Below are 288358 nucleotides of genomic sequence, written 5' to 3'. Positions count from 1 at the left end.
TTTAACACTTTTTTGGTTACTACATGATTCCATGTGTGTTATTTCATAGTTTTGATGTCTTCACTATTATTCTACAATGTAGAAAATAGTACAAATAAAGAAAACCCTTGAATGAGTAGGTGTGTCCAAACTTTTGTCTGGTAGAGTATGTCAATCTACTATAGTAGATTGACTTCGGAAAGTATTCAGACCCCTTGACTTTTTCCACATTGTGTTATGTTATGGCCTTATTCTAAAATGTATTAAATAGTTTTTTTCCCTCATCAATCTCCACACAATACCCCAAAATGATAAAGAAAAAACAGGTTTTCAGAAATGTTTGCCAATTTATTAAAAAAAATCAGAAATACGGAAATATCACATTTACATAAGTATTCTGCCCGTTACTCAGTACTTTCTTGAAGCACCTTTGGCAACAATTACAGCATCGAGTCTTCTTGGGTAAAACGCTACAAGCATGGCACATCTGTATTTGGGGAGTTTCTCCCATTCTTCTCTGAAGATCCTGTCAAGCTCTGGCAGGTTGGATGGGGAGCATTACTGCACAGCTATTTACAGGTCTCTCCAGAGATGTTTGATCGGGTTCAAGTCCGGGCTTTGGCTGGGCCACTCAAGGACATTCTGAGATTTGTCCTGAAGCCACTCCTGCGTTGTCTTGGCTGTGTGCTTAGTGTCGTTATCCTGTTGGAAGGTGAACCTTCGCCCCAGTCTGTGGTACTGGGTGCTCTGGAGTAGGTTTTCATCAAGGATCTCTCTGTACTTTGCTCCGTTTAATCTTTGCCTCGATCCTGACTATTCTCCCAGTCCCTGTCGCTGAAAAACAACCCCACTGCATGATGCTGACACCACCATGCTTCACCGTAGGAATGGTGCCTGGTTTCCTCCAGATATGGCGCTTGGCATTCAGGCCAAAGAGTTCAATCTTGGTTTCATCAGACCAGATAATCTTGGTTCTCATTGTCTGAGTCTTTAGGTGCCTTTTGGCAAACTCCAAGCGGGCTGACATGTGTCTTTTACTGAGGAGTGGATTCCGTCTGGCCACTCTACCATAAAGGCCTGATTGGTGGAGTGCTGCAGAGATGCTTGTCCTTCTAGAAGGTTCTCCCATCTGCACAAAGGAACCATAGAGAGCTGTCAGAGGGAGCTTTGGGTTCTTGTTCACCTCCCTGACCAAGGCCCTTCTCCTCTGATTGTTCAGTTTGGCCGGGCGGCCAGCTCTAGGAAGAGTCTTGGTGGTTCCAAACTTCTTCCATTTAAGAATGATGGAGGCCACTGTGTTCTTGGGAACCTTCAATGCTGCAGACATTTTTTGGTACCCTTCCCCAGATCTTTACCTTGACACAATCCTGTCTCGGAGCTCTACGGACAATTCCTTCGACCTCATGTCTTGGTTTTTGCTCTGACATGCACTGTCAACTGTGAGACCTTGTATAGACAGGCGTGTGCCATTCCAAATCATGTCCAATCAATTGAATTTACCAAAGGTGGACTCTAATCAAGTTGTAGAAACATCTCAAGGATGATCAATAGAAACAGGATGTACCTGAGCTCAATTTTGATTCTCATAGCAAAAGGTCTGAATACTTATGTAAATAAGGTATTTCTGTTTTTTAGATTTAATACATTTGCAAACATTTCTAAAAACCTGTTTTCATTTGGTCATTATGGGGTATTGTGTGTAGATTGCTGATGTTAATTTTTATTTTTTTTATCCATTTTAGAAAACGGCTGTAACAAAAAAATTTGGGGGAAAAGTCAAGGGTTCTAAATACTTTCCAAGGGCACTGTTGTCACGTTCCTGACCCAAGTAAGATGTCATTTTCTATAGTAGAGTAGATCAGGGCATGACAGGGGGTGTTTTGGGTGGTTTGTCTGTGTTTTCTATTTCTATGTTTTGTTCTATTATTCTATTTCTATGTTGGAGTTTTTTTGGATGATCTCCAATTAGAGGCAGCTGATTCGCGTTGTCTCTAATTGGTGATCATATTTAAGTTGGTTTTTTTTTCTAGCGTGTTTGTGGGCAGTTGATTTCTGTTTAGTTGTGTTCTGTGTAGACTTTAATACCTGACAGAACTGTTAGCTGATCGTTTTTCTCTTTGTTATTTTCTTTCGTGTTCTGAGTTTAATAAAAGTAATTATGAGCACTCAACACGCTGTGCCTTGATCCGCTCTATATGACAGCCATTACAACTGTATTTGATGTATATTTAGTTTTTTTGATTTTGATTTTGTTTAGAATACTTTTTTTCAGAACACAAATTATTACACTACACAAATACATATTTTGAGGATTTAAAGAAAGTACATCAAACTATTTAATAATTGTGATATTTTATATTTGTTCAAAAATCTCAATTGGTCTGTTGTTCTCCTTGGAGAACAGAGCTACACTGTCATTTTCTATGATCTAGCGCCATCTCCTGTCAATGGAAACGCATTGTCACAAACCCTAACGATTGCCTGAGTAAAGTTCGAGGAGAGAAGTTTATTTTGTAATGTGATGCAAGTCATTCTTATACAGGGGGATTAAACATTCAATATCTCAGATGTTGATCATGTTTGAGTAATGAAAATGTCTAAAACCTGTATGAATTCAAAAAATCTGTGGCCTATGCATATATATTTTGTGTGTCTATGTCCTTAGGTGGCTGTTTACTAAACTCATATGCATCAGGTTTAGTTTCCCAATAATTCACTTTTTGTTACAGTTTATCTTGTTTGAGTTGATGATTGATGATAGCAATAAAGACTGTAGTTGTGCTGAGGTTTGTTGGGTATTCCCCAGCTTTGTCCAGCTGTGACTCTGCCAAGGTCATTGGTGTCTAATCTCTGTCCCTTCCCTATTTCCCAGACAGCCCTCAACTCATCTCCCTGTCAGCATTACTGTGATTAGCTGCTCGCTTTTCTGACCTCTGACTTCTCCTCAAGGTGGGCAGAGGAGGAGGGCCGGGGCCTAGTTCAGAGTCTGACATGAACAATCAGGTCTGGTCAGAACACCAGCCCTACAGGGCCCAACAATGGGCTGTGGATTTCGCGGTTGAGTGGCAAAAAGGGCCGACTGGTACTAAGAGGAAAGTACTCAGGGAACTGGCCCTGATCCTATCCTCCATCACTCTCTCTCTCTCTCTTTGTCAGACTGGAGTGATCTCACTGATTGGTCTGTTGTTTTTTCCTTGTCTGCCCTCCCCAAACTTGGTAGAGAGTACTAGGTACACGAGAGTTTTGCCCTTGGTGTAGCCTACATGTATGGTAAAATTTCTAATCTGTGATTGATACATTTTTGTAGTCATTTTTGCCATATGACGGCAACAAGTTATGACGATGGAGGATTATACAATCGTAACTGGTTATGATTGAATGAATCAGCGCCACAGCAATAGGTTCTTGGAACTTGGATGTACCCTTTGGACATCCAGGAAGGTGTGCGTCTGTGAAGGAATGTACTTTTGTTAATAAGACAGAAAAGGAAAAAAAGAGAAACAAAAAGGTTTGGCCCCTTGGACACTCTATTAGTGTGGCTGAGTGGTTTCCTGAGACTCTTGACAAAAGCAACTGTAAAGCAATAAAAAGGCTTCCTCATCTCTTGAGTTCTGTCCCCACTCCAGAGCTGGATGTCTGCTTTTTTGTTGAATTGTTTTTTTGACAACTGTCACTCAGAACTGGGTCAAACACTCCAAAATGTCTTATCTTCAATCCCAATGACACTCAGAGTTTACTCTCTGCTCCTCATTGCCGTTCTCTGCAAAGTTTAGGATGAACAATTCATGTACAATTTTTGGGGACAAAAAACCCCAGATTTTTTATTTCCAGAGTTCACTTCCAAAAGTTGTCGCAAAGCCGCATTGTCTGCAAGGTATTGGGTTAAATACCCTACTCAAATGAATATAAATATATATTGTATTATTATATTCAATCTGCTTGAACATTTAGATAATGTATATTTATGCTGCATGTCAAAACCGCTCCATTCAACACATTTAGTAAATTTCCATTTAACATTTAAACTCATCTGATGGGATAAAGATCAAGCTGATTTGTAAAAAAAAAAATCCTATCAGTCCTTCCAACTCCCTTTTGGGACACTAGACTGGATTTACTTGCGTGACGAACAAACCTGAGTGAGACTGATTAAAAATGAAGCACTATAGCAACAACCAAGCCAATAGAAGAACGGGAAGCTGTTTACAAGGGGTGTACCGTTTCTATGGTTGCCGGACAAACCTCCTGCACCAGGTATTAAACTGCCCCCGGAGAGATCCTTTAGCCGCTGCCACCGTTATAAAGACCTGCTTTTGAGACGTTGAATTGAACAAGCGCGCATCAGAGCGCCAAAGACATCTTGAGGTATTTTTTCATACATTTTCAACAGGTGCAAATCCTCAAGGCTAAAGTGAGATTAATAATTTATCAATTGGCCATTTGGATTGTAAGGCATTTGCTCAGCATTATATCAGATCAAGGTAAGTTTGTCATCTTTTTACATTCTTTTTATTAAAAAAAGTAAAACATATTAGAATGAAGTCGGTTATCATTAAATTGTAGCAAATTATTTTGATATCTTGCCATAAAAATACAAATATGTTCATTGTAACTATTGTAAGGTTTTGTTGTAAAGTTAAATTACGAGCTAGCTATAAGCATCTTCATATTTTTTCAAATAATTGAAACACTTAAAATAAATAATCTCAAATGTTATCTGATTTGGCACAATTCATCAATTTGTCTAGAGTCAATAGCCTACTCTATTTGATCACGTTTTGAGTCGTTTATCATAAATTCACTCGACATATATGAGTTTATAACAGTGACTTTGTCTCAGCCTTTTTGTGGAGAGTCCCGTTTTATGGCTTTAAGCTATTATGTGTAGATAGGTAGGCTAGACGGCGCTCCTATCACTTTTCACAAAAGTTCTATGACCTCCAGATAGTCAACATCGGAACGAGTGAGAATAAACATAGCAGGTCTTTCGCACATCATTTCATTAATAACAGTCTTTACTCTGGGATTACAAACCCATGCACTCCTTTTGTTAAGCAGTTTCTAATCAAATATCAACATTTGAAAGATCTCAACTACATGCAGCTGTTGTTCCTACAATTTGTTTCCCTACAAGTCACTGAATAGAACGTGCCATTACCACAGAGAGAAACTATTTCAATTTACCCCCTGACATGCCTCAAAGGGCTCTGTTTTCAAATAGGGCTATCATTGTCCTTTTCAGCTTTGTTCATGTCGGGTGTATATTTTCTCCTTGTCAGGCTGTTGTCTGGTGGTATAGGGGGGAGCTTTAGCCATCGGAGCGGAGGGAGGACCATGCTGTCTCTAAGCTGTGCAGACCCCTGGCCCGAGGGCTCGGTGGGGCTGGAGGAGGAAGTGGTGACTGCCGCTGCTCATTCTGAGGAGCTGGACCTGGACGACAGCTCAGCCTCAGCAGGCTCCAGCAGCACTGGGGGCTCTGACAACCTGGATGACAGCCTGACCAGCCTGCAGTGGCTGCAGGAGTTCTCTATTCTCAATGCCAATGGGCCTCAACAGTCTCCTCTCTCCACTCACCACCAGCCTCACTTCTTCGGCCATCAGCAGCTGGGCTCCGAGGCTCCCGCTTCCCCTCTGGCTGGTGACCCTGCATCCATAGGGATGCCCCTCACCCCAGGCAAGCCCACAGCAGCAGCCTATTGTAGGATGCAGTCCCTGTCAGCCCTCCCTAGCCTGGTGGCCCATGGTCACTGCCCTGATGAGGTGGACTACAAGACAAACCCTCATATCAAACCACCTTACTCCTACGCCACACTCATCTGTATGGCCATGCAGGCCAGCAAGAAGACCAAGATCACCCTCTCCTGCATCTACAAGTGGATCACTGACAACTTCTGCTACTTCCGCCATGCTGACCCCACCTGGCAGGTAAATGTTGCTAAAGTCACACACACACTTGAAAATGTGAAAATGGCTCTAATAGGATGCTTTAGACTAGGTCCTGTGAGAGGCTCTCAGTCACGTTCGTAACTTGACTATGTCTCGAGCAGCCAGATAGTGAGAGACAGAGTCCCCTTCAGCATCTGCCACAGAGGGCTCTATGTGTTTTGGAGTGGGGCCAAGATGCAGCTGGGCACAGAGTTTTTCTTTAACAGGAACGAGTAAGAGCACAGTTCTTTCCAAAGTCTGTATATCGAGAGCTCTGGGCCGTCTGCCACACTCTGAACAAGCATTAGCTGCTATGGTTTATGGGAATTAAGGGCTCTCATGGTACAAAGATGGCAGCAAATACTCCTGTAACTTACAAAGATTGTAGCAAATACTGCCTTGGACTTCCCCTTACTTGGCAGTGGGCATCTTGCTTCAGAAGACTTCATCCCCCCCTCAACACACATTTTAGCGTGTGTGTGTTTTTAAACCCATTACATAATTTTTCAGAAATAGCTCCCAGGTTTTCTGCTTGAGCAACGAGAGGCAATGGGGGAGTATGGGGAGGGGCAGTATGGCATCAAAAGTGCAGATTCCCCATCAGAGGGAAGAAATTCTCTGGAAAAAGTTTAATTTGCTGGATAAATGATTAATTAAGTCGTTAGCCGTACTCCCCAGTTCCAGAAGTTATACTAATTTCCTGAGCATTCTGTTATTGTAAGCCAGTGCATGGGGCAGATAATATTTAACAAAGGTCAGCAGGTCACTCGTCTAGTTGGGGGAGGGGGGGGGAGCAGTGTTGAGCTCCTGGTAAGGCTGAATGCAAGGGTACACGAGCTAATATATTTGATGGAGCAGGACTGAATGTCTACTGCCATGTCAATCCTGTCCCCCTCATGCCCTATTTCAGAACTCCATCCGGCACAACCTGTCCCTGAACAAGTGTTTCATCAAGGTTCCAAGGCAGAAGGACGAGCCAGGGAAGGGAGGCTTCTGGAAGATCGATCCCCAGTACGCAGAGCGCCTCCTCAACGGGGCCTACAAGAAGAGGCGGATGCCCCCTGTCCAGATCAACCCTGCCCTGCAGAACAGGCTTAGGGCCAACCCCCATCCCCTGCCCAGGGGCCTCTGTAACCCAACAGGCAGCCAGAGTGGGCTATGTGTCAATCCAGAGGCTCAGCAGCTCCTCAGAGAGTTTGAAGAGGCCACTGGAGCCGACCAGAACTGGGACCCCTGTCTGGCCGAAGGCACCATGCTGGGGGCATGGCCCATGAGAAAGGGAGGCCCTGGACACAAGAGGAAACACCCACTGGGCTCCAGGACTGCCATGGTCAAAGTCCCCCGGCGCTCCAGCTCTCCTTTGCTGTCTGTGGAGGAGTATAGGGAACTGGGCTCCCTGAAGGGGAACTTTGACTGGGATGCCCTCCTGGATTCTGCACTGAGTGGGGAGCTGAGTCTGGATGGAGGGGGTCCACTGAGCCCCACTCCCCAGGAGGAGGACCTGATGGTGCGGGGCACTCACATCTGCCCCCTGGAGGCCCCCGAGGGGACAGCAGACAGCAGCCACGTGCTGGCGGAGACCCAGAGGAGCAGCGGAGCAGACTTTGAGGAGACGTTCCTGGCCACAGCATTCCTGCAGAGCCCCTGGCCAGAGGAAGAGGAGCAGGGATCTACCAACTTCCTGTGCAGCTCCACAGTCAACCTGGAGCAGCTCTTTGACCTGGGAGATTCCCTCGGAGGGGACCTCAGCAGTAAGATAGAGTATCTTCTCTAAAGACATGTTCTCCAATTCTTTGGCCTCCAAGACTCTTTGACTATACTGTGATGATGACACTACTAGATTATTGTTTAAAAAGAGAGGCACCACATGAACTAAATGGACCTTTTACACATACATGTTTTTAAGATTTCTAGATGATGTTTTTTGAAATTGGTACAATAATGGATGACATCATTAATGCCTACAGAGCAAAAATGCCACAATGAACTGCAGTATTCCAAATGATTACTGGACAAAAACTATATCAAACCTACTGTTGGGACTATGACATTGGATAATAGACATTATCAATAAGACTTCGCTCACAAAGAGAAACAAAATATTCCTGTCTGAGGACAGGAAAACCACCAATATGTCTTTGTTTACATTCTGAATATATATGTGGTATTGAATGGATTGCAGGTTGACATGGATAGAGGAATTGTCATGCAGGCACAAGGCGAGCAACAGAACATTGGAATCGATGTTTTAGAAATTGACATTTATTTTGCATTAGATGAAATTACAAAGTAAGACTTTACAGTGACTGTACTCTTTGAAAGTTATGGACAGTTTCGAGATGCAAGGCCAATAGCTAATGATGAGATGAGGTGTTGTACCTCACAGTGATGCAACATTTTAGCTGCTTAAGAATAGGTGGTTTAGCATGCTGAAAATTTCATAAAGGTTAAGATGAATCCACCTCAGAGGGAATACTATTATTTGTTGTGAAGATCTCTTATTATTGTTTAGGAATTAAAATGATCACAATGCTGATGCATACTAAAATCCCAGAGAAGGTTATGGAATGTATGCATCAGACTTCAGGAATTTCGGTCCTGTACTGAATTTTCTACTGAATTGCTGAATGATCTGGCTTTTAACGATCTGTGGATGCATTTAGATGAAATTCTGAATCTAGTGTCTATTTAATATCGATATACAATATCTGTAACTGAAGTGAAAGGAATACTATGATGATCAATGAAGAGATATTTGCCAAATTACTACTAATTAGAAGAGTTTTTAGACTTAAAATAGTTTTATGTGTGGGGTTTTCTATAATGACTACTTTCTGAATGCATTCTTTGAATAATGAGCTTTTCACTTTAACTAAATGTATGCAGAACAATTTAAAACAGGTTGTTTTTTAGCAAGCTTAGGATTGTCATATTATCAGCAGAGAGTGTAAATTTATATTTAATAATCATTAATTCAACAAATTTCAGTGAGTTAACCAGTTACAGAGAGCAGTAGACAGATCTGGATGTCGTAAAGACAAGTTAATTCCAATGCAGAATAGCTCAAGGCAAGCTTCTCCTTTGCAAAGGTTTCAGTGGCTTGTCAATGAATACCCGACCTTCAGGTTAGATGTGCAAAGAACAACACTTGGGACCAGAAGGCCGGCAGTGTTAGAGGCTGGGTTTTCACCAAGGAAAGCTGATGTGGGCCTATTGGTCAACAGAAGGACACAATGCAAAAATGATGACATAAACAAGCAGGAATTACATGAACAAATGTTGAGTTATGAGATACTCTCGTTTTGTTTCAAGTCTACCTTTACCAGGAAATTGCTTTGTCTTTCCTCTGGTCTTACTAAACCAAATCACACGGTTTCAAGACATGAGTGAGTCTTAAAGGTCGATTTATGGCACAAAAAACGGGCAAATTTCAAAATGGGGTGTACCTTTGGTGGTTCGTCGAAGTGTCATTCTGGTCATGCATGCCGCAACTAACGTAGATAGTTTGTTAGCTAAGATAGCCACTTTAGCTAGCCAGTAACTCCTCCAGTGTGTTGATGTAATTTCACAGGATTTGGGTTTGGAAAAAAACTGTAGCGATCGGTAAGAAATTGCCCTTCTGTAGCCAAATATCTTATTCATAAATTGTGGTTGTGTTTTTAAGCATTAAATGACCTAGTATGATGGTGCATTGATCAGTTATACAGTTTAAAGCCGCTATTTTTGTGTTTTTGCCCAAACTCAACCTTTAACACGTATATTAAAATGTGCTAAAAGTCGTTATCTTGCAGAATAACTACTCCTGGTTTATTAGTGTTGTAAATCCACCATGAAGTGTGAAAGTGCAATCAATGTACAGTGAGTGATACTTGGTCTATTTTACATTACATTGAAGGGTAGTAATGCAGTTTACTTAGTCAGACCCAGTTCATGGTTTATTGTGTGGTACGGTATGGATACATTCTGATGGAAGGAAACTCCTCCTTTAAAAGTGAATTAACTACTACGATATTTTGTCAGTTGTGTATTAGCTCTTCCAAAACACTTGTCATCCAAGTTGACCGTATTGGCATCATACCTCAAGATTTTTTTTTTTTTTATGGAGATATGCATTCATGTGTGCATTCATACTCTGTTTATTTTTTCTGTTTTTCCTTGACAATAAAAAAACCTTCAAACATGAATGAGTTTACATGAGTTTTTGTACATCTGGGTGCGGTGCTTTTGAAGATTTCTATCTGTCTTTCCGTCTTTTTCTCTCTGTCTCTATTTTCTCTCTGTAAATTCCTGATTCCACCCCATGTCTTCTGTGTGTGTGTGTGTGTGTCGGGGTGATTTACGCTTGCCTTTTCCTGCTCATCTCTTTTCGGGGGTGACTGTGCTCAGGCAGTGTATTGGGGTCTTTCTCTGGCTTTTGTCTGTGCTCAGTCTGACACTTGTCCCCCCCCCCCCAGGGCTCTGCTCTGTGCTCCTCTCACTGGGTCAGTGTGGGGTCTAACAGGAGCAAGTGTCCCACGCCTCCATACATCACTATCCTGTCTGTTCTGGACCACACCGTCTCTCTCTACTTCCGAGGATTAGCTACGTAACACGTTCAGGGAACTATATGAATATTTCCCTGTGGCGTTTTCAAATGAAGCCCGGTGTATATCTAGCGTGTCATGGTGTCAAAGACTGGGACTGGCTTTACCACACGAATGCCTCATGAGGTAATCACGAAAAATTTGGAGCACACAGGTGAGAAATCCTATACCTCTGTATGGTAGACTGGACACCCAACCCTCCACGGGAAGGGTATGGTTCTCCATCTCCATCCGTGGTGCTCTCTGCTTGGGAAAGGAGAGCTGACAGTCTGAGTTAACCTTCTCCCCCAGCCCAGCTCCACAGAGGCCCCCTGGACAGCAGTTATTACATGCTACAGTTATCTGTCCAGGTGGAGCGCAGGGTTCATAATTATAATGTGGCAGGCTGGTTAGATGAGAGGCTGTTGGTAACATGATGCAGCCATTCTTCCCCAACCCTGCTGATGGCTGCAGGTAAGGAGAGCTCCCTGGTGAAACGCTAACCCTCCCCATCACTCGCTCGCTTGTCCCAACCCAGGAATGCTCCAAACTGAAAGTGAAAAAGGCAACAACAGGAAAATGTGAATACCCAGTTATTCATTATTCTGTCAAAGGACAGCAAAGTCAGACTTATCTTAGAGGTGTAAAGAGATACATGTGCAACGCTTCCATTTGTTTTATGTGATAAGCAAAAATGTAGTGAAAAACAAGTAGGAAAAGGAGAAGATCTTTTTTTGAAATAAAAAAGAAACATCCAGCTAGTTTAACAAGAGGACCTGACCCAGGAGGTCACAAACTGAAGAACATATCAGCCACTAGAACGAGGGCACCAGGGCGTTGCCTTCACAATGTATTTCTCCCCGTTGCCCCCACAACTCCATTGGTATTCAACCAGGCTGTGTACTGCAAAGGAGGGAGCGAGCCGCTGATGGCTTGGGCAGCTCTACTCGTGAGTTCAGCTTATCCATCGGCTCCAGAAAAGAGGGAAAAAGGGAAAAGTGTTAAGAAGAGAGGGGAATACATCTTTTTTATCACACGGCCAATGAAAGGCTGGTCTCCGGGGTAACTGCTGGTGCCATTGTTATGTAGACTGGAGGGAGAATGGGAGAGTGTATGTTACTGGTCCCTGCAAGGCCCAGGGAGGGGTTGATTAGGGTTGTGGACGGATGGCGTGGAAAGAGAGGGAGGTGTTCAGCCCGCTCAGATTTATTATAGTGGCGGTGTAAGTCTTTGTAAAAGTGCACTTACCTTACTAAAGTGAACTCACACCCCCCTTCTGGGTGGGGAGGGGGTGGATTCACAGGGTCTGCCTTAAAACACTGCACTGTCTTGTTCGTTTTCCCCCTTTTACACCCTGCCAGGGTATACTATGTATTGGAATAAGCCTCTTATGTTGTTCAGTCAAGTGAATGTCCTAGATAGTGCTCTGAATGGCCAATCATATGGGTAAAATAGATGCACTGTGCCATACAAAGCCCTGACAAGATAAGTGGATCACTACAGACCACTTTATTTTGTACCGTATGTTGCTTGTTTTTCATCTCTGTTCAGTGGGTGTGTGGAGGCGGAAGTAAAAATGTGCCTTATCACATTTTCACTATGGTGCCTGAAAAATCAACAAGGTTACCACACACCATAAAACACATCAGAGAAGCCCTTAAGTTTTATGGTGTGCTTTACTGTTGATTTGACTATGTTCTGAAACAACCTCTAGAAACACGTTTCAGTACAGGTTCACTGCTGTAAAATGATACAAAATACTGGTGAAAGAGGAATATGTCAAAGGTCAAATAGAATCAAAGTCAATATTAGGCTGATGCCATATGTGTTTGATATGTTGAGGTCAGGCGAACGCTGTGGACCATTGTGAGAGGGATGTGTGGTGGTGAGTGTATATTTGGTGTGACAGTGTGTGTTTGTGTTCTCCTCTGCTGCAGCAGTGTGGGTCGATGTCTCTTTGTCAGTGAGACACAGGCAGAGGGGTAATCTGACATCCATCAGTGGCTTAGTGAGCAATACACACAGTGTGTAACCACAGGGAAACAATACCCAGGGAAACAGTGGGAGGGCCCAGCATTCATTACACAAGGCTGGGGAAGATCTTTTGTAGGTGTTGAAGAAGACAGAATGAGACAGCAAATGATTGCAACGACAAGGACATTTCTGGGGTTTTGCAGTAAACTTTAACTTTTTCCCCTATTGCTTTTTCCCCTGTTCCTAAGGGAGTTATCTTTCAAAGAGGTTGCTATTAGAGAGATAGAAAACCAGCCAGTCAGTTTAAGGGTGCCACGCTTTGCAGTTAGGAAGGGGGAACCAGTCAGATGTACTAAAATGAATATGGGGGAAATAATAGGTGGCTCAAAGTGTATTTGTATTTATTATGGATCCTCATTGCTGCCATGGCAACAGCTACTCTTCATGGGTCCAGCAAAATTAAGGCAGTTATATATAATTTTCAAAACATTACATTACATTTCACAACAGATTTCACAACATATTAAGTGTGTGCCCTCAGGCCACTAATGTGCTACCACATATCTACCAACACAAAATCCATGTTTACGTGTGTGTACAGTGCGTATGTTATCATGTGGGTGTGTATGCGTGTGTCTGTGCCTGTGTCTCTTCACAGTCCCCGCTGTTCCATAAGGTGTATTTTTATCAGTTTTTTTCAATCTGATTTTACTGCTTGCATGAGTTACTTGATGTGGAATAGAGTTCCATGTAGTCATGGCTCTATGTAGTACTGGGACAGACCTCTCCCCATTTTAGCTACTGTTACATCAATATGTTTTGACCACGACAATCCAGCATTACTCCAAGCAGTTTAGTCTCCTCAACTTCCACATTATTCATTACAATATTTAGTTGAGATTTAGGGTTTAGTGAATGTTTTGTCCCAAATACAATGCTTAGCGTTTTTGAAATATTTAGGACTAGCTTATTTCTTGACACCCATTCTGAAACTGACTGCAGCTCTTTGTTAAGTGTTGCAGTGATTTCACTTGCTGTGGTAGCCTACATGTATAGTGTTGAGTCATCAGCACACATAGACACACAGGCTTTACACAGAGCCAGTGGCAGGTCATTAGTAAAGATTGAAAAAAGAAAGGGGCCTAGACAGCTGCCCTGGGGAATGCCTGACTCTACCTGGATTATGTTGGAAAGGCTTTCATTAAAGAACACCCTCTGTATTCTTTTAGACAGGTAACTCTCGATCCACAATATAGTAGGGGATGTAAAGCCATAACACATACGTTTTTCCAGCAGAAGATTATGATTGATAATGTCTAAAGCTGCACTGAAAGCCTAACAAAACAGCTCCCACAAAACATTTTTTTACTAGAGAGACCTAAGACAACAACATAGCAAGGCAGCAACACATGACAACACAGTATAATAGCAACACAACATGACAACAACATGGTAGCAACACAACATGGTAGCAGCACAAAACATGGTACATTAGCTAAGTCATTTGTGTAAGTTTCATACATGTTGAATTCCCTTCTCAATAAGTGTGCTGAAAATCTGTTGTTAATTTGTTTACTGTGAAATAGCATTGTATCTGGTCAAACACCATTTTCCCCAAAAGTTTACTAAGGGTTGGTAACAGGCTGATTGGTTGGCTAGTGATTTTTGCTTCCCTCCAGGCCTGAGGGCACACACTTTCCTGTAGGCTTAGATTGAAGAGATGGCAAATAGGTGTGGCAATATCGTCCGCTATCATCCTCAGTCATTTTCCATCCAAGTTGTCAAACCCAGGTGGCTTGTCATTGCTGATAGACAACAATATTTTTTTCACCTCTTCCACACTCACTTTACGGAATTCAAAATTACACTTGTCTTTCATAATTTGGTCAGTAATGCATGGATGTGTAGGTTGAGAATTTGTTGTTGCCATGTCATGCCTAAGTTTGCTAATCTTTCCAATAAAAAAATCATTAAGGTAGTTTGCAATATTAGTGGGTTTTGTGATGAATGAGCCATCTGATTTAATGAATGATGGAGCAGAGTTTGCCTTTTTGCCCAAAATGTCATTTAAGGTGCTCCAAAGCTTTTTACTATCATTCTTTATATAATTTCTCTTCGTTTCATAGTACAGTTTCTTCTTGTTTTTGTTCAGTTTAGGTCACATGATTTCTCAATTTATAGAACATTTGCCAATCGGCTGTGCAGCCAAACTTATTTGCCATTCCTTTTGCCTCAACCCTCTCAACCATAAAATGTTTAAATTCCTCATCAATCCACAAGGGTTGAACAGTTTTTACAGTCATGCTTATTAGTAACCGGGTGCATGCTAATTAGTAACTGGAATAAGCAATTTCATAAATGCGTCAAATGCAGCATCTAGTTGCTCCTCATTACACACCACATACCAGCAAATATTATTTACATTATCAACATAGGAATAACTATAAAACTTCTTGTATGACCTCTTATACACTATATTACGCCCAGCCTTTGGAACTTTGGTTTTCCTAGATACTGTATGGCTACTATAAAGTGTACAAATGAATAATGTTAATAAACAAATGAAATTGCAATTAAAGTTCTGCATTAGGGTTAGCTGTACTAATCGTTTTAGAAATGTGCACCTGTCAAGAAGTGTTCCCTACTCAGACATAAGTGTCATGGTTCCTGTGTTTCCTAATTAGCATGTATGTTACGCTGTCCAGGTAACAGCCAGCAAGGTGAGTCACTCCAGAGAGAGAACAATAGTCCCAGAGATCTAGTCCCTCTGAAGCCGCTTAAAGCAGAATCAGTCTCAGTTTACACCTCTGTGTTCAACATCTCACATCATCGTTGTTCCCCCTTAGCAAGGAAGAAATGCATCTGATCATATGACACGGCAAAAAATATACAGTGTAATGTTGGAGGAATTAATGAATTGGTTGTAGCAGTGGAAGCTGGATTGTGGGCCCTCTATGGATTTCCCAGCAAGCCTTGCGGCAGTGATAAACTAAAGCACCCTGTTGGCCCTGATCAGGTGACGCAGGGAGACGGTGAAGCCATTGTGGAGACAGACAACACAACAGCAGCGATGCACACCTTGGCCACATACCTCTGGAGGAAGTGACCAGGTCAACTGAAACCTGATCATGCCATACCCTAGAGAGAGCTCCTCACAGACTGCCCCTCCCGTGGGGGTGGAGGGGAGGGACATTTACTGAGAGGAACAAAAAACAAACATAAACAAGGACCATGGCAGCTGGGGGCAGGCTGAGCCGTATGCGTTCCTGGCAGCCGTGGCCGACCTTGGCCGGGCAAGCCCAGACCTGCCTCTCAATGCTGGGTGGGAGAGGCACCAAGCCGCTTGCAGGACTTGGCCTGACTCAATGAGAAAAGAAAATAACACTCTGGGCAAACACGAGCATAGTAAGCTCTTTCCACCTCACTCCCTTTTTTATTGATTCCTTTATTTATTTATTTCTCAACACTCATCGGATTCCAGCAAACGGCTTGGCTACTGCCCCCCTTTGCTTTTTACTACAGAGGATACTTTCTTTTTCTCTTATTATACTCTTACTCACTCCTTTCCAGACTTTAATTTGATTTCTTTATTTCTTTGTTTTTCACAGTGGAGATGAGGCTTTGAAACGTTGCTGTTTTACATATCTTAGGGGCTCCCCTCAATAGGTGAGCTGCCGTGGCGACAAAAGCCATAAAAGCCCCCCAGGCCTGGTCGAAGCATAGGACCCCCTCACTGCTTGGCTCAGCTAGAGCTTTCTCTCAGCACCCCTCCACGGCTCTGTCCCTCCATTCATTGGTGTTGCCTCTCACCCCAGCAAAGAGCACGGCGGTTTGCATCGAGTGCATCCACTAAATGATTTGATCGGAGGAGACGTGGGATGGAGTGAAACAGAGACCTCCCTGGCCATTTCCCACACCACATTACAGCCCCCAGTGTGAATGTCTGGGTCTCCCTCTCCCTTTTCATCTGTCTCTCTCTCTCTCTCTCTCTCCCTTCCATCTGTCTCTCACTTTCTACCTCTCCATTTTCCTCTCTCTCCGTTCTCCTCTCTGTCTAGGGGTGAAGGTAGATGTCATTTCTTACCGAAATACATCAAAGGGCTCCTTTACTAGGCTACACGCGCACGTTCATCCACTCGCAACATATTTCCAGCCTCCAAACAGTTGTGAATGGAAAGAGACATCTGTTCTACAAAACACCACAAAGTGTAATGACATTTTGGTGATTGTCATTAGGCCAGAATTTATGCATCCACTGCTGTCCTTGCGTGTTTCAGTGTCGGCCATTCATCTCTGCCTTGGCAAAATGTCAATATTCTTGTGGAACCACATCGCATTTTTGAGCATAGGCCTTACCACCCGTTTTGAAGTCCATTCGCTCATTTTTCATGCCCCTGACATGTGGTAGCCTAATGATAAATCATGGTGTAATAGCTTACAGTTTGCTTGACATTTTGTTTTAATTATTTTGATAGGGTCATGTATTTTGCCGGGACACAGTACCGAACTGTGCCGCCTTACATTCACCCCTGTCTTCCTCGCCCTCTCTATCTCCCACCCTCACTCTCTCTCTCTCCTCATCTCTGCTATCACTCATTTGCAGTGTGGGGTGTTAATGGGACTAGGTTGATTTGTGTGTGACGATGGGAATGCTTTATTACCTTACTGGTCAGAGCTTGTCAGGATTTCACATTCTTTTTTGTGCAGAATTATAGGATGTGTGTGTACTGTTCAAAACAGGTCAGAGGATACAAAATGAAGCATAACATAGGCCTACGTTTACTTTTAACTGCTGGCTTTAAGGTCATTAGTCAGTTGACAAACGGTGGTTGGCTTGATGTGTCAGCTGTGTAAAGGAGTTGATCAAACATTCAAACTGTGTGTGTTTGCGTGTGTGTATGTCAGAATGCCGTTGCTACACCTGACTGGCTGCGGTAGATCGGATTTGGCCAGCCACCTCTTGCTGCTGTTTTTACAGCTTGGCCATGGGAGGGGCCAGGGTGTTTGCGTGGGTGATCTTTAGCCTCCTGTCAGGGATCAGACAAACACTTATTAACTGAGAGGAATGCAAACAAGGGAGAGCTATAGCTGGAACACAGGACAAGACAGGGATGGAGGAGTAGGAGGGGTGCCCCCATCTTGTAAACTCCCCACACAGGGATTCATCCAGAACATTCTAGAACAATGGAGTTCTACTGGGGGAGTAGGTCCTAGAACACTGTGACCTTTTATATGTTACAGAATACAACATATTACACAGCATGTTGCTCTTACATACTTTTAGTAAGTTGCATTTGTACTCTTTTATGTTACTCAGGTTAAAAGCATCTAATAATTGAATTCATGTTTCATATGTTATCACCTGACACAACTTCATTTACAAGGCCACAAAGGTATTGTTCTCTTGTTGCAAGGTACCCTGTAGACTGTTGTGAGAGGTATGAGGGAGAATTGCCACCTGTTTTGACTCTACATCCCTATAGTCACCATGTTATAACTTGTGAAAGTGGCTTGGGACTAGAGCAGGGAGGAAGGGCCATGGGTCGTCCCCTTGTCACACTGAGTGGGTGCCAATGCAAGTGCACTGAGACTGAAGACAAATGACAACAGATTTAACAGATTAGTGCCAGAGGACCCACAGCACTTGGATGAGACTGAGTGTGATGCTGAGGATGTGAGGTGTTAGACCCTCTCTGTGGTGTGCCATTGTTTGCTAATGGTTTAGAGCTAGGCAGTCAATTTTACCACTGCCCTCAAGATCTATTTGCAAACAATCCTGACTGCTGGATATGTGTAGCCTATAAACAGACATCCTGAACTTTTCTTTAGTTTGAATGTGAACGTATGTTTTGGTGGACGGTAGTGGGGTTGGTACATTTGGTTTAGTATTTCATTGCAGGGGGCTGGATTATTTCCTACATTCTACTCGTTACATCTCCACAATTTTATTTGACTGGTAACTCAAGTAAATGAAATGTAAAAGGCCCAATGTACCATATCATAGTAAATTCTGGATGTTGACTTTGTGTAAATTCCTGTCTGTATTTTGTCATTACATTTGTCTATTGCTGGCAGCACCACATCACTAAGTCAAATTCCGGGTATGTTTAAATGGACTTGGTGAATAGAAGCGATTCTGATCCTAAAGAATTGTAATCTTCAATCTAAACTTCTACTTCTCTACACTGAGCGCTATAACTTTGCAAGCAATAAGGATGACCTTTTAGTGTGACCTCTGGCAGTCAGCCCCTCAGTGTTACAGTTACTGGGGTCCTTAGGGCGTGTTTTGCAAGTCAACAATCCACACAAAGCAGGAATACCCTGCTCTGGCCGATTGAGAATGCAAAGGCCCAATTCAGTGTGTTAAACAGCAGATTAAAGAGTCAGGCCAACTGAAAGGCCACAGCGCAACCCCAGACCCAGGAGTTAAGGACCCATGAATAACATGTGGAGACTCACACACAAAGGTACTGTGTCACTCACACCAGAGACGGGAATGTTGACGTCATGTCTCGCACGGGAATACGTCATGGTGTAAAACATGCTATGCCACGGTTGACTGAAACGTTTTATTACATGTTTGAAATACTGTGCGTATGTCCACAAATATCTATACATGCAGCTCATTGTTGAGGATTTTTTATTTTACTCCAGACTACAGATGTGATAGCAGCATTACAGAGCTTTAATAATCTGATACATATTGTTATATCAGAAGTCTTTCCGCATGGGTGGTCTAGCTGGCTAGAAGACACAGCATTGTCAGCTCTGGTAGTGGTCACCATGGAGATGGGCTAGACTTGGGGAGCTATCCGGCTTACTGGAAACGTGGTTTATTGTTGACTTTCAGGAAAGGGGGCCTGCTTGTGGGGTGAGGGGTGGGAGGGGAGCATGGTCTCTTACGTCCTGGTAGTATGGAAGTTTGCTCAGCGGGGCATTCTCTCATTGTCCATGCATCTAAATGCATTTCTCTCACCTCTCAGGTCAGGTGTGATGACTCGTGGCCAGGCCTGTCAAAGGGCAAGTCGTAAGGAGCTTGCACATTTAATACATGCACCCTTCCAAGAGCCCTTTCATTCACAACATTGGTAAACTATTTATATTACAAAGTGAGAAAATCTAAATATGATATGATAAAAATGCAGAGAAGGCATTTATCAATATTAATAAAAATAAGGTTATCACATATAAATTACATTCCAGTGGTACTATGGTGCAATAAGATTGTGTTTAACACTTGTCTATTTAGAGAATTGCAACATATTTTTAGCCAGGTGATATCAAATATTGTTTTTTATCCTCATGCTTTGTTTATCAACTAAGCTGCAGGTCTGGGAGACTGTTTTCCCTGTGGCCTCATCACAGCAGATAAAAAGCCTTATTTCCCAGACTTCATTAGCATCAGTAATGTAAGTGTATTGTGGCATTCCTGAAATAAAAATGTAAAATGTTGTGCTTTGCTTCCCTCTTGTGAACTTTATGAGAACTTCTCTCAAAAATGTACATTGGGGTGCACTAGGACCCGGTCGTCACTAGTTAACACAGCCACAATTATGGCTAAACCCCGTCTATTTCTACAATTTATCTTGTTATAATCAGATTTTGAACCTAACCCCATGCCTTACGCTAAACTTAAATTAAGACCAAAAAAAGTATGTTAGTTTAAATAATTCTTTACGATACAGACAATTTTGACTTTGTGGCTGTCTAGTGGAAACCCTCGGACGATTTGACAGCGGTCTACCTATCAAACATGGCTGACCAAAACAAAACATCAGCTAAAGTAGAATTCGGCCATGAATTACTAAAGTAAGTGTACAGTTTAAACGCCGTGTCTTTGAATAGGCACTGGGTGAATCGTTTCTTACATAATAGTTTTTGTCAAATAAGCTGGGTAATTTCGTACAGTTATGTTGTTAAATTCGAGCTGTTATAAACATGTTAGCAGCTAGCTAGCTAACCCATTCATAGACGCTAACTGCTACGGACAACGCTAGCTAGGCAATCTGAATGTGGTCGTCCTGTCTTTATCAGCGCGGTCAAATATTTTAATGTTTTTCTAACCGAGATAATTAAATGGAAGACCGGCATTTTTGGGGGGTGATTTCTTACCATATATAGTGCGAAAGACATGTAGACAGAGTCAGTCCTTGCAACTTATTGTACTTCTGATTCAATGACAGCCCATCTGAGCTGTTCGAAGCCCGCACGCGCAGCCACAAGATCCCGGTGCGCGGGCAGAAGGATTTCATTCCCACTGGGTCGGATCAGCAAAGGGATATGCTTCAGCAGAGTTTGGACGAGCACTGGAATCTAGTAACTGAGGAGCGAGTGGAGAGGTTGTGAGTAATGGATGGAGGAACCAAGGACGACTAGAGTGACGGCTACTAGTAGAATTAGATACTGTATGTGTCATCAACTTTAGACTGTTGGTGTGGTTAGATGATTATACCTAGTCCATATGTATTTGCAGCTAAACAAACATGTCAATTCATTGGTATTACTGTGCTTTACAGCTGGTGGTGTGACTGACTTCTTGTATGTTTTTGTGCCCAGAGGGAACCTGGTGAAGGCAGTGTGGATTCCCAGTGACATGATAGTGGAGCTGCAGTCACCAGCAGTGAGTAATGGTCCACCAGAGAGAGCGAAGGACTTTGTCATGACAAGCTCTCTGCCTCTGCTGATGTCTATTCAAACTCACCTAGAGCTCACCTCTCATTAACATTTAGTATAGGCTAATGGCTAAAGATTTCACATGAAAAGTGACATTACATTACTTCTCTGTTCTGCTGTAGGGGAAGTTCTGGCAGACTATGGGGTTTTCTGCCCATGGTAAGCAATGTCTACATCCAGAAGAGGCTCTCTATCTAATGGAGTGTGTAAGTGCATGGGCTCAGCATTGCCAATAAACATGTTAATCAGGGAATTGTTACCAGCTCACACCATTCAGGTTATAATTATCCCAGGTCGGATTGTTGTTCACCTAATAAAGACATTTCCATTAGTTTGATACATGTGGATCCAAATAAGACAAACACAGTTTGTCATTTTTGTTTTAGAATTGTTATCCCTTGTGATCCTCAAAATCAATAGGGAAACCTGCAAGTGTTCTACCAAGACCTGCCAATGTCCATCCAAGAGGGCTATGAGAGATTTCTATACTTGAAGACAATGAGTATACAGCATTACCAGGTATGAGAAAAGACAATATAATACAATTCCAGCAGGTCTAAACTTATGATTTGACCTAACGTGATGATTTTATTTCCTCTAAAGGTTTTTGGCCATTTGAAGCGACTTGGCTATGTGGTAAACAGATTTGATCCCAGGTAATTGTCTCCCTCACGGGCAAGAACTAGTCTAGATTCTAAGGGCATTCCTTTCCTTTTACTGGAACCTTTTCCTTAGTTGCATGCAAGCGACTGTATTTATGATCTGAGGATTGGTGTTGTTCCCTGTAGTTCTGTGCCATCGCAGTATGATAGGCAGTTGAACCTGCCCCAGTCCCGAGACAGATCAGGAAGACTTCTGAAGAGGAAACGCAGCCACAGCCCCACCTCCAGGTGAGTGAGCAGACACAGACACACCCAGTTTATATTTAGACATGGTTTAATCACTCAGTCAACCCACATGCCTCAAAGCGATTACTGTCCAATGTGAAACCCTGCCTTTCTGCCTCTTCTAATGCGCTCCAGGCACACAGGAACACAGGAGGGCCCCACTTCTAAGAGAATGGAGAAGGAGAAAGACTGCAACAGAGAGGAAGAGGACAAGAATCCTGACTCGCTTCCAGATCTTTCAGCCCCAGACATTGACAAAATCCAGACAGCATCACACGTTGACCCAACCACTTCAACCGAGGGTGGCCAGGGCAGGAGCTGGTGGTCAAAGGAAGGCTCCCCAGACCCTGACCCTGAGCTGCCAGGTCAGCCCCAGAGCTCCCCTCGCTGGGACTTCAGCTCCATCCCCTTCCCAGACCTGGGCTCCAGACTCAGGCTCCCCAGCAGCTTCACCTCCCCAGACCCCTGCCTGCTGCCCGGGGCTGTGGGGTCAGTGGGGGCCTGCGATGTGACCCCCTGGCTGCAGAGGCTCAACCTGCGGGAGGTGAGGATGTCCCGGCGTGAGTGGGAGCGGGACAGGGACCGGTACCGGAGGGACATCAACCAGGACAGAGAGGTACGACGTTGCAGGAACTGGGCGGAGTACCAGGAGCTACAGGAGAGAAGGATTCAACGGAGCCGCAGAGATAGGCCAGCACACCTGTGGGAGGGGCCGGTCACACCCCTACATGACCCTGCACAGGTCACTTCAACTGGTAAAACTAATCTGGACTTCATTGCTGTCAATGACAAGTTCATATGAGTTCCAATATCTGTTTACTCTCTGTGATTCATCGTTACATGAACTCATTATCCCATGTGGCTTACCGAAGTTGAATTATATTATTCATAAGCAGGATCTTGAATGGGTAAATGTCTAAATGGTTTTGACGTTTCTTCCTTCTTGGACGCAGGTGAGCTGCTGGATAAAATCAGTGTGATCAAATCCACACGGCTGCTGGAGGGAGCATCCAGGTATTCCTCTTTAGTATCTTATCTCGAACCCTGAAGTGAATTTAGTAGGAAATGCTAGCTCCCGGTTAGTGGTAATTGTATCTCCCTGTTCATTCATCATAACATCTATTAAGATGAGTGAAATTACAGTTAACGAAAATGTACGCTTAATCCAGTATAAACTAATGTATAGGATTTATTATACAAGAGACAAAATTCACAAATTCTACAGGACAATGGCAGAGTCATGTCTTAAGTGTAAAACTAATAATGACTCAATAATCCATGCTTTCTGGGAATGCTGTACATTTGTGGGCAGTGCTAGAAAGTTGACTGTCAGAAGTATTACAGTATAAATGTATTTTTAATCTGTCTGTCTTCATATTTCAAGACATTGTATATGGGGGTGTAGTGAGATATCCAATGGGTTGGACAATTCTTCTCATCTTGAAAAAAACGTATACTAAAAACAGGAAAATCAATCGATCTGCCATCATTAACACAATGGAAAAATCGAAGGATTTATTATGTAAATATTGAAATAGCATGGGCAACAGAGAAAAACAAATTGATACAATTTCAGGCCAAGTGGCAAACAATAATACAGACGCAAGGGATGGGGGTGTGAGCATGCGGGTCTGGGCAGATGAGATGTAGTCATTGTTTGTGTGCATCAGTAAGTTGTTGTTCGTTTTGTATATGGAGTGGAAAAATGTATAAATAATAAGACGAGTGAAACCCTATACTGTGGGTTTGTTAAATATGATTAACATTATGTCCTTGGATGACATATACAATATGATGTAGAGGTGCCTGCCATAGAATATATACATCTATTTCTATGCTGCCTGCCTTGTTTGACAATGGGGTTTGTCTTCTCAGTTTGAAAGGTTCAGAGGAGTGGAGAATCTGTTTCAACATTTACCAACCCGACACAGTCGCTGAATTCAAGAAGAGCGCTCCTGGAAAACCCTATTCTCGCATGTGTGTGTGCAGGTAAACATCCCAGAACTGGCAGGGGGTGTTTGCATACTTTATAATCAGTAAAAATAAAACATTCAAAAATAGTACAATTTTGAAAAGAGATGACACAAGACCACCTGCCATCGAAAGTAATCCTAAATGCACTATTATCAAATGCTACTGCACACTGAATAATGTCTGCTGTCTTCTCCCAGTTTCGATGGTCCAGTGCCTGACTTGTGGACACTGAAATTTCTGGCTTTCCAGAGTGCGGACATCCCAGTCACCTATGCAGTGGTGGACCACGGGGACATCTCCTTCTACTCCTTCAAGGACTTCCAGATACCCACAGATGTGTCCTTCTGAGGGCCTGACCACAGCAAACAGTCACACAGCCCTGGTTTAACTACTGCACCATGCCAGGGCTGCCTGCGCTGGATCAGAAACTCTGGAACTAATGCCAAAGAAATGAATGAAACGGAATTCTCTTAGTGATTTGATGGACTGCAGTCCTCACACTCTTTGATGCTGTAGTATGCCTTCCTCCTGTGTTGCAGACTTCTTTTAGTGGCATATGATCGTCTGCATCTGATTGAAGGTAACCTACATTGTCACCTCTCCAAACAATGTCACCATGTCTTATATCAAGCAGGGTTTTGTAAAGCCTCTGAAGATTTTGAACTGAATTGGCTCGGTTTTCTTCTGCCTTTATCTCATCACCACCATTGGTTTTCTGGTATTCATATACTGTATCACAAGTGGCTTAGCTATGTATGCACTTAGTATAGATGCAGTATGTGTAGATCATACGTATATCTCAGCCCTTTATTTTTGTCTATCTGCCCATATTTTAGATCCAATCAGCTTTACTGACTGGCCTTTTGTTGTTGTAACCTCACATGTTTGTTACCTGACTCCTGTTCTCTTGTTTTTGTTTCAAATTGCTTGTAAATGGTGGCCTGTATCTGTAGAGTTTATCTTCACATTGTCTTTGTGGTTGAGTTATTGTTGCATTGTTCTCATTGTCCTTCCTAACAAAACCAATCCCCCCCAAAACCCAAGTAGTACCTACCATACATTTTCTTTCTTTTTCCTTTGGGTGGCCTAATCTGAAGATGTAAAGCACATACTCTTCTCTCTTATATCAGTCCACAAACTCAGTGGTGTTAAAACATTGAGATTAGGTTACTGACCACAACCTGCTCCTCTCAGCTCTAGCTTACTAGCAAACCCTGTCCATCAGTCCATCTGTGATGTGCAGTACAATAAATACACTGGATCTCCACCCTTCAGGAACACATTGTCTCTAAGTGAATAGGTTAGGAGGAGATTTGATCCATAATAGAAAGGGCCATTCCAAGTGCCTTCTGAATCCTTTTGATATTTTAAGTAGAAATTGTGCACCAATATTGCATTTTAACAGCATGTTCTATTAAATGAAGTGCCCTTAATATAGACCGCATGGCGAATTCAATTAATATGAAGAAAGGCTTGCTAAAGTGCCAAAATTCAGCATCAACCCTGTGCTACTTCTAGGAAGATTTTAACCCACTTTAATCCCAAAATATCTCCATGTTTCCACCAGTCATTTCTGAAGATTATGATTTATTTAATCTGATTTATTTCACTTAACAGGTCAACCTTGTTATGTGAACTGAACTCTCATTTTTAATATGGTGAAACTATTCCTTTTAAAAAAAATTCTAAAGAAACATTGAACATCTAATGGTCAAATCATAGTGTAAAAGCAGGTGAGCTGGTTCTACTCTTTTTTGTTGTTGTTTTTGCCATTTTCTGGTGTTTTGTGGTGGAAAACTGAGTGGGTTGAACATAACATGTCAACCCTGTTACCCACAGACAGGCTAGACAATTTTTTACAATTTCATTTTTGTGAAGCTTACATTTAATTGCTAGTCCCTGTTTCACACAACAAGCTTCCATTCCCGTCACATGGGGATTTATGGCTGATTTAAAAATACATTTTAAACCCTGTTACGGTCCAACCGGTTACTTTTTTTAGCCCTTAATAAGCACTTACTCTAGTCATTTATTTAACTTCTTGAGATGGGAAAACATGTTTTATGAAGTTGAACATGTGCTCTTTATGACAGATTGTTAAAATGAGGTGAAATCAACAAAATAATTTGACTAAGTTACACTTCTCAAATGGCACTGAATTTGTGGAATGACCCAGAAGGTTTTGGCTTGAACACTCTGTACCTCTGACAATGGCCCTGAGTAAAGTCAACTAGCCACGTGATTGGGCCACACTCACATAACGTTCTCACACACATATAAAACACAGCCCTCTCCCACTTGGACACCATTCTGCTGGACCTGTGAGCCTAAACATACAGCAATGAGCACTCTGTGGCTTCTGTGTTCACTCACTCTAATGGGTGAGTTCTCATTTTTGATTTCTCTCAGCTCCTCTTTCTCCTTGTTTGTCTTTGGCTTCTAAGAAATAATACATTTTTTGGCACATTATTGAAAATGGAACTTGCGTATGAGTCCCATATTCTACCACATACGAATAACCCATCCACTGTGCCACTATTTGTATCAGTTGTGATCCATGTCTTCTGTAATCTAAGGTAGGGTCTACTCTCCTAAGCAGGTGGCGTCTCCACTACGGAGGACTGTTCCTATCATCGTCTTCAGGATCACTTGGGTCTGTCACAGAAAAATGAAAGTACAACAGGTCTGCGGCCTGTGGTGCACTGGACCAATTCTACACTAGTTATGGTAGACATGATTCTGTTTGGTATTATGGATTTGGTAAGTGTTTGTCTTTAAACCCTCTGCCAACATTTTGTTGAGTGATCTCTGCAACTGGAACTAATATATATATATATACACAGTCGTGGCCAAAAGTTTTGAGAATTACAAATATTAATTTTCACAGTTTTGAGAATTACAAATATTAATTTTCACAAAGTCTGCTGCTTCAGTGTCTTTAGATATTTGTCAGATGTTACTATAGAATACTGAAGTATAATTACAAGCATTTCATAAGTGTCAAAGGCTTTTATTGACAATTACAATTACATCCTGACTGATGGCAGCCCATTCTTGCATAATCAATGCTTGGAGTTTGTAAGAATTTGTGGGTTTTTGTTTGTCCACCCACCTCTTGAGGATTGACCACAAGTTCTCAATGGGATTAAGGTCTGGGGAGTTTCCTGGCCATGGACCCAAAATATTGATGTTTTGTTCCCCGCGCCACTTAGTTATCACTTTTGCCTTATGGCAAGGTGCTCCATCATGCTGGAAAAGGCATTGTTCGTCACCAAACTGTTCCTGGATGGTTGGGAGAAGTTGCTCTTGGAGGATGTGTTGGTACCATTCTTTATTCATGGCTGTGTTCTTAGGCAAAATTGTGAGTGAGCCCACTCCCTTGGCTGAGAAGCAACCCCACACATGAATGGTCTCAGGATGCTTTACTGTTGGCATGACACAGGACTGATGGTAGCACTCACCTTGTCTTCTCCAGACAAGTTTTTTTTCCTGGATGCCCCAAACAATCGGAAAGGGGATTCATCAGAGAAAATGACTTTACCCCAGTCCTCAGCAGTCCAATTCCTGTACCTTTTGCAGAATATCAGTCTGTTCCTGATGTTTTTCCTGGAGAGAAGTGGCTTCTTTGCTGCCCTTCTTGACACCAGGCCATCCTCCAAAAGTCTTCGCCTCACTGTGCGTGCAGATGCACTCACACCTGCCTGCTGCCATTCCTAAGCAAGCTCTGTACTGGTGGTGCCCCGATCCCGCAGATGAATCAACTTTAGGAGACGTCCTGGCGCTTGCTGGACTTTTTTGGGCGCCCTGAAGCATTCTTCACAACAATTGAACCTCTCTCCTTGAAGTTCTTGATGATCCGATAAATGGTTGATTTAGGTGCAATCTTACTGGCAGCAATATCCTTGCCTGTGAAGCCCTTTTTGTGCAAAGCAATGAGGATGGCACGTGTTTCCTTGCAGGTAACCATGATTGACAGAGGAAGAACAATGATTCCAAGCACCACCCTCCTTTTGAAGCTTCCAGTCTGTTATTCAAACTCAATCAGCATGACAAAGTGATCTCCAGCCTCGTCAACACTCACACCTGTGTTAACGAGAGAATCACTGACATGATGTCAGCTGGTCCTTTTGTGGCAGGGCTGAAATGCAGTGGTAATGTTTTTTGGGGATTCAGTTAATTTGCATGGCAAAGAGGGACTTTGCAATTAATTGCAATTTATCTGATCACTCTTCATAACATTCTGGAGTATATGCAATTTGCAATCATACAAACTGAGGCAGCAGACTTTGAAAATTAATATTTGTGTCATTCTCAACTTTTGGCCACGACTGTATATACATACATATACATACACAGTGAGTAAACAGTATAAAAATATGATATGTTGATATCAATATTATAGTATATCAACAATTAATATAAAGTATAATAATAATATTGATAATATATCAATAATTAATATAAATAATGATATCAATCTGATACCCAACTGTGCAGTTGATAACATGGCATACAACCGTTGGTTGATGCAATATAGTAGGCCTGGAAAGAGACCTATGTTTGATGCAACACTTGGAGGATCATCCATACAAGTTGTCTTACAGGAGAGACACATGATCGTGTATAAGGAGAGAAGTATTTCCATTTTTTTCAGTAATTTATGTATTATGACTACGTAACCTATACAGTGCCTTCAGCAAGTATTCACACCCCTTGACTTTTTCTACATTTTGTTGTTACAAAGTGGGATTAAAATGGATTTAAATGTCATTTTTTTGTCAAAAATCTACACAAAATACTCTGTCAGTGGAAGAACAATTCTAACATTTGTAAAAACTTTATGAGATTGAAAACATATCTTTGTTAGATACATATTCCATCCCCTGAGTCAATACATATTTAGAATCACCTTTGGCAGCGATTACAGCTGTGAGTCTTTCTTGGTAAATCTAAGAGGTTTCCACACTTGGATTGTGCAACATTAGCCCATTTTATTATTTTCAAAATCTTTCAAGCTCTGTCAAATTAGTTGTTGACTATTGCTAGACAACCATTTAAAGGTGTTGCCATATATTTTCAAGTAGATTTCAGTTAAAACTGTAACTCAGCCACTTAGGAACATTCAGTGTCTTCTTGGTAAGCAACTCCAGTGTAGATTTGGCCTTGTGTTTTAGGTTATTGTCCTGCTGAAAGGTGAATTCATCTCCCAGTGTCTGGTGGAAAGCCGACTGAACCAGATTTTACTCCAGGATTTTGCTTGTGCTTAGCTCCATTCTGTTTATTTTTTTATCCTGAAAAACTCCCAAGTGTTTAACGATTACAAGCATACCCATAACATGATGCAGCCACCGCTATGTTTGAAAATATAGAGAGTGGTACTCAGCAATGTATTGGATTTGTCCCAAACATAAGGCTTTGTATTGAGGACAAAAAGTGAATTGCTTTGCCACATGGTTTGCAGTTTTATTTTAGTGCTTTGTTACAAACAGGATGCATGTTAGGAATATTTATATTCTGTACAGGCTTCCTTCTTTTCACTCTGTTAGTTAGGTTAGGATTGTGGAGTAACTACAATGTTGTTGATCCATCCTCAGTTTTCTCCTATCACAGCCATTAAACTTTCTAACTGTTTTAAAGTCACTATTGGCCTCATGGTGAAATCCCTGAGCGGTTTCCTTGCTCTCCGGCAACTGAGTTAGGAAGGATGCCTGTATCTTTGTAGTGACTGGGTGTATTGATACACCATCCAAACTTGAATTATTAACTTCACCATGCTCAAGGAATATTCAATCTCTGCTTTTGATTATAATTTTTTTTACCCATCTACCAATAGGTGCCCTTCTTTGGGAGAGTTTGAAAACCTCCCTGGTCTTTGTGGTTTAATCTGTGTTTGAAATTCACTGCTAGACAGATAATTATATGTGTGGGGTTCAGAGATGAGGTAGTCATTCTAAAATCATGTTAAACACTAGTATTGCACACAGAGTGAATCTATGCTTATGTGACTGGTTGAGCACATTTTTATTCCTGAACTTATTTAGGCTTGCCATAACAAAGTGGATGAATACTTAATGACTCAAGACATTTCAGCTTTTCATTTGTAAAAAATCGAAAAACATAATTCCACTTTGACATTATGGGGTGTTGTGTGTAGGCCAATCTAAAGTTAAGTCAATACTTACTTTTAACAAATATTACAAATAAATAGTAAAACAACATATTTTCCTACCCTTTAATACTGCAATGTTGCCCCGAGTCAACAAATTACATTGTAGGCTGGGGGTACAAAAGATTATGATTGGATAATAATTTGTAATCCCCAAACCTCAAAAAACAAGAGCTCAAAAATGTTTTAGATGAAAAACAAAAAGGCCTGCAGTATATGGTACTGTAGTGTTTATAGCTTAATGTGGTTATTTCAATAATGTCAGCAGTTTGTTAGGAAGTGTGCAATTGCATTTCTGTTAGTATATATACATGGTACGCTCTTAGGGAAAAAAAGTGCTATCTAGAACCTAAAAGGGTTCTTTGGCTGTCCCCATAGGAGAACCCTTTGAAGAACCCTTTTGGTTTCAGGTAGAACCATTTCCTCAGAGGGTTCCATGTAGAGCCCTTTCCACAGAGAGTTCTACCTGGAACCAAAAAGGGTTCTCCTATGGAGACAGCCGAAGAACCCTTTTGGAACCCTTTTTTCTAAGAGTGTATGTACTACTACCACCACTTATAGGTAACTGACAAAATAATGGAGACACTTGAGTAAATGAGGAATACAAAGTATTTTGAAAGCAGGTGTTTCCACAAAGGTATAGTTCCTGAGTTAATTAAACAATTAATATCCCATCACGCTTAGGGCCATGTATAAAATACTGGGCAGGCCAATATTATGGCTACCATGAATATGCCCCCATAGGATGACAATGGACATTAGTGGTCACTGAATGGTTTGATGAGCATGAAAATGATGTAAACCATATGTCATGCCAAGCCGTCTCAGTCACCAGATCTCAACCCAATTGAACACTTAAGGGAGATTCTGAAGCGGCTCCTGAGACAGAATTTTACTCCACCATCAACAAAACACCAAATTAGATTTATTGTGGAAGAATTGTGTTGCATCCCTCCAATAGAGTTCCAGACACTTATAGAATCTATTCCAAGATGCATTTAAACTGTTCTGGCTCGTGGTGGCCTAACGCCCTAATAAGACACTTTATGTTGGTGTTTCCTTTATTTTGGCAGTTACCTGTACATCAATTTGAATTTATTCATTTCTGATTGTCTGCAGAATGAGAAGTCCTCAACTTTCACCAGCTATGTCTTAATCTCAACAGTAAGTACAGATGTTGTTGATATTTTTCCCCTCCTATTTATTTCCCTTATGGCCTGTTGTGAAAATTGATTTTCATGTACCTTTACTTTCTTAACTCCTGTATTATGTACAGGCCTGGGTGAATTACTTCATAGCTTGGGAACCAAAGGAATTTTGCGGAATTTCAAAAATGACTGTTCCAAGAGAACGGGTCTGGATACCAGATATAGGTATCCAAGAAGAGTGAGTACCATTCATAAGTCTCAGTAATATTTCAGCAGTCAACACATTTTCACTATGGATAGATTTTTTTCCCCCCTTCTGTTTCCTTAAAATGAAATGCATTTGAATAGCTTTGTAATTATACTATAACGTGATAAAAGTGATCCTTCTCTACTTCATCGTTAGCCTTTATGTACAGTCCATCACAATGAAATACCGTTTATTATAGTTTCCACAATTTGTATGTATGATAAGGGGTCAAATAACACTAAAAGTGCTCATACTACACAGTATATATTACATAACATGCCAAAAAAACCACCTGTCGTTGCTGTATCTTTCATTGCTGTCGTCCAACAACGACGAGACAGCCTACAGGGAGGAGGTGAGAGCCCTGGTGGAGCGGTGCAAGGAAAATTAACCTCTCCCTCAACAAAACGAAGGAGCTGATCGTGGAGATGACCGAGAGAGATCGCCCCCATCCACATGGACGGGGCCTCAGTAGAGCGGATCAAAAGCTTCAAGTTCTTCAGCGTGGATATCACTGAGGACCTGAAATGGTCCCTCCACACCGACACTGTGGTGAAGGTGCAACAGTGCCTCTTCAACCTCATGAGGCTGGAGAAATTTGGCTTGTCCCCTAAGACCGTTAAGAACTTCTACAGATGCACCATTGAGCGCATTCTGTCAGGCTGTATCACTGCCTGGTATGGCAACTGCACCACCCACAACCGCAGGGCTCTCCAGAGGGTGGTGTGGTCAGCCCAACACTTCACTGAGGGCACACTGCCTCCAGGACATCTACAACACCTGGTGTCAAAGGAAGGTCAAGAGGATAATCGAGGACCTCAGCCACCTGAGCCACGACCTATTTGTCCGCTACCTTCTAGCAGGCAGAGACAGTACAGGTGCATCAAAGCTGGGACCGAGAGACTGAAAAACTGATTCTTTCTCCAGGCCATCAGACTGCTAAACAGTTATCACTAGACGGCCTCCGCACAGTACCTTGCCCTGCACCTAGCCGGCTACCACAGGGTACTCTACCATGCACCTTAGAGATTGCTTCCCTAAGTACATAGTCATTGAACACTGGTCACTTAAATTATGTTTCATAATGTGTATTGGTCAAAAATTGTTTGTGATTAGAAACATATAAGATGAACATTCTTGCAACATTATTTTGTTAACTTAATTTCTCAGATAAAATTAACTCGCTTTATAAGTACTGTATTATCAACATAGCTCATCCATTTAACTACTGCTGTACTTACATTTTTCCTACATATATTGTTCATACTGTCTACACACCAGGTCTTTATATTCCGGACTCTGACATTGCCCTTTTCGATATTGCTCGATCTGATATCTTAATTTCTTGTTTCTTTTTGTGAATTAGTTTTGTCCTGCTATATATTTGCTGCATTGCTGGAGCTAGAAACACAAGCATTTTGCTGCACCTGCTTGAACGTCCTGTTATGGAGACGCAGGTGCAGCTGGTGAGTTTGATATAAACGAACATGGCGCGATACAAAACAAGCGAAGCGTCTGACATGAAAACAGAAACAATACTGCCTGGTGAGAAAAACTACAGAGTGACAGATAGATATAGGGGAAGTAATCAGGGTAGTGATAAAGTCCAGGTGGGCCTAATGATGGGGCGCAGGTGTGCGTAATAATGGTTGTGGTTGCCATGGCCGGTGGTTAGTAAACTGGCAACGTCGAGCGCCGGAGCAGGAGTAGACGTTACACGACTGCTAATCTGTGTACAGAACAAATACACTTTGATTGGATTATTTGTAGTTGATTGTCAACCATAGAAACCATGATGATATACTGATAAAAGTTATCATCTTTCAGCTAGCCTTTGTAGGGAACAAACAATGGGCATTGGAGCTGAATACGAGAACCCTATATCTCTGTGTGTTTAATGCGCTGTTTCAGGGGAAAAATACAAAGCTGCTTTTATGAAAAGTCTGTTTGGTGTCCTTTGAAACCGGATCTCAGTCTGGGATAAGATTAACAACATTTTTGTTGCCTACGCACTGTCCCACTGAACTATACTTCTGAACTTTACTTCCTTTACCAATTGCCCCATTTAGATGTTTTATATAATGTTGTAATTTTGTAAATCTTTTAATTTTGTGTCCTTCATAGTAGCTGAAGAGGTCCATTAGCCACTCTTGGGCTACAATACCTATTTTGCCAATTGGCCTGGACCCCTTTTACTACCGATACGGAGCCCCGCCGATCCTTCACAACTGGTCTACCGACGTAATCCGCCCGAGGGGGTTTTCAACAGGCTCCTCCGTTGCGACGTCCCCTGAATGCCCATCTGCTAGCCATCTAGAGCATATCGGACTGTTAGTTGAAGAGGTCCATCAGCCAATTTACTTTGGCTACAATACCTATTTTGCCAATTGGCCTGGACCCTTTTACTACACGGAGCCCTGCCGATCCATCACGACTGGTCTGCCGACGTAACCGCCCGAGGGGGCTACAACTGACTCTTCCGTCGCGACGTCCTTCTGCTAGCCCCGGCTAGCTGTCTGAATCGCCCGTGTCTCCAGCCCGCCTAGCTTCTCCCTAGACTCCATGATCACTCGGATACGTATGCCTCTCCCTAATGACAATATGCCTTGTCCATTGCTGTTTTGGTTAGTGATTATTGTCTTATTTCACTGTAGAGCCCCCAGCCCTGCTCAATATGCCTTAGCTAACCCTTTTCTTCCACCTCCCACACATGCAGTGACCTCACCTGGATTAAATGGTGTCTCTAGAGACAATACCTCTCTCATCGTCACTCAATGCCTAGGTTTACCTTCACTGTAATCACATCCTACCATAACCTTGTCTGTACATTATGCCTTGAATCTATTTTTCCGTGCCCAGAAACCTGCTCCTTTTACTCTCTATTCCGAACACACTAGACAACCGGTTCTTATAGCCTTTAGCCGTACCCTTATCCCACTGTTCCTCTGGTGATGTAGAGGTTAATCCAGAACCTGCAGGGCCTAGCTCCACTCCCATTCCCCAGGCTCTCTCATTTGTTGACTTCTGTAACCGTAAAAGCCTTGGTTTCATGCATGTTAACAGTAGAAGCCTCCTCTCTAAGTTTGTTTCATTCACTGCTTTAGCACACTCTGCCAACCCGGATGTCCTAGCCGTGTCTGAATCCTGGCTTAGGAAGGCCACCAAAAACTCTGAAATTTTCATCCCTAACTACAACATTTTCAGACAAGATAGAACTGCCAAAGGGGGTGGAGTTGCAATCTATTGTCATACTATCCAGGTCTGTGCCCAAACAATTTGAGCTTCTACTTTTAAAAATACACCTTTCCAGAAACAAGTCTCTCACTGTTGCCACTTGCTATAGACCACCTTCTGCCCCCAGTTGTGCCCTGGACACCATATGTGAATTGATTGCCCCCATCTATCTTCAGAGCTCGTGCTGTTAGGTCATCAAAACTGGGACATGCTTCCGGCCGTCCTATAATCTAAGATAGATGCCCTCAATCTCACAAACATTATCAATGAACCTACCAGGTACAACCCCAAATCCGTAAACACGGGCACCCTCATAGATATTATCCTAACCAACCTGCCCTCCAAATACACCTCCGCTGTCTTCAACCAGGATCTCAGCGATCACTGCCTCATTGCCTGCGTCCGTAATAGCTCTGCGGTCAAACGACCACCCCTCATCACTGTCAAATGCTCCCTAAAACACTTCAGCGAGCAGGCCTTTCTAATCGACCTGGCCCGGGTATCCTGGAAGGATATTGACCTCATTCCGTTAGTAGAGGATGCCTGGTTATTCTATAAAAGTGCTTTCTTCTTAAATAAGCATGCCCCATTCAAAAAATGTAGAACCAGGAACAGATATAGTCCTTGGTTCACTCCAGACCTGACTACCCTTGACCAGCACAAAAACATACTGTGATGTACTGCATTAGCATCAAATAGCCCCCGCGATATGCAACTTTCCAGGGAAATTAGGAACCAATATACACAGGCAGTTAGGAAAGCAAAGGCTAGCTTTTTCAAACAGAAATTTGCATCCTGTAGCACAAACTCCAAAAGGTTCTGGGACACTGTAAAGTCCATGGAGAATAAGAGCACCTCCTCCCAGCTGCCCACTGTACTGAGGCTAGGAAACACTGTCACCACCAATAAATCCACGATAATTGAGAATTTCAATAAGCATTTTTCTACGGCTGGCCATGCTTCCCACCTGGCTACCCCTACCCCGGTCAACAGCTCTGCACCCCCCACAGCAACTTGCCCAAGCGTCACCCATTTCTCCTTCACCCAAATCCAGATAGCCGATGTTCTGAAAGAGCTGCAAAATCTGGACCCCTACAAATCAGCCGGGCTAGACAATCTGGACCCTCTCTTTCTAAAATTAATCGCAGCAATTGTTGCAACCCCTATTACTAGCCTGTTCAACCTCTCTTTCGTATCGTCTGAGATCCCCAAAGATTGGAAATCTGCAACGGTCATCCCCCTCTTCAAAGGGGGAGACACTCTTGACCCAAACTGTTACAGACCTATATCTATCCTACCCTGCCTTTCTAAAGTCTTCGAAGGCCAAGTTAACAAACAGATCACCGACCATTTTGAATCCCGCCCGTACCTTCTCCACTATGCAATCTGGTTTCCGAGCTGGTCATGGGTGCACCTCAGCCACGCTCAAGGTCCTAAACGATATCCTAACTGCCATGGATAAGAGACAATACTGTGCAGCTGTATTCATCAACCTGGCCAAGGCTTTCGACTCTGTCAATCACCACATTCTTATCGGCAGACTCAACAGCCTTGGTTTCTCAAATGACTGCCTCGCCTGGTTCACCAACTACTTCTCAGACAGACTTCAGTGTGTTAAATCGGAGGGCCTGTTGTCCATCTCTATGGGGGTGCCACAGGGTTCAATTCTCGGGCCGACTCTTTTCTCTGTATACATCAATTATGTCGCTCTTGCTGCTGGTGATTCTCTGATCCACCTCTATGCAGATGACACCATTCTGTATACTTCTGGCCCTTCTTTGGACACTGTGTTAACTAATATCCAGACGAGCTTCAATGCAATACAACTCTCCTTCCGTGGCCTCCAACTGCTCTTAAATGCAAAGTAAAGCTAAATGCATGCTCTTCAACCGAACGCTGCCCGCACCTGCCCGCCCATCCAGCATCACTACTCTGGATGGTTCTGACTTAGAATATGTGGACAACTACAAATACCTAGGTGTCTGGTTAGATTGTAAACTCTCCTTCCAGACTCACATTAAGCATCTCCAATCCAAAATTAAATCTAGAATTGGCTTCTTATTTCGCAACAAAGCATCCTTCACTCATGCTGCCAAACATACCCCTGTAAAACTGACCATCCTACCGATCCTCGACTTTGGCGATGTCATTTACAAAATAGCCTCCAACACTCTACTCAGCAAATTGAATGCAGTCCTTCACAGTGCCATCTGTTTTGTCACCAAAGCCCCATATACTACCTACCACTGCGACCTGTATGCTCTCGTTGGCTGGCCCTTGCTTCATATTCGTCGCCAAACCCACTGGCTCCAGGTCATCTATAAGTCTTTGCTAGGTAAATCCCCGCCTTATCTCAGCTCACTGGTCACCATAGCAGCACCCACCCATAGCACGCTCTCCAGCAGGTATATTTCACTGGTCACCCCCAAAGCCAATTGCTCCTTTGGCCGCCTTTCCTTCCAGTTCTCTGCTGCCAATGACTGGAACGAATTGCAAAAATCACTGAAGCTGGAGACTTATATCTCCCTCTCTAACTTTAAGCACCAGCTGTCAGAACAGCTCACAGATCACTGCACCTGTACATAGCCGATCTGTAAATAGTCCATCCAACTACCTCATCCCCATACTGTTATTTATTTTTTTGCTCCTTTGCACCCCAGTATCTCCACTTGCACATTCATCTTCTGCACATCTATCACTCCAGTGTTTAATTGCTAAATTGTAATTATTTCACCACTATGGCCTATTTATTGCCATACCTCCCTTATCTTACCTCATTTGCACACACTGTATATATACTTTTCTATATGTTATGGATTGTAAGTTTGTTTATTCCATGTGTAACTCTGTGTTGTTTTATGTGTCGCACTGCTTTGCTTTATCTTGGCCAGGTCGCAGTTGTAAATGAGAACTTGTTCTCAACTGGCCTACCTGGTTAAATAAAGGTGAAATAAAAAAACAAGCTTTGATGTTATTCAGAAGTAACATATCATTGTATTCCTTGCTAAAGAAAGTAAATTCTTACAGAGGCCAAATACTGATATGTCTTTGTCTGCACTTTCAGCATCTCTGATACAAGTAGTACCATATTGAGCCCATATGTCCAGTTGCATCATAATTGGTTAGCTCAAGTGATTGACCAGCGCCCGGCTAACCACTTCCTGCAAGATGGATCTTTATAGGTTCCCCCTTGACACCCAGAGCTGCAGCATCACCTTTAAGTCCATGATACACAGAGGTAACCCCCCCTCACACACGTGTCTTTGTACCTTAGCCTCTTTCATCAACTCCTTTTTCTCATCTCCTTTTCAGAGGGCTGTACTATACAAACATGTAACATCAACAAAATATTTTCTCTTCAGCATCAGAAATAAAATTGCGGGCATTCGCCAGCACCACTGCAGTGAACCACATAGCTAGGGAGAGCATGACTACACTGGATGAATGGGACTTCCTGGGCATTGCTATGACTGAGGAAGAACTAAATTATGGTGGTGATGAAAAATGGCATCAGCTAATATACAAGGTATTAATTGAGGCAAATGACAGCATGATTTAAAAATAGAATGACTGTTGTTATGTGAGGACTATTTCATAATTTACGAGACTAATACAAACTGAAGGGATCACACTTGTCCCTTTCATAATTATATTAAGTATTTTCATAAGTATTTTTTGTCTATTGTGCATTCTAATTTATATGATCCTTTTCCCCTTCCATACAGATCACCTTACGAAGGAGGCCACTATTATATATAATCAACCTTGTGGTACCAATCGCCTTTTTTCTTGTGTTGGATTTGGCCTCCTTTTTCATCAGTGAGGCCAAAGGGGAAAAGCTAGGCTTCAAAGTGACCATACTCTTGTCCATCTCTGTCCTATTGTTGATTCTCAATGACATCCTGCCCTCCTCAGCAAACAACCTGCCAGTGATAGGTGAGAGGTTACCACATTATAGGTTTACAGCACGGTAAATACAAGAACCCCCCCTCCACATTGTATTTAGCCTTATGTCATTTGCACAGTCTTATTCTCATCTTTATTCTGAGTATTTCCCCATAATCTCCTAAGTGTTTTCATTTTACAGTTAAGGTCGGAAGTTTACATACACCTTAGCCAAATACATTTAAACTCAGTTTTTTACAATTCCTGACATTTAATCCTAGTAAAAATTCCCTGTCTTAGGTCAGTTAGGATCACCACATTATTTTAAGAATGTGAAATGTCATAATAATAGTAGAGAGATTGATTTATTTCAGCTTTTATTTCTTTCATCACATTGCCAGTGGGTCAGAAGTTTACATACACTCAATTAGTATTTGGTAGCATTGCCTTTAAAATGTTTAACCTGGGCCAAACTTTTCGAGTAGCCTTACACAAGCTTGCCACAATAAGTTGGGTGAATTTTGACCCATTCCTCCTGACAGAGCTGGTGTAACTGAGTCAGGATTGTAGGCCTCCTTGCTCGCACACGCTTTTTCAGTTCTGCCCACAAATGTTCTATAGGATTGAGGTCAGGGCTTTGTGATGGCCACTCCAATACCTTGACTTTGTTGCCCGTAAGCCATTTTGCCACAACTTTGGAAGTATGCTTGGGGTCATTGTCCATTTGGAAGACCCATTTGCGACCAAGCTTTAAATTCCTGACTGATGTCTTGAGATGTTGCTTCAATATATCCACCTAATTTTCCATCCTCATGATGCCATCTATTTTGTGAAGTGCACCAGTCCCTCCTGCAGCAAAGTACCCCCACAACATGATGCTGCCACCCCGTGCTTCACGGTTGGGATGGTGTTCTTTGGCTTGCAAGCCTCCCCCTTTTTCCTCCAAACATAACGATGGTCATTGTGACCAAACAGTTGTATTTTTGTTTCATCAGACCAGAGGACATTTCTCCAAAAAGTACGATCTTTGTCCCCATGTGCAGTTGCAAACCGTAATCTGTCTTTTTTATGGCGGTTTTGGAGCAGTGGCTTCTTCCTTGCTGAGCGGCCTTTCAGGTTATGTCGATATAGGACTCGCTTTACTGTGGATATAGATACTTTTGTACCTGTTTCCTCTAACATCTTCACAAGGTCCTTTGCTGTTGTTCTGGGATTGATTTGCACTTTTCGCACCAAAGTACGTTTATCTCTAGGAGACAGAACGAGTCTCCTTCCGGAGCGGTATGACGGCTGCATGGTCCCATGGTGTTTATTTTTGCGTACTATTGTTTGTACAGATGAACGTGGTACCTTCAGGCATTTGGAAATTGCTCCCAAGGATGGCTGATTTCTTTTGGTCTTGGCTGATTTCTTTTGATTTTCCCATGATGTCAAGCATAGAAGCACTGAGTTTGAAGGTAGGCCGTGAAATACATCCACAGGTACACCTCCAATTGACTCAAATTATGTCAATTAGCCTATCAGAAGCTTCTAAAGACATGACATACTTTTCTGGAATTTTCCAAGCTTTTTGTAGGCACAGTCAACTTAGTGTATGTAAACTTCTGACCCACTGGAATTGTGATACAGTGAATTATAAGTGAAATAATCTGTCTGTAAACAATTGTTGGAAAAATTACTTTTGTCATGCAGAAAGTAGATTTCCTAAATGACTTTCCAAAACTATAGTTTGTTAACAAGAAATATGTGGAGTGGTTGAAAAACAAGTTTTAATGACTCCAACCTAAGTGTATGTAAACTTCCGACTTCAACTGTATATAATTGACATTTCCCTTTCTCCAGCTATTTACTGCATCGTAATCTTTGCCCTTACGGGCCTCAGCCTCCTGGAGACCATGCTGATGAGCTTCCTGATTGATATGGACAGCAGGGTTGATCAGGACGTCCAGACCTCTGCTAAGACCTGTGAAGAGACTCAAGAAGAGACTGAATGCCGAAGAGGTGAAATCTTTTGTCATTCTCATAAGAGATTGATTATGATCCAGGACATTACTGAGGCCATAGATGTAGAATATAATACCCCCAACACAATTGATTCGACTCCAGAAACTGCAAGAAAACCTTCCAATTTTCTTTTTAGAGCCTGAGAGAGATGCTGAGAGCAGCCTGGAGAAGGTGGACACCTTTAACAAGAAGGACCTCGATGGAGACTGGCTGAACAACCCCTACCTGCTGCAGCTGATCCTAAAGGAGGTGCAGAACGTACGGCAGGAATGGTTCTCTGTTAATGTGAGATGTGGCAAGAAGAAGCCTGGGTACTGGGAGAAAGTGGCCAGACGCATTGACCAGGCTTACTTTTGCCTTTATCTCATTACCACCATTACTTTTCTGATATTCATAAGTTTCATGTGGCTTCACTAACTATGCACAGTGCATTTACAATATATGAGGGTTTTTAGGCTCTTTGGGTTACTTATATGCACAATATTGGTACTTAATAGTAAATAATACTGGTAAATTCCAATAAATTATTCTTTATAAATAGCTGTTTCCCTGCAAGACCTGTAGACTAAAGCTTTTAATATATTTTGCATTAACTTCATTACCTAACCTGACTTAGGTTCACTTGGCTACTGTTTCTGTTGTTAAGGCTATTGTTCATGTCTATGATTGAGCTATCTGAAATTAAAAAAATACTATTTGCAACATTCTTTAAGTTGTTTCCAGTAGCGGTGCGTGGGAAACATCTATGGGCAAGCCCCCCCCCCCCCCCCAATTTTTTTAAAATCATATTACAACCTATGTGTTGTGATAATTGCATTGTTTGCTCTATTACCTGTTAGTTTGTGTGCCTTGCCACCGTGATATACAGTGCATTCGGAAAGTATTCAGACCCCTTGATTTTTTTTTACAGCTTTATTCTAAAATGTATTTTTTGTATAAAATTCTCATCAATCTACACACAATGCCCCATAATGACAAAGTGATAACAGGTTTTTAGAAATGTTTGCAAATTTATTACAAATTAAAAACTGAACTACCCTATTGACATAAGTATTCAGACCCTTTGCTTTGACACTCGAAATTTAGCTCAGGTGCATCCTGCTTCCATTGATCCTTCAGATGTTTCTACAACTTGATTGGAGTCCACCTGTGGCAAATTCAATTAATTGGACATGATACGGAAAGGCAAACACCTGCCTATATAAGGTCTCACAGTTGACAGTGCATGTCAGAGAAAAAACCAAGCCATGAGGTCGAAGAAATTGTCCGTAGAGCTCTGAGACAGGACTGAATCAAGGTACAGATCGGAGGAAGGGTACCAAAAAATTTCTGCAGCATTGAAGGTCCCCAAGAACACAGTGGCCTCCATCATTCTAACATGGAAGAAGTTTGGAACCAGCAATACTCTTCCTAGAGCTGGGCCCGGCCAAACTGAGCAATCTGGGGAGAAGGTCATTGGTCAGTGGGATGACCACAAACCCAATGGTCACTCTTACAGAGCTCCAGAGTTCCTCTATGGAGATGGGAGAACCTTCCAGAAGGACAACCATCTCTGCAGCACTCCACCAATCAGGCCTTTATGGTAGAGTGGCCAGACGGAAGCCACTCCTCAGTAAAAGGCACATGTCAGCCTGCTTGGAGTTTGCCAAAAGGCACCTACAGACTCTCAGACCATGAGAAACAAGTTTCTTTGGTCTGATGAAACCAAGATTGGACTCTTTCGCCTGAATGACAAGCGTCACGTCTGGAGGAAACCTGGCACCATCCCTACGGTGAAGCATGGTGGTGGCAGCATTATGCTGTGAGGATATTTTTAATCGTCAGGGACTGGGAGACTAGTCAGTATGAAGGCAAAGATGAACGGAGAAACGTACAGAGAGATCCTTGATGAAAACCTTCTCCAGAGTGCTCAGGACCTCAAACTGGGGCGAAGGTTCACCTTCCAACAGGACAGCGACCCTAAGCACACAGCCAAGACATCGCGGGATTGGCTTCAGGACAAGTCTCTGAATGTCCTTGAGGTGCCCAGCCAGAGCCTGGACTTGAACCTGATCGAACATCTCTGGAGAGAACTGAAAATAGCTGTGCAGCAACGCTCCTCATCCAACCTGACAGAGCTTGAGAGGATCTGCATAGAAGAATGGGAGAAACTCCACAAATACAGGTGTGCCAAGCATGTTGCGTCATACCCAAGAAGCCTCAAGGCTGTTATCGCTGCCAAAAGGGCTTAAACAAAGTAGATTAAAGGTTCTGAACACTTATGTAAATGTGATTTTAATTTTTTTAACATTTTTATGCATTTTCTAAAATTTCTAAAAACCTGTTTTTTGTTTTGTCATTATGGGTATTCTGTGTAGACTGATTAGATGGTTTTTGTGTCCATTTTAGAATAGGGCTGTAACATAACAAAATTCTGAAAAAGTCAATGTCCTGAATACTTTCTGAAGGCACTGTATAGGTCTAACACTGAGACAATAAGAAGACACAGTGGCAGAATAAATTCAACCTTCGTTTCATCACAAAACCAGAGAGCAACTTCTGTCCGGTGAAGTCACAAAGCATATTGAATTAAACAAACAGTTACATGACCTACAGCATGGTCAAGCAAGTTAATGTTTCTGATATGTTCGGACTGCTAAAAAATGATTGATTTAGAACCATGAAGAGTTACCGCAAGTCGCTAAGAAAACAGAGGCTGCCGCCACAATTCCAGCACCATTTCAACTTCAACCTTTCAACATCATCAAATCACCTATGCCTAGTCTAATACATAGACAACTAAAAGAAACCAAAAACGATTTAGTCCAATCAATGTAAGCTAAATATGATGTGGCTGTCCATGGTTCGGATTTATCAGTGTGTGTGTGTTCGTGCAAGTAGAAAAAACATTTTGACTCATCCTACTTGTAGAGAAATTCCAATGCCATCCTCCTCTCTTTCATGTTGATGAAACGGACTATGACTCTGTCATGCAGCACCCCGTTTTATTTTTTTGTTGTCCTAGGCTACATGGCTAAAATGCTTGCTCGCTAGTCCAACTTCCTTTCATGGCAACATTAGTTAGCCTTTTACATCGAGCTACATATTGAACTTCCATACTCTCAGGCCAGGGGCACAATGTATGAATTTAATGGTTGGATCAAAATAGCTATAATTGGCCAGTATAGAGAATTAAGTAAAACCACAAGTCTAACTCCCCTATCTCCATTCATGGCTAATTTAGGAAACTGTCAACTTTAGATAGCTAGCTAGCCACCGGAGAACAGCAACACAACAAGATGCAACAATTAAAGTCGTTTCTGTCAATGATGTATTGCTCTCGATGTGATTGGAGTGAAGCCCAATCCAAACTGGCTTACCTTGACACTACTTTTGGGTGCGCCAGGACCATTCACCGTTGAGCTCAACACTGATTGAATATTATTATTTTTATTTTTTATCAAGGGAGGCCAAATACTTGCTGGCTTCCCTTGCAGTCAATGCTACGGGCGGCAACAATGTCATACTCTTTTTGACCAGACAGCATCAGATAGATGGCCTACACATACAGAGGGGCGCTGTTTCACTCACTCAGATTCTTTCTACGTTGAGATACATTGAGTGTCTTGCGAATTGAAGGAAAATTATGAAACGCAGAGAAACGAAAGACTAATTATTTTTGGGGAAACCTGGCTTCCCTTAGCATCCATGAATATACAGTTGAAGTTGAAAGTTTACATACACTTAGGTTGGAGTCATTAAAACTAGTTTTTCAACCACTCCACAAATTTCTGGTTAACAAACTATAGTTTTGGCAAGTCGGTTAGGACATCTACTTCGTGCATGACACAAGTCATTTTTCCAACAATTGTTTACAGACAGATTATTTCACTTATAATTCACTGTATCACAATTCCAGTGGGTCAAAAGTGTACATACACTAAGTTGACTGTGCCTACAAAAAGCTTGGAAAATTACAGAAAAGTATGTAATGTCTTTATGTAGCGGGTTTCTTATGCACCACAGGAGAACCAAGAAATGAAGAGCGACACCACGGCTGTCTTTTAGGCTTTTATGTTGATCTGCAATAGTATTATGAAAAGACAGGACAGGAACACATCAGTCTCCAATGCACCACCTGACAAGTTGTTCTTTCTCTCTGTGTTTTCTCAGACTCTCACAATCACACTCATACATAAAGCCATAATGTATAGTATAAAATAATAACCAGTCCTTAATACAAAGAATGTATAATCTTAATTCTTAGACAATAGAACCATACCTGCAATAGTATTATGAAAAGACAGGACAGGAACACATCAGTCTCCAATGCACCACCTGACAAGTTGTTCTACACAGGAGCATGAAGAAAGGTAAAACACATATCCTGTCTCACATCCCCAATACATTGCTAGGTGCTTTCAGTGTTGATAGTAGCAAAATACAACTCATGTACAAAACCACTGCAACACAAACAAGTTACAATGTAAAATCGCCTTAGAGGGCAAAAACTACATCCCCCATAATGCAACACCATCACTAGTCGGCAGCTCAGCTAGCCGTCTGCATCACAGAAAGAAAGTCATGCTAGCTAGCAACACTTTTAGCACTATGTAACTATATTAATAACAACAATAAAACTCTGAAAGTTACGTGTTTCGATAGTCTCACATCCCCTTATAACAATATCTACAGCATTAACCTTGGGACGTTTATTTATTTCACGTTACGGACTTCTACAAAGGAGTAATCTGCAACCCGTACCTTTCTCTCTCAGTGTTTTCTCAGACTGAGGAGAGCGGGATCTATGGGTACAACCAGGGTGTTAGTAGGTGACGTAAGCACCCAGATAAAATAAAATACATTTAATGAAACAAAACCTGAAGATGTTAACATCATTCAGCTACTGTAGCTGCCTACCTAACATCAACAGGCATCACCAGTAGCGCAACAATTAAAATTAGAAACCAAAAGTAAAGTTCCTGGCGATCTGACTCCCCCTTCTGTCTGAACTCGGAATATTACTGTTCGCGGGCTTTTGGCCACTGACCCTCAACCTGATTGTTCTGTTCTGCGTTGTGTACTATTCCTAATAATTTGAAGTTTGCTGGAATAACCATTTTAACTCTACTACATTTAGAAGCTTCTGATAGGCTAATTGACATAATTTGAGTCAATTGGAGGTGTACCTGTGGATGTATTTCAAGGCCTACCTTCAAACTCAGTGCCTTTTTGCTTGACATCATGGGAAAATCAAAAGAAATCAGCCACGACTTCAGAAAAAACTGTAGACCTCCACAAGTCTGGTTCATCCTTGGGAGCAATTTCAAAATGCCTGAAGGTACCACGTTCATCTGTGCGAACAATAGTACGCAAGTATAAACACGATGGAAGAACACCAGGAAGGATACACGTTCTGTCTCCTAGAGATGAACGTACTTTGGTGCGAAAAGTGCGACTCAATCTCAGAACAACAGCAAAGGACCCTGTGAAGATGCTGGAGGAAACAGGTAAAAAAGTATCTATATCCACAGTAAAACGAGTCCTATATCGACATAACCTGAAAGGCCGCTCAGCAAGGAAGAAGCCACTGCTCCAAAACCGCCATAAAAAAGACAGATTACGGTTTGCAACTGCACATGGGGAGAAAGATCATACTTTTTGGAGAAATGTCCTCTGGTCTGATGAAGAGCATCATGTTGTGGGGGTGCTTTGCTGCAAGAGAGACTGGTGCACTTCACAAAATAGATGGCATCATGAGGAAGGACAATTATGTGGATATATTGAAGCAATATCTCAAGACATCAGTCAGGAAGTTTAAGCTTGGTCGCAAATGGGTCTTCCAAACTCCATGCATACTTCCAAAGTTGTGGCAAAATGGCTTAAGGACAACAAAGTCAAGGTATTGGAGTGGCCATCACAAAGCCCTGACCTCAATCCTATAGAACATTTGTGGGCAGAAATGAAAAACTGTGTGCGAGCAAGGAGGCCTACAAACCTGACTCAGTTACACCAGCTCTGTCAGGAGGAATGGGCCAAAATTCACCCAACTTATTTTGGGAAGCTTGTGAAGGCTACCCGACACGTTTGACTCAAGTTAAACATTTTAAAGGCAATGCTACCAAATACTAATTGAGTGTATGTAAACTTCTGACCAACTGGGAATGTGATGAAAGAAATAAAAGCTGAAATAAATCATTCTCAATACTATTATTCTGACATTTCACATTCTTAAAATAAGTTGGTGATCCTAACTGACCTAAAACAGGGAATTTGTACTAGGATTAAATGTCAGGAATTGTGAAAAACTGAGTTTAAATGTATTTGGCTAAGGTGCATGTAAACTTCCGACTTCAACTGTACGCCACTGCTTGTTTCCGGTCTTCCCTTGATTAACCTAGCTAGCTAGCATGTAGATTGTAGCTATAGCCAACCTAGGCTAGGTTTACTGCTCTCCCCATCTCTCAAAACAAAGTAATCCCCAACAGACAGTATGAATAAGTGAGCTCATGACTGCCAATTTTGATGTCAGCTTTTGAAATACCACAGACTGTATCATAATAAAAAATAACTAGCTAGGAGTAGGAGCAGGACAAACATCAGGGCACTACATTGGATCTCCTATGCAGAGGCAATCAAGAGAATTGAGAAAGAATGTGATGCTAGTGTTGAACATATGGTCATGGATGCATCACATCCAGTAATGAACGTTTGTCAATCAAGAGAACTGGACACGCTGTGTGTGATTAAAGGGGATTTTGTGGCATTCATTGCAACTGTTATACATGGTAAGGTTCAAGTGTTAAAGAAATCAAATAAATTGGACATCATTGTGGCTGCGGCAGAAAAAGTTTCTAGGCCTGAAAGTATTCACAGTGGAAAACCTAGGGGTAATGACGAGGAAGAACCGCCCTCCCAGACTCGTGAGCCTGGATAAGGGTCAGATTTGACTTTGTGATTTTAATAGAAGAAGCAGCGTTATTTTGTATATATTTTTTTGTTAGTATGAATATTTTCATCCAAAACATCTTTTGCTTTTTGGGGATATTTTTGTTGTCATCCTGCACAGTCGATGGCAGTAATACACCTTTTCTTGGTTGTAGTCCACCAATAAATCCCAAAGAAGAAGAATTAGGATCAGTCTCTGGGGCCTTTTCTCCATTAGATTTGTTCAACTCCATCCTCTCTCCTCCGTCCTCTCTGGCCTTTTGAAAAAGGTCAAAGGTAATCGAGGAGAGGCGCGAGAGAGGAAAGTGGGCGAAAATGCGCTTCTATGACATGAGACTCTCCTTCTCTAATCACGCGTCATCAGGCAAATTATGTTTACATGGTGGAATCCCAAAATAAATGTATAAAGTGATTTAACAAATTATAATTTAGCTAATTGAGAAAGACATTTATAGACAAAAGATAAGTAGCATATTGTTTTTAAATGTTAGCATGCTTTTCTCCTTCGAGAAAACAATAGCTGATTCGAAGGGGATTTGGCAGAATTAAAACCTCTTCTGCAAAAGACTCAGCAAGGATACACTTGTGCTTCCTCGCCAAAGGACGCTGTGTCGGGGAGGGAGAACCGTCTTCTGTTTACCTTTCTTTTTTTTTTTTTTTGAACAGTATTTTTATTGGAGTTTCACAATTTTCACCCATATTAAGAGATACAAAGACGAGGCAAAAAAAACAGCACTCACTTACACATATCCGTATGTATGCACGCACGTACACACACACACACACACCATTTCCCTCTCCCCGCTCAGCGCTTCTCTCACCCCATCCCCCTCATTGCGTCTCTCAATACATACATTTTAAACAAACATAAACAGAAAAAAATAAAAAATAAATAAAAAAGCTCAGTTTAAACCAAGAAGTTGAGTTCCCCACATGGAATGTACAGTGTAATTCTGAAATACATAGATCACCATTCTAAGAGAATCCTCGCAGCATAATAGCTGACACTTCGGGTTCTAGGTAATTTAGGTAAGGTTCCCATACTTTGTAGAACTGATCTGTCTTAGAATGCAATGTACGATGTCAGATATTCAGCGGCACCCATTCAAATAGTATCTTATGCCAATCTTTAATAGAGGGAACTTATCACTAATCCACTGTAAAAGTATGTTTTTCCTCGCTGAAGGTGAGGATGTTGTAAAGCCTCCTCTTACCCACAGAAGTTACATGCCTACTAGGGAGACCTAACAGTAGAGAGACTGGGTCCAATTCTAGATCGACCCCTAGGATCTTTTCAATTTCAGGGCAGAACACCAGACCAATATCTTTTGTTTTAGTACATGACCATAAACAGTGTGTTAGGGTGCCTGTATCGGTTTTACATTTAAGACACTGAGGAGAGGAGGAAGAGGGGGCTAAAAAGCATGTCTGCGATTTGGGGATATATGCAATCTGTGTATTATTCTTAATTGAATTGCTCTAGTACGATTACATATAGATATTGTTTATGCATATTTCCAAATGTCCTCCCCACATCTCTTCGATCAATAGTAACAGACTTGTTTCTCCCCCACTTGTTTCACCCTCTGTGTATCGACAACGGAAAAGGACCTTAAGCATCATAAAACAGACTTACAGACATTTTCCTTTTGTGGGAAAAAAGGCCTGTCAAAGGGCAACTCGTAAGGAGGTTGCATTTACATTTACATTTAAGTCATTTAGCAGACGCTCTTATCCAGAGCGACTTACAAATTGGTGCATTCACCTTATAATATCCAGTGGAACAACCACTTTACAATAGTGCATCTAAATCTTTTAAGGGGGGATTAGAAGGAATACTTTATCCTATCCCAGGTATTCCTTAAAGAGGTGGGGTTTCAGGTGTCTCCGGAAGGTGGTGATTGACTCCGCTGTCCTGGCGTCGTGAGGGAGCTTGCTCCACCATTGGGGTGCCAGAGCAGCGAACAGTTTTGACTGGGCTGAGCGGGAACTGTGCTTCCTCAGAGGTAGGGAGGCGAGCAGGCCAGAGGTGGATGAACGCAGTGCCCTTGTTTGGGTGTAGGGCCTGATCAGAGCCTGAAGGTACAGAGGTGCCGTTCCCCTCACAGCTCCGTAGGCAAGCACCATGGTCTTGTAGCGGATGCGAGCTTCGACTGGAAGCCAGTGGAGAGAGCGGAGGAGCGGGGTGACGTGAGAGAACTTGGGAAGGTTGAACACCAGACGGGCTGCGGCGTTCTGGATGAGTTGTAGGGGTTTAATGGCACAGGCAGGGAGCCCAGCCAACAACGAGTTGCAGTAATCCAGACGGGAGATGACAAGTGCCTGGATTAGGACCTGCGCCGCTTCCTGTGTGAGGCAGGGTCGTACTCTGCGAATGTTGTAGAGCATGAACCTACAGGATCGGGTCACCGCCTTGATGTTAGTGGAGAACGACAGGGTGTTGTCCAGGGTCACGCCGAGGCTCTTAGCACTCTGGGAGGAGGACACAAGGGACTTGTCAACCGTGATGGCGAGATCATGGAACGGGCAGTCCTTCCCCGGGAGGAAGAGCAGCTCCGTCTTGCCGAGGTTCAGCTTAAGGTGGTGATCCGTCATCCACACTGATATGTCTGCCAGACATGCAGAGATGCGATTCGCCACCTGGTTGTCAGAAGGGGGAAAGGAGAAGATTAATTGTGTGTCATCTGCATAGCAATGATATGAGAGACCATGTGAGGATATGACAGAGCCAAGTGACTTGGTGTATAGCGAGAATAGGAGTGGGCCTAGAACAGAGCCCTGGGGGACACCAGTGGTGAGAGCACGTGGTGCGGAGACAGATTCTCGCCACGCCACCTGGTAGGAGCGACCTGTCAGGTAGGACGCAATCCAAGCGTGGGCCTCGCCGGAGATGCCCAGCTCGGAGAGGGTGGAGAGGAGGATCTGATGGTTCACGGTATCAAAGGCAGCAGATAGGTCTAGAAGGATGAGAGCAGAGGAGAGAGAGTTAGCTTTAGCAGTGCGGAGAGCCTCCGTGACACAGAGAAGAGCAGTCTCAGTTGAATGCCCAGTCTTGAAACCTGACTGATTAGGATCAAGAAGGTAATTCTGAGAGAGATAGCAAGAGAGCTGGCCAAGGACGGCACGTTCAAGAGTTTTGGAGAGAAAGGAAAGAAGGGATACTGGTCTGTAGTTGTTGACATCGGAGGGATCGAGTGTAGGTTTTTTCAGAAGGGGTGCAACTCTCGCTCTCTTGAAGACGGAAGGGACGTAGCCAGCGGTCAAGGATGAGTTGATGAGCGAGGTGAGGTAGGGGAGAAGGTCTCCGGAAATGGTCTGGAGAAGAGAGGAGGGGATAGGGTCAAGTGGGCAGGTTGTTGGGCGGCCGGCCGTCACAAGACGCGAGATTTCATCTGGAGAGAGAGGGGAGAAAGAGGTCAAAGCACAGGGTAGGGCAGTGTGAGCAGGACCAGCGGTGTCGTTTGACTTAGCAACGAGGATCGGATGTCGTCAACCTTCTTTTCAAAATGGTTGACGAAGTCATCCGCAGAGAGGGAGGGGGGGAGGATTCAGGAGGGAGGAGAAGGTAGCAAAGAGCTTCCTAGGGTTAGAGGCAGATGCTTGGAGTTTAGAGTGGTAGAAAGTGGCTTTAGCAGCAGAGACAGAAGAGGAAAATGTAGAGAGGAGGGAGTGAAAGGATGCCAGGTCCGCAGGGAGGCGAGTTTTCCTCCATTTCCGCTCGGCTGCCCGGAGTCCTGTTCTGTGAGCTCGCAGTGAGTCGTCGAGCCACGGAGCAGGAGGGGAGGACCGAGCCGGCCTGGAGGATAGGGGACAGAGGAAATCAAAGGATGCAGAGAGGGAAGAGAGGAGGCAGAATCAGGAGATAGGTTGGAGAAGGTTTGAGCAGAGGGAAGAGATGATAGGATGGAAGAGGAGAGAGTAGCGGGAGAGAGAGAGCGAAGGTTGGGACAGCGCAATACCATCCGAGTAGGGGCAGAGTGAGAAGTGTTGGATGAGAGCGAGAGGGAAAAGGATACAAGGTAGTGGTCGGAAACTTGGAGGGGAGTTTCAATGAGATTAGTGGAAGAACAGCATCTAGTAAAGATGAGGTCAAGCGTATTGCCTGCCTTGTGAGTAGGGGGGGAAGGTGAGAGGGTGAGGTCGAAAGAGGAGAGGAGTGGAAAGAAGGAGGCAGAGAGGAATGAGTCAAAGGTAGACGTGGGGAGGTTAAAGTCACCCAGAACTGTGAGAGGTGAGCCATCCTCAGGAAAGGAACTTATCAAGGCGTCAAGCTCATTGATGAACTCTCCAAGGGAACCTGGAGGGCGATAAATGATAAGGATGTTAAGCTTGAAAGGGCTGGTAACTGTGACAGCATGGAATTCAAATGAGGAGATAGACAGATGGGTCAGGGGAGAAAGAGAGAATGTCCACTTGGGAGAGATGAGGATTCCAGTGCCACCACCCCGCTGGCTCGATGCTCTAGGGGTATGCGAGAACACGTAGTCAGACGAGGAGAGAGCAGTAGGAGTAGCAGTGTTATCTGTGGTAATCCATGTTTCCGTCAGCGCCAGGAAGTCTAGGGACTGGAGGGTAGCATAGGCTGAGATGAACTCAGCCTTGTTGGCCGCAGACCGGCAGTTCCAGAGGCTGCCGGAGACCTGGAACTCCACGTGGGTCGTGCGCGCTGGGACCACCAGGTTAGAGTGGCAGCGGCCACGCGGTGTGGAGCGTTTGTATGGCCTGTGCAGAGGGGAGAGAACAGGGATAGACAGACACATAGTAGACAAGCTACAGAAGAGGCTACGCTAATGCAAAGGAGATTGGAATGACAAGTGGACTACACGTCTCGAATGTTCAGAAAGTTAAGCTTACGTTGCAAAAATCTTATTGACTAAAATTATACAGTACTGCTGGCTGGTGGAGTAGGCTAGCTAGCAGTGGCTGCGTTGTTGACTTTGAACGTGTAGCTGGCTAGGTAACCTCGATAGTTTCAGTACTACACCTTGTCATGATACAAAGCAACTTTGTAGCTAGCTAGCTAACATAACACTAATCAAGGCGTTCCTTGTAATGTATTTAGTTTCTTCAATGCTGCTCGTCGGTAATAGTTGGCTGGGTTAGGAAAAATGGCGTCGCGGGGGACGGAAATAGCTGGCTAGCTAACCTCGATGGCTGGCTAGCTAACCTCGGTAATTACTAAACTACACAATTATCAAGCTATGACAAAGACAACTAAGTAGCTAGCTAGCTAACACTGCACTAGTCAAATCGTTCCGTTGTAAAGTATTAGTATCTACAGCGCTGCTAGTCGGTAACGGTTGGCTAGCTAGCAGTGGGTTAATGATGACTAGGTGTGTTGATTAAGTCTGGCGCCGCGTCGCGGCTGGCTAGCTCACCTCGATAATTACTCAAACTACACAATTATCTTAGATACAGAGACAGCAAAGACAACTATGTAGCTAGCTAACTAACACTAACACCACACTAATCAAGTCGTTACGTTGTAATGTAATAGTTTCTACAGTGCTGCTAGTCGGTAGAAGTTGGCTAGCTAGCAGTGTTGACTACGTTAGGAGGACGAAGATAGCTAGCCTCGATAATTACTCAATTACTCTAAACTACACAATTATCTTTGATACAAAGACGGCTATGTAGCTAGCTAAGAAGAATTGCTCAGATCAAACAAATCAAGCCGTTGTAGTGTAGTGAAGTGTAATATTACCTGTGGAGCGATGCATCTAAATGCATCTCTCTCACCTCTCAGGTCAGGTGTGATGACTCGTGGCCAGGCCTGTCAAAGGGCAACTCGTAAGGAGGTTGCACATATAATACATGCACCCTTCCAAGAGCCCTTTCATTCACATTGGTAAACTATTTATATTACAAAGTGAGAAAATCAAAATATGAAATGATAAAATTGCAGAGAAGGCATTGATCAATATTAATAAAAATAAGGTTATCACATAAGAAAGACATTCCAATGGTACTATGGTGCAATAAGACTGTGTGTAACACTTGTCTATTTAGAGAATTGCAACACATTTTTAGCCAGGTGATATCAACATTTTTTTTTATCCTCATGCTTTGTTTATCAACTAAGCTCCAGGTCTGGGAGACTGTTTTCCCTGTGGCCTCATCACACCAGATAACAAGCCTTATTTCCCAGACTTCATTAGCTTCAGTAATATAAGAGTGTATTGTGGCATTCCTCAAATAAAAATGTAAAATGTTGTGCTTTGCTGCCCTCTGGTGAACTTTATGAGAACTTCTCTCACAAATGTACAATGGCGTGCACTAGGACCCGGTCGTCACTTGTTAACACAGCCACAAAGTCATAATTATGGCTAACCCCCGTCTATTTCTACAATTTATCTTGTTATAATCATATTTTGAACCTAACCCCATGCCTAACGCTAACCTTAAATTAAGACCCCAAAAATAATGTTAGTTTAAATAATTTTTTACGATACAGACAATTTTGACTTTGTGGCTGTGGAAACCCTAGGACGATTTGACAGCAGTCTACCTATCAAACATGGCTGACCAAAACGAAACATCACCTAAAGTAGAATTCGGCAATGAATTACTAAAGTAAGTGTACAGTTTAAACGCCGTGTCTTTGAATAGGCACTGGGTGAATCGTTTCTTACATAATAGTTTTTGTCAAATACGTTAGCTAATTTCGTACAGTTTTGTTGTGAAATTCGAGCTGTTATAAACGTGTTAGCAGCTAGCTAGCTAAGCCATTCAGAGACGCTAACTGCTACGGACAACGCTAGCTAGGCAATCTGAATGTGGTCGTCCTGTCTTTATCAACACGGTCAAATATTTTAATGTTTTTCTAACCGAGCTAATTAAATGGAGGACCGGCATTTTTGGGGGGTGATTTCTTACCATATATAGTGCGAAAGACATGTAGCAAGTGTTGACACCAATTGTAGACAGAGTCAGTCCTTGCAACTTATTGTACTTCTGATTCAATGACAGCCCATCTGAGCTGTTCGAAACCCGCACGCGCAGCCACAAGATCCCGGTGCGCGGGCAGAAGGATTTCATTCCCACTGGGTCGGATCAGCAAAGGGATAGGCTTCAGCAGAGTTTGGACGAGCACTGGAATCTAGTATCTGAGGAGCGAGTGGAGAGGTTGTGAGTAATGGATGGAGGAACCAAGGACGACTAGAGGGACGGCTACTAGTAGAATTAGATACTGTATGTGTCATCAACTTTAGATTGTTGGTGTGGTTAGATGATTATACCTAGTCCATATGTATTTGCAGCTAAACAAACATGTCAATTCATTGGTATTACTGTGCTTTACAGCTGGTGGTGTGACTGACTCCTTGTATGTTTTTGTGCCCAGAGGGAACCTGGTGAAGGCAGTGTGGATTTCCAGTGACATGATAGTGGAGCTGCAGTCACCAGCAGTGAGTAATGGTCCACCAGAGAGAGCGAAGGACTTTGTCATGACAAGCTCTCTGCCTCTGCTGATGCCTATTCGAACTCACCTAGAGCTCACCTCTCATTAACATTTAGTATAGGCTAATGTCTAAAGATTTCACATGAAAACTGACATTACATTACTTATCTGTTCTGCTGTAGGGGAAGTTTTGGCAGACTATGGGGTTTTCTGCCCATGGTAAGCAATGTCTACATCCAGAAGAGGCTCTCTATCTAATGGAGTGTGTAAGTGCATGGGCTCAGTGTTGCCAATAAACATGTTAATCAGGGAATTGTTACCATCGCACACCATTCAGGTTATAATTATCCCAGGTTGGATTGTTGTTCACCTAATAAAGACATTTCCATTAGTTTGATACATGTGGATCCAAGTTTTTGTCTTAGAATTGTTATCCCTTGTGATTCTCTAAATGAATAGGGAAACCTGCAAGTGTTCTACCAAGACCTGCCACTGTCCATCCAAGAGGGCTATGAGAGATTTCTATACTCAAAGACAATGAGTATACAGCATTACCAGGTATGAGAAAAGACAATATAATAAAATTCCAGCAGGTCTAAACTTATGATTTGACCTAACGTGATGATTTTATTTCCTCTAAAGGTTTTTGGCCATTTGAAGCGACTTGGCTATGTGGTGAACAGATTTGATCCCAGGTAATTGTCCCCCTCACGGGCATGAACTAGTCTAGATTCTAAGGCCATTCCTTTCCTTTAACTTGAACCTTTTCCTTAGTTGCATGCAAGCGACTGTATTTATGATCTGAGGATTGGTGTTGTTCCCTGTAGTTCTGTGCCATCGCAGTATGAGAGGCAGTTGAACCTGCCCCAGTCCCGAGACACATCAGGAAGACTTCCGAAGAGGAAACGCAGCCACAGCCCCACCTCCAGGTGAGTGAGCAGACACAGACACACCCAGTTTATATTTAGACATGGTTTAATCACTCAGTCAACCCACACGCCTCAAAGCGATTACTGTCCAATGTGAAACCCTGCCTTTCTGCCTCTTCTAATGCGCTCCAGGCACACAGGAACACAGGAGGGCCCCACTTCTAAGAGAATGGAGGAGGAGAAAGACTGTAACAGAGAGGAAGAAGACAAGAATCCTGACTCTCTTCCAGATCTTTCAGCCCCAGACATTGACGAAATACAGACAGCATCACACGTTGACCCCACCACTTCAACCGAGGGTGGCCAGGGCAGGAGCTGGTGGTCAAAGGAAGGCTCCCCAGACCCTGACTCTGACCTGCCAGGTCAGCCCCAGAGCTCCCCTCGCTGGGACTTCAGCTGCATCCCCTTCCCAGACCTGGGCTCCAGACGCTGGCTCCCCAGCAGCCTGACTTCCCCAGACCCCTGCCTGCTGCCCGGGGCTGTGGGGTCAGTGGGGGCCTGCGATGTGGCCCCCTGGCTGCAGAGGCTCAACCTGCGGGAGGTGAGGATGTCCCGGCGTGAGTGGGAGAGGGAGCGGGACAGGGACCGGTACCGTAGGGACATCAACCAGGACAGAGAGGTACAACGTTGCAGGAACTGGGCGGAGTACCAGGAGCTACAGGAGAGAAGGATTCAACGGAGCCGCAGAGATAGGCCAGCACACCTGTGGGAGGGGCCGGTCACACCCCTACATGACCCTGCACAGGTCACTTCAACTGGTAAAACTAATCTGGACTTCATTGCTGTCAATGACAAGTTCATATAAGTTCCGATATCTGTTTACTCTCTGTGATTCATCGTTACATGAACTCATTATCCCATGTGGTTTACCGAAGTTGAATTACATTTTTCATAAGCAGCATCTTGAATGGTTACATGTCTAAATGGTTTTGACGTTTCTTCCTTCTTGGACGCAGGTGAGCTGCTGGATAAAATCAGTGTGATCAAATCCACACGGCTGCTGGAGGGAGCATCCAGGTATTCCTCTTTAGTATCTTATCTCGAACCCTGAAGTGAATTTAGTAGGAAATGCTAGATGAGTGTTCCATCCCGGTTAGTCGTAATTGTATCTCCCTGCTAATTCATTATAACATCTATTAAGATGAGTGAAATTACAGTTAACGAAAATGTACGCTTAATCCAGTATAAACTAATGTATAGGATTTATTATACAAGAGACAAAATTCACAAATTCTACAGCTCAATGGCAGAGTCATGTCTTAAGTGTAAAACTAATAATGACTCAATAATCCATGCTTTCTGGGAATTCTGTAAAGTTGTGGGCGGAGCTAGAAAGTTGTCTGTCAGAAGTATTACAATATAAATGTACTTTTAATCTGTCTTCATATTTCAAGACATTGTATATGGGTGTGTAGTGAGATATCCAATGGGTTGGACAATTCTCTTCTCATCTTTAAAAAAATGTATACTAAAGATGGGGAAATCAATCGATCTGCCATCATTAACACAATGGAAAAATCTAAGGATTTGTTATGTTAATATTGAAATAGCATGGGCAACAGAGAAAAACAAATTGATACAATTTCAGGCCAAGTGGCAAACAATAATACAGGCACTAAGGATGGGGGTGTGAGCATGTGGGTCTGGGCAGATGAGATGTAGTCATTGTTTGTGTGCTTGTTCGTTTTGTAAGTTGTTGTTCGTTTTGTATATGGAGTGGAAAAATGTATAAATAATAAGACGAGTGAAACCCTATACTGTGGGTTTGTTGAATATGATTAACATTATGTCCTAGGATGATATATACAATATGACGTAGAGGTGCCTGCCATAGAATATATACATCTATTTCTATGCTGCCTGCCTTGTGTTTGACAATGGGCTTTGTCTTCTCAGTTTGAAAGGTTCAGAGGAGTGGAGAATCTGTTTCAACATTTACCAACCCGACACGGTCGCTGAATTCAAGAAGAGCGCTCCCGGAAAACCCTATTCTCGCATGTGTGTGTGCAGGTAAACATCCCAGAACTGGCAGGGGGTGTTTGCATACTTTATAATCAGTAAAAATAATACATAAAAAAAGAATACAATTTTCAAAAGAGATGACACAAGACCACCTGCCATCGAAAGTAATCCTAAATGCACTATTATCAAATGCTACTGCACGCTGAATAATGTCTGCTGTCTTCTCCCAGTTTTGATGGTCCAGTGCCTGACTTGTGGACACTGAAATTGCTGGCTTTCCAGAGTGGGGACATCCCGGTCACCTATGCAGTGGTGGACCATGGGGACATCTCCTTCTACTCCTTTAAGGACTTCCAGATACCCACAGACGCGTCCTTCTGAGGGCCTGACCACAGCAAACAGTCACACAGCCCTGGTTTAACTACTGCACCATGCCAGGGCTGCCTGCGGTGGATCAGAAACTCTGCAACTGGAACTAATGCCAAAGAAATGAACGAAATGGAATTCTCTTAGTGAATTGATGGACTGCAGTCCTCACACTGTTTGATGCTGTGGTATGCCTTCCTCCTGTGTTGCAGACTTCTTTTAGTGGCATATGATCGTCTGCATCTGATTGAAGGTAACCTACATTGTCACCTCTCCAAACAATGTCAACATGTCTTAAATCAAGCAGGGTTTTGTAAAGCCTCTGAAGATTTTGAACCGAATTGGCTCGGTTTTCTTCTGCCTTTATCTCATCACCACCATTGGTTTTCTGGTATTCATATACTGTGTGACTTCACTATGTATGCACTTACTATAGATGCGGTATGTGTAGATCATACGTATATCTCAGCCCTTTATTTTTGTCTATCTGCCCATATTTTAGATCCAATCAGCTTTACTGACTGGCCTTTTGTTGTTGTAACCTAACCAGTTTAGGTTACCTGACTCCTGTTCTCTATGTTACCCATAGACAGGCTAGACAATTTTTTACAGTTTCATTTTTATGAAGCTTGCATTTAATTGCTACTCCCTGTTTCACCCAACCAGCTTCCATTCCCGTCACAAGGGGATTTATGGCTGATTTAAAAATACATTTTAAACCCTGTTACGGTCCACCTTGTTACTTTATTTAGCCCTTAATAAGCACTTACTGTAGTAATATATTTAACTTCTTTAGATGAGTAAACAAGTTTTATGAAGTTGAACATGTGCTCTTTATGACAGATTGTTAAAATGAGGTGAAATTAACAAAATAATTTGACGAAGTTACACTTCTCAAATGGCACTGAATTTGTGGAATGACCCAGAAGGTTTTGGCTTGAACACTCTGTACCTCTGACAATGGCCCTGAGTAAAGTCAACTAGACACGTGATTGGGCCACACTCACATAATGTTCTCACATACATATAAAACACAGCCCTCTCCCACTTGGGCACCATTCTGCTGGACCTATGAGCCTAAACATACAGCAATGAGCACTCTGTGGCTTCTGTGTTCACTCGCTCTAATAGGTGAGTTCTCATTTTTGATTTCGCTCAGCTCCTCTTTCTCCTTGTTTGTCTTTGGCTTCTAAGAAAACAATACATTTTTTGGCACATTATTGAAAATGGAACTTGCGTATGAGTCCCATATTCTACAACGTATGGATAACCCATCCACTGTGCCACTATTTGTATCAGTTGTGATCCATGTCTTCTGTAATCTAAGATGGGGTCTACTCTCCTAAGCAGGTGTTGTCTCCACTATGGAGGACTGTTCCTATCATCGTCTTCAGGATCACTTGGGTCTGTCACAGAAAAATGAAAGCACAACAGGTCTGCGGCCTGTGGTGCACTGGACCAATTCTACACTAGTTATGGTAGACATGATTCTGTTTGGTATTATCGATTTGGTAACTGTTTGTCTTTAAACCATCTGCCAACATTTTGTTGGGTGAGCTCTGCCCTGAAACTCTGCAACTGGAACTTATATATATACATACATACATACATACATACATACATACATACATACATACATACAGTGAGTAAACAGTATAAAAATATATGATATGTTGATATCAATATTATAGTATATCAACAATTAATATAAAGTATAATAATAATATTGATAATATAATCTATCAATAATGATATCAATTTGATACCCAACTGTGCAGTTGATAACATGGCATACAACCGTTGGTTGATGCAATATAGTTGGCCTGGAACGAGACCTATGTTTGATGCAACACTTGGAGGATCATCCATACAAGTTGTCTTACAGGAGACAAGTATTGAATTTTTTTGTTGTAATTTATGTATTATGAGTACGTAATCTATACAGTGGCTTCAGAAAGTATTCACACCCCTTGACTTTTTCTACATTTTGTTGTGTTACAAAGTGGGATTAAAATGGATTGAATTGTCATTTTTTTGTCAACAATCTACACAAAATTCTTCTGTCAGTGGAAGAACAATTCTAACATTTGTAAAAACTTTATGAGAAAGAAAACACTAATATATCTTGGTTAGATACATATTCAACCCCCTGAGTCAATACATGTTTAGAAACACCTTTGGCAGCGATTACAGCTGTGAGTCTTTCTTGGCAAGTCTAAGAAGTTTCCACACCTGGATTGTGCAACATTAGCCCATTTATTATTTTCAAAATCTTTCAAGCTCTGTCAAATTAGTTGTTGACCATTGCTAGACAACCATTGTCAGGTGTTGCCATAGATTTTCAAGTGGATTTCAGTCAACACTGTAACTCAGCCACTTAGGAACATTCAGTGTCTTCTTGGTAAGCAACTCCAGTGTAGATTTGGCCTTGTGTTTTAGGTTATTGTCCTGCTGAAAGGTGAATTCATCTCCCAGTGTCTGGTGGAAAGCAGACTGAAACAGATTTTCCTCCAGGATTTTGCTTGTGCTTAGCTCCATTCCGTTCATTTTTTTTATCCTGAAAAACTCCCCAGTCTTTAACGATTACAAGCATACCCATAACATGATGCAGCCACCGCTATGCTTGAAAATATGGAGAGTGGTACACAGTAATGTATTGGATTTGCCCCAAACATAACGCTTTGTATTCAGGACAAAAAGTGAACTGCTTTGCCACATGGTTTGTACTTTTATTTTAGTGCTTTGTTACAAACAGGATGCATGTTTAGGAATATTTGTATTCTGTACAGGCTTCCTTCTTTTCACTCTGTTAATTAGGTTAGTATTGTGGAGTAACTACAATGTTGTTGATCCATCCTCAGTTTTCTCCTATCACAGCCATTAAACTTTGTAACTGTTTTAAAGTCACTATTGACCTCATGGTGAAATCCCTGAGCGGTTTCCTTGCTCTCCGGCAACTGAGTTAGGAAGGACACCTGTATCCTTGTAGTGACTGGGTGTATTGATACACCATCCAAACTTTCATTATTAACTTCACCATGCTCAAGGGATATTCAATCTCTGCTTTTGATTTTGTTTTTTACCCATCTACCAATAGGTGCCCTTCTTTGGGAGGCGTTTGAAAACCTTCCTGGTCTTTGTGGTTGAATCTGTGTTTGAAATTCACTGCTAGACAGATAATTATATGTGTGGGGTTCAGAGATGAGGTAGTCATTCTAAAATCATGTTAAACAGTAGTATTGCACACAGAGTGAGTTCATGCTTATTATGTGACTGGTTGAGCACATTTTTATTCCTGAACTTATTTAGGCTTGCCATAACAAAGGGGTTGAATACATAATGACTCAAGACATTTTAGCTTTTCATTTGTAAAAAATCGAAAAACATAATTTCACTTTGACATGGGATGTTGTGTGTAGGCCAATCTGAAGTTAAGTCAATACTTGCTTTGAACAAATATTACAAATAAATATTTAAAAAAGGTATTTTCCTACCCTTTAATTCTGCAATGTTGCCCTGAGTCAACAAATTACATTTTAGGCTGGGGGTACAAAAGATTATGATTGGATTATCATTTGTAAGCCCCAAACCTCAAAAAACAAGAGCTAAAAAAATGTTTTGGATGAAAAACAAAAAGGCCTGCAGTATATGGTACTGTAGTGTTTATAGCTTAATGTGATTATTTCAATAATGTCAGCAGTTTGTTAGGAAGTGTGCAATTGCATTTCTGTTAGTACATATATACATGGTACACTCTTAGGAAAAAAAGTTATATCTAGAATCTAAAAGGGTTCTTTGGCTGTCCCCATAGGAGAACACTTTGAAGAACCCTTTTTGGTTTCAGGTAGAACCATTTCCTCAGAGGGTTCCATGTAGAGCCCTTTCCACAGAGGTTTCTACCTGGAACCAAAAAGGGTTCTCCTATGGAGACAGCCAAAGAACCCTTTTGGAACCCTTTTTTCTAAGCGTGTATGTACTACCACCACTTATAGGTAACTGCCAAAATAATGGAAACACTTGAGTAAATGAGGAATACAAAGTATTTTGAAAGCAGGTGCTTTCACACAGGTGTGGTTCCTGAGTTAATTAAGCAATTAATATCCCATCACGCTTAGGGTCATGTATTAAAATACTGAGCAGGCCATTATTTTGGCTACCATGGCTATGCCCCCATAGGATGACAATGGACATTAGTAGTCACTGAATGGTTTGATGAGCATGAAAATTATGTAAACCATATGCCAAGCTGTCTCAGTCACCAGATCTCAACCCAATTGAACACTTATGGGAGATTATGAAGCGGCACATGAGACAGCATTTTACACCACCATCAATAAAACACCAAATTATATTTATTGTGGAAGAATGGTGTTGCATCCCTCCAATAGAGTTCTAGACACTTATAGAATCTATTCCAAGATGCATTTAAACTGTTCTGGCTCGTGGTGGCCCAAAGCCCTATTAAGACACTTTATGTTGGTTTTTCCTTTATTTTGGCAGTTACCTGTACATCAATTTGAATTTATTCATTTCTGATTGTCTGCAGAATGAGAAGTCCTCAACTTTCACCAGCTATGTCTTAATCTCAACAGTAAGTACAGATGCTGTTGATATTTATTCACTCCTATTTATTTCCCTTACGGTCTGTTGTAATAATAATTGATTTTCATGTACGTTTACTTTCTTAACCCCTGTATTATGTACAGGCCTGGGTGAATTACTTCATAGCTTGGGAATCAAAGGAATTTCAAAAATGATTGTTCCGAGAGAACGGGTCTGGATACCAGATATAGGTATCCAAGAAGAGTGAGTACCATTCATAAGTCTCAGCAATATTTCAGCAGTCAACACATTTTCACTATGGATAGATTTCCCCCCCCCCTTCTGTTTCCTTAAAATGAAATGACTTTGGAATAGCTTTGTAATTATACTATAACATGATAACAAAAGTGATCCTTCTCTACTTCATCATTAGCCTTTATGTACAGTCCATCAATGAAATACCGTTTATCGAAGAGTTTCCACAATTTGTATGTTTGATAAGGGGTCAAATAACACTAAAAGTGCTCATACTACACAGTATATACTACATAACATAGCATGCCAATAAAACACCTGTCGTTGCTGTATCTTTCATTGCTGTCGTAGAACAACGACGAGACAGCCTACAGGGAGGAGGTGAGAGCCCTGGTGGAGCGGTACAAGGAACATTAAACTCTCCCTCAACAAAACGAAGGAGCTGATCGTGGAGATGGCCGAGAGAGATCGCACCCATCCACATGGATGGGGCCGCAGTAGGGCGGATGAAAAGCTTCAAGTTCTTCAGCGTGGATATCACTGAGGACCTGAAATGGTCCCTCCACACCGACACTGTGGTGAAGAAGGCGCAACAGTGCCTCTTCAACCTCATGAGGCTGAAGAAATTCAGCTTGTCCCCTAAGACCCTTAAGAACTTCTACAGATGCACCATTGAGAGCATTCTGTCGGGCTGTATCACTGCCTGGTATGGCAACTTCACCACCCACAACCGCAGGGCTCTCCAGAGGGTGGTGTGGTCAGCCCAACACTTCACTGAGGGCACACTGCCTACCCTCCAGGACATCTACAACACCTGGTGTCATAGGAAGGTCAAGAGGATAATCAAGGACCTCAGCCACCCGAGCCACAACCTAGTCATCCGCTACCATCTAGCAGGCGGAGACAGTACAGGTGCATCAAAGTTGGGACCGAGAGACTAAAAAACAACTTCTTTCTCCAGGCCATCAGACTACTAAACAGTTATCACTAGACGGCCTCCGCCCAGTACCTTGCCATGCACCTAGCCGGCTACCACAGGGTACTCTACCCTGCACCTTAGAGACTGCTTCCCTAAGTACATAGTCATTGAACACTGGTCACTTAAATTATGTTTCATAATGTGTATTGGTCAAAAATTGTTTGTGGTTAGAAACAGATAAGATTAACATTCCTGCAACATTATTTTGTTAACTTAATTTCTCAGATAAAATTAACTCGCTTTATAAGTACTGTATTATCAACATAGCTCATCCATTCAACTACTGCTGTACATACATTTTCCCTACATATATTGTTCATACTGTCTACACACCAGGTCTTTATATTCCAGACTCTGACATTGCCCTTTTCGATATTGCTCGATCTGATATCTTAATTTCTTGTTTCTTTTTGTGTATTAGTTTTGTCCTGCTAGATATTTACTGCATTGCTGGAGCTAGAAACACAAGCATCTTGCAGCACTTGCTTTAACGTACTGTTCTGGAGACGCAGGTGCAGTTGGGAGTTTGATATAAACGAACATGGCGTGATACAAAACAAGCAAAGGGTCTGACATGAAAACAGAAACAATACTGCCTGGTAAGAAAAACTACAGAGTGACAGATATAGGGGAAGTAATCAGGCTAGTGATAAAGTCCAGGTGTGCCTAATGATGGGGCGCAGGTGTGCATAATAATGGTTGTCAGGTGTGCATAATGATGGGTTGCCAGGACCGGTGGTTAGTAAACTGGCAGCGTCGAGCGCCGGAGCGGGAGTAGACGTTACACGACCGCTAATCTGTGTACGGGACAAATACACTTTGGTTGGATTATATGTAGTTGATTGTCAACCATAGAAACCATGATGATATACTGATAAAATGTATCATTCACCTAGCCTTTGTAGGGAACAAACAATGAGCATTGGAGCTGAATACGAAAACCCTATGTCTCTGTGTGTTTAATGTGCTGTTTCAGGGGAACAATACAAAGCTGCTTTTATGAAAAATCTGTTTGGTGTCCTTTGAAACCGGATCTCAGTCTGGAACAGGATGAACAACATTTTTTGCCTTCGCACTGTCCCACTGAACTATATTTCTGAACTTGACTTGACCAATTTCCCCATTAGATGTTTTATATAATGTTGTAACTTTGTAAATCTTTTAATTTTGGGTCCTTCAAAGTAGCTGAAGAGGTCCATCAGCCACTCCTTGGGCTACAATACCTATTTTGCCAATTGGCCTGGACCCCTTTTACTGCCGATATGGAGTCCCGCCGATCCCTCACGACTGGTCTACCGACATAATCCGCCCGAGGGGGTTTTCAACAAGCTCCTCCATCGTGACGTCCCCTGAATGCCCATCTGCTAGCCGCGGCCCGCTAGCTGTTCAGAGCATATCGGACTGTTAGCTGAAGAGGTCCATCAGCCAATTTTCTTGGGCTACAATACCTATTTTGCCAATTGGCCTGGACCCTTTTACTACACGGAGCCCTGCCGATCCATCACGACTGGTCTGCCGACGTAACCGCCCGAGGGGACTACAACTGACTCTTCCGTCGCGATGTCCCCCTAAGGCCCTTCTGCTAGCCCCGGCTAGCTGTCTGAATCGCCGTGTCTCCAGCCCGCCTAGCTACTCCCTAGACTCCATGATCACTCGGCTACGCATACCTCTCCCTAATGTCAATATGCCTTGTCCATCACTGTTTTGGTTAGTGATTATTGTTTTGTTTCACTGTAGAGCCTCCAGCCCTGCTCAATATGCCTTAGCTAACCCTTTTGTTCCACCTCCCACACATGCAGTGACCTCACCTGGTTTAAATGGTGTCTCTAGAGACAATACCTATCTCATCGTCACTCAACGTCACTCATCCTACCATACCCTTGTCTGTACATTATGCCTTGGATCTATTCTTCCATGCCCAGAAACCTGCTCCTTTTACTCTCTGTTCCGAACGCACTAGACGACCAGTTCTTATAGCCTTTAGCCGTACCCTTATCCTACTCCTCCTCTGTTCCTCTGGTGATGTAGAGGTTAATCCATGCCCTGCAGTGCCTAGCTCCACTCCCATTCCCCAGGTGCTCTCATTTGTTGACATCTGTAACTGTAAAAGCCTTGGTTTCATGCATGTTAACATTAGAAGCCTCCTCCCTAAGTTTGTTTCATTCACTGCTTTAGCACACTCTGCCAACCCGGATGTCCTAGCCGTGTCTGAATCCTGGTTTAGGAAGGCCACCAAAAACCCTGAAATTTCCATCCCTAACTACAACATTTTCAGACAAGATAGAACTGCCAAAGGGGGCGGAGCTGCAATCTACTGTTATACTATCCAGGTCTGTGCCCAAACAATTTGAGCTTCTATTTAAAAAAATACACCTTTCCAGAAACAAGTCTCTCACCGTTGCCACTTGCTGTAGACCACCTTCTGCCCCCAGCTGTGCCCTGGACACCATATGTGAATTGATTGCCCCCCATCCATCTTCAGAGCTCGTGCTGTTAGGTGACCGAAACTGGAACATACTTAACACCCCGGCGGTCCTACAATCTAAGATAGATGCCCTCAATCTCACACAAATTATCAATGAACCTACCAGGTACAACCCCAAATCCGTAAACACGAGCACCCTCATAGATATCATCCTAACCAACCTGCCCTCCAAATACACCTCTGCTGTCTTCAACCAGGATCTCAGCGATCACTGCCTCATTGCCTGCGTCAGTAATGGGTCTGCGGTCAAACGAAAACCCCTCATCACTGTCAAACGCTCCCTAAAACACTTCAGCTAGCAGGCCTTCCTAATCGACCTGGTCTGGGTATCCTGGAAGAATATTGACCTCATTCCGTCAGTAGAGGATGCCTGGTTATTCTTTAAAAGTGCTTTCCTCACCATCTTAAATAAGCATGCCCCATTCAAAAAAAATTGAACCAGGAACAGATATAGCCCTTGGTTCACTCCAGACCTGACTGCCCTTGACCAGCCCAAAAACGTCATGTGGCGTACTGCATTAGCATCAAATAGCCCCCGCGATATGCAACTTTTCAATGAAATTAGGAACCAATATACACAGATAGTTAGGAAAGCAAAGGCTAGCTTTTTCAAACAGAAATTTGCATCCTGTAGCACAAACTCCAAAATGTTCTGGGACACTGTAAAGTCCATGGAGAATAAGAGCACCTCCTCCCAGCTGCCCACTGCACTGAGGCTAGGAAACACTGTCACCACCGATAAATCCATGATAATTGAGAATTTCAATAAAAAAAATTATACGGCTGGCCATGCTTTCCACCTGACTACCCCTACCCCGGTCAACAGCCCTGCACCCCCCCACAGCAACTTGCCCAAGCTTCCCCATTTCTCCTTCACCCAAATCCAGGTAGCCGATGTTCTGAAAGAGCTGCAAAATCTGGACGCCTACAAATCAGCCGGGCTAGACAATCTGGACCCTCTCTTTCTAAAATGAATCGCCGCAATTCTTGCAACCCCTATTACTAGCCTGTTCAACCTCTCTTTTGTATCATCTGAGATCCCCAAAGATTGGAAATCTGCCGCGGTCATCCCCCTCTTCAAAGGGGGAGACACTCTAGACCCAAACTGTTACAGACCTATATCTATCCTACCCTGCCTTTCTAAGGTCTTCGAAGGCCAAGTTAACAAACAGATCACCAACCATTTTGAATCCCACCGTACCTTTTCTACTATGCAATCTGGTTTCCGAGCTGGTCAGGGGTGCACCTCAGCCATGCTCAAGGTCCTAAACGTTATCATAACCGCCGTCGATAAGAGACAATACTGTGCAGCTGTATTCATCGACCTGGCCAAGGCTTTCGACTCTGTCAATCACCACATTCTTATCGGCAGACTCAACAGCCTTGGTTTCTCAAATGACCGCCTCGCCTGGTTCACCAACTACTTCTCAGACAGAGTTCAGTGTATCAAATCGGAGGGCCTGTTGTCCGGACCTCTGGCAGTCTCTATGTGGGTGCCACAGGGTTCATTTCTCGGGCCGACTCTTTTCTCTGTATACATCAATGATGTCGCTCTTGCTGCTGGTGATTCTCTGATCCACCTCTACGCAGATGACACCATTCTGTATACTTCTGGCCCTTCTTTGGACACTGTGTTAACTAATCTCCAGATGAGCTTCAATGCCATACAACTCTCCTTCCGTGGCCTCCAACTGCTCTTAAATGCAAGTAAAACTAAATGCATGCTCTTCAACCGATCGCTGCCCGCACCTGCCCGCCCGTCCAGCATCACTACTCTGGACGGTTCTGACTTAGAATATGTGGACAACTACAAATACCTAGGTGTCTGGTTAGATTGTAAACTCTCCTTCCAGACTCACATTAAGTATCTCCAATCCAAAATTACATCTAGAATCGGCTTCCTATTTCGCAACAAAGCATCCTTCACTCAGGCTGCCAAACATACCCTCGTAAAACTGACCATCCTACCAATCCTTGACTTCGGCGATGTCATTTACAAAATAGCCTCCAACACTCTACTCAGCAAATTGGATGCAGTCTATCACAGTGCCATCCATTTCATCACCAAAGCCCCATATACTACCCACCACTGCGACCTGTATGCTCTCGTTGGCTGGCCCTCGCTTCATATTCGTCACCAAACCCACTGGCTCCAGGTCATCTATAGGTCTTTGCTAGGTAAAGCCCCGCCTTATCGCAGCTCACTGGTCACCATAGCAGCACCCACCCATAGCACGCGCTCCAGCAGGTATATTTCACTGGTCACCCCCAATGCCAATTCCTCCTTTGGCTGCCTTTCCTTCCAGTTCTCTGCTGCCAATGACTGAAACGAATTGCGAAAATCACTGAAGCTGGAGACTTATATCTCCCTCACTAACTTTAAGCACCAGCTGTCAGAGCAGCTCACAGATCACTGCACCTGTACATAGCCCATCTGTAAATTGTATCTCTACTTGCACATTCATCTTCTGCACATCTATCATTCCAGTGTTTAATTGCTAAATTGTAATTATTTCACCACTATGGCCTATTTATTGCCTTACCTCCCTTATTTTACCTAATTTGCACACACTGTATATATACTTTTCTATTATGTTATTGACTGTAAGTTTGTTTATTCCATGTGTAACTCTGTGTTGTTGTTTGTCGCACTGCTTTGCTTTATCTTGGCCAGGTCGCAGTTGTAAATGAGAACTTGTTCTCAACTGGCCTACCTGGTTAAATAAAGGTGAAATAAAAAAAATTAAAAAACAAGCTTTGATGTTATTCAGAAGTAACATATCTTCCTTGTTAAAGAAAGTAAATTCTTACAGTGGCCAAATACTGATATATCTTTGTCTGCACTTTCAGCATCTCTGATACAAGTAGTACCGTGTTGAGCCCATATGTCCAGGTGCATAATAATTGGTTAGCTCAAGTGATTGACCAGCGCCGGCTAACCACTTCCTGCAAGATGTATCTTTATAGGTTCCCCCTTGACACCCAGAGCTGCAGCATCACCTTTAAGTCCATGATACACAGAGGTACCCCCCCCCCTCACACGTGTCTTCGTACCTTAGCCTCTTTCATCAACTCCTTTTTCTCATCTCCTTTTCAGAGGGCTGTACTATACACACATGTAACATCAACAAAATATTTTATCTCTTCAGCATCAGAAATAAATTTGACGGCATTCGCCAGAACCACTGCAGTGAACCACATAACTACACTGGATGAATGGGACTTCCTGGGCATTGCTATGACTGAGGAAAAACTAAATTATGGTGGTGATGAAAAATGACATCAGCTAATACACAAGGTATTAATTGAGGCAAATGACAGCATGATTTTTAAATAGAATGACTGTTGTTATGTTAGGACTATTTCATAATTTACAAGAGACTAATACAAACTGAAGGGATCACACTTGTCCCTTTCATAATTATAATGAGTATTTTTGATAAGTATTTTTTTGTACAGTCGTGGCCAAAAGTTTTGAGAATGACACAAATATTAATTTTCACAAAGTCTGCTGCCTCAGTTTGTATGATGGCAATTTGCATATACTCCAGAATGTTATGAAGAGTGATCAGATGAATTGCAATTAATTGCAAATTCCCTCTTTGCCATGCAAATGAACTGAATCCCCCCCAAAAACATTTCCAATGCATTTCAGCCTTGCCACAAAAGGACCAGCTGACATCATGTCAGTGATTTTCTCGTTAACACAGGTGTGAGTGTTGACGACGACAAGGCTGGAGATCACTCTGTCACGCTGATTGAGTTCGAATAACAGACTGGAAGCTTCAAAAGGAGGGTGGTGCTTGGAATCATTGTTTCCTCTGTCAAACATGGTTACCTGCAAGGAAACACGTGCCGTCATCATTCCTTTGCACAAAAAGGGCTTCACAGGCAAGGATATTGCTGCCAGTAAGATTGCACCTAAATCAACAGTTTATCGGATCATCAAGAACTTCAAGGAGAGCGGTTCAATTGTTGTGAAGAAGGCTTCATGGCGCCCAAGAAAGTCCAGCAAGCGCCAGGACCATCTCCTAAAGTTGATTCAGCTGCGGGATCGGGGCACCACCAGTGTGTTGGAAGGTTTTCTTGCCGTTTCTGGAGTCAAATCATGTGCAGTTGCAAACCGTAATCTGGCTTTTTTTATGGCGGTTTTGGAGCAGTGGCTTCTTCCATGCTGAGCGGCCATTCAGGTTATGTCGATTATAGGACTTGTTTTACTGTGGATATAGATACTTTTGTACCTGTTTCCTCCATCTTCACAAGGTCCTTTGCTGCTGTTCTGGAATTGATTTGCACTTTTCTCACCGAAGTACGTTCATCTCTAGGAGACAGAACGAGTCTCCTTCCTGAGCGGTATGACGGCTGCATGGTCCCATGGTGTTTATACTTGCGTACTATTGTTTGTACAGATGAACGTGGTACCTTCAGGCATTTGGAAATTGCTCCCAAGGATGGCTGATTTCTTTTGGTCTTGGCTGATTTCTTTTGATTTTCCCATGATGTCAAGCAAAGAGGCACTGAGTTTGAAGGTAGGCCTTGCAATACATCCACAGGTACACCTCCAATTGACTCAAAATATGTCAATTAGCCTATCAGGAGCTTCTAAAGCCATGACATCATTTTCTGGAATTTTCCAAGCTATTTAAAGGCACAGTCAACATTACATTACATTTACATTTTAGTCATTTAGCAGACGCTCTTATCCAGAGCGATTTACAGTAGTGAATGCATACATTTCATTTCATGCATTTAAATAAAAACAACATTTGTACTGGCCCCCCGTGGGAATCTAACCCACAACCCTGGCGTTGCACACACCATGCTCTACCAACTGAGCCACAGGGAAGACCAACTTAGTCAACTTAGTGTATGTAAACTTCTGACCCACTGGAATTGTGATACAGTGAAATAATCTGTCTGTAAACAATTGTTGGAAAAATTACCTGTGTCATGCACAAAGTAGATGTCCTAACTGACTTGCCAAAACTCTAGTTTGTTAACAAGAGATTTGTGCCGTGGTTAAACTATTTTGAATGACTCTACTGGTATCCCAGAATTCATTAACAGGTATTAAGATAGATGAAAGAGAAATTAAGATATCCCAATTGGCAGATGATGCCACAACATTTTTTTAAACCATTTGCAAGTTTCTCTAGCCCTTGATGTAATTATGACTTTTTCAAAGATCTCAGGTTTAAATCTGAATTTGAAGTGACATTTTAGCATTGAAAGGTACTGATATCACCGACGCTTGCAGTATTCCAATCAAAGACACTAACTTATTAAGGGATAAAAATTACAAAAGAAAAGGAGAGAAGAACCTTAATCTTTGCCCAGTTGTCTCAGCTTTAAAAATATATGTTTAACTCATGGTTAGGCAGAGATTTGTCCATTTGAGGAAGAGTTTTGCTGACTAAGGCTTGTCTAGAGCCTCTTATGCATTCTCTTGTCCTGATAGTCCCAAATCTATTTGCTCCCAATTAGATGGAAAAAATAAACCTCACAAAGGGAAAACTATGTTCTTACAAACAATGTGTGAGGGCGTAACATGTTGGACTTCACTACTTTTAACCAAGTCTTAGAAATGTATTGGATAAAGCGTTAATTTAACGACCCAAACAGCTTTTGGTTGACAATACCAAATCTTATTTTCAATACATTTGGTGATTTAAGTTTCCTTTTGCAGTGTCCTTATGCGGTTGAAAAACGTCCTGTTAAATTGGCTGATTTCCACAAACAAATGCTTAATTGTTGGTCCCTTCTATACAAACATAATTTCCCCCCTCATTAGTATGTTATATGGAATAGTCTTGTCATAAAATATAAAAACAAGTCACTGTTTTTGGAACATTTGTTAAGGAAGGACATTTTACTTGTGGGCCAGCTGCTCAACTCCAATGGACATCTCTATATGTACAATCACTTTTTGAAAATGTATCAGCTCCCTGTCTCACCAAAGGAATATGAAATGGTGTGAAAAGCAATACCAGATGGTGATCTAACACTTGAAACAAACTAGGGTCAATACAGATCCATCACCTGTAAATTCAACCATAGTAATTAACAGTTTCTCCATTATTGATAAGAATGTTGATAATGAATTCATTATTGAAGCTTTTTACAACAGTGATTATTATTATTATTTTTTTCTTTTTTTTCTTTTCTCCCAATAGCATAATGTTGGTGGGACTTGCAATGTGTTGTAAATTGGCCAAAATAACTCGTATATATATTACCCCTCCAATGAAAGTATTTGTAAATATATGAGAAATGTCAATCTGGGACAGAATCACTTGGGCATTTATATTCCTATGTGACTATGTTCTGGGTGGATCTTCAGCTGGACTTGGTAGGGACGTCCATCTGCAAGTGATTGTCTTTTTGATGTTGATAGTCCAAGATTCTCCACTAGAAGTATGTGATGAATTTGATTCTAATTATTGCTAAATATTACATCCATAAAATGCATTTTTTTAAAGAAAAAACATATATTTTAAGGTAGATTTAAATAATTACTTTGCCACATTGAATACTATGCTCTGTAAGAATAAGAAGGTAATGAAATAAATTGATACTCGTTTAAGCTTTTCAAATTGATTTGTCTGTAAAATTTGTCTTTGTTTCTGTTTTGTGTTTATCTGTTTGTGATTTGTGTTACCATTTTTAAGAAGGATGTATAGATTTTTGTAACACATTTGTATCCTTCAAAACGTATGGAATTTCAACAAAATTATAATAATATAAAATACTAAGGTACTGTAAATCACCGGTATGGAAGTGCCATGAAAAGTCTTTCCAGAGTTTCTAAACCCAGAAGCGCAACATCGCGAGACTTCCGGGAACGCTTGCGAAACAGACCAGCCCAAGGTTTGGGGTTTGGGAAGTCAATGAGAGAAGTGAAATTGTTTTATTTTCTCGAAATCTAAAGGCACGACCTACATTCGAGCCAATGTCTTAAGTAGCTGAACGTATTACTCCAACCTCAGATGACAAACTGATACGTTTTCATTTTCGTTATCAAACAACTTTATATACAAGGTTATATAAAAAAGGTTGCTGTATCGAATCCCCGAGCTGACAAGGTAAAAATCTGTCGTTCTGCCCCTGAAAAAGCTAGTTGACCCACTGTTCCTAGGCCGTCATTGCAAATAAGAATGTTCTTAACTGACTTGTCTAGTTAAAAAAAATATATATATTATACATGCCTTTGATTTGACGGCTTGCACATGCGCAGTACGGCGCGAGAGACCGTTAGACCCAATGACGTGTTTCTACGCATGATCTTAGCTAACCAACTTCGCCATGACATCGCCTACAGGTGTGATCGGGAATTTCAGTTTTAGCCTATCTTTGGTGTTCCTCATAATAAGAACGTGACATCTTTGACCGGGATCTGAAGCATCCGGTATGTATTATATGACCAGAGAGGAAGCATAGAAGGCAAATCTGTCTCCCTCCAGCAGGTGGCATTTTTTCGCCTACCAATGAGTGTCGAATTTGGCCAACCTAAAAATGAATGGCTTAGTGGATCCATAAGGTTTATTTGACCGAATAGAAGTTTCGTAATGCTTAAGTTGTTACGAGTGTACTGATATAAGTGACATGACATCGCGGCAACTTTGCGAAAAATCACTTTATATAGGCGTTGTCTCGAAACAGCTATGCATATTCATAGCATGACGAGTCTAGTTTATGCCGCATTCAAAACAAATAGGAACTCGGAAAATACGAGGTCAAATCATGACGTCGGCGCTCTAGAAAGCGGCACGAGTTCGAATTCAGAGTTGGATGACCAGTCGGATTTCGTTTTTTTTCCCCAAGTTGCCAGTTCTTTTGAACGCACGGAAGTCAGAGATTTACGAGTTCCCAGTTAGTTTTGAACGCGGCAGAAGCATATCTCTCCATTTAATACAGGCATTTGACGTCAACTATAGTCATCGAATTTTAAAAATATGATTACAATAATCACATGTATCCACCAATGCAAAGAAAATAGGCCGCTAGACAGCCCACCGTGCCGCTTTATGGACATCGTCTCAATCGTTAGGGCGGAGAGACCTGTCTCTTGTCAGTATATCCATAATCTTTGATATGACTCACTGTGGCGTTCAGAATTGTCGTCTCGTGACCTAGTAAATACTAGATAAAACCCTAAAATTATTTTTAAAATGTCATTTTAACCATAACCACATGCCTAACTTTAAATTAAGACCAAAAGCACATTTTTTGTTTCATACATTTTTACGATGTATTCATTACGCCAATTCTGTTGCAAAACATTTCTTTAACGGAAGCAAACGCAACGAATCGGAGGAGGGTCCTACCTTGATTTGTCCAATAGAAACTCTCGTTTTGCAACTGTTTGGGTAATGATTACACCCCTGTTGTGCACACAGTCATTGAATGTGCATGAGATAGTATGTAAAGTGTATTGGCGGAGGATGTTTATTTTCTGCACGAGTTATTTATTATTGACATTCGCTGTCTTTTGGCTTGAAATTTAGTTTTCTGGTTTAATTACCCTGAAAAAGATTCACTGAACGCAGGTGCGTGTTGTTTACATCTTACTTTGACTTTGTTAATACTGTTGCAAGTGCTTAAACACTGTCTAGAGATGATAAACGTAACTAGATAACCAGTTCAACGCTCATACTAAATCTAGCTACAGTACACATTATCGTACTAGCTACAGTAACGTTAGGCTGGAGAATGTGTCTCTAGACAGTGCTAGCTACTTACTGCTGTAACTCAGTTAGCTCGCTAAACAACCTGCCCTATTGTTAGCCAACTAATGTTAGCTAGCGTAATTGACGTTATCTAGTGAGTGCAATACATTTATGCCACATAGCAGCAGATATAATGGCCTTACCCAACTACTCAAGACAATGCATCACTTGTGTGATGGCATGGAATAGTTAGCAGTGCTAGCTAGCTATTTGCTTTCTCACAAGGTGTTCTGCATTTTTCCTGACAGAAACTAGATTTGTATAAAAGCGGTATCTATGAAAGTGAAACATTATGTGATTGGTAGGACACATTTTTGTCAATAATTTGATTTAGGATTTGCCATTACTGTATCTTCCAGGTTGTGATCTCCAGTATTGGTGCCCATCATGGCAGGAGGCATCACAGAGACCGGGGAGCTCTACTCCCCGTATGTGAGTATCAGTATTAGACCCTGCAGTGTTATGCTCATTCTCTTGTTTCATGTCAGGTATTTGGTGTGCATTTTTTTATTTTACAATATTTTTGTAAAATGTCACTCCTAACAAATGTCACTCCATATACGAACTTATACATACAAACAACAACTTCCAGACACACACAAACAATGACTACATCTCATCTGCCCAGACCCGCATGCTCACACCCCCATCCTTAGTGCCTGTATTATTGTTTGCCACTTGGCCTGAAATTGTATCAATTTGTTTTTCTCTGTTGCCCATGCCTTTTCAATATTTACATAAATAATTCGATTTAAAAAAAAAAATGTGTTAATGATTGACGTATTGATTTGATTTACAAGTCTTCAGATAAAGTTTTTTGAAATTTGAGTGATGAGAAGAGAATTGTCCAGCCTATTGGGTGTCTCACTACATCCCCCTATGTCATGTCTTAAAATATGCAGACAGAAGGATTAAAAGTAAGTTTACATTGTAATACTTATGACAATCAACTTTCTAGCTCCGCCCACAACTTCCAGACTTTATATAATTCCCAGAAAGCATGGATTATTGAGTCATTATTAGTTTTACACTTAAGACATGACTCTGCCATTGTGCTGTAGAATTTGTGAATTTAGTCTCTAGTGTATATATATTGTATATATTAGTTTATACTGGATTAAGTGTAAATGTTAGTTAACTGTAATGTCGTTAGTGATATTCCAACTTTCCCTCCATCTTGTTCCATCATCAGTTATTTTTTACATCATTGTTCCAATATTTCTTTTTCTGAAGAGATTGTCAGTTGGATGTGGTCTCTGACAGGTTTTTATATCTTCCCTATCATATGAACATAATTTTCTTACTCAAATAAGATTCCCTCAAGGTTGCTCTGATGTCGAAAAAAAATTCAAATCAACATTTTCTGATGTGTAACTTTTAAGTGTGCTGTAAATTCTGAAGAGAGGTTGACAAATGTATAATGGATAGCAAATGCTGAAAAATGATCTAGGCTAAATTAGTTCAAGTTACCTGTATGAGTCCAAAGTCCACACAATATGTGACAAAATTATTTAAAATAGTGATGTGCACCTACTCTCGTATAGATTACATTTTTATCCCTAAAATGTTCATGAATTCTGCCTCTTGTACAATCGGACCCATAGCACTTTCAGATCACGCCGTTGTCCGCATCCGCTTTGACCTCTGTAAAAACATCCCGAGATCAAAGAGCTGGAAATTTAACACCTCCATGCTATCAAATGAAGCATTCCATACATTTGGTCACTACATGGATAGACAACTACACACAAGACAAAGACTCCTGTTTCTCCGGCCAAATGTGAGACGCTGCCAAAGCCACCCTAAGAGGTCATCTGATTGTATATGATTCCTCAGAGAAAAAAGCAATGAAAGCACACAGGTTAGAGCTTGAGAAGGAACTGGAAGTACATAAACAAGCTCCAGTCAGCGCCTCCTGGATTCAACTTAAAGCAGCTAAAGCAAAACTAAACTTGGACTATACTCGGAGAGATATTGCATACCAATCATGGCCATCTGAACAGAAGATGACGAGGTCACATATGATCCAAATAAGATACATTTAACGTTTCATAATTTTTACTACAAATGTATATGCTTCTGAAAGGGCACATTCAGATGCAGAACTCCATTCCTTCCTAGAGGGAATCTCGCTACCAAAACTGAGACGAACCAAGAAGATCTCAACTCCCCTTTCACTCCCGAGGAGGTCTTAGCGGCAGTTATCTTCATGCCACCTAACAAATCCCCAGGCCCAAACAGATTTCCCAGAGTTCCACAAAGCTTTTTGGCCACTACAAAATAATTACCATACTGCTCGACAAGACTAAACACTCTTCTTCCCAAAATAATAAGTGTACCAAACTGGATTTATTAGAAACAGGTACTCTTCTGATAACATTCGCCGTCTTTTTGATATTATAGAGTAACTAAACGCACGGAAGACCCTTGTACTGCTGGCTTCACTGGATGCTGAGAAAGCATCGGGCTCCCGAGTGGGATATGGCACAAGACAAGGATGCTCGCTGTCCCCTCTCTCTAAGCGGGTGATGTCTTACGCTACATATCCAATCCTGAGAAATTCCTCCCTTCCATTTCAGACACAATTTCTCAGTACGGCAAGTTTTCAGGATGTAAGATCAATTTGAATAAATCCATTGTTTGCCCTCTCAATCTTACCAGCTCTATGAAGACACTCTGCCTGTTCCAATGGAAGACACAGGCTTTCAATACCTTGGAATCTTTGTAACATCAGATCTGAATTGCCTTTTCAACTACCACTCCTGGATCGAATCAAGAATGACCTCCGAACCTGGATCTCCCTCCCAATTAGCTTAGTCAGCAGAATCAATGTTATCATATCAACATACTCCCTAGATTGAACTATTTATTTCAGATGCTTCCATGCTATCTCAGTTTCATTTTTCAAAACAACCAACCAACGCATCACTATTGTTCAAAAGTTTGAACGAAAAGCACTTTTTTTTTTGTCCATTTAAAATGACATCAAATTGATCAGAAATACAGTGTAGATATTATTAATGTTGTAAATGGCTATTGTAGCTGGAAATGGCTGATTTTTAATGGAATATCTACATCGGCATACAGAGGCACATTTTTATCAGCAACCATCATTCCTGTGTTCCAATGGCACATTATTAGCTAATCCAAGTTTATAATTTTAGAAGGCTAGTTGATCATTAGAAAACCCTTTTACAATTATGTTAGCACAGCTGAAAACTGTTGTCCTGATTTAAAGAAGCAATAAAACTGGTTATCTTTAGACTAGTTGAGTATCTGGAGCATCAGCATTTGTGGGTTTGATTACAGGCTTAAAATGGCTCTAACCAGAATATAAAGAGGAGGGTGAGGCCCCGGTGCACACCTGAGCAAGAGGACAAGTACATTAGTGTGTCTAGTTTGAAAAACGGACGCCTCACAAGTCCTCAACTGGCAACTTCATTAAATGGTACCAACAAAACACCAGTCTCAACGTCAACAGTGAAGAGGCGACTCCGGGATGCTGGCCTTCGAGGCAGAAAAAATACAAGGACATTTCTAAGTGACCCAAAACATTTGAACGGTTGTGTATATGGGGCAATAAAAAACCTAGAATCAAGTTCTCCACGCTATCGAAACCTGAATCTAAGGGTGGTCTTGCCCTTCCCTGCCTTTAAATCAAATTGGATTTGTCACATGTGCCGAATACAACCTTACAGTGAAATGCTTACTTACAAGCCCTTAACCAACAATGCACTTTTAAGAAAAATACCCCCCCAAAAATAATAAATAAAAGTAACAAATAATCAAAGAGCAGCAGTAAAATAACAATAGCGAGGCTATATACAGGGGGTACCGGTTAGTCTAGGTAATTGAGATATGTACATGTAGGTATAGTTATGAAAGTGACTATGCATAGATAAGAGTAGGAGCAGTGTAAAGGGTGGGGGGGGCAGTGCAATTAGTCTGAATAGCCGTTTGAGATGTGCAGGAGTCTTATGGCTTGGGGGTAGAAGCTGTTTAGAAGCCTCTTGGACCTAGACTTGGCACTCCGGTACCACTTGCCATGCGGTAGCAGAGAAAACAGTCTATGACTAGGGTGGCTGGAGTCTTTGACAATTTTTAGGGCCTTCCTCTGACACCGCCTGGTATAGAGGTCCTGGATGGCAGGAAGCTTGGCCCCAGTGATGTACTGGGCTGTAAGCACTACCCTCTGTAGTGCCTTGCAGTCGGAGGCCGAGCAGTTGCCATACCAGGCAGTGATGCAACCTGGCAGGATGCTCTCAATGGTGCAGCTGTAGAACTTTTTGAGGATCTGAGGACCCATACCAAATCTTTTCACTCTCCTGAGGGTAGTGGTTTTGTCGTGCCCTCTTCACGACTGTCTTGGTGTGCTTGGACCATGTTAGTTTGTTGATGTGGATGCAAGGAACTTGACGCTCTCAACCTGCTCCACTACAGCCCCGTCGATGAGAAGGGGGGCGTGCTCGGTCCTCCTTTTCCTGTAGTCCACAATCATCTCCTTTGTTTTGATCATGTTGAGGGAGAGGTTGTTGTCCTTACGTTACATGGTCAGGTCTCTGACCTCCTCCCTATAGGTTGTCTCATCATTGTCGGTGATGAGGCCATACTGCTGTTGTGTCATCGGCAAACCTAATGATGGTGTTGGAGTCGTGCCTGGCCGTGCAGTCATGAGTGACCAGGGAGTACAGAGGGGACTGAGCATGCACCCCTGAAGGGCCCCCGTGTTGAGGATCAGCGTGGGGGATGTGTTGTTACATAATATTACCACCTGGGGGCGGCCCATCAGGAAGTCCAGGATCCAGTTGCAGAGGGTGGTGTTTAGTCCCAGGGTCCTTAGCTTAGTGATGCGCTTTGAGGGCACTATGGTGTTGAACGCTGAGCTGTAGTCAATGAACAGCATTCTCACATAAGTGTTCCTTTTGTCCAAGTGTGAAAGGGCAGTGTGGAGTGCAATAGAGATTGCATCATCTGTTGGAGGTATGCAAATTGGAGTGGGTCTAGGGTTTCTGGGATAATGGTGTTGACGTGAGCCATGACCAGCCTTTCAAAGCACTTCATGGCTGCAGACCTGAGGTGCTATGGGTTGGCAGTCCCGTGTGGCTCAGTTGGTAGAGCATGGTGTTTGCAACGCCAGGGTTGTGGGTTTGATTCCCACGGGGGACCAGTATGGAGAATAAAAATACAAATAAAAAGTATGCATTCACTACTGTAAGTCGCTCTGGATAAGCGCGTCTGCTAAATGACTAAAATGTAAATGTAGTCATTTAGGCAGGTTACCTTGGTGTTCTTGGGCACAGGGACTATGGTGGTCTGCTTGAAACATGTTGGTATTACAGACTCAGACAGGGAGAGGTTGAAAATGTAATTGAAGACACTTGCCAGTTGGCCAGCGCATGCTCGGCGTACACATCCTGGTAATCCGTATGGCCCTGCGGCATTGTGAATGTTGACCTGTTTAAAGGTCTTTCTCGCATCGGCTGTGAAGTGCGTGATCACACAGTCGTCCGGAACAGCTGATGCTCTCATGCATGTTTCAGTGTTTCTTGCCTCGAAGCGAGCATAGAAGTAATTTAGCTCGTCTCGTAGGTTTGTGTCACTGGGCAGCTCGGCTGTTCTTCCCTTTTTAGTCTGTAATAGTTTGCAAGCCCTGCCACATCTGATGAGCGTCGGAGCCGGTATAGTACGATTCGATCTTAGTCCTGTATTGACGCTTTGCCTGTTTGATGGTTCGTCGGAGGGCATAGCAGGATTTCTTATAAGCTTCCAGGTTAGAGTCCCGCTCCTTGAAAGCAGAAGCTCTACCCTTAGCTCAGTGCGGATGTTGCCTGTAATCCATGGCTTCTGATTGGGGTATGTACGTACAGTCACCGTGGGGATGTCATCGATGCACTTATTGATGAAGCCAGTGACTGATGTGGTGTACTCCTCAATCTCATTGGAAGAATCCCGGAACATATTCCAGTCTGTGCTAGCACAACAGTCCTGTAGTTTAGCATCTACTAAGACCACTTTTTTTTATAGACTGAGTCACTGGTGCTTCCTGCTTTTATTTTTTCTTGTAAGCAGGAATCAGGAGGATAAAATTATGGTCAGATTTTCCAAATGAAGGGCAAGAGAGAGCTTTGTATGCGTATCTGTGTGTGGATTAAAGGTGGTCTAGAGTTTATTTTTTTTATTTTTTTCTCTCTCTGGTTGCACATTTAACATGCTGGTAGAAATTAGGTCAAATGGATTTAAGTTTACCTGCATTAAAGTCCCTGGCCACTAGGAGCGCCACCTCTGGGTGAGCGTTTTCCTGTTTGCTTATGGCGGTATACAGCTCATTGAGTGCTGTCTTAGTGCCAGCATCGGTCTGTGGTGGTATGTAGACAGCTACAAAAAAATACAGATAGTGTGGTCTACAGCTTATCATGAGATACTCTACCTCAGGCAATCAAAATCTAGAGACTTCCTTAGATATCGTGCACCAGCTTTTGTTTACAAATATACATAGACCGCCACCCCTTGTCTTACCAGAGGCTTCTGTTCTATCCTGCCGATACAGTGTATAACCCACCAGCTGAATGTTATTCATGTCGTCGTTCATCCACGACTCGGTGAAACATAAGATATTACAGTTTTTAATGTCCCGTTGGTAGGATATACGTGCTTTTAGTTCGTCCAATGAATTATCCAGCAATTGTACGTTGGCCAATAGGAGGCAGATTAGCCACTCTTCGGCGGATCCTCACAAGGCACCCCGATCTCATTCCGCTATACCTCTTCTGTCTTTCTCCTGCAAATGACGGGGATGAGGGTATGTTCGGGTGTCTGGAGTAAATCCCTCTCGTCCGACTCATTAAAGAAAAATTATTCATCCAATTCAAGGCGAGTAATCACTGTACTGATGTCCAGAAGCTCTTTTTGGTCGTACGAGACGGTAGCAGCAACATTATGTACAATTGTACTACTGGTCTGACCAAATCAGCAACATGTTAACATGGATCACAGACAGAGAAGACTCAATGTGGATTCAGATAGAGGCCCAATCCCGTGGTTCATTTCTCCTAAGCTCAATTATATTCATTAATGACTTTAGTGATGTGGGGAACATACCCAAAACCTTTGCTTTACAACACCCTACTAGCATGGAAGGACTGCAAGGAATACCTTGGCATTTCCTCCCAGATATGCTCTCACTTGCCTATAGTAAACAACCCAGACTCGCCAAAGCCCAGAGTGATGCAACTTTCATCTTTGGCATACTCTCAGGACCTATTCAGACCTGTCATCAGAACGCAACTACACTGAAATCCTTTCAAGAGCTCTGCAGGGAATTCGATGTGCACATTTTTTGTTGTTGATATCTTCAAATTAGACACTTAATTTCCTCATTCTCTTCCAAGGGGAGGTTTAGAGCTCATCTCAATTAAGTTGAGACCCTTCTTGCTACAGCACAATCCATCAAAGGCAAAATCTCCAATATCTATAAATTCCTATACGAGAGTGTGGGTTCCTCCTTACTCTTAAAATAATCTGTGAAAAGGACCTTTGTCTGATTATCAGTGAGTTATGAGCAGAGGTTTGCGACAGGGTATACTGGTCCTCTACTAATATAAAAATGAAAGTATATAATTACACATTTTTGTTCAAATTGTATTACACCCCAGTGAGACTCCATAGAATGAATACAGAGTTTTCCTTATTGTAAAATATGTACCTCTGTTGGTAGAACTTATATGCATGTATTTTGGAGTTATGGAGAGATCTGGTCATCTATACATACTACTGCATGTACAGTTTGATATGAACTCGTGTCTCTATCTTAATGTTCAGCAGGACTTTGTTCTTGATCCAGACAGAGAGAATTTGTTTAAGACTATCACATACTTTGCTATAAAATGTATTCTCCTGCTGGGGGCTTCTAATTCCTCCCCTGCATTTTAAAATGTGGCTTGACCAGATTGTTGACTTTCTTCCTCTTGAAAAGCTCACTTACGACCTCCGCAAGAGACAACCCAAGTTTGATAGACTCTGGTCTCCACTACTCAACTATATTTCAAACTGGACAGAGTGAATGGGGTGATTTAAGGTGTGTGTGTGTGTGTACAGGAAGTGTAAGTTGCTCTAAAGCTAATTATTTACTTGTTGTCTCCGCTACAGCTGGAAATGTCTAACACGATTACTGATAGTGCTGCTGCAAATTTGTTTGTTTGATATTTTATTCTATAATTTGTCTGCCACATCTGTGAATATGGAATGTGCTCTTGTTTTTCAAATCAACAAACAAAACTTAATACATCTTTAAATTATACAATAGTGATGTAGAGCAGAAATGTTGTGGGGAGCACGTGCGGTGGTTACTCATCTAGTCAGGACACTGAAAAGAGGAAGAAGGAATGCTTAGGCAGTGAAAAAGGCTACCACTGATGAACTTTGATGACCCAAACCATAAATTCTGTTTAGCAAAGCATTATTGTGAGGCCTGTCTAGGTATGTCACAAGTTTCTGCAGGGACTGATATCAGCATGGCTGTGTCTGCTTCAGCTGTTTTAAGGCTAGTTGTCTTGTGGTTAAAGTGCCCCTTCTAGATGAAATATTAACGGACTGAAGGAATGGATAGGGATAAGGGCTTTTTAGTGATCTGACCTTCTGTTCACTGGTCTATCTGTATGTCACGGTGTCAGCCCTACGTCTTTACTGCTAGATGGGACTGTAATAGTCCACAGCTGAGGACAGTGTTTGAATAAGATCAAGATAATGTCTTCAGTTGACCAGTGCGTTGCAACTTGGCAATGTGAGGTCAACATGTTGTTCTTTACACCCGTGCTAAACTGTCGCATGATTTCCAGGGTTCAAACTTCACTCCGTTGACCAGAGTGTGGTGTTACGTTAAGTGAAGGGAGGATAATGTCCAGTAAACAGGATCGTCCAGACGTACTGGCCTCATGTGGACCCCCAAGACAACGACCCCCTCTAATAGAGCACTCCCTTGGTCTAACTTCTTGTTCTGTGTCTTTGCAGGTGGGCTTGGTGTACATGTTTAATCTGATCGTGGGCACGGGGGCACTGACGATGCCCAAGGCCTTTGCCCAAGCAGGTTGGGCGGTCAGCCTGGCGCTCATCTCCTTCCTGGCGTTTATGAGGCGAGTTCCTCGTAGGCTCACTGCCTTTCCATTCATTTCCACAACTGTTGCCTTTCATCCACTTCCCCAGCTCTCACTTTAGTTTAAGCACACCATAGCACAAGAGTAATTCACCATATTTAATCCTTATCCTCCACACCTTGACCTCCCTATCATATGGGATGCCACTGATGAGGCGTGTCAGTAATCTTGCAGGGAACAACCAGAACAGGAGGAGTTGCAGATGAGTTGATGCAGCGTGTCAGTCAGCAGGAGGAAGTTGATGATGTAGGATGTGTTTCATTAGGGTAGTATATGAGGAAAAAGGGGAGACAGTGGACACACAGAGATGCAGATCAGAGGTCAATACTTTAGCTTTGTGATGTGGATTTAAATATACACTGTGCCTTTTAACAGTTTCATGTTTTTATATTGCTTTGTTTTTAGATGGTTGAGATCTAGAGATCCAATTTTATCACCAAGGATAGTGTGCAGTTAGGCAAGGTCACAAACTACAACAAATACAACACAATGATATTCTATGACAGTTGTTGACAATGGATCATACAATTCTACATTTGTATAACATTGTTATGCTCAGTTCATAATATGTGTAGTCTCTTTAGGGCTAGTTTTTGTCATCTGAATATATTTTTCTGAACCCACTTTGTTTAATTTTCATCAGTTACATGACCACTACGTTTGTGATCGAGGCCATGGCAGCGGCCAACGCTCAGCTGCGCTGGAAGAGGAGGGAGCAGGAAGAGGCGAGTTAGCAGATATAAATAACCAACAGGTGGAAGTAATGGAGGAAGAGTGATAGTCGACACTCAAACATACTGTCTTTTCCAGTGACCCCCTACTCATCAAGTGAAGGCCCAGATTCACTAGTTCACTACCCCTTAAACCTCAACACCTTTACAGGAAGAGTAACCTCAAGGTGCTCAATAGACCATTAAAGAATAATATGGGGAATGGAGCGCTTGCCACTCCCACAAATCTGTGATTAAACAAGCCTTGTAGTGTCCTCTACTGACTCACTGGGGGGGCAATTTAGTTTTGAATCATTGTTACTTTAGTCATTTTAAATACTAGGGGAAAGTCATCTCGTGCAGAGATTGATGGAACTGGTGGAGTTCATTATATTTTTTACAGAAAAGCAGCAAGTCATTTTGCCTAATGCCCAAGGTTTCCACTGGAGGAGTTATGAGCGTAAGGACATTGGGTCTGGCTTTGACAGAGCCCCAAACCCCATGGCCTTGATTCATGGCTCACTTAGTCTTCCTCCAACATTTCCTCCCACATAATGGGAAGAAGGGAGGCACAGAGTGGGAATGTTTACCCTTGAACATTCTTTATTTCTTTCCGCTCGAATGAAGCACATAAAAAAAATTAAGCCGTTCCTTTAAAGTGATATACTGGCCGACATTTTCTGAGAAAGTCCCATAAAAGTGTATTAGTTTGATTTTGGGGGGGACTGACTCAGCATCTCTCGGATGTGACGGAGAAATAGGATAGATCTGCTCTTTTCACTCAGCCAAGGCCACTTCTGTCACTTTGATGATAGATGCTTCGTTTCTGTTGCTGGCATATTCTCTTCCAGTGAGCCACCCACTTCTTAGTCTCTCCCACACCCTTCCCAACCAACTGTAGCTGCTGTTGTTAATTCAACTGATAATGACATCCTCAATGTCGATTGGTAATTGAGCATTAATTAATATAAATCTGTAGTGAATTTGGTAGATGAAGAGTTATGGGAGGGTGTCAGATAGGCGCTCATATCTATTGTATATGAGGGGGAAAGCTCCCTCATCCTCCCCGGCATATTCCAGCTGTTCCAGACAATTTCCAGATGCTGCTCCCCTCCACGTCACATGTCCAGTAAATAAAACACAGTGTTAATAGGTTGTAAACTGACTGTTGTTGGCACTGAGCAATAGATTAGGAGTGAAGTCAGTGTTGGGTGGAGGCAGGCTGGTTATCCTCTTTCCATCACCCTCATCTTCAGGTCCAAGACAGCGACTCCACCTCTGATTATTCGGATGATGATGTCCAGGGACGATCAGAGCCAGAGATGAAGCCCATTTTGTCAGTCCGTGAGTATAGTGTTCCCCTCATCCCTCCTGAAGACTAGACACACTGCTTAGGTCGTGTTAAGAATGTGTTGAAAATAAGGTACACTACATGGCCAAAAGTATGTGGACATCTGCTCGTCAAACATCTCATTCAAAATCATGGGCATTAATATGGAGTTGGTCCCCCCTTTGCTGCTATAATACCCTCCACTCTTTTGGGAAGGCTTTACACTAGATGTTGGAACATTGTTACAGGGACTTGCTTCCTTTCAGCCATGAGCATTAGTGAGGTCGGGCACGGATGTTGGGAGATTAGGCCTGACTCAGTCATTCCAATTCATTTCAAAGGTGTTTGATGGGGTTGAGGTCAGGGCTCTGTGCAGGCCAGTCAAGTTCTTCCACACCGATCTCGACAAAGCATTTCTGTATGGACCTTGCTTTGTGCATTTGGGGGCATTGTCCTGCTGAAACAGGATTGGGCCTTCCCCAAACTGTTGCCACAAAGTTAGAAGCACAGAATCATCTTGAATTTTATTGTATGCTGTAGCGTCAATATTTCCCTTCACTGGAACTAAGGGGCCTAGACTACTGAACCACAGCCCCAGACCATTATTTCTCCTCCACCAAACTTTACAGTTGGCACTATGCATTCGGGCAGGTAGCGTTCTCCTGGCATCCGCCAAACCCAGATTCGTCTGTCGGACTGCCAGATGGTGAAGTGTGATTCATCACTCCAGAGAACGCGTTTCCACTGCTCCAGAGTCCAATGTCGGCAAGCTTTACACCACTCCAGCCGACGCTTGGCATTGCGCATGGTGATGTTAGGCTTGTGTGCGGCTGCTCGACCATGGAAACCCATTTCGTGAAGCTCCCAACGAACAGTTCTTGTGCTGACGTTGCTTCCAGAAGCAGTTTGGAACTCCGAAGTGAGTGTTGCCACCAAGGACGGACTATTTTTACACGCAATGAGCTTCAGCACTCGGCGGTCCTGTTCTGTGATCTTGTGTGACCTACCACTTCGTGGCTGAGCCGTTGTTGCTCCTAGACGTTTCCACTTCACAATAACAGCACTTGCAGTTGACCGGGGCAGCTCTAGAAGGGCAGAAATTTGACAAACTGACATGTTGGAAAGGTGGCATCCTATGACGGCGCCATGTTGAGAATGGACACCCTTCAAATTTGTGGATTTGGCTATTTCAGCCATGCTAACAGGTGTCTAAAATCGAGCACAAAGCTCGATTATAGAAGAGCTCAGTATGAGCCATTCTAGTGCCAATGTTTGTCTATGGCGATTGCATGGCTTTGTGCTTGATTTTAGACACCTGTTAGCATGGCTGAAATAGCCAAATCCACTAATTTGATGGGTGTCCACATACTTCTGGCCATGTAGTGTATATGTGAAAACATTGAGTCTTGTGGAGGATTCGGAATTCTCTTTTTTGTCGTCCCTCCTTTTTGAAGGTCTCAAATCTTAAGCATATGTTGATTATGACATAATCAGATCAATCATAAATTGTATGTATCCTCCATATGTCATTGGTTAATGTCAATGTTTTATAGAATGAATGACATCAGAATCACTCGGATTGGAATGACTCACCACTGCGTTCTCATGTCCATGCATTATCACAGAGCGAACAGGAGGAGGACACGTTGATCACTTTGACATTGTGGAGAGGGTAGAGATGGGTCAAATGGCCTCCATGTTCTTCAACAAAGGTAAGAGCCTATCCTCATTCAGTACTTTGAGTGAGGGGATATGATGAACCCACACTCCGTTATTGAATGAAGTGTTGCTGATGCAGCTATGTGCAGGGCATGGTAAAACCTGTCCTCCTTGTCTAACAACTATGGAGGAGTCTTGAAGGTTGTGTGGGATAATTTGGAGACAGTTTCTTAACCTTTTAAATGGGAATCATTGTTAGGTTCTAAAAGTGAGGCTGTTAGCTCTCTAATGGGGTGCAATTGTACACTGAGTGCGCAAAACATTAGGAACATCTTCCTAATAGTGAGTTGCACCCCCTTTTGTCCTACAAGGTGTTGAAAGCGTTCCACAGGGTTCCTGGCCCGTGTTGACTCCAATGCTTCCCACAGTTGTGTCAAGTTGGCTGGTAGTAGATCTCTACTAGTAGCTCGTTCCATCTCATCCCACAGATGCTCAATTGGATTGAGATCTGGTGACTGGGTAGGCCACTGCAGTAAGCTGAATTCACTGTCATGTTCGTGGAACCATTCCTGGACAATCCTAACCTTGTGCCATTGGGTATTATCCTGATAATAAAAAATTCATTTGCAGATGGGTACACTGCTGCCATGAAGGGATGCACCTGACTGGGAATAATGTTCAGATATCTTGTGGCATTCAAATGTTCCTCCATTTTTATCAAGGGGCCCAATGTATGCCATGCAACACACCCCACACCATTATACTACCACAACCACCACCAGCCTGCAATGTTGATACACGGCATGATGGATGCATGTACTCGTGGTTTTCTCCATTCCCTAGTCTTCCCATCACCAAGAACCAGGGTTCTTCAGATCAGGCAATGTTTTTCCAATTTTCCAGTGTCCATTGTTTTTGCTCCTTAGCCCACTGCAACCGCAGTTTCTTGTTTTTTGCTGAAAGAAGTGGAACTTTAAGGTCGTTGGCTGCCATACCCCATTTATGTCAAGGTACGACTAGTTGTGCATTCTTTTATGAGTCTTTGGGCACCAATGTTGTACTGGACTAACTGTAGCCCGTCTGTTGCGCTGTACAATTTGTCAGCCTCCTTTGTCCTCTTTCATCAATGACCCGTTTTCGACCACTGGCCTACCGTTGGCTGGATGTCGTTTGGGTGGTGGATCATTCTTGACTCTCACAGGAAACTGTTGAGCATGAAAAACCCAGCAGCGTTGCAGTTCTTGATACATACCAGCTGCGCCTGGCACCTACTACCGAACCCCATTCAAAGGCACTTAAATATTTTGTCTTGCCCATTCACCCCCTGAATGGCACACATACACAATCTGTGTCTCAAGGCTTAAAAATCCTTCTTTAACCTGTCTCCTCCCCTTCATCTACACTGGTTGAAGTGGATTTACAGGTGACGTCAATAAGACTGACCAGGTGAAAGCGATGATCCCTATGTCATGGAAACGGCAGGTGTTCCTAATGTTTGGTACCCTCAGTGTATATGGCTAAATGGTTGTATTTCCCAGGCCATCACACTGCTGCTGTTTTAGTCTCCCCAGCGGTGTGTGTGGGCCTCCTGCAGGCTGCACCAGCGGCGGTGAACATGTTAAAGCCTGAGTGATGAGCTAATTGAAAGCAGAATCATGTTCACCTTGAACCAGAAACAGAACACCCTTGCTGATTTACATTACTCACCAACGTCAGAGTAGACACTCCTCGGTGTGCTGGGCCCGCTCACTACCCCCTCCCCACCCTCTCCTCCTCTGCTGGCAGGTCGGGCTGTTTCTCAAGTAGTATTAACCAGGTAGGTGACTCAAAAGTCTGCAGCATACATGCCTGCAGCGCCAATACTTCAACAGCATCGCTTTTGTCATCTCTGATGATAAAAAGGTCAAACCGTTCTGCTTCACTCTGACAATGTCACCTGTGTGCAGATCTCTTCCTGTGTTGAGATCCGGCTCTGGCCACTAGGTGGTGCACTTGGCACACTCGCACACAAAATGATTCACTGACTCACACAAAGCCAGGCAGGCATGCAACATGCTGTTAGAGAAGCAGTGTGTTGTTCCCTTGTGGAACACTCTGGCTGCAGTCTCTTTTTTCCTCTTTCTCTCAGCCCTATTAAAGTTGATGTGTTAAAACACTCTTTGGTGATGACCTCTCCCTGTGTGTGTGGACTGTCTGGTGTGTTGTCCTCGGCTGCGGGTGAGGCGCCACAAGGAAGTATCGATCGGTGGCAGAGATAAGAGTCCCCTCTATCTCTCTGTGTGATGTGGGAGTGCTGCCCAGTGACTCTAATCAGAAATGAATTAGATAGGCACTGGGCCCAGCGCGCATGAGAGAGGAGTGAGAGATGCAGCTCTTTGTCTCAGCTCAATGGCACTCCAGCATAATGGAAGTCTCATTTGTCTCTCTACCCAGATCTCCGCTGATATGAACTCTTCTTTGTGTAATTAGTGCTGGGAGGTAGTATAAGATTAGTGGTATGTCTGATCAGGGAGTTTTACTGGTGTGGTAAAGCTGTCAGGCATTAAAACAATCTCTTGTATTTTTTTTGTTGAGGGATTGGTTAGTGGAGTGTTATTGAATGTGTTGTTGGAGTTAATGGGCTTGGTTGTGTGAGTGAAGGGCTGAGGCCTGTATTGGGGAAGGGCAGCTCACAGAGCCAATCAGCTGGCCTCTTGAATCCTTACTACCTCGGGCCGGTTTTGGTTATTGATGGGACTGTTCGACCGCACTGGGCACCACTGGCAGGAAAGGCACTTTTTCACATGATGCGCAGATTTGGTGTGGATGTGTGGGGGAATAATATTTCTTTTTCAATGTTTTTTTTTTTTCTTCTCTTTCCCGCTTCATGTATTTTAAAAATAATCACCATGAAAGGGCATTCGACTTCCTCCTGAGCTAAAATTGTCGTAGCAGCAGAGCAAGCTTGGAATAAGACCGTGGGTATCGGCCCCGCCGGTACTGACAGGAATTTTGATGGGGGCTGGTTTATCAGCGGAGCAGCGAGGAGAGTGTAGTGTTACTGTAACCTTCCCCATCCACAATTTGCAAGTTGATTAGAAGACGACTTTGGCTAAATCACAAAGGGGGTGAACAACAGAGGCTGGTCTGTGTGTTCCTGTGCCCATCTCAGCCCACCGTCCCTCTAGGTAGAAAAGGCAGTAGAAGTGATGTATGGGGATATGGCAAACAGAGGGAGAAAGTACAGGCTCTATAACATGCACCACCCTTGACTTATCGAGACCATGGAGAGGAATACTAATCCAGTCTCCTTTATTACAAACCCCAGCTTTAATGAGTACCTAACACCGATGCATACATAAAAAAAAAAAAACTTGAATGACTTTTCTTAAATGTCATACTTGTATGCTATGAGGGGCACTGACAAACGCAAAATGGGGAGCAGCGCTGCCACTTAGAAGATAAATGGACATGTTTATGTCCGCCATTTCCCCCCCTCTCACCACCCCAATTACATAAGCCTCAACTAAAATAGTTTTCAATTCTCTATTGTATATGAACATAAAGGATGTGCTTTCCTTTTCAGAGGGCCTGCTGCTATTACTGCTCAACTCTATGATTACCCCAAGATCCCGATCAATATCCCAAGTTTTAGCACAAAGAATACATCTCACTCAATAAAAGCCCATTGGGTTTTCAAAATCAAACCTAAGGAAAGTAATTTCTGTTGCATCCAACAAACCACCTTTAGTTGTCAGGCTCTTGCATTCACATTCATGCCTGATGAAGCTCCACGATAGCAGAGCGGAGACCAGTACAGCTGTGGCTTCCAGCGTGGTTGGCATTCAACAAAATGGCTGTGGATGTTGGAAGGAAGCAACTTCCTAATGTACCTCTTCTTCTGGGAACCACTCCTTCCTCCTCCAGACCCAGCTAGAGAGGCTATCAGGGCCTCTGTCAGTCTGCAACAGTAGGGTGATGGATAGTGACGTGTGTCCGTGCCGCTAGGGGACTGAGTGGAGCTCCTAGGTGAAGAGTCATTTGCAGCAGAAGCGTGTGAGCCTCTGGCCATGGGTAATGGGGAGGTATTAATGACAGAGCCTGGCAGGGCAGCATCCTCTTGGTCATGCTGGGTCCTCACCCATCTATCGCTCACTGACAGGGGCAGCACAGGCAGCCCTGATTCCCCCTATCTGAGGCAAAAGCTCTAACAGGCTTTCTTTCCATAGCGCCAGATGGAGACATGCAGGAATGGTAGAGAGTACTGTACAGTGCTAACCTTTGAAAGTGGGGTTGTCGGAAAGGAGGTGAAAATGGAATGTGTACAATTGATGCAGAGAGAATCGAGTCCCCCCCCACCAACCTGTGAGATACTTTCATACTGTAATCAGTGTGCAGATCAATACTGATAGGTACAGTATAGTGTAATCACACACACTGGCGTCTTCTTGCATTATCAATGTTTATTTTCCCCAGCCTGTGTTTTATGACCTCAGTGCACCACTGCACAATGATGTGATCAGATGGTCCTGGAAGAGAATAAACACAACCTGGCTACCAAAGTGCCCTTTGGTTCCCTCTCCCACAGTACTTTAGCACCACATTATCCTCAATGGAAGTAAGATGAGTGGTGGCGCTAGCTAGGTAAATGTTTGCTGTCATCGCCCTTTCCCACAGAATTTACCTGCTGTTAGATGGAGAGACTAACTCAAACAGGGCTGCAGCAACTTACTGTAGTAACTGTAATATAGCTTCATATCATAATGCAGTCTACTGTAAGTGTCCATCCAACCCTGTCATAAAACAGGTGATAACTGTTTTACAACTACATGGGCTTACCTGTCTGTTGGACCAACTAGTCCTCTTCCATATCCCTTTTCTTGTTTCCCTCAGCTCGGCTGTGTGATGGGCAGCAGAAGGTTGCCATTCATCCCTTTACTCTCAGATCAGATGAATCAATTTAGCCCTGTAAAACTATAAACCCCTTACTTTTTATTGATTTTTAATGGACTCCACACTCTAATTTCCCTGTCAGTAATGAATTGGCTGCCAGGGCCAGTAGGACGCAGGAGCCTCCCACATGAGAACTCCAGTGTATGATGGATGCCTGGCACACCATGGCTATCGGTCTCCCGTTGTTGAAAGCTCTCAATCTCCGCTCGTTGCGCCAGCTTGGATGGGCCAGTAGTGTGAGGTGGGTGTGGGGGAGGTAATGAGGAGAATTTTCATCATGAAGTGATTACTTTCTTAATTAGTGTGATTAATATTCTTCCGGAGGAGCGGAGAAATGTGCTGCTGCAGTTGTGGCTGCCATCCCGGAGGGAGAAGCAGGAGATTGATGGAGGAGTGGAGGTGTAGAGATGGAGGAGATTGCCTCTGATGGAGACTGCACGTTCAGCTGTTGAAGTTTGACACAAGTTGCATTGACCATGTTTCATAATCAGGCATCTGACGGCTGTTAAAGATGAGGAATGTGTTAGCTAAGCTATCCCTGCATGTGTGTAGGCAGATTCTCTTGGAGATATGATGAATTGATAACAATGTCATATACACTAGAAATATATAATCTATGACATTTTATGTATAGATCCAGGTATAATCTGCTCATGTTTTAACTCTTTGGTTTTGTCTTTCAGTTGGTGTCAACATGTTCTACATCTGCATGGTAGTCTACCTGTATGGAGACCTGGCCATCTATGCTGCTGCTGTACCCATATCACTAATGGAAGTAGCCTGGTAAGACCAGCCAGCCAGCTTGCTGCTGATTCATTACATTCATGGGTTTCTTATTTGGGGGTATGATTTCAAGCAACTTTATGACTACTGTGGGTGCAGCTGACTTTCCCAAGTATTTGGAGCATTTACTTTTGGCAGGACAAAGCATATCCCTTTCTCTCAGTTCTGTTTTTGTCTCTGCACTTTGGCTGTTCCCTGATCTTCTGTCTCAGTAAAACTTTCTGATGAGGGGGCCTTTAGCCTTCCTGACCTCCCACCAGTGCTCTTGGCATTTACTTTTTGTTGACTGGCTCCCAGACAGGTTTTTATTACAAGTCCCCTCCACTGGCCCGGTGGGCTGGGTGACATCACATATTCCATATTGTTCCATTCTCAGACGGTATGACTTAGCCTGCAGATCTAAGGGAGACTCTTCTCTAGAGAAACTATTGTCCTGGTGTGAGACCACCTTAACCGTCAGGATCACAATTCAATTTGGTGTAGCTTTATGACAGAAAGATGATTGACTTTCTCATGGTGTACCAAAAAGTACAATTTCAACCAAAGACCCCCACCCCAAAAACTAAAGCGCGCTCCCATTTTGTCCAAATGACGTTAGAATATCAGTGACTTTTTTTAAGGGTTCAGTGAGACCTGGGAGTGCCATATAGGGGTTTCTTATGAACATAATGTGGTGAGGATGCGATCCTTAAACTTATAGAGATACTTAGTTTTTAAAGGTGAAGGTGAGTGAATACATTTCAATTCAAGATTACAATTTAACCACTTACCACATCAGAGGAAGTTCTATTAACATACCAACCTAATAGCATGAAAAATATACGTTTGTCCCCCTCTGACTCAGCGGGGTCGAAATGCCCCGTGGTAACTTTCTAGCTAAAATGTGAGGTGGAACAGACACTTAAAAAGGAATTACCCTATGGCACAGACCGGAGCTCCCCGCCCGACTGGCTCTGCCACTGAGGAGAGCCAGGCGATTGAGATCGCAGAGCGGTATCTCTTTGTAAAGCCTTGCCACAGCAGACTTCTCGGTGGCAGAGGCAGATTCTAATAATTATGTCCCATAATTGATGCTCAGTCTGCCGCACCTTGTTGGCAGCACTGAAAGAGTTTTGTGATTGCCTCAGAATGACAATGTGTAATTTTCCACCAGGAAGACTGGATCATCACTTCAGCTCAGTAAAGTCTTGTGCAGTGATATAACTTTTACTGATACTTTTCTTATACTCTAACCGCTCCGAGGTAGTAGGAACTGACCTCCCTGATAATCTAACCGCTCCGAGGTAGTAGGAACTGACCTCCCTGATAATCTAACCGCTCCGAGGTAGTAGGAACTGACCTTCCTGATAATCTAACCGCTCCGAGGTAGTAGGAACTGACAAGTCTGCAAAGTTTTATTAAATATGACAGGGCAGAATTACTCTTATCATTGTTTCATGTTCTTTTGCAACACTGTAAACTAGTCTTTCCTGTCGTATGTTATTCTTGGACTGATTTAATCTGATCATGAAGGGATCTGTAATGATCACCAGTCTGTCTGTTCTCTCTGTAGTGGTAACCACTCATGCAGTGCTGGCAGTGTGAAGTACGACGACACCGACTTGTGCTGGGGGCCTGTCACCAGGAAAGATGCCTACAAGGTGTTTCTGGTGAGTACGTACTGCACCCCTGTTTCTCACCCCTGTCCCAAAGGCCCCTGGAGGACACATGGTGTACCACACCTCTCTCTGTCAGCCCCTGCCATTGTGACTGAGCCCCAATGTGCCAACCCCTGTCTGTGTAAGTGTCAGCCTCAGCCCAGAGAGCCCCTTCCAGTTCGGTCTCCCTCTCACACCTCCCCTCCTGCAACCCTTAGCAAGTGTGTGTGCCCTTGAAGTCTTAAGAGAGCGAAACTCCTGTGATTTCCACTTTTGCTTTAACTTTGCCGGCCGACAGTGATAGATGTGCTGATCTCCTCCTGTATTATTTCCCCCCTCCACTGTTCTCCCTCCACCCTCACTCCTCCCTCCACCCTCACTCATTTTCAACAGAACGAGCATACCCAAACAATTCTCCAATAAATGCATTGTTGTTTTTTATCTCGTCTGGGATAAGCCTCTTACATCATGTCAACGAATTGAAATTATGCTGATTTATAATCTCCTCCTGTATTTTTTTGTTTACCTTGCAGTTTCACAAAGTTTCCTTTTAGGGAAAGGGACATTTCCACCTCTGTGTTAATTTATCTAAGTGATTGCTTCTTATTATAGTAGATGTTGAGATGATGTCTGCTTGGTAATATGTTTAAAAAAATGTACCGTATCTGACAAAGTCAACTGTTCTCTGGTGTTTCTTGAAGAAGTTGTCTCCTGTTATTAGTTTTGGTCTCTCCTGCTTACAGGCATTTGGACTTCTAGGGGCTTAGTTGTATTTTCTCCCATTTTCTTCTCCATGAAACCTTATTAGATTTCTTCCCGTGGTGGACTTGTCCTTAAATAAATGATTGGGCTTTGATAAAACATTCATCATTTTCTGTTAGCACACAGGGAGTGGAGTGTCTTCCTGCTCCTCAGCCCCCCTTTGTCTTTGATGTGCCTGGGTCAAATGCTCTGGCCCCTTAGCCACTGCCCACCACTCCCCATGATCACTTTAAATAATTGATTGACTATTCCTTTTAAGCCTAGCCACTCTCCATATACTGCTCTGTCCTGCCCAATGAAAATACCTCTCCTCTCCCACCTATGCTATGCCTGCTTATGCCCTCTGACACATCTCTGCCCCACCCCAAAGACCAAGGTGCCCTTCGTCCAAATGATGAGTCTATCTAGGCACAATGTCCGCAACATCTTTGCCATCTGAAGTCATTATGCAGCAGAGTATTTTCCTTTTTCCTTTTTCTTTACAACGTCCATATCATTTCACTGGAAGGCTTCAAGCTCCAAACTAAGTGACCTGCTTTATCAGCCTACTGCCAGTCTCTTTATGAACTGAGTGAGTCAGAGGGTGCTTTAGTATTGACTCCTATTATATGCTTAATCAGACTTTGGAAAACATTGGAACAGTTGTCAGAAAGGCTGACAATACGGCATTGGGAAATGCTTCATTATTTTGTTTTGGTTTAGCTAAAGAATTGAAATGAGCCTATTCATATATTATGCCGTCCCATTCTTTGAGTGTTTTGAAAAAGGCATTTCAAAAAGAACCATAATTACAATTCCTAATTACTTTTTTTGTTTTGGTTATGCAATTAGTTTGACTTAGTCTTGAGCCTCTAAGAGGGTGTAGGCATTAGCAAACACACTGCGTTCAATATGTTAGCATTAGTTGCTGCTCAGTTGTTGTATACCAATGGAATTGCTCAAAGCTGGTCTTTGAACTATGTTCAGGAGGTTCTCTGTGTTTCAGTGGTCATTCTATCTGTTAATGGCCTTTCTCTCCTGTCCTCATCAACCACATTTCTCTCCTCACCATCACATCTTCTCAACCTCAATCGAGTAGTCTCTCCTGGCAACAGATTGTCAGTTAATCCTCCATTTGAACCTTGACTAGGCATTTGTAGCTCCCAGTTCTATAGGTGTCATTGATAAGGGGCTTTAATCCCATGCTATGGTATTATCCGTTTCCTAAGGGATTTTACTGTGGTAACTGCTCTGTGTACCATACTTATTCATCTTAAATAATCAATAGTGTGTGTGTATGTTGTGGTTTTGTGCTAAGCACTAATGCAACCTGAACTTCCTCAGTTGGGTGCGTATTTGGTCTGCCTGGGCTGCCGTACTGTGTAGGGCACCACTGGCTGCCACAGGGGGAGTGGGATTGATGTCGGACACATTAGTCCAGCCACAGCGTTATTAGGGTTTAGAAATGGAAGCGAGGAAAGATTAAAGGGCAGCCCGATTACAGCATAGCGGCGCACAGCTGTAATCCCCGTGTGGGTGGCTGTTTGAGAGAGAAGGAAAGAGAGAGTGAAAGAAAAGGAAAGAGCATGATATAGAGAACTCAGGCTAATGTCACAGACAGAAGTAGGGTGGATGGAGCGGTTTCTCCAGGGGGCCTTCTACCCTCTGCACCCTCAAGAATGGACTGTTGTCCATACAGACAGGCTTAAGAGCTTTTTTTTCACCTGCCCTGTACTGTGTTGGTCTGAAAGTCACAACCCTGGGCGTTGCGTGTTTCGGGCCACCGGCCTCATCAGACCAGGTTTTTATAGATGCCACCCACATATCAGTGGTCTGCCCGGCCAGACCGTTCTAATCGTCATCAACTGAGCCACAAGCTAGTCTTATTCTAGATCTCATTGGTCGATTTGAATGTCCCTTTATCAGAACAAGATACAAGACACATTTCAGTTGAAGGCATTGTTGTACAACTGACTAGGTTCCCTTAAATGACAAACTGTGGACACCTGCTCGTCGAACATAATCATTCCAAAATCATGGTCTGCGGACTTCTGCACGCGGCGGTCCCATTCTGTGAACTTGTGTGGCCTACCACTTTGCGGCTGAGTAATTGTTGCTCTTAGACGTTTCCACTTCACAATAATAGCACTTACAGTTGACCAGGGCAGCACTAACAGGGCAGAATTTTGACGTACTGATTTGTTGGAAAGGTGGCATCCTATGACGGTGCCACGTTGAAAGTCGCTGAACTCTTGAGTACGGGCCATTTTACTGCCAATGTTTGTCCATGGATGTGTGCTCGATTTTATTACACCTGTCAGCAACAGGTGTGGTTGAAATAGCCGAATCGAGTAATTTGAAGGGGTGTCCACATACTTTTGTCTGTGTGTGTGTGTGTATATATATATTTACATTTAAGTCATTTAGCAGACGCTCTTATCCAGAGCGACTTACAAATTGGTGCATTCACCTTATGATATCCAGTGGAACAACCACTTTACAATAGTGCATCTAAATCTTTTAAGGGGGGGGTTAGAAGGATTACTTTATCCTATCCTAGGTATTCCTTAAAGAGGTTGGGTTTCAGGTGTCTCCGGAAGGTGGTGACTGACTCCGCTGTCCTGGCGTCGTGAGGGAGCTTGTTCCACCATTGGGGTGCCAGAGCAGCGAACAGTTTTGACTGGGCTGAGCGGGAACTGTGCTTCCTCAGAGGTAGGGGGGCCAGCAGGCCAGAGGTGGATGAACGCAGTGCCCTTGTTTGGGTGTAGGGCCTGATCAGAGCCTGAAGGTACGGAGGTGCCGTTCCCTTCACAGCTCCGTAGGCAATCACCATGGTCTTGTAGCGGATGCGAGCTTCAACTGGAAGCCAGTGGAGAAAGCGGAGGAGCGGGGTGACGTGAGAGAACTTGGGAAGGTTGAACACCAGACGGGCTATATATAGTGTACCTCACATTATGCTTGTAGATCTCTCATTTCATTTGACATTTTTTTTTCTCAGACAGTTGCCCCACGGTGGTTGCAGCAGTGTTTGTTGTGCTTGGACTACAGATTGTGGGTTATTTTTTGTATGTGACAGAACAGCTGTCCCAGTTCAGAAAAGTAGTTCTGCTCTACTAGCAGACCCACAAGGCTCTGAGGATCAGCACAGAGAAGGGGAGAGAGGTGAGAAAAACACTGACCAATTCAAGGATCGTCTATTATATAGGAGGGACTATTTTGATAACCGCTGTCAATAGATTTCTTCAGCTTATCTGAACAATTGTGAAGAAGCTACCGTCTTCACAGCCGGTCTAGGGCTGGGAATTTCCAGGGACCTCACGATGTTATCACGATACTTAGGTGCCGATATATGTATTTCAATTCGATAATGCTGCAGAGAGACGAGAGCATGAGAAAATGAGTTTTGATCAGTCATGGAAATAAGTGCTGAAAACATGTTGGCTCACTATTTAAAAAGATGGAGAACAAGCTGTAGGATGAAAAATACCGGAGTTTTGACTCAAGTACAGCCGACTTGCTCGAGCTAATGCTACCAAGCCACAAAAGTGTGTGTGTGTGTGAGATATATATATATATATATATATCACACACACAGTTGAAGTCGGAAGTTTACATACACTTTAGCCAAATACATTTAACCTCAGTTTTTCACAATTCCTGATATTTAATCCTAGTAAAAATTCCCTGTCTTAGGTCAGTTAGGATCACCACTTTATTTTAAGAATGTGAAATGTCAGGATAATATTTGAGAGAATGATCTACTTCAGCTTGTATTTCTTTCATCACATTCCCAGTGGGTCAGAAGTTTGCATACACTCAATTAGTATTTGGTAGCATTGCCTTTACATTGTTTAACTTGGGTCAAATGTTTCAGGTAGCCTTCCACAGGTTTCCCACAATAAGTTGGGTGAATTTTGTCCTATTCCTCCTGACAAAGGTGGTGTAACTGAGTCAGGTTTGTAGACCTCCTTGCTCGCACACGCTTTTTCAGTTCTGCCCACAAATCTTCTTTAGGATTGAGGTCGGGGCTTTGTGATGGCCACTCCAATACCTTGACTTTGTTGTCCTTAAGCCATTTTGCCACAACTTTGGAAGTATGCTTGGGGTCATTGTCCATTTGGAAGACCCATTTGCGACCAAGCTTTAAAACCTGTTGTCTATAGCCGTTCCACTAGCGGAACGCCTAGCCAACATCCAATGGAACAGCAGGGTGCGAAATACAAAACATAAAAAATCGAATAATTTCAATTCCTCAAACATACGACTATTTTACACCATTTTAAAGATGCACTTCTCCTTAATGTAACCACATTGTACGATTTCAAAAAGGCTTTATAGCGAAAGCAAAACATTAGATTATGTTAGAGTACATAGACAAAAATAACCACACAGCCATTTTCCAAGCAAGGAGATATGTCACAAAAACCCAAAACACAGCTAACCTTTGACGATCTTCATCAGATGACACTCCTAGGACATGTTACACAATACATGTATGTTTTGTTCGATCAAGTTCATATTTATATACAAAAACAGCATTTTACATTGGCACGGGATGTTCAGAAAATGTATTCCCACCAAAACTCCTGGTGAATGTGCACATCAATTTACAAAAATACTCATGATAAACGTTGACAAAATACATAACAATTATTTTAAGAATTATAGATACAGTACTCCTTTATGCAACCGCTGTGTCAGATTTTAAAATTGCTTTTCGGCGAAAGCACATTTTTCAATATTCTGAGTACATAGCTTGCCATCAAAGCAAGCTATACAGACACCCGCCAAGTTCTGGGGTCACCTAAACTCAGAATTAGTATTATAAATAGTCTCTTACCTTTGCTGATCTTTGTCAGAATGCACTCCCAGGACTGCTACTTCCACAATAAATGTTTTTTTTGTTGTTCAAAATAATCCATATTTATGTCCAAATACCTCCGTTTTGTTCGTGCGTTCAGGTCACTATCCAAAGGCATAACGCGCAAGCGGAATTCGAGACACAAAAAGTCAAAATGTTCCATTACCGTTCTTAGAAGCATGTCAAACGTTGTTTACGATCAATCTTTATGGTATTTTTAACGTAAAAATGCGATAATATTCCAACCGGACAATATTATTCATTCAAGAAGAAAAATCAGGAAAGGCGCGCTCGCGGGATCGCGCATTACCAATCCCTTTGTCACCAGGCAGTCCACTCATTGACTGAGCTCCTTTTTTCTGCCCGGTTACAGGAGACAGATGAAAATACTTTCTGAAGGCTTTTGACAGCCAATTGAAGCCTTAGGAAGTGCAACGTGACCCCACAGACACTGTAGTTTCGATAGGGATTAGAAAGAACTACAATTCTCAGATCTCCCACTTCCTGGTTGAATTTTTCTCAGGTTTTTGCCTGCCATATGAGTTCTGTTATACTCACAGACACCATTCAAACAGTTTTAGAAACTTCAGTGTTTTCTATCCAAATCTACTAATAATATGCATATTCTAGTTTCTGGGCCAGAGTAGTAACCAGTTTAATTTGGGTACGTTTTTTTTATCCGGCCGTGAAAATACTGCCCCCTAGCCCCAACAGGTTAAGGAAGGACATTTTATTTGTGGGCCAGCTGATCAACTCCAATGGACATCTGTATATGTACAATCACTTTTTGAGAATGTATCAGCTCCCTGTCTCCCTACCAAAACTATAGTTTGTTAACAAGAAATTTGTTGAGTGGTTGAAAAACGAGTTTTAATGACTCCAACATAAGTGTCTGTGAACTTCTGATTTCAACTGTATGTATATACACTGCTCAAAAAATAAAGGGAACACTAAAATAGCACATCCTAGATCTGAATGAATGAAATAATCTTATTAACCTCTCTGGGCTAGGCGGGACGAATTCGTCCCACCTACGTAACAGCCACTTGAAGCCTGTGGCGCGATTTTCAAAACCTTAAAAATCCTATTACTTCAATTTCTCAAACATATGACTATTTTACAGCTATTTAAAGACAAGACTCTCGTTAATCTAACCACACTGTCCGATTTCAAAAAGGCTTTACAACGAAAGCAAAACATTAGATTATGTCAGCAGAGTACCAAGCCAGAAATAATCAGACACCCATTTTTCAAGCTAGCATATAATGTCACAAAAACCCAGAAGACAGCTAAATGCAGCACTCACCTTTGATGATCTTCATCAGATGACACACCTAGGACATTATGTTATACAATACATGCATGTTTTGTTCAATCAAGTTCATATTTATATCAAAAAACAGCTTTTTACATTAGCATGTGACGTTCAGAACTAGCATACCCCCCGCAAACTTCTGGGGAATTGGCTAACATTTTACTAAATTACTCACGATAAACGTTCACAAAAAGCATAACAATTATTTTAAGAATTATAGATACAGACCTCCTCTATGCACTCGATATGTCCGATTTTAAAATAGCTTTTTGGCGAAAGCACATTTTGCAATATTCTAAGTACATAGCCCAGGCATCACGGGCTAGCTATTTAGACACCCGGCAAGTTTAGCACTCACCATAATTATATTTACTATTATAAAAGTTTGATTACCTTTTGTTGTCTTCGTCAGAATGCACTCCCAGGACTGCTACTTCAATAACAAATGTTGGTTTGGTCCAAAATAATCCATCGTTATATCCGAATAGCGGCGTTTTGTTCGTGCGTTCCAGACACTATCCGAAATGGTAAAGGGTCGTGCGCATGGCGCAATTCGTGACAAAAAAAAAATTCTAAATATTCCATTACCGTACTTCGAAGCATGTCAACCGCTGTTTAAAATCAATTTTTATGGCGTTTTTCTCGTAGAAAAGTGATAATATTCCGACCGGGAATCTCCTTTTCGGCAAACAGAGGAAAAAATCACAAAGACGGGGGGCGATCAGGTCACGCGCCTAAGCCCAGAGTCCCTTGATCGGCCACTTGAGAAAGGCGATAATGTGTTTCAGCCTGGGGCTGGGATGACGACATTCAGGTTTTTCCCGGGCTCTGAGCGCCTATGGACGATGTAGGAAGTGTCACGTTAGAAGCAGAGATCCTTAGTAAAAGATAGAGATGGAAAAGAAGTTCAAGAAATGGTCAGACAGGCCACTTCCTGTAAAGGAATCTCTCAGGTTTTGACCTGCCATTTGAGTTCTGTTACACTCACAGACACCATTCAAACAGTTTTAGAAACTTTAGGGTGTTTTCTATCCATATGTAATAAGTATATGCATATTCTAGTTACTGGGTAGGAGTGGTAACCAGATTAAATCGGGTATGTTTTTTTTTATCCAGCCGTGTCAATACTGCCCCCTAGCCCTAACAGGTTAAAAACGTTTTTCTTTACATAGTTGGATGTGCTGACAACAAAATCACACATTTACATTACATTTACATTTAAGTCATTTAGCAGACGCTCTTATCCAGAGCGACTTACAAATTGGTGCATTCACCTTTATGATATCCAGTGGAACAACCACTTTACAATAGTGCATCTAAATCTTTTAGGTGGGGGGGGTTAGAAGGATTACTTTATCCTATCCTTGGTATTCCTTAAAGAGGTGGGGTTTCGGGTGTCTCCAGAAGGTGGTGATTGACTCCGCTGTCCTGGCGTCGTGAGGGAGCTTGTTCCACCATTGGGGTGCCAGAGCAGCGAACAGTTTTGACTGGGCTGAGCAGGAACTGTGCTTCCTCAGAGGTAAGGAGGCGAGCAGGCCAGAGGTGGATGAACGCAGTGCCCTTGTTTGGGTGTAGGGCCTGATCAGAGCCTGAAGGTACGGAGGTGCCGTTCCCCTCACAGCTCCGTAGGCAAGCACCATGGTCTTGTAGCGGATACGAGCTTCAACTGGAAGCCAGTGGAGAGAGCGGAGGAGCGGGGTGACGTGAGAGAACTTGGGAAGGTTGAACACCAGACGGGCTGCGGCGTTCTGGATGAGTTGTAGGGGTTTAATGGCACAGGCAGGGAGCCCAGCCAACAGCGAGTTGCAGTAATCCAGACGGGAGATGACAAGTGCCTGGATTAGGACCTGCGCCGCTTCCTGTGTGAGGCAGGGTCGTACTCTGCGAATGTTGTAGAGCATGAACCTACAGGATCGGGTCACCGCCTTGATGTTAGTGGAGAACGACAGGGTGTTGTCCAGGGTCACGCCAAGGTTCTTAGCACTCTGGGAGGAGGACACAATGGAGTTGTCAACCGTGATGGCGAGATCATGGAATGGGCAGTCCTTCCCCGGGAGGAAGAGCAGCTCCGTCTTGCCGAGGTTCAGCTTGAGGCGGTGATCCGTCATCCACACTGATATGTCTGCCAGACATGCAGAGATGCGATTCGCCACCTGGTTATCAGAAGGGGGAAAGGAGAAGATTAATTGTGTGTCGTCTGCATAGCAATGATAGGAGAGACCATGTGAGGATATGACAGAGCCAAGTGACTTGGTGTATAGCGAGAATAGGAGAGGGCCTAGAACAGAGCCCTGGGGGACACCAGTGGTGAGAGCACGTGGTGCGGAGACAGATTCTCGCCACGCCACCTGGTAGGAGCGACCTGTCAGGTAGGACGCAATCCAAGCGTGGGCCGCGCCGGAGATGCCCAACTCGGAGAGGGTGGAGAGGAGGCTCTGATGGTTCACAGTATCAAAGGCGTCAGATGGGTCTAGAAGGATGAGAGCAGAGGAGAGAGAGTTAGCTTTAGCAGTGCGGAGAGCCTCCGTGACACAGAGAAGAGCAGTCTCCGTTGAATGACCAGTCTTGAAACCTGACTGATTTGGATCAAGAAGGTCATTCTGAGAGAGATAGCAGGAGAGCTGGCCAAGGACGGCACGTTCAAGAGTTTGAGAGAAAAGAAAGAAGGGATACTGGTCTGTAGTTGTTGACATCGGAGGGATCGAGTGTAGGTTTTTTCAGAAGGGGTGCTACTCTCGCTCTCTTGAAGACGGAAGGGACGTAGCCAGCGGTCAAGGATGAGTTGATTAGCGAGGTGAGGTAAGGGAGAAGGGCTCCGGAAATGGTCTGGAGAAGAGAGGAGGGGATAGGGTCAAGCGGGCAGGTTGTTGGGCGGCCGGCCGTCACAAGACGCGAGATTTCATCTGGAGAGAGAGGGGAGAAAGAGGTCAAAGCACAGGGTAGGGCAGTGTGAGCAGGACCAGCGCTGTCGTTTGACTTAGAAAACGAGGATCGGATGTCGTCGACCTTCTTTTTAAAATGGTTGACAAAGTCATTCGCAGAGAGTGAGGAGGGGGGGAAGGGGAGGAGGATTCAGGAGGGAGGAGAAGGTGGTAAAGAGCTTCCTAGGGTTAGAGGCAGATGCTTGGAATTTAGAGTGGTAGAAAGTGGCTTTAGCAGCCGAGACAGAAGAGGAAAATGTAGAGAGGAGGGAGTGAAAGGATGCCAGGTCCGCAGGGAGGCGAGTTTTCCTCCATTTCCGCTCGGCTGCCCGGAGCCCTGTTCTGTGAGCTCGCAATGAGTCGTCGAGCCACGGAGCAGGAGGGGTGGACCGAGCCGGCCTGGAGGATAGGGGACATAGAGAGTCAAAGGATGCAGAAAGGGAGGAGAGGAGGGTTGAGGAGACAGAATTAGTAGATAGTTTGGAGAAGGTTTGAGCAGAGGGAAGAGATGATAGGATGGAAGAGGAGAGAGTAGCGAGTAGCAGGAGAGAGAGAGCGAAGGTTGGGACGGCGCAATACCATCCGAGTAGGGGCAGAGTGAGAAGTGTTGGATGAGAGCGAGAGGGAAAAGGATACAAGGTAGTGGTCGGAGACTTGGAGGGGAGTTGCACTGAGATTAGTGGAAGAACAGCATCTAGTAAAGATGAGGTCAAGCGTATTGCCTGCCTTGTGAGTAGGGGGGGAAGGTCAAAAGAGGAGAGGAGTGGAAAGAAGGAGGCAGAGAGGAATGAGTCAAAGGTAGACGTGGGGAGGTTAAAGTCACCCAGAAGTGTGAGAGGTGAGCCATCCTCCGGAAAGGAACTTATCAAGGCGTCAAGCTCATTGATGAACTCTCCAAGGGAACCTGGATGGCGGTAAATAAGGATGTTAAGCTTGAAAGGGCTGGTAACTGTGACAGCATGGAATTCAAATGAGGCGATAGACAGATGGGTCAGGGGAGAAAGAGAGAATGTCCACTTGGGAGAGATGAGGATTCCAGTGCCACCACCCCTCTGGCCAGATGCTCTCGGGGTATGCGAGAACACGTGGGCCGACAAGGAGAGAGCAGTAGGAGTAGCAGTGTTATCTGTGGTAATCCATGTTTCTGTCAGCGCCAAGAAGTCGAGGGACTGGAGGGTAGCATAGGCTGAGATGAACTCTGCCTTGTTGGCCGCAGACCGGCAGTTCCAGAGGCTGCCGGAGACCTGGAACTCCACATGGGTCGTGCGCGCTGGGACCACCAGGTTAGAGTGGCAGCGGCCACGCGGTGTGAAGCGTTTGTATGGCCTGTGCAGAGGGGAGAGAACAGTGATAGACAGACACATAGTTGACAGGCTACAGAAGAGGCTACGCTAATGCAAAGGAGATTGGAATGACAAGTGGACAACACGTCTCGAATGTTCAGAAAGTTAAGCTTACGTTGCAAAAATCTTATTGACTAAATTGATTAAAATGATACAGTACTGCTGGCTGGTGAAGTAGGCTAGCTAGCAGTGGCTGCGTTGTTGACTTTGTTTGAAAGTGTAGCTGTCTAGGTAACCTCAATAGTTTCAGTACTACACCTTATCATGACAAAGGCAACTATGTAGCTAGATAACATAACACTAATCAAGACGTTCCTTTGTAATGTATTTAGTTTCTACAATGCTGCTCGTCGGTAATAGTTGGCTAGGTTTGGAAATGGCGTCGCGGGGGACGAAAATAGCTGGCCAGCTAACCTCGATAATTACTCTAAACTACACAATTATCAAACTATGACAAAGACAACTTATTGACTAAAATGACTAAAATGATACAGTACTGCTGGCTGGTGAAGTAGGCTAACTAGCAGTGGCTGCGTTGTTGACTTTGTTTGAAAGTGTAGCTGGCTAGGTAACCTCGATAGTTTCAGTGCTACACCTTATCATGATATAAAGGCAACTATGTAGCTAGCTAACACTAGCTAACCTGGCTAGCTAACCTCGATAATTACTCTAAACTACACAATTATCTTAGATACAAAGACAGCAAAGACAACTATGTAGCTAGCTAACACTAAACTAATCAAATCGTTCCGTTGTAATGTATTAGTTTCTACAGTGCTGCCAGTCGGTAGAAGTTGGCTAGCTAGCAGTGTTGACTAAGTAGGAGAACGGTGGGGCGGCGGACAAAAATAGCTGGCTAGCTAACCTCGATAATTACTCTAAACTACACAATTATCTTTGATACAAAGACCGCTAAGTAGCTAGCTAAAACATTGCTCAGATCAAACAAATCAAACAAATCAAGCCGTTGTAATGAGATGTAATATTACCTGCGGAGCGAATGCAGCACGACTACTCGCTCCAAACACGCACAAAAATAATCAATGGAAATCCAATTTATCAACCCACGGAGGTCTGGATTTGGAGTCACACTCAAAATTAAAGTGGAAAACCACACTACAAGCTGATCCAACTTTGATGTAATGTCCTTAAAACAAGTCAAAATGAGGCTCAGTAGTGTGTGTGTGTGGCCTCCACGTGCCTGTATGACCTCCCTACAACGCCTGGGCATGCTCCTGATGAGGTGGCGGATGGTCTCCTGAGGGATCTCCGCCCAGACCTGGACTAAAGGATCCGCCAACTCCTGGACAGTCTGTGGTGCAACGTGGCGTTGGTGGATGGAGCAATACATGATGGATTCAGGTCTGGGGAACGGGCGGGCCAGTCCATAGCATCAATGCCTTTCTCTTGCAGGAACTGCTGACACACTCCAGCCACATGAGGTCTAGCATTAGGAGGAACCCAGGGCCAACCGCACCAGCATATGGTCTCACAAGGGGTCTGAGGATCTCATCTCGGTACCTAATGGCAGTCAGGCTACCTCTGGTGAGCACATGGAGGGCTGTGCGGCCCCCCAAAGAAATGCCACCCCACACCATGACTGACCCACCGCCAAACCGGTCATGCTGGAGGATGTTGCAGGCAGCAGAACGTTCTCCATGGCGTCTCCAGACTCTGTCACGTCTGTCACGTGCTCAGTGTGAACCTGCTTTCATCTGTGAAGAGCACAGGTCGCCAGTGGCGAATTTGCCAATCTTGGTGTTCTCTGGCAAATGCCAAACGTCCTGCACGGTGTTGGGCTGTAAGCACAACCCCCACCTGTGGACGTTGGGCCCTCATACCATCCTCATGGAGTCTGTTTCTGACTGTTTGAGCAGACACATGCACATTTGTGGCCTGCTGGAGGTCATTTTGCAGGGCTCTGGCAGTGCTCCTCCTGTTCCTCCTTGCACAAAGGTGGAAGTAGCGCTCCTGTTGCTGGGTTGTCGCCCTCCTACGGCCTCCTCCATGTCTCCTGATGTACTGGCCTGTCTCCTGGTAGCGCCTCCATGCTCTGGACACAACACTGACAGACACAGCAAACCTTCTTGCCACAGCTCACATTGATGTGCCATCCTGGATGCGCTGCACTACCGGAGCCACTTGTGTGGGTTGTAGACTCCGTTTCATGCTACCACTAGAGTGAAAGCCCCGCCAGCATTCAAAAGTGACCAAAACATCAGCCAGGAAGCATAGGAACTGAGAAGTGGTCTGTGGTCCCCACCTGCAGAACCACTCCTTTATTGGGAGTGTCTTGCTGATTGCCTATAATTTCCACCTGTTGTCTATTCCATTTGCACAACAGCATGTGACATTTATTGTCAATCAGTGTTGCTTCCTAAGTGGACAGTTTGATTTCACAGAAGTGTGATTGACTTGGAGTTACATTGTGTTGTTTAAGTGTTCCCTTTATTTTTTTGAGCAGTGTATATATATTAAATACATTTTTTGTTACAAATCGATACTTGAAGTCAAAGTATCAATATAATATTGTCCAAAAATAATGTCCCGATATGTAACTGTATCGATTTTCCCCCCCCGTCACTAAGCCTGTCAAACCACTCTCTCTAGGATTGAGAGGTAGTGCATACACATAGTATGAACTTTGCACCTCATACATACATGCATGCAGAGGACATGAGTGAAACTCAATAACAATATTCACTGGATTGCATGGAATTCACAATTCTGGAGGTTAGCCTCACACCTTACCCTGAGGTGTCTGGACTATTTGTCAGGTTGACTTATCGTCAATGGCCAGATCTGCGAGTTCTTTTGAAACAAAAGTCATATCAGTTCATTCAGTGACTTTGTGACTGAAATGAAAAAGGTATTCCAGGTGATCAAAGGTTTTATCATTCTGTAAACCTTCAATGAACGTCAAGCTTTTCACACAGCTCGTGCTGGGCTGTACTGCATGTCAGTTCCTTTCACATTCTTTAGTCCCTTTCAGACAGAGCACAGACGACATTGATTATAAACACACAGGCTTTTGTCATAGCAAAATGGACTAACAGCATACAAGCTGCACGGTGGGTGGCCTGTTTGGGTCGCTCTGACCTTTGGTTAGATCAATGGTGTCCACACAAAACACTATGTATCATGCTGTGGAGCATGGCAGCCATTTTCTCCATCACGGTCTGCAAAGCCTCTTAACCCTTTTACACTTGTAGGAATTGGCCTATATGGATAGGGCTAAATTGAAATATTTCTGACAGAAGAAATATGAAAAAGATATGCATAATCATGGTAGCAATTGAAAGGGAACAGTTTGGAGATTATTGGAAAATTATTAGACCAAAGGTGAGGACACCACAGTTCACCTAACACAAGACTGAATCCAAAAATTACACTGAATAATATGTTCATTTTACATTTATTGTACTTCTGTTGCATTTGTTTAACAAAATCTGAAAAAACTCTGGATATATTCAGTAACATAAGAATATTCCTGGAAAATGTGGGGTAGGTGCAACATAAGACAAATAATTCCAAGTGTTTGAGTGAGAGGACTAACTGGTGTATCCAAGTGGCCACAAACCTCTCCAAAGTGTGCACGTATCCTAAGTAATTTTATTGCACTTTTATTACTCAGAGAAGAGTCTTCAACTACATGGTGCTTTTTTGCCCTCTCTTGTCTGTGTCGTATCCTGCATCCCAGCCATCACACAATTACTGTTTTCACAATCCAGAAACTGTCCATTTATAAATCACAGTCTGGGTCAGGTGGGCATCATTTGAAAGCTTATATTGCCAACATGGCAAACTAAATTCTAAAGTACAATTTTACAGAGTTAGGCTTTCACAATGCAATTCAGGGAAATGGGTCATAACTTTGGTGCGCATCGGAATGAGTCATGAGTGAATTCAGGTACATGTGCCGTGGCAAATTTTCTTCCCAAAAGACAAAAATAGGCTCATTCTGTTCAGACACCCCAGTTTATGATGCCATGTCATCTTGTAACTGTACATCAAACATAGTGATCATAAACGTTGATATTGCATATGCAGGAGTTTGATCATATAGGTATGTGAAGTGCACATTTTGTACTCACTTGTATGACATAATACATAACAAACGTCATCTTCCAAAATACATAGTCCTCTTAATTTTAAAGGGTGTGTGTGTTTGTAAGTAACTGCAACAACTTGTCACACTCAAGTTCAGAACAGCGGTCAGTCAAACCCTTACAGTGACGTGAAGCGCAAAGCTCTGACGTCATGTATAGCATGTTACTCTTCAGCCACTGCGTTCCAATTTAGGCATTTATCTGTGCCCAAATCTGCCATTTTCATCCTGTACAAGGTACGAGTTTAAAGGGCTATGAAGATGATTTGGGTGAGATTTGATCTGCTGCTGATTGATTCTCGTGTCCAGTACCCAGGCTGTTTTCACTCTCCCTTAAAACTAATATACATTATCTTTTGACACTAAGAGAAATCTTACATCCTACCCACTCACTTAGGTTGGGCTTTTCCTCAGTCATGCATATCCAAGCGAAAGGTTGTAGGTCATTGTGTGCTTGACCAATCCTAGCCGTTGACCTGCCCTTTACATTGGACCGCAGTTTTAATTGTAAGGATTATGTTTCGGCGTGAAAGTGCAACAGTGGGGTCTTTCTGGGGACTGGCTTAACCCCAGCAGAGAGATTTCCTGAGACCTCAATTAAATCTTTTTGTCCGTTGTTGCTCCCTGGTGAGGTTTACCTTTTGATTTTCAATTGCAATTTGCAACACCATTGGGACTTTACTGCATAAAAAAGGCATTAGCTGTCCATTGGTTCCATAATGCGTACATATACTGTTGGATAACCCAACTGTGATTTAGATGGCTGCTTTTATATTGAGAATGTTTTTCTTGTGGTTGAGAAAGTGATGGAAATCAATACTGTATATCAGCTCAAAATTAGGTTTTGCTGACACTGCGTTCTTTCCCTGTTTGTCTTTATGCATATGTGCGTATTAAAGACTGTCTATTAGACCACTCAAAGTGAGTGGATGCCCAGTGAATTGAAATATTCTTTCAGCGGGCGCCACCCACCATGAAACGAGGCCACCTTTGTGTCAACCATCTGTTTAGATCCACTCCATTGAACTAGTCAGACTCACTCACACACTCGGAGAGAACAGACGCAGATAAGCCCAGATAATACACACAGATACAGTATTTAACCCCATGGTTTCTTTTCATGCCTCTGTCTGTATGGTGAAAAGCGAGTGACGCTTTCTTCAGATGTTTGTGTGTTTCACTTTGGAGGAGAGGGAGCGAGGGTGCTGTAGTGTAGCTGCAGCTCTGTTGTGGTGCAGCCATCCCAGAGCTGCAGTGCAGATGGTTTAATAGAGATTACCTCAGCAGGGGGAAGTGTTTGAGTTGGGCACCACACAAGGGGAGTCCACTCCACACCACCACGAGGCAGAACCCAATCAGAGCTGCAGATCAGGACACTGCAGAGGAACACAGCCGTACTGGGAGAGGACTGGAGGGACTGTTGGCAAGGGGGACTTGGAGGTCATGCAGGAGAGAGGATACAGGCTCTCTGAGTCCGAGAACAATAATGTAGGCTGAGGATCCAACTGATCATCCAGTCAAAGACTTTTGAAAGACTAGAACCTATACTTACCCTGTTTAGGAAGAGTTTGTCCCATCTGTGTTTGCTAACTACAGCATATTGCTTCCACTCCAGCAGATTGAGCAGTTGTTAACCCTTTTTGTGTGTGTGAGTTGTGCTGGTGCTGCTGTCACATTACCATAAAGAGTGGCAGTTAGCCACACGAGACAAACTGCTAACGCCATCAAATGTGCTTAAGGATCTTTTTGGCAGCTGTCACTACAGAACTCAATGTGGCTTGTGTGCCTGTGATTTGTAACCAAGGTAATACATGGTTTAATTATTGCCTTCAGCCTGTCCATTTAACTCAGTTTTTCCTCCGTCTTTTTGCTTATAGACTCTGCAGACGATCATCATTTGAGAAGTTATTTCACTCATTGGTTTTGAGAAAACAAAACAAGGGAGTAGTGTAGCCCATTGCCTTCTATTACTTTTACATTTACATTTACGTCATTTAGCAGACGCTCTTATCCAGAGCGACTTACAAATTGGTGCATTCACCATATGATATCCAGTGGAACAACCACTTTACAATAGTACATCTATATCTTTTTGGGGGGGGGACGGTATGGAGGGGGGAGGGTTAAAGGATTACTTTATCCTATCCCAGGTATTCCTTAAAGAGGTGGGGTTTCAGGTGTCTCCGGAAGGTGGTGATTGATTCCGCTGTCCTGGCGTCGTGAGGGAGCTTGTTCCACCATTGGGGTGCCAGAGCAGCGAACCGTTTTGACTGGGCTGAGCGGGAACTGTGTTTCCGCAGAGGTAGGGAGGCGAGCAGGCCAGAGGTGGATGAACGCAGTGCCCTTTGGGTGTAGGGACTGATCAGAGCCTGAAGGTACGGAGGTGCCGTTCCCCTCACAGCTCCGTAGGCAAGCACCATGGTCTTGTAGCAGATGCGAGCTTCAACTGGAAGCCAGTGGAGTGTGCGGAGGAGCGGGGTGATGTGAGAGAACTTGGGAAGGTTGAACACCAGACGGGCTACGGCGTTCTGGATGAGTTGTAGGGGTTTAATGGCACAGGCAGGGAGCCCCGCCAACAGCGAGTTGCAGTAATCCAGACGGGAGATGACAAGTGCCTGGATTAGGACCTGCGCAGCTTCCTGTGTAAGGCAGGGTCGTACTCTGCGAATGTTGTAGAGCATGAACCTACAGGATCGGGTCACCGCCTTGATGTTAGCGGAAATCGACAGGGTGTTGTCCAGGGTCACGCCAAGGCTCTTAGCACTCTGGGAGGAGGACACAATGGAGTTGTCAACCGTGATGGCGAGATCATGGAACGGGCATTGTCTGTGTCAATTGTTTATTCTTTCCTTTTCTCAGGGGAGTAAGATAAAATAGACGTATTTGGCCTGTCTAACACGTTGTTAAAGTCTGTGCCTCGTGTTTAAGGAGAAAATCTACATGCTGAGTACAATATTGTTTTCTGTTTTGAAAAGCTGGTTATCTGGTACAAGGACATTGCAGAATGATGTAAGGGTCTTGCTCGGTGGGTGGCTGAACGCTAACAAACGTGATTCTCATGAAATGAATCTGCCGCTTAAACGGAACACAGGCTCGTATTTAAAAAGGGACAGGTTTCAAGAGACTTTTTTACATTCTGACCCTGTGACCTTGGGCTGATTGCATGTATGGCTGTGTGTTGCTGTATTTGTCTGGGCCTGCTGGTTAGGCTGACCAGACCCAGCCTCCTATTGAAAGAATGACCCAACCGTTTGCACCCTTCTCCAAAGCCAGGAAATAAAAAGGGACAGTCCGCTTCCTCATATAGAGCTTGTCTTTTTCAATTACACCGTGACATGGAGCATATTCATGAAAAGGCCCCTTAGTTGATGTATTATTTAATTTATTCTTCATAAGGTCCATCGACATAATTTAATGAGACCTTGTTCTCTGTGCGATATGGCACCCCCTTCTCCCCATCCCCCACATCCCCTACTAAAAGTTATAACGATCGGGAGAGTCAAATAGCCGAGGTCCTATTAAACCACAGGCAAATTATCATTTCGAATTTCCTCACAGTTATGTCCCTTGCCTGTCATAAATCTTCCCTTTGCGGTGTTGCTCGTTATTTTTTACCTAGGTGTATAATGGTTTCTTTTGAGGAGCCAGAGATTTTAATTAGGCAAACCAACTGGAAGACAACTGCACCCCAGGACCCCATATGAGTCATAATGGTTCAGTGTAGCAGATGAATGCTTTGCTCATCATTGTTTACTTTGACAACTGACAATTGTTCCCAATTTAATGTGGCTACCCAAATAGAGGCTGCTGGCACAAATGTGTCCAACAGTTTTTCGGGAGGTCTGGTTAAGCTAAACCCATATTTCTGGGAAGTTGTGAATGATAAAGTAGGGAATAGTTTTAAATGTTGGCTAAGCGTTTAGCTCACGTCTTATCCTTGGTATCCTCTCATCTCTCCAGAGAGAAGTGAATTTTGAGATCCAGTGTAAAGGCAGAGCTTTAGATCAGCCCCTCGATTGCTCTGTTGAACTAATGACCTTTACAGGTCACACCCAAGTTCAGTATTTGTTTACGCTGATGTTATGTCTGTTCAGTGATTGTTGTATGCCACAACATTCTCTGATAGACTTCAAAGGCTTGAAACTCTGAACATCAGAGGGGTTTTGAAGCTAGGATAAATGGAGTAATCCAGTCTTATCTGTACAGTATAGAGTTTATCATCCTCATTTCCTCTCCTCATTGCTTCACAGTCTCTTTCTGTTTCAGTAATGGCTTGGTGATATCACTGAAGTTACTAACTCATATCTATCAAATGTATTTGTCATATGCGCTGAATACAAGTGTAGACCTTACCGTGAAATGCTTACTTACAAACAATTAACTAACAGTGCAGTTCAAGAAGAGTTAAGAAAATATTTACCAAATAAACTAAAGTTAAAAAAGTTTATAAAAAATAAATAAAGTTACACAATAACGAGGCTATATACAAGGAGTACCGGTACCGATTAATTGTTCAGCAGTCTTATGGCTTGGGGGTAGAAGCTGTAAAGGAGCCTTTTGGTCCTAGACTTGGTGTTCCGGTACCACTTGCTGTGCGGTAGCAGAGAAAACAGTCTATGATTTGGGTGACTGGAGTCTCTGACAATTTTTTGGGCTTTCCTCTGACACCGCCTATTATATAGGTCTTGGATGGCAGGCAGCTTGGCCCCAGTGATGTACTGGGCCGTACGCACTACCCTTTGTAGCGCCTTATGGTCAGATGCCGAGATGTTGCCATACTAGGCAGTGATTGAACTGGTCAGGATGCTCTCACTGGTGCAGCTTTAGAACTTTTTGAGGATCTGGGGACCCATGCCAAATCTTTTCAGTCTCCTGAGGGGGAAAAAGGTTTTGTTGTGCCCTCCTCACGACTGTCTTGGTGTGTTTGGACCATGATAAGTTCCTTGGCATCCACATCATCAATGAACTAACTCTTGACCCGCTCCACTACAGCCCCGTTGATGTTAATAGGGGCCTGTTCAGCCCGCCTTTTCCTGTAGTCCACGATCAGCTCCTTTGTCTTGCGCACATTGAGGGAGAGGTTGTTGTCCTGGCACCACACTGCCAGTTCTCTGACCACCTCCCTCTATGCGGTTTCATCGTTGTCGGTGATCAGGGCTACCACTGCTGTGTCGTCAGCAAACTTAATGATAGTGTTGGAGTCGTTTGGCCACGCAGTCGTGGGTGAAAAGGTAGTACAGGAGGGGACTAGGTACACACCCCTGAGGGGCCCCAGTGTTGAGGATCAGCGTGGCAGACGTGTTGTTGCTACCCTTACCACCTGGGGGTGGCCCGTCAGGAAGTCCAGGATCCAGTTGCAGTGGGTCTAGGGTATCCGGGAGGATGCTGTTGATGTGAGCCATGACCAGCCTTTCAATGCACTTCATGGCTACCGAAGTAAGTGCTACAGGTCGGTAATAATTTAGGCAGGTTACCTTCTCTTCCTTGGACACAGGGACTATGGTGGTCTGCTTGAAGCATGTAGGTATTAGACTCAATCAGGGAGAGGTTGAAAATGTCAGTAAAGACAATTGCCAGTTGGTCCGCGCATGCTTTGAGTATACGTCCATGTAATCCATCTGGACCTGTGACTTTGTAAACGTTGACCTGTTTTAAAGGTCTTGCTTACATCGGCTACCGAGAGCGTTATCACAGTCATCCAGAACAGCTGGTGCTCTCATGCATGCTTCAGTGTTGCTTGCCTCGAAGCGAGCATAAAAGGCATTTGGCTCGTCTGGTAGGCTCGCGTCACTGGGCAGCTCGCGTCTGGGTTTCCCTTTGTAGTCCTAATAGTTTTCAAGCCCTGCCACATCCGATGAGCGTCAGAGCTGGTGTAGTAGGATTCAATCTTAATCCTTTATTGGCTTGTTTGATGGTTTGTCTGAGGGCATAGCGGGATATCTTAAGTGTCCGGATTAGTGTTCCGCTCCTTGAAAGCGGCAGCTCTAGCCTTTAGCTTGATGCGGATGTTTCCTGTAATCCATGGCTTCTGGTTGGGATATGTATGCACTGTCACTGTGGGGACAACATCGTCGATGCACTTATTGATGAAGCCGATGACTGACGGAGGTGGTATACTCCTTAATGCCATTGGATGAATCCCGGAACATATTCCAGTCTGTGCTAGCAAAACAGTCCTGTAACGTAGCATCTGCGTCATCTGACCACTTCCGTATTGAGCGAGTCACTGGTACTTCCTGCTCTAGTTTTTGCCTTGTAAGCAGGAATCAGGAGGATAGAATTATGGTCAGATTTGCCAAATGGAGGGCTGGAGAGAGCTTTGTATGCATTTCTATGTGTGGAGTAAAGGTGGTCTAGAGATTTTATTTTTTCCTTTGGTCGCAAATGTGACATGCTGGTTAACCTCTCTGGGCTAGGTGGGACGTTAGCGTCCCACTCTATTCAACAGCCAGTGGAATCGCGTGGCGCGAAATACAAATACCTCCAAAAATGCTATAACTTCAATTTCTCAAACATATGACTATTTTACACCATTTGTAAGATAAGACTCTCGTTAATCTAACCACATTGTCCGATTTCAAAAAGGCTTTACAGTGAAAGCAAAACATTAGATTATGTCAGGAGAGTACCCTGCCAAAAATAATCACACAGCCATTTTCAAAGCAAGCATGTATGTCACAAAAACCCAAACCACAGCTAAATGCAGCACTAACCTTTGATGATCTTCATCAGATGACACTCCTAGGACATTGTTATACAATACATGCATGTTTTGTTCAATCAAGTTCATATTTATATCAAAAACCAGCTTTTTACATTAGCATGTGATGTTCAGAACTAGCATACCCAACGAAAACTTCCGGTGAATGTACTAAATTACTCATGATAAACGTTGACAAAATACATAACAATTATTTTAAGAATTATAGATACAGAACTCCTTTATGCAAAAGCTATGTCAGATTTTAAAATAGCTTTTCGGCGAAAGCACATTTTGCAATATTCTGAGTACATAGCTCAGCCATCACGGCTAGCTAATTTGACACCCACCAAGTAATCCATAGTTATATCCAAATACCTCCGTTTTGTTCGTGCGTTCAGGTCACTATCCGAAGGGTAACGCGCGAGCGCATTTCGTGACAAAACATTTCAAAATATTCCTTTACCATACTTAGAAGCATGTCAAACGCTGTTTAAAATCAATTTTTATGCTATTTTTCTCGTAAAATAGCGATAATATTCCAACCGGACAACGTTGTATTCATTCAAAGAATGAAAGAAAAAAATGGAGAAGTCTCGTGAACGCCCATCTCAGTCTCACTGTCCCCAGGCAGGCCACTTACAAACTCTGCTGCTGTACTTTGCCCAGAGACAAGAGACGCGTCATTCTGCTTTCTGAGGGCTTTAGAGAGCCAATGGAAGACTTAGAAAGTGTCACGTAACAGCACAGATGCTGTAATTTCGATAGAGATGCAACAGAAGGACTACAAATTGTCACAGGCCACTTTCTGCATGGAATCTTCTCAGGTTTTTTCCTGCCATATGAGTTCTGTTATACTCAGACACCATTCAAACAGTTTTAGAAACTTTAGAGTGTTTTCTATCCAAATCTACTAATTATATGCATATTCTCGTTTCTGGGCAAGAGTAGTAACCAGTTTAAATCGGGTATGTTTTTTATCCAGCTGTGAAAATACTGCACCCTAGCCCAGACAGGTTAAAATTTGGTAAAACTGATTTAAGTTTGCCTGCAGTAAAGTCCCTAGGCCACTAGGAGCGCCGCTTCTGGATGTGCGTTTTCTTGTTTGCTTATGGCCTTATAGAGTTGGTTGAGTGCGGTCTTAGTGCCAGCATCGGTCTGTGGTGGTAAATAGACGGCTACAAATAATAAAGATGTGAACTCACTTGGTAGATAGCGTGGTCTACAGCTTATAAGGTACTAAACGTCAGGCGAGCAATACCTCAAGACTTATTTAGTTGGTCCAGCTCCTTTTTAGAGGATAAAGTGCCATTAGTAATCTTACTCTTGATTTCTAATGTTTAAAGTTGGTCCAATGTAAATGTGACACAGAAACAAATTGCGAAATAATGCCTTTTAGCCTATTAATTAATGGAAATGCCAGTCGATGGAAATGCATTTGACTGGTCATGCTTATCGGTCAATATGTTCATTTGCATAATTTAGTGGAATTAAATTGGCTCGTGTATTCGTTATGTATCTTATCATACACATATAGCATACAGAGCCTTTGAGTAAAAAATCTGTCAGACAGCGCAAGAGCTCCCTAGTGGCGTAGTGGTCTAAGGCACTGCATCTGTGCTAGAGGTCACTACAGACACGCTGGTTCGATTCCAGGCACTATCACAACCGGCCGTGATTGGGAGTCCCATAGGGCGGTGCACAATTGGTCTAGCGTCAGCCTGGTTTGGCCGGTGTAGTCCGTTATTGTAAATAAGAATTTGTTCTTAACTGACTTGTCTAGTTAAATAAAGCTTAAATAAAAACAAGAAAATAATAATAAACAGAAACTGTTTCTATCTCCTTTTACTGCTTCACTATACTCATTCAGAGGAATGAACACTTTCGTATTGGTTGTACTGTCACAATGTGCGCAGTCGCCACACTTGTAATTGCCATTGGGTGGGCCTGGTAGCCAAGTGTCATGCTTCTTAGGTAGCTTCATGCTGTGCGTCACGGAATCGGCTGTATTCTTGTATGGCTCCCCAAAAAATGTGAGGGGGTAATATTGTGGACGCTCGTAGATTGGGATTACTTTTGAGAATGTTCCAGTGTTTTAATACATTGGATTTAACGCGACCGGCACATGTGCTGTACTCCGTGGAAAAACACAAACATGGGGGCGTTTTGTCTATTTTGTTTTATTTCACCTTTATTTAACCTCTCTAGGGTATGTGGGACGAAATCGTCCCACCTAGTCAACAGCCAGTGGATTTGAGTGGCGCGATATTCAAATACCTTAGAAATGCTATTACTTCAATTTCTCAAACATATGACTATTTTACACCATTTTAAAGACAAGACTCTCGTTAATCTAACCACATTGTCCGATTTCAAAAAGGCTTTACAACGAAAGCAAAACATTAGATTATGTCAGGAGAGTACCCAGCCAGAAATAATCACTCACCGATTTTTCAAGCTAGCATATAATGTCACAAAAACCAAAACCACAGCTAAATGCAGCACTAACCTTTGATGATCTTCATCAGATGGCACTCCTAGGACATTATGTTATACAATACATGCATGTTTTGTTCAATCAAGTTCATATTTATATCAAAAAACAGCTTTTTACATTAGCATGTGACGTTCAGAACTAGCAAACATACCGAAAACTTCCGGTGAATTTACTAAATTACTCACGATAAACGTTCACAAAAAACATAATTATTTTAAGAATTATAGATACAGAACTCCTTTATGCAATCGCGGTGTCAGATTTTAAAATAGCTTTTCGGCAAAAGTACATTTTGCAATATTCTGAGTAGATAGCTCGCCATCACGGGCTAGCTAATTTGACACCCACCAAGTTTGGCGTTCACTAAACTCAGAATTACTATAAGAAAAATTGGATTACCTTTGCTGTTCTTTGTCAGAATGCACTCCCAGGACTACTTCATCCACAAATGTTGTTTTGGTTCAAAATAATCCATAGTTATGTTCAAATATCCTCTGTTTTGTTCTTGCGTTCAAGACACTATCCGAACGGTGACGCGCGGATGCGTATCGTGACAAAAAATGTCAAAATATTCCATTACCGTACTTCGAAGCATGTCAAACGCTATTTAAAATCAATTTTTATGTGTTTTTTCTCATAAAATAGCGATAATATTCCGACCGGGAGACGTCTTTTTCGTTCAAAGACTGAAAATGTAAAATGGCCTCTTCACGTGCACGCGCGGACCAGTCTCATTGTTCTCAGATGGACCACTATCCAAATGCGCTACTGTTTTTCAGCCAGGGGCTGCAAAGTCATCATTCAACGTTCTGGCGCCTTCTGAGAGCCTATGGGAGCCTTAGAAAGTGTCACGTTACAGCAGAGATCCTCTGTTTTCGATAAAGAGGGTGTAGAAGGCCAAGAAATGGTCAGAGAGGGCACTTCCTGTACAGAATCTGCTCAGGTTTTGGCCTGCCATATGAGTTCTGTTATACTCACAGACACCATTCAAACAGTTTTAGAAACTTTAGGGTGTTTTCTATCCAAATCAAACAATTATATGCATATTCTAGTTTCTGGGCAGTAGTAATAACCACGTTTTTTATCCGGATGTGAAAATACTGCCCCCTACCCTAGAGAGGTTAAGTTCTCTAGGGTAGGGGGCAGTATTTTGACATCCGGATGAAAGGCGTGCCCAAATTAAACTGCCTGCTACTCAGGATATGCATATTATTAGTAGATTTGGATAGAAAACACTCTGAAGTTTCTAAAACTGTTTGAATGATATGCATATCCTACATTCTGAGCCTGAGTAGCAGGCAGTTTACTACGGGCACGCCTTTCATCCGGACGTCAAAATACTGCCCCCTACCCCAAAGAAGTTAATCATGCTGTAAATGGTTGTTAATAGTTGAGCGATTGCCCTTTAAAAAGTTTAGGCCTACACATGGATTCTTTGTCAGACTGTCCTAAGACCGTATGCTGACCTAGGAATGCTGGCGGATTGTGAAAGTCTTGGCCTGACAAATACTAGTTGGCCATGACAAGCCCAGCCAGTGTGATTTATTAGTACTGCAGTGAAATAAATAAAGATGCATCTATATGCGTGCTTTAGTCTTCATGTGGGCTAGCCCTACAGCGGTGTGTACATTTGAAATGCCACAGGTCAAACTTGATTTTCTGCCTCAGTCATTTTACTGACGTCTGCTTCAACTTCCTTCATCAGTGTTCTGTTATCTCCTACTGAGATAGTGAAGGAATTGGGCACAACTGCATTACTGTAGTGTTGAGCAATTCTGATGTGTTAAATAGTCACAGGCAGGTGGCAAAATATCCCACCTACACTTACCTCCCCCTCCTCCATGTCCCATCCCATCCTCTGGCTGCTGTCATCCTTCCTCTCATTCCAGTCATCTTTAATTGCGTAGAGACTAGATGGTTGTCTCCTGGGTCATCTACCTAATTAACAGTATTGTGTTGAGGTTATCTCACTTCCTCTGAGAGCAGGCTGTGTATGAGAAAGATGAGGGTTGAGGTTGTTTTTATTCTTTTCACACATCTCACAGTGATGGTAGCCATGAGCTAACCATTAGCCTTATACTTCTGGACATCAGCTTGACCTTGGTGAGTGTGAAGCTAATGGAATCAAGACAATGTGTTCCTTGTAGCCTTCTCAAAGTTGCAATTTTCTAATTTAGCATTGTAAGGTCATATTTTAGACAGTTATTGAAGCAGGGTAGAGTCTGTGTGTACTGGGTGCGTCATTGAGTGTTTGTGGGACAGCTGTAACACGTGGAGGTCCAGTGGGAACCCTGTATGTCAGGCTACTTGGGTCCACACACCTCTGTATAAAGATCCTGTCAGAGACACTGACCCATTCTATCTGACAGGTTTCCAACCCGTCCATAGCCTCAGCCTGGCTCACTGACTTCCTGAAGCCTCCTCCATAGGTGGACTTTCACACACAAGCCATGTCCACGGAGAGAGACAGTGTTATTTATTCATCTCTGGTGGTTTTATATCCCTGTTTATTTTGGAAGTGTTCAGTTTACGCTTGCCTGATAGTGACCTCGGGGCCTGCAGGGCCGGTGATGCATCCACAGTTGATGCAGAGGAGATCTGACATTGATGAGTCTATGGCTGTTCGTCACACAGGGGGATGGCAAGGCTGCTGCTACCACAAGATAAGCTCTCCTTTATACCCAATAAAGCCTCTGTCTCTGTGTGTCTCTCCTACTCTCACTGAGGGGAAAATAATGAATGAGCCCAGGCCTAACATCCCTTCAAGTCATTTATGTATTTTGTGTTTGTACAGCAGAATTGCTTTTTTGGGGGGGGGGGGAATCAAAACAAGTTGTTCGATGCAGTTCTAGGAATGTATTCTTCTGAAGACTGCAGGAGTTGGAGCTCACACACATCGCACCGAATGTGGATCTAGCGTTCGTCTGCAGATCGTTCAGCACGCTGTGTTTTCGGGACCACCCGCTATAGACGTCGGACTGCCTACATTTTCCATGCAATTCTATTTATAATAACGTCTTCAACATATCTCAATCATTGTCATATCTAAATGATACAAACCTAAAAAAGTTACTTCTATTGCCATTTCTAACTATGTAAACATTGCCTATATAAAGTCACAAATAAAAACATTGCAGCATGCAGGTAGAAATATCCAGATAAAAAAACTAAAATCACATTGGCTACACATGGCCTGTCTGCAACAAACTTTAAACATGGTATCAACTATTAACTTGGGTCTGGCCCAAAGCTTGCACTAGTGAACTTGCAACATTGTATATAATATTCTGGGCCCTCAGTTCCCTGCGCCAGTGAGCTCGGTACAGACGCAGCTGTAGGTTAAGAAGCAGTGCTTGACTTGGGCTGGAGCTCACTGGAGCTGAGAGCTGTTCCTCTTATAGGATATTAGCTAAAAATGATTGTGGAGCTCCTGCACCTAAATATAAACCGTACCAACTAAGATGAGTACCGGAACCTAAGTCCAGCACTGATAAGAAGCCTGTTTTATGACTTTTCTACTGGATCAGGGCATGACATTTTTCCCTTTCACGCCGAGTGGTTATCGAAAGGGAGAGAGCTGGAAAGATTTTTCAAATGCATTGAGGAACTATTGTAATTATCAATGGATGTAAAAACAGACTTTGTTTGCTTGCTGTTTGAGGTGAAGAAAAAAACATCACTTTGAGAAGCTCCACAGGTCATTCATTAGTAGTGGTGTGGTTAAGCCAATCAGAAAAACTATCAGATCCCCAAATGGGCATATTTATATGCCTACCTTTGTGCGCAGGCCAGGTAGCCTATAAGCCTACTTCTATGCGTGCGCATCCTTACTCAACATTGACAGGAGCGCCCCCAACAAAATACAATGACTAAATTCACAGAACTCGTAAATGGAATTAAACAAACCAAGAGGAGCATAGGTTGTACACTCTGCAAACAATGTGTCCACTTCGACAATGAGAACAGGAAGACTGGAATAATATTGAATGCATTAAATTAAATGACCGTAACCAAAGTAACAAACATTGTAGATTTAAAAATTATAGGAATTTACCTTAAATGTACTACTGGTGATATACAGTGCATTCAGAAACTATTCAGACCCCTTCCCTTTTTCCACATTTTGTAACGTTACAGCCTTATTCTGTGGTAAATTAAATTGATTGGACATGATTTGGAAAGGCACACACCTGTCTATACAAGGTCCCACAGTTGACAGTGCATGGCAAAGCAAAAACTAAGCTATGAGGTTGAAGGAATTGTCCGTAGAGCTCCGAGACAGGATTGTGTCGGCACAGATCTGGGGAAGGGTACCAAAACATTTCTGCAATATTGAAGGTCCCCAAGAGCACAGTGGCCTCCATTCTTGAATGATGGAGATGCTCTTGAGATAAATAAATACATTTGTTTGTTTGTTACTTCTCTACTAAAGCAATCTCGGTCAACCAACAGCTTAACGACCAAACAATCGACCAGTCGACTAATTGGGGTCGTTCCTAAAAAATAGGTGCGCACTCAGTTCGCAAATTAAGTTCAGAGGTGCTAAACCCTCTCGGCCAGCAAAAGCTATTGACGTGTCTTTGCCCTTAGTTTCAGTTTTGAAGATCGTCTGTGTGCAGTTTTACGGTGACACCAATGGGAAGCGTGCTTCTGATTTGAAAACTTTAGGCCTATCTGAATCAAACTCTGTTGTAACTGAATATCTACAACATAAAAAAAAAACGATTTTTGCTCGTCAAGAATGCAGGTTTAAACTGTCATTTTCTAATTAGAAGAAAAAATTATGTTCATGGTGTGAAAAAAATGTACTTGATACATTTTAATTCAAACATTCCCCCTCGCTGCAAATACTGAATGGTGTTTATGATATATGCCTCTTAACACTGAATTGAGCCCCCTTGGTCCATGCAGTAGAAACATCCCAATCCTCCTACACTGTGTCAGTACCCTACTACCCTTGTTGAATATGTGATCATGGATGAGCTTGAGACTTTCGTGACAGTCTTTAGTGTTCCTCTGCACACAGATTATAATGGAGAGACCTAATATTTGTATCTCTAAATCAGTTAATTCAATTTGTCTCAATAAATTGACTGAGGCAAATATAGCCTTCTTTCTTAATTGCTTTCATTTTTTTTATTAGAGCAAGGGCTGGGTGTTGGTTGTTTAGGAAATTCGGCAAGGCAATCTTTTCTATTTAAGCATCAATTTATTTGATCATTAATTTAGTTTTTTAATTATGGCTGCTTGATAGTAATGCATTTTGGTGATTAATGATGCCGGCGGTAGTCTCTCTTTCATCCTGACAGACGCAAAGCGCCAGAACTTTTGAGAGTACATGGTGCTGCTGCCCCATAGGCCCTCCTCTTTCCTTCTCATATGTGTTGCCCCTCCTTTTAATCTCACTCTTCTGCTTTCTCCTCTCATTTCTCTCCTTGTTCCCCTTGCTCTCACCATGTTCAATGAATCAATTGACTTGTTATCACCATCAGTTTGGGTTTATACATCTCTCATGGGCTTTTATGGCCAACTACATTTCAACTCAGTTTTTCACAATTCCTGACATTTAATCCCGGTAAACATTCTCCTGTTTTAGGTCAGTTAGGATCACCACTTTATTTTAAGAATGTGAAATGTCAGAATAATAGTAGAGAGAATGATTTATTTCAGCTTTTATTTATTTCATCATATTCCCAGTGGGTCAGAAGTTTACATACACTCAATTAGTATTTGGTAGCATTGCCTTTAAATTGTTTAACTTGGATCAAACATTTCAGGTAGCCTCCCTCAAGCTTCCCACAATAAGTTGGGAGAATTTTGGCCCATTCCTCCTGACAGAGCTAGTGTAACCGAGTCAGGTTTGTAGGCCTCCTTGCTCGCACATGCTTTTTCAGTTCTGCCCACACATTTTCTATAGGACTGAGGTCGGGGCTTTGTGATGGCCACTCCAATACCTTGACTTTGTTGTCCTTAAGCCATTTTGCCACAACTTTGGAAGTATGCATGGGGTCATTGTCCATTTGGAAGACCCATTTGCAACCAAGCTTTAACTTCCTGACTGATGTCTTGAGATGTTGCTTCAATATATCCACCTAATTTTACTTCCTCATGATGCCATTTATTTTGTGAAGTGCACCAGTCCCTCCTGCAGCAAAGCACCCCCACAACATGATGCTGCCACTCCCGTGCTTCACGATTGGGATGGTGTTCTTGGGCTTGCAAGCCTCCCCCTGTTTCCTCCAAACATAACGATGGTCATTATGGCCAAACAGTTCTATTTTTGTTTCATCAGACCAGGGGACATTTCTCCAGAAAGTACGATCTTTGTCCCCATGTGCAGTTGCAAACCGTAATCTGGTTTTATTATGGCGGTTTTGAAGCAGTGGCTTCTTCCTTGCTGAGCGGCCTTTCAAGTTATGTCGATATAGGACTCGTTTTATTGTGGATATATATATTCATTCTTTTGTACCTGTTTCCTCCAGCATCTTCACAAGGTCTTTTGCTGCTGTTCTGGGATTGATTTGCACTTTTCGCACCAAAGTACGTTGATCTCTAGGAGACAGAACGCGTCTTCTTCCTGAGCAGTATGACGGCTGCGTGGTCCCATGGTGTTTATACCTGCATACTATTGTTTGTACAGTTGAATGTGGTACCTTCAAGCGTTTGGAAATTGCTCCCAAGGATGAACCAGGCTTGTGGATGTCTACAATTTTTTTTCTGAGGTCTTGGCAGATTTCTTTTGATTTTCCCATGATGTCAAGCAAAGAGGCACTGAGTTTGAAGGTAGGCCTGGAAATACATCCACAGGTACACCTCCAATTGACTCAAATGATGTCAATTAGCCGAATCAGAAAGTTCTAAAGCCATGACATAATTTTCTGGAATTTTCCAAGCTGTTTAAAGGCACAGTCAATTTAGTGTATGTAAACTTCTGACCCACTGGAATTGTGATACAGTGAAATAATCTGTTTGTAAACAATTGTTGGAAAAATTACTTGTGTCATGCACAAAGTAGATGTCCTATTCGACTTGCCAAAACTATAATTTGTTAACAAGAAATTTGTGGAGTCGTTGAAAAACGAGTTTTAATGACTCCAACAGAAGTGTATGTAAACTTCCGACTTCAACTGTATACAATGTATAGGCTACCCACCAAAACCCTCATTGTACCAGCCAAACCATTGTCCACTTTTGACCCATGTTTTGGGCCTGTTTTGTGCTCAGACCCTGCTCATGTCTGGCTGTATCGAATTGGATACCAAAACAAAATGAGTTCTGTTATACTCACAGACATCATTCAAACAGTTTTAGAAACGTCAGAGTATTTTCTATCCAAATCTACTAATAATATGCATATCCTACCTTCTGAGTCTGAGTAGCAGGCAGTTTAATTTGGGCACGCCTTTCATCCGGACGTCAAAACACTGCCCCCTACCCTAGAGAAGTTAATGATGTTGTTGGAGTCGTGCCTGGCCGTGCAGTCCTGAGTGAACAGGGAGCGCTGGAGGGGACTGAACACGCACCCCGAGGGGGCCCCGTGTTGAGGATCAGTGTGGCGGATGTGTTGTTACCCACCCTTACCACCTGGGGGTGGCCCGTCAGGAAGTCCAGGATCCAGTTGCAGAGGGAGAGGTTTAGTCCCAGGGTCCTTAGCTTAGTGATGAGCTTTGAGGGCACTATGGTGTTGAACGCTGAGCTGTAGTCAATGAATAGCATTCTCACATAGGTGTTCCTTTTTGTCCAGGTGTGAAAGGGCCGTGTGGAGTGCAATAGAGATTGCATCATCTGTGTATCTGTTGGTGCGGTATGCAAATTGGAGTGGGTCTAGGGTTTCTGGGATAATGGTGTTGATGTGAGCCATGACCAGCCTTTGAAAGCATTTCATGGCTACAGACGTGAGTTCTGTGGGTCGGTAGTCATTTAGACAGGTTACCTTAGTGTTCTTGAGCACAGGGACTATGGTGGTTTGCTTGAAAGGTGTTGGTATTACAGACTCCGACAGGGAGAGGTTGAAAATGTCAGTGAAGAGACTTGCCAGTTGGTCAGCGCATGCTCGGAGTTGGGAATAACCCTATTTTTTTTTTTGTTCTCACATTCTCAATACGTCCTATTGAGGCTCATCATCAGTGTCACTTATGAGTATGAGGGAAAGCAACAGCCCAGTGATGGACAGCCTTGGCAGAGTCCACTTAGTTCTCTGAGATCAGTGGGCCCGTGCTGTCACTAGTGGATCATAGTTTCTGTGTTCGCCACCATACCTTCACACTCCTCCTGTTGTTGTTTAACATCCCTCCACTGAGTGCCAGTGGCCAGCTGGGAGAGACACTGTCGCGTCAGTGTTCATCACACGTTGACCCAGTCTCCCAGCTCGCACCCATCAGTCACTGCAGGGCCGCAACCACAGACCTGCTCTCACTGGCCTCTGAATAATGGTTCCAGTCGTACAGTCACTCCGTACGGACAAACCCTTTCTCTCTCTGAATCACAGGAAACACCACCAGAATAAGCCTTTGTTTTAGTGTAGAGATAGTGATGGTTCTGAGAATGAAAAGAGTCTGAATATTTAACAATGAATATGCGTTGAGTACGGTTGAATTTGATTGAAGGCAAATCAATGGACCTGGCGTTTTTATGTGAATGTTTGGTTTGTAGCAGTCATCCATCTTGTTAGCTTATCCATTCGCTTGTGCACATGCTGATTTTTCCATGCGAGATGCCGATATCCTGTCAAGCAGTCTTCCATAAATTACACACAACGAACACATTCTAAAAGATGGTACCTCGCTCCACTGTGCCTGTATCAATCAGTAGAACCGCATCCACCCAACCTCTCTTGTTTTCCCTTTTCTTTCGAAGGAAGTTGAAAGGAAACCGGTGACCTCAATTGAATTGTTATTAATGTATTTTATCGTTTGTCCTCATTAGTCAGAAATGAGCCGGAATGGAATCCTATCTGCCTCCCGCCCATCCATGTAAGTTTTTCCATGTGAAATCTGTCCGGAATGAAGATTAACATCTCAAACAAATGGCTGGGGATCTTGGGACTGTGGGGATTGGGAATAGTAATCCTTGTTCTGCTGTTTTGATGGTGGGTGGATTACAGTGTTCCAGGCTGCATGACCACATGGCATTCTCATGACCACGACCGTAGAGAATTCACCATGAGTGGTCTCTGGCTTCCGGGTTTTCATCCATTAACCCCCTCCGCCTCCTCCCAAACACCAGCAATAACACAATGGCCAGAACACTAAGCAATATAAAAGCAAGATTCCAAACGGCTTTGTAGCAGTCAAGTGATGCAGTACTCTATGGTTTGAATCCAATCCCAGTAACCAACCTATCCTAGAGCACCAAGACAGCTGTGTGGTGGTAGTATCTGGCTGACCCCTCCAGAATGAGGTAACCAATATAGGGATTAATTATTCAAATGGGTGCATGGATCAGAGATGTATTATGTGGGCCAACTGTAATGGCTGAAGTGCCCACGTGAAATACTCACATATGCAGTGATTAACCAGACCAACGGATTGACTCAAAGATGACGCAAGCCAAAGCTAATCAAGGCTGTTGCATACACGACTCCCTCACACACAAATCTTTAACATAAAATAGTGATTACTTGTTGACATTGTTTGTCAGCCACTTTTTCCACCATGATCTTTGGAGAGATTATGGACACAGGCAGATTAAACAACCCAATGATTTGGGTTTTTAAGTTTTATCGATATCAATGAATTTGTAGTTCCCACAACACTACTAGTATATTTCATGATCACACACCATCTCCCTTTCTATAACCAAACTGAGAGGGCGTTAGGAGCCATACTGTTGCACTTTCAACAAAAGCACCAAACCCAGAAAGTCTTCTTCTCCAGCACTTTGGTGACTCTAGTCCCATGGTGATTGAACTGACAGGTGGGTGAGTCATTCCCAGCACTCCAGTGAATGAGCTCACCTCCCCACCATGCACAGGAGGTGGCCTGCTCGGCTGGGGAGCTCATTACTGTAGCCACATGGCTGTCTGGAGTGGGATGGCCTGTTGGAGGTACCTACTGTGTGAAGAGGAAGAGAGAGAGATGGCGAATGTGAGAGAGGAGGCGGCAGGAGTTCTCCAGGCCCTCTGGTCCTGACATTGGGACATGATGAGAAACGGATGGTGTCCTTTGAGCGTTCTCTTTTTCTGGGTCACCATCAATGTTCCATCATTTTTTTCGGCACTGAGCAAATTTTAGGTCTGCTGAGCACAAACTTGAACCTTGTAGAAATTCTGTGCAACTTCCGGCGCTTTTACTGTGAACACTGGCTGTACCCGCTTTTTAAGTTAACAGTGGCCAAGTAGATTACTGTGGCTATTTGATCATAATGCAGGCCCTACAAGAGTGGCCTACCATCAAAAACAATAGAGAAATGCATCCCATAACATTTTAACATGGAAATGGCTATTGAAAGCTGTTCTATGATACAGCCTACAGTAGCAGCCAATGCGGTGTTCATTGTAAGCTTACATTCCATGAGGCTTTTGAAAACATGCAGGACCTGACATTAACCTGTTTAGCCACTGGTCCTTCAGACAAGGAGGTAACTGGAAATGTTGTATTGTGCTTAATGCAAGAAACCACTTTACAAAATAAAATGTATTATTATCCCCATACATTATTATAACGAATAATCATAAACTGTATGCTACCCTCACTATTGGCTTGATAGCTTGTACAAGCCTGTCTTAAAATACAACACTGCCCCTTCAAGACATATACAGCTCTTTACCTGACTCGCTTTTCAAAGATGGCCAGAAATATACACGTTTGGGGCAAACAAACTAGTAAAGATGAGTGAAGTTCAACTTTGTGCGTCTCTGTGCAGGCTGGCAATTGTGGGCGGCAGTCCTGGGGAGCTGCGTGCAGGAACATTGGTCACAATCTAAATTAAGGGTCTGTGTATAGTGCCAGAATTGTGGTTAAAACACAATTTTACTGTGTGTTCACTTGGCAACAAACCGCATGTTGACTAATTATTATGGCAGAAACACAACTACTACATGTTCTCCTGTCATTGTTATCAGATAGGATATTGTCCCTAGGGGTCTGTTTGCTTGTCTCTTCCTTCCAGAAGCGCTCTAATGGTCTGTGGAGAGACTGTGTACCCTTTCAGCCGGGGTAATAGAATAAATCAGTGTTTGTATCCGTCGTCAGCCTGGTCACTTTTGCCGTTTTCATCTCTGACTTATTGTTTATTGCATTTCACTCAAGTGTGTGATTGTGGCAGGTTTGGTGTTGCTCACCGTTGTCTGATATTGAGGTAAGAAATGGCTGATGTTTAAGAATGTCATTGTCGTCAAAAATGAAACGCTCCTAGTCATGATTGAGGGTGTCACGCTGCCGGAACAAAATCATCAGCACACCGCGAAGAGAGGGAAGGAACATATGGTTTTCTCCATGACAGGGTTTGTTCTCACTATAGATAGTTTTATTGCATAACTTTGAAACGTAAGCACTCTGGGTCAGGAAAGAACATGCATAGACAAAAATCAATTTCAGTGCAGTGCGGGGAAGAGTGAGATGAAAAAATCAGTAGAGCATCTTGAATGTAGAATTAAATGCATCGAAACCAAGTGCCAGTCAATCTTCCTAAGACATGGAACTCTACCTATATTGCCTTTGTTTTTCCCCTTTGCGTACTTGGCAGGGAGTGCTTTGCTTCCTGTGTCTCCTTGACAGTCCTGAATAAGTCCACCTGAGTGCTTGGCTGGCCCGTGGGCACTGACTCCGTCTACACCAAACCTTATTAATAGCAGAACCGCCTTTCAAATGAAAGATCACTGAACACAGATGGCGCTGAGGGCTAGGGATTTGAAAGGACATGTTTTCACTGTCATTGGTTCTGAGGATGATAATAGCTGGCCCAAAATGGACTTGAATTGAATCACAATCCCAACCGCTTTATTAGTGATGTTGTCCTCAAGTCTCAGTCAGAAGCCATGAATGAAATAGCCTTTGATGAATGAAGACTAATTTTATCCACATGCCATGTTAATATATCCTGTCACAACAATTTTCAAAGGTGTGTGTGGGTACTAGCTACACCACCAACCATCACAAAATGGTGTTATGCTTGCAGTCGGTATACGTATCATCTGTCAATTTAAAGCCTGGTTTATTGACTCAGTGAAGTTCATTGTTGAGGACAGGAGAGGAGATTTGTGCGTTGACCTGCCAGTGCAGTCAGCTATGGCGACATGACTCACTGACCACATGCAGACTACCTCCAGATGCCCCTCTCCATTTCCTATAGCTCTAAAAACGTCCGTCTACGGCTCTGAATTTGCAGCGTTTATTTGAATGAGCTTTCTTTTGGCCTTTTCACCTCCTTGTCCCTGTCTCTAGGCTCCTTCTCCGTCCTATAGTAAGATGGTGCAGAGTGTGTAGTTCTATGGAGATTGACTAGAGAAATGTCATCTCCTGCAGCAATGCCTCTTGTCGCTCTGTCTGTTCCTCCGTCTCTCTCTCTCTGCACCCTCCCCCTGTGCCCTCCTGCTCCTAAGGCCCTGCCAACACTGGGTCTGAGTCACCCTACAGCACATGGCACCTGATGCCCTCTCCCCTCGCCCACACTCTCTCTGTTCCTCTCCTCCCCATACTGTACACAAGCCATGCCTCTCTTGCCTCCAGCCCTGGCCCCTCTGCCAGCCTTCCCTTCCGGTCCTGGCCTTGGCATCGCTTGCCAGTGTGATGCCATCCCATTCCCCATCCCATTTGTCATTACCATCACAAAACCTTGTTGGCAAAATGGTTTCTTCCATCTCTGCTCTCTCTGTCAGAGATGAAAGGCTCTCTCCAACTTTCTGTAAGTCACTTCTGGCCTTCACCGACAAAGCCTTATCAAGATACAGTACAGAGCTGTTTTTGCTGTTCGTATTCTTTATCCATTTGAATTGTTTTGTGTTTTTGTGTTGCTTCCTCTGGCTGTTGTGCTGTGGTTAAGTGCAGTCCAGTGTCCTGAGGCCTTATTGTCTGGCTGTGGTGGGAGGTTGTAATTGGTTAGAGGGGTCTTGAGTCATGTGTGGTGCTGACTGCACAAGAAGGGTGAAATTCATCAGGCACCCCACAAACACTATGCCTCCCCACTCTTATTAAAAAAATGTATAATCAAGATCAGTTTTAAAATGATAACTTTGTTTCTTTTCTCTTTCATGAGATAGACAGACGGTTGCATCATCTCCTGTTTTCTCCTGGGCCTTAGGAGCAGGAGGGCACAGGGGGAGGGTGGAGAGAGAGAGAGAGAGAGAGAGACGGAGGAACAGACAGAGTGACAAGAGGCATTCACAGAACTAGCTCCTCTTCTGTAGAGACCATATGTTGCCTCCAGCTATGGCAGTGAAAAGGTCCCGTTCTAACACGCTCTTCACGTTCATGGAGAATCTCTGTTTATATGGGTATTCGTCCGGTCCAGTAGTCTCTCTGTCTCTCTCTCTCTGTCTCTCTGTCTCTCTCTCTCTGTCTCTCTGTCTCTCTGTCTCTCTCTCTCTTTTTATTTTATCTTTATTTAACTAGGCAAGTCAGTTAAGAACAAAGTCTTATTTTCAGTGACGGCCTAGGAACAGTGGGTAAACTGCCTTGTTCAGGGGCAGAACAACATATTTTTACCTTGTCAGCTCGGGGATTCGGTCTTGCCACCTTTCAGTACCAGTCCAGCGCTCTAACCACTAGGCTACCTGCTGCCCTGTTCTTGACAAGCACATATCCCCCACCTCTGAGATGGCATATACCATGTCTTCTCAGGCCAAGAGTGGTAGCAGTCCATCACTTGGTGGCAGATGGATGGGAGGTATCATCAGGCCTGTGATGGACTGTTGTCTGGCTGGAGGATGAAGTATGGCACGTTAGACTGTCTCATACCACAGGTCCAGAGGCAGACCCAGACACCGCTGACCATTCAGCGCTGAAATATGTCTCACTGTCACTCAACCGTTAACAACTTAACCTTCTTTAGGACACTCCACACTTTCCATAATGCCTCCTCCATTACACATGAATGAGTATTGCAAATATATGTCCTTCGCTCCAAGATGTAGTACATTTTCGTGAATTCTGCACTGATTTGTAGCAGTCACCTGTAGCTAGTATTAAGTACTATTCAGCACTTTCATGTCCTGACATGTGGGATTCACAATTCTCCTCCATAATTCTGGAAATAATAAGGTCTTAAATGTGTCTTGTCCCAACCTTCCCTGTCGGCTGGTCTCACTCTGTTGCGTTCTTGGCATTAGCATTCAGCTAGCACTGTACCCTTCCCTGTCCCCAGTGGATGGCCTCCTTGTGCAGGTAGAGGCTGTCTACATTCTCTGTCATGTCTCACACTTATGTCACCAACACTGACCTCTGCGTCCTGCCCTCACAGCCCATGGGCCCACCCTGTAAATACAGCACAGAGGGAAGGGGAGAGCTGAGGGTGGAGTTAGGGAGGTTCATGGGAGTGGTCAGAGGTCCTGGAGATGGAGAGTGACTGGAGCAGATCAGTTTTCTGAGTGGAACATTTCTCCATCTGTATCTTTCTGTCTTTCTGTCCCCACTTTGGTCTCCTGATTGAGCTCTCACCCCCCCCCCCCCAGGCCCTGTTAGAGATTATTGTGTCTGACTGTGTGAGTTCTACCCTGCAGGCTCCTCTTCAGATGACATGCCACTGAAGTGACTGGCCTTGAGATCACACGTCACTCAACCTCCGCTATCAGACATGGGATTGTCAGAGAGAATGGGATAGATGGGGAATAGAGAGAGGGGGCTGATGCCACTGATGATTGCAACTCTCGATAAGACCCATCTTTGTTATGAGGCAATCGGTACTATACTATGATGGCTTCAAAGAATTTCAACTTACATTTTTTATTTGGGGGTTTGGCATCTTAGTGTATATTGGGTGGAAAGGGAATAAATAGCCTCATGTTCTCATGAGACAGAGTTTTATCTCTATTTTCATCTTGGAAAAATCCAATTGTACCATTTGTCATTTATTTCCCATGCTGTGGACTTAGAAAAGTGTAAATGTGGAAGTATAAACACAACCCAAACACACACTGGTTTGTGAATATGTTGTATAAAGTGATTTCCAATGTGCTTTAAGATGATCCCTCTCTCTCTACAGAGCATCTTCACAGTGATGTTGGGCCCTTTCGTCTTCTTCGATGCTCAGAAGACCAAATACCTCCAGATCCTCACCTCACTCATGCGCTGGATCGGTAAGACTAACCTATCTTACCTTAAGGTATACAAACACCATAGGCTGATAAAGGTTGCTCTGGACAGACTCGAGGCACGCATCTTCAAATAATCACATTAAATGTGGATCTCAATTTATTTTCTAGGTAGAGCAATTCAAGCTGTGCAATTCCCTGGAACTTTATCGAAACGGTAAATCTGTCATGGGTATTTATTTAGGAAGCGCTTTAATGTGTATTATCTCTTCCAAGTTTGTCCTCATGATGGAGGGTGTCTTTCCTTCTATTAAATATAAATATCGCACTCCATTATCCCCGGTTCACGGTCTCACGCCTTCTTCCAGATTGCTCTTTGTCACTGTTGCAAATGTTTAGAAAAACAAACACTTTATTCCACCTGGCTGACGGTCTGAACCTTGGTGGGAGCAGTCCTCTTCCTCTCCCTCTTTCATTCCTCTCCTTCCCCTTCTCCTCTCTGTGGCTCCTGTGCCTGGGTTCGTCGATCATACGGCAGTCCCGCTCCATGTCCTGATTCCCATCTCCTCTCATCCCTCAGCCTGACAGGCCTGACAGCCCGTCCCAGGCCTGATTGGACCGTCACTCACAGGGCGACGGACGAAAATAAACTGCCCGTCCTGGACCTGCTGTTAAAATCACAACACTACTGAATCATGCCTCTGCCGCCACCCCCGTATGGGCATACTACTGGCACCCACAACAACACATAGGGCAGACACACACACACAGGCAAGCATGCACACCCACACACAGGCACGCATACACACACACACACACACATAGTTGCATGCACATAAATAACACACACTGTCCATTATCTGGCTATCTACAAAGCACCCTGGGATTCTGGCTACACACCTCCCACTCCCTTTTATATCCCCGCCCTCCCCTGGCTCTACCTGTGATTGATTGGCTGTGTCACCTCTGCAGGCCTCTCTACAGCACCAGCTAATGATTCAAAATGGCCGCAGTGGCAGCTCTTTGTTTCCTTACTACACCGGTGCCACAGAGCATGGGGATAGATGGCCTGCCTTCAAAGCATAGGGCACTGAAAGCTGAGGGGTTTATGCAGCCATCAAACACAGGGTTGGAGACCGTTTTAAATCTTATAAGAAAAACATTGTGGGCCGAAGTTCGGAGGAACAGACGGCTGAAGAAAAATGAATGGGCTAGACAGCATGCTTGAGTCCTAAATCTCTAGTGTCAACAATTTATTTACATTTTTTTAGGTTAGGTAAGTTTCTTATGTTTAGCTCATCTCAGAGGAATTAACACTGGAGACCAATTTAAGTACTACTTTTATTTGGATTTTTTTCATGAAAGGCAAGTGGCTGTCTAAAGATGTATTCAACTGATTTTGCCCTCTGAAATTCGTGTTGAAGAGTTTTCTGGCAATTTATGTGGTGCTGTTATCAGGACAGCGGCAGCATAGTCTGTCTGACCTCTCCACCCTGTCTCTACAGTTTCTCTAGTCTCATTTTGACACAGAAACAGCATCTGTCTGTACTAGATTTGCTGCTAAACTGTTAGGGCTTGTTTGTCTGGCTATACCAGCCTATCCAACCCTGAAAGAGAGAGCTCACTGACAAAGGTCTCAAGAGTAATTGGATGCGCAATAAAAAATACAACCGGCAAATGGAAAAATGTTACTCCATTCGGTAACGCATAAATACACTGAACAAAGATATAAACGCAACATGCAGCAATTTCAAAGATTTCACTTAGTTACAGTTTAAGGAAATCAGTCAATTGAAATCAATTCATTAGGCCCTAATCTATAGACTTCACATGACACGGACTACAGCTGTGCATTTGTTGGTCATAGATACCTTAAAAAAAAAAGGTAGGGAAGTTGTCAGAAAACCAGTCCGTATCTGGTGTGACCACCATTTGCCTCATGCAGCGCGACGCATAGAGTTGATCAGATTGTTGATTGTAGCCTGTGGAATTTTGTTCCGCTTTTTGAAGTTGCTGGATACTGGCGGAAACTGGAACATGCTGTCGTATCCAGAGCATCCCAAACATGTTCAATGGGTGTCATGTCTGGTGAGTATGCAGGCTATGGATGAACTGGGACATTTTCAGCTTCCAGGAATTGTGTACAAATCCTTGCGACATGGGGCTGTGCATTATGCTGAAACATGAGGGGATGGCGGCAGATGAATGGCATGACAATGGGCATTAGGATCTCGTCACGGTATCTCAGTGCATTCAAAATGTGATTGTGTTTGTTGTCTGTAGCTTATGCCTGCTCCTACCATAACCCCACCGCCACCATGGGGTACTCTGTTCACAATGTTGACATCAGCAAACCGCTTGCCCACACATCTGCCCAGTACAGTTAAAATCGGGTTTCATCTGGTCTCAGAAGATCTGCAGGTGAAGAAGCCAGATGTGGAGGTGCTGGGCTAGCATGGTTACAGGCCAGTTGGACGTACTGTCAAATTCTCTACACTGACAGCTTATGGTAGAGAAATTAACAGTCAGTTCTCTGGCAACAGATCTGGAGGATTTACTGTAGTCAGCATGCCAATTCATGCACCCTCAACTTGAGACATCTGTGGCATTGTGACAAAACATCTGTGACAAAACTGCACATTTTAGTGGCCTTTTATTGTCCCCAGGGATGTAAACAAATTTGTACACAGCATTTTACCGAAATATGCTATTTGTGCATATGGGACATTTTTGGGATCTTTTATTTCAGCTCATGAAACATGGGACCAGTACTTTACATGTTGCGTATATATTTTTGTTCAGTGTATATATATGTTTTTTTATGGCATGATGCTCTGGCCATAAACTTAAAGAGAGCGAGTGGGTTCAGCACAAAGGGTACCACTTCAAGGCAAATAATTGATTACCGAGCCAATGCATCGTCAGCCAGAATGTATTCTGGGTCTTTTTGTCCATGACTGTTATTGGGTCATTTATACAATCTTTAGCTGTCCTTCTCTCAAAGTTACAGCCTCTGGCACCAGTTCAATGTTTGCGAGGTAACCTATGTTTTCCAATTCCTCAAACGTTTCCCATTTTAAAGCGATTTTGATTATGTATGTGGTCATTTCGAGGGCCTTGTGGTAAATGAGGATGTGTTATGCTCTCAAGGCATTGATTGTCTGTCCTGTTAACCTCTATGGGCTAGGTGGGACGCAGGCGTCCCCCCCCGTGGTGCACTCCATCAACAGCAGGTGCATTTCAAGAGCGGCAAATTTGAATCCAAATAAATGTCAAAATTCAAATTTTTCAAACATACAACTATTTTACACCCTTTGAAAGATAAACATCTCCTTAATCTAACCACGTTTTACGATTTCAAAAAGGTTTTACGGCGAAAGCATAAATTTAGAGTATGTTAGGACAGTACATTTACAAGAGTTGTGTGTAATGTTTTGTCAATTCAAAGACAGGGTCACCAAAACCATAAAACCAGCTAAAATGATGCACTAACCTTTTACAATCTCCATCAGATGACACTCCTAGGACATTATGTTAGACAATGCATGCATTTTTTGTTCTATCATGTTCATATTTATATCCAAAAACAGCGTTTTACTATGGCATTGATGTTGAGGAAATCGTTTCCCTCCAATAACCGGCAGTCAAGTCAGCATCACAAATTAAATAATTAAAATTAGAAAACATTGGTAAAATATTATATTGTCATTTAAAGAATTATAGATTTACATCTCTTGAACACAATCAACTTGCCAGATTTAAAAATAACCTTACTGGGAAATCACACTTTGCAATAATCTGAGCACTGCGCCCAGAAAAATACGCGTTGCGATAGACTAGTCGTCATGTTGGGGAGATCTAAAATCGAAAATACTATGTAAATAATCCATTACCTTTTGATTCTCTTCATCAGATGTCACTTCCAGGTATCACAGGTCCATAACGAATGTAGTTTTGTTCAAAAAAGCTCATCATTTATGTCCAAAAATCTCCGTCTTGTTAGCACATGATCTAAGCCCGCCGGACTTCACTTCATGAACGAGGGGAAAAAATATATTTACGTTCGTTCAAACATGTCAAACGTTGTATAGCATAAATCATTAGGGCCTTTTTTAACCAGAACATGAATAATATTCAAGGTGGACGAATGCATACTCTTTTATAACGTATTGGAACGAGGGTACCCAACATGAACTCGCGCCAGGTGTCTAATGGGCCATCATCGTTCCATGGCTCTTGTTCGGTCAGATCTCCCTCCAGAAGACTCAAAACACTTTGTAAAGGCTGGTGACATCTAGTGGAAGCAATTGGAAGTGCCAAAATATTCCTCAGCCCCTGTGTTTTTCAATGGCATAGGTTTAAAGGTAATATAACACATCAGGTATCCACTTCCTGTCAGAAAATGTCTCAGGGTTTTGCCTGCCAAATGAGTTCTGTTATACTCACAGACACCATTCAAACAGTTTTAGAAACTTTAGAGTGTTTTCTATCCATATATAATAAGTATATGCATATTCTAGTTACTGGGTAGGATTAGTAACCAGATTAAATCGGGTAAAAAAATTATCCAGCCGTGCAAATACTGCCCCCTAGCCCTAACAGGTTAAAGATACTGTACTTTATCGTTGCCCTGCAGCAAGAAAATGGGACTCGGGAGTGATTTCATTTAACCTGTTATCCATTTTATCACGTGTCCTCTGACTCCTCTCCTCACTCTGATTTAGCTCCACTCTTTTCACCCACTGAAGCTGCTGAATTGGACACGTTGTTGGACTTGAATGCATACGCGTGTACTGTAGCATAGCTTATGACTTGGCAAAGGTTGTGACTTACCAAAGCTTTGGTCTCAAGGGAGGAATTTAATACCTAATTAACGATATAATGAAACTAATAGTAAACCTCTTATTTCTGTCACAATGATGGGATTCATGATTGTTTTAAGAATGTCATTAGTATGCACTGTGAATACGTCTCTGGATTAGGCCCATGGTTTTACACCTTCATGTAGCAGGTATCTTCGACTCATCCTATGATTCCTTCTCTGCACCTTAAAGCCCCCAAATAAGCATGAACAGCAGATCATCATTAATGTTAATGAAGCGTCACTAACAAAACAAAACCCTCAAGTGTAAGAATATTTATTTTTATGAGACTGCTTATGAGAAGACTGAGAATGTCTTAAGATATGTTTGAAACTCATAACAAGTCCTCCAGGGTTTTTTGTTTTCAGTCAAATGATTTCGATAATGACACTGATGTAGTACAGTATGATTCGTTTTTAGACAGCAATTATATTCATGTTCTCGTCACTCTGAAACCATATCACAACATCGAACCACATTATTCACATTTTTCACAGGATTCTCACCTATTGACAACACATATTTTAATAAGCAATTAGTACTACTGAGCTTTTTCCTTTTTTTCTAGTGCCAACCAGTATGCAGTAATCCTTAAAATATAACTGCATTATAGCAAACTGTCTTACAAAACTGACAGTGCATGTTAGTCACCTTTTTCTTCACTTCTACATTAACCTGCATTTGCCGGATTTAATGACTTTCCACCACTATCAGATCCTTTCTTGTCTTCTAAGATACCAGATATTGATACCTGCGTAGTTATGTCCCCCGTTCAGCCACTTCCATCTCCATTCTTTTCTCATGGCCCTTCTCTTTCATACTCATTACTCACCCTAGACAAGGGGCCAGGTGACCAGGCTCCCCTGCCTACCTCTCCAGTCACCCATGATGCCCTATGGGGGAGTGCAGGGTGATGATGGTGGTGGATGAGGAGTGCAGAGCAGTGTGGGGAATGTTAGGCGAGATGTGTTGAAGCCCTGTGCCCTGCTCACTGCCTGTGGCCTTGTCAGTGTCACTCAGCTGAGCCCCCCTGTCCAACCAAGCTCACTACACACTTTTTGTCTTCCCCACTGAGGACATGACTTACATAGTGGACATAGTAGTCCATATGTGTAGCCCTCTCCATCTCCTGTCCCGGTTGTGATCCCATCACTCTGCTTGTAGCTGCTTCTGTCCATGGTCCCACTTCGCTGGAGCCATTAAACTATTTGTGTTGCCCTGATTCCAGACCCATTTGCGTTTCCCATTTGTGTTCCTGTTTATTATTCTACCTACTCTATACTCGGTTCACGACCCATCTTTTAATGTCACAGTTCTGTTGCCCTGATGACTTCATAGGCTCTTAGTTGAATGACTATATCGCTCACATACTGCACCCAGTCTCTATGAACTCCTGTAGGTGCTCACACGCTTGTTTGTTGAAACCCATTTCCATTGGGTGAGTTATGTGAATAGATAAAGCTTGCTGCCTTGTTACCTTGTCCCCATCCTCTCTAGCAGCACACTGAAGAGAGAGAGGGGGATCATTATCTGCACTCGACAGCAGACCGGGAGAAGGGTTAAGAGCCGACACTTTAATTGATATTGAGTAGAGAGGAATGGATGGAAAGACACCTAGCTCGGTAAATGAGTATTAATCACCCCGCTTCTGTCTCCACAGGGATGGATGGATGGATGGATAGGTGAAGAGCCTCTGTGGCGCTATTTATTACCCTTACAGCCATGGCATATAGATCCTACTGTATGCTGGGAGTGGAGAAATCATGCATTCTGAGAACACTGTCCTCCCACTGTCACATTTGTTTTTCTAGACATGGTGAACTATACCACCACCCCAGCCAGCTTTGTGTGGAGTAACCTCCAGCTCAATAGGAAAAGAGGTTACGAAATTAACTAGGGCTGTTACTCTCTCTGGAGAAATGAATAGCTGAAACCACAGGCCCCAGCCCACAGTGATCTGTGGATCCCTATCCAGTCCATCCCATTGTCTTGGTTTAGGGAGTAACCAGGGAGCGTTACAGCTACCTATTGCCATTTCAAGCCGAGAGAGAGGGTAGTATTTGTTTTTGAAGGTCAGGGAGGGAATTCTACTAGTGGCTGATTGAGCGGAACCTAAGAGTTTGCCCAGAGAGGCTAATGTAGAGTGCGTCTCACAGGGAATGTTGAAATATGGCTGGGCGTTCATGAACTTTCCAACATCAGCACAGTTCAGAAGTCCTGAAAATTGCATTGGAATGCATCATTCCTTTTCTTGTCACAACGGACATTACTTCTAGTCAACACTGACCACGGAGTTGTTCAGATAGAAAATATGTCTTCAATCAAATGTATTTATAATGCCCTTTTGACATCAGCCGATGTCACAAAGTGCTGTACAGAAAACCCAGTCAAAACCCCAAACAGCAAGCAATGCAGGTGTAGAAGTCTTAGTTTGACACTTCTCTTTCAGAAACAAAACATAAACAGAGCTCAGATCCTAGGTCCGCTTTACTCACATCTCTGTTGAGTTTTGATATATAGAGAAATACATGTGGGCAGCTTTTTTCCCTATTTGTTTTTGGGCACCTCTCCTTGATCCTTTTTAGTATTGGTGTTTGGTGTTTCATTTTGTAATGAGAACTTTGTTTTGATAGTGAACACAATTTCTAGGAGGTGATTAGGGGAAAACTTGTAGGATGTCTTCTGCTGTGGTGTTGCCCGGGGTCAGTTGAAGCTCAATATCCTGATAACTAAGCCCTTAATCATGACTGTTGACTTCCGTCCCCCGCTCACCTCACCGTGTTGTCGTCGTCGCCTCCATTTCCTTGTCTGAGAGGGAGGTGAGGGAGGAATGAGAAGACACAGTGCTTCTAGAATGTAGTTTTAACCGCAGTCTGGTGTTGTAGTTTACTCTCTTTCTTAGGGTTTCGTCATTGATCGGCAGGGATACCAGATGCACAACTTGCTTTGAACATTTTACGTTTGTCTCATTTGAAAAAAAATGTCAGACCTGAACAGGATTTGATATTGAAGACAGAAGCAGACGAGAATTTGCTTGATTCATATCTTGTCTGCCTTGTACGTTCATTGCATCATGAACCAAGCTTTCTAGGCTCAATAAATTATTTGAAATGGTCAGAAGAAAAAAGACATTTATATTCTGCACTCACTGAATGTTTAATTACTGTTGGATGGGTGTTTTAGCTAGCCTGGTGCAACCACCCACTGAATGTTTATTTGCTGTTGGATGGGTGTTTTAGCTAACCTGGTGCAACCACCCACTGAATGTTTAATTACTGTTGGATGGGTGTTTTAGCTAACCTGGTGCAACCACCCACTGAATGTTTAATTACTGTTGGATGGGTGTTTTAGCTAGCCTGGTGCAACCACCCACTGAATGTTTAATTACTGTTGGATGGGTGTTTTAGCTAACCTGGTGCAACCACCCACTGAATGTTTAATTACTGTTGATGGGTGTTTTAGCTAACCTGGTGCAACCACCCACTGAATTTACATAAACATTTGACTCCTCTATTAGTTTGTTATACAATTTAAAAAATGTCAGCAGTAGCACAGAACAGGTTGTTTGTTGGTTTTAAACGTTTGTGGTTGAGGGGGAAACCTGACCTCAAGGCAGCGTCAAGCGGATGTGTTTTCAAGATCCCAGCGTTTGGAGTGTGGCTTAGCTCAGCCTTATGGTAAAGAAGGTAGGTGCATTTTGTTTCTTATCTTTGGCCTGATGTGCAATTTGCAGCGGCACGGCTGAGTGATTGGACTAATTGATGTTTTCTTGAACACTGTAGATAATGTCATGGAGTTGAACTCTGCTCTGCCCTGTGGAGTTGATCTGCTGTATGGGGTGCTAAATGGCAGCCCTGCTGCGGTACAGCAGGCCATTATCACCAGCTGTCACACACGCCGTGGCTGTCCTGTCCCCCTGCTTCTGATATCCAAGACTATGCCATTGTAGGATATTGCCAAAAAACATCTGAAGTAAACAATTCTGCAAACCTAGAAATCAGGCAAACTGCCAGAGCTGCTCATTACCACTGAGACTCAACCAAGTGGTCTCATCATGGAGCACCTCGTTTAAAGGGCAACTCCACCACTTTTCAAACTCATTTTCATTATCTCCAGCACAATACCAGTGTCTACATATGTGAAAACTGTGCATTTCTCTATTTTATTGAAAAAAAGAATGTTAAAAATGTTTTAAACACTATGAGATTTGTGGTGACGTGGGGAGCAAGAAAATACCCTCCTTCTGGCTAGACACTTGTTGCAGGTTTTGAAAATCCGTTTTTTTTTTTTTACTTTTGATCCTACCCTGTGATGAGAGAATGTCCTTTCTTATTGTTTTAACCACAGATCATAGAAACACTGTTTTCACAAATTATGTAAACACTGGTTTGGTACTGGAGGTAATGAATGTGAGGTTGAAAAGTGGTGGAATTGCCCTTTAATGATGGGATGATTGCTGCAAAGGAGTGCTGCTGGAGTTGGACTTGGAATGTAATCTATTAGGGAATGGAAGTAGCAAGAGGCCAGTTTGTATACCAGTAGAGAGTAATGTTCCTATCTACTGTCAAAGCCTTTGCTAGAATAATATCCCGTATGGCTTTTAATGTCAGTAAGATGAAAGCACATGAAAAGCCCTTGATCTGTCAACTGTTAATATAGACTCTTCTTCCCACATCAAGTGCAAAAGCATTGATACAGGGAGTGTACCATTGGTACAGGGAGTGTACCAACCTCTGTGGAAGAGGAGTCCCTCTTCCACAGATACTGTATTCTACAGCTCCTTGGGGGGTTGAGAGTGCCGGCCAACCTTGGCTTAACCGCAAACGCTTTGTTTGCTACCACTGGAGATACAACTGTAAGTGCCTCCTCTGGGGGGTGTTTACGTTGAAGCATTCCCCACAAGGTCATTGCCATCCCCATTGAAGTGCTATATATCACCGGTAGCAGTTATATGGATGTAATATGTGACTGTTTGACACCTATACAATGCACTCAGTCCCTCCCCTATGCCGTGTGATGATTGCAACCCGCAGAGAGTGTTAATGTAAAAGTCCAGGTAATCACCATATCGTCAGAGATATCTCTGCAAAGAAAATGGCTCATCCCATCTGAATTAATTAGTTTTTCACCTGAGTGTCCATCGATGAAGAGGCAAGAAGGAGTGTCCATTGTTGATTGAGGATTACCAGGAGGATGAAATGAGTGCTTCAGAGTAGACTCCATCAGGAAGTCAATGACACTGCCCTTTAGAGAGAGGAGAGCAATATGGCCGCAAGAAGGAATGTAAAATGTATTATTTTTTTGAAATCATTACGGCGGTTGAAAAATATTTAATTTGCTGTGAATTTATGATGCAATGACTTATTTAATGCTGGCTATACGCTATTACCAATGGCTTGTAATCTGACTAACTGCGTTGGATTTTCTCTCCAGACACACTGTCCCCGTGCCTCTAAAGCACTCCTAGTGATCAAAGATTTCCTCCTATTCTTCGCCGTTAGACAGATAAAACAGTGAGATTCATAGCTAAGGCTGCACCAAGTACTATAAAACCCACACATGGTTGCCCTATCTCGTGTAGCATGATCCAGTTGCAAAGGAATGATGAATGAGTACATTATCAAAATGTACTTTGTTCTACTTAGTGTCCAGTTCTTTCATCTGATCGACTTTCAATCTCTTTCAAAGATAAGAGGAGTTAGTTCAGTGCCTTAAGTAAGACAAATGAGGCCTTGTCTTTAATGAGCACTAAAGCATGATAGTTGGGATCAGAGCCATAGAGAAACTCTGTCACTCCAACTTCTCTACCATAGGAGAGAAATTCTCTGTCACTCCAACTTCTCTGCCATAGGAGAGAAATTCTCTGTCACTCCAACTTTAGGGGACAGAACTACAGTAGAAGGGTCGACTATGCTTTTTTACAGATCGTTGTTTACCTTTGAACCTCACTTGTTCTCTGTCACAGACGTGTGTTCGTCAAGCAGGTGCCAAAGTAATTATTTAAGTTGTGACCTGGCTATGGCTTCCCGATCTATAACCCAGAAGGTAGCACCAGTTATTTGGGTGGGTTCCATTCAGCCGCTTCAGTACACCTGCTCAAAATGGAGCCGTGTCAAAGGTTGCTGCCAATGTCATTCCACTCTAATACCATGTGATGCATCCTGACCTGAAGAAAGTCATGATTAAAAAAAGATCTTTCCCCCAAACTCTCCCTGCCCTTCACACTGTCTGATCAGCCTGTGTTGATACCCGCGGAGCCGCAATGCCTTTTTGCCATTCATTATCAATTTGAGGCGCGATGCCGAGCCTCCTTGTCCCAACCTTAGCCTGTGCCGCCGTACGGTGGGAAAAGAGCAAAGTTCTCTATCAGCTTTTTAAAGCGTGGCCCTTCCCTCATAAAGGAGACAGTCACTGACCGTGTCACCAGGGGTTTTACAGTTCAAACCCTGCCGAGCGGAGCACACTGGGCTGCGGCATCAGAGGCAGATCTATCAAGATGAAGAAGACTGTAACATAAATACCAGTGCCATTTTCCTCCAGGCTTCCATGGGCCTCACCGAGGGGATAGGAGGGGATTGTGATGAATCACTGTGCTTGTTGCACCACGACAAACTCACATTTCAGCCTTGTTGGCAGAGAAAAGACGTGTTGCTCTGGTGAAGGTTAAGCATCTGTACACTAGCCGTGCGTGGCGTCCCGTCCTATAAGACTCTCTTAATTAAACGCCCTCCGCCCATGTTCCTTCCTGTATAGCCTGTTACCGTTAATGTCAGGGAATAGAGGAGAAGCGTCTCCCGCTGTCCGTCCTCTGTCATGACCAGCGGGACGGCTCCTTTTGATGGCTGTTTCACACACAGCGGATGTACATTACTTCTCTGGGAGAGAGAGGGAGAGTACAGCAGGCAGACTGTCATACAGCACATTGTGTTCGATGCCTGAAGTGAGAGGGACAGCTGATAACTATCCCCACTGACAGTCTCTCATGTCCAGTCAGATGAAGATACAAAGTCACTACAGTACATGCTGTATTCTCAGAGCTGAGTCCCAATGTGGCCCATGTTAGCACATTGAGTGTTGACTTCATCTGCATAGTTTTTCCATATGCTTTGACGTGATGTCTTTGGGGATTATACTTGTTGTGATGGTGTTATTTGCTCTTATTTGCCGATGTCCTTGAGTGCTGGTCCACTGCCCACTGTCCCATGTTCTACATAGGCTGTGTTAAAACAGGATTCTGCTCTGGCCTGCTTCTCCTGTCTTGAGCCAATGTTGACACTGGTTGTAGGCCAGATATCCACTAAATCTTGACTCTCTGAGCTTTAATCCTCAACAGGTCTGGGGCTTTGGCCACTGCTGGGCATCTTTATCTCAGTGTCCACCCCAAACTAAGTCCACACAAAGCACAAGGGAAAACTTGTTTTTAAGAGTATCCTGTCCTATTTTAAGATGAGTAAGTAATCACATTAGTCAAATTAAGATGTTTGCATTTAGCCTGTTAGTTAACAACTCTTGTCTTATTTCTGCTTGTTCTCTCCAAAGGCATAATCCCACTACTTGTTAGCTATCCTACTACCTCTGTCATTGGTAGTTTTCCCCCACCCCCTCCTCGGAACATTTTGTCCTTGTAATTGGAATGAATCATTTCATCCCCCTGACATACATTAAAGTGCCACGGCAGAAGCACACAGTACCTGATTAATAGGGGCAGATTAAAACTCCACGTTCCCAGCCCCTTTCCCTCCTTGCTAGCTCTGGAATATTTCACCTGTGCCCTGAAGAGTGTAAAAACCCCTAAAATAGTGGAGGATTAGAGCAGAGGACTACACTCCTGTCCCGACCACACCTGATGCTAGTGAGAGACCTTGAAGGAGGATGAAGCTGCCAGTGGCACCCCTCTCCCCCGTCTCCTCCCTATACCCCCTCACACCGCCCCAGTAGCTGCAGATGAATTGGTAATCCGCTGGCCCCTCACTCAGGCCCTATCTAAAGAGCCAATCCATCCTCCCCCCCTGACACTGATGGGTTGCCTCTCCTGGCAATTGGGCCCAGATGGATGCTGAGATATTGCTGGCAGGTACAAGAGAGCTTTGGCTCTACTCTAACCTGCATAGCTACACAGGGGTGTGTTTTGAAGTGGGATACTAGTGGTGCGTTGTAGTGGGGTGAGTAGTGAAGCAATGTGCGTTCTGAACGTCACCCCGTGTGAGTGTGATGAAAGCTGAGGAGTGGGCCGTGGAATGCGTCTGTGACTGATTCCCTGTTTAATGGCCTGATTGGGGGGGGGGGGACAGGGGGACAGGCAGAACTCTGAGCCTTTAACAAGACTGGCATCCATGCTTAAAGCTCTCATTTAGTAACGCCCAGCCCAACAGCCAGAGAGGCAGTCGCAGCAATCGATTTGGGGATGGCCTTTGCGCAAACAGTATGAGGTGGAGACGCTGACGCCTTTTGTACCACCCAGCCTCCAACCTCTGCTGACTTTGGGTTGGATGAACTGAGAGTCAGAGAGCCTTCACATACTGTATATAATCCATAGCATAGCATTCCTATAGGCTGTAGACTTTGCCTGCGGGATAGTTTCTGGATCAGGCAGCTGGAAGGCAATATCTTACTAAGTGGTTTCAGTATTATCCTCTTGATGCATAAAGCCTCCTGCCCTTTGATGGGTGGGAGTTTAGTTCATAACTAGATGGACTGCATATTGTTTCTGCAGTCAGCTGACTGATGCTGGCTTGTGTTTCTACCTGGATGGCCATGCTCAGGCATTAGCAGCATGGAGGACTGAGGAGGAAGCTGAGTTATGTGTCCGTCCTGTCCAGCTCAGCACTCTCCCACAGCCCATTAGGGCCTAAACAATCTTGCCTTGTCAACATTAACCGCTTTCAGATTAGCAATGGTAGAAGGCTTACCCTTTCAAAGGTATTTTTTAAAACAGTGGTGCTATAATGAAAGGTAGGGGTGGATTAGGGGAGTGCTACATAAAGGGATCATTCCAGAGGTTTGGCCCTAATCTGACCTCGGATGTTGCAATATCTGAACCCATCAAAAGCATTCTGGGACTAAGCAGTGTGAAGCTTTGCCTAGTTGGCATGCACCGGATCACAATTTGGCAATAATGTGAACTCGGTGACCCGAAGTCGAATGTTATAAAAATGTATATTTATTATCTGTATCCTTAAATGCCTCGTCATGTCATTTCTTTACTCGGCCAATCCTATTACAGTTGTCATGAGATGATGTTGGTGTATTATAGATTTGGCCAATATTTAGCTTACAATTTAATTAACTTTTTACATTAAATATTATACTTTACTCTGAGGATTTTTGTCTTTTAGTTTGCATGCAACCAAGTAAAATATGGGTTTGATTTGGTCTAAATTGTCAAATGAAAGGACATTTGAGCTTAATCTTACCGTAAAAGCTTCCCTTTAAACTCTCCTAGTAGATAGCCTTGATTTAAACAGTCCCTCTGTGGGAGCTGATGTCACCTTTTGGAATGTCGTACACACACACTACTTGTTTGTTTTGGTGTTGTCACATCACTTAACTCCAGTACCCGCTGTTTTTCTGTGTCTTTTTCAGCGTTCACCATGATGATTATCCTGGCTCTGATCCGTATTGGTAAAGACCGGGGCGAAGGCCACCCCCGTATGGCCCAGATCTCTGGGGTGCCAAACCTGTTTGGAGTGTGTGTCTACTCCTTCATGTGCCAGCACTCCCTGCCCTCCCTGGTGACGCCCATCTCTGATAAGAGGCGTGTGGGAACCCTGGTGGTGTGTGACTATGTCCTCATCCTTGGCTTCTACGGCCTGCTCTCCTTCACAGCCATCTTCTGCTTTGACAGCTCCCTGCTGCACGACATGTACACCCTCAACTTCACTGACAACTGTGACGTGCTGGACATCCCCGCGTTGCGCTACTTCCTGGGCCTCTTCCCCGTCTTCACCATCAGCACCAACTTCCCCATCATCGCAGTCACGCTGCGCAACAACTGGAAGACCCTCTTCCACCGCGACGGGGGAACCTACCCCTGGGTGGTTGACCGCATCGTCTTCCCCCTCATCACCCTGGTGCCGCCCATCATCGTGGCCTTCTGCACCCACAACCTGGAGTCCCTGGTGGGCATCACGGGCGCCTACGCTGGCACGGGCATCCAGTACGTCATCCCCGCCCTGCTGGTGTACTACGGCCGGCGCCACCTGGTGCCTATGCTGGGCACGGACGAGGTCAACAAGCACCGGTCCCCGTTCCGCCACACCTTTTGGGTATGGTTCGTAGTGGTGTGGGCTACCTTCTGTCTCATGTTTGTCACAGCCAACATCATCCTAGAGGACACCAAGAAATGAGGACACTGACTGACTGTGAAAGACCGGTTTCTCTGTGTGGGTGTCTTGTATTTCTACATTCTCTCTACCTGAGGCCTTCCAGAACTTGGTACAGGTCGGACGGTGTGCCTTTTTATGCTGCTCTTGTAGCATGGGAAACCCTTTTTTAATTACAGCGGTAATCAGCAGTTGAAACAATTATAAAGTGTCCTCCCCACCCCTGTTTCAGTAAAAAGCTTGAGGATGGTACTGGAGAAATGTAACCATTATCAAGTTCATAGACCAAGATATGCATGCAAGGACTAGCCATCCATGATATCGAAATGATAGTTTTAACAATGTTTTAAAGCTATATAGTGTTTATTTACATTTACTTTGTTTACAAACAGTCCCTGTTTCGGTAAAAAGCTTGAGGTTGGAGCTGGAGATGTAAACCATTATCAAATTCATAGACCGAGCTATGCATGCAAGGACTAGCCTTCCATGATATTATAATTTTTACCATGTTTTGAGGCTATATAGTGTTTATTTACATTTACTTTGTTTACAACATTGCAGTACAACAAGCTTATATTATAGGTACTGATCAGTTGTGAGAGTTGAACTAAGCGGATGAGGCATTTAGAAGCTATATTCTTCAAGAATCAATGGGCACATTTATTAATTATATCAACTGCAGATCACCCCTTTTAAGAGTAATCTATACAATATGCGGAAGGGACCAAATATCTAGTGATTGTATGAAAGCTGCTACCGTATGTAGGAACACATGGAAGAGGGCCTTGTTCACTCTGTTCCAGTGTCCCTCTGTAGATAAATACAAGCTGAACAATCAGACTGTATTAGCAAGGCATTGCACTACACAACAGCACTGTTTTTAAGCATATACAAAGAGCTGGTCAACTTGTTTCCAAATGCCTAAAATAACTGAAGGAAGGATAGAGAAGGGAGGTGTCAGTGTTCCTCTGGACCTTCAGAAACAGTGTTGTGGCTAAAGAAAAATAGAACCTGACAACTAACTCAGCGCTCCTGTTGCTAATGGCAATGCAGAGAGACTTTAATGCGGCTTTAAAATGAACTTGGGATGGTGAAAAAAGCAAGCTAAATTAATCTGCGATAATCAGTTTATTATGGCTGGCATTTCTACATTCCTCACTGGTGGCTCTGCCTCAGTTCTCCTTGTCTTCCCTGTGAACAATGAACCTTTGTCCATGACAGATCCCTGACTGATGGGCCTGATGGAAGAGCTCCGTCCCTGGTCATCAGGAGACCGATCTTGAGTTCAAACTCTGTACACATACCACCATCATGTTTTACTGTTCACCACCAAATCATCAGCTTCATGTCAGCACCCGACTGCTCTCTGTTGAACTTTGACCCCAGAAAGTTATCAATGGACACAGGAAGGTTTATGTTGGCTACATGGGGAGCCAGGTGGTACGGTGCCTACTGTGCCCACAAAGACACCTCTACAGTAGTCCCAGTATATCTCTTTTTGCAATCACTGGTTTGCTCATACCATGAACTGTACTGTTGGTTAAGGTCTTGTAAGTAAGCATTTCATGGCAAAGTCTACACTTGTTGTATTCGGCGCATGTGGCAAATAAAGTTTGATTTGATTTTAACCATCTGTCTTGTGCTCGCACGTAACGAGAATTTCTCAGCTGGCTAATTTGTTGTCAGCTCTTTACTTGAGGTTTTATTACAGTTTCCTGTTAGCTCAGTTTGATCGACTAATTAGATTTTACTTCCAGACGTGGGAACAGCCTCTTCGCCCCGAGCTCTGCTCATGCTAATGTCCACATTATACGCTTCTGTCTCCTCATTGTCATGTCCTCTGGTTCTCTCTCTCTCTCATATATATATATATATATATAGCACACTCCTGGTCAAAAAGGGAAATGCTTATTATGTTGCACCTGCAACATTGCACAAGTTTGCACATAATTGCCTTGGGTTTGACCTTTTCTGTGTTTTACATAGACTTTTGCAAATGGTTTATCATGAAGAGGTTTATAAGGGTTGATAACTATGGTATTTATCTAACAGTCTTCAATGGTATTCTTAACCCATCAATATATACAGCTTGACACTATTTAAAATGCATTAGACTAATAGTCATGCATTGTAGCATATTACATTTTAGTCATTTAGCAGACGCTTTTATCCAGAGCGACTTACAGTAGTGAATGCATACATTTCAATTCATTTCATAATTCTTATTTTTTTTCCGTACTTATTGATGGCAGTACAGTATTGTTGAGGACTATTGAATGAGAGACATCTCAATGTGGTTGGTATTGTGTGTGTTAGGACAGAACAAGAGTGCTCACTATTTCTGTAACACTGCTTCTCTCAATATTGGGTTCCTTCTCTTCAATCTTGGGTTCCTTCTGGTAATTATTGTAAACATTACATTTCTGCATGCAGCTCCTTCCAAAATGATGTAGTCAGCTGTTCCTTTAAGGCTTCCAGGTTGTGATGGGTGGGATGGTTACTCCTCTTCTTATCTTCTTTTCAATACAAATGTGCAATATGCTTTGAACTGGGTTGGGGAAGTAAGATTTCAAGCGAATATTAACTGTTTCTGAGAGTGTTTGTCTGTGTGTGTGTGTCAGTGTATGTGTCACTTTGAAAAGATTTTAAATGCAAATGTCTGACTCTTATTTGGAGTTGTGAAATGTGCCTTTTTCCCGGGGTTATTGTTTCCATTCATTTGTTGACTGTTGTTTTTCCTGGCACGTCTTTGTTTTAAGCAGCCTGTCAGATAAGATCTGCATGTAAGCCACTTAATTTAACTGACAACCAATGTCTCCTAAAATAAACTGGGATATCCTTGTCTTCTAAAGTGTGGGTTCGCCTCGTCTTTGACAGTTTTGTGATTATTAAAGAGATATATGTAATATTAACATTGTAATTTCAGAACATTTCCTTAATATATTAACATTTAATAGTGGAATGATAGTTTTTCACAATATTTTTTCCAAAATTATTTTTTTGGGGCCCACTCAAAATGTGCATTCTAATGGTGCAACCTTATTGGCCAACAAAAGATGGACTGGCTCTTGTCAAATTAGTTCTGAGTGTTTTTTTTTGGCTTTTTGAGGTTGGTTAGGTTTTGCAAATTTTTAAAACAAATGCACTACGGTATGCATTGTGTGGGTTGAATGCTGTAACACAGAATAAAACAATGAATAAAAGTCCCATGATGTTAGACTGCCCCTTACTACATATAATCTTTTAACCATCATTTATTCACATTACTTTAATAAAATATTTCAGTCGTGTATATTACATAAGCTCAATTTGATGACTTTATTTCATACCAAGTCATCTCATCTATATAGAGCTGCTGTCTGACAAAATCACTATTTTTAGTGATTCTTCAAAGTAAATAAGGTACTTTTAGGGCTCCCGAGTGGTGCAGCAGTCTAAGGCACTGCATCTCAGTGCTAGAGGTGTCATTACAGACCCTGGTTCGATTTCAGGCTGTATCACAACCGGCTGTGATTGGGAGTCCCATAGGGCAGCGCACAATTGGCACAGCGTTGATAGGGTTTGGCCAGGGTAGGCTGTCATTGTAAATAAGAATTTGTTAACTGACTTAAATACATTTTAAGATTGCTGATACCAATACACATTTTGTCACGTGCCGAATACAAGCAGTGTAGACCTTACAGTGAAATGCTTACTTACAAGCCCTTAACCAACAATGCAGTTTTAAGAAAAATACCCCCCCAAAAAAGAAATAAAAGTAACAAATAATTAAAGAGCAGCAGTAAAACAACAATAGCGAGGCTATATACAGGGGGTACCGGTACAGAGTCAATGTGCGGGGGCACCATTTAGTTGAGGTAATTGAGGTAATATATACATGTGGGTAGAGTTATTTTAGTGACTTATGCATAGATAATAACAGAGTAGCAGCTTCACTTAGATCATGTATTTTCAGGTAGAGATACCTCACGCAACTGCTCTCTATCACGTGTTTTTCTGTCTCTTCTCTCCCTCTCTGTGTATGTCCCACACAGACTGGACAAGTAGGATTTTCTGGCTCCAGTCGATTTGACAATGAGATTTGCTGGCCCCAGTCAATTTGACAATGAGATTTGCTGGCCCCAGTCATTTTGACAACAAGAGATTTGCTGGCCCCAGTCAATTTGACAACAAGAGATTTGCTGGCCCCAGTCAATTTGACAAGAGACGGTTCGTTGTTGAGTTGTTACACGTAGTACCTTTAATTCACTGTGTTGCACAAGTTCAACCATTGTTCTTTTTTCAATGGTTTTCAGAATGGTTTTGAATGATTTTGCCTGTATGTGAATTCAATCAATGCTCAGTCTAAATGTTTTCAGTTGTATAATTCCTATGTTTCTGTTTCAAAAAGGAAATAAAAGCATTTTGTTTGTCTGGACCTTTTGAACCTTAATTAAAGAACAGATGTTTGAAATTAACTCTTTGATGGTGAAGTTTTGTTCTCATTAAACATTTACTTGAACTTACATTTCACTTCCTGTTTCAAAAGACCAATAATGTTCCGTTAGAAACCCTTCGAGGGTTTGAAACATTTCCAATTTGAACGGCCTGGTTTTGACAAAATACAACTGTCAAACTATCCCTCACAATGCTATTAAGCAGTTTATCTGTTTACTTTTTCATATTCAGATGACTGTTTAGAATGCATGAATCACTAGTTAAATGTTAATTTGCTGTAACTTGTGTCATTTTTATCGCTGTCATCTATCTCCTGTCATCAGGTGGCGGAGTTTGGGAAGAAAGTGTCATTGGAGGGTGTGTGTGGTCTCCTGGCATCACTTCATGTTTTTCCACTCCCTGTCTCGCGTGAAGATCCTCCATAGTCTTTTGTCAGTGACAACAGATCCCTCTTTTTATGGTCATAAAACTTCCTGCTGAATTTCAATCTTGACAGGGCTGCGGCACTGTCATTTAATTCACCCTCTGGCCTTTTATGTACAATACCTTCAGAAAGTATTCACACCCCTTGACTTCTTCCACGTATTGTTGTGTTACAACCTGAATTTAAAATGGATTAAATTGAGATGTTTTGTCACTGGTCTACACACAATACCCCATAATGTAAAAATGGAATTATCTTAATTTTTATAAATGAAAGCTCAAATGTCTTGAGTCAGTATTCAACCCCTTTGTTATGGCAAGCCTAAATAAGTTCAGCAGAAAATATTGCTTAACAAGTCACATTAGTTGCAAAAATTGTGTTTAGTAGTGTTTAATATGATTTTTGAATGACTACCTCATCTTTGTACCCCACACACAATTGTCTGTAAGGTCCCTCAGTCAAGCGGTGAATTTCAAACACAAATTCAACCACAAAGACCATGGAGATTTTCCAATGCCCCACATTAAAAAAGCAGACATAGATTATACCTTTGAGCGTAGTGAAGTTATTAATTACACTTTGGATGGTGTCTCAATACACCCAGTTAACTCAAAAAACGCTCAGGGATTTCACCATGAGGCCAATGACACGTGGTTAGTTAGAAAGTAAACCATTCCCAATACCTTGGTTGGCTCACTTAACAATATAATGACTCATCCTCAGACACATGCAATAGGCCTACAGAAGAGTTGTCTGTATTTGCCACTACTCATTATGTGATCTGCATTAGTGATTGTTCAACTGGCTGGCTCAAGCTGATCCCCTGATCCATGCTGATTGACCATGTCTATTCCGCTGTGCTGACCACACAGTACCCTTTGCTGTGCACTGATTCCACCGTGTTTTCATCCACAACACAATCTTTATCACTGAACTTAATTTTGTGCTGTAGTCTTTGATCATGATGTTATTGATGTGGGAGAGGAGCCTATTGATCATGTATCTGCTGTCTTAACCAGCGTTGATAGAGAGCAGCAGGCATCTGCATGATTCTGGGTGCCAGGTAGGTTGCACAGGGAAGCATGAGGCAGGGCTCTCTGCTACTGGAACTGCTGCAGCTCTGAGTCACAGAGGAGGGTACCACCTGCTCCTTATCAGTGGACACCTTCTGATCTTCCTCCACACCCTGGGGGAAGAGAGGATGTGATCAACTTGGCAATGCCAGGCTAGAGAGGCTTATTCTAGGTGTTGTATTAGGAGAGGTGCCCAAACCGACATAGCAGAGGAAGTCATTAAAGAGAAAGCAGTAGTAGCAGTTGGATAGAAGATCCCCTTATTCAAACAAGAGGGTGCTGGAGGCTAGAAGATCCCCTTATTCAAACAAGAGGGTGCTGAAGGTATTGATGGTGAATGTAAAGGCACTGGCGCAACGAACCGCCTTTGCTGTCTCTGCCTGGCCGGTTCCCTTCTCTCCACCGGGATTCTCTGCCTCTAACCCTATTACGGGGGCTGAGTCACTGGCTTACTGGTGCTCTTCCATCCCGTCCCTACGAGGGGTGCGTCACTTGAGTGGGTTGAGTCACTGACGTGATCTTCCTGTCCGGGTTTGGGGCCCCCCTCGGGCTCGTGCCGTGGGGGAGATCTTCATGGGCTATACTCAGCCTTTTCTCAGGGTAGTAAGTTGGTGATTAGAAGATATCCCTCTAGTGGTGTGGGGGCTGTGCTTTGGCAAAGTGGGTGGGGTTATATCCTGCCTGGTTGGCCCCGTCCGGGAGTATCGTTGTACAGGTCCACAGTGTCTCCCGACCCCTCCTGTCTCAGTCTCCAGTATTTATGCTGCAATAGTTTATGTGTCAGGGGGCTAGGGTCAGTCTATGTCTGGAGTATTTCTCCTGTCTTATCCGGTGTCCTGTGTGAATTTAAGTATGCTCGCTCTAATTCTGAGCGCTGGGACCATGCCTCAGGATTACCTGGCCTGATGACTCCTTGCTGTCCCCAGTCCACCTGGCCGTGCTGCTGCTCCAGTTTCAACTGTTCTGCCTGGGGCTATGGAACCCTGACCTGTTCACTGAACATGCTACCTTGTCCCGGACCTGCTGTTTTCAACTCTCTCTTTCTACCGCACCTGCTGTCTCTAACTCTGAATGCTCGGCTATGAAAGCCAACTGACATTTACTACTGAGTTGCTGACCTGTTGCAGATGTTTCTGCATTGCTTGCTGTTTAGGGTTTTAGGCTGGGCTTCTGTATAGAACTTTGTGACATCAGCTGATGTAAAAAGTGCTTTATAAATACATTTGATTTGATTTGAAGGCTAGAAGGTCCCCTTATTCTAACAAGAGGGTGCTGGAGGCTAGAAGATCCCCTTATTCTAACAAGAGGGTGCTGGAGGCTAGAAGGTTCCCTTATTCTCAAAATGCTACACTCTTGTTATTCTGACCATAGGTTATTAGGTATTAGAACCTGTTCCGGTGTCGACCCAGCCTATATGATAGTCTAGTTTTGAATACAGACAGTTTAATTGCTAAAGTGGATATTCATTAGTAGAGTAATATATTTTTCATGGCATGCAGTATGTATCATGTATTTGAGCCTCCTTAGCAGTCGGTGGGTTTAATGGAAGTCTGTGGGAGAGATTCAAGTCACACTGAAAGAAGGGTTTTAGGGACGATGGCCAAGCCCTGCATGGTGAAAAGCTCTTAGCATCTTATTGGCTAGCATCGGGAAGAGAATAGACAGGCATCAATAGTAGGGATAATAGGTTCCAACTAAATTACCCCTCCTCTCCAGCTACCTGTCTTAAATTGTTTTTAAATTGCTCTCCCTTTTTCTCTCTCCATCGATAGGTAGGAAGCCAGCACTGGTTGAATATTCTAGAGGAGCCACTGTCTGGAAAACATTTCAGTGGTTGATTTATGACCATTACAGGACTCACAGTGGAACACAAATACCATTTACTTAAGTCTATATTGTTTACGTTTTAGGGATGTTAAGGAGTCTGTGTGATCTGCCTTACCCTTCAGCTGTTCATCATCAATCAACTTTATCAGCCTACTGTCCCAGTACTCAATATTCATTCGGTCTGCACTGGTTCCTCAAAAGCAGCATCGTAACAGACTATAGATGGAATACCAAAATGTGTGAATAGCTTATCTCATGCTAGGCTGTAGAGAGTTTCAAATTGATGTTAAATCCATGCCTGGAATACTGCATATACATGTAGAGGAATATCTGATGTTTGGGAAAATTGAAAGTAGAAAGCGTGTTCTGTATCATGACAGACAGACCACATGATGGTATCTTTATGTACCATTACACCCGTTCAGGATTCTGGACACAGGTGGCTAGAACAGGTTAATCCTATCTGCTGTCTCCTATCTCACTGCTGTCTACTGGGGGAGGGCTTGACACCTGTCTGGTTAACACTTTCAATGGCATGAAATCGCCTGTGACATGGCATGGGTTTCTCCAGTCCATACACACCTCTTACTCTTTCTCCGCCCCCTACAGTACAACACTGACAGGGTCCACTCAGGGGTGTCCTAGTAGAAGATGATCATGTCTGGTTAGCTATCAGTCACCTGGAGGTCAGTGTTTAGGTGGGGTAGCACTAGGAAAGGTCCCAGTCAGGATGCAGACATGCACTCATACTGTAGGCCTGCTACACGGAGCCTTACTCTCTGTCTTGTTGCGTGTTTGCATAGCTCCATGTTGACAGCATGGCGGCCCAGCCTCAGACCGGACCGGGCTCTCAATCTGCCGTATTTACCCAGGATTCACAAGGGTTTCTCGCTGAGGATCACAGTGAGCAGTGAGTGAGCAAACACCATGGACGGGGTTGTCTCGCTGGCTGGCTGCTGTTTACTCTCGCTACTGTGTCAGGAGTGACCTTGGGACAGTGTGCAAACAGTCAGTTATCAATCCGCAGACGCTGGCAAACCCATATTATTTCAACATAATTCTCTCATGTCCCGGATTTACCCCAATGTGTGTTTTTGATGTTTTTAAAATGTTTTTGAATCGGTTTATCTTGGCCAGCCCATGTGACAACGTAACGCTTAGTCAAGATGATTTATATGGGAGTCTTAGTTACTGTCTGATTGCATCAATATTTTCTTTAGAATAAAGGTTTATCTTAAACCCCTATTCCCTCACTCTTAAGCCATTGCTGACCACAAACTGCTGTGGTTTTGGTTTAGACATTTGACCAATCGACTGGCTCCTTACAGGGAGTGCGGTCCTCTCCCTCTCCAAAAAAACTGATAATAGATTTTAGATGATAGGAGGGGAGGAGGAGGAGGGGGTGGGCGCTGGTAAGAGGGGGTGGAGGTGTGTGAATTTGATCTGGGCAATAAGGCTCTCTCTCTCTCTATCAGTGCCCAGAGCTGTTTGAGCCCTGCCTCGTCATCCATCACTGGCCTGGGGAGCCGCCACCACCACCATCGCACCGCCGCAATGTGTGCTGCATAGCAGATGGGGCAGAGTGCAGCAGTCCACCCCCCCCCACACACACACCAGACACATTGCAGCATAGGTCCAGAGCCTGGTTTCTTATGTTTCTCAAATGTCATGTTAGTTACAGTCCCTATACACGTTTTGGCTCAACAGCAGTGCAGCACAGGGACTGAAACATTCACTGCCTCTGACACACCTGTAGGCAAACCCGTGGCAAGGTTAATAGTGTTAATTACCACAGTACTACACAGTCTCTTTGAGGATGACAGTGGCAGTTGCTAATCATGCATTCTCTCAATATCCTGCTCTCTCATTATTTATAAGCTACTTTTCCCAAGTAGGTAATCAGTATGGGGGAAGGTATAGGGATATTTCACACAGGGCCTGAACATTTAAATGGGCCATCACTCAACTTCTGGACAGCACTGAGTCTATGTGATCACATTCCCCAGATATGGAGAAGGTCATGGGTGGTAATATGACAGGCATGCTACATCTGTGTGTGGGCAGGATGGGTAATTGGCATGAATGAGTGATCTAAGACTAGCAGTCCAAAGCTTCTCAGACAGGATGCAGTCCATGGACTTCCCCTGGGCTAGCTAGCTCGTCTGACAAAAACGGTGAGAATTTAAGCTCTGTGTGTATGTGTGATTGTGTAAGTATGTGAGTGTGTGGATGTGGTTGAGTAAGTGTGAGTGTGTGTACCCACCCGTCGACCATCCCTTCCCCAAGGGCTCTGATCGTCAGCAGGAGGGAGGCAGGCTAGCGTGCGCCTGGCAGGAGAGGATTAAGAGACAAAGTTTGGATTGATGCGGTCCGAAAGTGTCAGACAGTCAGCTCCATGCCTCTCATTAGGATACGCCAGTGGAATGTAAAATGTCTGCCGCTGATGGCAGCTTAAGCCCCGTAGAATGATGATGCTGAAACAGCCGCAGAGGGACTTGAGAGAGACACGCGGCAGCCAGGCAGCAGCTTTGGTCACTGTCACCTCTCCTGTCCCTGTCAGTGTCTTTGTCCTCATCCTGTCTCTGTCTCTGTCCCCCTGCCTGTCCCCGTCCATCTCTGCCCCTGTCTCTTTACCTGTCCCTGTCTCTGTCCCTGTCTCTGTCCCTGTCTCTGTCCCTGTCCCTGTCCCTGTCTCTGTCCCTGTCCCTGTCTCTGTCCCTGTCCCTGTCTCTGTCACTTACACACTGACAATTTATCTCTTTGTCAACTGCAGTGTGTATCAACTAGAGTGTGTTTCAACTAAAGTGTGTATCAACTGGAGTGTGTATCAACTAAAGTGTGTATCAACTAGAGTGTGTTTCAACTAAAGTGTGTATCAACTAGAGTGTGTATCAACTAAAGTGTGTATCAACTAGAGTGTGCATCAACTAGTGTGTATCAACTAGAGTGTATATCAACTAGAGTGTATATCAACTAGAATGTATATCAACTAGAGTGTATGTCTACTAGAGTGTATGTCTACTAGAATGTGTCAACTAGAGTGTATATCAACTAGAGTGTATATCAACTAGAATGTGTATCAACTAGAGTGTATATCAACTAGAGTGTGTGTCTACTAGAATGTGTGTCTACTAGAGTGTATGACTACTAGAATGTGTCAACTAGAGTGTATATCAACTAGAGTGTATATCAACTAGAGTGTATGTCTACTAGAGTGTATGACTACTAGAATGTGTCAACTAGAGTGTATATCAACTAGAGTGTATATCAACTAGAGTGTATGACTACTAGAATGTGTGTCTACTAGAATGTGTCAACTAGAGTGTATATCAACTAGAGTGTATATCAACTAGAGTGTGTATCAACTAGAGTGTATATCAACTAGAGTGTATATCAACTAGAATGTGTATCAACTAGAGTGTATATCAACTAGAATGTGTATCAACTAGAATGTGTATCAACTAGAGTGTATATCAACTAGAATGTGTATCAACTAGAGTGTATATCAACTAGAGTGTATATCAACTAGAATGTATATCAACTAGAATGTGTATCAACTAGAGTGTATATCAACTAGAGTGTGTATCAACTAGAATGTGTATCAACTAGAGTGTATATCAACTAGAGTGTATATCAACTAGAGTGTATATCAACTAGAATGTATATCAACTAGAGTGTATATCAACTAGAGTGTATATCAACTAGAATGTATATCAACTAGAATGTGTATCAACTAGAGTGTATATCAACTAGAGTGTATATCAACTAGAATGTGTATCAACTAGAGTGTATATCAACTAGAGTGTATATCAACTAGAATGTATATCAACTAGAATGTGTATCAACTAGAGTGTATATCAACTAGAGTGTGTATCAACTAGAATGTGTATCAACTAGAGTGTATATCAACTAGAGTGTATATCAACTAGAATGTATATCAACTAGAGTGTATATCAACTAGAGTGTATATCAAGTAGAATGTGTATCAACTAGTGTGTGTCTACTAGAATGTGTCAACTAGAGTGTATATCAACTAGAGTGTATATCAACTAGAGTGTGTATCAACTAGTGTGTGTCTACTAGAGTGTATATCAACTAGAGTGTATATCAACTAGAGTGTATATCAACTAGAGTGTGTATCAACTAGTGTGTGTCTACTAGAATGTGTCAACTAGAGTGTATATCAACTAGAGTGTATATCAACTAGAATGTGTATCAACTAGAGTGTATATCAACTAGAGTGTATATCAACTAGAATGTATATCAACTAGAATGTGTATCAACTAGAGTGTATATCAACTAGAGTGTATATCAACTAGAATGTGTATCAACTAGAGTGTATATCAACTAGAGTGTATATCAACTAGAATGTATATCAACTAGAATGTGTATCAACTAGAGTGTATATCAACTAGAGTGTATATCAACTAGAATGTGTATCAACTAGAGTGTATATCAACTAGAGTGTATATCAACTAGAGTGTATATCAACTAGAGTGTATGTCTACTAGAGTGTATGTCTACTAGAATGTGTATCAACTAGAATGTGTGTCAACTAGAATGTGTCTACTAGATTGTGTATCAACTAGAATGTGTATTAACTAGAGTGTATATCAACTAGAGTGTATATCAACTAGAGTGTATATCAACTAGAATGTGTATCAACTAGAGTGTATATCAACTAGAGTGTATATCAACTAGAGTGTATATCAACTAGAGTGTATATCAACTAGAGTGTGTGTCTACTAGATTGTGTCAACTAGAGTGTGTGTCTACTAGAATGTGTCAACTAGAGTGTATATCAACTAGAGTGTATATCAACTAGAGTGTGTCAACTAGAGTGTATATCAACTAGAGTGTATATCAACTAGAGTGTATATCAACTAGAGTGTGTCAACTAGAGTGTATATCAACTAGAGTGTATATCAACTAGAGTGTATATCAACTAGAGTGTGTCAACTAGAGTGTATATCAACTAGAGTGTATATCAACTAGAGTGTATATCAACTAGAGTGTATATCAACTAGAATGTATATCAACTAGAGTGTATGTCTACTAGAATGTGTCAACTAGAGTGTATATCAACTAGAGTGTATATCAACTAGAGTGTGTGTCTACTAGAGTGTGTCAACTAGAGTGTACTTATATCAACTGTATTTATGTTTAGGGACAGAGATAAACACTTTGTTTCAGCATGTGTGAACATGTTCATGTAGTATGAATGTGAGATGTGTTGTGCACTACATGTGTGTCAAAGTGTGACATTGATCGTGTGTGTCTTCATGCTTACTGTAAGGGTGTGATAAAGAACAGGGAGGTCATTTAGCTCATCTGTCTCACAGCGCTTGATGAACATGCAATGTTCCAGTTTGACTTTCCTACAGTCCTCTATGCAGCCATCTAGTGAACAGTCCTCTGTCCCTGGGACCCGGGCCCTGCCTGCATGTTCTGAATGGACTAGTATTGATTCACAAGATCTCTATCACATTCCTGACAAGGACACCTGCATTTAGACAACCTTTATTTTACACAGTTGTTAATTACGATGATGTTTGTTGAAAGTGTCTTTAATCTACAGTATAGTGCTGAGCGATTAGTGCTTTTTGAGGTTGGTTCGGTTTTGGTTTGATTATAAAATAAAAATCACGGTCTTATCATTTTGAAAATGTTAAATGCATTATGAAATAATGACATTAAAATGAAAACATGCTGATGACACACTGAAATAATGACATTAAAATAATTTTAGGGCTTTCCTCAGCCATCAGCTGCCTTTCCCATGACCCTGACAGTGGGTTGAATTCTGTAACAAAACCAAATAAAACTATATTAACCATCATGTATTCACATTACTTATTTTAGGATTATTTTTCCTTGAAGTCATCATCAAATCTCTGCTCAGGCAGTATCAGCCAGCCAGCCATTGTGCTCCCCATTGATGGAGTCATCCTATTTAGCTAAGCTAGTAGTAGTACCTAGTTGGCTGACAAAGTAATTTCACAAAATAATTTCACTAGTTCATACTTTCAAGACTGCTTATTACCAACTAACCCCAACTGTCAATCAAGTAGAGCTACCTCACAAACTGTCTCTATCTGCGGCATGTAGCCTAGCGGTTAAGAGCGTTGGCCCAGTATAAGACATCCAGCTATGCCCTCCGACGAACCATCAAACAGGCAAAGCGTCAATACAGGACTAAGATTGAATCGTACTATACCGGCTCCGACGCTCGTCAGATGTGGCAGGGCTTGCAAACTACACTGCTCAAAAAAATAAAGGGAACACTTAAACAACACAATGTAACTCCAAGTCAATCTCACTTCTGTGAAATCAAACTGTCCACTTAGGAAGCAACACTGATTGACAATAAATTTCACATGCTGTTGTGCAAATGGAATAGACAACAGGTGGAAATTATAGGCAATTAGCAAGACACCCCCAATAAAGGAGTGGTTCTGCAGGTGGGGACCACAGACCACTTCTCAGTTCCTATGCTTCCTGGCTGATGTTTTGGTCACTTTTGAATGCTGGCGGTGCTTTCACTCTAGTGGTAGCATGAGACGGAGTCTACAACCCACACAAGTGGCTCAGGGAGTGCAGCTCATCCAGGATGGCACATCAATGCGAGCTGTGGCAAGACGGTTTGCTGTGTCTGTCAGCGTAGTGTCCAGAGCATGGAGGCGCTACCAGGAGACAGGCCAGTACATCAGGAGACGTGGAGGAGGCCGTAGGAGGGCAACAACCCAGCAGCAGGACCGCTACCTCCGCCTTTGTGCAAGGAGGAGCAGGAGAAGCACTGCCAGAGCCCTGCAAAATGACCTCCAGCAGGCCACAAATGTGCATGTGTCTGCTCAAACGGTCAGAAACAGACTCCATGAGGGTGGTATGAGGGCCCGACGTCCACAGGTGGGGGTTGTGCTTACAGCCCAACACCGTGCAGGACGTTTGGCATTTGCCAGAGAACACCAAGATTGGCAAATTCGCCACTGGCGCCCTGTGCTCTTCACAGATGAAAGCAGGTTCACACTGAGCACATGTGACAGACGTGACAGAGTCTGGAGACGCCGTGGAGAACGTTCTGCTGCCTGCAACATCCTCCAGCATGACCGGTTTGGCGGTGGGTCAGTCATGGTGTGGGGTGGCATTTCTTTGGGAGGCCGCACAGCCCTCCATGTGCTCGCCAGAGGTAGCCTGACTGCCATTAGGTACCGAGATGAGATCCTCAGACCCCTTGTGAGACCATATGCTGGTGCGGTTGGCCCTGGGTTCCTCCTAATGCAAGACAATGCTAGACCTCATGTGGCTGGAGTGTGTCAGCAGTTCCTGCAAGAGGAAGGCATTGATGATATGGACTGGCCCGCCCGTTCACCAGACCTGAATCCAATTGAGCACATCTGGGACATCATGTCTCGCTCCATCCACCAACGCCACGTTGCACCACAGACTGTCCAGGAGTTGGCGGATGCTTTAGTCCAGGTCTGGGAGGAGATCCCTCAGGAGACCATCCGCCACCTCATCAGGAGCATGCCCAGGCGTTGTAGGGAGGTCATACAGGCACGTGGAGGCCACACACACTACTGAGCCTCATTTTGACTTGTTTTAAGGACATTACATCAAAGTTGGATCAGCCTGTAGTGTGGTTTTCCACTTTAATTTTGAGTGTGACTCCAAATCCAGATCTCCATGGGTTGATAAATTGGATTTCCATTGATTATTTTTGTGTGATTTTGTTGTCAGCACATTCAACTATGTAAAGAAAAAAGTATTTAATAAGATTATTTCTTTCATTCAGATCTAGGATGTGTTGTTTAAGTGTTCCCTTTATTTTTTTGAGCAGTATATTACACACTACAAAGGGAAGCACAGCCGCGAGCAGCCCAGTGACATGAGCCTACCAGACGAGCTAAATTACTTCTATGCCCGCTTCGAGGCAAGCAACACTGAAGCATACATGAGAGCATCAGCTGTTCCAGACGACGGTATGATCGCTCTCTCCATAGCCGATGTGAGTAAGACCTTTAAACAGGTCAACATTCACAAGGCCGTAGGGCCTGACGGATTACCAGGACGTGTATTCCGAGCATGCGCTGACCAACTGGCAAGTGTCTTCACTGACATTTTCAACCTGTCCCTGACCGAGTCTGTAATACCAACATGTTTCAAGCAGACCACCATAGTCCTTGTGCCCAAGAACACCAAGGTAACCTGTCTAAATGACTACCGACCCGTAGCACTCAGGTCTGTAGCCATGAAGTGCTTTGAAAGGCTGGTCATGGCTCAAGTCAACACCATTATCCCCGAAACCCTAGACCCACTCCAATTTGCATACCGCCCCAACAGATCCACAGATGATGCAATCTCTATTGCACTCCACACTGCCCTTTCACACCTGGACAAAAGGAACACCTACGAGGCATGCGTCCTCAAAAAGTTCTACAGCTGTACCATCAAGAGCATCCTGACTGGTTGCATCACCGCCTGGTATGGCAAGTGCTTGACCTCTGACCACAAGGCACTACAGAGGCTAGTGCCTACGGCCCAGTACATCACTGGCGCCAAGCTTCCTGCCATCCAGGACCTCCATACTAGGCGACATCAGAGGAAGGCCCTAAAAATTGCCAAATTCTCCAGCCACCCAAGTCATAGACTGTTCTCTCTGCTACCGCATGGCAAGCAGTACCGGACCGCCAAGTCTAGGTCCAAAAGGCTTCTTAACAGCTTCTCTCTCCAAGCCGTAAAACTCCTGAACAGCTAATCAAATGGCTATCTGGACTATTTGCATTGTCCCCAACCCCCATTTTTATGATGCTACTTCTCTCTGTTTATTATCTATGCATAGTCACTTTACCTACATGTACATATTACCTCAATTATCTTGACTAACCTGTGCCCCCGCACATTGACTTTGTACCGTGAACCCCCTATATATAGCCTCCTTACTGTTATTTTATTGTTGCTCTTTAATTGTTAGTTATTTTTCTATTTTCTTCTTATTTGTTTTTACTTCAGTTTATTTTAGTAAATACTATCTTCACACTTATTTTTCTTAAAACGGACTTGTTGGTTAACGGCTTTTCACTGTAAGGACTACACCTGTTGTATTTGGAGCATGTGACAAATACAATTTGATTTGATTAAACCGAAAGGTCGCTGGTTCAAATCCCTGAGCTGACTGACTAGGTGAAAAATCTGGCGATCTAACCTTGAGCAAGACACTTAACCCTAAATGCTCCTGTAAGTCGCTCTGCACAAGTGTCTGCTAAATTTTAAATGTAATCCCTCTTGTCTTTGTGTCATTCCGCTCTCATGCAGTCTCATATAGTCTGTGCAGTGTTGCCAACTCCTCAGTAAGGAAAGTAGCTATTGGCTGTCCTAAAAGTCGCTAAATGACGTCATCACCTAATTTGCATAATTGGCCATGTGCATGTAATTGTGATGGGGCCCATGGCAGCACCCGCTGCTCGTTGAGAAGAGTAAGAACGATACTTGCTTTCACGTCAGAGTCTCCAATAACACCAGAAAAATTCGCTAGATTTGTCGCTAGTCGCTTTTTTAAAAATGTGTCGCTAGAGGGGTCTGAATACTCGGTAAATATAGCGACAAAGTCGCTAAATTGGCAACACTGGATACGCCTCTGTCCGTGGCTGGAAGGAACAGGTGCAATGGTTTATGGTCATTGTAGTTAATTACTATGTTTCTGCACTGAACTAGGTTGAATATTTGCCTAATAAAAACTACAACTTCCTATTAGCCCAGCGTCCCACATAGTTCTTGACTTAATTTCTCAAGTGAACGATTTGATTTCTTTCTAGAGAAACGGTATGTTGAGCTCACAAAAAACCTAACTAAATCGAATTCAGTGAATTGAACCAACGTCAGTCAATTAGTTCTTCGGGATCGATATCCCTACCACGGGATGGTTGAGCTAACGTAGGCTAATGCGATTAGCATGAGGTTGTAAGTAACAAGAACATTTCCCAGGACATAGAAATATCTGATATTGGCAGAAAGCTTAAATTCTTGTTAATCTAACTGTACTGTCCAATTTACAGTAGCTATTACAGTGAAAGAATACCATGGTATTGTTTGAGGAGAGAAATCCTAATTTCAGGATTTCCATACACGCCCAGGGTTCAATCTGTTCCTTCATCTTTGAAATTTTATGGAGGCACCAGTTGGGATTTGGGTTCCATTGCAAATGAATTGATGGCATACTGTACCCCTGCCCATTCCTCTGAAGCCATCTGTCCCTCTCCCGTATCGGCCCTGTCCCTCCTCCTCTTCCTCCTCCTCCTTCTCGACTACCAAGCTGGAGGTATGGCCAGCTGGGCAGATGTGCAGTGACACTATCACGCAGCAGTCTGCAGTCACACAGTGTTCTGCAGCCAGGGCGGTGCAGGGCAAAAAGCTCACAAAGAACCCCTGCGTCGTCACTTCATCACCCTGTCATTAAGCCAGAGAGATAGAAGAGGCTGAGAGGGGGGAGAGAGATAGAGAGCAGAGTGGGGAGGGGGTACGGGTCAAGGTCATTCTTCATCTTTATCCTCTTATTGAGGAGCAGAGGAGGCAACAACAGCCCTCATTGAAATACACTTCACAGAACATATAGAAAATGTTTTAAAGGTCTAATCTTTTCTCCAAAAAGTGGTTTTATACACGGAAAATGGGCATTTGAATGTTAGGATTTACTACGAATGTTGGGGTTTATTACTCTATATAGTGAGACAGGCACAGTGAAATACCATCCACATTCCTCAATCGGTAGAGGTCTATTGCTGTCTTACTACCTTCTTTACAGGGAGGAGAGGTGGGGGTTAGGAAGGAGGGAGTTCAGTGATGAGAGGGTCTTAATTGCATTCCCCTGGGGACATCACCTTCCCATTGTTAGGTAGAGTAAATGGCTGAAAGTCTAAATTCATTGTTAAGCTGTCGCCACAGTGATATCTGCCTGTGACCAATCGCAGGAATCCTCTTCATTTACTTTCCCCGAAAGCACTTCCCTGTGATGTCCTGATGAAATGTGAGAGCATTGGTGATGCGGGGGCCTCATAAAACAGGCCAGGGTTCAATTTAAGTCAACCCGCTTCAGTATATAATGGCCAGCCTTAATTGCATTCAGCAAGGTGTTGTTGAAGGAGAAGTTTGCTTTTTTCAACCAAATCTCTATTTTTGATGGGATTTTGCTTGTTTTTGAAAAACTTACCCCAACCATCGATTCACTTCCTCATCCTCGTTGTGCAGTACGTTGTGCAGTACTCTGAAAAAGCATGAAAAACGCTCCAAAAACACCCAAATACATCCTTTTAAAATCTGAAACGCCTTCAGTATAGTGATGCATGTCTTTAGATGTTGTACACCTTAAATTGTGTCATCCCGAACTTTATTCGCAATGTTATATTCCGTTTTGTGCAACTCGAGCTGTTTCCCTTATCCAGCTGTTCCATTCTCAGTGTAGCCTGCTGCTAGAATGGATGGAGAGGTATCACTTGAGTCGCAACCAAATGGAATATAACTCATCTTGAAAAAACGTATACTAAAAACTTGGATATCAATCCGGCATCGGTTAATACAATGGAAAAATTGAATGATTTATTATGTAAATATTGAAATAGCATGGGCGACCGAGAAAAACAAATTGATACAATTTCAAGCAAACAATAATGCAGGCACTAGGGATGGGGTTATGAGTATGCAGGTCTGGGCAGATAATAGTAGTCATTGTTTGTGTGCGTCTGTAAATAGTTTTTCTTATGTATAAATGTGTATCTGGTGTGGGGGAAAAAATTGAAGAAAATGAAAAAGTTCCAAATAAAGTTCCGAATGACACAATTTCATGTGTACAACTTCTAAAGACCTGCGTCACTGTACTGAGAGCTTAGTTGGGTGTTTTTGGAGCCATTGTTCTTGTTTTTTCAGAGCCCCGTACTGCACAACGAGGATGAGGAAGTGAATCGCTGCTTGGGATACGTTTTTCAAAATCAAGTGAAATTGCAAAAGAAAAGTGTCTGGACCCTTCCATAACATGCCATTTACATGAAAAAATAGAGATTTGGTTGTAAAAAAGGAAAATTCTACTTTAAGGCCTACTCTGTCTAAGTCATCATCGACTTACTTTACATATCTCTTTCAAGCATACAGTAATAGATGGTCAATGTTAATTTCCACAGCCATGGCTTTCTTCAAATGTTGAAAGTGGTTCTGCAGTTGTGGCTCGTGACATATCAACAAGGTGTATGTTTTTTTCCCTCCTACCTTGCCCTTCCTCTAGGTCAGTCTGTGTGTGGGGTATAAATTGATAGCAGGCTTTGGATGTCATATCTAATTAGTCTCAGTGTGCCCCCCCACCCCATCCCCCCCCCACCCCATCCTCTCCCCCACCCCATCCTCTCTCCCCCCACCCATCCTCTCTCCCCTACCCCACCCCATCCTCTCCCCACACCTCATCCTCTCTCCCCACACCACATCCTCTCTCCCCACACCACATCCTCTCTCCCCACACCCCATCCTCTCTCCCCACACCTCATCCTCTCCCCCACCTCATCCTTTCTCCCAAAAACCTCATCCTGTCTCCCCACACCCCATCCTCTCTCCCCACACCCCATCCTCTCTCCCCACACCCTATCCTCTCTCCCCACACCTCATCCTCTCTCTCCCCCCACCCCATCCTCTCTCCCCACACCCCATCCTCTCTCCCCCCCACCTCATCCTCTTTTCCCCCACACCTCATCCTCTCTCTCCCCACACATCATCCTCTCTCTCCCCACACATCATCCTCTCTCTCCCCACACCCCATCCCCTCTCTCCCCACACCTCATCCTCTCTCTGTCACCCCACCCTTTCTCTTTCTCCATGACTTTGTTTTATTAATGTCAGCCTGAAACTCCAATTTGTTTTCACCCAAATTACTTGTCAATAGGCCTGCTTAAGCACGCCCCATTTGGCCGCCAAGTATAAGGAATCAGCCAATCGGTCACATTGCAGTTCTTGGAGTTTGTCCACTCACGACTCTGCCTACTGAAGTTGAGAAGCTTTGGAGAGAAGCTTCAGTGTCATTTTCAGACTTAATTCAGCAGAAGTTTTATTAATCGATTTAACGATTGAAGTCACGGTGTGGTGACCCCTGCCTCTCCATCTCTCTCTCTCTTCTTTTGTCTCTGCAGCTTTAAACTTCACGAAAGGTCCAAATGGAAGACAATATAACACCTTCATAAACCTCCTTTACACGCTCCTAGTTAGGTCTATATCGCCTTCTAACAGACAGCAGCACTTACCTTTAAAAGGGCTCGTTTTATAAGAGAATGGCAGTGGACTTATAACACACTCATTTTGGAAATGGAATAGGTTCAATGACTCTGCAAAGTTGTAAATATCAGTATGGGCTACATATTGTTGTCATTTCCTACCTTGCTTTCAATTGCCTCATGTGGCAAACACACCAGAGATACAAGTTGATACACATGGACACATGGGGCCCTTGTTGTCTCAGTATTCTGGGTTGATTTGCTGAGAGCTCTAGGAGGTCCTGAGGATTCTTCTGTTTTTACAGTCACTATTTATGGTGCCGATGCGTAATGTTTGTCTGCTTCTTTGCTACTTCTTCCCCCCCGAAATGCTGTGGAGATTTACACTAGTCCTTTTCACCACCTTCCTCCTCGCCCTCTCTTTTCCCAGGAGCCCCAGCACTCTGTTTCCCTCCCCAGGGACACAGTGGACACCACAGCTAAATCACTACTAATGCGCCTTGGCACGTGCCAGACACAGGTCGTTTTGTGGACCTGGGAATGGTACTATTTCACCCAGCAGGGCTTTGGTTTAGGCGTCCTCCTGACTGCCTGTGAGCCTCCCTAAAGCCTCTGGTCCTCATTGTCTCTTAATTGGTGTTAGATTCCCACCACTTTTGTTCCACTTAGAATTAGAAGCAGCCAATTAGAATGGGAGACAGCAGAGTAAATCTGGGTGGCTGGAGGTTTGTGGGAAGGTTTCCCAGTAGTATCAAACAGTGTTTGCTTCACATCTAATGTCTATCAACAGAATGTAACTGAGTTTACATTGCTGAAGAGAGAAGGGCTTAGTTGGTGAAATGGCAGCAACATGATTAAAAGGAAATGTTGAAGTGTCTTTTCTTTTGACCATATCCAATTGGTAGTTCCAGTCTTGGCCCATCGCTGCAACTCCCGTATAGACTCGGGAGAGGCGAAGTTCGAGAGCCGTGCGTCCTCCAAAACACAACCCCGCCAAGCCGTTTGACACAATATCCACTTAACCAGCCGCACCAATGTGTCGGAGGAAACACCGTACACCTGGCGACTGTGTCAGCGTGTGTATATGCCCGGCCCGCCACAGGAGTCACTAGAGAGCGATGGGACAAGGACATTCCGGCCGGCCGAACCCTCCCCTAACCTGGACGACGCTGGGCCAATTGTATGTCACCTCATGGTCGCGGCCGGCTGCGACACAGCCGGTATTGAACCAGGATCTGTAGTAATGCAGCTAGCACTACGATGCAGTGCCTTAGACCACTGCGCCACTCGGGAGGCCTTCCACACTGTATTTGTCTTTCTCCCAAATCCCCTCCCCCCTTTCCTCTGACCCCCTCCTTCCATCCCTGAATCCCTCTGCCCCCGCTTTTTCCATCCCTCCCTGTGGATAATGTTAATCCATAACATGTCTTTTACAGCAACTCTGACAAACACACCGACACCCATAAATCCACAGGCTTGTTCCTGTAGTAGCTTGGGGAAGCAAGTCGTTAGGGCACAGTGCAATGGCTCATCGCTTTGCTAAGTGACCAAAGTCATTTGAAAATCGAACTATTTCCCCATTTACTTTTTCTTAAAGCCCAACTGAGAAAACCTCCCAATGGGTTGTTTAAACCTCAAACTATTACTTTCTGAAAATTACTTTTAAAGCACTTTCAAGGTCTGCTTATGGCCAGTAGTTTGTCATTGTGGTTCTGCGGAACTAGAAATATAAAGAATTTGCCACATCCACAGCCCTTAAATTGGTTCATGGTAATTGCTGATGTACAAGAAAGCATAGCTTTTGCATCATATGGTGACAGATGTGTTAATTCACAACTAAACTAATCACTGTCATGCAAACTAGCCAGTCAAGCTAAATGGGTTTTATTATGCCAGTGATTTGTTGGCTCAGGTGGTTCAAACAGGTAGCATTGCGCTGTAATGATCAATGCTAATGTATCTGTGGACTCTAATGTGTTCTGTAATTATGGGATATTCGCCCAGCAAGTTATGGATGAGTACATTATTGCTCCTCTTACCAGTGTTTCCCCCATTCAATCTCAATCCTGTATGCATTAACTCATGGTTAGACCAATGACCTCAGCACTTTGGTTACGGCTTAAGAGACAACTATAGCACTGGCAGAAGCTCACAAATCCCTCCAACAAGCTGTTCAGCTCCAAACAAATTAGAAAAAAGAAACGCACACCTTTAAAGGCGAGGTGCTGGCTAGCGGAGAAGAACACTAGAAAATAAAGGAAAGCCGCACACTCTAAGAGCTCAGATGCAAAAATTTAATCACCAACGTTTCGACAGCGAAGCTGTCTTCATCAGGGTATCATCAAACACTGCGAGATGAGTCATTTATATAGTGTCAAGAGACACACAGGTGTTTGTAATCATGGCCAAGTATGGCCTAATATCATTGGTTAACTCAAATATTTAAAAAAATGGCATACAAAAAACGTGTTCCACTAAGGCAGTTATTTATCTTATAACTTGTCCTTGTGGTAAAAATTATGTGGGTAAAACAAAGCGTGAATTAAAAGTACGTATCTCAGAGCATCGTAGCACCATTAGGTGCAAAAACTTAACTTACCCAGTTGCGGCCCACTTTTTGGAAGCAAACCATCCGATTTCGTCTCTGCGTTATATTGGTATCGAACATGTCACCCTCCCGAGGAGAGGGGGTGACCTTGATAATTTATTGTTGAAACGAGAGGCTGCCTGGAACTTTAATTTAAAGACCCTTGCTCCCTTCGGTCTCAACATAGACTTTGATCTGAAGCCATTCTTGTGATAATTGTGATTTTGCCATTGTAATTGTTTGTTAGATACATTTTAGACTACAAATGCTATGATCGTATGCTATCCATTTGTTTGTCTTTTTGTATGTTTTTTGTATGCCATTTTTTTTAAATATTTGAGTTAACCAATGATATTAGGCCATACTTGGCCATGATTACAAACACCTGTGTGTCTCTTGACACTATATAAATGACTCATCTCGCAGTGTTTGATGATACCCTGATGAAGACAGCTTCGCTGTCGAAACGTTGGTGATTACATTTTTGCATCTGAGCTCTTAGAGTGTGCGGCTTTCCTTTATTTTCTACAGCTCCAAACAAATACCAAACAAATTGAACATGACATTGAATCAGGAGCAACCTTGATGTCAGCGCGTCTGTCTCTACAAGTTGCACAAATTAGAATGCTGATTTAGCCACGTAGTTAGCATAGACACAGTCGAGTAGACGCTGGGGTACTGAAGGATCACCTGAGGCTCTGCTACTGATTAGTGGAGCAATCTGAACGCTGCTGCTCCACTTATCAGGGAGACCTCTCTGTGGACCGACGCCCTCTGAAGGTCGCTCCTGGTGAAGGTCGCCCTCCTCCTCACGCTGATCTGACGTCAGCCATTAGCGTCTCGTTCCACTCCCTCCGAGTCCAAAGCCTGACACAATTAAGATGAATTAGCATGAACACAACCTTAGATGTCTCTCAGACAGCCTAGAGAGCAAAATAGAGAGAGCGAGAGAGAGGAGGGAGATTGAGTTTATTGGAAAGTTTAAAAGGGAGAGAAAGCAATAAAAACACACCACAGTGTGACTTTCAGCCTGGAGGGTAAGCTTGTTAGAGTGTATTGCTACTTTATAGGGTGGAAAATTGCACTGTGACATCCTGACACAGGTCAGGTGGTAGCAGCAGGCAGTGAGTATGAGGAGTACTGGACATTAGGGTGGGAGGACGGCCTGTGTGGAGAAACAAACTGGTCCAGTTGATTCCAGCTGAAATGCATAATGGACTTTATAGTAATATTGAACACTGCATCCTAATTCCCCTTCAAAACAGTAAATGCGTTAGGTTTTAAAAGCTTTGTAGCGCTGTATAATAGCGTCCTGTCCGGTGACCTCCTTTCCATTGCCACAACACATACCCGGTGTATATTACCAATCATTCCCTCCAGTTGCAGACAGTCCACCTGCAGAGCGTACCTGAATCTTCTAATAGCTTTTCTAATGCGTCCAAAATATCCAGTTACATCAGCTGCTAATAACAGCCCACACTGTCTGTAATACCAGAGCCTGATGTTCATTGAGACATGCTCTATGTGGTCTTACAGAGCCTGGATCCTGGTATCCATGGCACTCACCTCACCCTGTCAGCAATGTTCATTTAAAACCAAACAGGTGGCTTCACCACACACACACACAGACACATGGTGTGGTGGTAAATTTCTGTCTTATCAAATGAGGAGAGACAAACCTTTCACACAAGTCAGAGTTATACTTAAACTACATCTCTAATAATAAGAGCTTTGCAATAGCAATGACTTTCAACGATTCACCATTTTCTAATGATCCGTTGAGAGTCATAAAGCAAAAGTACAAAGGTATTTTATAGCCAAGATACACCCCTCTCAACCTACATGACGAACAACAGATATATAGAATGGGTCACAAGGTTAAGATTTGTATGAAAGATACCTATAATACATAGCAGACACTATCTGCTGTGTCAACAGTTTTCATTGTATAGACCAGTGTCTGGTCCTGCTACTCCAAACTGGAACCATCTCACCCTGGTACAGTATAGAACAGAAACATTACCTCATGTTCTCTGGAAATCACCCAAAGACATCGTAAATCTCCTCTGTCAGTGTTATCTCATAGAGGCCCATCCTCACTAGAACACACACACAATAGTTAACAGAATACTCTATTCTGTCGAATAAAACAACCATTATAATGCAATACAAGCATTATAACATAATCTTGCAATTTCCATGACAATAGACACACACACATACACTGTGTGGGGGTTTAATTTCAAAGTGGGCTGTATAATAACCCATCCCTTTTAATCATTTAATAAAAGTTTAGTGTTATTTTCTAATTAATTTAGTGTTAAGAAATTAGCCTACTTCTCTTTGGGCTGTCAAAGTAAAAACAAAAAAAGTGATCATGCATTTGAGTGATGACAGGGATGTTGCATATTTAAAAAATAAATACCCTATGGGAAGTCCTTCCAAGCTTCACTGTGCTATGTTAGAGTTATTTAATGTTTTTGAGTTTGGATTTCTGGCACCTAAATACTCACATTCTTTACTCACAACGGTCCACCATTTTGGCATCCACAAATGATGTGCCTGTTTGGTAGAAACAAGTGACTAGAAGCAACCTTCCATAACACAGTATACGGTGCTGATCTGAGGGGACTGGGAGACTGAGTGGAGAAGGGGCAAAGGCAGCTCTGCTGGTCTGGTTGGGCAACTCCAGGGACTTTGGCACTAATTGACTGAGGGAAGAGGATGGGTTTTGGCTAAAGGAAGGATCTGTTTGTTAACCCATCGACCCTCATAATTTCAGACAGGGAATTTATCCATTCATTGTCTGCCAGTTGAATGTTGTTGTTCTGAGTCCCTGGAGGCTATACAGTGGTTCTATGCATCTCAAAATGACTATCGGCCTAAAATTAAGCTCACTGTAAAAACATTATTTTAGTGTTTGTCATTCATAAAAAATGAATGACTCCTGTACAAACAGGTGTTAGCCTATTGGGAGGTGGGAGATGAGAAAGAACTCTTATTCGCTGACAGTAAATGCATTCAGTGACTGAGTTAGTGTTTTGTTGTAAATGAGAACAACATCAATCAGAGTCGAGTTTACAGTAGTTGCTGCCATGATATTTAAATTGTTGCCAAGTGCACCTGTATCAAATCTTGAACAAAAGATTGCCTCGTTGAAAAAACCCTAACAACTATGGAAATGGATGACAAACAACATCAATGTAATGTGCCCTAGTGAAATTAAAATAGGAAATAACCTCTCAAGAAAATAAATGATTGACTGCATGCGTCCCGTTTAAACGTGTTTTTCTCTACGGTGGGAATATGTTCATGTGTTTTTGGATAGCAAATGCAATGTTTAATTGTACAGAAATGACTTTTATTGTATGAGTTTTCATCACTGTTAGCTTGATAAATAGTGTTTGAGATAGATTACTCCTTCTATGATAGAGAGGAGCATATTGAAAACAGCACCAAGATGATTCCTAAAACTTGGCCTCAGTTCTGCCACATTCCTATCATGGCCATCAAGTTCACAGGCAATACTGTGGGATGGTTATTCAGACCAACTTATCACACTTTTGGTATTTTGGTATTAAGCCATGGCCTGAGGTATAAGTCAGGCTAATTCAACAAATAGAGGTATTTTTTTATTTAACCCAGTAAGATGACTGAGAACACATTCTCATTTACAGCAACAACCTGGGGAATAGTTACAGGGGAGAGGGATGAATGAGCCAATTGTAAGCTGGGGATGATTCGGTGGCCAAGATGGTACAAAGGCCAGATTGGGAATTTAGCCAGGACACCAGGGTTTTTATTATTTATTATCATTATTATTATTTTTTTAACCTTTATTTAACTAGTTAAGAACACATTTTTATTTTTTTAACACCCCTACTCTTACAATAAGTGCCATGGGATCTTTAGTGACCACAGAGAGTCAGGACACCTGTTTAACATCCCAGCCGAAAGACAACACCCTACACAGGGCAATGTCCCCAATCACTGCTCTCTGGCGTTGGGATATTTTTTTAGACCAGAGGAAAGGGTGCCTCCTACTGGCCCTCCAACACCATCTGGTCTCCTATCCAGGGACTGACCAGGACCAACCCTGCTTAGCTTCAGAAGCAAGCCAGCAGTGGTATTCTCCTGCCCATATTTGATATAGATAGATGTTAGGAAGGATGATGAAACAAACTGGCCTGACCCTGACATGCATTCACCAGCACTAGCCTCCCAGACCCCACCCAGTAACACCTCCTCCCCAGCCCAGTAACACCTCTGGTAAATCATGAAGGACCCCAGAGGAGAGAGGCCTGCTGGAATTGGAATTGGAAGAAGTGTGTAAATCCGATCTATAGGACTAATTGAGTCCACTGTGAATGGCAAACATGCTGCCACAGGTCTGTGAGGACAGCAGTAGCAGGCGTATCAGGAGCAGAAGTGACGGGAGTCTTAAGGTGAGAGACAAGACTCATTTCCGACTGATGAAATAGCCATTGCCTCCCTTTCCCATTTCAGCTGTCCTGTTTATTGCATCACCCAAAATGCTGGAAAAAATGTATTTCGGAAAGCAGGAGGAAAGTCTCATTTTTATAGGACGTCACATCATTTTCCTCCAGACAGTTGAAATGTAGAGGTACTTTCTCCTTCACCTAACCCTCCCTCCCTCCCTCCCTCCCTCCCTCCCTCCCTCCCTCCCTCCCTCCCTCCCTCCCTCCCTCCCTCCCTCCCTCCCTCCCTCCCTCCCTCTGCTCAAAGTTGTTCTAGGAATTACATTGGATCAATATAATGTTATTTGTCTGTCCATGTTCCTCAAGGTGTGAAATAAAACCTATCAGTAAGCAGGTTTCCATCCAGTCATTTCAGGCGGATGAATTACTTGATGCATAAAAACCACTCACACCAGGCCTTATGGAAAGAGCTAATTTGTTGGTAAAATGTCCCAATGTCGACAAAACAAAATACACAAGACAAGGTGGGATTTTTTGGGGTCTGTGAAATAGATTATGAAAAAATTCCAGTGGAAATGCTTTTATGGACAAATATTGATATTAAAAGCATAATTTCGCAGTAAACTTGGAGTCACACGATAATATGTTTAGATTGAGGGTAGGCTATCATTTAAATGGGGACATGATGATTGGTGCTTGGCTGCAATTATCAAATAAAAATGATCTGGCTTTTATCCATATCTCATCATATAACCTACCCTGTCCAATTTATCAGCGAACTGTCTATAGAGCATGCACCAAAACCAGATTGGGCAAGTTTGCAATATTATCGCAATAGGTTTTGTGACAAAACCATTGGTAGAGTTGAAAATGCCATGGAAACCCATTTAACTTATATTCTTTATTCGGTACATGCAAACTTAACCACAAAATGTGCACTATGTCGTCATTCACAGCCTTTTATAACAAGTCAGTTTGATGGAAACACCCCTCTGGTGGTAATGTGCATATTGTTTTTAATGCAGATTTTAGAATGTTCGCATCAAAATCTGTCGCCAATTGAATGGAAACCTAGCTACTCCTGCCTTTTACACAACAGGAAGACACCTCCCCCTTTGTCTGTCTCTGTTTGGACTTTAATGGCTTCATTTAAGCCAATAATATGAACCCAGTACCCATGCATTATTTCCATGTTCTTTACGATAGAGGAGTTCCTTTGAAAAGAGATATAGTAAATACAACACATTCATCAAACAATCAGTTTGGAATTGCTATAGCACACACAACAATGTATGTAATCCCAGTGGTATTTGCATGTACTATAGATTAGGTAACATTGGATGTGTTTCTAAAGTGGTTGATTCCTTATACGACTTGAAGGTAATATTGTCTTCTTTAATAGCAATGCATCAATACACTTTACCGTACATTTATATCTCATGTGGTACAATACAGCAATTACGTTTCAATGTGCTCAAAACTCTTCTCAACCTGTGACTTATCTTCATTGTGTTTCATACATTTATGCTTCTCTCAGACAAACCACTTTTTCATAACGTCACACTCCCCTACGCACGCACGCACGCACACACACACGCACACACACACACACACACACACACACACACACACACACACACACACACACACACACACACACACACACACACACACACACACACACACACACACACACACACACACACACACAAACGTTTCCCGTAATTGCATCCTTAATCAAATTCATGTTTTATTATTCTTCATATAAGGAACTATTATCTGAATACTCAGCCTGTAATGAATCCGTAGCACAGTGCATTGATAATGTAATTCAGGAGAGAAAATATCAATATTTATTCATCACCGTAATTACACTATGAGGAGCATTTAGTGGCCAAAAAATTGTGTAATTGATTGATGCAGTACACTGAGTTTTTATCTCCAGAAACGTAATGTAGCACTCCATTTCCATTCTTAATTGGATCAACATACACTGCGTGCACAATTATTAGGCAACTTGTATTCCTCAGGATTAATTTTATTGTTGAACAAACACAATGCTTTCAGTCAATCCAAAATGTTATTGAACCTCAAACCTGAATGTTTAACTAAGAAAATGTGAGTTTTGTCTTTCTCAGGGGAATATATATAGTTGAAGTCAGAAGTTTAAATACACTTAAGTTGGAGTCATTAAAACTCGTTTTTCAACCACTCCACAAATATCTTGATATTTAACAAACTATAGTTTTGGCAAGTGGGTTAGGACATCTACTTTGTGCATGACACAAGTCATTTTTCCAACAATTGTTTACAGACAGATTATTTCACTTATAATTCGCTGTATTACAATTCCAGTGGGTCAGAAGTTTACATACACAAAGTTGACTGTGCCTTTAAACAGCTTGTAAAATTCCAGAAAATTATGTCATGGCTTTAGAAGCTCCTGATAGGCTAATTGACATCATTTGAGTCAATTGGAGGTGTACCTGTGGATGTATTTCAAGGCCTAGCTTCAAACCCAGTGCCTCTTTGCTTGACATCATGGGAAAATCTAAAGAAATAAGCCAAGACCTCAGAAAAAAATTGTAGACCTCCACAAGTCTGGTTCATCCTTGGGAGCAATTTGCAAACGCCTGAAGGTACCACGTTCATCTGTACAAACAATAGTACGCAAGTATAAACACCATGGGACCACACAGCCGTCATACCGCTCAGGAAGGAGACGCATTCTGTCTCCTAGAGATGAACGTACTTTGGTGCGAAAAGTGCAAATCAATCCCAGAACAACAGCAAAAGACCTTGTGAAGATGCTGGAGGAAAAAGGTACAAAATGTTCTATATCCACAGTAAAACGAGTCCTATATCGACATTACCTGAAAGGCCGCTCAGCAAGGAAGAAGCCACTGCTCCAAAACGGCCATAAAAAAGCCAGACTACCATTTGCAACTGCATATGGGGACAAAGATCGTACTTTTTGGAGAAATGTCCTCTTGTCTGATGAAACAAAAATAGAACTGTTTGGCCATAATGACCATCGTTATGTTTGGAGGAAAATAGATGAGGCTTTAAGCTGAAGAACACCATCCCAACCATGAAGCATGGGGGTGGCAGCATCATGTTGTGGGGGTGCTTTGCTGCAGGAGGGACTGGTGCACTTCACAAATAGATGGCATCATGAGGATGGAAAATTATGTGGATATATTGAAGCAACATCTCAAGACATCAGTCAGGAAGTTAAAGCTTGGTCGCAAATGGGACTCCCAAATGGACAATGACCCCAAGCATACTTCCAAAGTTGTGGCAAAATGGCTTAAGGACAACAAAGTCAAGGTATTGGAGTGGCCATCAAAAAGTTCTGTGGGAGCAAGGAGGCCTACAAGGAGGCCTACAAATCTGACTCAGTTACACCAGCTCTGTCAGGAGAAACGAGCCAAAATTCGGCCAACTTATTGTAGGAAGCTTGTGGAAGGCTACCCGAAATGTTTGACCCATGTTAAATAATTTAAAGGCAATGCTAACAAATACTAATTGAGTGTATGTAAACTTCTGACCCACTGGGAATATGATGAAATAAATAAAAGCTGAAATAAATCATTCTCTCTACTATTATTCTGACATTTCACATTCTTAAAATAAAGTGGGGATCCTAACTGACCTAAAACAGGGAATTTTTATTAGGATTAAATGTCAGGAATTGCGACAAACTGAGTTTAAATGTATTTGGCTAAGGTGTATGTAAACTTCCGACTTCAACTGTAAGAGTGCACAATTATTAGGTAACTATTAGTGTGCAGAATTATTAGGAAACTAAATTACAAAAATAATTTCTCCCGACTCACTTGCTTATTCTCAATTTGTAGAGTAAGTGTAACAAATAAGTAACACAAAATGACAATTAAATAACATTTTTGGCCTTTCAAAAATATTCACTGACCAATATAGCCACCCTTATTTTAAATAACTGCCGTGAGCCTTCCATCCATGGAGTCTGTCAGTTTCTTGATCTGTTCACGATCAACTTTCGCTGAAGCAGCAACCACAGCCTCCCAAATGCTGTTCAAAGAGGTGTATTGTCTTCCCTCACTGTAAATCACACATTTGAGAAGGGCCCACAAGTTCTCAATAACATTATAGTCAGGTGAGGAAGGGCGCCAGGTCATTATTTGGGCATCTTTGAGCCCCTTGCTGGCTATCCAAGCAGTGGAATACTTGGATGCATATGATGGAGCATTGTCCTGCATAAAGATCATGGCCTTCTTGAATGCTGAGGACTTCTTCCTGTACCACTGCTTAAAGAAAGTATCTTCCAGTTTCAGTCCATCTTCAACCCAAAAAGGTCCAACTACCTCATCCTTAATGATAGCAGCCCATACCAGTACCCCTCCTTCACCTTGCCTGACTCGAAGTGGTGCCCTGTGTCCATTATTGATCCAGCCATGGGCCCATCCATCTCGTCCATCAAGAGTCACTCTCATTTCATCTGTCCATAAAACCATTGAAAAATCTGTTTTCAGGAATTTCTTTGCCCAATCTTGACGCTTCAACTGTTGAATCTTATTCAGTGGTGGTTGTGTTTCAGCCTTCTTGACCTTGGCCATGTCTCTGAGCACTTGACACCTTGTAAATCTGGACACTCCAGGTAGGTTGCAGTTCTGGATTATGGTGGCACTGAAGGATAATGGGTTCCTGGTACCTTGACGGTTAATTAAGTCTTTTGCAGTTAGTTTGCGCCTTTTCTTCTCCATGCATTTTTTGTGCCCCAGTTGACTATTCGCAACAAAACGTTTGATTGTCCGGTGGTCACGCCTCAATAGTTTAGCTATTTCAAGAGTGTTGCATCTGTCTGAAAGGCATTTGACAATTTTTGACTTTTCGGTGTCAGTTAAATCTATTTTTTGGCCCATTTTACCTGAGGTAATGAAGCTGCCTAATAATTATGCACACCTTGATATAAGGTGTTATTCACTTTCGCCACACCCTCCCTCATTACACAAATACATATCACCTGAAAATGATTCAATCCAATAAGCATTCAAGTTTATATGGTTTGGAGTTGGAAAATGTGCATAGAAATAATGAGAAGATCAGAATACTCACTTGCCTAATAATTGTACATGCATTGCAGAAACAAATTGAAAGCATAAAATGTTGACTCATTGGGAGGTATGCTTTAGGCACTGTACTTGTTTTGGGAGATTGTTAATACATGCACTTTGACATTTTCATTAGTGTACCTCTTGGGCATGTGGATTTTCATTTGGTGGTGTTTGATGATTTCAAACCCAAAGGTCACGGGCAGTCCAGTCAGATCAACTTTGATCAGTTGAATCAATGTGTTGTCCCAGGTAAAACACGTAGGAGGAAGGAACTTGTCAAACCTTGTTAGAGCTTCTTTCCACTGAGATAATTAGACAGCCAGGACTGAGTCGAGTTTGTTTGCAACGGTGCATGAAGATGCAATTGTGTGGTGGCAGGATAAACAGGAGAACAATTTCCTGTCTGAGAGACTCTTAGTTGCTCCCTCTTAGACTGAATACTTCAGCCGCTGTGAGTTATCAAATTGATAAGTGCCTATAACAGTAGCAGGAGAGAGAGAGAGAGACCTACTTGTTGTTGAGCATATCCTGTGCACCAGTAATATGTCTATAGTTCCACATCTGATACAAACATACCCGCAATTAATGATCAAACTGACATGAAATGACCTGTCACTCATTCCATCTCTAGCAGCTGTCCTAATTTAGCTGCCTTTGGGATGCCTGTGATGTGTTCGTGTTACTGGGTCAGAGAATAAGTCACATGATCTGGTCTCTGAGTCTGGACAGTCTGCCATATAGACCAGTCCGCTCATCCCCTGACCCCCTTCGTTCCCTCTTACCAGCCCTGCTAGCCTCCCATATCCTCTAGTCAGGCTTCCAGTCACGTGGGCCCAAGGAGGCCCAGTCAGAGAGGCCCCATCACAGGCTCTCATCAGGGACAAGATAGCGGTCTGTGTTCTCTTCATAATCAAAGCAACAGATGCCATTAGTCTGTGGTGGGTTGGCACAGTTTGGCCTACCCCTGGGTAATCAATTTGCAATGGCAGATGCTCACAGGGGTACACATTTCCATGCCTCGCAGCAGCTGTTCCCAAATAAATATCAAGGATCGTTCTTTTTCCGTCTCCCTCTCTTTTCCAATCTACTTATATCTCCCTGAACTATGTTGTTTGGTATGCCAGCAGTAATCCCAACGCATGTTTGCATCTGTATTGAAAAGGTTTGATCATATGCTTTTGTTTCTTTATCTTGTGCAAACAAGTCCGTCTGCAAATCACCTCCTCCTTTTTCTCTCTATTCTCCTGTCTCTTCAGTCCACTCTTTCCCTCTCTCAGGGATACGTGGTGCATCTGAGATCGATATCTCTCTCTGACCTGCCAGCAGAGGATGGGTGGAGACAGATGGGATAACTTTGGCAGCCGCTCAAAAAAGTTTCCTCCAACATCAACACTGATTAATGGCAATTAAAACATCTGCAGGTCAATGGATGAATTTATGAACCCACCAGTGGAGCAAAGTGGCAAAGCAAAGGCACTCATAAAACAAACTCAAGTCATTCATGTAAAGTCCGGGTTTGTTCAGCACAACTATGATAAATGTTACATCAACATCAGCATACCTACCTGTCTTTACCTCCATGACTCTGCAGAACACTGGATTCATCAAGCCCTCCCTGTATAGCATACAGCCCCAATCTGGCAACCATGATGGTGGGCTATTCTCTGAACCTTACGCATAGTCCACCTTCAATGACTCTAAATGTCTCGTTATTGTGATGAAAAGGCAATTATTTCCATTGTGCTTGTCACACACCCGAGGAATTTTGACAGATGGCGGTGTGTCGCCTGGCAGCCGTATCAATCCATTCTAATTAAGTGGTTGTGTTGGTGTGGTACCGGCACAGCGGGGAGCAGGCCGCAAGGAGAGGGCTGGGGGAGTGGTGGGTCAGGGATTGGGGAGGAGTGGTCAGGAGAACAGCGCCACCAAACAGGAGGTGCCAAACCTGGCATTCCAGCTGGTACACTGGCTGTGGTGAGACCTACTGTACACAAACCACCCAGACGAGAATTACTGAAGGTCTGGCTAGGATGGGACGTCTGCTCAACTTTTCTGGTGAAACATTCGTTAACTTTGTTAAACATGATTGGAACACCTCCAATATCCTTTGAGTGCAGAGTGAGAGAGGGACCATGGCAAACAGACAAGGTCGTTGCATGATCCCTGCCCTTTTCTGCTCACTGCAGAAACTCTGGTGTCAGGGGGCCAACCAAGGAGTGGGCAAATTTGTGTTGTCCTTGACTCATTAACTCCAGGAGTCAAGACCTGTGGGAATTGAGACACACAACAGAGGGCTAAAAGTAGCTGAGAGAAAGGAACACACTCAGCTCTTGTTACTGTCACAGAGCAGCAAACACTGGTGCAAGTTCTTCACCTAGTTCCTTTCTCTCTTTCTCTTCTTCTCTCATTCTCTCACACTCTTTCAAATTAGTGATCTATTAAAGTGTGATTAAATGGAGATTAAATGGCCTTTCTTCTGTTGCTGATAAAGAGGGCCTTACTACCAATCTCTCTCTCTCTCTCTCTCTCTCTCTCTCTCTCTCTCTCTCTCTCTCTCTCTCTCTCAAGCTCTAACCTCTGTGAGTAGGAAAATATAGAAGGTAGTGCTGAAGGGTATGCTCATTGAGCTGTCTGGACTGTTTTGCCTTACCGCTGTGTGAATTGCACTCAGAGGAAATTGGAATGGTGTCCCTGGTCTCACCGGGCGTGTCTTCCCTTCCTCACCAGACTCAGTGTTGTAGCTAGTGGAGTCACACAGACCCATTACTGCTGTCTCAGTGGGTGCTGTGGACTAACTGTCAAAGCACTCTCACACCTGGGGCTTCTCTCTTGCTGCCGCCTCACACTACACTAGTAGAGGTTTACTGCTGTTTGGTGGTTACTGAAGTCTGAAGTCATTGACACAAGTAATATCTGCTGTGTTTTTTGGGGTAAAATACATTAGATGAGGTACAGCAAACACATTTGTAGCAGAACCCTGATTTGTTTCCTTGAGTCTATTTATATCATTGTGATAAGATGACATTGATGTAGTCATTCATGTTGTATCTCATTCTCTGGTGGTTACACTATATTTCCACTCTTCATCTCAGACTGAAATACGCTGATAGGAGATCAGAAATAGAGGGGTGTTGCGTAACAACCACGTGGGGCAAAGAGTAGCTCTTAGCCCAGGGGTCAAAGTCGATGTGGCCCTGCTTCCGGAGATGTGGGGCTCGTATGGGATCGTTTGCCAGTGATAGGGAGGACCGAACACATAAATGAATTTGGCTTCCCAGCTGATTTCCTCTGGGGAAACTTTCGTCCGCCGCTCCAAAAAGCAGCATCCAGGGCACTGTAAACCCACCCTGTAATCTTTCCACCCCTCTCTCTCTCTCTCTCTCTCTCTCTCTCTCTCTCTCTCGCAAAACACTCTCTTGATCCCCCTCTCTCACCCTCCTCCTCCCTTTCATCCCACTGTGTCTCCACAGTCCTGCTTTTTATTAGCTCATTTTCAGTCTCCAATTGAACGGGTAAAGAGCAGTACAGAGGAAAAAGAGTTGATCCTACAACGCAAACAATGACATTTCCCTCCCTCTCTCCTTCCTTCTCCTCTATCTGGGAGTGGAGAGGAGATTAATGAGACTCAAGCACTTCCTAATTAGACAGCCATTTGTTTCCGAGCGCTCCCCAGTAGGGTTGTGAAGTAGTGCCTCGCTCCTCAATGGGACCCTGCAGTGCTACGTCCTGGGGTTGGGTAATTCACTACTTACAAAGAGCCAAGCCTACCGCTGGGGCCCTGTACTCCACACAGGACAGGGAGAGGAGCTGGAAGGGAGACAGAGGTGGAGTTTAGGCTGCTTGCTAGCTTGCCTTATCAGCAGACTGGTGTCAGTCAGAGTGATGTGGTGAGGCGCTAGCTAAAACTGCTGCAGAGTCATTGACAGAGGTTGAGTTGGACTGGCCTCCATCCATGTCCTTCAACCTCTACTTAATGTATACTGCAGTGACAATTACATTATGGGTGGCGAACAACAATACATGGCTGTTTGATGATGATGCTAGGGGGTTTTAAGCAGAGGGTGCTTAAAACCACGGTGTTGTGTACGTATAAAGCCATAAAACCTTCCTACTGCATAGGAAACTTTACCGGGCTAAATAAAGCGTGTTTGGCACTGAACACATTGTTTGAGAGAGAGAGAGAGTTAACTTTGTGGAGTGGAACCTCCACTGTGCTGTACATATCACAGTAGATTAATGTGGTAATTTCTCCCGAGGTGTCACAGGCCACATTTGGCCTTGTGAGGAAAATCAATAACAAAAATGATCAGGAGTCAACCATCTGGAATGTGTGTGATAGTGAAATCCATAGGAGCATATGAGGATGAGTCGATTCCATGTAGCCAGACTACAGGCTCATTGACTGCAGGGCAGAAAACAATAAATGTATCAACCAGCGCTGATGGATCGTGCTGCCTACAGAGAGAAAGGGAACTTGGAATGTGTTCTCGATGACACGGCTAACTGCATTTCCCTCTTTGCGGAAGGGATTTGAGATTTTAAAACCAGTGTTGGGATGGGAAATATGGACATTTATGGATCAACAGTTGTTAATTGAAGATTGATAATTCAGGGCTGCTGTTCATGATTTCACAGTACATTTTGTTCATCTAGACTAGTCTGCCACAATTGTGAATAGTAAGGTTGTGATGAATCCATATTCAAATAGGAAATAAATATTTGATAACGTTTATTATTTTCTAAGTTGTCTCTATTCTTTATCAGACCAGATTGATTGACATGTTGAGAAGTGGGACATTCATCCACTGGTAGGGATCATTCAGATGCCATTGGTTCCACTTTGATCTCTTTGACTTGGTATTACCAACACAATCTCTGGCATGCATACAAACACTGAACACAGTCCACCATAATCAACTCTGCTTTCACAAATGAAAAGTAAAAAGGTGAATGAACGAGGGAAAGGGAATGTTCTCCTTTTCTCCTAACCTTGACACAGGCAGTCTCATTATGAGAAAGGCAATAGCATTAGGTAATGAGGGGCCTGTCCGCCCTCCATGTCTCTCTGCTATGCATGTGAGTTGAAAAGTCAGGGGGGAAAGTAGGAACGGAGTGAGGGAGGGAGGGGAAGGAGGGTCCAAGTCCCATTAGGGCACTCCCTTTGCCCTTGTCTTGGGCACTGCCAAAGGCATGCTCGACAGGGGATTACAGTCAGTAGTAAAGCTAGCAGCCAGCGGTAGAGCCAGCAGTGGAGCCAGCAGCCAGCCTTAGAGCCAGCCAGCAGTAGAGCCAGCCAGCAGTAGAGCCAGCTGGCAGCCGTAGAGCTAGCAGCTAGCAGTAGAGCCAGCCAGCAGTGGATTCAGCAGCCAGCCGTAGAGCCAGACAGCAGTAGAGCCAGCCAGCAGTAGAGCCAGCCAGCAGTGGAGCCAGCAGCCAGTTTTAGAGCCAGCTAGCAGTAGAACCAGCCAGCAGTGGAGCCAGCAGCCAACTTTAGAGCCAGCCAGCAGTAGAGCCAGCCAGCAGTAGAGCCAGCAGGCTGCCGTAGAGCTAGCAGCTAGCAGTAGAGCCAGCCGGCAGTGGATTCAGCAGCCAGCCGTAGAGCCAGACAGCAGTAGAGCCAGCCAGCAGTAGAGCCAGCAGTGGAGCCAGCATCCAGCCATAGAGCCAGCCAGCAGTAGAGCCAGCCAGCCGTAGAGCTAGCAGCCAGCAGTGGAGCCAGCAGCCAGCGGTAGAGCCAGAAAGCAGAATAGCCAGCCAGCAGTAGAGCCAGCAGGCAACCGTAGAGCTAGCAGCTAGCAGTAGAGCCAGCCTTCAGTGGAGCCAGCAGCCAGCTTTAGAGCCAGCCAGCAGTAGAGCCAGCCAACAGTAGAACCAGCAGGCAGCCGTAGAGCTAGCAGCTAGCAGTAGAGCCAGCCAGCAGTGGAGCCAGCAGCCAGCTTTAGAGCCAGCCAGCAGTAGAGCCAGCTAGCAGTAGCCAGCCAGCAGTAGAGCCTGCAGGCAGCCGTAGAGCTAGCAGGTAGCAGTAGAGCCAACCAGCAGTGGAGCCAGCGGCCAGCCGTAGAGCCAGCCAGCAGTAGAGCCAGCCAGCCGTAGAGCCAGCAACCAGCAGTAAAGCTAGCAACCAGCAGTAGAGCCAGCAGTAGAGCCAGCCATAGAGCCAGCCAGCAGTAGAGCCAGCCAGGAGTAGAACCAGCAGTAGAGCCAGCCAGCAGTAGAGCCAGCAGTGGAGCCAGCAGCCAGCCGTAGAGCCAGCCAGCAGTAGAGCCAGCCAGCAGTAGAGCCAGCAGTAGAGCCAGCCAGCAGTGGAGCCAGCAGCCAGCCATAGATCCAGCAAGCAGTAGAGCCAGCCAGCCGGAGAGCCAGCAGTGGAGCCAGCAGTCAGCCGTAGAGCCAGCCAGCAGTAGAGCCAGCAGGCAACCATAGAGCTAGCAGCTAGCAGTAGAGCCAGCCAGCAGTGGATTCAGCAGCCAGCCGTAGAGCCAGCCAGCAGTGGAGCCAGCAGCCAGCTTTAGAGCCAGCCAGCAGTAGAACCAGCCAGCAGTGGAGCCAGCAGCCAGCTTTAGAGCCAGCCAGCAGTAGAACCAGCCAGCAGTGGAGCCAGCAGCCAACTTTAGAGCCAGCCAGCAGTAGAGCCAGCCAGCAGTAGAGCCAGCAGGCTGCCGTGGAGCTAGCAGCTAGCAGTAGAGCCAGCCGGCAGTGGATTCAGCAGCCAGCCGTAGAGCCAGACAGCAGTAGAGCCAGCCAGCAGTAGAGCCAGCAGTGGAGCCAGCATCCAGCCATAGAGCCAGCCAGCAGTAGAGCCAGCCAGCCGTAGAGCTAGCAGCCAGCAGTGGAGCCAGCAGCCAGCCGTAGAGCCAGAAAGCAGAATAGCCAGCCAGCAGTAGAGCCAGCAGGCAACCGTAGAGCTAGCAGCTAGCAGTAGAGCCAGCCAGCAGTGGATTCAGCAGCCAGCCGTAGAGCCAGACAGCAGTAGAGCCAGCCAGCAGTAGAGCCAGCCAGCAGTGGAGCCAGCAGCCAGCTTTAGAGCCAGCCAGCAGTAGAACCAGCCAGCAGTGGAGCCAGCAGCCAACTTTAGAGCCAGCCAGCAGTAGAGCCAGCCAGCAGTAGAGCCAGCAGGCTGCCGTAGAGCTAGCAGCTAGCAGTAGAGCCAGCCGGCAGTGGATTCAGCAGCCAGCCGTAGAGCCAGACAGCAGTAGAGCCAGCCAGCAGTAGAGCCAGCAGTGGAGCCAGCATCCAGCCATAGAGCCAGCCAGCAGTAGAGCCAGCCAGCCGTAGAGCTAGCAGCCAGCAGTGGAGCCAGCAGCCAGCCGTAGAGCCAGAAAGCAGAATAGCCAGCCAGCAGTAGAGCCAGCAGGCAACCGTAGAGCTAGCAGCTAGCAGTAGAGCCAGCCTTCAGTGGAGCCAGCAGCCAGCTTTAGAGCCAGCCAGCAGTAGAGCCAGCCAGCAGTAGAACCAGCAGGCAGCCGTAGAGCTAGCAGCTAGCAGTAGAGCCAGCCAGCAGTGGAGCCAGCAGCCAGCTTTAGAGCCAGCCAGCAGTAGAGCCAGCTAGCAGTAGCCAGCCAGCAGTAGAGCCTGCAGGCAGCCGTAGAGCTAGCAGGTAGCAGTAGAGCCAACCAGCAGTGGAGCCAGCAGACAGCCGTAGAGCCAGCAGTGGAGCCAGCAGTCAGCCATAGAGCCAGCCAGCAGTAGAGCCAGCAGGCAACCGTAGAGCTAGCAGCTAGCAGTAGAGCCAGCCTTCAGTGGAGCCAGCAGCCAGCTTTAGAGCCAGCCAGCAGTAGAGCCAGCCAGCAGTAGAACCAGCAGGCAGCCGTAGAGCTAGCAGCTAGCAGTAGAGCCAGCCAGCAGTGGAGCCAGCGGCCAGCCGTAGAGCCAGCCAGCAGTAGAGCCAGCCAGCCGTAGAGCCAGCAACCAGCAGTAAAGCTAGCAACCAGCAGTAGAGCCAGCAGTAGAGCCAGCCATAGAGCCAGCCAGCAGTAGAGCCAGCCAGGAGTAGAACCAGCAGTAGAGCCAGCCAGCAGTAGAGCCAGCAGTGGAGCCAGCAGCCAGCCGTAGAGCCAGCCAGCAGTAGAGCCAGCCAGCAGTAGAGCCAGCAGTAGAGCCAGCCAGCAGTGGAGCCAGCAGCCAGCCATAGATCCAGCAAGCAGTAGAGCCAGCCAGCCGGAGAGCCAGCAGTGGAGCCAGCAGTCAGCCGTAGAGCCAGCCAGCAGTAGAGCCAGCAGGCAACCATAGAGCTAGCAGCTAGCAGTAGAGCCAGCCAGCAGTGGATTCAGCAGCCAGCCGTAGAGCCAGCCAGCAGTGGAGCCAGCAGCCAGCTTTAGAGCCAGCCAGCAGTAGAACCAGCCAGCAGTGGAGCCAGCAGCCAGCTTTAGAGCCAGCCAGCAGTAGAACCAGCCAGCAGTGGAGCCAGCAGCCAACTTTAGAGCCAGCCAGCAGTAGAGCCAGCCAGCAGTAGAGCCAGCAGGCTGCCGTAGAGCTAGCAGCTAGCAGTAGAGCCAGCCGGCAGTGGATTCAGCAGCCAGCCGTAGAGCCAGACAGCAGTAGAGCCAGCCAGCAGTAGAGCCAGCAGTGGAGCCAGCATCCAGCCATAGAGCCAGCCAGCAGTAGAGCCAGCCAGCCGTAGAGCTAGCAGCCAGCATTGGAGCCAGCAGCCAGCCGTAGAGCCAGAAAGCAGAATAGCCAGCCAGCAGTAGAGCCAGCAGGCAACCGTAGAGCTAGCAGCTAGCAGTAGAGCCAGCCAGCAGTGGATTCAGCAGCCAGCCGTAGAGCCAGACAGCAGTAGAGCCAGCCAGCAGTAGAGCCAGCCAGCAGTGGAGCCAGCAGCCAGCTTTAGAGCCAGCCAGCAGTAGAACCAGCCAGCAGTGGAGCCAGCAGCCAACTTTAGAGCCAGCCAGCAGTAGAGCCAGCCAGCAGTAGAGCCAGCAGGCTGCCGTAGAGCTAGCAGCTAGCAGTAGAGCCAGCCGGCAGTGGATTCAGCAGCCAGCCGTAGAGCCAGACAGCAGTAGAGCCAGCCAGCAGTAGAGCCAGCAGTGGAGCCAGCATCCAGCCATAGAGCCAGCCAGCAGTAGAGCCAGCCAGCTGTAGAGCTAGCAGCCAGCAGTGGAGCCAGCAGCCAGCCGTAGAGCCAGAAAGCAGAATAGCCAGCCAGCAGTAGAGCCAGCAGGCAACCGTAGAGCTAGCAGCTAGCAGTAGAGCCAGCCTTCAGTGGAGCCAGCAGCCAGCTTTAGAGCCAGCCAGCAGTAGAGCCAGCCAGCAGTAGAACCAGCAGGCAGCCGTAGAGCTAGCAGCTAGCAGTAGAGCCAGCCAGCAGTGGAGCCAGCAGCCAGCTTTAGAGCCAGCCAGCAGTAGAGCCAGCTAGCAGTAGCCAGCCAGCAGTAGAGCCAGCAGGCAGCCATAGAGCTAGCAGCTAGCAGTAGAGCCAGCCTGCAGTGGAGCCAGCGGCCAGCCGTAGAGCCAGCCAGCAGTAGAGCCAGCCAGCCGTAGAGCCAGCAACCAGCAGTAAAGCTAGCAACCAGCAGTAGAGCCAGCAGTAGAGCCAGACATAGAGCCAGCCAGCAGTAGAGCCAGCCAGGAGTAGAACCAGCAGTAGAGCCAGCCAGCAGTAGAGCCAGCAGTGGAGCCAGCAGCCAGCCGTAGAGCCAGCCAGCAGTAGAGCCAGCCAGCAGTAGAGCCAGCAGTGGAGCCAGCCAGCAGTGGAGCCAGCAGCCAGCCATAGATATTGCAAGCAGTAGAGCCAGCCAGCCGGAGAGCCAGCAGTGGAGCCAGCAGTCAGCCGTAGAGCCAGCCAGCAGTAGAGCCAGCAGGCAACCATAGAGCTAGCAGCTAGCAGTAGAGCCAGCCTGCAGTGGAGCCAGCAGCCAGCTTTAGAGCCAGCCAGCAGAAGAGCCAGCCAGCAGTAGAGCCAGCAGGCAGCCGTAGAGCTAGCAGCTGGCAGTAGAGCCAACCAGCAGTGGAGCCATCAGACAGCCGTAGAGCCAACCAGCAGTAGAGCCAGCCAGCAGTAGAGCCAGCAGTGGAGCCAGCATACAGCCATAGAGCCAGCCAGCAGTAGAGCCAGCCAGCCGTAGAGCTAGCAGCCAGCAGTGGAGCCAGCAGCCAGCCGTAGAGCCAGAAAGCAGTATAGCCAGCCAGCAGTAGAGCCAGCAGGCAACCGTAGAGCTAGCAGCTAGCAGTAGAGCCAGCCTTCAGTGGAGCCAGCAGCCAGCTTTAGAGCCAGCCAGCAGTAGAGCCAGCCAGCAGTAGAACCAGCAGGCAGCCGTAGAGCTAGCAGCTAGCAGTAGAGCCAGCCAGCAGTGGAGCCAGCAGCCAGCTTTAGAGCCAGCCAACAGTAGAGCCAGGTAGCAGTAGCCAGTCAGCAGAAGAGCCAGCATGCAGCCGTAGAGCTAGCAGTTAGCAGTAGAACCAACCAGCAGTGGAGCCAGCAGCAGTAGAGCCAGCCAGCAGTAGAGCCAGCAGTAGAGCAAGCCAGCAGTAGAGCGAGCCAGCAGTGGAGCGAGCCAGCAGTGGAGCCAGCAGCCAGCCGTAGAGCCAGCAAGCAGTAGAGCCAGCCAGCCGTAGAGCCAGCAGCCAGCAGTAAAGCTAGCAACCAGCAGTAGAGCCAGCAGTGGAGCCAGCAGCCAGCCGTAGAGCCAGACAGCGGTAGAGCCAGCAGGCAACCATAGGGCTAGCAGCTAGCAGTAGAGCCAGCCTGCAGTGTAGCCAGCAGCCAGCTTTAGAGCCAGCCAGCAGTAGAGCCAACCAGCAGGCAGCCGTGGAGCTAGCAGCTAGCAGTAGAGCCAGCCAGCAGTGGAGCCAGCAGCCAGCTTTAGAGCCAGCCAGCAGTAGAGCCAGCTAGCAGTAGCCAGCCAGCAGTAGAGCCAGCAGGCAGCCGTAGAGCTAGCAGCTAGCAGTAGAGCCAGCCAGCAGTAGAGCCAGCCAGCCGTAGAGCCAGCAACCAGCAGTAAAGCTAGCAACCAGCAGTAGAGCCAGCAGTAGAGCCAGCCATAGAGCCAGCCAGCAGTAGAGCCAGCCAGGAGTAGAGCCAGCAGTAGAGCCAGCCAGCAGTAGAGCCAGCAGTGGAGCCAGCAGCCAGCCGTAGAGCCAGCCAGCAGTAGAGCCAGCCAGCAGTAGAGCCAGCAGTAGAGCCAGCCAGCAGTGGAGCCAGCAGCCAGCCATAGATCCAGCAAGCAGTAGAGCCAGCCAGCCGGAGAGCCAGCAGTGGAGCCAGCAGTCAGCCATAGAGCCAGCCAGCAGTAGAGCCAGCAGGCAACCATAGAGCTAGCAGCTAGCAGTAGAGCCAGCCTGCAGTGGAGCCAGCAGCCAGCTTTAGAGCCAGCCAGCAAAAGAGCCAGCCAGCAGTAGAGCCAGCAGGCAGCCGTAGAGCTAGCAGCTGGCAGTAGAGCCAACCAGCAGTGGAGCCATCAGCCAGCCGTAGAGCCAACCAGCAGTAGAGCCAGCCAGCAGTAGAGCCAGCCGTAGAGCCAGCAGTGGAGCCAGCAGCCAGCCATAGAGCCAGCCAGCAGTAGAGCCAGCCAGCCGTAGAGCTAGCAGCCAGCAGTGGAGCCAGCAGCCAGCCGTAGAGCCAGCCAGCAGAATAGCCAGCCAGCAGTAGAGCCAGCAGGCAACCGTAGAGCTAGCAGCTAGCAGTAGAGCCAGCCAGCAGTGGAGCCAGCAGCCAGCTTTAGAGCCAGCCAGCAGTAGAGCCAGGTAGCAGTAGCCAGTCAGCAGAAGAGCCAGCATGCAGCCGTAGAGCTAGCAGCTAGCAGTAGAGCCAACCAGCAGTGGAGCCAGCAGACAGCCGTAGAGCCAGCCAGCAGTAGAGCCAGCCAGCAGTAGAGCCAGCAGTAGAGCGAGCCAGCAGTAGAGCGAGCCAGCAGTGGAGCCAGCAGCCAGCCGTAGAGCCAGCAAGCAGTAGAGCCAGCCAGCCGTAGAGCCAGCAGCCAGCAGTAAAGCTAGCAACCAGCAGTAGAGCCAGCAGTGGAGCCAGCAGCCAGCCGTAGAGCCAGACAGCGGTAGAGCCAGCAGGCAACCATAGGGCTAGCAGCTAGCAGTAGAGCCAGCCTGCAGTGTAGCCAGCAGCCAGCTTTAGAGCCAGCCAGCAGTAGAGCCAACCAGCAGGCAGCCGTGGAGCTAGCAGCTAGCAGTAGAGCCAGCCAGCAGTGGAGCCAGCAGCCAGCTTTAGAGCCAGCCAGCAGTAGAGCCAGCTAGCAGTAGCCAGCCAGCAGTAGAGCCAGCAGGCAGCCGTAGAGCTAGCAGGTAGCAGTAGAGCCAACCAGCAGTGGAGCTAGCGGCCAGCCGTAGAGCCAGCCAGCAGTAGAGCCAGCCAGCCGTAGAGCCAGCAACCAGCAGTAAAGCTAGCAACCAGCAGTAGAGCCAGCAGTAGAGCCAGCCATAGAGCCAGCCAGCAGTAGAGCCAGCCAGGAGTAGAGCCAGCAGTAGAGCCAGCCAGCAGTAGAGCCAGCAGAGGAGCCAGCAGCCAGCAGTAGAGCCAGCCAGCAGTGGAGCCAGCAGCCAGCCATAGATCCAGCAAGCAGTAGAGCCAGCCAGCCGGAGAGCCAGCAATGGAGCCAGCAGTCAGCCGTAGAGCCAGCCAGCAGTAGAGCCAGCAGGCAACCATAGAGCTAGCAGCTAGCAGTAGAGCCAGCCTGCAGTGGATTCAGCAGCCAGCTTTAGAGCCAGCCAGCAGAAGAGCCAGCCAGCAGTAGAGCCAGCAGGCAGCCGTAGAGCTAGCAGCTAGCAGTAGAGCCAGCCTTCAGTGGAGCCAGCAGCCAGCTTTAGAGCCAGCCAGCAGTAGAGCCAGCCAGCAGTAGAACCAGCAGGCAGCCATAGAGCTAGCAGCTAGCAGTAGAGCCAGCCAGCAGTGGAGCCAGCAGCCAGCTTTAGAGCCAGCCAGCAGTAGAGCCAGCTAGCAGTAGCCAGCCAGCAGTAGAGCCAGCAGGCAGCCATAGAGCTAGCAGCTAGCAGTAGAGCCAGCCTGCAGTGGAGCCAGCAGCCAGCTTTAGAGCCAGCCAGCAGAAGAGCCAGCCAGCAGTAGAGCCAGCAGGCAGCCGTAGAGCTAGCAGCTGGCAGTAGAGCCAACCAGCAGTGGAGCCATCAGACAGCCGTAGAGCCAACCAGCAGTAGAGCCAGCCAGCAGTAGAGCCAGCAGTGGAGCCAGCATCCAGCCATAGAGCCAGCCAGCAGTAGAGCCAGCCAGCCGTAGAGCTAGCAGCCAGCAGTGGAGCCAGCAGCCAGCCGTAGAGCCAGAAACCAGTATAGCCAGCCAGCAGTAGAGCCAGCAGGCAACCGTAGAGCTAGCAGCTAGCAGTAGAGCCAGCCTTCAGTGGAGCCAGCAGCCAGCTTTAGAGCCAGCCAGCAGTAGAGCCAGCCAGCAGTAGAACCAGCAGGCAGCCGTAGAGCTAGCAGCTAGCAGTAGAGCCAGCCAGCAGTGGAACCAGCAGCCAGCTTTAGAGCCAGCCAACAGTAGAGCCAGGTAGCAGTAGCCAGTCAGCAGAAGAGCCAGCATGCAGCCGTAGAGCTAGCAGCTAGCAGTAGAGCCAACCAGCAGTGGAGCCAGCAGCAGTAGAGCCAGCCAGCAGTAGAGCCAGCAGTAGAGCAAGCCAGCAGTAGAGCGAGCCAGCATTGGAGCGAGCCAGCAGTGGAGCCAGCAGCGGAGCCAGCAGCCAGCCGTAGAGCCAGCAAGCAGTAGAGCCAGCCAGCCGTAGAGCCAGCAGCCAGCAGTAAAGCTAGCAACCAGCAGTAGAGCCAGCAGTGGAGCCAGCAGCCAGCCGTAGAGCCAGACAGCGGTAGAGCCAGCAGGCAACCATAGGGCTAGCAGCTAGCAGTAGAGCCAGCCTGCAGTGTAGCCAGCAGCCAGCTTTAGAGCCAGCCAGCAGTAGAGCCAACCAGCAGGCAGCCGTGGAGCTAGCAGCTAGCAGTAGAGCCAGCCAGCAGTGGAGCCAGCAGCCAGCTTTAGAGCCAGCCAGCAGTAGAGCCAGCTAGCAGTAGCCAGCCAGCAGTAGAGCCAGCAGGCAGCCGTAGAGCTAGCAGCTAGCAGTAGAGCCAGCCAGCAGTAGAGCCAGCCAGCCGTAGAGCCAGCAACCAGCAGTAAAGCTAGCAACCAGCAGTAGAGCCAGCAGTAGAGCCAGCCATAGAGCCAGCCAGCAGTAGAGCCAGCCAGGAGTAGAGCCAGCAGTAGAGCCAGCCAGCAGTAGAGCCAGCAGTGGAGCCAGCAGCCAGCCGTAGAGCCAGCCAGCAGTAGAGCCAGCCAGCAGTAGAGCCAGCAGTAGAGCCAGCCAGCAGTGGAGCCAGCAGCCAGCCATAGATCCAGCAAGCAGTAGAGCCAGCCAGCCGGAGAGCCAGCAGTGGAGCCAGCAGTCAGCCATAGAGCCAGCCAGCAGTAGAGCCAGCAGGCAACCATAGAGCTAGCAGCTAGCAGTAGAGCCAGCCTGCAGTGGAGCCAGCAGCCAGCTTTAGAGCCAGCCAGCAAAAGAGCCAGCCAGCAGTAGAGCCAGCAGGCAGCCGTAGAGCCAGCAGCTACCCAGCAGTAGAGCCAACCAGCAGTGGAGCCATCAGCCAGCCGTAGAGCCAACCAGCAGTAGAGCCAGCCAGCAGTAGAGCCAGCCGTAGAGCCAGCAGTGGAGCCAGCAGCCAGCCGTAGAGCCAGCCAGCAGTAGAGCTAGCTAGCAGTAGAGCCAGCAGGCAGCCGTAGAGCTAGCAGCTAGCAGTAGAGCCAGCCTGCAGTGGAGCCAGCAGCCAGCTTTAGAGCCAGCTAGCAATAGAGCCAGCCAGCAGTAGAACCAGCAGGCAGCAGTAGAGCTAGCAGCAAGCAGTAGAGCCAGCCAGCAGTGGATTCAGCAGCCAGCCGTAGAGCCAGCAGCCAGCAGTAAAGCCAGCAACCAGCAGTAGAGCCAGCAGTGGAGCCAGCAGCCAGCCGTAGAGCCAGCCAGCAGTAGAGCCAGCAGGCAACCGTAGAGCTAGCAGCCAGCAGTGGAGCCAGCAGCCAGCCGTAGAGCCAGCCAGCTAGATAGCCAGCCAGCAGTAGAGCCAACCAGCAGGCAACCGTGGAGCTAGCAGCTAGCAGTAGAGCCAGCCAGCAGTGGAGCCAGCAGCCAGCTTTAGAGCCAGCCAGCAGTAGAGCCAGCTAGCAGTAGCCAGCCAGCAGTAGAGCCAGCAGGCAGCCGTAGAGCTAGCAGGTAGCAGTAGAGCCAACCAGCAGTGGAGCCAGCGGCCAGCCGTAGAGCCAGCCAGCAGTAGAGCCAGCCAGCCGTAGAGCCAGCAACCAGCAGTAAAGCTAGCAACCAGCAGTAGAGCCAGCAGTAGAGCCAGCCATAGAGCCAGCCAGCAGTAGAGCCAGCCAGGAGTAGAGCCAGCAGTAGAGCCAGCCAGCAGTAGAGCCAGCAGAGGAGCCAGCAGCCAGCAGTAGAGCCAGCCAGCAGTAGAGCCAGCCAGCAGTAGAGCCAGCAGTAGAGCCAGCCAGCAGTGGAGCCAGCAGCCAGCCATAGATCCAGCAAGCAGTAGAGCCAGCCAGCCGGAGAGCCAGCAGTGGAGCCAGCAGTCAGCCGTAGAGCCAGCCAGCAGTAGAGCCAGCAGGCAACCATAGAGCTAGCAGCTAGCAGTAGAGCCAGCCTGCAGTGGATTCAGCAGCCAGCTTTAGAGCCAGCCAGCAGAAGAGCCAGCCAGCAGTAGAGCCAGCAGGCAGCCGTAGAGCTAGCAGCTGGCAGTAGAGCCAACCAGCAGTGGAGCCATCAGACAGCCGTAGAGCCAACCAGCAGTAGAGCCAGCCAGCAGTAGAGCCAGCAGTGGAGCCAGCATCCAGCCATAGAGCCAGCCAGCAGTAGAGCCAGCCAGCCGTAGAGCTAGCAGCCAGCAGTGGAGCCAGCAGCCAGCCGTAGAGCCAGAAAGCAGTATAGCCAGCCAGCAGTAGAGCCAGCCGTGGAGCAAGCAGCAAGCCGTCGAGACAGCCAGCAGTAGAGCCAGCTAGCCAGCCGTAGAGCTAGCAGCCAGCAGTAAAGCTAGCAGGCAACAGTAGAGCCAGCAGTGGAGCCAGCAGCCAGCCGTAGAGCCAGCCAGCAGTAGAGCCAGCAGGCAGCCGTAGAGCTAGCGGCTAGAAGTAGAGCCAGCCTGCAGTGGAGCCAGCAGCCAGCTTTAGAGCTAGCTAGCAGTAGAGCCAGCCAACAGTAGAGCCAGCAGGCAGCCCTAGAGCTAGCAGCTGGCAGTAGAGCCAACCAGCAGTGGAGCCATCAGCCAGCCGTAGAGCCAACCAGCAGTAGAGACAGCAGTGGAGCCAGCAGCCAGACGTAGAGCCAGCCAACAGTAGAGCAAGCAGCCAGCCAAAGAGCTAGCAGCCAGCAGTAAAGCTAGCAGCCAGCAGTAAAGCTAGCAGCCAGCAGTAAAGCTAGCAGCAAGGAATAGAGCCAGCAGTGGAGCCAGCATCCAGCAGTAGAGCCAGCCAGCAGTAGAGCCAGCTAGCAGTAGAGCCAGCAGGCAGCCGTAGAGCTAGCCGCTAGCAGTAGAACCAGCCAGCAGTGGAGCCAGCAGTAAGCTTTAGAGCCAGCCAGCAGTAGAGCCAGCCAGCAGTAGAACCAGCAGGCAGCCGTAGAGCCAGCCAGCAGTAGATCCAGCCAGCCGTAGAACTAGCAGCCAGCAGTAAAGCTAGCAGCCAACAGTAGAGCCAGCAGTGGAGCGAGCAGCCAGCCGTAGAGCCAGCCAGCAGTAGAGCCAGCTAGCAGTAGAGCCAGCAGGCAGCCGTAGTGCAAGCAGTTAGCAGTAGAGCCAGCCTGCAGTGGAGCCAGCAGACAGCTTTAGAGCCAGCTAGCTGTAGAGCCAGCCAGCAGTAGAGCCAGCAGGCAGCCATAGAGCTAGCAGCTGGAAGTAGAGCCAACAAGCAGTAGAGCCAGCCAGCAGTAAAGCCTTCCGTAGAGCCAGCAGTGCAGCCAGCAGCCAGCCGTAGAGCCATCCAGAAGTAGAGCTAGCAGCCAGCCAAAGAGCTAGCAGCCAGCAGTAAAGCTAGCAGCCAGCAGTAAAGCTAGCAGCAAGGAGTAGAGCCAGCAGTGGTGCCAGCAGCCAGCCGTAGAGCCATCCAGCAGTAGAGCCAGCCAGCAGTTGAGCCAGCCATAGAGCCAGCCAGCCGTAGAGCCAGCAGTCAGCAGTAAAGCTAGCAACAAGCAGTAGAGCCAGCAGTGGAGCCAACAGCCAGCCGTAGTGCCAGCTAGCAGTAGAGCCAGCCAGCAGTAGAGCCAGCCGTATCTAGGCTTTATGAAGGGAATTCCCACCTGAGTTAAGCACACATAAACGGAGCCTGAGAGGATGGTTGCCGTTTTACGGGCTCCTAACCAACTGTGCTATTTTGTTTGTTTTTTCACATTGTTTGTAACTCATTTTGTACATGATGTTGCTGTCAAACTGGATCATATTTTTTTCTTTAATGAGTCCAATGCAAAGGATACACTGCTTTATCAAGACAAGGCCCAAATCCCTGTCATCAACGTGAAGAAAAGACGGACAAAAAGAGGGAAGAGGGTGGGGTGCCTTGTAAGACTTTGCCGACGAGTAGGTAAACCACCATCACCCTCCGTATTATTGGCTAACGTGCAATGATTGGAAAACAAACTGGACGATCTACGATTAAGACTGTCCTACCAACGGGATGTGGCTGAACGACGACACGGATAATATAGAACTGACTGGCTTCTCCGTGCATCGGCAGGACAGAGCAGCTACGTCTGGTAAGATGAGGGGCGGGGGTGTGTGTCTATTTGTCAATAAATGCTGGTGCACGATGTCTAATATTAAAGAAGTCTCAAGGTATTGCTCGCCTAAGGTAGAATACCTCATGATAAGCTGTAGACACTGAAGCAACACTGAAGCATGCATGAGAGCATCAGCAGTTCCAGATGACTGTGTGATCACGCTCTCCGTAGCCGATGTGAGCCAGACCTTTAAACAGGTCAACATTCACAAAGCCACGGGGCCAGCCGTATTACCAGGATGTGTACTCAAAGCATGGGTGGCAAGTGTCTTCACTGACATTTCAACCTCTCCCTGACGAGTCTGTAATACCTACATGTTTCAAACAGACCACCATAGTCCTTGTGCCCAAGAAAGTGAAGGTAACCTTCCTAAATGATTAACGCCCCGTAGCACTCATGTCGGTAGCCTTGAAGTGCTTTGAAAGGCTGGTCATGGCTCACGTCAACACCATCATGCCATAACCCCTAGACCCACTCCAATTTGCATACCGCCCCAACAGATCCACAAATGACACATTCTCAATCGCACTCCACACCGCCCTTTCCCACCTGGACAAATGGAACACCTATGTGAGAATGCTGTTCATTGACTACAGCTCAGCGTTCAACACCATAGTGCCCACAAAGCTCATCACTAAGGTAAGGACCCTGGGATTAAACACCTTCCTCTGCAACTGGATCCTGGACTTCCTGATGGGCCGCTCCCAGGTGGTAAGGGTAGGCATCAACACATCTGCCACGCTGATCCTCAACACTGGGGGCTCAGGAGTGCGTGCTCAGTCCCCTCCTGTACTCCCTGTTCACCCAGGACTGCGTGGCCAAGCATGACTCCAACATCATCATTAAGTTTGCTGACGACACAACAGTGGTAGGCCTGATCACCAACAACGATGAGACAGCCTTTAGGGAGGAGGTCAGAGACGTGGCAGTGTGATACCAGGACAACAACCTCTCCCTCAATGTGAGCAAGACAAAGGAGTTGATTGTGGATTATAGGAAAAGGAGGGCCGAACAGGCCCCCATTAACATAGACGGGGCTGAAGTGGAGCGGGTCAAGAGTTTCAAGTTCCTTGGTGTCCACATCACCAACAAACTATCATGGTCCAAACACAACAAGACAGTTGTGAAGAGGGCACGACAACACCATTTCCCCCTCAGGAGACTGAAAAGATTTGGCATGGGTCTCCAGATCCTCAAAACTTCTACAGCTGCACCATCGAGAGCATCCTGACCGTTTGTGTCACCGCCTGGTATGGCCACTGCTCAGCATCTGACTGTAAGGCGCTACAGAGGGTAGTGCGTACGGCTCAGTACATCACTGGGGCCAAGCTTCCTGGAATCCAGGACCTATATACTAGGCGGTATCAGATGAAGGCCCAAAAAATTGTTAAAGACTCCAGTCACCCAAGTCATAGACTGTTTTCTCTGCTACCGCACGGCAAGCAGTACCGGAGCGCCAAGTCTAGGACCAAAAGGCTCCTTACAGCTTCTACCCCCAAGCCATAAGACTGCTGAACAATTTAATTAAATCGCCACCCGGACTATGTACATTGACACCCGAACCCCCCCCCCCTTTGTTTTTACACCGCTGCTACTCGCTGTCTATTATCTATGCATAGTCACTTTATAAATTACCTCGACTAACCTGTACCCCTGCACATTGACTAGGTACTGGTACCCCCTGTATATAGCCTCGTTATTGTTATGTAATTTTATTGTTTTACCTTTAGATTTTTTTACTTTAGTTTATTTAGTAAATATTTCCTTAACTATATTAGCTGAACTGCATTGTTGGTTAAGGGCTTGTAAGTAAGCATTTCAAGGTAAGGTCTACACCTGTTGTATTAGGGGCATGTGACAAATACAATTTGATTTGATTTGAAATGGAATGTAATTCCCTTTTTAATCACTTTTCTCTCTACTATGCTATTCACCTGCTTTGGTTTGGGGAGGAGATACAATATATGAAGGTGTTTACGCGCAATGAAATTATGAATAAGGTCGAGCAACCTGTCGGTTCCAATTAGAAATAACACAATTTTCCATGCACGGTCATTTACAAATTGCTACTCTAAGAGCTAGGTAAATGAGTACGCCGTTAGGATAAGGGGATTGTAAATATAAATGACAATTGTTTTAGATATACTTTACCTTATGATCGCTGGAGACAAATGTGAAACTAGTCATATGGCAGCAGACTGAAGTATATCAACATCTTTTCCACAGTGAAGTTTATGAAATGTTGGCCTTATAACTTGCATTTGCAGGCCACGGATGCAATTTGGAGACCTAAGCTATAGGCTTCTGTAGTCATGCGCAAATGACAGTAAACCCATGGAGTTGATTTATGATTCATGGAATGTGTTAATTATATGCCCAGACTTTTCACTGTTTTTTTAATATTAGCTACTATCCACTGTCAGTTATACCCACATACATTTATATCTGTCACTGACTTTAGAATTAGTTTCCTTACATTTTGCATCATTCCATTACATCATTAGTTTTTCCTCTGTCAGGTTTGCGTGGTTGTTCCTGAGGATCGTTAGCAATAGCGGATAATATTAGGCTAACGTATTACAAGTTGTGTAATAATTCGGGGCATGTAGTCTGAATCATTAATGGTATGTAGACCATATGTAGCAGTTTAAACCTGGAGCATGGCGACTGTTTACGACTGGACCGTTGTCATCACAGTTCCTTGATTAGTGAGGATTATTAGGGTAGATTTATAAGACTACTGTTCAACACCTATTGTACACTTTTCTCCCCTTCCAATATTTAATGGATTGAATAATTGAATATGGTAACTTTCAGGATTAATCAAACCACTGTATGTTTTATTCACCAATATATTTAGTGCATAAAGTCTCTCCAACCCTGTTTTTTTTATTAATAAATACTTTCCTAACCCTAAATAATATACAAGATCAGAGTAAAGTGCTGTTAGGGAGACTAATATGTGTGTATTTATATGGCTTTCTTTCATTGATGCCAAATATTCTGAACGTTCTCTTCATATATTCTAGTGCAGGGCTCTCCAACCCTGTTCCTGGAGAGCTACCTTCCTGTAGGTTTTCACTCCAACCCCATTTATAGCTAACCTGATTCAGTTTATCAATCAGCTAATTATTAGAATCAGGTAGTGCTCTAGGAGCAGTGAGTCTGTCCAGAAATGTCAAATTAAAGGTACACCAAATTTAAAGGAATGGCTTTAGATAAATGTACTGAAAACCCTATTGAATGAAATCTCCTTGAGAAAATGTATTGGCTAGCAAGTGGGAGGGTTTTCAGTACTGTTGGCATCTCATTCCAACCAGTGTTGTAAACATTGAAATGAAATACATTGACTTAACCTGACTAACAGGTTGTCGTCATCAGAAATATGTATACATTGAAATTGCATTGAAAATTCCACATAGAAATGTAAAAATTATTTTTCATCCTATATTCAATATATATTGGGTGGTTGAAATTACGTAGAATTTTAAATTTGATTATACATTATATTTGACCTTGTTTCAAGGTTGATAGTAAAATGTTATGTTGAATCAACATCCCTCACATTCTAATGATTTCTGCCTGATCAGGGACTCCTACTGGTAGAGGAGGAGTAATGCATTTCAGTGAGATCAAGTCCACCATCCATATGCCTATGTCTATATACCCTGCTGAGCAAACAAGCTGTGTTTGTTTCAGCTGAGCTATCATGTCAACACATTTAGACATTGATCAGCTTTCATATTCCTTTGTGTAGACTACCTAAATAACATAGAATAGTTGAAAGTAACTCTAATTTCTCATACCCAAGCTGTATGTGAAAGTAAATTCATAGTGAGGTTGGGTTTGTCGGCTACATTGACATCTGATTTGCCCAACAAAGGACACCATCATTTCAACGTGTAGCTAGATATACTATCATTCATCCATGGTTGATTGGATTATGGGATGTTTAGAAGTAGTTACCATTAGCCCTGTAAATAGGTTTCCAAATTCATGATAATAATAAAACACTTTTACCATAGGCGATGGTTGACCCCAGGTAGTATCAGGATAATCGGATTACATCTTCCAATTACTGCTACGGCAGATATGCTGCTACGGTGTGTGTTGCCCTCCACTGTGGTGTCTGGGCTGTGATGAGAAATGAGGAGGAACACAAAGCAGTAACCAAGTGTTGCCAACTTTATTACTATGCCCTGCTGGCATAAGCAATGGCCCTGATTAGATTTAGAGCAGTCCTCCATACAGAGGCCTTTTCAATGCCCCATGAATCATTAGCCCATTACAACCCAGACTACGGTCTGAGGAGGATCCTGTCATTTTAATGCATTTGTTTACAGTGTGATGGATTAGTATTTCATCAAATATTGGTGAAATGTTACAATTTGATTGACTTTAAGATAATTTACTATTCAGTCTGAATAGTAAAATATTTTGTGGATGAAAAATATTTCTCACTACTTGATTGCTACTTCACTGGATGATATTGTAATGGTCAGCCTAGAGGATATTTCTGTAGCCTACACAGACGGACACAAATCTACTGTGCCCTGGCCATTAGAGGAGTTATACAGAATTCTATGGCTATTTTATTAAAATGCTCCACTACAAACATAGAGAAAGAAAGATTTATTCTGTAGTGTCCTGTTGTATATGTTTGAGGGATAAGTGCAGATTAAGTTACAGTCCTCACACAGTCATGTGGTTGCTTGGCTTTTTAACCCTCCGGGATACAACGTATATGTGCGTGTATTTATCATTTGCAAACATTTGACAGCCATTTTCAGCTGCTCATGTTAGCTGGACTCTCTCTCTGGCTCTCCCCCTCCCCTGCCCTCATCCCCCCCCCCTCCCCCCTGCCACCACAACTGATAGGATCCCAAGCCCTATTCTCAAGGTGACATAGTGTCTGGGAAAATGTATGGAGTGTGAGGTACTGCAATTAATTCAAAGCACGGATGTGCCGAGAATGCCGTTACACAGCCCTTCTGTAGATGGCGCAGGACTCAGCCTGGAGTGTGGGAACATATTAGCCAGCAGTGTGTGTGTGTGTGTGCGTGTGCGTGTGCGCGTGTGGGCGCCTGTTTTTGAGTGTGTTAGTATACATGTTTACAGCTCACTGATCCACATCAGAGAAAAGTTACATGACATGAGCATGGTGAGAGCGGGAAGGGAGCGGAGCAGAAGGGTAATACAATGAAATGCATTTTGAAACAGTCTGACTGCCATACGGATTAGAGGTTGACCGATTAATCTGAATGGCCGATTAATTAGGGACGATTTCAAGTTTTCATAATAATCGGTAATCGGCATTTTTGGACACCGATTATGGCCGATTACATTGCACTCCACGAGGAGACTGCATGGCAGGCTGACTACCTGTTATGCGAGTGCAGCAAGGAGCCAAAGTAAGGTGCTAGCTAGCATTAAACTTATCTTATAAAAAACATTCAATCTTAACATAATCACTAGTTAACTACACATGGTTGATGATATTACTAGTTTATCTAGCTTGTCCTGCGTTGCATATAATTGATGCGGTGCCTGTTAATTTATCATTGAATCACAGCCTACTTTGCCAAACAGGTGATTTAACAAGCGCATTCGTGGAAAAAGCACTGTCGTTCCACCAATAAACATCAACGCCTTTCTTAAAATCAATACACAAGTATATATTTTTAAACCTGCCTATTTAGTTAATATTGCCTGCTAACATGAATTTCTTTTAACTAGGGAAATTGTGTCACTTCTCTTGCGTTCTGTGCAACAGAGTCAAGGTATATGCAGCAGTTTGGGCCGCCTGGCTCGTTGCGAACTGTGTGAAGGCCATTTCTTCCTAACAAAGACAGCCAACTTCGCCAAACAGGGGATGATTTAACAAAAGCGCATTTGCGAAAAAAGCACAATCGTTGCACGAATGTACCTAACCATAAACATCAATGCCTTTCTTAAAATCAATACACAGAAGTATATTTTTTTAAACCAGCATATTTAGTTAAAATAAATTCATGTTAGCAGGCAATATTAACTAGGCAAATTGTGTCACTTCTCTTGCGTACATTGCACGCAGAGTCAGGGTATATGCAACAGTTTGGGCCACCTGGCTCGTTGCGAACTAATTTGCCAGAATTTTACATAATTATGACATAACATTGAAGGTTGTGCAATGTAACAGCAATATTTAGACTTATGGATGCCACCCGGTAGATAAAATAAGGAACGGTTCCGTTGTCACGTCCTGACCAGCAGAGGGAGTAGTGGTGTAGTATTTTGGTCAGGACGTGGCAGAAGAAGTCTGTATGGGTTGTCTAGTATGTCTGTTTGGGAGTCATATATTTAGGAGTATGTTTGTCACTTGGGTTTGTGGGTGGTTGTGCTAACACTGCTAGTCTTTTGTTTGTAGTAAGCCTGTTAGCCTGTCGTGAGTTTCGTGTTATTGTTTTCCTGTGTATACTTTGCTTTGATTTATTATTCTTTACATTAAAAGATGAGTATCCACATTCCGCCTGCAGTTTGGTCCATTCAACACGGCTTCAACTATTATGACATCCGTATTTCACTGAAAGAATAAACATTTTGTTTTCGAAATGATAGTTTCCGGATTTGACCATATTAATGACCTAAGGCTCGTATTTCTGTGTTTATTATATTATAATTAAGTCTATGATTTGATAGCGCAGTCTGACTGAGCGGTGGTAGGCAGCAGCAGGCTCGTAAGCATTCATTCAAACAGCACTTTCCTGCGTTTGCCAGCAGCTCTTCCTAATGCTCCAAGCATTGCGCTGTTTATGATATCAAGCCTATCAACTCCCGAGATTAGGCTGGCAATACTAAAGTACCTATTAGAACATCCAATTGTCAAAGGTATATGAAATGCAAATGGTATAGAGAGAAATAGTCCTATAATAACTACAACCTAAAACTTCTTACCTGGGAATATTGAAGACTCATGTTAAAAGGAACCACCAGCTTTCATATGTTTTCATGTTCTGAGCAAGGAACTTAAACGTAAGCTTTTTTACATGGCACATGTTGCACTTTTACTTTCTTCTCCAACACTTTGTTTTTGCATAATTTAGACCAAATTGAACATGTTTCATAATATATTTGAGACTAAATAGATTTTTTGATGTTTTATATTAAGTTAAAATAAAATTGTTCATTGTTCATTCAGTATTGTTGTAATTGTCATTATTACAAATATATATATATAAAAACCGGCCGATTATTCGGTAGCGTCCCTTTTGCCCTCCAATAATCGGTATCGGTATCGGCGTTGAAAAAGCATAATCGGTCGACCTCTAATACGGATTAATGGATGAAACTGGTAGTTAATTGATGGCATGCCACTTCACTAGAGAATAAATAGCCATGGAGTCACAGGGTCAATAAGTCAACCTGACTTTGCCTTAGGAAATAATATGCAAGTATCATCCTCACCATTATCACCATTATCATCATAATCATCATCCTCGCCATTCTTCTTCTTCTTCTTCTCATTCTTCCCATACTCATGTTGTGTCCTTTCCTGTGTGTCCCTTTGGCTGTTGTCCTCAGTAAGTGCTTCCAATTACGCCCATGTGGGAGTAAAGGGACCCATCTGCAGGGCCTGGGTAATGGATGATCACAATCAGCCTCCATCAGGACCCTCAATCTGCTACAGGGAAGACTGCATGCCAACGCACCACCAGCACCAGCACACCCTGATGGGCTCGCACTAACCCTGGGCCCAGATGTCAGGGCATCTGCCCCTCACAAACCCAGAGTAATGCTCATACCCTGGGGGACCAGCTCAATGTGGACAGCCTGGGCTGGGGGCTTGATCATGAGAGGCCACCGGCCGGCTGGCCAGCCCAGAGACAGTCCCGCGGTCTGATAGGGTAATGGGTCGGCAGTACAAGAGAGGCTAATATGTGCTCACTACAGTATGTGTTCAATCCAGACTCATTTCAACTTGGGCAAGAGATAAGACATGATGAGATGGACCATGAGGATCACATTTCATTATAAGGAATTTCAGAAAGAGTCTCAGAAAGAGTACAATCTGTTTAGGTTAGTATCTGTCTCCTCAAGGGCAACTGTCCACTAGACGTGATAAAATCTTCAGTGTCAATTTCAAAGTCAATGTGAATCATCAAAGTTTTTTACTACACGCCGCCCTAATCTACAGGTGTCCTCTGTATGTTGTGCCACCCTGTTCCACCCATACCCAACAAGATCGGACTAACACTGGCAGCGTCTCAGATCTCATCACCCTTTTAATGTCCACTAAAGCCTGGTAATGCCCCATAATACCTGATTCCCTTCTGGCCCTGGCCCTGCCATTCAACTGTCACTCAACACTGGCACCTCCTGTCACTGTTTGCCTCTGGGACTGTGAGCCAAGAATCAACAGTTTCAGTATGTGTTGTGGGTGCAACAAGTATCAGTCTCTCACGTGGATGTATTCCTTCTATATTTAAGAAATGTCCATGTTATGCCCACTTGTCGGAAATGCATTAGCCAACAGAGCTAAGCTAGAATTTTAAATCTGAGCCAAAATGAAACCCAGCTATGAAAAATGATAATTCATATACTGTAGATATTTTGCATTGATATTTTCTCCACTGAGCAGTTCCGTCCACACATTACTTTAAAGCTGAGGTATGATGAACAGGGGCTGATTTGGTAGTTAAAATCATATCCGTTCCCTTTCCCAACATCTTTTCCCCCTTTGTAATTCTTGACCTTCAACCCCTTTATCCTCCCTGCACCTCCCCAGCAGTATGTTTCTGCTAGAGCCCTGTATAGAGCCAGGTGAAATAGATCCATCCATCAACAGCCAGTTGACATGGTGTCCTCTACACCACCACACTTAGTCATGTAACTCTTTATCCCTTCACTTAGCCTCGCCTGTCATTACCACATGATTTATGTTGCATGAAAGATACATTCCATCATAAGAATACAATTTTGATGATTGTTGGAGCGAAATGGGAAATAAAGGGTAGGGGTATTCACATGGGATCTAGATTGCTTTTCCCCCACTATGATGATATTTATCTTCAAGATGAGACAATATATCAGGAGAAAGTATCAATTATAAAATCCTATGGAAATTAATTTCATAGTTACGTTCCAGAGGAAGATATAATCTAATGAGTATCTGTGTCTGTTTGGATGTTCTCTGATGTGTCATCGCATTTGTATGGAGGTGGTGGTGCAGTGACTACAGTAGTAGTAGTTGTAGTAGTAGTAGTAGTAGTAGTAGTAGTAGGAGCAGTAGCAGTAGCAGTAGCAGTAGCAGTAGTGGTAGTAGAAGTAGCAGTAGTAGAAGTAGCATTAGTAGTAGTAGCAGTAGTAGCAGTAGTAGTAGCAGTAGTAGAAGTAGCAGTAGTAGTAGTAGTAGTAGCAGTAGTAGTAGTAGTAGCAGTAATAGTAGCAGTTGCAGTAGCAGTAGTAGCAGCAGTAGTAGCAGTAGTAGCAGTAGCAGTAGTAGTAGTAGCAGTAATAGTAGTAGCAATAGCAGTAGTAGTAGCAGTTGCAGTAGTAGTAGCAGTAGTAGTAATAGTAGTAGTTGTAGCAGTAGTAGTAGTAGCAGTAGTAGTAGCAATAGCATTAGTAGTAGTAGCAGTTGTAGTAGCAGTAGCAGTAGTAGCAGTAGTTGTAGCAGTAGCTGTAGCAGTTGTAGCAGCAGCAGCAGTAACAGTAGTAGTAGTAGTCGTAGTAGTGTGTAGCATGAACAACTATTATCTTTCCCACCTATCCATGTACATGTATATGTAGCTAGCTGTCATCAGTGTGGTGGAAGGAGAGTTCAAGGATTCGTTAGATAAACTCCCAGCAGGGCCTGGTTTTGGTCTCCATGGTGACCTGCCCTGTTGGTTAGCTTGGGTCCACACATCATGGCTGGGCTAATGAGGGAGGGCTGCACAGTTCCGAACATGTTGATTAAACATACCACTAACCCTGTCCCAGGGTTAATCAGTCTATTCATCCAGCCATACCTCATTGACCTCTGTGTTCTCAGATCCCTGCTCTGGGCCTGCCTGGGTGGGATTATACATTTGGGGCTGACCAACCTGTATGTTTTGTCTACTCCAGCCCAGCAAACGTAGGGCCAACAGAACCAGAACCATGGAGGAAGCAGCAGTCAGTGTGGCTGGGATAGGATGGTGTGAGGGGTAGTACTAAGGCAGAATCAAACCTATTTGCCACAGGATAAGGGGGTTAAGGTTTGCTGCAACTCTCACAGAATGAAAATCCTGTTTTGAATGCCCTCTAAAGTAACTGTGCATGAAGAACAGATAGATATATAGACCTTGGGTTTCTCTGACTACAGCTGTACATCAGGAGGGCTTCAGGCATCATCTTTTTTTTGTGATCTGGGCCTGAATGAACAGTAAAATATGTAGCACCATGCTGAGGGAATCAAGAGTGAAATTGTATTCATAAAATATTCCCTCAGGTTGGATATAATCTTGTCCTATATTTATGTGGTGATTCTGAGAAATGAATTGGCGGGCATTGACCGCCTTTGTAGGCCTACCCCTCGTGAATTTCAACATTTCAAGAAGGAGGGGGTGAGAGGGAGCACATTTGTCACATTACAAAGCACGCAGATCACAGAATTAGTCATTAATTACTGTGTGAAATGAAAAAGATTGTTCTGAGCAGCGAGCATGCTGAAAGAGTGCCTATATTGCTCTGAAAAGGTTCATTTTGGGGAACTTGAAAGGGTTTTATTCAGCCGTGATGCGTTTCTCACACTTATTAAGTGGTGAAGGCATTAATCTCTCTTTGTTGAATTAGAAATCACTTTTCAATGATATTTGGCCTAGCTGAAAAGCACTCATCGTTCAGTGATATCAGTGAAGGGATCCCAAGAGCTGGAGCATAAGCGCATAAGATGTTCAACTGAAGACCTTCAGAAATATTACCTCAATAGCACATCTTGATTTTCCCTCTTTGTATTGTACTGTATACAGTGCAATCTTTCATACAGTATCTTGAATACATAATACCTATTGTTGAATAATAATGTTTTTTACTAGACAAGTGGCATTCACTCTCACGTATTATAAAAACACCTGTGACTTAGTTGAACTAGCAGAGAAATGATCATCTTTCCAGAGTGTGCAAAGCTGTCATCAAGGCAAAGGGTGGCTACTTTGAAGAATCTAAAATCTAAAATAGATGTTGATTTGTTTAACACTTTTTTGGTTACTACATGATTCCATATGTGTTATTTCATAGTTTTGATGTCTTCACTATTATTCTACAATGTAGAAAATAGTAAAAATAAAGAAAAACCCTTTTGACTGGTACTATAAGAAACGTCATCTCACTGTCAACTGCGTTTATTTTCAGAAAACTTAACATGTGTAAATATTTGTATGAACATAACAAAATTCAACAACTGAGACATAAACTGAACAAGTTCCACAGACATGTGACTAACAGAAACTGAATAATGTGTCCCTGAACAAAGGGGTGGGGGTCAAAATCAAATGTACCAGTCAGTATCTGGTGTAGCCACCAGTTGCATTAAGTACTGCAGTGCATCTCCTCCTCATGGACTGCACCAGATTTGCCAGTTCTTGCTGTGAGATGTTAGCCCTCACCCTCCGATCCAACAGGTGCCAGATGTGCTCAATGGGATTGAGATCCGGGCTCTTCGCTGGCCGTGGCAGAACACTGACATTCCTGTCTTGCAGGAAATCACGCACAGAATGAGCAGTATGGCTATTGTCATGCTGGAGGGTCATGTCAGGATGAGCCTGCAGGAAGGGTACCACATGAGGGAGGAGGATGTCTTCCCTGTAACGCACAGCGTTGAGATTGCCTGAAAAGACAACAAGCTCAGTCCGATGATGCGAAACACCGCTCCAGACCATGATGGACCCTCCACCTCCAAATCCTCAGTGTAACGCTCATTCCTTCAATGATAAACGCAAATCCGACCATCACCCCGATTGAGACAAACCATAACTCGTCAGTGAAGAGCACTTTTTGCCAGTCCTGTCTAGTCCAGTGACAGTGGATTTGTGCCCATAGGCGACAGTGATGTCTATAAGACCTCAGTCCAGCCTCTCGCAGACAGTCTGAGCACTGAGCATTTCTTGGTGTAACTCAGGCAGTTGTTGTTGCCATCCTGTACCTGTCCCACAGGTGTGATGTTCAGATGTATTGATCCTGTGCAGGTGTTGTTACATGTGGTGTGCCACTGCAAGGACAATCAGCTGTCCATCCTGTCTCCCTGTAGCACTGTAGCACTGTCTTAGGAGTCTCACAGTACAGATATTGCAATTTATTGCCCTGGCCACATCTGCAGTCCTCATGCCTCCTTGGGCATCTTTCTTTTGGTGTTTTTCAGAGTCAGTAGTGTTCTAATTTTTCATAACTGTGACCTTAACTTATTTTTTTTTAACCTTTATTTAACTAGGCCAGTCAGTTAAGAACACATTCTTATTTTCAATGACGGCCTAGAAACAGTGGGTTAACTGCCTTGTTCAGGGGTAGAACGACAGATTTTTGTCAGCTCAGGGATTCGATCTTGCAACCTTTCGGTTACAAGTCCAACGCTCTAACCGCTAGGCTACCTGCCACTCCCAATTGTCTACCGTCTGTAAGCTGTTAGTGTCTTAAAGACCGTTCCACAGGTGCATGTTCATTAATTGTTTATGGTTCATTGGACAAGCATGAGAAACAGTGTTTAAACCCTTTACAATGAAGATCTGTGAAGTTATTTGGAATTTTATGAATTATTTTTGAAAGACATGGTCCTGAAAAAGGGCCGTTTCTTTTTTTGCTGAGTTTATATGGGTGGGGACTCAGTGGGTGGGGACTTAATGTTGAGAGTGAGAATAGTAGAATACACAAGCAACAATTGTATATACACTGAGTGAGCAAAACATTAATAACACCTGCTCTTTCGATGGCGAAGACTGACCAGGTGAATCCAGGTAAAAGCTATGATCCCTTATTGATGTAACTTCAAAATGTGTAAATTAATGGGCAAGACAAAGGATTGAAGTGCCTTTGAACGGGGTATGGTAGTAGGTGCCAGGCGCACCGGTTTGGGTGTGTCAAGAACTGCAACGCTTCTGAGTTTTTCACGCTCAACAGTTTCCCATGTGTATCAAGAATAGTCCACCACCCAAAGGACATCCAGCCAACTTGACACAACTGTGGTAAGCATTGGAGTCAACATGGGCCAGCATCCCTGTGGAACTCTTTCGACATCTTGTAGAGTCCATGCCCCGACAAATTCAGGCTGTTCTGAGGGAAACTCAATATTAGGAAGGTCTTCTTAATGTTTTGTACACTCAGTATATTTTTTGGAAGTTGATCCGGGGGCCAGTTGCCCATCTCTGCCTTCTGTTTTCAGGTAAGGCCCAGTGTGGACAATGATGAATGTGGTGTGCCAAAGCTCCCCCTAGTCATTGGTAAGTGAGTAAACTGAGGTGTTGATGAACACCACCCTTTGAAGCCAGTGTGAAAGTGTGTGTATGTGAATGTGTATATGTGTGTGTGTGTGTGTGTGTGTGTGTGTGTGTGTGTGTGTGTGTGTGTGTGTGTGTGTGTGTGTGTGTGTGTGTGCATGCATCTTGGCAGAATCACTGATAGGCTAATGACATTGGAATCCCATGATGAGCCATGAGGGAAGATTTACTGTCACAGGTATCACTGCTCAGACAATAGCATGGCCATCCTAGTCATACAGACAATTCAAAGCCTCTGTTTGGATTTGTTACCTAACTGAACATGTTTCTATTCCACTTCATCTTTTTAAAATGTATTTACGATGTTCAGCAGAATACTCATACAGTGATTTGATAGATTGATGACATATCACAGTTTCTGAACAGATTATGTGGGGTGTTAGTAAAATACAAATGTGTTCTTGTCTTTTAAGGAGCTGTAGTTTACTTGTCTGCCCTATTGTTGGCATGTGAACTGAACACAGCGCTGTCTAGTGGATCTGATATCCAGTGACCTTTCTGGATGAGTCAACAGAGGTGGCCCACTTAATGAACTGAAGCAGACACAAACATCTAGAGTGCTGGGACCTGACCTGCTATTCCATTCTGCTGGCATTACAGACCATATGTGGAGTTTTACTCAGAAAATGAAAATATAGACAATTCCAAAAGGGCCTTGAGGTGGCCGTGTCATTTATTAAAGAGTAGAGTAACAATGGAAATACAGATGATAATTAAAAATGTTCCCTTTTAAAATCCAAGTCAAATTACATCAGTGACCACCGGAGCCAAAAAGCCTTAAACGGACAGCTCCTGGACTTACAAAAGTCGTGGAAGACATTTCTGTGGTTTGATAACAAAAGTATTATTCTCTTTTTATATGTGTCTACATTTAAATGGAAGGATACCGAAATGATTGAAGAGAAAAGTAAAGTGTGTCTAAACTGAGTGAGCGGCTACAGTGTATTGTCATCCAGGTCTCTCTCTCTCACAGCAAAACAGCATTTAAAAATATTTTAAATAACAATCAACAGGTTAAATTTGAAGGTATTAAATACTATTCAACATTGTCTTTTCTTTTCTTATCGCTTAATGTTTACTTGACAATGTCCCAGCATTAACAGCCTTTCAATGTCCTCTACTTCCTTCCGTCAGCCAAGGATATTATTGCACTGAGTAAACACTCTCAAGTCATCCATATTGGTAGCTAATTCATTCATTTTTGCCTAAACCAAAGGCTGAGGGGGAGGCCCCAGGTAGGCTTTCCCCTCCCCAGTGGGAGGGATAGTCCATCAGCCTGAAGGTATGGAGGGGGAGGGGCTCAGACCTCAGACTCCAGACTGGATACTCTGCCCCAGGTCTTTGGCACATAGGGACTGTTGACTCTTCTGGCCACCAGGACCTCCCTCCGATCCCTGCTCCCAGACCCGGGCAGGGGGGGCTCCTCCCGCGACCGCCCCACCGCGCCCTCGTAGCCCCCAAACATATTGTTCTGGTACACTACCTGTCGGTCCCCCATACGGGGCACCAGGGCATTGTTGTTAGGGCAGTGGCTTGCACAGGGGAACAAGTGACACATGTCCTTGTCGTAGAACTGCCCGGGCCCTTGGGGCAGCGGCCCCACGTATACAGGCAGGTCTGTGTAGGAGTTCAGGTAGGTGGAGTAGTGTCTGTGCACCACGGTGGAGGAGGAGCGCCGCAAAGCGGCTGCGTTCTGCAGGATAGCCTCCCTGTAGGATGGTAACCGGGTGGACTGGGAGCACTTGAGCTTCTGCTGCTTGTAAGGGTAGGAACGCATATGGGCCGGGTCTAGGTAGGCAGGCTCAGCGGCCAGGGGGTAGCACAGGTTGTTCCCCTGGCTGCCGTACAGTTTGTGGGGCTTGGGGTTGGCCACCACTACGCGGGGGAACAAGTCAGGCATAGTGGAGGTGGAGGGCTTCTCGCCCAGTTGGCGGATCCTGTCACTGCTCCAGGTGGCCTTGAGAAAAGAGGCCCGGCGGTTGACCTTGTCCTTCCCCAGCAAGGGCACATCCTCCATTTCAGGCTCCAGGTAGGGCTTCATGCAGGAGTTGCAGCTGGCGCTGCCACTGGGGTAGTGGCCCCCCATGCAGGCCATGGTTGATGCAGAAGGGGTGTGGTTGTTCAGGAGGTGGTTGGCCCTCAGCTCAGCCAGACATGAGGTTGGCTCATCATAGTCGTTCCTCCCCCTGGTGTCTTGGGCCTCAGAAAACACGTAGCTGTGGGACCTCTTCTTCCTGCCCATGTGGTCAGGGGGGTAGCTGAACTTCCGTCCCAGGGGCCCCTTGTGGTGTTCCACATAGATGTCAGGCACCTGGAACTCTCTGTAGGGGACAAACGGGGAGGTGGGGTGCCGGGGCTGGCTCTCCACATACAGCCTGCTGCTGTGGTGGGGGTGTGGGTTGTGACTGGAGGTGCTGGGGGGAGCAGGGTCCCTCATGGCGATGTGGGGGCTGCTGAGGCTGGAGATGGGTAGGGTCCTCTCGTAGAAGTGGTGGCTGCCACGGGCCGGTAGGGTGTAGCGAAGCGGGGTAGGCCGCGTCACCACCCTGGATTTGTCCAGCAGGGGCTGGGTAGCGCTGTCCGAGTAGTGGATGGGGAAGGTGGAAGCGAGCGCCCTCTGGGGGTAGGGCGAGTGGTTGTCCGTGATGCTGGAGATGTAGGGCAGGCGGCTGTGGCCCATGTCTATAGTGGTTGCCACCCGAGGCGGCAGGCCAACCCGCACATTGTCGGCTCCTCGCCGGCTCCAGTTCTCTATGGTCTTGGTGGCATTGTCCAGGGAGTTCTCCACTCTGGTCGAGGTCACGATGTCCTTGGCTGTCTGCAGCATCTTCAGCATGTTGGCCTGGGTGTAGTTGGTGGTGACGTCAGGGTTCTGCAGGTTTCCGTTGCGGTCAGATTCCTCCACACCGTTGAAGCAGCTGTAGATTCCCTGCAGAGACAGCGAAGGAGGAGGAGATTAGCATCCATCAAAAAACCTTGTCAGGTTTTGGAACAGATCCAAATTTCTCACCCTACACAAAGTTTGACAAGATTAAATCCCACAGGTGTTAATTATCTTTGGCCATTGTTTCTAATCCTGACTTTAGAAAACATTATTGCTTGTGTTGATAACATTCACTTTGAGCAAATACAATTTCTATTAACCTGTCTGACCAATGAAGTGAAGACAATTACACAGAGAAGTGTGAAAGCCAAATTCGATTCAGGATTGTCCAAAATAGTTTATAGACAATTTGTTTTGTTTTGAAAGCTTGTATGCATTCAGGTCGGTGTTAAACACACAGAAAACTGTGAAAGAGAGTAAATGAAAAAGCAGCAGCTGACCATGCACTTGCTAAATTAGTTTTCCAATTTTTATTCGGCCGGCTTTATTTTACTTTCAAATTGGGTCTCAGTCTAGAATGCTTAATCTCACTTCACCACTGTCAACACTGAGATGGATTGTTAATGGGCCTATTTAAATTCAATTTCAGACGGATCAGGACCGTAACAGTATTGCACGGTCTCCATAAAGTCATTTTATGGCTTTTTACAAATTTTATTTTCGCATCATTTTTATTTTAGTGCCCTTGAAATATCCTGATCATGTACAGCTTTGACCTAGTGCATTACCAATATTTCCCAAGCATTACTGTGAGGCAAAAATCTAAGAAAGACTGAGAACTTTATGGTCAGGAAGTAAAACATTTTTTCTGCTGTGTTTGTGAAAAGAGAAACGACACATTTTATGGTTTCTTAGACTTTGCAAAATTATGCCATTGTTGCTGCTTTCATTGAATTGTTGCTTACACTGTATGTCATTACTTTATGGAATTCATTACTATAAAAACGGGTTTGTACCTTAGATTAACAGATCAACTTTCCCATGGTGATTGGACCACATTCTCTCTGCAGAACCCAAGGCCTTCGCAATCTAAGACATGCCTCAGTGTGTACATCCCATTAGGCCTATGTACACCCCTGTCCCTCGGAAGAAGGGTCAGCCACACCTACCCTGCTGATGGCGAGCAGGAAGTCGAGGCGTTCAGACTTGCGTACTGAGTGTCTCAGCTTCCAGTAGAGCAGATGTTCCCAGCTGAACACCAGGAGACTGAGCCCCATGGCCACCAGCAGCATGTAGAAGACGCCCGCCATGTTATCTATGTCCAGCTTACTGCTCATCACTTCCTTCTTCTCGTTACGACAGATCCCTGTGAGCCACACCGTCTGCAGCTTCTGTGTGTCACCTGCAGCGAGCGGGAAGAACAGAACACAGAGAGGCTTGCAGGTCTTCATTAAAACACTCTTGCGCCGGTTGTTGTCATTGTGTGTCAATGCCAATCTCACACCCTCATCACTCCCCTTGACACACCCTGACTCAGCATTTTACACTTGTTGTTCCCTGGATCACAGTCAAAACTCTATGTTACAGTACCTCTGAGTGATCCATGGTGCAATGTACGCCAGTATTTTCATTAAAGCTTTGTTTTTTCTAATCTTGAGGCTCTGCGGGCCTATACTAGCTTACTTGTGTGAGTTACGCATTTTTATCATTAATGGGCAGTTTACCAGTTTAGCAAATTTGTGAGTATTTGGGACCTAAAAGGATAAGTACAGCTAAGATTTACAATTAGCCGCCCATCCCACTCCACCTGGGGTTAATTGTAATTTACCATCAGCTAGGAACTGGAGCAGGGCCAGGTCTATAGGACGTTTCCATCGGGACTCCTTCTGCAAGGCGATGCCGTAGCCAGTGGTGGCAAAGACCTTCCCACTGCCGATGGTCACCAGCTTACAGCCCTCGTCTTTACCTGCCATGTAGTTCAGCACAGCAGCGTCATAGATGAAGGCATCCAGTTTCCTACAGATAATAACAATAGGGATTTATCTAGTGGGAAAATGCAATGATAGACAAATGTATTTTTAATTACTATTTAATTACCATGTAATAACTTATCTAATGAATTATAATTTCATCAAACATAAAATATTTGCTTAGACATTTCAGAATGTGTTACGCTGATGTCTGTTTTCTGTCACTGACTGTGTATAATGATTATTTACAGAGTGTTACCCTGATTTGAGGCTGTTGAGGGCGTCCTCCACACCCTTCTGGTTGTATTTGACCATGTGGGCATGCATCTCAGGGTAGTTGCTCCGGATGTTCCTCTCTGTGCTTCCATTTGGGACCGTACCAAAACGAAATGGTGGATACTGCTCCTGTGGCTTCTGAAACTGTTTGGGAAATGTAGAAGTTTGAAATATAAATGCATGAACAAGAAACATTTTGAACAGGATACCCAACATGTCTAGGAAGAATACATGCACTATTCATTAAATCAAATGTTTTAAAATATGAAATACATTGACATACTTGCATATTAAGTAATACCATTTTTCCCCCCACCCTCTCCTAAGATCTGATGTCTCAACCCTTTTAGGTTCAAGATAGCACTTTATTTCTAAGAGTGTATGATATGCCACGCAAACCCAGAGGCGTGAATATAAACCTCAAAGAAACGAACACAACGACACTGATGACCTTGTCCTTGACTACACTAGACCACTGTCTCTTTGATATCTGCCTGTACCCTCAAGTGCTGTTCACTCAATTAAGTGGTCAGCTAAGGTTACCCTCTCTATAATGCCTCTCTCAATTTGACGATTAGAGGGCACAATGAACAGAAATTAAGTCCAGGCCATACTTTCCAGAGAATTAGAAAATTACTTCTTCCCCCTTGACTGTAATAAAAACTCCTAATTTCTCCTTATTTTGCCATGCCCCTTTGACGCAGAGTGGACCATGTTCATTTAAATACCCTGACTGTGCAATATACTGGAAATAAATTGTACTTGTTCATTAACGCAAATACTTCAGTGAGCGATAATTCCTAGTAACCTTGGCTTTTCCAGAGAAATGTCCTCTGAGCCATTTCACATGAATTAATGAGACCTTTGGTGCCAGTCTTATGCATCCAACGTCTCACTGCTGTCTGGTGGAGGAGCTGGAGAGATGACAGAGTGTTGTCCTCATTCCCATTTGTCCTGTATCCTGTACACTGGCTGCATTAGGACACTCAGCCTGTGTTCCTCATCTCACCCAACAGACCAAGGTTACACTGCTGCTATGTGAATGAGGGAATGCTGTAGCAGTGTGATAGTGCCCCCAGGGCACAGGATGTCACACAGTGCTCTGTGTTGTAAATGCCTGTTGGGAAGCAGTGAAAACCCTGACTAAAAGCATGGATGACGGTTGACCCATAGAGCTTGAGTCTAGCTGGCCAAAGTTAAGTGTATAGGATTCTTACAAAAATCTGTTAACATCTGACAGCTTGTACAGAAAGGAGAGACTAGCACAGACAGGGTCTAAAGAGGGAGGTGCCTGTCTGTACATGATGTCACTCTGAGGAAATGGCAAGGTCTTGTCCATGCATGACTCCATGCCTCTGAAGTGAACAGTCCCAGGAGGAGAAACAATCATCCGTCACTACATAAACATCAGTTACTGTCCTTTAACCAGTTTGTATTCCGCACAAGCCTCTTGTTTGAAACACTTTCAGAGAACGTCCCTTTTTAGAGATCATACAGCTCAATTTAAATGTTCCACCTGCAGTGTCCAGTCTGTCTATTCTCTCTGAGCTTCTGTGGATTCTGCCCTGGTTTTGATCTGTAGACTCACTGTCAAAAGACACTTTATGGGTTCTTGTCTTTTTTTCACAATGTAGAGCTAATGGATTATGTGGGAAGAATATTAAATGAGTTCCCGGAATTCTAATGAGCAGTGGACAGCTTGGTCTTTTCCCTCAAATGCCTCTCTAATGCCTCAGTGCCTTAAAGCAGATAGTCTACAAATCATTTCTAGCACTGAAGGTTTAACATGGATTTCCTTGTCAATACTGGTGTAGAGCACCTCCACAGGCCACACAAATATGCATAAGTTAATACTAGAATATATAATCACTGGCAGCTTGGCAAATCCACTGGTGTAATACAATCCAGGGGATTTTCACAGACATCATACCTAAAGACTTCAGGGATCTAATTTAATTTCACCACAGACGCTGGGAATCCTATTATGTTTTTAGTATGAGTGGAAAAAGTCACAGTCATGACATTGAGGCTCTGCCCGTGGTTATTTGTATTCTCTCAAACCGTTTGCAGCCAGGCACTGTTTGCTCATCAGAAATAGGCCACTCTATATTTTGCCTAAGCCAAACATCAAACACTACAGTATGCCCATAATTCTTTCCCCCTTTCAAAGACTGAACACAGACAGAATTACCAATGACTGATGAATCCTCCTACCTTTTTGTCACTCAGTCCAGAGACTGTGTCAGTGTATTGCTCCTGGATCATGAAGGCTGCCAGGTTGGCAGTGTAGGAGGCCAGGAAGATGACAGCGAAGAAGGCCCATACCAGGACCATGACCTTGCTGGTGGTGCCCTTGGGGTTCTCAATTGGAACAGAGTTGTTGAAGACGATGCCCCACAGCAGCCATACAGACTTCCCAATAGTGAAGGTGGGGCCTCCGGGATCTGGAGAAGACAGGATGGTGGTTGTGGTAAAGACAGAAGGGATTCAGAGCGGGCGTATATAACATGCGTTTGCATTCCATTTCAATGTAATTTAATATTTTCTGTGATATAATATAGAGTTCTTTCAACCTACTTTTCCGTGACTTTCTACCTTTGCTGATACGGGAGGGTAGAGGTAGAGGGAAAGGTGGTCGGAGCTGACACTCACCCTTGGCGCTCACCAGACTCCGGTTGTACCCCACAGGGCTGCAGTACTCAAAGATAAACACTGTGACAGCTACCACCGTTAAGCACATCACAAACATCATCACCCACACCGCCGGACTGTAGGGCTCTATAGAGGAGGAGGGAGAGAGGAATCAGAACACCTATAGAAGAATCAGAACATCTTTCTGGCAATCGTTGAAACCATGTGCTCTGACAGCTGCTTGCTAGATAATGGCAAGGACAACGTGGTATTGTATTACCATAGTAGCACACTGTCAGCAGCTTCTGAAAGGGATGCTCTTTAAGAAGTATTAAAGTAAGTAGCGTAGCCTTGAACGAGCCTTGGCTTTTGCGAGTCGGAACCACTCATAGGAGAAGAATCTCCTGTTTATGTAGCGTGAGGCAGCTTGTTGTACGATAAATTCAGTTGTGAGTTCTAAACTCTGTCCAGAGAAAGTACCATTTGCCATCTCTGATTTCAGATGGTAAAACAAGCTTTTTTAAGCCAAGTCATTTGTTATTTCTGTAGAGAAATGTTTTGTTTGTTTACATGAACAGGTTTAACATGCTCACCAAGAAAGGCAGAGGGAGAGACGGTCCCATTGCTCCTGGCGACCATCACACTGATCCCCGTCTCCACGAACGGCACGGAGAAGTCGATAATTTCTGAGCGCTCTTCGTTTATGGTCAGCGAGCCAATGGCCATGTCTGCCCGCTTGTATACCACCTAGGGAGAACGGAAGAGGACATTTTTATGACATAGAAAGTCTACAGTCTATATGTTCCATGATCTGTAATAAATTGAACACTGTAGTAGGTGGGATTAGGGATGCCCCCTGTTGACCGGTTTGATTCATTTTATCTATCAACACTGATATGCAAGACTTAAATCCCTGTAGGTGATATACAGTGTGTACAGTGTTATCCCTGATATACTACACAACCCATCCAGACAGATGCAGATAACAGCCCATGGCATCTACCCACCCATTCATGCAATGTCATCCATTATGCAATATCAATCCTAATTCCTAATCCATTAGATATTGTTGCATATAGCATCGACCTAATACCTGTTACATTAGTCCCTGACTCCGGCTGACAAAGTGTTACCAGCAGCAATTGGGCATTGTAAACACTGGCATACCAGACACCCCCGCAAGGCAGGGGGCCCACAAGCCATGGGGACCCCACGAGCTCTGGGGATCCATGCGCCTGTCATTGATGTCATCATTTTGACAGTAATCCTCCAAAAAGTAATTCATAAACCTTTTACATTTTTCAGGAATGTGACTGAAAAAGTTAAAAAAATTTCAATAAACTGATTAAAGGTATAAGGAGATTTCAGTGAACAAATGTTGTGGTCAAGGCTACGACGGCGCCAGTGCAACGAGTGGCACTTACTCAGATGTTCAAAAGCACATTTCAGACCGAGAGCCTAATGCTTATTAGGTCGTTCTTCATCAGTTTTAGTTTATAAAACAATCTCTCTGCAGAAGCGACAGTTACAGAGATGGTAAAAACAGCTTCATCGCTATAGCAACATCAAGGAAACTGGGCAGAAGGGAGTTGTGCCAGTTTTGTAACATCTTTTATTGAGCCTCTCATTCTCCTTAATTGCCGGCCTCAAGATGTTAAAGAAAGAGATGAACTGTATAGGAAGCTATGGGGACAGGTCGTCTGTATACAGGACGGTCAATAAATTGGCAGATGCAAACAGATTATCATATTTAGCAGACAACAGTTCTTGAGGGCTTGAACAAAAAAAATTGTTTGCAACTTCGTTCATACTGGTGAATCGGCGTCTGACTTGTGTGGCTACAATATCAAGAGTCCCTTATCTCGGGTATATCTTGGCCTGCATCGTTCAAGACTCAGTTTAAATTGTGTGCAGCTGTCTTTCCTGACAATCTCAGGAAAGACTGTCTGGGTTGGCAATACTCAGTACAGAAAAACAGTCTGGCCCGCAACCTGGACCTACAGGCTGTGGTGAAAACATTTACAGACAAAAAAGGAGGACTTCAGAACACCAGGTTCAGGACAGAATTAAAGTAAATTTAATTGATTTAATAAAATTTACTTTGAATATTATAGCCCATTTGTGTAGGTTATTAGCCAGACAAAACCCGCTGAGTTCAACAATGAAGAGTGACTGAATTTATCCTCAAGCCAACAACTTTTTTTCCTATTGTTAGGCTATTTGATGTATCATTTTTAAAAAGTTTATAAATAGCAGCTAAATACAGTATATAGCTATAGATAGTACACTGCATAATGAAACAATCCCTAGTAAGCTAGTGTTTTCAGGGTGGACTGACTGTATTATTTGGCATTATTAGTCTGGTTTTATGCACAACTTTCTATCCAATCTGGGAGAGAGCGCGAGGACGTCTCATGTCATGCAGGTTAAGGTAGCCTATACAGGACAGTTGTATATATATTTTTTAAATCTATTGGTAGCTGATTAGTATGCTGTTGCATCTAATATTTATTTTACAATCTGCAATGGTTGAATTTCCAACTGTAATTACATTATTGCCACGAGCCAGCAGTCTAAATATTATAGCATTGCCACTCCGTGTATAGCTTTGTGAAATGTTAAGCTTAACATGAGAAAATGATGACCAAATAGGCCTACCAATAAACATTTATCCATTAGCTAATGCAAAGCTAAACCCTGGCACCACAGAAAGCCTATCATTGATTTGATAGGCATGCAGCTGCATAGACCTTGCGGAGATCCAGAGAAACTGCGTCATGTTGTGAAGCTGATAACCCTATATAAAGGTTGTTGCTAGTCTAGTCAGAGTCAGTCCTATTGTTCTACAACTCCCTCCCTTCCCCGCAGTATGATATCTCCTCTTAATAACCTCTACTGACGTTTTCCCCTACACAACTGTAATGTTTAACATGCTGATGGACTCGCCAGTGGGTTTACAGTCCAGGCACTCTGCCTGGCATTGTGTCAGCCGTTACCGGTGCTACTGTGGCCAATGCCCCAGTGAGAACAATAGCTTCCCTGAAAACTAATGTTGTAACCTCAAACTCTTCCGGAACACGGTCAGCAAGAAGAATGAACTTTCAACAACTTCCTTCTGGAAAACTTCCCTGGTTTTCCAGAAATGATGGTTGGAGGATTCCAGATCTCCTGCTTATGCCCTCCTGATTCTGAGAATACACCAATGTGATTTTGGGAAATCCAGGGAATTTATTGAAATGTTGCAACCCTACACTCTAGTCTAGTTTCCCTTTATTTGGATTTGGACCATAATACCTATTTGTTTTTATTAAGGGCAATTCATTCATTGTTATTCATTACTTTTTCTTTTTAATGATATTCTGAACTCATTGCCAACATTGTCACACCCTGATCTGTTTCACCTGTCTTTGTGCTCATCTCCACCCCCTCCAGGTGTCGCCCATTTTCCCCATTATGTGTATTTATACCTGTGTTCTCTGTTTGTCTGTTGCCAGTTTGTCTTGTCTCGTCAAGCCTACCAGCGGTTTCCCGTACTCCTGTTCTCTCTAGTCCCTGTTTTCTTGTTTTCCCGGTTTTGACCATTCTGCCTGCCCTGACCCTGAGCCTGCCTGCCGTTCTGTACCTTTCAGACTCTGTTCTAGATGACTGACCTCTGCCTGCCCTTGACCTATCGTTTGCCTGCCCCCTGTTTTTGTAATACATTTTTGTTACTTCGAACTGTCTGCATCTAGATCTTATCGTGAGGTCTAATAAACATAAACCTAAATCACCAATGTCAAGAATTGAAACACGACCACTTTTGAATGGTGTTTCTGAGCTCAGAGGAGGCAGAAAATGCTCTGTCATCAGTTATATGAAATAGGGCTAAATTTATCATATTTATTTTACAGTTATAGTAAATGTGAAATCTTATAGTAAGTCATTTATAATTTGATTGTTACTATATTTAGAAAGCATTTCAGTAATTTCAAGCCCTATTCCCACACTTTTGATGAACAGGAAAAAAAATCATATATGGTTTTTAATATTTTAATAATATTTGTACTATATACTGGAGCTTGTCCTCAAAATCAAGTACACCTCAGCAATTTATAACACCTTTTTACCAAAAAGGTGAGTGCCAGACCTTTCTAGAACTATGCAGCATTACTAGTTATTGTTTATGGCCATCTCATGAAAAATAAATATTTTTGGGTATGTCTATATAAATGGAAATAAACGTTTTGTATTATCCTTCAATTTTATTGGCTAAATCTAATGTATTTAATATGCTAACTTTTTAACAGGTGGCTAATTATAATGCTTGTTAGAATAACCATCATCTCCTTACCTCTCCGATCATGCCGTTCCAACTGCCTCTGACCAGCTTGCCGTGCTTCCCGTTGGTGACCAGGTAGAGGTCGTATGAGAATTTGGTGGTGCGGGACAGCTTCTTCAGGATGTCTATGCAGAAACCCTTACAGCACAGTTTGGTGTAGGGCTCAGTATGACCTACAATACTGGGGAGACAGAGGACAAAAAAATACACAGAATAGTAAAGATTTCCAAAGCCTTCAACAGTAGCAATTTTACCACTTCTACTGTGACCTGGGTTAACACTAGAATAGCTAACCCAGCAAACCAAAATTGGTTCTGTGAAAGTTACCAGAACATTCATTAGGTCGCGGCAAATGTTCTCATAAGACAAAAACTATCCACTCGTGCTGATGATTCAAGAATGTTTGTATAAAACATTTGCACGATGTTACAAGAACATTCCTAGAACGCATTTAATCTCTTCTTTAAAGGTTCTCAGAATGTTTTTTAGGTTGTGGGAACAATCTGGTGAGAACATTGTGGGGCCATAAGAAAAGATCTATGCCCAAAACAAAAACTGTCCAGTTGTGCAGACATTTTGGGAAAAAACATACAGATGTTGGGGGACTCTAAAAGATATTCTCTGTTTCTTTTTAGGATAAAACAAATACAAAGTATGCTCAGTTGTGATAACATGCATACAATGTTTAAGTCTAGGTTCCTATTTAACATAATATTCCATTGAGGTTCACACAATATACATTTGACCTTGTCTTGAAGGTCCTCAGAAATGTTCAAAAATGTTATCTTTAAGTTTGACCTAATATTACCACAACATTCTCAGCATGAGAATTTGTAGCTCCTTAAAGCATGATAAAGCAGATTGGAATACATCCGCATTATGTTTCTCTTCTGATTTAATGGCAATTTGCATTTGAAGGTGATCTAGAGACACATGGCATTTACATTTTTTTCAAAGGACATTTCAACATTTACACATTATTTAATTCAGTCGCACACGACTCCAACACCATCATTAAGTTTGCAGATGACACAACTGTGGTAGGGCTGATCACCGATGAAGATGAGACAGCCACAGGGAGGAAGTCAGAGACCTGGCAGTGTGGTGCTAGTCAACAACTTCTCCCTCAACGTCAGCAAGACAAAAGAGCTGATCGTGGACTACATGAAACGGAGAGCCGAGCACACCCCCATTCACATCGACGGGGCTGTAGTGGACCGGGTCGAGAGCTTCAAGTTCCTCGGTGTCCACATCACTAAGGACCTATCATGGTCCAAACACACCAACACAGTTGTGAAGAGGGCACGACAATGCCTCTTCCGCCTCAGGAGGCTGAAAAGATTTGGCATGGGCCCTCAGATCCTCAAATGGTTATACAGCTGCACCATTGAGAGCATTTGACTGCCTGATCACCACTTGGTATGGCAACTGCTTGGCATCCGACCGCAAGGCACTACAGAGGATAGTGCGTATGGCCCAGTACATCACTGGGGCCGAGCTCCCTGCCATCCAGGACCTCTATATCAGGCAGTGTCAGAGGAAGTTGTCAAATACTCCAGCCACCCAAGTCATAGACAGTAAGTAAGCATTTCACAGTAAAGTCTACACCTGTTGTATTCAGTGCATTTCATATGTTGACAATCTGCACACGTGGGTTCTGAACCTGCAATGTTCAGTTCTCAAGCCAGGTCTTTTATCCTCTGCAACACCAGAGAAGCTCTCTTACATTTTCTTTTTTCAGCATATAGCCATGGCAGTGTGGTCAGTCAGGAATTCCATTCTTCCTTTTAGTTTTCTTAGACGTGACTAAGCCAGGGAAATACTGGTAGCTGGGTTATACACCATCACATCACCCATCCTCTTTATATGCTGCGTACTTGGGGGCCCAAATTTACAAAGTATCCAAGACTATGAGTGCTGATCTAGGATCACGTTTGCTTTTCAGATCGTGAAAAATAGGGCAGGGGGACCATGGGAAGCGTCTCAAGATAGGAATTATATCGGGTGTGTTTTTGAAAAGTTGAACAGTCAATTTTTACACAACGTAAAAATTTTTTTACGGTTATTCTAAATTCTGCATTTCTGTTGGATTTATACATTTGTACGAAATAAAGACAATATCTTTTAGTAGATTATATCTGAGCCTCAATTTCATTTAAAAAAAAAAACATGGTTAAAGAAAATGTGGGATTGAACCTGCAATCTTGCAGCCAAATCATTAACCATGTGCCACCAGGAGATAGCTGTGGTATTGTGGGGGTTTTCAGTCTAATATGGTCAATCAGGACACAGAACACAATTTCTGAGTTATTAAAAATGTTCCCATCCTCTTCATAGTACTGGTAAAATATGGTTGTATTCGTATGATTAAATGTTGTTCAAATGAAATAATGTGCATTTTGTCAACATATGAAGTGTAAAAAATATGGTTGTCTTTGTATGATAAACACTGTTCAAATGTCCTATGAATTCAATTAAAATGCCATGTATTACCTTGTAGTGTGCCTACAATACTGTCATGCCCTGATCTGTTTCACCTGTCCCTGTGTTTCCTGTCTCTCTGTGCCAGTTTGTCTTGTATGTTTCCAAGTCAACCAGCGTTGTTCTCGTTCTCCTGCTTTTTGCATTCTCCTTTTTATAGTCCTCCCGGTTTTGACCCTTGCCTGTTTTTGGACTTTGTACCCACCTGCCTGACCATTCTGCCTGACCATTCTGCCTGCCTTGACCACAAGCCTGTCTACTTCCTGGATTCTGATCTGGTTTTGACCTTTTTGCCTGGCCACGACCATTCTCTTGCCTACCCCTTTGGATTAATAAAAATTGTAAAACTCCAACCATCTGGCTCCTGTGTCTGTATTTGGGTCTCGCCTTGTGCCTTGATAAATACAGTCTCAAATTTGGACTCATCAGACCAAAGGACAGATTTCAACGGGTCTAATGTCCATTGCTCGTGTTTCTTGGCCCAAGCAAGTCTCTTCTTATTATTGGTGTCCTTTAGTAGTGGTTTCTTTGCAGCAATTTGACCATGAAGACCTGATTCACACAGTCTCCTCTGAACAGTTGATGTAGAGATGTCTCTGTTACTTGAACTTTGTGAACTCTGTAACTCTGGGTCTTCCTTTCCTGTGGCGGTCCTCATGAGAGCCAGTTTCATCATAGTGCTTGATGGTTATTGCGACTGCACTTGGAGAAACTTTCAAAGTTCTTGACATTTTCCGGATTGATTGACCTTCATGTCTTACAGTAATGATGGATGGTCGTTTCTCTTTGCTTATTTCAGCTGTTCTTGTCATAATATGGACTTGGTATTTTACCAAATAGGGTTATCTTTTGAATACCACCCCTACTTTGTCACAACACAACTGATTGGCTCAAATGCATTAAGAAGGAAAGAAATTCCACAAATTAACTTTTAACAAGGCACACCTGTTAATTGAAATGATTTCCAGGTGGCTACCTCATGGAGCTGGATGAGAGAATACCAAGAGTGTGCAAAGCTGTCTTCAAGGCAAAGGGTGGCTACTTTGAAGAATTTTAAATATAAAATATATTTTGATTTGTTTAACACTTTTTTGGTTAGTACATAATTCCATATGTGTTATTTCATAGTTTTTATGTCTTCACTATTATTCTACAATGTAGAAAATAGTACAAATAAAGAAAAACCCTTGAATGACTTGGTGTGTCCAAACTTTTGACTGGTACTGTATATATTTTGCGTGAAAATCATAAAAACTGACTTATTTGAAAATTGTGGACCATTATGCAACATTGTGGAAATGTTCTGTGCAACCTTTGTGAATATATCACAAAAATGTTCTTGCAACATTAAGTGAATGTCCTGTGAAACCTAACTTAAACATTGTATGAATGTCATCACAACTGAGCATATTTCATGTTTTTGGAACCTGTTTCTTGTAATGTATCCACACTGTTCCAACAACCAAATTAAATGTTCTGGAAACCTTTAATGAACTCAGAAAGGCTGTTCTGTCAACATTTTTGCAACATCAAAGGAATGTTTGTGCACCCTGATACAAACATTATCTGAATGTCAGCACAACTGGACAGTTTTAGTGTTTTGGGAACCTATCTCTTGTCATATCCCCACAATGTTACCACCAGACTGTTCCCACAACCTAATGAAACATACTGGGAACCTTTAAAGAACAGACAAAATGTTTTCTGGGAAAATACTTGCAACATCAGGTGAATATTTTATACAAACATTGTATAATCATCAGCACGACTGGACAGTTTTTGTGTTATGAGAACATTTGCCGCAACCTAACAAATATTCTGGGAAATTTCATCGAACCAATTTTGGTTTGCTGGGAAAACATTACTGGTACATTGTGTTATTACATTACCTGGAAACATAATGAGAACTTTTGGGGAATGTCCTGTGGTGGTTGATACATATGTTGTTCACAACATTTTAGTGAATGTTAGGAGAACATTACAAAGATATTTAATTTAAAACATAAAATTGTATAAATATATAAAAAACATTCATTAAATTATTTTTGAATGTTATCAACCCTAACTGGAACTTAAAGGGAATCTTCGCTAATGTTCTGGAAATGTTCTCAGTTTGCTTGGAAGTGAGTCATTTTGACTCAATATGAATTTAAAATTGAAATATCTCTGCCATTTTTGAAGTCATCCCCCACTCCATACTTGACTTTTAAGAGTCACATGCAGGTAAAACGTTTTAAGTGTTTGGAGACATGAGCTCTATTTCAAAATATCACTTTTTCCAAGAATAACCACTGTTCCAGGAGCTCCACACTTGAGCATGAGGCAACAGATATCCTACAGTAACATAAACTCATGAAAATGATATACTTTGTTCTTTGAAATAATACTTTTTTTCATTATCCAAGGCCTTCATTTACACAACCCAAATATTTTTTTCCCGACAGCATATATGAAATGTATGATCATATCTCCCTCAATGTGATCAAGACAAAGGAGATGATTGTGGACTACAGGAAAAGGAGGATCGAGCACGCCCCCATTCTCATCGACGGGGCTGTAGTGGAGCAGGTTGAGAGCTTCAAACTATCATGGTCCAAACACACCAAGACAGTCGTGAAGAGGGCACGACAAAGCCTATTCCCCCTCAGGAGACTGAAAAGATTTGGCATGGGTCCTCAGATCCTCAAAAAGTTCAAAAAGCTCAAAAAGTTCTACAGCTGCACCATCGAGAGCATCCTGACTGGTTGCACCACTGCCTGGTATTTGCAACTGCTCAGCCGCTGACCGCAAGGCACTACAGAGGCCAGCCACCCTAGTCATAGACTGTTCTCTCTGCTACTGCACGGCAAGTGGTACCGGAGCACCAAGTCTAGGTCCAAAAGGCTTCTTAACAGCTTCTACCCCCAAGCCATAAGACTTCTGAACAGCTAATCAAATGGCTCCACAGACTATTTGAATTGTCCCCCCCCCCTTTACGCTGCTGCTACTCTCTGTTAATTATCTATGCATATTCACTTTAACTCTACCTACATGTACATATTACCTCAATTACCTCGACTAACCTGTGCCCCTGCACATTGACTCTGTACCGGTACCCCCTGTATATAACCTTGCTACTGTTATTTTACTCCTGCTCTTTAATTATTTGTTACTTTTATTTTTTACTTATCTATTTTTTACTTAAAACCTCTTAAGGATCCGCCCCTTTTTTCAATTTTCGCCTAAAATGACGTACCCAAATCTAACTGCCTGACCTCAGGCCCTGAAGCAAGGATATGCATATTCTTGGTACCATTTCAAAGGAAACACTTTGAAGTTTGTGGAAATGTGAAAGGAATGTAGGAGAATATAACACAATAGATCTAGTAAAAGATAATACAAGAAAAAAAACAATGTTATTTTGTATTTTTTTAACCATCATCTTTGAAATGCAAGAGAAAGGCCATAATGTATTATTCCAGCCCAGGTGCAATTTAGATTTTGGCCAGTAGATGACAGCAGTGTACGCGCAAAGTTTTACACTGATCCAATGAACCATGGCATTTCTGTTCAACATTTTCTATCAAGACTGCCCAAATGTGCCTAATTTGTTTATTAATAACTTTTCAAGTTCAAAATTGTGCACTCTCCTCAAACAATAGCATGGTATTCTTTCACTGTAATATCTACTGTAAATTGGACAGTGCAGTTAGATTAACAAGAATTTAAGCTTTCTGCCTGGGAAATGTTCTTGTGCTAATCTCATTAGCCAACGTAAGCTCAACCGTCCCGTGGACGGGACACCGATCCCGAAGAAGTTTTAACACTTATTTTTCTTAAAAGGGCTTGTAAGTAAGGTCTACAACTAAAATTACAAATTTTTTATTTGATTTGATATTTATTGGACTGTGAGAATGTTGGAGTCAAAATGACTAGTTTTGGCTTGAAGGGGTTCCCTCCAGGCCAGGGTTTTCTAGTGTTAAGGCCAATACAAAGGCAGTCCAATACTTTCCTAGATCTGAATGGAACAGCTATGACTGAATCAAGAATGCAGACAGCAAAAATATTGTTGTGAAATGTAATTAATCTGCTCACGGCTATCGGTTTTCTGTATATGAATATTGGTTTGTTTGTTACCATTGCAGCTTGTTATTGATTGAGACAGACAGGTGTGAGTTGATTAATATGAAGGAGGCTATTTGTCGCTCATCCAGGGTTATTAATCGGTGGAGAAATGTTATTGGCTGAGAGTTTTTTGGGATATTCACAAGTCTTCACCTGATTCATATTCTTATTGAATAACGACTACAGAGATCCTGTACATGGATTGGATGTGAATGGAAGAGATGAGTGACCAATGGCATGTCATAACGATTCGATAATGCATGGGGATGAATTAGGAACTCAGCTAATGTGGCCATTTTCAATCAAGATAGTCGATGCACCAATTCCACTCATCAGGTTACAAACAGTAACAACATTGTTGTGAACACATCTATTCTCGTTTCATAAAAGCCCATCGCTAACTTCATGCTCCTGGAGCAATAGAGCAAGAGGCTTCAGTTTATATGGCAAACATCTCATTAGCATGATTTCCTAAAGGAGATGTAGGAGGAAGAAACATACCAGAAGAAGGTGGAGGAGGGAGAGTGACAGAGAGAAACAGAATGGTATAAAAAGGCCTCCTTGATGTGTGCCCAGGAGCTGACGTCAGGAGTGGGGTTGCGGGGAGAACTGGAGGGACTGGGACTGGGTGGCTCCACAGGCCTGCGCATTATGTCATGGCTGCGACAGATGGACGGACAGCTGGGGCTGACCAAAACAAATCTGACACAAATTAATCACAAACAAACAAAGGCAGGAGTGAAACACAATGCTGGATTATTTGCTGCCTGGCTAATGGCGGGCTCATCCATGGCAGATAACCAGCCTACATACTCAATCCTGTAGACCTTGCCCCATAACCAATGTCTTTGGGGCTTAAAGCAATACTTCCTCTTCAGGCATTGCTCTGTCTCTTTATCTCAACCCCCCCCCCCGTCCCCTACCCTGGGTGAAACAATTTGACCTAAACCTTAATGCAACACACACATTCTTATGCTAAACCATGATAACGAAGTGTACACCAGCATGGGGCCCACTACATGTGGAGCGGCTGGAATGACCCTGACAAAGTTGCTTTACCTGTATACACAACCACTGTAATGATCTACAGAGAGAGAGAGAGAGAGAGAGAGAGAGAGAGAGAAATCCAGGGGAACTAAATGGACAGCACTAGCTGTGCATATCAAGTGGAGGAAGCTGACGCAGGTATAATCCATTCCTCTAAATTATCAACAGGATTACCAAGAACGTGATTAGGAAAATGTCCTCCAGTTTCACACTAACTGGATTATGGGAGGGTCGTTGGAATATGTGGGTGGAAAACATAGTGACGTCATTAACAGTGTGTTGGAGACTTGAACAGGGTTCAAATTAAACATTGACTCTTGGGGGTCCCCAGCGTCTCTTAGGGGCACACAATGTCTCGTGGAGGCACACAACGTTGACATATTGGACTTTTTTCAAGGGACCACATTGATATTGCAGCAGTTCGAGGATGTTAGACATCTCCAGTATAGAGCGAAGGAGAAAACAGACAGTCAGAAAGAGGAGGGGCTCATTCCATAGCTCACTGACAGTGGCACATAGGGAGGGGCGGTGTGGGGGACCAAGTGAACCATGATGAGATGCAGAGAGCACTAATGACACATCACCCTTAACCTCCCTCAGACCTTCAGACTAATGGAGTGTGCCCTCAGCCCTCAGACACAGGGAAGAGGAGGAGGGCGAGGGGCAATGAGACGCGCAGACAGCCGATGGAGGCGCAGAGCTGCAGCCGCAACAAAAGGAAACAAATGAAGTGTTTGGAGGAAAGGAGTGGGTGGTGTGAGACATCGCAGAGTAAACAGACAGGTCCCAACATCCCCTGTCTCACCAGCTGCCAGGGATCACCGCTGGGAGGTTAAGTGGGCTGCTGACTGCATCCAAACAGGTTTGGGAATATAAGAGAATACGTGTGTGTGTGTGTGTGTGTGTGTGTGTGTGTGTGTGTGTGTGTGTGTGTGTGTGTGTGTGTGTGTGTGTGTGTGTGTGTGTGTGTGTGTGTGTGTGTGTGTGTGTGTGTGTGTGTGTGTGCATGTGTGTTCACGAGTTTGTGTGTTTGCTACAAATGTTTGTGTGTTGTCACCACAAAAACAATTATTTGTGTAAATGGGTATCTGCTTGTTGTCTGAAGGAAATCCAAAGGCACTGTTGTTTTGGGTCCCTATATCCAGCAGGAATCCCTTGAAACGTTCACCTTTGAAACAAACTTAATTGGACCACGGTGCTGTGCATTGTTCCTGCCAATGTGTCGCTCGGGGGGGGGCTCACCCACTGCTGAACCCAGTCTCAGTTTTAATCAAATCAACCTATTATCATCTCGCTCTCATTAGGCAAAATTGTTATATGATGACATCATCGTCTAACATCAACGCTACTGTTCACCTATGGATCACCAGCAATGGCAAGAGGCTAATGCGCTGACGTGTGGTCACTGTAAGGGTCTGTAACAAGCTAGTGAAGTGAAAAACATTACAAAGAGCTTTACAGAAGAATAGGACTTGTCTCTCTGGACAACCTGACACATAAGGAGGAGTTATATCAGTCTGACCACAGTGGAGCAGAGTGAACAGAGTGACTGTTTGTTTTGTCTCTTCAAGGAGGAATAAGCGTGTCTCCATGCGAAGCCGCACAGATGGTCCGGTACGCAGGCTTCCTCGTTTCTCTCGTCTGCTGAGGGCTTGAGGGATTGGAACAGAGGGCCCAGAAATACTCCCACCTGACGGATGGCTCGTGGCGCTGGCACCCAGCTCGGACGAGTCGTGTAGGTGTGAGTTATGGGCGATACGGGCCTCGGCGGGAGTCTTGGGGCATGGAAGCGGTTTCTGAGAGAGGCAGCTGATGGCCCTTAATAAATGAGAATGCCAGGTCCTCTTGCTCCCTGTCCTGCCGGCCAGGAAATATGACTGGCGGCCAGGATAAAAAAACACCACAGCCCTGGGGTCCATTATTAGCATCAGCCCCCAGGGCTGGTCTTTAGTTTCATGGCTGTTGGTGTTTTAACATTATCAATCATTGGGCCTCTATCTCAACCCACTAACTGCATCATTTAGTTGCTCACTTGGGTTAGCCAATTTCTCCCATATGAAATCAAGGAAAATGTTTCCTTGTTCAACATGGCAAACTGCAATCTAAGTCAAGACAAAACACACTAGAACTATGCAGATTATAATAATGGGGTGTTTTGGTCAGTGCAAGCTAAAAAAAGATCTGGTCTGCTTCCCAAGCAGATTTTCACTGAATTGAGCTCATCCCCTCTTCTCATTAACAACCATTGTCAGTAATGGATAATGTTTCCTTTCCCCATATCCATTCACTAATGAACATCACTATCAGTCTCTAGGTGTCCAGGATTGATGAGGCGGCCTAATCGGCCCATCTAATTGATATCCCAGCAAGCAGCACATATATTTCCCTTATTGGGTCACACTGTGATTACTGTGATGTCGCACTCTGGCTGTCTGCTTTAATGAAGATCTCACCCCATTGTATGATAAGGACTCATGGCTGGGCTAATGGTAGGGGAAGACACTGTTCATCCTCTTCACACCTAATGGCACATGTTGGAGCGTGTCATTAATATGGTGTCTGTGGTAGTTCTTAGCTCAGTTTACGTTCAACAGGTAGTGGCAACCCGTCATTGAGGGAAGGTGGGGGAGAGCCCCACCTGATTTGAGCCCCACCTGTTCAGCTAAATAATGTGTTGCCTGATCTGCATGTTATTTTGGGATTCATATGTGTCACATATCAGTTTGCAAACAATAAACCCAATTTTTTTTAATAAAGCTGCTTACAAACATGGTCTCTTTTTTGATTTCTTGAGTAAGACAGCTCCAAAATGCAGGTGTTTCAGCCTAGCTCAGTGCTTTCTGTGGTGGTGGGGCAGCCAGTGGAAAATATGGAAAGTTGGTGATGTTCTTTAGTTGCGCCATGATTGGCTCAGTGTTCTGTCACTCATGGGGACACAACGTTACCGCAAAATCTACAGGGAGAGCTCGAAAATTCAAACCCCATTGGGTGCTGCAACAGAGTTACATTAGAAGTGCCCATCCAAGAAGGCTCAAGGTCATTGGCCACAGATAAAATGATGTCAAATCACATTATATCTACCATACCTTTGATTGGACTGATCATGTAAACATCATACTTTCAAAATCTTAGCTAGCAAGCTAGACAAGCAGTCATCTTCATGAATTACGTCAACAATCTACTGGCAAATTATTTTCAATCCTTGTCATATGAAGAAAAATTATAGATAAAACGTATCGGTGCTCATCGGCCATTGGACATAAAGATTACACAACAAGTTGGAAATCGCAAATTCAACAATGAGTGGTTTGGAAGAAATCAGTGGATAACTGCAAGCATTGCAAAGCAATCACTAGCCTGCTATTCAGTGGAGTGGGTGTGTTAAGGGTCTCTTTTCCAAGCATAAAAGGATAAACACTCACATGCCATGAGCCAGAAAAGGTTGAATACATTGGTCATGCTGGGAACTCTGAAACAACTGGGAACTGGGAACTCTGAAAAAAACTAGCTTCGACTGGGAAAATACGTTTTGAACGGTCATCCAACTCAGAACTCCGGCCTCTTTCTAGAGCTCTGACCTGAAGATCACTGACTTCATGATTCGACTTTGTTTATTTCAGAGTTCCCAATTGTCTTGAAAGGACCATAAATCCAGAGAATGCCAGACTTTGATGACAAAGTTTGATTACAAAAATTGCCCACAAAGATTGCCGCTTCACCTTCCTGTTCAAGTGAGCACAGCACAAGAAGTTGAGTCCAAAATGTATTGTATGCTGCTGCATAAATGATGTAATATGCCAGGGAGATATGTATACTGTAGCTAAGAAAGTAATACTAAGTGTATGTTGTGAAGTAATCTGTTAGTAGCCCATGTGCCTCACCCTAATAATTTGGTCCCTTTCCCCCTCATAATTTTGCCTACTGTTCTGACTTGGTGATGCACATGTAGCCTATAGCCTGTTTTAGAGAAATGTAATAATTGAATATTGTAAGAGCTTTCATTGTCTGCTTATATGCCCCCTTTATTTATCCTATGGTTCTGTCTTGGTATACAGGGAGAATACTGTAAGAACGACCCATGTTCTGAATTCTGTCACTGTACATTTCAAAAGAGGTGAACAAATAGTTATATTGACTATGTCCGCCCTAGATCGCTCATTATTGTCTTAATCGAAATTACGGATTGCCTCTTATCCGCTTGTGCCATAGTTTGTACATCTCAATTGTCAGTAGAACCATATTTTTGTTTTAAGAAAGTCAGCCATATCAGTTATGCTTTTTTTTTAAAGCAGTAAACGAGGCTGAATGAACTGTTTCGCTGCCAGACAAAGCTCTGCTGATAGCCAGGTGTAGCAGTGTTAAGGATTCACTCCATGGTGCTGAACAGCTTTATGTAGGCCCTAATGTCACTCTAAATAATGCCACTTTAATAATGTCTACATATCTTGCATTACTCATATCACATGTATATACTGTATTGAGACCCAATCACTGGACACTTTAATAAATGGATCACTAGTCACTTTAAATAATGGCAGTTTAAATAATGCCACTAATAATGTTTACATATCTTACATTACTCATATCACATGTATATACTGTATTTTATACCATCTACTGCACCTTGCCTATGCCGCTCGGCCATCGCTCATCCATATACGTACATATTCTCAATCAACCCTTTAGATTTGTGTGTATTAGGTAGTTGGTGGGGAATTGTTAGATTACTTGTTAGATATTACTGCACTGTTGGAACTAGAAGCACAAGCATTTTGCTACACTCGCATTAACATCTGCTAACCATGTGTATGTGACCAATAAAATTTGATTTGAACAGTTTGTGGGCACTGTTGGTCACCGTTATAGTGCAATTAATGTATTATTTAGTGTTGTTGTAACATGGGTCGTCTTAAGGGGACCAAGGCGCGGCGTGTGAAGTGCTCATATTTCCTTTTTAATGAATACACTTAAAACAGAAAACAACAAAACACCCAAACAGTTCCATCAGGTGCCCACCCCGACGAAAAAACACATAAACAAACAGGAAGAAAATCCCTACTTAAATATGATCTCCAATCAGAGGCAACGAGGATCAGCTGCCTCCAATTAGAGATCAACCCAAACAACCCCAACATAGAAATAGAGAAACTAGAACTTAAACATAGAAATAGAAAACATAGAACAACCCAAACCTCCCCCACTACACACCCTGACTTACTCTACCCTGTGGCTCAGTTGGTAGAGCATGGTGTTTGCAATGCCAGGATTGTGGGTTTGATTCCCACGGGGGGCCAGTAAAAAAAATATTTAAAAAATGCATGAAATGATATGAAATGTATGCATTCACTACTGTAAGTCGCTCTGGATAAGAGCGTCTGCTAAATGACTAAAATGTAAATGTACTATAGAAAATGACATCTTACTAGGGTCAGGACGTGACAGTTGTTTTGTGTTGTGTAGTGGCTTTGCTGGCATGCATCTAAAAATGTTTTGGGGAGTTTGCCCCACCAAGATATACATGCTAAAATTGCCACTGACAACAAGCAATGGTTAGTGAAACAGGATAATGGATGTACATGACCATAGTCGTACACAACACTTTTATGCTCTGTTTCATCCTTCTCATTAGAAAACGTTTGTCGTCATTAATATCAGAGAAAACCAGGTTTCAAGGAATATTGTTCCACTTACGTCTCTGTCTTGTTGGACTGGCGGCGGCAGGGCACGGTGTTGCTGACACAGGTCCCAGTCATGGGGTCGACAGCCTCCACTATGACAAAGGGACGTTCCTCCAGTGTGGCCACAGTCAAGTGTCTGTTATCTGATACGGGCTCCAGATAGGTGCCGTATCGAGGCCACACCGGGTATCTCATCTGCAGGATCCCCATCTCATAGTTCCCCACCTGGAAGAGGAGAGAGAGAAGGGAAAATAACAGGCATGAGTCATACTTTAGCTTATTGGTATTCAAACCTGCAATACAATCACATCGCAAACTACTCGTCAGAGATTTCGATGCAGCCGTGTGGGAAATGCCAGGATAGATTAAATCGAGGAAATGTTATTTCCATGTCTGCATCTTTTGTTATAAATTTTCGTGTGTATTTTATTATAGAAAAAAACTAAATACATTTTACTGTTGAATGCTAAGTGATGGATTCTCTCATTTCCACAAGGAAAACATACAGTCGATCAAATATATATCAGGATGCAGAAAGACAAGATCTTTGCCCATTTTAAATAGACCTCAACAATCCTGAGGGACACACTGAGGAGTTGCACCACCTGTGATGTCTCCTTGCACTAAGTTAGAGAAGTTTGTCTAGTCTCACTCTGAACATCTGTACTTAAGCTGTGAGGATCAGCCGGTCACAGAGGACCAAACTCTTTATCTGTTGTTTCCTCTATTACCAAACACAGTTCTCAGTGGTGATGAAGTAGTTCAGTATGCTGAATAGCACTTCTCTGCTTCATTGCAGTGACTCAGAAAAAAAGTGATCACACGCAGTAATTAAACTGTGGCTTTCACAGAGCCCAATGCAGTAACACTTCTATTATTGTTCTCTATGGTTTTATGTGTTGAGAATGAGGTTGTAAACTTTTACATAGTGATGATGATTTAACCGTTCTTAATGGCACACATATTGTGCCTTTAATCGGTGAAGTTCCATAATTAAGAGTTGTTTAAGGTTAAACAAAGAGTCGAATAAGTATTCTCTCCAGAATGTTTTTGTGTTAATTGTTTTTTATGCCTCCTAATTATTGCGGAGCTACATTAAAATGGATCGTGAACTGTGTTGATAATTGTATTCATTGTTACTGTGTTTGCACATAGAGCATATTGATCCACTTTTATGTTTCTGTCAATATATTGGCGGATTGTCACACGTATCAGCAACAATAGGCTGCAGGGTAAAACAATTTCATTGCTCACATTAACAACATTTAACAACATGTTTGTGTTCAATCAACTACCTCTACAATGGCAGAATACTGGTCAATAACTTTTTAGAATGTATGGATTGCACTGCAATCTTTAATTCATGTCAGGGGTCACTAAAATGATGTTTGGCCAACTCTGAGGCATCTAAGATGCAATAAAGTGAGCATTGAAAGTTACACGCTTACAATAACAATAATAATATTTGACATATCCCGGCTGCCGGGTGGGGCAGCGGTCTAAGGCACTGCATCTCAGTGCTAGAGGAGTCACTACAGACACACTGGTTCAAATACTGGAAGTTATCTGATTATTGCAGTCATTATTGTCAGATGTCACAAAGCACAACAAAATACAACTATTAGAATATCCTCTGTTTTACTGGTATGCTTAGTTATTCCTGTCTCTCCTGCTGGACTCTTGATTAATCCTCTTGTTTTCCTTTTTCCCAGTTTATGGGCCTTGTCAATGGATCACAATGGTAAAAGATGAGAACATCAAAATTGTTGCGTAAGAGTGTCCCCTCACTCTTTTTACTGGCTTTACAGAGCCAAACCTCTTGGTTTGTGTCAAAGAACAGACTTGTCAGTTTGCCTTTGTAACATATTGGAGATGAGAGAGGAAGCCAAGATCTCAAATACCTATAGCCTGAGCTTGGATAATACTTGGAGTGAGCAATGTTCCTAATGATTTGGTATTTTTTGTATTTTATTAGGATCCCCATTAGCTGTTGTCAAATCCAGAAACATACTTTAAGGCTGAGACTGGCTAAAATTAAGGAGAGAGAAAGACTTCTTCTCCTCCTCTTCTTCTTCTTCTTCTTCTCTTCTTCTTCTCTTATTCTCCTTCTCTTCTTCTCTTCTTCTCCTTCTCTTCTCTTCTTTTCTTTCTCTTCTTTTCCTTCTCTTCTTCTTCGAGCCTTAATTCGTTGGGGCATGGACTCTACAAGGTGTCGAAAGCGTTCCATAGGCATTCTGGCCCATGTTGTCTCCAATGCTTCTCACTGTTGTGTCAAGTTAGCTGGATGTCCTTTGGGTGGTGGATCATTCCTGATACACACGTGAAACTGTTGAGTGTGAAAAACCCAGCAGTGTTGCAGTTCTTGACACACTCAAACCAGTGCGCCTGGCACCTACTACCATACCCTGTTCAAAGGCACTTAAATATTTAGTCTTGCCCATTCACCCTCTGAATGGCACACATGCACAATCCATGTCTCAGTTGTCTCAAGGGTAAAAAAGTATTATTTAACCTGTCTCCTCCTCTTCATCTACACTGATTGAAGTGGATTTAACAAGTGACATTAATAAGGGATCATATCTTTCACCCGGATTCACCTATGTCATGGAAAGGGCAGGTGTTCCTAATGTTTTGTACACTCAGTGTAAGTTTGCCTCATTGATCTGCAATGAATGAGCATGTCTTCTTGTTATTCTTTTGAAGTATTACTTCAGGTAATATTTTGAGTAGCTCAGATATTTCCAGTAACAGAGTTTAAAGAGGAGTCTTTTAGATCACGTACAGCAGTAAGTTTGTTGACTTCTCGACCTCAAAGTGGACTCTGCAACAGCTACGTTCATTTTCTGTTGTATTTTTAATTGCAACCTTTCCATTGGCACAAGCTGTCAATAGACTACTCCTCTCTCTCTCTCTCTCTGACCAACCACACGTCTGATAGCCTTCAGTACAGCCCGCTGTCAGACCCTCCAAATTACAGAGGCATAGGCCTCAGTTACAATAACATACCTGAAATTAATAGGAACCAACCTTGAGAGAACATCGATGGCATGTAATAAGCTGGAGAAGGCCCGGAGCTGTTTACCCAGAGACGTGGTTTGGCCCAACATGCTCTGACACACATCAACCTCCATTCAACCACTGACTGCATTTAAGGAGAAAACTAACCTCCACCTCCCTTCAGTGTCTACTCCCTACTGGGAACCTCCTGACAATATCAACCGTCAATAAGAAGGGCGTTACAGGGAGAGGGAAGGTGTGTTGTGAAGGTGGGATGAATATGTGAGACAAGGTTCCGTTCGCTAAGAGTCGGTGGCTCTGAGGTAGTGAAAAGCTAGGCAGGCTCATTTGAATAGCTGGTGTTTGTAGGGAGATCAGTCAGACGTGTAATCACACTAGGCCTGTGGTATGGAGAGACACTGGGTATAGTGGCCGGTTAGGACACTGTGATTGGTAGGAGGCAGTTAGAGCAAAATGCTAGCCTATTAGGTGGACAGTCTGTATTTTGTAACAGGTGATGCAAAGGAAACGTAACAGCCCACAATATGCCCAAGTCAAGACCTGTCAGTGATAGTTCATGGAAACACACAGTGAATGAGGCAGTAATTCATGTGTTGTTAATAACACTTTTTGGAGTTTTTCCTTTCGTAACGAGCAGGTTATATAGCCTTATTAACTTGTAGTCAGATAACACAAAGACTAACCCTAGTTTTACTGATTGTGAGGAATATAATGAAGTGTAATGTCTCACCTTATCCCACTGTCTCTCTCGATCTAAGGTGATGATGACCATAGCTGGGTTGATCAGATACCCACCAGGGTTGAACGAGAAGTCGTTGTGTTCCCATGTTACGTTTAACATGTGCCTGAAAACAAGGGAAATCAATCAAAGAGTTAAATACTCATTACAACATTATACTAATAGTCGTTAATGTCCATTAATCCAATCTTCCAATGGTTTCATCCTATTTCTAAAGCACTACCTGCTGCTTGTTGTGCACATAGCTATCGACGTGTTGTGAACTACCTGTCATCACGCACTGCGAGGCTGCTCTCTCACCTCTCCTCCCCCTCTCTCTCAGTCCAGCAGAGGTGATGAAAGCATGCTGGGTAATGAACTGTCTAGTCCATGGGAAAGGCTTGTTTAATCTGGTAATCTGTGATAATCTTATTAACAGGTGGAGTGATTTATAATCAAAAGCTCATTAAAAAGAGAGCTAATTAAATGAGGTGTTGAGTCTATTGACCGCCGAGGAGAGAGCGAGGCACTGCACCGTTTGAAGTGGGTCCCTTTGAATAGGGAGGTCTGTGAGAAAGAACAACATTGTGCCAGGGAGGGAAATAAAAGAGTGGAGAGCAGACGAAGAATGCTATACCAGGCTTTGTCCTGCTTGCCGGACCCTCATATTACCAACTTTGGTCATTGCTATTCCACTCAGGATTTTTTTGTCTTTAAAGTGGAAAATCGTAGGGGTTGGAAACAGCAGCATGACTCAAATCAAAGGCTGAAATACAGCTGCCCAGACGGTTCTCCTTTTCATGAAGGGTTTCGATTTATAAAAAGATAAGTTATCTTTCCCTCAGGCTAGCCACTTTCAGAAAAGAGAAAATTACTTCTGAGGAGAAAGTGATGTTTTAATACTACTGAACTGTGTCAGATTTCATATTACGATCCTGGTCCACAAACATGTATAAAGAATACCCCCTGTACCCTGCCTGGAAACTCTCCAATCCTCCCAGTCCAGTCTCAATGACCTTAGCTAGTGCCAAATGCTGACGCTGAATCTGTTTTCCCTACAGAAGCCGAGCCTCCCTTTGGCTGATTAAAAATGTTCTGGAACCAAATAGGATTTGCTCCATGTTCCCTGGCACAGATGGCGCCAGATTGCTCTTTTGGGCTGGGCTGGGCTGGGCAGGTATGACAGGCCACATTATCTCTCTGTGATGCCAGTGCTTCCAACAGTGAGGTGATGGGACAGAGGTAGGATGGATGAGTTGGCAGGCAGGGGTTAAGGGAGTGACAGGGAGAGTACCATGTTGCCACCCACCACAACATTAAGCAGATGGAGAGCCACAGCTAAATGACTGTTGGGCAACTGTTGACTGATGTTGCCAACTCTCTCTCTCTGTTTCAAGTCAGTCCTTCTCAATCTGCTACAGTTACAGTTGATGTTGGAAGTTTACATACACTTAGGTTGGAGTCATTAAAACTTGTTTTTCAACCACTCCACAAATTTCTTGTTTACAAACTATAGTTTTGGCAAGTCGGTTAGGACATCTACTTTGTGCATGACACAAGTCATCTTTCCAACAATTGTTTACAGACAGATTATTTCACTTATAATTCACTGTATCACAATTCCAGTGGGTCAGAAGTTTACATACACTAAGTTGACTGTGCCTTTAAACAGCTTGGAAAATTCCAGAAAATTATGTCATGGCTTTAGAAGCTTCTGATAGGCTAATTGACATAATTTGAGTCAATTGGAGGTGTACCTGTGGATGTATTTCAAGGCCTACCTTCAGACTCAGTGCCTCTTTGCTTGACATCATGGGAAAATCTAAAGAAATCAGCCAAGACCTCAGAAAAAAATTGTAGACCTCCACAAGTCTGGTTCATCCTTGGGAGCAATTTTCAAATGCCTGAAGGTACCACGTTCATCTGTACAAACAATAGTACGCAAGTATAAACACCATGGCACCACGCAGCCGTCATACCGCTCAGGAAGGAGACGCGTTCTGTCTCCTAGAGATGAACGTACTTTGGTGCGAAAAGTGCAAATCAATCCCAGAATATCAGCAAAGGACCTTGTGAAGATGCTGGAGGAAACAGGTACAAAAGTATCTATATCCACAGTAAAACGAGTCCTATATTGACATAACCTGAAAAGCCGCTCAGCAAGGAAAAGCCACTGCTGCAAAACCACCATAAAAAAGTCAGACAACGGTTTGCAACTGCACTTGGGGACAAAGATCGTACTTTTTTGAGAAATGTCCTCTGGTCTGAAGAAACAAAAATAGGACTGTTTGGCCATAATTACCATCGTTATGTTTGGAGGAAAAAGGGGGAGGCTTGCAAGCCGAAGAACACCATCCCAACCGTGAAGGACAGGGGTGGCAGCATAATGTTGTGGGGGTGCTTTGCTGCAGGAGGGACTGGTGCACTTCACAAAATAGATGGCATCATGAGGGTGGAAAATTATGTGGATATATAGAAGCAACATCTCAAGACATCAGTCAGGAAGTTAAAGCTTGGTCGCAAATGGGTCTTCCAAATGGACAATGACCCCAAGCATACTTCCAAAGTTGTGGCGAAATGGCTTAAGTACAACAAAGTCAAGGTATTGGAATGGCCATCACAAAGCCCTGACCTCAATCCTATAGAAGATTTGTGGGCAGAACTGAAAAAGTGTGTGTGAGCAAGGAGGCCTACAAACCTGACTCAGTTACACCAGCTCTGTCAGGAGGAACGGGCCAAAATTCACCCAACTTATTGTGGGGAGCTTGTGGAAGGCTACCCGACACGTTTGACCCAAGTTAAACAATTTAAAGGCACTGCTACCAAATACTAATTGAGTGTATGTATACTTCTGACCCACTAGGATATGATGAAAGAAATAAAAGCTGAAATAAATCATTCTCTCTATTATTATTCTGACATTTCACATTCTTAAAATAAAGTGGTGATCCTAACTGATCTAAGACAGGGAATGTTTACTAGGATTAAATGTCAGGAATTGTGACAAACTGAGTTTAAATGTATTTGGCTAAGTTGTATGTAAACTTCCGACTAAAACTGTATCACTTAATCGCTCCATTTTGGTTGGCTTCTCTTATTGCAATGAACAATCTCCAACTTACAGTATGTCAGTATGCACCCCTTCCATCCCCCCACCTCCACTCACCTGAACAGTGTATCATTAGAAGATGCCCTAACAGGGCTGTGGCAGTCGTTGTGGCCCTCGGGGATGAAGCCCCTCTGTTTGCGGAAGCTCTGCACCCCTTTGACCACGATGGCCACCCCATCCCGCACCCTCTTCCTCAAGCTCATCCGCCAGCGGTCGGTGATGATGCTGATGAGGCCCACAGGGAAGCTGTTTGGTGGGGGCATGTCTAGGTTCCCCACGGCAAGGCTGGGGAGGATCCAGATGTAGCCAGGCCCCAGCAGGCCGGCCTCTCCGGCCATACTGAACAGGTACTGGGCCTCCTCGTGGGAGCAGTATACCAGCAGTACCTGGGCGTCAATCTGCTGCAGCAGGCGCCGTGCCCGGATGTCGTTCATGCCGTCGGCAGACATGTCGAAGGTCAGCACGTCCTGCAGTTCCCACATGAAGTAGCTGGTGTCAGTGAAGGTCTTGACATAGTCCACGTAGACCTCGTAGCCCGGGTACAGGCTGGTGATGACCACAAAGCTGTCCCAGTTGTACTCCTCCATCACCTTGAACATGCCGTTAATCTGCTGCTCGATGGAGGAGCCCAGCTGGAGGAACGTGGAGCCGTCGCCCTGCAGAGAGACACAGACAGCAGAGTGAGAACTGATAACAGCCCTTTATGGATAGTTATAAGCTCAATCAATTTGCTCAATTTATCTAACAAGCACAATTAAAACCTTCTAATGATCTAATGCAATGACTTTCTTAATAGCCTGCTTAGTGGCAATTATATGATTGTGTTTTATGTAATTCAGCCAGTCATATGTAATTTAAAAAAAATTATAATCAAGAAATGACAGTAGAATCCTGAGGGTAGCTTGACAGTGTGTCTGTGTGCTCCGTCCACACCATCCAGCTCCTGACCACCAGCCAGCCCAGCCAGAAGTGGTGTGTAGTCTCTGGACTGAGAGGCAGTACTCTACAGTAAGTGATTCTGTTTGGTGTTGCTTTCCCTGTAGCCCAGGCACCATTCATCACTTTAACCCATGTGTCTCCCACTTGCTGTTCCGTTGGTAAGCACCATGGTCTTGTAGTGGATGAGAGCTTCAACTGGAAGCCAGTGGAGTGTGCGGAGGAGCGGGGGGACATGAGAGAACTTGGGAAGGTTGAAAACCAGGCGGGCTACAGCGTTCTGGATAAGTTGCAGGGGTTTGATGGCACAAGGTGGAAGCCCAGCCAACAGCAAGTTGCCATGTGCCTGGATTAGGACCTGCAGCACTTCCTGCGTGAGGTAGGGTCGTACTCTATGGATGTTGTAGACCTGCAGGAGTGAGTCGCTGCTTTGATGTTTGCAAAGAACGACAGGGTGTTGTCCAGGGTCACGCCAAGGTTCGTTGCGCTCTGGGAGGGCAACACTAGAGTTGTCAACCGTGATGGAGAGGTCTTTGAGCGGGCAGGCCTTCCCCGGAAGGAAGAGCAGCTCCGTCTTGTCGAGGTTAAGCTTGAGGTGGTGGGCCGTCATTCAAGTTCAGATATCTGCCAGGCACGCAGAGATACGTGTCACCACCTGGGTGTCAGAAGGGGGGAAGGAGAAATGTAGTTGAGTGTCATCCGCATAGAAATGATAGGAGAGACCATGTGAGGATATGATGGAGCCGAATGACTTGGTGTATAGAGAGAAGAGGAGAGGGCCTAGAACCGAGCCCTAGGGGACACCAGTAGTGAGAGTAAGTTGTGCAGACAGATCCTCTCCACGTCTCTTGGTAGGAGCAGCCTGCCAGGAAGGCTGCAATCCAAGAATATGCCGAGCTTGAGACGCCCAGCCCTGAGAGGGTGGAGAGGAGGATCTGATGGTTCACGGTGTCAAAGACAGCGTATAGATCTAGGAGGATGAGAACAGAGGGGACAGAGTCAGCTTTGGCAGTGCGGAAAGTCTCCTTGACACAGAGAAGAGCAGTCTCGGTTGAGGGACCCATCTTGAAGCCTGACTGGTTAGGGTCTAGAAGATCATTTTGATAGAGATAACGAGAAAGTTGATCAGAGACAGCACTCTCAAGTGTTTTGGAAAGAAAAGAAGGAAGGAAAGAAAAACATTTACAGAGTTTAATGGCTGTGATAGGAGAAAACTTTCAGTATTAGTAATTTTAGTTACTGCACAATACTAACCTAATTGACAGAGTGAAAAAAAGTAAGCCTTTACCGAATAAAAATATTCCAAAACATGCATCTTATTTGCAACAAGGCCCTAAAATAATACTTCAAGAAATGTGGCAAAGCAATTAACTTTTGTCCTGAATACAAAGTGTTGTGTTTGGGGCAAATCCAATATAACACATTACTGAGTACCACTTTCCATATTTTCAAGCATAGTGGTGGCTGCATCATGTTATGTGTATGCTTGAAATAGTTAAGGACTGGGGAGTTTTTCAGGATAAAAAAGCAGCTGGATGGAGCTAAGCACAGGCAAAATCCTAGAGGAAGACACGGTGCAGTCTGCTTTCCACCAGATACTGGGAGATTAATTCCCCTTTCAGCAGGACAATAACCTTACACATAAGGCCATAAATACACTGGAGTTGCTAACCAAGAAGGCAGTGAATGTTCCTGAGTGGCCGAGCTACAGTTTTGACTTAAATCAACTTGAACATTTATGACAAGACCTGAAAATGGTTGTCTAGCAATGATCAACCACCAACTTGACAGAGCTTGAAGAATTTTGAAAAGAAGAATGGAAAATGTTGCACAATCCAGGTGTGGAACACTTTTAAAGTTTTTTTTTAAAAAAAAAAGAGGTTAATACTTTCGCACTGAATGCCATTTTTCCTTGATGCTATCAGAGCAGTACCCAGAAGTCACTGCTTCACTCAAGCTGGACCTTACCTGTCCCGTTCCTTCTCTAGGGGACTGTGCTCTGTCTCTGTCATGGTCATCAAGCTTGTTGAGGTTTGGGGTTACAGAAAGCCAGGTATCCAGAGACCAGGACTACTCTGTTCTCTTGTTCTGCTGTTTCATTCTGTCTCCTTGTTGTCCTTCAGAGAAGTCTAAAGTAGGTTAGAACCATCTGTGTGTCTCCTGATGTCAGACATCATACTGGTCTATTCCTTTGAGTGTCTCCACTGACCGTTCTCATTGCTCTGAATATCACATCCTCTCTGTTTCTATTTCAATTAGTAACATTGAACATTTAGCAATTTGTGTTCTACCCTTTTCCATATACAAAATACCTCCTCCTATATTACCTTGGAGGTACTGTAGATGTGATACAGTAGAAGGGACAATAAAACATCTTGCAACATTAGCTTAGCAAGAGCATGGGTGTTATGCAGGTTAGTAAAGGAGCAGGTTGCGAATATGACATAAATCTACAAATGTTCTAACTCCTCTCAGTGTCCTGCAGCAAATCTGTTTAAGTTACTGGCTTCTTTCTGTGCGTGCAGCCTTTTTTCACCACTTGTATGCCATGAGTATTCATCTGGCAGAGTGTAAAATCAATTTGCTCCAGGGCATGTGTGTGTGTTTGTGCCTGTGTGTAGTATGTGTACACAATCACACTGTGACTCTCAGCCAAAAACACCCTAAGGATCTATCTAGAGAAGTGTGGTAGCAACCACTCAATTAGAACTGTACTGAAGTCCAAATGAGCCCTGAGCATGGACATCAGACAGCCATAGGCTCAGCTACAGCCGTACCCAGCATGCTAAAGCTTTTTTTATTTATTTAACTTGGCAAGTTAGTTAAGAACAAATTCTTATTTACAATGACAGCCTACCCTGGACAACACTGGGCCAATTGTGCACCACCCTATGGGACTCCCAATCACAGCCAGTTGTGATACAGCCTGGAATCGAACCAGGGTCTGTAGTGACACCTCTAGCACTGATATACAGTGCCTTAGACTGCTGCGCCACTCGGGAGCTCTTACTCATGATGCATCAGGACACAACCCATATCTGATGATACATTCTGTTGGACATGGACAATACTGTCCGAATCACATGGCTTGGGGGGATTTAAGGGAATCTGGTTGGAAACAGATGTCCATTACCAATACTACGTGCTCCTATAGGTGCAGGGCCAGATGTTTGCCAGATGTTTGTTTCTTTATGTTGATGGTGATTAGTATACGGTGTTGTTGTTTCCATGAAAGGGTTGTGACTATAGACTGACGTCCCATTGTGCCTCTGTACTGTAAGTGTGTACATTTCAGAAAGAAGATTAAAAGGCATCTAGTTAACAGCTTAGCTTCCACTGGCACTGTGAGAGTTTAGGACTACAAGGTTCTATCTGCAAAAAATATGATTCTGAGATAACTGGCTTTAAAGTTCCATCCCCGTATTGGTTTGAATGGTGTCAGCAATTTTTGTATAGTATTCTTTTGAACTGAACACCATGAATTGGGTTATTTAGAGTACTATCTGCAGAAATGCAGATAGAACCTTAGTCCCAAGCTGTGGAGTCTGGTCAGTGGTCAGTTTAACAAGAAGGATATGTCTTCTGTAATCTGCTTACAAACAACAAGATAGAGTGATGTGTCTTCATATACTGTAACAAAAACACATATCTCATGTCTTCTCCCTAATTTTATGTTTTATATTAGCCAACTGGCTCTTTGCTTGAGTGCTTTGTGGGTAACAGACTAGCAGCTGAATGCTTTACAAATGGGTTGAATCGGGGTCAGATGAGAGATAAAAGCCATATATATCACGGCACAGATGCTTTTACAGGACCCCTGGTCAGTGGTCAAGAACCCCAATATAACAGATTTTTTTTTTCAGAATACAATGCTCTCTACACACAAAGTTTAGGCCACTGATAATTTTTTTTTATCTGGACCAATGGTGGGCATTTGAAGGACTCTCACAGAAACAAAGAGCTGTCGCTAATTACTGATGGAGATGGAATGGAGATGGAATGGTTTAAAGGAAAAGAAATGAGGCTTTCCAAGTTGCAACTGCAAGGACACCTGAAATTGTGGTCCTAGGGGCTTGAGAGATTAGAGCAGGGGGTCTGTACTGTGTTGTAAATGATTCAGAAGTTGCAAAATAAATCTGAGGGAGGGAGGGAGGCCGGCAGCGAGTAGCCCGTCCAGAAGGGCCGGTGGAGAGAAAGAGGCCGACGTGCTCTCCCTTGTTCTCTCTCGTTCTCTCTTTCTCTATACTTCCTCCCTTAGTGCAAGAGGAGCACATGGCAGCCTGCTCTCTCTCTCACTCTCTCTCTTTCTCTGTCTCTCTCTCTCCCCCTCCCCCCTCTCTCTCTCTCCCTCTCTCTCTCTCCGATGGTGAGTGACTTCTGGACATGGATCTTTGCTGCGGCATATGTCCGCCTGCAACTCCCAGCGTGATGTGCTGACGTCACAGGGACCCTGCGCAGGGCCGAGGAACAGACGTGCACCGCCGTAGTCATTTGTCCTTCCTCACAATGATAGAGGAGATCCAAATGCAGTAACACATAGCACTGAATTACAATCATATTGTATGTTTGAGTGTTATTATATCAATTTTGAATGCATTTATATTACATTGTAACACTAAAGTGAGTACAAATTCATTAGTCTGTCTGAATTGTATTATACTCTGTAATTCTCATGCTAAATGATCTAGTATTATGTGCTACAAACAATGTTTATTATATGCCTTTGACTTGCAGAAAACCAGGACAAAACATATATTAGGTGATTTTCTTATGTATTCATGCATCCCTACTGAGATTGCAGATTCCCATACAGTTCTTCTGAATACCATCCCAGCCTATTTAGCCCTGTCTAGACAGTTCGTACTGTATCTGTGTCACTGGCCCCAGGATGCAAAGCAACGAGGTAGAGAGGGACACAAGTAGGTTTAGGATGTGAAGAAAGGAAGGGAGAAAAAGGTTGCTCTACTTTAGGGATGGGCCTCAGGCTCCCCTTCCTGCTTTGAGAAACAAGGTCTGCTGCTGCTGCTGCTTGCCCTGCTTCACAACACGTCTCCGGAACACTGAAACAAAGAGACTCTGGACCCAATCCTAACTTAAGATACATTTAAACGCATGCATAAATTATGCGTTAACGTCAATGGTAGATTTAAGATGTAATTAAAAAATGTGGGTTACATCCATAAATCTCAAGTTAGGATTCGGTCCCCAATGATAGAAGGTGTGTGAAGCGAGACGGCTGGACAGACACAGTCTGAAGGTTGTCTTGTCTACCTGGGACTACTACTCATGTCTCCGTCTATTGGGCTTTGCTGCAAGTGTGTTGTGGTTAAACATTTGATACATGACTGTTCCCTGCTATTCCCCTTGTGAATCATGTTAAACATGGCTTAGTCAAAAATCACATGTAATATAGTACATATCAAATCACAATTTGGGTACCATTGTTTGTATCACAGGAGGTTGGTGACACCTTTGGGGAGGACGGGCTTGTGGTAATGGCTGGAGCGTAATGGGTGGAATGGTATCAAATTCACCAAACACATGGTTTCCTGTCACGCCTGACCCCACTCCCCCTCTCTGGCGCTCGAGGGCGGCCCATCATTATGCACACCTGTCACCATCATTACATGCATCTGCGCAATATTGGACTCACCCGGACACCATTACTTTGTTGATTGCCCCTCTAAATCTGTCTGTTACTCAGTTTGTTCCCTGTGTCAGCATTGATGTCGTTACGTTTTCCCTTGTCAAGACGCTGTCCTTGTTTGTTTCTTGTCTATTATCCATTACATTTTCACTCCCTGTACTTGCTTCTCGTCTCCCAGTGTCGGTCCTTACAGTTTCCATGTGTATGATGCCATTCCATTTGCTCCGTTCCAGACATTATTATGAGCCGTCCTCTCCTCAGCAGCTTCCACTGGTTTGTAAGTACATTTCCCCAGTATGCATGTGATTCTGTGTTTGTCCTACATATGTAGGATCTTAATTTGATCACCCTGTTGGTGCAGAAAATGTCCTGTATAGCAGGAAATGCAAATGTGTAGTGTATTCAATGTTTAAAAACGCTTCTAAAGTTTGTAATTACCACTTAAAAATGTTAGACTTGATTTGCCCTAACAAAAAATGTATCAACCCCAACAAAAATGTCCATTAATTATAATCCACACAATAATAATAATTTCCTGTTGCTGCAGGATTATTTTCCAGCTGTGAGAAACTGGTCAAATAAAAATCCTACATATGTATTTCATCCTGGAAAGGAAGAGGATGATAAGACAAAAGCATCTCTACCATCATGTCGTACATACCAGCCACCAGTCACCTCTGGTTGTAAATCCCCAGTGGGAATGAATGCACCAAAGCCCCCCTTGCATTTTAACATTCCAGGCATGCGTGTTAGCCATGATTGATTGGCAATAGTGAAGCAGATTTTATTTAAATTCCATCAGAAGGTGATATATGGCTGCATGCCTCACAGCTAGATTAGAATCCTCTGTTAAGGAAGCTCTCTCTCTGTTCGACGACTGCAGACAGACAACAGACAGACAGTTGGGTTTGTCTGAATTTGTCCTATACTTCTTGTAAAACCCGGATTCTTTGTGTCTGCTAGGCTATTGATTATCCAATGATTGTTTTAACTTTTTCTAATTGCGAGAAAAAAAGGGAATAATAGGTTTCTAATGGGTTATTGTAATTTAGCTAATCAACATGCTAATTGAGCAAAATCTCCTCAGGATAGAAATCTGTTCTCTGTTAATTTTCACCTTCCTCTTCGAGCGAGATCAAACGCCATGCTTTCTCAGAGACAACATTTTAAGTGATTGAGTTGGCTTGTCGACCAGCTTGGACGGCGTCCCACTAATCAATCAATGGTGAGCAATCGCTCAGCCTCATTGAAAAGCTAATTTAAAGGTATCTTAAAGGTTCATATAAACGGTTACATCTGAAGTGGTGACATTTAAGTGCCATCACATTTTAAATGAAGTCATGAATATTCATGTCTAGTGCGTAAGCACACAAACACATATTGTGAGCGTTTATTTCCATATTCTGTAAATTAACTCACTTTTCCATAGGATTGTATCTTTGAACATTTAAATCACTTTTGTTTGGTACTGGCACACATCGTGTAAGTAGCATATAGACCAGCCCAAGCCTGGATTTGAGTCCATGGTTCCACCAACAGTTAGTTAATTCTATGTAACACTAATTGTTCCAGTGAAGACAGTTTAGTTGACTTAAGCCATTTGAAGGATGACATCACTACACAAGGCTGCGCTAGCTGCAAACTACCTCTGTTTCCTGTGGAAAGTTACCATTCATGTTCAGGCTCAGGGACACAAAACAGATGTGCAGATGGACATCACATCCCGCCATACTTGTCTCCACCTGCTCTGGCAGGGGCTGTTGGTGGCCTTGGTTTTTATGAAGATAGAGCTCTTCTAATCAGTCTGAGCCCGTGAGTGCCACCATGCCGTGGGCAAGGCTCTATGCCAGCCTCTAATGAGGTCTGTGCCACTTCAGTTTCTCTCTCTGTCATCAACTCTGGATCCAACAACATTAAGTGTTTTCTGCTCTGCATATAAGCCTTGTGTTTTGTATCGTACTATTGTTATGACATTGTTATTGCATGATCTAACGTTCGTATAACTGATTATAAGCCAAGTCACATGGTCCATCTGTCATTACAAACTAGCCTTCACAGTATTGTATATACAGTTTTAGTCGGAAGTTTACATACAACTTAGCCAAATACATTTAAACTCAGTTTGTCACAATTCCTGACATTTAATCCTAGTAAACATTCCCTGTTTTAGGTCAGTTAGGATCACCACTTTATTTTAAGAATGTGAAATGTCAGAATAATAGTAGAGAGAATGATTTATTTCAGCTTTTATTTCTTTCATCATATCCTAGTGGGTCAGAAGTATACATACACTCAATTAGTATTTGGTAGCGGTGCCTTTAAATTGTTTAACTTGGGTCAAACGTGTCGGGTAGCCTTCCACAAGCTCCCCACAATAAGTTGGGAGAATTTTGGCCCGTTCCTCCTGACAGAGCTGGTGTAACTGAGTCAGGTTTGTAGGCCTCCTTGCTCACACACACTTTTTCAGTTCTGCCCACAAATCTTCTATAGGATTGAGGTCAGGGCTTTGTGATGGCCATTCCAATACCTTGACTTTGTTATACTTAAGCCATTTTGCCACAACTTTGGAAGTATGCATGGGGTCATTGTCCATTTGGAAGACCCATTTGCGACCAAGCTTTAACTTCCTGACTGATGTCTTGAGATGTTGCTTCAATATATCCACATCATTTTCCAAACCGTAGTCTGGCTTTTTTATGGTGGTTTTGGAACAGTGGCTTCTTCCTTGCTGAGCGGCCTTTCAGGTTGTCGATATAGGAGTCGTTTTACTCCAGCATCTTCACAAGGTCTTTTTCTGTTATTCTGGGATTGATTTGCACCAAAGTACGTTCATCTCTAGGAGACAGAACACATCTCCTTCCTGAGCGGTATGACGGCTGCGTAGTCCCTTGGTGTTTATACTTGTGTACTATTGTTTGTACAGATGAACGTGGTACCTGCAGGCGTTTGGAAATTGCTCCCAAGGATGAACCAGACTTGTGGAGGTCTTGGCTGATTTATTTTGATTTTCCCATGATGTCAAGCAAAGAGGCACTGAGTTTGAAGGCAGGCCTTGAAATACATCCACAGGTACACTTCCAATTGATTCAAATTATGTCAATTAGTCTATCAGAAGCTTCTAAAGCTATGACATCATTTTCTGGAATTTTCCATGCTGTTTAAAGGCACAGTCAACTTAGTGTATGTAAACTTCTGACCCACTGGAATTGTGATACAGGGAATTATAAGTGAAATAATCTGTCTGTAAACAATTGTTGGAAAAATAACTTGTGTCATGCACAAAGTAGATGTCCTAACTGACTTGCCAAAACTATAGTTTGTTAACAAGAAATTTGGGGAGTGGTTCAAAAACGAGTTTTAATTACTCCAACCAAAGTGTATGTAAACTTCCGACTTCAACTGTAGTACACATAGTAATTACCACACACTCTCAATTAAACTGCTGCCAACCTTTAGATAATTGCATTTTTCCTATTTTATTTATATTGGATTTTATCATGAATGATTGTGTTCCCCAACTTGGCGTAATTAAATGTGTAAATGACCTGTTGTAGGTATTAGCTAGCCACTGACACTTATTTTATTGCCCATAAGAAGCAATGCCCATGCCCTGATTGCCAAACATATTTCCTTGAATTAATGTGGCTATTTGACAAGGGAGCAGTCCAGTAATGTGTGGACTGGAATAAGGAAATTCCAATTACAACAACAGCTGTTGGGAGACGAAGTTGCTGGATGTAACAAAGCACAGTGTCTAATACACCAGCCAGTCTGTTGGGCCCTATATTGATTACTGTTTTGTTGATGGACCCCGGGTTACTTCTAACAAATATACTTTCCCTCTCAATCATCTCGGCCACACACAAAGTAAAGATTGAATCAATGAATCCATTTTTTGTTTAGAAAAATTTATTTAAATTCAATTGAGTTGGAATGCATCCATTTTAACCAGCTCTCTATTGAACTGCAACCCCCTGAGGATCTGTATGAATGTGAATGCATAATCAAGGTACTGTGGGTCCATGGCCCTGGCCGTCTCCTGTTGTGGAGGAACACGTTTCTCACGTTTATTATGAAAATCTCACAAACATGAGGGAGAGAAAATCCTATCTGAGCTGTGGATTAACTGATGGAAATCGAGGGTGGCAGGCAGACCTCATATTTTCCGCTACTCAGTTCCCTGTGTGCCGCATACTCAAACAGCCAGCTACCGGAGCTGAAATTACTAGAACTGATTAGACATTACAATGCAGCAGTATTCTCTTCTTGCTCTGACCGGCCGAGGTCAGCCAGCCTGCTTTATCACCCTCCATTTTCCCCCGCTGAATAAACGCTTTGTTTATGGTCGGTGGATTGGCGAGCTATGCCCCACCAGTCCTCTGTATCCTCAGCCTACATCAATTTGCATAGAACCAATAAAGATGTGATGCTCATAACGTGCATTCTCTGTCTCTGTGAGTTGTATTATGATGCTGATAACGTGCACTCTGTGTCTCTGTGAGTAGTATTGTGATGCTCATAACGTGCATTCTCTGTCTCTGTGAGTAGTATTGTGATGCTCATAACGTGCATTCTCTGTCTCTGTGAGTAGTATTGTGATGCTCATAACGTGCATTCTCTGTCTCTGTGAGTAGTATTGTGATGCTCATAACGTGCATTCTCTGTCTCTGTGAGTAGTATTGTGATGCTCATAACGTGCATTCTCTGTCTCTGTGAGTAGTATTGTGATGCTCATAACGTGCATTCTCTGTCTCTGTGAGTAGTATTGTGATTCTCTGCAAAACGCAGAGCTGTGTTTGTCGTATGGGAAGATTGATGGTGATATAGTTAGAGAATACAGCCATTTCAGTCTAATTAAAGTTTCTCTCTGTGGCTGAGCCCTTTGTGTAACGCTCAGGGAGAGGGATCATTGCTCCTAAACCTATGAGGCTTTACTCTAAAAGCAATTTAACGGCAGTCTAATCTGTATCACAAACATCCCTCTGACAATTTACTGGTGCCAAACTCCAGTGCATGATGCCGGGTAATACAACATTTCAAATCATTGCATAACTCTATTGACATGAGGGGTCCAACTGTAAACTGTACATTTGTTACCAACGAATACAAACAGATTTCTCTAGTTTAACATCTTTGTGTCTGGTGGGACCAGAAGTTTAAAAATAGAACAAGGATGAAGTGGCAGAGGCTAACAGGTTTTGATTTTGACCATCATATTTTAATGAGTGTACTAGATGCAGTATTTGGACATCCCTCTGCTAGCTGGTTTAACACCGTATCTTGTTGTTTCAGTCTTTCTGGCCTAGGACCGCCAGATACAAAAAAACAACAGTGTCTGTATGGGCAGCATTAACATTCAGTGAGTTTATAATCATGTGCTGTAAGTCACCTGGAAATGGCAATGTGTGTCTGCTAATGTTCATTATGACTGATAATCACCAGACTAATGACGGTTGGCCTGTGTGTGTGTGTGGTGGACGGCTTTCAAGATCTGAGTGCTTTGCTCACCTTGGGGGACCTGTGTTGTTGATATTGTTGTTTTGGTTTTATTATTTGTGCTGTGAGTTGTGCCAGGGGTCTTTACCAGTTCTTTATTTCCCGGTCACTAGAATATAAAGGGTTTAAAACCTCTGAAGTAATGTGACTGTGTAGTCATAAACCACACATCAGTTAAGCTGCTACTCTCTACAGCAGTTTGGGGAAAAAAATAATGTGGCCTTCAAGGTTATTTCAAAAATAAAAAGATGAACTTAAGCATGTTCCTCAGGCAGCCTAGACACTAGCAGCCAAGTGTCCCCCAGCCCAATCCTGGTCACTGACCTTGTGTGGCAGGACCATGGCGGAGCCCCCGCTGATGCCGACGATGGGCACGGCCGTCTGCAGGGCAATGAAGTCCAGGATCTGTGCCACGGCTTCCGAGCCGATGTTGTCTTCAAACACCACACCATGTACGCGGTTGGCCGCCAGTGTGTCACAGATGCGTGTGAGCAGGGCCCGAGGGTTGGTGTTGTTTACCAGCACTGTGATGGGATTCACCTCCAAGGGCAGGTCCATAAAGTTCTCCCTGCTGAGACGCCCCTTGATCTCCTGCTGGTAGGCCGAGCCACTGAACACCACCGCCACGTTGACTGCTGGCAAGGGCGTTGCGAAAGGCCGACCTTGGCACCAGGGGGCAGTGCAGAGCAGCAACAGCAGCAGCAGCGGCCACCACCACGGGGAGTCGCTCAAGCGGCCTAGACGAACGCCCATCTCAGTCACCTACTGCCTGAGAGGGGACGAGGGTGGGGATGAGAGGAGGAGAGAAGAGAGATGGGTAAAGACATTTATATTAGATACATGGGACCGTTTAGTGTCATTTGTGCAATGTTGTGATAATGCTTAGTAATCCCTCCAGGCAAGCCAACCAAACCAACTGCCTGTAGTTTAGAGACATTCTAGCTTCATCTGTGAGTCATGTGCTTCATGTGCAGGTGTGTCTCTATGTAAGCGGCCATGAGTGGTGGGTTGGGTCAGGTGGATGATGAGAGACCCAGGTACTATTTTCTGTGTGAGTGTTTGGCGTGCAACACAAGGCAGTGAGCAGGTTGCTGTGCCTGCGGATGGCAGCTGCGGCCCCACTACTGTTGTACTCTGCAGTCGAATATAGCAGATGGTGCCTACTGTTTAATACAACAAATGGAGAACAAGGATTTATCATTTATCTCTCGTTATGTTTTTTCCCCCTTTGAAATAATGCTGCAGAGCTATTCCAACTTAATCTGCAAAACGTCTGAATGCATGGGTATTATGTGCTGTGAATAGGTGGAGACCTGGTTTCGGCCATGGAGGCTTTTTTTCAAGGCAGCTACATGCAGTATTTCTAAGACATTGTTTCTGAAAAAACCTTATGTAACTTAACTTGGATGACAGTTTTCCCTTAGATGAGCCTTTGAAAGGAATTGATAAGATCAGTGTTTAAAAACACTGCATTGCTAATAGACTTCAATGCAATTTTCCCAAAGTACAGTGACACAGCGACAGTAACAAAGTTTGTTAAGGGATTCACTTTTAGTTTGAAATCATAAATCCTACATTCATGTTCCAGGTAATGAATAAATGATCAAATCGACCAGAAACTCTTTAGCTTGTTTTGATCTTCCAGATATTTATAGCTGTAGGGCAAAGTAGATTTTTTTTTATGTATTTCACAATGCAGTTGAATGGAGTTAGATCCTACAGCATTACATTCACCAATCCATTTAATGTCTGGTCAGATACTGTGTCCCTCTGTCAGACAGAGTCATCCTCTATGACTTATCTGTCACACTGCCGCCTGCATGCCTGACTCTGTGTGGTGTGTGTGAGTGTGAGTGTGTGCGTGTGTGTGTGGTATCCTGTCAAGGGGACCTGATTTAGCATGCGTTTGAATCACAGTGGGGTGAATACAATGTAATCCTCAGTATTCCTTGGCGGGTGTCATGGCCCACAGCATGATTGTGTCTCCCTATCAAGACATGTAGGATAGCTGGGGACCCACTGCAGTCCCCCATTCCTCAACCCCTGCCTGATAGAGGGAATGGGACGAGGGGCTTGTGTTAGCGTAGATGGAGTGTACCAGTAAATTGGCGGTGACGTTCCCATGGGGTAATTGGTTGGACTACGTGATAATATAATCTCCACTCTGAAAAGCTGCCTCCCAGAGGACCGTAGGGATTTCTGCATCCCACTGTTCGTCAGGGACCTACCATATCAGCAGCACATGGCTGAGAAAGGACCATTATAGATTGTCATTAGTAGCGGAGCAGCCTAGAATACCAATGATGCTATGGCTGCTGAGAATGGAAAGGCATTATGAAAGTTGCTAGATATTAACCATGTCAAAAACATGATGGATTTGTTGTGCTGATTGACATACATATTTTCCTTTTATGACATCATTGCTGAGTTTCCTCTGTCATAAAAATAGGCAATATTTCTGTCATTGATCATGCAGGCTGATTGATAATCCCTTAAATTGTTAAGAACACAGAGCAGGAATGTATTGCTTCCCTTCAATTACATTATCCATGTCTTAACCGGCCATTGGATGATGGAACACGTTAGGGTTAATGTCTTTGAGGAGGATCTCATTAAAAGAGCTTGACATTCCACATGTTTAATCAAGGCAGTGAAACAGCTGAGGTGGTTGTCTGAAGGTCACCTACATTGGGGATTACTGTGGTAAAATGGGGATGTGGAATTAAATACAACAGCCAATGAGTCATCATCGACTTAATCAGATGACTTATGTTTGTCGATATGCCCCCTATTACCAAGGTGTATTCCAAACAGAGACACAGAACAGCTATCGGGAGGTAATTACAGCACAGTGGAAACATTGATTTGACCATCTAGCCCAATTTCACCTTGCTGACAACAAAAGTGGAACTCACACTACTGTGATTTGCTATAACGCTGGGCAATATAGTCATGAAACCTGTTCAAAGTTGTTGAACATTGCAGTCGTTCTGTAGCTTGGTCACAACCCAAAGTCTCCAAAACACAGGAAAGAGGCTTTTATTACTGTGCTACATGGAGCTAAATCCACCCCCAAACTCGTACAATGGCTTGAGGCTTTATTCCAATGTTAGGGATCAAAACTCACTGTGGATATTTATTTTAGTCAGGGATATTGTAATGGAAAATGCACGTCTGAGTACATCATTTACACTGTATTATATGTTGATTTTTTTTCAGATCACAGTTTATTTGGTTCTTAATAAGCCTGGTTGTAACAGATGAGTGGTAAATACTGTAGTTTGGGACCATGGAAAAGAGACAGGTTGCTGTTTACGTCATGATGCAGTCATGACAAGCTAGTTTTATGACTTTTGTGTCATGTTGAGTCAGTAGAAACAAACAAAATCCCACTGTGAAACTAGTGAACATGAACATAAGCATACTCTATTACAATATATCTATGATACTCTAAGTATGCAAACAGTCATTACTGTGAGACATGCCGGCATAGGGAGAAGATGTGCCTGAGAGCGATTTTCCCCAATCTACACAGACAAGAGATAATTTGTCTTCTACGCTATGACCTCTGTAATCTGGGGTTGGATTTTGGAATGCACTGCCATGTCAAATTCTTTGCTCTCTAGAGATGTAATCCACTTTGTGAATCTGCAAGTCCCCAATTTTCAGCGCCTGGATTTGATATGTGTTAGTTGTCTGCTCGAGTTTTCACAGCTCCAGCTCCCAGCCTCCTATCAGTGGGATGTGTTCAGTTTAGCGACCTCTCTCTCTCACTTGACTCTGCCCAAGTCACCGCTGGCTGGCGAGAGGGCCCACAGACCAGATTAGATCAAAGCTTCTGCCACTGTTCCAGTCTGGCACTTAGAAGGGCTCAGACCGTTTCCCCATGCACCGTTACTACTGAGCAAATCCCTGGTGCGACTGCAAAGATTATGCCATGCCTTTTTAGAACTGGCATCCAGCTAAAAGTGTTAGGGAGAGGGAGATGACAGAGTAAAACAGATACCAGATCTAACTATGTGACAGTTGATATTCTATCTCTGTTTAATGGCAGACAGTCCTAACAGAATCCTTCAAGATCTTCACCTTGGCTTTCAGACCCGATGGGTTTACAATGAGGAATTGCTTATCCCCCTCTAGTGGGTGATTTGGTAAAAGCATTTCCCTTAGAATATCAGTTGTCCTCTGCTGTTTCCTTATGAAAGCAGAGAAGCTAATTATTTCTGTCTCTGTCCCACTTCTCTTATGTAGTCTGTGTGAGAACTGTCTCTACTCTAACACATTTGACTAAATAACAAGGGTCAAGGGGTTACATTTGTTATTGTAATAACACCTGCCAGATGTGTTTTGTTTTGTCTGGACAGGCCTGAGAAATTAAATTATTTTAGTTTTACACCTTTTCAGCTATTCCTTTGTCCTAAAGGTGATTGGTTGAAAGTCAGCTGAGATGACACATTTATTTATTTACAGTGTTACAATTATCACATCTGTTCAGGAGCCTCTGCTCAGACATTTGACTGCATTCTCCACATGCCCAATTCCCACCCCTGCTCAATATCTTAAGACCATAGTCGGACAGTAAGTACATCTGGTTGTGTGTGTGTGTGTGTGTGTGTGTGTGGCGGGGGGGTTGTTGTTCTTGTCACTGCTGACGTAATGGATCATTTCGTATTCAGAGCATGAAACTGCTGCTAGGACTTACACCTGTCTCATCCTGGGCACAGTTTGATCAATGTGCTCCAAGCCTTGGATAGGCATGCTGGCGCCTCGTGGCTCTCTGCTGGTAACTTTACCTCTTCTCTTGCTTTTCATCAATGAAACATCAGCTGACCAGCCCAATGTTTAATACCTATCACATTTTAGACTTGAGTAAGGAAACCTTATGATTTGTAGGTCTTCAACAATGGATTAACATGAAAAAGACATACTTACATAAAATCCTATTAGAATTCCTTTATAATAAACCCATTCAAGTCTAATCAGTATAAATCTCCTTTTCATTCCCATATATTATGCATGTGTTCAGAATTAAGGATTAGTTTAACCCTACACAGCGTAATTGACAATTTGACCTTCGCTAATGCAAAGACCGCCAACTAATTCATCCGATCATTATGGTCACAGTTCATTTCCCATTCACCTGTGATTATGGGTTTAGCTAAACCATGAAGATAAAATACTGTCATTCTAATCCCAAAAAATCCATTACCTTTCAACTAATCTGGTAATTCATGAGCATTTTGAGTACACTTAAATAGGAATAATAAAATGCTTTTGTGAATACAGTGAATCGGCTTCTTCCAGTCATGCACTGTCAAGTAAATTAGAATCAATTAGGCTTTTACTGTTAACCACTGAGTATCCTCTCAACTCCCATTCATTGACCCTCACTGCTACCGTGGTTTCCAGACTTTGTTTAGCTCGGATCTATCTAAAGAGCTTTGTGGACCATCTGATAAACAAAACAATACTTGTAGACAGAACCCAGGCTTTAGCTGCGACCCAGGAGGATATAGCTGCAACCCAGGAGGATATACTGTAGTTGCGACCCAGCCTGGGTCCCAATCTACCATCTGGGGAACACTTAACTAGTCAATTGCCAATAACATGGTTCCCTCATTGTGATGTAAAGTAATGTAATATCAAGCTGGATCTATAATCCTTAGTGCCAAAAGCATCTGCCTCTTTTTTCTCTACTTTAGACAACATTCAATAAATGCTATATTGCACATCAAATAATATTACCTACATTCCTGGTACTACTGCCAGCTATACAGGGATAAAACAAAGCACTCTGAGAATATTTTGACTTGGTATAGTCAATAGTTTAGTTCACAGAAGTATTACTGTTAAGTGACATTTGTTTCCTGCCTTTTCAGATGGTGACCAAAATATAACAAGTGGGGGAAGCAGCTTTGTGATAATAGTGCACACTGCTAAAAAAACAGACTACTAGAGTAGCCACACTCACAGAGTGTTTATATTCTATTTCCACTAACAGAACAACATGGTAGTTTGACAGTTAATATTTTCTCTTAACGACAACTTAGCCTTTAGACACACTGCCTCATCTGGAAGGATGTGACTTTGACATATCTGCCATGTCTCAAATCAGACACATGCACCTGCTTATCCCCTCCACCAAGATGTAATGGCTTGTATTGTTGTCACATTTTATTTAGGTCAATATTCAACTCAATTTTACATCCCGATGCCAGGTGTCACCACAATATTGGATGCAGTGCAAGGTGAGTCCCTCTCAGCTGTGACACTATGTCTGTCATCTGGTGATTTGATCATCGTGGGCCCTAGCGGAGCGCGGACAGGGCATGTCAACCTGTCATATCCCTGACACCTCCCTGTAGATTTACTTCTTTAGTCCTGATGAAATTATTCTCCATATCATGGCCTCATAATAAACTGGAGCTATAGGCTGTCATAGTAAAAATGTATCCTACTGTCCAATATTCAGCCCCATGTTCCCTCTACCCTACCTGCTTCCATACAGTGAACTCTCAGTCTGATACACTCAATGATATTAGTTTATGTCACCATCCAAATCAAGATCCCTGCTCTGCTTTGCTCTCCTAAGCCATGAGCGTGCTGGACATATTTCAGACATGCTGTTGCATTAAGTGTACATGACAAGTGATTGATCTGCCGTGGAATGAAAACCCGATAAATCTGAGAGTAATGATCTCTCTGACCGTCTCTGCCTGGGGGGGATTTTTGGAGATAGGTTTCTCCTAACATGCCTGTGCTTTAAATCAGAAATCCACAGGTAGTGGGCAACCCTATGCCGCCTCACTTCTTGTGTAGTGTTTTCACTTTGAACGAAACAATGGGTTCGAGCCCTGAGCCTTCTAGGCTAGGCGTGTCTTTGCGCTACTTGAATGGCCCTGCTGCCCCAGAGCTGGAGAGGAAGTAATTTACAACCTAACTTTACCACTGCCAGAAACAAACACAGTAGATGAAGCAAACAAACATATTTCTATGTTCTTGGATCTGAATCAACTCGACCCCAAAAAATAAAAAGAAGCGAGAAAAAGACTGCTCAAGACCAATCCATAAACCGGAAAAACATTGGAACTGCCCTATCCCATCTGGACATAATGCTGTTCATTGACTGTAGCTCAGCATTCAACACCATAGTACCCTCTAAGCTCATCATTAAGCTTGGGGCCCTAGGGTCTGAACCCTGCCTTGTGCAACTGGGTCCTGGACTTCCTGACGGGCTGCCCCCAGGTGGCAAAGGTAGGAAACAACACCTCCACTTCGCTGATCCTCAGCATTCCCTGTTCTCCCATGACTGCGTGGCCACGCACGCCTCCAACTCAATCATCAAGTTTGCAGACGACACAACAGTAGTAGGCCTGATTACCAACAATGACGAGACAGCCAGCAGGGAGGTGAGGGCCCTGGGAGAGTGGTGCCAGGAAAATAACCTCTGACCCAACGTCAACAAAACAAAGGAGTTGATCGTGGACTTCAGGAAACAGCTGAGGGAGCATGCCCCTATCCACATCGACGGGACTGCAGTGGAGAAGGTGATTCCTCGGCGTACACATCACTGACGATCTGAAATGGTCCACCCACACAGACAGTGTGGTGAAGAAGGCACAACTGAAGAAAATTGGGTTGGCCTCTAAAACAAACTTTTACAGATGAGAGCATCCTGTCCAATTGAGAGCATCCTGTCGGGCTGTATCGCCGCTTGGTACAGCAACTGCACCGCCCGCAACCTCAGGGCTCTCCAGATGGTGGTGAGGTCTACCCAACGCATCACCGGGGGCAAACTACCTGCCCTCCAGGACACCTACAGCACCCGATGTCACAGGAAGGCCAAAAAGATCATCAAGGACATTAACCACCCCAGCCATGGCCTGTTCACCCCTCTATCATCCAGAAGGTGAGGTCAGAATAGGTGTATCAAAGCTGGGACCGAGAGACTGGAAAAACAACTTCTATCTTAAGGCCATCAGACTGTTAGATAGCCATCACTAGCCGGCTTCCACCCGGTTACGCAACATTGTACCTTAGAGGGTGCTGCCCTATATACATAGACTTGGAATCACTGGCCACTTTAATAAGGGAACACAGGCCACTTTAATAATGTTTAAATAATGTTTACATACTGCTTTACTCATCTCACATGTATATACTGTATTCTATTTTACTGTATTTTAGCCAATGCCACTCCGACAATGATCAATCTAATATTTATATATTTCTTAATTCCATTCTTTTACTTGTAGATTTGTGTGTATTGTTGTGAATCGTTTTTAGATACTACTGCACTGTTAGTGTCACGTCCTGACCTTAGTAAGATGTCATTTTCTATAGGTAGGTCAGGGTGTGACAGGGAGTGTTTTGTATTTTTCTATGTTTTCTATTTCTATGTTTGTGTTCTAGGTTTTCTATTTTTATGTTGTTGTTTTTTGGGTTGATCTCCAATTGGAGGCAGCTGGTCCTCGGTGCCTCTGATTGGAGATCATATTTAAGTAGGGGTTTTTCTTCCTGGGTTTTTGTGGGTAGTTGTTTTCCGTTTTGTCTATGTACCTGACGGAACTGTTGGCTGTCGTTTTTGTTATTTTGTTTAAGTGTTATCATTAAAAGGAAATATGAGCACTTTACACGCTGCGCCTTGGTCCCCTTTATACGACCCATGTTACAGTTAGATACTACTGCACTGTTAGATACTACTGCACTGCTGGAGCTAGGAAGACAAGCATTTCGCTACACCCGCAATGAGATCTGCTAAATATGTGTATGTGACCAATACAATTTGATTTGAATACATTTTGAAAGGTGGAACAGTGACGCTGAAATGGTCACGTTCTCATGGACTGGTAACACAGGAGGTTGGTGGCACCTTAATTGGGGAGGACCAGCTCGTGGTAATGGCTGGAGCGGAATAGGTGGAATGGTATCAAATACATCAAACACATGGTGTTTGATGCCATTTCATTCTCACCGTTCCAGCCATTATTATGAGCAGTCCTCCCCTCAGCAGCCTCCACTGACTTACCAGTCAGTAAGTGTTAGGTTGCGTGTTTAGCCTGCTAGCTACGTTAGCTGCTAACCTTAGTGTGTTCAATGTTCAAGCTAGCTAACAAGGCTACTTAGCTAGCTAGCTAACATCTTCTGTATTTGGTCTGTTTTGTACTCAAAGGAATCTAACAATGGCATCATTAACCTACACTGCACAAACCCCCCAATGCCTTAATTTCAACTAACTAACATTAGCTAGCAAAAGCAAGATATCCAGATTGTTGACATGATAGTGTTTCATTTGTAGATAACTAGCTAGATGGTCAACAACATTTTCGGCCCAGGTACACCCCAAAAAATGCATGTATGCATAACATTTGGTAAAGTAACATCACACAAACATGTATTTTCAGTGAGATACTGGTGGAGACGGTCTGATTTCGAGTGAATCTGAGGCTGTTCAAATTGTGGTTGTGCAAACCCCAACACTGAAAGAGAGGTAAGAAATGCTGTATGCATTTTCTGTTATGCTTTGTGATTCAATAATTATTTTGTTGTTAATCGACCAAGGTAAGCAATGCTGTATACATTTTTCTGTTATGCTTTGTGATTCAATAATTGTTTTGTTGTTAATAAGGTATAGGGGGAAGTATTTTCATTTTCGGATGAAAAGCGTGCCCAGAGTAAACTGCCTAATACTCGGACCCAGAGTCAAATATTTGCATATTATTAGTAGATTTGAATAGAAAACACTCTGAATGATGTCTGTGAGTATAACAGAACTCATATGGTAGGCAAAAACCTGAGAAAAATCCAACCAGGAATTGGGAAATCTGAGATTGTAGTTCTTCTTTTGAATGCCTATCGAAACTACAGTGTCTGTGGGGTCACGTTGCACTTCCTAAGGCTTCCATTGGCTGTCAACAGCCTTTAGAAACGTGTTTCATCCTTCTCCTGTTACTGGGCAGAAAATAGGAGCTCAGTCAATGAGTGGAATGTCTTGGACCAGTGAGTTGTTTACTGCGCAGGCATATTTGGCACACCGCTCATTCTTTTTCCTCTGTAATGAATACGCTATTGTCCGGTTGGAATATTATCGACGTTTTATGTTAAAAAGACCCTAAGGATTTATTGTAAACAACGTTTGACATGTTTCTACGAACGGTAATGGAACTATTTGACTTTTCGTGTCTGGATTTACGCTCGCGCGTTATGCCTTTGGATAGTGATCTGAACACACGAACAAAATGGAGGTATTTGGACATAAATATGGAGTATTTCAAACAAAAATAACATTTCTTGTGGAAGTAGGAGTCCTGGGAGTGCATTCTGACGAAGATCAGCAAAGGTAAGAGAATATTTCTAATACTAATTCTGAGTTTAGTTGACCCCAGAACTTAGCGGGTATCTGTATAGCTTGCTTTGATGGTTGAGCTATGTACTCAGAATAATCTGACACAGCGGTTGCATTAAGGAGAAGTATATCTATAATTCTTTCAATAACTGTTGTAAATTTTATCAACGTTTTTGATGAGTATCTTTGTAAATTGATGTGCTCATTCACCGGAAGTTTTGGTGGGAATACATTTTCTGAACATCACGCGCCAATGTAAAATGTGGTTTTTGGATATAAATATGAACTTTATCGAGCAAAACATACATGTATTGTGTAACATGAAGTCCTATGAGTGCCATCTGATGAAGATCAAAGGTTAGTGTATATTTTAGCTGTATTTTTGGTTTTTGTGATGCATGTCCTTGCTTGGAAAATGGCTGTGTGGTTTTTCTTGTGAAGTTTGTGTCCTAACATAATCTAATTTTATGCTTTCGCCGTAAAGTCTTTTTGAAATCGGACAATGTGGTTAGATTAACGAGAAGTTTATCTTTAAAATGGTGTAAAATAGTTGATTGTTTGAGAAAATGAAATTATGAGATTTTTGCTGTTTTGTATTTCGCGCCATGCGCTATTTCACTGGCTGTTGATAGTGTGTACCGCGTCCCATAGAAGTTAATTGACCAAGGTAAGAAATTCTGTATGCATTTTATGTTGTGCTTTCTAATTCAATAATTGTTTTGTTGTTAATTGACCAAGGTAAGAAATGCTGTATGCATTTTCTGTTATGCTTTGTGATTCAATAATTATTTTGCTTGAAATTGACCAAAATAGTTATCTATGATTACCTGTTCAGCACATTGCCTACCTATATACAGCATTGATTCCTACTTAGTGTGAACTACCCACCAGAACGGCTGAATGAATATCCACAGTGGTCAGTCAAGTAAACAATGGTTAATCTTCATGACGTATTGGTGGACTATTGGCCATCAAGTGATAGGCTGGTTACATTAGGATGTTAGATTGGTTACCGCAAAACACCACATATTCCATCCATATTATGTTATCAAAATCAATGTTTATATGGCATATGCACAGGATACAGTGGGATGTATATGGGAATTGTACCGTGTACTATTGAAGTAAAAATGTATCTTATGTTTTTCCACAGTGCCAACAACCCCCACAGACAGACTTGTCCCTCTTGTCCCACTACCAACCAAGCAAGAATATCTCCAGAAGCATCAGTGCTAAGGGCTTGGTAGGAAACTTTTGTTAATACAGAATGGCAGACTGTAACGGGCGTCATATGAAGGGGATAAAGGCGTAGCGTGTTGAGTGCTCATCGTAAATTTTAATGAAAATGAACACTGAATACAAATCAACAAAAATGACAGCTGACAGTTCTGTCAGGTTAATCTAACAAAACAGAAAACAACTACCCACACAAACCAAGGGAAAAAGGCTGCCTAAGTATGGCTTCCAATCAGAGACAGCGATAGACAGCTGCCTCTGACTGGAAACCATACCCGGCCAAAACATAGAAAACAAAAACCTAGAATGCCCACCCCCTATCACACCCTGACCTAACTAAACAGAGATAAAACAGCTTTCCTAAGTCAGAGCGTGACACAGACATTACGCTCGTTACAAGTATTACATAGTAGTATATTACCTACCCTCTCTCTCAGGTGAGACCATGGCCAGTACATTATTACCTACATCCTCTCTCTCAGGTGAGACCATGGCCAGAATATTATTACCTACATCCTCTCTCTCAGGTGAGACCATGGCCAGTATATTATTACCTACTTCCTCTTTCTCAGGTGAGATCATTGCCAATATATTACCTAGCTTCTCTCTCCCAGGTGAGACTATGGCCAGTATATTACCTGCCTTCTCTCTCTCTGGTGAGACCATTGCCAGTATTACCTACCTCCTCTCTCTCAGGTTAGACCATTGCCAGTATTACCTACCTCCTCTCTCTCAGGTTAGACCATTGCCAGTATTACCTACCTCCTCTCTCTCAGGTTAGACCATTGCCAGTATTACCTACCTCCTCTCTCTCAGGTTAGACCATTGCCAGTATTACCTACCTCCTCTCTCTCAGGTTAGACCATTGCCAGTATTACCTACCTCCTCTCTCTCAGGTGAGACTATGGCCAGTATATTACCTGCCTTCTCTCTCTCTGGTGAGACCATTGCCAGTATTACCTACCTCCTCTCTCTCAGGTTAGACCATGGCCAATATGTTACCAAGCATCAATTCATTAATGGTTAAATTCATAAACGGTGCATACGTTCTCACTATAATTAACTCAAATTCCATAAAAAAAATGTTATCAAATCTAAATCAAAGTTTATTTGGCATATACACAGGATACAGTGGGGTGTACGGGAATATGACATTGCATTTTACCATATACTATTGAAGTAACAATTCATTTGATGATTTCCCACACGGTGCCAACAACCTCCAAAGACTGACTCGTCCCTCCTGTCTCACTACTAACCAAACAAGAGTTTCTCCAGGAACATCAGTACAAAGGGCTTGGTGGGGAACTTTTGTTCATACAGAATGGCAGACATTATGCTTGTTAGAGTATTTTACCTTTTCCTGCTGAAACTTGAGAAATTAACATACAATTACATTGGGTTAGAATTAATACTATGAAAATTTGGTTCGTAAAGGCCATTGACACTTGCGCTAATACAGTAAGTGATTCCAATATTTTATTTGAAGTCAGTTAAGAACAAATTCGTATTTACAATGACAGCCTAAACCAGCCAAACCCGGACGACGCTGGGCCAATTGTGCGCCACCCTATGAGACTCCAAATCACGGCCGGTTGTGATACAGCCTGGATTCAAACCAGGGTGTCTGTAGTGATGCAGTGATGCAGTGCCTTAGACCGCTGTGCCACTCAGGAGCCCAATACATGTCAGTGATATGATTTTTTTTCTCCCATCAGCATCAACACTGACGTAGTAACAGAATCATGGATGACTGGGACTGTTTGCTGCATGATAAAAGACTGACCACATAAATACATCTCTGTTATGTAAAAATCCCCATAATTCATCATTTAAAAAAGTTAATGTTTTCATACAACAAAATGGGACAATTACAATGACAACTGAACACTTAAAACAATAAAACACACATACAAGGTAGGACATATACAGCTATCTCCCAGCTCCCAGGCAAAAAGCCTTTATGTTGCCGCAGCGGATCACGAGAGGCAAGTACTCGCCACACACAGCAGTTTGGAATGACGACCATGTTGTTAGGTCCCACACCTCCAGGCCACAAACTGTTAAGTGCTACTCCTGGTTCCCACCTTTCACTCCCTACTAGGAGGTCATCAGAGCAAGTATGACTGCAATGCATCCTTACGGCCCTGCCACAGAGGTTCAATTCTCAAATAAGTCAGTGTCACAAAAGTGTCCTTGATGTTGTGCTGTAACCAGTTTAACATGTGTCATGCTAATGTACCATTCTGTGACATGATGGCCAATAGTACACTAATATGTCTTGCAGATGTGCCATTGTTTACTTGACTGACCACACTAGTTATTCATTCAGTCGTTCTGGTAGGTAGTTAACACTAGGTAGGAATCAAAGCTGTATATAGACATGCAATATGCGGAACAGGCAAATATAGCTAACTATTTTGGTTGATTACCAACAAAATAATTATTGAATCACAAAGCATAACACAAAATTCATACAGCATTTCTTTCCATCTAAATCAGACCGTCCCCACCCATATCTCCCTGAGAAATACATGTTTGTGTGATGTTACCGTACCAAATGTATAGCTAGTTGTATTTTTTGGGGTGGTCCTGGGCCAAAAATCCTGTTCACCACCTAGCTAGCTAGCATTATCATCTACATGCGAAACAATCTGCATATCTAGCTTTAGCTAGCTAATGTTAGCTAGCTGAAATAAAGGCATTGGGCATCTTGTAGGGTTTATGTAGTGTAGCTACATGATGCCATTGTTAGATTCCTTTGAGTACAAAGGAGGTTGTTGGCAAAAAAATACAGAAGATGTTAGTTAGCTTGCTAAGTAGCCTTGTTAGCTAGCTTGAACACTGAACACTCTAAGGTTAGCAGCTAACATATGGATTGGTCAGTTTATGGATTGGTCATGAGCCTTCTTTTTCTCGCTTCTTTGTCTCTTTTGCGGTCGAGTTGATTCAGATCCAAGAACCGAGAATGATGCTTGTTGGCTTCACCTGCTCGGTTTGTTTCTGGCGGCTGTAATGTTAGGTTGCAAGTGACCAGCTCTGGGGCAGCAGGGTCGTTCGAGTTGGCGGGATTAACACAAAGACACTCCTAGCCCAGAAGGCCAGCCCAAGGCAGCTCAGGGCTCAACCCCCTTGTTTTCGTTCAAAGTGAAAACACAACAAAAGAAGTGTGGAGCATTGGGTCGCCCACAACCTGCCGATTTCTGATTTAAGATTATGCTTTTGGATTTGAGGGTGTGTAAGGTAGAATGAGTTTGGGGGTTTACAGTGTGTCCTGTCTCTGTGGTGTTAGTAGGGCAAAGGCCAGCAGGTTATGTTCTGTCTCTGTGTGTCAGTGGTATGCAGGCATTGTAGATGCCGCTCGTGTGCTCGTGGTTGTAATTACAATGACAGGCGGTTGTTAATAACTTAGCAGATGTCCTGTCTGTGTGTTACAATGACAGGCAGGTTGTTAATAACTTAGCAGATGGGTAATAATGCAGGACTACTACATTTTCATGTCATCTTCATGCAGCTGCAGCACAGGAGTTAGGTGATAATGTCTCATACTATATTGAAAGTGCACAGAACACATTTGTTGCCCTCACAAACAGACAGGTCATATAAAACCAATTTGTCATTATTGCCAGACCCATTAGGAAGGAAACCCAATGAAAGACTATATACTGTGTCATCAGCCAACATTTGATCATTAATCACATTTTCTGTTTGATCAATTATTTGAAGGGCAATACATCAAAGGCACAAGGGTATACAACTAATTTCTCACATCCAAGAATACAGTAACGTGTTGTCCTGTCATTTGACAAATGTTGATATACACTGTATATCCCTACACACCCTCATCACATTTATAGTACCAAACTCCATCCTCTGCATTTGCTGTGTCAGCACTCTCTGTGGCGAGATTGAACAGATTTTATGTGGAAGAGCGTGAGGGTAATAATCTTTGAGAGGCAGTAGCAGATTACAATGGTATCCGGGGTATAATCTATTTTACCTAACACGTGTTTACTTGAGCCTTTCTCAGCACTGGCCTGGCAGGATTCATCAGTCATGTCCTTCTCACCCTGGTCATGCTAACACAGATGTACAGCGCCTTCAGAAAGTATTCACACCGCTTGACTTTTTCCACATGTTGTTGTGTTACAGCCTGAATTTAAAATGGATTTCAATTGTGTGTCACTGATCTACACACAATACCGCATAATGTCAAAGTGGAATTATGTTTTTAGAAATGTTTACAAATGAATAAAAAACGTAAAGCTGAAATGTCTTGAGTCAATAGGTATTCAACCCTTTTGTTATGGCAAGCCTAAATAAGTTCAGGAATAAAAATGTGCTTAACAAGTCACATAATAAGTTGTGTGCAATAATAGTGTTTAATATGATTTTTAAATGACTACCCTATCTTTGTACCCCATACATAAGATTACCTGTAGACTTGCAGACTTGTTTACGTGCTGCTGTGCGTTTTGTTGCTAACCTTACTTTGCTACCTGACAACTTTACGTTTTTTACTTTTTAATTACGTTCATATTTTTTGTTTTCCCCTCGCTCTACTTTTTTTCATTCAACCTTTTCACTTCGGACGCTTTATCTGGACATGGTTCGTCAGGACCTCCAACAGCCGAAGCTAAGTAGTAACATTAACATGATGCCTTCTAATTGCAGTCGCTGTACTCATAATATACAGGAGAACGATTGCCTTACAGCGGGGATAGCTGTACCATTAGCTCTGACACATTGAAAACCCTAGTCATTGGCGACTCCATTACCCGTAGTATTAGACTTAAAACGAATCGTCCAGCGATCATACACTGTTTACCAGGGGGCAGGGCTAACAATGTTAAGGCTAATCTGAAGATAGTACTGGCTAAAGCTAAAACTGGCGAGTGTAGAGAGTATAAGGATATTGTTATCCACGTTGGCACCAACGATGTTAGGATGAAACAGTCAGAGATCACCAAGCGCAACATAGCTTCAGCGTGTAAATCAGCTAGAAAGATGTGTCGGCATCGAGTAATTGTCTCTGGCCCCCTCCCAGTTAGGGGGAGTGATGAGGTCTACAGCAGAGTCTCACAACTATGCTTGAAAACTGTTTTCTGCCCCTCCCAAAAGATAGAATTTGTAGATAATTGGCCCTCTTTCTGGGACTCACCCATGAACAGGACCAAGCCTGGCCTGTTGAGGAGTGACGGACTCTATCCTAGCTGGAGGGGTGCTCTCATCTTATCTACGAACATAGATGGGGCTCTAACTCCCCTATCTCCACAATGAGATAGGGTGCAGGCCAGGCAGCAGGCTGTTAGCCAGCCTGCCAGCTTAGCGGAGTCTGCCACTAGCACAGTCAGTGTAGTCAGCTCAGCTATCCCCATTGAGACCGTGTCTGTGCCTCGACCTAGGATGGGCAAAACTAAACATGGCGGTGTTCGCCTTAGCAATCTCACTGCAATAAAGACCTCCTCCATTCCTGCCATTATTGAAAGAGATTGTGATACCTTACATCTCAAAATAGGGCTACTTAATGTTAGATCCCTCACTTCCAAGGCAGTTATAGTCAATGAACTAATCACTGATCATTATCTTGATGTGATTGGCCTGACTGAAACATGGCTTAAGCCTGTTGAATTTACTGTGTTAAATGAGGCCTCACCTCCTGGTTACACTAGTGACCATATCCCCCGCGCATCCCGCAAAGGCAGAGGTGTTGCTAACATTTATGATAGCAAATTTCAATTTACAAAAAAAACGACGTTTTCATCTTTTGAGCTTCTAGTCATGAAATCTATGCAGCCTACTCAATCACTTTTTATAGCTACTGTTTACAGGCCTCCTGGGCCATATACAGCGTTCCTCACTGAGTTCCCTGAATTCCTATTGGACCTTGTAGTCATGGCAGATAATATTCACATTTTTGGTGACTTTAATATTTACATGGAAAAGTCAGCAGACCCCCTCCAAAAAGCTTTCGGAACCATCATTGACTCAGTGGGTTTTGTCCAACATGTCTCCGGACCTACTCACTACCACAGTCATACTCTGGACCTAGTTTTGTTCCGTCGAATAAATGTTGTGGATCTTATTTTTTTCTCTCATAATCCTGGACCATTTTATTACGTTTGCAATTGCAACAAATAATCTGCTCAGACCCCAACCAAGGATCATCAAAAGCCGTGCCATAAACCCAAAGATTCCTAGATGCCCTTCCAGACTCCCTCCGCCTACCCAAGGACGTCAGAGTACAAAAATCAGTTAACCACCTAACTGAGGAACTCAATTTAACCTTGCGCAATACCCTAGATGCAGTCGCACCCATAAAAACAAAAAACACTTGTCATAAGAAACTAGCTCCCTGTTATACAGAAAATACCCGAGCTCTGAAAATTGGAACGGAAATGGCGCCACACCAAACTGGAAGTCTTCCGACTAGCTTGGAAAGACAGTACCGTGCAGTATCGAAGAGCCCTCACTGCTGCTCAAATCATCCTATTTTTCCAACTTAATTGTGGAAAATAAGAATAATCCAAAATGTATTTTTGATACTGTCGCAAAGCTAACTAAAAAGCAGCATTCCCCAAGAGAGGATGGCTTTCACTTCAGCAGTGATAAATTCATGAACTTCTTTGTGGAAAAGATCATGATCATTAGAAAGCAAATTATGGACTCCTCTTGAAATCTGCGTATTCCTCCAAACCTCTGCACAACTCTGCCAGGGCCTAGGATCAAGGGAGACACTCAAGTGTTTTAGTACTATATCTCTTGACACAATTATGAAAATAATCATGGCCTCTAAACCTTAAAGCTGCATACTGGACCCTATTCCAACTAAACTACTGAAAAAGCTGCTTCCTGTGCTTGGCCCTCCTATGTTGAACATAATAAACGGCTATCGATCCACCGGATGTGTACCAAACTCACTAAAAGTGGCAGCAATAAAGCCTCTCTTGAAAAAGCCAAACCTTGACCCAGAAAATATAAAAACTATCGGCCTATATCGAATCTCCCATTCCTCTCAAAAGAATTTGAAAAAGCTGTTGCACAGCAACTCACTGCCTTCCTGAAGACAAACAATGTATACGAAATGCTTCAGTCTGGTTTTAGACCCCATCATAGCACTGAGACTGCACTTGTGAAGGTGGTAAATGACATTTTAATGGCGTCAGACCGAGGCTCTGCATCTGTCCTCGTGCTCCTAGACCTTAATGCTGCTTTTGATACCATCGATCACCACATTCTTTTGGAGAGATTGGAAACCCAAATTGGTCTACACGGACAAGTTCTGGCCTGGTTTAGATTTTATCTGTCGGAAAGATATCAGTTTGTCTCTGTGGATGGTGTGTCCTCTGACAAATCAACTGTACATTTCGGTGTTCCTCAAGGTTCCATGCATCCTGTTTGCAATAATGTACTAAATAATACTGCAGAAAATGTGGCAAAGAAATTTACTTTTTGTCCTGAACACGAAGCGTAATGTTTGGGGCAAATCCAACACATCACTGAGTACTACTCTTCATATGTTCAAGCATGGTGGTGGCTGCATAATGTTAGGTGTATGCTTGTCATTGGAAAGGACTAGAGAGTATTTTAGGATAAATAAATGGAATAGAGCTAAGCACAGGCTAAATTTTAGAGGATAACTTGGTTCAGTCTGCTTTCCAACAGACACTGGGAGACAAATTCACCTTTCAGCATTACCTAAAACACAAGGCCAAATATACACTGGAGTTGCTTACCAAGACGGCATTGAATTTTCCTGAGTGGCCTAGTTACAGTTTTGAATTAAATTGGCTGGAAAATCTATGGCAAGACCTGAAAATGGCTGTCTAGCAATGATCAAAAACCAACTTGACAGAGCTTGAAGAATTTCTTAAAGAATAATGGGAAATAGTGTACAATCCAGGTGTCCAGAGCTGTAATCGCTGCCAAAGGTGATTCTAACCTGTATTGACTCAGGGGGTTGAATAATTTTCTAATCAAGATATATTAGTCCTTTATTTTCCATTCATTAAAAAAAACGTTCAAATGTTCTTCCACTTTGACATAACAGAGTATTTTGTGAAGATCTTTGTCAATAAAATCACAATTAAATCTATTTTAATCCCACTTTGTAACACAGCAAAATGTGGAAAAGGTCAAGGGGGTGTGAATGCTTTCTGAAGGCACTGTAAATCACAGTGTCAGGTAAGAAACGGTTGGGTCGACATGGTCATGGTGGTGTAAGCTTTGGGTTGTAGTCCTGGCCTTTGACCGTGCTGTCTGTGGCCCTCATGTGTGTCCGTATGGTATGTGGAGCAGAGATCAGGATAAAACCCTGGTTAAGCCGAGGTCCATGGCTGACGATGGAGATGGTAGAATCCCCTCCCGGTCCAGATGTCACCATCCTGCTCTGACAGCTGACTTGCTGGCTGCTGCCCACCCATCTGCCCTGACAGACCCCTCACACAAGCACTAACCCACGTATGAACATACCACTTTGTTTTATAATCAACCTCTGGGATACAGTATACTATACGGTAACCATCCCATCGAGTGTTTTCTGCTTTAAACATTGTGTTGCCATGTGCTGAGACCAGCGACAACACTAAGTTCCGCCTCTCTCCCTGACATCTCACTAACATGCCAAAACTGGGCCAAATACATGTCAAAGCTATCAGATTCTTCTCATACGCATGGTTACAAACGCTGTTCTACAGAAACCCATGAAAGCTATAGTCGTAAAGCATCTGACTTTTAGATGTTTTCAGTGGAGCTAAAGTATTGATTGAAGTGACAGTGTTGGTGCAAAACAAACTGAAGGTACTGATAAACTGAATGTACCCTTATTAAGTTCTTTAAATGAGCCCTGAGGGACTTATTTGCCCAAAACTCCAACTTTGTGGTTTTATCACTTTGTCAAGGCTGCATCACAGAACCCCAAAAATGATTCATATAAATGAATCATGTCCACTCCAAGCTATTCAAATGGAATAAGAGACGTTCTTTATATTTTGAAGTGGACAGCCATGGCATCGATATCTAATTGCAATAAGCAGCACATCAATTCTCAGGAATGGGTTCTAAGGTTGTAGTTGTAATTGTGAAATATTATGTACGACACAAACAAGCGTGAATAGATGGCAATTAGGCTACCACATTTTTTTCCATTACAAATCACACACGCACACACACACACATTCTCACAGATGCACACGCATACGATCTAAGGTGGGTGTCAGTGTCCGAGAGAGAGAGAGAGAGAGAGAGAGAGAGAGAGAGAGACGGATGAGAAGACGCTGCTCTGCTCCCCCAGCCAGGCAACATTGTGTCAGTTTCCCTTTTCAACAGCGACAGGACGTTAGACAAGGTGCACACAGCACTGCACCCTGAATACAAATGGGGACCGGAGTCTCTGTTGCCCGTGAAGCAGTACAGCGGCAATAAACGTCTGGAGGAGAACGACACTGACTGAAGCCAGCCTCTAAATTCCCCTTTAAAATCTCACCAGAGACCTCTACCCCCTGCTATGTGAGTGCTACAGGGGCATACTGTAACATACACACCAGGCAGCAAACACGTATAACTGTTACAGTTCATGTGTTCCTCAACATGTATGGTGCCCTGTCAATTATTCCCTACTTTATGGGGGCCATATATCACTGGAAAAGGATTACGTGACGACGCAGCGTTGTTGGTTCTGGGTGGAATTTACTACTTCTTTGACGTTGGCTCGATTGCTCTGGTATGAAGCCACCTTCCCCCTGCAGTAAATTGTTTACTGCTCAGTGTGTGCTTGTCTGGCTGGTCCCTGTGGCTTGATCAATTTGCATCTCATGCATGTGTGTCTTGTTTGTTTGTTCAGGTGTAAAGGCCCCTTGTCATTTTACCAGCCTCCTGTCTCCACCTCCCTCCTATCCCCCTTCTCCATGCCCTTTCGCCACTCAGAGTTGAGGGATGTGTTGCTGTGTGGAGGGACGGGGGGACGGGGGGAGACTGGGTGAGGATAGGGTGAGGACTGATAGCTTTACCATTTCATTAAGTTGATCAGCTCTGAGTGTCGTGGGGCAGGCTGGACAGCTGACGAAGCAGCAGCTAACCCTGAGATAAGAGCTCTGGAGGTCATTGGAGACGCACTGGGATGGGAGGGAACAAACAGCCAGCTAATGGGACATGGTGCGGGGTCTCCTAGTTTGGCTCAGACAAGACAGAGTGCAAATTTCGGGGGGGGGAGGGGGAGGGAACTGGAAGCTATACTGTTTCATATGCACAGATTAGGTGCACATGCACGCACCATTAAAGCAGGACAAACACCCAGTGGAGAATGCTGTGATTATCCTCATGTTTGTGCTCTATGAGACTAAACTGCACAGCTAAAGAGAAAGCTAAGTGTAAACATTGGCTAACCCTTTCTGTGTGCAGTGCTGTGTGTGTAATAGTGTTTGAGTGTGACTGTGTGATGTAGTGGAGGAAGGCTGGATTAAGCCCAGCATCTGTTAAAAAACATCTCGGCTTGATTGCTGATTTGATTTATTCTCTAGGTGACCTACTGTACGCCCCTCCCCCTCCCCCAGTCCCGTGTCCTTCAGGGTTTAACCCTCTGTTGCCCTGCTCTATAGTGTCACTCAAGGTTGGGGACGTCTGGATATTTTCAACCCTTAAAGCCTCTTTTAAAAAAGCACTCCAAAAACAATATACAAGTAGACAGGTGAGATATTGTACATTTTGGTCTCCCATGGTAGGATGGATCGAATGAGTGTGTGTGTATGTATGTGTGCATGTGCGTGTCGGTGCTTGTGGGTGCTTGTGCTTTTGCAATAGTGTGTGTGTGTGCTTTTGCAATAGTGTGTGTGTGTGTGTGTGTGTGTGTGTTTTAGCATCAGTGTGTGAGTGCTTGTGTGTGCATCTGTGTGTGTGTATTCCATGCTGTGTGATGGACCAGTTCTAGAAGCGGGGAGCCAGCATACCCAGGGATCAATGCATCTGTTCCTCTGTCACACAGAGCCTTGCTACCAACGATGGGACGGTCTCATCTGTTAACCATCTCCCCCCCAACACACGCACGTACACACACACACACACACACACACACACACACACACACACACACACACACACACACACACCCTTATACACTATACATCTCATCAGGGAAACCACGATATGGAAGGAATAACATAATGAACAGCCATTTTTCACTAGAACAACCGGTGCTAAGCTGTCTACTGTTTATAATACATTATTTCATTCTGCTCACACATTATTCTCTCCCAAGTGAAACACACAGAGAAAAGGTAGACACAGTAATGCATAATGCCAATGTACTGTATTGGCATACAAATATCCAACCTGAGGCAGGTAATGCTTGGCCATGCATGGAACTAGACAATCTGCCTTGGTTAGAACCAGGCTCACACACGCTTCAGCTCTTCTAAAAATACCACAGGTGTTAGGAAATGGTCTCGGAAGCACTCAGGTGAAATGCCCCCCCAAAAAATTATAAAACCGGGTGCTTGATCTTTTTTTTCTTAACTGTCTTTTTTCAGAGCACTGACACTGTCTTACAGGAAACCCTAAAGGGGTTCATACAGTGTATATGGATATCCAAGTTGACAAGTTCTCCCTGCTTGGGGTTCTCTCACCGGTATCTGACCTTGAACGTTGTTGTGGATACGGTCATTGTAGTTTGAATAACGTGTACAGTTAAACAATCCCATTTCAACAATCAATTTAACAAGCAAATTGTGAACAATTTGACAAGTTTCTCAAATTAAAGTGACTGAACATGTCCTGTGTAGTAGGTTGAGAAACAGAGATAGAACATTTGGGATTGATAACTGTGTCCACACCGAAATACACTTTTGAAATGCCCTTCAAGACAGGGCTGAGTGATAGCCACTGTCCTCACAAACTATGCCATCAAGGTACTTTCTAATAAATATTTCTCTCTCTCTCCCTCTCTGTCTTTCTCTTTCTCTCTTTCTCTCTCTCTCTCTCTCTCTCTCCCTCTCTCTTTCATTCATTCATTATTTCATTCTTCATCTTTCTCTTTCTTCCTTCAGTTGAAATAGAAATACAAACGCAGGGTGGGAGTGCCATAACAGAAGCCCATTGACAGGTAGAGTGTGTCTACAGAACATCAAGGAACTGCTCTGTATTCATGAAACTAAAGCACTGGGATGGATGCTAGTATAATTACAGAAGTCTCATTCACTCTCCTGTCCCAAAGGACCAAAGTCACTCCTCAGTGGCAATTCAATTTCTCTGGCAGTTTCAGCATGCAGTGTACAACTGCAGTCCTTCTCAGCTGTTCTGTTTTTCCTGTTTATAAGGATGAATCGATCAACTTTGCCAAATCCTCTGTGACACTGTGAAGTAAAGCACAGCCACAGACACACAGGCACAGTCACACTGCCACACGGTCACACAGCCAACAGCCATTCCTTTGATGCCTTACACAGGTCCTGTGATCTAGTCCCCACAGTTCACAGTAAACTGTTTATTTAGTTCCAACTTCCAAGCATACATTCCATTTCATCTGACTTGAGTGGGAGGAGGATGGGTCTGCTATCTACACCGTCTCTTTACTTTCGAAGAGCAAAACAAACACATGTAGCACCTGTGACAAAGCAGCAGCCTCCTCACTTCATTACAATATTAACAGCAGCCCATTGCAATTACATTTGTCATATGGAATTATTTCAATCCAGCCGACCCTCCCTCTCTGTCCGGTATAACAGGCAGTCTGAGATAGTAAAGTGTGGTGGGTCTGGGTACAGCGCTAGGCTAGGCAGTGGTAGGGGAAGGGAAAGGGAAGGTGATTCATTACCTGCGTTGGCAATCCGCATCCAGCCCTGGCTCCCACCGGCTCATTCCGTGTCCGTGGCTTCAGCTGTCCTGCTTCTCTTTTCTCCCTTCCCTCACTCCCCCGCTCCCTTCCTTTCGGCACTTGTTTGAGTCTATTTCAGTAGCAACAGAGGAGCCCGCTGCGACCGTGGCATGGTTTCCAGCACTTTGGCAGAAGGTCACATTATCTCTTGCTGGTAAGGGAGGTGGGGGGGATGGATAAAGTGATAGAGGGTGATTGAAGAAAGCAGGTACCAGAGGAAAGAAGGAACAACTAATAAACAGACTGAAGCAGTCCACGGCCGTAGTGACAGGCTAATTTCCAGTGTAAGGCGTGAGGATAGAAGTTGGAACAGCTAACCCCAGAGAGGTTTGTTATGGTAACAAGTCCCCAAGCGTTGTGCGAGATGTGCTGTGTCTGTATGTGTGTATGTGAGTATGTTTGTGCTCAATAGGGCAGAGAGTGTATATATGTACTCATTATTATGAAGCATACCAAATAGGTGTGTGTGTGTGTGTGTGTGTGTGTGTGTGTGTGTGTGTGTGTGTGTGTGTGTGTGTGTGTGTGTGTGTGTGTGTGTGTGTGTGTGTGTGTGTGTGTGTGTGTGTGTGTGTGTGTGTAATTTCTGTGTCTTGGCTGGTCTTCAGCAGCCTCTCACCTCTGATAACACATCTAATCTGTATCCACTTCCTGGCCAAGAGAAAATATCTCAGAAGTGGCCCAATAACGCAGAGTTAGAGCCATAAAAAAAACACCGAAAACAAGTGGTCGATTCAGTGAAATTCTTCACGTCTTCCGACAGTCAAGACTCTGCGCCCGACGCCCTCTTCCTTCTCTCACTGTCCACTGCTGTCTCGCCCAGTTGAAATAAACAGATGTACTCCATCTTTTTGACGACACACTCATCGACTATATGTCAATTTCTCATCGAATTCACGTCTGCAGGATAACCTGAGCCTCCGGTTGCTCCCCGTGCTCTCCAGCAGCACGCTGGCCCCTCCATTAAGTAAGACACAGTGCTGTCCAGATGCTGGGCTTGGGTCTGCTAGGTCCAACGCCCACAGACAGATGGCCCAGGCAGAGGACAGCAGCAGCAGGTCAGCCGGTGAGGTTCCAAATCGCTCTTGATGCAGGCTGTTGCATGGATCCCTGAAACCTTTAGTGGCCGTGTTCAATGCACTTGTTGTTCCCGTATGCCCCTTCCTCTTCTTGCACCTGTGTCCCTCCTTCCCCCTGTGTTGCCTGCAGCCTCTTTACTCTGTCCCGTTGTAATCCTGGCTTCTACACTCCATGTCACAGGAAGGGCTTGTGAGTCCAAATCATTATGTAGTAAGGATATATCCTTTGATTCTCTCTCTCCCTCTCTCACTTTCCCTCCCTGCTTACTATTTCTCCACCCCTCCCCTCGGTCTCTCCCTCCCTACTGCTCGGCACTGCCTGATATCTGCAACTCATTCAACGTGACTCCATATCCTTTCTCTCTCTCTCTCTCTCTCTCTCTCTCGCTCTCTCTCTCTCTCTCTCTAGTCTCACAGTGCAATGTATCTTTCTCTCTCAAGTGCCCCTTCACACTGATTCATTCATTCATTCATTCATTGAGCTCTGTCTGTCTTTCTCCTGCTGACTCCATCACATCAACAGGTCTAGTATTTAAATGCTCACCTGGAAAACATGGTATGCCTTACCTTCTCTCTACCTCTCCTCTCTCTCCCTCACTTAAACTCTCTCATGTCTCTCCTATGCTTTCTCCACTCTATTTTAATTTCTCCCACTCCTCTCTCCTATATATTTATCTGTTCTCTCTCTCTCTCTCGTGCTCTCTTTCTCTCCCTTTCTCTCTTTCTCTCTCTCTCTCTCTCTCTCTCTCTCTCTCTCTCCCTCTGTCTCTCCCTCTCTCTCTCAATTTACATTTTAAATTGAAGGGCTTTATTGGCATAGGAAATGGAAATGTATGTTTACATTGCCAAAGCAAGTTAAATAAATAGTAAACAAAAGTGAAATAAACAATAAAAATGAACAGTAAATATTACACTTACAAAAGTATTTCTCTCTCTCTCTCTCTCCCCTCTCTCTTTTTTAATTCCCCATTGTTTCTCTGTCTATAATTATTTTCTCTTTCCCTCTGTGTCGCTCCAAATCTCTGTCTCTCTCTCTCTTTTAGTCTGACCTCTGTCTGTCCGTTATCTGACACTGAAGTGCACTCCAGTACTTTTGGGAGACACTATTATAAGTGAATGCAAATACTGTAGGTTTTGAGGAAAGGAACCAATGACAACATAATAAGTAGGGCACCATTCACAATCATCCCCCAGGTACACATCAGTACAGACTCAATGGCTTATTTACTCTTTAACTCTCTTTTAGAAGGGACTGATTCCCTCTCTTGTCTCATTTATGTAACATAGTGATTGATTCAGCTCACTGGGAGTGAATAAGCTACTTGGCGAAGAGCTCCAGAGCAGGAGCCAAATACCTGAATTTGGTGGATTTCCAGATGCTGCCTCGCCATTGAGTCAGCGTCAGAATCCTCAGTCTGGACAAGGAGTGAGCTGTGAAGTGAACTTATGCTTACAAGTGTAAGCGTTGTTTACATAATTTGGAGAGTCTGCATTTGATCATCCATCATCTCTTCCCTCTTTCTTATACTGTAGCATAGCGACTGTGAATGTGCCAATCTGTGGTAACCATAACAATGGTTCTAGTTATCTCAATTTTAATTGGTTTCCAGGGACTCTGATTTACATGTTCTCTATCATCTCTTATTTATATTGCATTTTTGGTTTGATAAATAGTCCCATGTTTTGACCTGCTTGTCCCAACAAATACTATCATAAAACAGGGAAACTAGCAATTTCGAAGGAAGGAAGAGGCAATCATAAAAGGAGAGCCAAAATGATATTTTGGAGAGAAATACAGTGCTGGATAGAAGATTGAAATTGCTGTGAAAAAATGTCAGGGATACTTTAAATCATGTTTTGTACTGTGCTTCCTCTCTTCTCAGTAAAGTAGCAATGAAGTGAATCTGTACAGAAGATGTTTGTCTTGCAGTCTGGTTGGTGTTGTGCAGTGATATAAACATCTTGAGTAGCCTGCAAATTATTTGACTACGCCACACACCCAAGCACACATGCACATGAATACATGCATGCTTACGCACACAGGAATGAACACCCCTCATCAGGTGGCATTTTCATACTGTCATCTCCTCATCATAATATCCACAGAAGCAAGGCATGGGTTCAAAGAGTTTTTGAAGAATGACATGGGATTTTACTTCCTATTGCAAAAAACACTCTCCCACTTCTGTTCGAGACAAGGGACTGCCAAACAACACAAACTATCTCGTAAAGAAAATAACTGTAAAAATCTATATTTCTTTTCTCTCTTAATGTATCTCACCAAAAATGTATCTCGTTTCCAGGCAGGGGAACATCAGTGGCATTTTATGAGCCTGTCATGGCAGAGCTGAGAGATGTGTTGCTACTGTGATATGTTCCTCTTTAGCTGTTGGGAGAGGCCCGGGGGCTGTGATATGTTCCTCTTTAGCTGTTTAGAGGCCCGGTGGCTGTGATGTGTTCCTCTTTAGCTGTTGGGAGATGCCCAGGGGCTGTGATATGTTCCTCTTTAGCTGTTTGGAGAGGCCCGGGGGCTGTGATATGTTCCTCTTTAGCTGTTTAGAGGCCCGGGGGCTGTGATGTGTTCCTCTTTAGCTGTTGGGAGAGGCCCGGGGGCTGTGATATGTTCCTCTTTAGCTGTTTGGAGAGGCCCGGGGGCTGTGATATGTTCCTCTTTAGCTGTTTAGAGGCCCGGGGCTGTGATATGTCCTCTTTAGCTGTTTAGAGGCCCAGGGGCTGTGATATGTTCCTCTTTAGCTGTTGGGAGAGGCCCGGGGCTGTGATGTGTTCCTCTTTAGCTGTTGGGAGAGGCCCGGGGGCTGTGATATGTTCCTCTTTAGCTGTTGGGAAAGGCCCGGGGGCTGTGATATGTTCCTCTTTAGCTGTTTAGAGGCCCGGGGGCTGTGATGTGTTCCTCTTTAGCTGTTGGGAGAGGCCCGGGGGCTGTGATGTGCTCCTCTTTAGCTGTTGGGAGAGGCCCGGGGGCTGTGATATGTTCCTCTTTAGCTGTTGGGAGAGGCCCGGGGGCTGTGATATGTTCCTCTTTAGCTGTTGGGAGAGGCCCAGGGGCTGTGATATGTTCCTCTTTAGCTGTTGGGAGAGGCCCGGGGCCTGTGATATGTTCCTCTTTAGCTGTTTGGAGAGGCCCAGGGACTGTGATATGTTCCTCTTTAGCTGTTGGGAGAGGCCCGGGGGCTGTGATATGTTCCTCTTTAGCTGTTGGGAGAGGCCCAGGGGCTGTGATATGTTCCACTTTAGCTGTTGGGAGAGGCCCGGGGGCTGTGATATGTTCCTCTTTAGCTGTTGGGAGAGGCCCGGGGGCTGTGATATGTTCCTCTTTAGCTGTTTAGAGGCCCAGGGGCTGTGATATGTTCCTCTTTAGCTGTTGGGAGAGGCCCGGGGGCTGTGATAAGTTCCTCTTTAGCTGTTTGGAGAGGCCCGGGGGCTGTTGCTGTATGACCCCATCGATTTCCCCATATAATAAATATCTATCGATTCTCTGCTCTTGATCAACAGTTTATAAAGATGGCATTCCCTGATCGATAACTAATCAATAAGGCAAACAGATGGGAGAGATGTAAAGCAAGAGATAAGAAGAATGTAGGGAGCGGCTCTAATAGATACGTACAGTAATGTGTCTGCTTCTGAAGGTTGGTCCTTCCTCCCTGTGCCATTTTGAATAGAAGCATTTGGTAGACCCTCCATGTGGTCCCAGTATTAACGTCATTACAGCTGATGCCTCATATCTCATTGGCTCACCATATTTTCTCCACTCCATTATACATACTTACAGTAATTGGGGTTTACTTGAGTGCCAGGGTCTTAATGTCATCATCAGTGTTTCTTCCTGATTATATTAAAGCTTTAGGGGATGTTGGGAATGTAAAACAGCACAGATTACAGAGTCAGATATATAGTTCTAGAAAACCTGATATTGATCATTATAGGTTGTTAGCTCCTCCCTCAAACAGCTACCATCCATCCC

General features: G+C 43.8%; 6 protein-coding genes and 1 long non-coding RNA gene across 17 annotated transcripts; 6 read left to right on the top strand and 1 right to left on the bottom strand.

Moving 5' to 3' along the window:
- Positions 1–4033: 4033 nt before the first annotated feature.
- foxj1a (forkhead box J1a) lies at positions 4034–10088 on the top strand. The gene is made up of 3 exons (XM_014193780.2): positions 4034–4460; positions 5259–5904; positions 6815–10088. The coding sequence occupies exons 2-3, from the start codon at positions 5314–5316 to the stop codon at positions 7676–7678; spliced, it is 1455 nt and encodes a 484-aa protein (XP_014049255.2). The 5' UTR covers positions 4034–4460; positions 5259–5313; the 3' UTR covers positions 7679–10088.
- Positions 10089–19951: 9863 nt separating this feature from the next.
- LOC106606960 (tRNA-splicing endonuclease subunit Sen54) lies at positions 19952–25241 on the top strand. 5 transcript variants are annotated; one of them, XM_014203461.2, is made up of 11 exons: positions 19952–20249; positions 20624–20782; positions 20997–21060; positions 21236–21319; positions 21534–21632; positions 21717–21769; positions 21902–22003; positions 22136–22755; positions 22954–23014; positions 23876–23977; positions 24172–25241. In XM_014203461.2, exons 1-11 carry the CDS (start codon positions 20194–20196, stop codon positions 24320–24322), a joined length of 1551 nt encoding a protein of 516 aa, XP_014058936.1. In that variant the 5' UTR covers positions 19952–20193; the 3' UTR covers positions 24323–25241. The 5 variants fall into 5 exon arrangements, with proteins under 5 accessions (XP_014058936.1, XP_014058937.1, XP_014058935.1 ...); XM_014203462.2 differs by having other exon boundaries at positions 23876–23989; positions 24224–25241; XM_014203460.2 differs by having other exon boundaries at positions 23876–23989.
- Positions 25242–37922: 12681 nt separating this feature from the next.
- LOC123724066 (5-hydroxytryptamine receptor 3A) lies at positions 37923–41364 on the top strand. The gene is made up of 5 exons (XM_045720274.1): positions 37923–38007; positions 38132–38295; positions 38495–38705; positions 40497–40655; positions 40795–41364. The coding sequence occupies exons 1-5, from the start codon at positions 37938–37940 to the stop codon at positions 41073–41075; spliced, it is 885 nt and encodes a 294-aa protein (XP_045576230.1). The 5' UTR covers positions 37923–37937; the 3' UTR covers positions 41076–41364.
- Positions 41365–53889: 12525 nt separating this feature from the next.
- On the top strand, positions 53890–60270 carry LOC106602603 (tRNA-splicing endonuclease subunit Sen54-like). 5 transcript variants are annotated; one of them, XM_014195341.2, is made up of 11 exons: positions 53890–54158; positions 54555–54713; positions 54928–54991; positions 55167–55250; positions 55444–55542; positions 55627–55679; positions 55812–55913; positions 56046–56671; positions 56870–56930; positions 57810–57911; positions 58106–60270. In XM_014195341.2, the coding sequence occupies exons 1-11, from the start codon at positions 54103–54105 to the stop codon at positions 58254–58256; spliced, it is 1557 nt and encodes a 518-aa protein (XP_014050816.1). In that variant the 5' UTR covers positions 53890–54102; the 3' UTR covers positions 58257–60270. The 5 variants fall into 5 exon arrangements, with proteins under 5 accessions (XP_014050816.1, XP_014050815.1, XP_014050817.1 ...); XM_014195340.2 differs by having other exon boundaries at positions 57810–57923; XM_014195342.2 differs by lacking the exon at positions 53890–54158 and having other exon boundaries at positions 54555–54776; positions 57810–57923.
- Positions 60271–60703: 433 nt separating this feature from the next.
- On the top strand, positions 60704–65767 carry LOC106602605 (uncharacterized). The gene is made up of 3 exons (XR_001328247.2): positions 60704–62832; positions 62948–63047; positions 63390–65767. It is a non-coding gene; the product is annotated as an uncharacterized lncRNA (long non-coding RNA).
- An 8046-nt stretch (positions 65768–73813) lies between these two features.
- On the top strand, positions 73814–153136 carry LOC106601442 (transmembrane protein 104). 2 transcript variants are annotated; one of them, XM_045720271.1, is made up of 10 exons: positions 73814–73907; positions 75588–75660; positions 84235–84356; positions 85021–85102; positions 86344–86431; positions 88043–88129; positions 93692–93791; positions 95344–95440; positions 135053–135146; positions 149546–153136. In XM_045720271.1, exons 2-10 carry the CDS (start codon positions 75616–75618, stop codon positions 150307–150309), a joined length of 1479 nt encoding a protein of 492 aa, XP_045576227.1. In that variant the 5' UTR covers positions 73814–73907; positions 75588–75615; the 3' UTR covers positions 150310–153136. The 2 variants fall into 2 exon arrangements, with proteins under 2 accessions (XP_045576227.1, XP_045576226.1); XM_045720270.1 differs by lacking the exon at positions 73814–73907 and adding an exon at positions 74857–75048.
- Positions 153137–215405: 62269 nt separating this feature from the next.
- On the bottom strand, positions 215406–284683 carry LOC106601437 (glutamate receptor ionotropic, NMDA 2C). 2 transcript variants are annotated; one of them, XM_045720268.1, is made up of 13 exons: positions 283241–284683; positions 259179–259623; positions 246833–247431; positions 243679–243793; positions 239944–240155; positions 226633–226801; positions 222896–223049; positions 222249–222449; positions 221886–222115; positions 219655–219815; positions 219254–219441; positions 218595–218827; positions 215406–217530 (listed from the first exon to the last, which is right to left on the bottom strand). In XM_045720268.1, the coding sequence occupies exons 2-13, from the start codon at positions 259605–259607 to the stop codon at positions 215902–215904; spliced, it is 4320 nt and encodes a 1439-aa protein (XP_045576224.1). In that variant the 5' UTR covers positions 259608–259623; positions 283241–284683; the 3' UTR covers positions 215406–215901. The 2 variants fall into 2 exon arrangements, with proteins under 2 accessions (XP_045576224.1, XP_045576225.1); XM_045720269.1 differs by having other exon boundaries at positions 222324–222449; positions 283241–284682.
- Between the last annotated feature and the right edge of the window lie 3675 nt (positions 284684–288358).

This window comes from Salmo salar, chromosome ssa06, assembly GCF_905237065.1.
Source record: "Salmo salar chromosome ssa06, Ssal_v3.1, whole genome shotgun sequence".
Taxonomy (NCBI): Eukaryota; Metazoa; Chordata; class Actinopteri; order Salmoniformes; family Salmonidae; genus Salmo; species Salmo salar.
This window is presented reverse-complemented; position numbering and strand designations above follow the sequence as displayed.

Coding starts and splice junctions, on each gene's coding strand:
- foxj1a (XM_014193780.2), top strand. CDS start 5,314: ATGCTGTCTCTAAGCTGTGCAGACCCCTGGCCCGAGGGCTCGGTGGGG. Junction 5,905..6,814: donor ATGCTGACCCCACCTGGCAG/GTAAATGTTGCT, acceptor GCCCTATTTCAG/AACTCCATCCGGCACAACCT.
- LOC106606960 (XM_014203460.2), top strand. CDS start 20,194: ATGGCTGACCAAAACAAAACATCAGCTAAAGTAGAATTCGGCCATGAA. Junction 21,320..21,533: donor CTCTCTATCTAATGGAGTGT/GTAAGTGCATGG, acceptor CAAAATCAATAG/GGAAACCTGCAAGTGTTCTA. Junction 22,004..22,135: donor AGCCACAGCCCCACCTCCAG/GTGAGTGAGCAG, acceptor AATGCGCTCCAG/GCACACAGGAACACAGGAGG.
- LOC123724066 (XM_045720274.1), top strand. CDS start 37,938: ATGGATCTTTATAGGTTCCCCCTTGACACCCAGAGCTGCAGCATCACC. Junction 38,296..38,494: donor GGCATCAGCTAATATACAAG/GTATTAATTGAG, acceptor CCTTCCATACAG/ATCACCTTACGAAGGAGGCC. Junction 38,706..40,496: donor AAACAACCTGCCAGTGATAG/GTGAGAGGTTAC, acceptor CCCTTTCTCCAG/CTATTTACTGCATCGTAATC.
- LOC106602603 (XM_014195340.2), top strand. CDS start 54,103: ATGGCTGACCAAAACGAAACATCACCTAAAGTAGAATTCGGCAATGAA. Junction 54,714..54,927: donor GAGGAGCGAGTGGAGAGGTT/GTGAGTAATGGA, acceptor TTTTGTGCCCAG/AGGGAACCTGGTGAAGGCAG. Junction 55,251..55,443: donor CTCTCTATCTAATGGAGTGT/GTAAGTGCATGG, acceptor CTAAATGAATAG/GGAAACCTGCAAGTGTTCTA.
- LOC106601442 (XM_045720271.1), top strand. CDS start 75,616: ATGGCAGGAGGCATCACAGAGACCGGGGAGCTCTACTCCCCGTAT. Junction 75,661..84,234: donor GGGAGCTCTACTCCCCGTAT/GTGAGTATCAGT, acceptor GTGTCTTTGCAG/GTGGGCTTGGTGTACATGTT. Junction 86,432..88,042: donor GAAGCCCATTTTGTCAGTCC/GTGAGTATAGTG, acceptor GCATTATCACAG/AGCGAACAGGAGGAGGACAC.
- LOC106601437 (XM_045720268.1), bottom strand. CDS start 259,607: ATGGGCGTTCGTCTAGGCCGCTTGAGCGACTCCCCGTGGTGGTGGCCG. Junction 219,816..221,885: donor CTGGACTGAGTGACAAAAAG/GTAGGAGGATTC, acceptor TTTCCCAAACAG/TTTCAGAAGCCACAGGAGCA. Junction 219,442..219,654: donor CTCAACAGCCTCAAATCAGG/GTAACACTCTGT, acceptor TATTATCTGTAG/GAAACTGGATGCCTTCATCT.